Consider the following 286793-nt stretch of genomic DNA (forward strand, 5'->3'; position numbering starts at 1 on the left):
CTGCTCCAATTTCCCCAGCAGCTCCCCCTCCCTCAGAGACAAACACCTCACTGCGGCCCACAAGCCGGACGTGACCTTCAGGCTGGGCTGTGACCATGTCAGCCCCACACGTGCCTCTCAGAGCATCCCTTGGGTAAAAGCGGCCGAGGCCTTACGGCACTGACCACTGAAGAAGTGCAAGTGGAAACCACGACGAGACCCCACTCCACACCCATCCAGACCGCTATTATCCAAGACAACGGAAACCAGCAAGTCCTGGCAAGGGTGTGGAGAACCGGGAACCCGTGTCCTGCTGGCAGGAATGTGAACCGGTGCGGCTGCCACAGAAAATGGCAGGGGGGCTCCTCAAAGACTTAGAATTTCCCTATGACGCAACACTTCTGCTTCTGGGTATACACCCGAAAGAGCCGAAAACAAGGACCGAAACGGGTAACGACATTCCCGTGTTCCCTGCAGAAATACCCACCCAACGGCTGAAAGCACGAACAAAATGTGCTGGATACATTCCGTGGAAGAGGACTCAGCCTTTAAAAGGAAGGACATTCTCACACGGGCTACAACCTGAACCTGGAAGACACTAGGATTGGTGAATTAACCAGACACGAGAGGACCGATGCTGCTTGAGTCCACGTACAGGAGGCCCTTAGAATGCTCCCTCTCACAGAGACAGAGTAGGGTGGGGGGCTGGGGAGAGGAGTGAGGAATACTGTTTAAGGGTACAGGGTCTCCGCTGGGGATGCTCAAGTGTTCCGGATATGAGAGCACATGTGCTTCATGCTGCTGAACTGTACACCTGACAATGGCTAAAAGAGTCGATGTTATGATATACATCTATCTATATCTATACAGACACAGATATATGTTTCACCACAGTTGAAAACAAACAAAAGGACAGAGGAGAATCGAGGACTCCGCCAGCCTTCTGGCTTTGGGGCAATGGAAGAGGGCGGTGTTCTCGATGGACCACAAGCCTCCGGACTGGCGCTGCCCGGAGGAGGTGCCGGTGCTGTGGCCACGTCAACCCGAGGGCCCAGTCCACTCCGACACCAGGTATCACAGATGCTTTCAGCAAACTGAGAGCAGGCTCGACTGAATGAACTCTGCTGACGGGCTGCTTGCCGCTGTTTAGACAAAGCTAATGCTGCTGGAAATAACGAGAATGGCCTGGCGTGGAAGTGTCAGATCATGAATCACTAGCGTGAGAGTTCTCCTCAGTCTGCAGCCAAAGACGCCACCCACAGGGTTAAAAGGAAGGAACTACCGATTAAAGCAGCAGAAGGGATGTGTCTCAGAGACAACAGGCTGCGGGAAAGAAGTCAGAGCACCTACTCGGTGACCCCACGCGGACGAAGCTGCAGGACAGGTGCAACTAGTCCATGATGGAAAAAAACTGTCACCTCAAATTTGGGGCTGGAACATGGGGGTGTGGCTACCTGGGAAAGGGCACCTGGAAACGTTCAGAGATGAGGGAAAGGTTTTAGATCTTGATCAGGGTTGGAGCTCTGGTTATATTTTTAAAATGCACAAACCGTACACTGGATCTATTCATTTCATGGGCTAGAAAATTGGCCTTTTAAAAAGAACGATACATGGAGATGGGAGTCCACTTAACGCTTGATAGGCAGGCGGAGTCCTGATGGCTACCACTTCCTTTGAAATGAATTTAAAGTAGGATGAACCAAGGGAGTTCCCATCGTAGCTCAGTGGTAATGAACCTGACTAGTATCCATGAGGACGTGGGTTCAATCCCTGGCCCCACTCAGTGGGCTAAGGATCCAGCATTGCCGTGAGCTGTGGTGTAGGCCAGCAGCTGCAGCTTTGATTGTACCGCTAGCCTGGGAATGTCCATATGCTGCAGGTGTGGCCCTAAAAAGACAAAAAATAAATAAATAAAAAATAAAAATAAGATGGACCGATATGTGTGAACAGATATGATGAGACAAAAAGAGCTGGCGACTGTGAAATCTAGGTGGCAGATGTTATGGGCATCTATCATTCTTTCAACCTTAATCTGTATTTTCAAACTTTTATAAAATGCTAACGGGGATAAAATCATAGTTTAAAAAATCTTTTAAACAACTCAACTCTTAGCACATTTTGGGATGAAAGAGAACACAGGAACAGCATGTCCATCAGACAGCACCTAGAATAGTGATTCTTAAACTGTTCCCCCCAAAAATGTTTCGGGGGCCTCCTTTCATTCAGGACAAATAGCTCTCCTTTAATATGTTTTATATTAGAATTCTGCATAAGATTTTTTTTTTTTTTTTTTAGGGCTGCACCCATGGCATATGGAAGTTCCCAGGCTAGGGATGGAATTGGAGCTGCAGCTGCCAGCCTACACCGAAGCCACAGCAACACCAGATCCAAGCCACTTCTGCAACCTACATCACAGCTCATGGCAACGTCAGATCCTTAACCCACTGAGTGAGGCCAGGGATTGAACCCGCACCGTCAGGGATACTAGTCGGGTTCTTAACCCCCTGAGCCACAATGGGAACTCCCTGTGTAAGATTTTTGTTTGCAAAAATGCTTCTGCCATTTAGCAATGTGGATGCCATGTCATCAGCACTTGGGACCGGTTGCTCTTGGCTGGGCAAGGCTGCCCCTCACCTTGCTGTCCCGGAGCATCCTGGGTCTTCAGACCTCAGGTCAGTAGCAGCCCCCTCCCCATGGCTGCAGCAATTTGTAATGCCCCCACTCAGCATGGACCCCACCCTTGATGACTTGCTCATCTCACTGGACTTAGCAGCACAAGTAAGGACCCCAGGTCAACAGGTCTGCCCTCAAGTAGAGAAAGCTGTCCCCCCAGGTAGCATCTTGCCTGCCATTCTTCCTGAGTGCGAAACTGTTAGGAGCCCCAAGACGCTGGCTTCTCCCGCCTGGGTACACTTCTCCTTAAGGGCAAGCACCCTCCTCCCATCTTTCCAGGCTGAGACACGGCTCTCTCGGTAAACAGACACTTCAGGGGTACTGTCACGTCTTGACCCCAGGAAGAGAAAGACTGCCACGACCATGCCAGCCTGGGGACATCTGGTCTCGATGAATAAACTGGCACTCTGATATCCAAAAATAAAACTGAAAAAAGACTACCACGCTTAAAACCCATGACAGAGCCCAAGCAGGGTGCACACTGTCGGCTTACCCTGCTGCCTCTCACCTTCTCAAAAGGTCGGTGGTCAAGGGGCACCCCTTCTCCCCACACCAACCCACTCAAGTTGTTTTCGTATAAGAAGGTGCAAACGGAACATGAGCAGAAAGTGAGGCTGGAACAGATGTCTAATATCATTAGGGCTGGCTCTGAAGGGATCCAGATCTCAGTTTGCCGTATTAATGCTCTATTTATCTTTAAGCACAGATGGATATTTTTATTAGTATTACTTTGTTTATCTGGTTTCAAGAAAGGTTAGTCCGGGGGGCAGATGCCTGTGTTATGAGAGCACATTCCTGCAGAGAGGCGGAGGTGGGGGGGGGAGCCTTTCAGCGGAACTTTAATTAGAAAAGCCCAAGTTATAAATGTTGGCAGCTCTCGCCTGACCTAATGAGGCCAGTTGCAACAACAAACAGAAAGACAAATAGGACACTGGCAAGCCCGTGCCTCCTCGCCTCTGCTCCTCACCGACCCAGAGAAAAACAACACACCACCGGCTCGCCCCCACTTGTAAAACAGACCGTGGCAGAGTCCGACTTCTCGGAAGACAGCTGGCTATCACCGAGGACAACCAAGAGCAAGAGGCCTGTTACTAACGTCCTAGCCGGCAATGCGGGGCCCTTCCAGAAGCTTCTGGGGGAAGCAACTTCTCTTAGGGATTTCCTGGCTTTTCTTATGACAACTCAGCATGATCAGGGTGGAAGGTGTGCCCAGTTTCTCTCCACAATCACTCCCTCTATGCTTGGGCTTCAGAGTTGATTTCTTGGGAGCCTCTCTTTTTGGAGACCTACCTGGGACTGGGGAGCCATGGGCCCAGGAAGCGTCTCAGTGCGGGGGACCAGGGTAGTTCATCTGCCTGACGGTCCTCCCAAGAATGAGGACAGCGCGTTAGCTTTGCGCACCGAGAGCATCCCCCTCCATAGTGCTCATCTTTCTGTGGACTTCTTTTTGGTCCCGTCCCCGCTACACAGCCGCTTGGCAGGTCTCTAAAGAAAAGAGCGGATGTTTTGAAACCCCAAGGTCCGAGTTTGAGGTCCATCCTGCCTTGCACCCTGTGAGCAAGGACACCCGTCTCGGTCACAGTTTTCCTACCTGGCAGGTGGGAATCACTGGGCCTGTCCCACCCACCTTCACATTCTGAAGATGAGAGTCCATCGAGCTCCCAACAAGACGTCCCTCCTCCTCTCGAGCCCCGCGCTGCTCTCTTCCTGATGACTCGAGGCTCACGCATGGCTCTCAGACGCCTCTGTCCCCTCGCCTCAACACCTGTCTGCTCTGTCATCCAGCCTCATCACTTTTTTTTGTCTTTTTAGGGCTGCACCCACAGCATGTGGAGGTTCCCAGGCTAGCAATGTAATTGGAGCTGTAGATACCGGGCTACACCACAGCCACAGCAACATGGGATCTGAGCCACGTCTGCCACCTACACCATAGCTCACGGCAACTCTGGATCCTTCACCAACTGAGCGAGGCCAGGGATCGAACCCGAATCTTCAGGGATGCTAGTCAGGTTCGTTAACTACTGAGCCACGATGGGAACTCCGCCTTCCCTCTTTTCAACCTCAGACACACCTGCAGCTACTGCAGAAGCCTCCCCCTGGACCGCCCATCCCACCCCTCCTCCTATTCACCTGACACACACTGAGCCAGGTGCATCTACTGGGCCCAGCGCCACGGCCCTCTGCACCACAGCTTTTAATGGCACCATCTAGTTTCACATCTCACTTTGGTATATTTTGCTGCAACTCAGCCGACAGTCGGGCTCTCCTGTTCTTAGTCTCACTCCCCATTCCTGCCATAATTTCCCCAAACATCCCCCAACAGCATGGCGGGGGCCAATCCAAACCTTTGCCATCACCCCTGAGTTTCTAGGAAGCAACCTGTGCCCCTTCTTCCTGGAATATTGTTCTGCTCACCTCCTCCAGGTGTTCGCATCCCTCAAGGCCATTCCTGCTTCGACTCTGCAGGAAGGAGCTGTGCTCTCGGCCCCATTATCTGCGCCCCCCCAATGCACGTAGCTTCCCCCACACACACACCGTTTGTTTATTTTCTACAGGTCTATTAGTGCAATGAAGTCCTTGAGGGCAGTCCTGTGTCTGATCTGGCCCCACCAGTCCCCTCCGAATCAGGATGCCTAGGCAATGCCCACTTCAGTGAGGTGGCGTGTCTGGGCGTGTGAGGCCTCCCAGAGCCGTCTGGGAAGGAGCCCGTCCCCAGAGGTGAGGCGAACAGCATGGCCCCTTACAAGGCCTCAGTCACGGCGCTGCGCTTGGGTTTTGAGAAGAGCCTAATGTTGGCTTTTAGCTTTGTCTCCCTGCCCCAGAGCTGTTTACTAAAAAAATCGAGAAGGCACAGGAACACTCACGGCACAATTTTACCATCCCTGGGCAAACACTGGGAGTGGAGAAGAAGCATCTTCTCTAGACTCTGAAGGGCTCCCAGGGGAGGGACACAGGCCTGATGCTTGGGGTGGCTCAAGGAGGCAGTTCATCAAAACCTCATGGGACCCGCAGAAAATAAAAAAAAAGAATGCAGGTGTTACCCGAGACCTCACTGTTTATTAGTGAATACATGCGAGGTACCTCTCGGGACCCCGCGGAAGTAATATGTGGGGGCAGGGAACTGCAGAGCCTGGAGGTTCTGCAAGAGCAGGTGGGGATGGAGGCAGGGATAATATTTCAGGAATGGGGCTATGAGAGAGTCAGCCGTGTGTGCAAAAGAAATGTTTCAAAGCACATACAGGTTTGGGCGCTGTGATTAATTGGTTCTGCGAGGTCTCTGGGTTCTATAAACACAGTCTCACAACCTTGAGTCTTGTCACTCTAGGATTAACCTGCCTCCTGGGGCCTCCATCCCTTCTCACGTTCCACTTTCTATGTTCTTAAACCCTCCCACCCCCAGGTGTTACAACTATTTGCATCACCTCCTCTAAGCCTGCTACAAATAAATCTGTGGAGTCACAGGGGCCCATGTCACCACTCAGAAGCTTTTGTTTGTCATTTCAAGAACGGCAAATATCAGGAATGGGCAAAGGATAAACCCATGATGTTCGTCCCTGGTGTCTGGGAGCTGGGGGAGAGGGTGGCAGGAGAGGGAGGGAACGGGGCAGACAGACCGGCCTGCCTTGCTGCTCCTCCTTGCTCAGGCCTGATGATTATTAACTGCGTGTGTGCACTGACACAATTTGCTAGTTTTCTGAGTAGGCGAATTGCGCTTAGTCATCTTGGCATTTTTAAACGTAAATGAAAAATCACCCAGTGCTCTGAGCCAGAAGCGAGAAAGATAAATAACACCAGGAAGCTGGTCGTTGCCCGTCTGTCATAAAATTTCATTAGTTGTGACAGCCTGTACAACACCAGCAATGAATGATGCTAACTGTACCTCCTCGCCTCAGCCACTCCCAGAAGTTACTGGCACTGCAAGGGCCAGAGGGAGTGCCACCTGCCGGGGTGCTGGGATGAAGGGCACGCAAGCCTTCGCCAGCCAGGGATGGCCACCGCGCAGGGGGACGTGGTTCTGTCATGACACACCACCACCGCCCTGAGCCCGGCAGTGGCCTCAGAGCCTCCCTGTCCACGTGGGACGGCTCTCTCCTGGGACTCACTCATCGAGCAAATATTTCCTGGTTCTTCCACATGCCAGGCACTGAGGGCTGCCTGAGGGGTTAAGAATCTGTCCAATCAATACGGGGATGGCGTCAAGTGCCCAGAAAACGCAGCAGGGAGAAGGGAGGGAGCCCTGGCGAGGCTGGGTGAAGGGCAGCGGTGAGCTGTCACTCACGTCACTCAGGTCCTGGAAATCGGGGATAGCCTGGGAGGCCTGAGTCTCTTGGGGTAACTGACATAAAGATAAAGGCATCCTGCCTTCTCTCCTCTTCCCACTCTGAACAAACCAGAGTGATAGTCGTCGAGTGGGTCAGGACAAGGGGTGGCATCTGTGCGGAAACCGGAGAGAAACGGTAGCCTGAGGTCCGAGCTGGTGAGGAGGATGTCCTCACAAGGGGACGCCCAGCCCTGCGGGGAGGGGGAGTTACCCGTGGGAGCACTGAGCAAATAAGTAATACATGAAGGAAGTGGGGGCCTGGCCTCACTGTCAGAGAAGGGAGGACATACGGGGAAAGGGAGAAAAACCCTAAAACCAACCCTGTGCTGCTGGATGGGAACCGGGGGGATCAGAGGGAATGTGTGGTTTTTAATTGTAGAAACCAGTACACAGAAATCAGTACAGATGAACATACACAGCGCATTGCTGTGCCATTGAGAGAGCTTGGGGAGCAAATCTTGCGCAGAAGAACAGGTAATATAGAAAAATGCACCTTTCTGCTCATGGGGTGGCTGATAACATAAAAGCCTATAGATGTCTGTGGTATCTTTGCCACCATAAAGGGAGAGGCCGCCTGGGACTGAAGCAGACGCCGAAGGAGGAAAGCACAGAGACAGAATCCCAAAAGCATCATTCGAACCCCTGGATCCAGCCATGCCTGAAGCTAAGTGAACACATTTCTTCCTCCCTCCCTTTTTTATTTAAACCAGGACTATTCAAACTGCTGTCACTTGCAAGGAAAGAGTTCTGATTATTCTCTCCAATTCCCGATGATTGGTCTTTGTTAAATCACAACCTCAAATATTTTGAGCATCCTAGTTTTTTTAAAGACATCTGCATTCTGCTGTGGTCATTCACTTAGCAAATATTTACTTAGTATCTACTACATGCCAAGTGCCAATCTAGGTTCTTGCGCGCCATCAGTGAGTGAAAGCTGACAAGAGTCTCTAGCCTGTGCAAGTGGAGAGATACAGTAAACACCACCCAATAACTAGATAAAGAGATGAGTGTAAATGCTGGCAGGGGGGTGGTTGGAAAAGAAAAGGTAGACCACAGTAAGGGGTGACCGACATTCCAGTGCAGGAAGTGGGACTTGCCATTTTAAATACAGTGGTCAGGGGAGGATGTCACAGTGACATCTCAGCAAAGCCCGGAGGAGGAGGGGACAAGTTGATCTGGGAGAGGAGGGAACTGCCAGGGCAAAGGCCCAGAGGCAGAAGCAGGTCTGGGGTGTTCCAGGTACCGACGGAAGTTACTGGGGCTAGAGCGGGGCGGGGGGGTTGAGGGCAGGCAGCAAGAGGGTCCTAACGGGAGACGCTGGGGCAAATCGGGTCGGACCGTGAAGGCACCTGAAACCCTCAGCTTTGACTCTGCGAGGAGTCACCGTCACATCTTTTAAGCAGGAAATTGCAGGGTCTCAAGTGTTAAAAGGCTCACTTTGGCTGTTTTGTTGAGAATGGACAGGACTGGGGGGGAAGCACCCAGGCGGGAGATGTTGGGGTCTCAGGCCAGAGCCCATCCCGGGAGGAGTCAGCAAGGACCCGAGGGCTTCGTGCCAGAGCAAGTCCCATCACGAGGGAAGGAGAAAAGGTGAATCCTGCCTTCCTGTTACTATGAAAAGAATTTCCATCTTTTTTTATCAGACACCCGCCAAGGGTCCCGGGGTCCCCCGGAGGGGCCAGGCCACACTCTGCGCACCACCGGTGTAGAGACAGGCTCCCAGGGACGGGCGCAGCGGGAAAAGCCGCGGGAGAGGCCTGTGGGAAGGAGAGCAGGAGGGCCGCTCCTAGAAGGTGAGTAGCAGGTATGTCGCCGCGAAGCCCATGAACAACTCCCGGAAATAAAAATAGAATGTGGGTAACCATAGACTCTAACCTGTTTCTTTTCCTCAGGGCTTCTTCACGCGCTCACAGGGGCTGCGTGCAGGGGCCTCGCGCAGGCCTTTCAGAGCTGAGCTCTTGTGGCAAATGGCGGCGCCGCCACCTCGACGGGCGGGCCGTGTGCAGAAGCGCCCGAGAACCCGGCCACACCTGCACCTGGCGGCAGGGTGCCGAGTGCAGAGACGCTGCGCCTGGCACGGGGCTCGGCCGCGTGAGCCGTGCTGCGCCTGCGCCTGCCGGCGGAAACCCCGCCCCCCGAGACCCCGCCTGCCCCCGAACCCCCGCCCCCGAACCCCCTCCCCCGGGGGCAGACTGACCCACCAAGGAGCCCGGCCCATGGCAGGCCAGAAGGCTTTGCTCTAGAACCTGGACTGGAAATGGCACCTCTCCACCCTCTGATCAAAGAACAAAGCTTTCAGAGTTCCAGTTCTGGCTCAGCAGTAACAAACCCGACTAGTACCCATGAGGTTGCGGGTTAGATCCCTGGCCTTGTCCTGAACCGTGTTGTGGGCTGCAGATGCCTCCTGGATCCTGAGTTGCTGAGGCTGCGGCGTAGGCCGGTAGCTGCAGCTCTGATTCAGTCCCTAACCTGGGAACATCCATATGCCACAGGGAGGGGCGGGGACAGCCGAAAAATAAAAATAAAACATTTTAAGAAATTAAGAGCTAGACGGAAAAAAAGATCAAAATTAGTTACCTATAGTTGATGGGATTACAGATGATTTTTAGATTCCCATCCTTTTGCTTTTTTCCCCTTATTTTCTACAATTAATATGAATACTCTAGTAACAAGAAGACAACAGAGCTATAAGGTTGCCCTCTGCCCATACAATGCACGGAGCCTGCGAGGAGCAGTAGAAAGTGGCATCTATCACTCTTTATGACTTAATTACATGCACCTCTATTTTTTTCCTACCTATGTCTTTCCCCTTTTCTTTTTCTTACACTCAAAGAGATGTTGTAGAAGCAAAAATGGGGCTACAGATGGCTAGACTGAGCTCGATTCTTTGATTAATGTACTTGGAATACTTTATTCAGATCAGCTTCATGTCTAAAACAATGAAAGAGAAGAGGATATGAAAATAGATGAGATTGGACAGCAAAATAATGAAACTTGAATTGTTTTTTCAGTACCAAAACGTATCCCGAACTCCTCTCGAGTTCTTCGGAGTTGAAGTCACATTTCTTAAGGAGCTTCAGGAACATAAATCTTCCCACTTTGAGGCTGAATTTCATTTTTGGAAACAACTAAAAATTATCCAGAGCCAATTCTGATGAATAAGGTGGTTGATGGAGCAGGAAACTATTTTTTGGGTTAAAAATGAGGTGCAATTGTAGAGCGATGAGATAGAAAATATAAACTAGCTCAGAGGTAATTCCAAAGTGGAATTCTTTAAGCTTTTCGAGGCTCTTCGGTGGGGCAAAAACGTAGAGCCCCTCGAGTGAGTGTTGGGAGAGAAGAGCCATTTATCATCATTCCCTGCCAGTTTCTCTCACCAAACGGGGATATAACAGCCTCAGCCCCATACGTCCAATCTCTCCCCAGGGGACCCTCTCACTTGGCACCTCCCTGCGCCCTCTTCCCCTCTAGAAAGTGGTTTGAAATGCCGTCCTCTCCTCACAGAACTGAGTTCCATCATTCATGATGGTCAACTCTCCGCACATCATTAAAATTAAAATTGGGGCATCCTGATCTCTCTGGACAGGATCACCCCCCAATGACTCCAGCATCTTCCATCCTCTGAATCCCTGTCTCAGCAACGAAGGAGCCATCATGCCTTGGTCACTAAAACCAGCCCAAGGGCGGCAGCCGTCTCTGGGCTGGGCTCCCCCTCTTCCTAGGATGATGCGTGTGGGCTCCCGGAGTCATTTTCTACCTGGAATTTTCTCTCTGTGCAGCTAGAACCTGGGGGCCAGAGGAACTGGCCCAGTTCATGCCAGATAGTGCCTCTTCGAAGCTTCGGACTTGCAGTGGTTTCTTCTGCATCGCAAACCCAGGCCACCACCATCTCAGGGTCCCCTTTCCAATAGGACGCCCTGGGGCGGTGGGGGGCCAGCCCTTGGGCCTGTCTTCTGGACTCTCTGGGTGAGGAGTAAACCAGCCTGGAGGAGCACAGCTGAGCTGAACAGGGTCAGAGCCCAAATGGGGCCCCAAGGCTCCATCTCCTCCATGCAGAGCAGAACGTCAGGACAGGGCAGGTTGGCACAAAGTAAATAAACCCCAGCCTAAAAATTCCATCAAGTTTTGACAAATTTCTGTTTCAAGAAAGGAAAAGGAACGAGTGGGGCGTGCAGGGTTGGGAGGCTGCGCTGGCCGTGCGTCTCCTTCACCAGCCTCAGTGTGATCTGGTGGTGGAACTTGGTTCTGGTTTCAGCAGACAGGATTCATTTCAAAGGCTCCCTTTTTTTGGTCAAACTGAGTTTATAAACACAGCTATTTGCTAATAAATGTGACCTTTAAATCACACCGCTCTAAACACAGACTTACTCTGTGCGGGAGGCGGGCCAGGCAGGGCCACACAAAGGCCTGGAAGGAGCCAGACACAGCCTCTCCTCAGCCCTCGGACCTGAAGCCAACCTCCCTCGGCCTATTCCTGCCCACGACCTCACCAGCCCTTCCATTTAGTCAACAGATTTCTTGCTGACCTCCTGAGAGCCCGCTACACGCGAGGTGCTGGGGGAACCCAGCTGCGCTCGAGAACTGAAGAGAAGACAGTTGTTTTCCGTGGCGGCACATGCGGCCGGAAGACACCCACAGAAACAGCACCGACTGTGGCAGCAGCTGAGAAGCCCAGTATGAAAGGTGTCTGGGGAGTTCCCCTTGTGGCTCAGTGGAAACAGACCTGACTAGCATCCATGAGGACACGGGTTCGATCCCTGGCCTCGTTCAGTGGGTAAACTGGTGTTGCCATGAGCTGTGGTGTAGGTCGCAGATGTGGCTTGGATCCCAAGTTGCTGTGGCTGTGGTGTAGGCTGGCGGCTACTCCAACTCGACCCCTAGCCTGGGAACCTCCATATGCCCCAGGTGTGGCCCTAAAAAGCAAAAAATAAAAAAATTAAAAATAAAAATAAAAGGTGTCTGGATAAAGCCAGGCTTTGAAGGAGGAAAGAGCCACCTTACTCGTGATGAGATGGGCAGGAGGGCTTTGAAAACGCTGACTTTTGAGTTGGTCCTGGAAGGATGCTTATTATTTCGGAAAGTAGAGAAAACTCAAAGTTCAGTCCAAGAAGTGCAAGCAACATGAGTGCAGCTAAGGGGAGAGAGGAGTGAACTAATATTTATTAAGCTCCTAGTGTATACAAGGCATTCTGCGACCTCTACTGGGGGCAAAAAAATAGAGCAGTTTTAATTAGAGCAGATCGTTCAATTATTTAGAAAAGGAAGGTCTGAAACCTCCAATAGCTCTGGTATCAGCTGCATAAAGCAGGAAGTGGTGAGATAATCGATTAAAACCCCAAACACCATTTAAAAGACTGTCCGCTCATTCAAAGGCATTATCTGTAGTCTGTGACCCCAAATAGAGGTGCTGGACAGGTGCTCAGAAGTATCTCGAATGCCCACGTTGGGAATTTATAGTTGGGTTTGAAGACACTGGGAGTTATTAAGTGTTTGAGGGTGAGCCTAACTCTAAGCAATGTTCGGAAAATCAACAGAGCAGCAAGCAGACAGGCAGATGTGCCGAAATGAAGGGACATGGGAGGGAGGGAACCACGGGAACGTAGGGCAAGTGCTTCTGCGTCGTGTCGGCAGCCAGGTTGCAGCCTCTTCAGTTTACTTTCGATGCCGCTGAAAATTCTGTGTTGACAGGCCCGTTCCCTTTCACGTGCACTCTGATTCTGTCAGCAGTCTCATTTCAGTCTGCCTTACTTTCCATTCCTCTTTCTGTCCTAAAATTGCCTTCCCATCTCATGAAGACAGCGGGCTGCTCTCCCTTCTTTCCATCTACAGACTAAAGAAGAGCCCTCTCAGGAAGGTAACTTCTCTCCAAGGCCAGGGGGAGCGCCCGGCCTATAAAGTGGCCCCTTTCATCGTTGGCACCTGAAAGCCATTTGCCAAGTGCATCCCCATTTTACAGATGAGAAAACACAAGCAAGTAGAGGTCATATATGCTCCTCCAAGGTCACATCCCTCTAAGCTGGGTTTCCACCTCAGGAGACTCCAGTATCCTTATTACAAGTCTTATCACTACTGCTTAGCAGGTTCAAAGATGTTCTTATTTATGCAGTTACCCTCTTTTTGTTTGTCACCTCTTTTCATTGGCCTCGCTTGGCATTTACCAATCCTTAGCAGCTTAGGAGTCAAATCATCCAAAAATTCTGTCAGTGTTTCTAGAGCTCAGTGATGCCAAGTATCCTCTTTCTCTGGTTGGGAGCATGCAACTTATTTCCACAGTTCTGTGCGCTGGAAACATCTGGGTTTGGTGTCCTTTTCTCTGGACCTTTGTTTCTAGGTGTCTGGGTTAGTACACCTAGCGTTATGAGGACCAGAAAATCATTCATTAAGACACAAATAACAGATGGATTGGATCATAAAAAAGTGAGTGAGAGGAAATTGGCTTGAATTTCAGTTCCTGTGTGTCCAAAGTACAATAGTGCACACACACACACACCCAAGCTCTGCCTGCAATTACTCTGCCATTGCCTTGATGACACACCATCTGTTTCCTTACCCCTGGCTGTGTGCTGAGCACTCTTGAGTCCTTAAGTATAGGATTGATTTCACTATCGTGGAAGTTGTTTTAAGTTTCTAGGGGTTCCTGGGAATTTTACGAGTTCTAGGTATTTGGTATTTATTCTTCTCCAGTAGATGGTACAATATTTTAAGAGGGGAAGTAGGTTTCTTTCACATAACAATTTCCCTTCTATTTTCCCTCAGCATATGCTGGAGCATATAGGCGACGCTCAGGCAATTCTCCTTGCTCATGGACAGACACACACACAGACACACTCACACAGACACACGTCACGTGCACACAGACACACACACAGACACACTCACACACACAATGTCACGTGCACACATGTACTGGATGGTAGCGACCTGCTCCCTTTCAAACACCAATTATCTAAATTTTTTTTTTGGGAGGGAGCTCGATTTTTCGCCTTTGTTGACTGTCTTAAAAGGTTCATCCAGAAGAAAGTGCCTTAGCTGCCTAATTAATGTCACGCTCTGCAATAAACAGCTTTACTCCTAACCTCTTTGAACCACATATGCCATGGCTCTTTGTGACTTAGACCAAGGGTCCTATGGCAAATGAGCAAAAAAAATTACGACTTCATGTCTTAACTGTAAATACAGCTTCTGAGCATGGGGGTTTGCCGGATAATGGAGGCACTACAGGTAAATATTAGAAGCAGTCTCTTCGCCTGAAGAAACTCTTCGACTTAGAAAGAAAATATAATAAACCTAAGATCAATTAATTATGGGAGACTGCGAATTCTAAGCGACAATTAGGTAGTTCAGACAATGAGGACGAGATGAAATCAAAAGAGTGTTTTCTGTGGGCTAAGAAGGGCTAAAAAACTTCACAAAACCGGGCGTTTACCTTCAAGCATGGTGATATTTCAAAGCAGTGGGAGGCAGAGCTTTGCCTTTGCTGTTTCCTCTTCCTGGAACGGTGGTCTGTCGATGGCTGGCTCTCTGGTGTCGTTCGGAGGTCCTAGACTAAGTGTCACGTCCGCAGAGACGTCGTCCTCAACTGCTGCATCTAAGGGAGCCTCCCTGCCCCCACTGTCCCCTCGTATAGCGGCTAGCTCTAACCTCTCTCTAACGCTTCCTATCGGGTATTTTGGTTTTGCTTCTCTGTTTCAGACATGGCCTCCTCTTCTAAGATGTATATTCCCGAAGAGCCGTGGCGGTGCTCTGTTCTACTGTGCTCGGAGTTCCTAGAAGATTGCAACACTGCTCCATAAACCTTAGAGAGATGCTTGACTGGGTGGATGGCTAAATGCATCATGAAAACGGCAGGAGAAAAGGCCTGAAAGAGCCAGACTGCAAAGAATACGTCCGACAAGGCGACAATTCCAAACTCAAGTGGGGAAGGTTATGTAAAGGGGCAGCAGGGACTAGATTGCCTAAGAGTGAAATGAACAGTGGATCTAAACAGGCAGTCAGTTTATAAAATCCAAAATCCAAATATCGAGTGGGCATATGAAAACACACACAACCCCGCTGTTAAAGAAATGCTGCAGAAAAGAGTCAGCATTACAATAGACAATACTTAAAACTGATGAACATGTTTCAAATGATACAGCCCAGAAGTGGCAACATGTCTCGAATTCAGCACTATTTCTGAAAGAACATATGCATCCAATATGTCAGTTGATTCAGTAATTTTACACTTGGAACTTATCTTAGGAAATAATTAGCCAAAATTGAGCTTTGAGAGTGTGAATCTCAGGATTGTTTATAAAAGTGGAAAACCTGAAAAATGCATAAGCGTGTTGAAGGGCCTGTGGAGTGTTCAGGCAGTAGAATATCGTGCGTTCATTGCACAGGCTGCTCCAGTCATCAAGGAGGTTCATGGCATCACTTAGTAAAAGAGTCACTTACGAAGAAACGGTGTATTCGGCATGACCCCAAGTTCATAAAGACAAAAGAAAAACAAAATTTACACATTGAAAATAAACTGGACTTTTGGGGCCAAGATAGACAAGAATTACCTGCCACATCTGCCAAATGAAACGAATTTTCATCGTTCCATTGGGAATCTTGGTGCGATGAGTGACAGGTCTACAGAAAACGAAACAAACATCGGTAGGAGTTGATTCTTAACATTAGAGGAAACAAAAACTGTGTGATAAAGAAACAATTGCTATAATGTGCAACATGGCTCAGCTGTGACTAACATCTCTTGCCTTTTTTTAATCATTTTTAAACTTCATTTAAAAATTTTTGAATTATTTTGTGTATAATTTTATAGGTTACTTTATTTATTTACCATTAGTACAAAATATTGGCCACACTCCCCATGTTTCACCATACAACCTGATCCACAATACAGTCTTATACCCCCTAAAGCCTGTCCTCCCACTACCCACCCCTGCATCATCCCTCTCCCACCTCCCCGCTGCTCACCACTGGTTTGTTCTCTGTATCTGTGAGCCTGTTTCTTGCTGCTGTATATGTGTGTGTGTGTGTGTGTGTGTATAGTATCATGTCATCTGCATACAGTGACAATTTTACCTCTTCTCTTCCAATTTATTTATCTATTTATTTAATTATTTTTGTCTTTTTAGGGCCGCATCCGAGGCACATGGAGGTTCCCAGGCTAGGGGTCTAATCAGAGCTATTGCTGCTGGCCACAGCCACAGCCACGCCAGATCCGAGCCGTGTCTGTGACCTACACCACAGCTCACGGCAACGCCAGATCTTTAACCCACTGAGGAGGCCAGGGATCGAACCTGCAACTTCATGGTTCCTACGGATTCATTTCCCCTGTGCCATGACAGGAACTCCGATTTCTTTTCTGTTGTTGTTGTATTTACTGGTGTGTTGTACTTTTCAGATTCCACATAGAAGGGATATCACACAGTGTGTACTCCTCAGCCATAAGAAAGAGTGAAATTTTGTCATTTGCAGCAGCACAGACAGATGTGGAGAGCATTTTGCTATGGGACGTAAGCCCAACAGAGAAAGACAAATACTGTGTGATGCCAGCATGCCCTAATAATGCAAACACTGCTCACTGATATCAAGAAAGACTGTGATAAACCCTTTTCCGCTGTTTCTGCAGAAAAAGGGAGGGGCAGTGTATACTTGGGGCAATGGAAGACAGCTAATCTCCCTTCTCCTGCAGAAGAAAACCAATAGATAACATCGCAAATAAAAGTCGATAAATAGCAGGATAATGATATATTTAGAAACATATACCAGAACAAATAATAAGAGGATTGAAAGCAAGTAGTAGGACTGAGATAGGATGTGGCATTTTCGTCATAAGCACTATTAACCATTTCCATAAACATGTACCTATACGGATTTGAGAAAAAGGCTCTAGTGGAGTTGGGATTTTGGCAGAATGTATTTTGATTTTCTACTTAATCTGGATTCAGTAATGTCCCAAGCTTTACTTTACATGTTTCAAAACAAACAAAAGTCAGCTTCTAAATTTATCGCATTGAGTCAGACAAAGATTAAACTGCATTCTTGCTAACTGTCGATTCCGGCCGCTGTGACAAAATGCCGCTGACCGGGCAGCTTACTAACCACAGGCATTTCTTTCTCACGGTTCCAGAGGGGTCCAAGACCAAGGCGTGGGTACGGGCGGGTGAGGGCCCTCTTCCTGGTTCACAGTGTGTGTCTTCCCCCCCTCCCCGCCCCCGAGTTCACTAGGTGGAAGAGGCAAGGGAGTCTCTCGATAAGGTCTATGGGGTCTCCTGAAAACGGCACTAACCCCATTCACATGGGCTGCACCCCCGCGACCTCAGCACCTCCAAAGGCCACACATACTAATGTCATCACATTGGGCCATAGGAATTCAACATAAGAACTTGGGGAGGTGGGCACAGGAAACATTCAGTCCGGGGCACCTACCTTTCAATCCATTTGTGAATTGGTGTTCTAGGGCTATGTTTATGGAGATAAGGTGCTTCCCTAGGCTTGGAGATTCAAAGGAGACCTAGTGTCTCAGACTAGGATCAATCAGGCACTTCCCTCAGTAGCAGATTTTAGGGTCTAAGCAGTCTGTAACTGCCTAACTGCCCCCAAATCCCAACCCGATGCTACCTTTGCTTGTCCAGTACTGCACTGATTAGTTTCCATCCCAGTTTCTCCATCAGTGGGACTAAGGAAGGGCCTGAGTAGCCACGACGGGCAAATAAACAGCCGCAGAAGAAATACTGCATCAGTCTGTACACCAGGCACTGCCCTGGGCCCCAGAGGCATAGAAATCTGATTGGGAGATATTAATTTCAGTACATTGCGGCTCACGCTAAAATAAAAATACACACAGAGCAGGGTGGATGCCTGAGTAAGAGACACAACTATCTTGTGTCTCTTATCTGGCTATCCTGAAGAAGGTACGATTAAGGATTAAGAGATTAAGAATCAAATTAAGGGATTCAGGCAGGTTTAGACCGTGATCCCTGGGGCCAGACAGACCCCAGCTCTGATCCCAGCCCTGTCATTTATGGAACCAGTGGTAAATCACTTAATCTCTCCAGGCTTTCATTTCCACACCCGCCAAATGGGTTAAGAGAATGTAGGCAACGTGCCTACAGAATAGCAGAGACTCAAACATGCTTCTGACTCTGAAAACCATTTTCATCCCTAGAGACAGCTACACGTGGACCAGGATGGAGGCTCCTAGTCCTTCCAGAGGGAACAGACAGCGGAGGGCTTCCAAGGAAAAGGCCCTGCTCCTCCCGCCTTGACAGAGACGGAAGGAAAGAGGGGCCCGCAGGGTTCGATCAGGGAAAGAACAGGTGTTATCGTTTGGATGGAGAGTGGGGATGTGGCAAAATCCAGAGTGGAGACTGGGTGTGGGGTGTCTGGGAAAAGAAATGTTACAGACACCCCTTCAGTTTTTCATCTCATCAGTGAAGGAACTGGTTGCATCCCAAGAACAGCACTGACCATGGAGAGAGGGTTAGGGCCTTAGAGGACATGGAGACAGAAACAAAGACCGAGAAGCAGGTGGGCTGCTGAAGGTCAGTGGGGATCAACAGTGTCTAGGATAAGAGCCATTTTTTTCCTTTACTCAGCACACAGTTTCAATCGGGAATTTTTCTTTGATGTCCATGGGGGGTCAAGATAATTTCTAATTCAGTTTTTGATGGGGAGCCTTTGGTGGCGGAGGTAGTCCCAGCTTCAGTGACAGGGCCTCCTATGAAACACTGCATCTCAGGCAGCCCAAGGGCCATGTCTTCTGCCCCTTGAAGCTGGCAAACAAAAGCTTTAGGTCACCAAGGTCCAGTAAATATTCTCTAGTCCTCTGCCCATCCCTGCAGCTTTCTACTTTCACTTAATTTGGGTCTCTAAGGAATCCTTATTTTTACAACACCTTATCAGTACGGGCTGTTAAGAATTCGATGGCATTTTGGCTAGACTCTTCATTGTTTTCAGAGGAACAATGTGTCAGAGCTGTGAGTCTGCCATCTTGTTGGAAATAACAATCTGAAATCGTTTGTTTTCCCCACCCCTGACAGGGTTTGCAGACTCAGATTATGAATGAACATAGTTTTGATTAAAACACTCCTTCAAAGAGATCTATTTTTATCATCTCTGATAGTCAAAAATTTAGTGAATCATGTTCTTGAAGTTTTTTCTTTTCCTTTTTTTTTTGTCTTTTTGCCATTTCTTGGGCCACTCCCACAACATATGGAGGTTCCCAGGCTAGGGGTTGAATTGGAGCTGTAGCCGCCGGCCTACACCAGAGCCACAGCAATGCGGGATCCGAGCCGAGTCTGCAACCTACACCACAGCTCACAGCAATGCTGGATCCTCAACCCACTGAGCAAGGCCAGGGACCGAACCCTCAAACTCCTGGTTCCTAGTCAGATTTGCCAACCACTGCGCCACGACAGGAACTCCTTGAAGTTTTTTCTTGAGCAGGAAATGACTTTTGCTACAACTTGCTCACCTTTTTCTTAGGAAGAGAATTTTTTCTTTTTTTTTTTTTTTGCTTTTTAGGGCTGCACCTGTGACATATGGAACTTCCCAGGTTAGGGGTCAGATAGGAGCTGCAGCTGCTGGCCTAACTACAGCCACAGCAACGCAGGATCCTTAACCCACTGAGTGAAGCTGAGGGATGAAACCTCTGTCCTTATGGATACTAGTCGGGTTTGTTTTCACTGAGCCACAACGGGAACTCCAGAAAAAAATTTTAAGGCAAAGTGTCAGTAAGTTCAAGACAAAGTCTGAAGGAAAGAGGACAGCGTAGAAGAATTTAGCAGGCTCTCAAAAACTTAATGAAGTTAAAAACCTCCAGTGAAAGAACTGGAATTTCATTTTACCTCAATCATTAAATTGCACCCTATATAAACCCTGGTTATTCTTTAACAAAGGAGGCGAGGCTCAGGAAACTCCTGGTTATGAAATACACTTGTAACGGACACAGAAATTTAGGTGGAAGAAACAACCCAGACTTCTGTGATCAAATATTTTCTCACATGGCAAGAACCTAAAATACTTACATAAACACAAATCCATTCAAAGCAGGCATTTCCTCAAATAGACACTGCACCTCCAAACTTAGGAAGAGGGTACCCCTGCTCCCTGCAGCTTCAGGTGTCACAGAAAACCAATACATATGGTACATGTGAATATACACATATATATGCCTGAGCAGACCTGTGACAGCTTAGCTATTCTGGAATGACTCTCTGGGACCTGGAACAGTCACAGAAAGACAAAGAACCCGGGTCAGAAAAAAGAAGGAGCAATATGGGGGAAAAAACCATATCAGCTAAAGGAGGCAGGACTTTTGGTTCTGGGAAGATAGTGGACTAGGCTCCCACGCATAGCTCCCGCTAATAATGTATACATATTAGGATTAAATATTACAGCTTTTAAGACAAATCTATGGCTGCCTCAATGGAAAATGGTATGGCAGTGCCCCCTAAAAAACAGAAAATTACCTTATGATGCAGCAACTCCACTTCTAGGTACACAGGTGTACAGGTGCGCCCCAGAGAACCGAAACAGGAACTCGGAGAGATACCTGTACACCCCGCAGCAGCATTATTCACAATAACCCAAAGGTGTCAACAGCCCCAGCGTCCGTCTATGGCGAAAGAGAAGCCAAACGCGGCCTCCACAGACGATGAGTATTATTCAGCTGCAAAAGGAAGGAAACCCTGACCCCCGCCGCGGCGCGGATGAGGTCAGAGGACATCGTGCTGAGTGAAACAAGCGAGACGCAGGAGCCCAGATCCTCTGAGAGTCTCCCTACGTGAGGTTCCCAGAGCCGTCAAGTTCACGTCTCCTCAAGAGTAGAAGGGGGCTGCCAGAGGGTGGGGGTTAGCGGGAAGGAGATACGGAGGTTCCGTTTGGGAAATGAAAACGTTCCGGAGACGGGAAGAAGCGTGGCTGCACAGCAACGCGGAAGCGCTAAACGCCTCTCGACTGTGCTTAAGCGCTAAATTCTGTGTCGTGGACAGTGCACCATAACTAAAAGCAATCTAAGACTGTGTGCTCAAGAAGAAAAGGGACCAGCCCACGATGAGAAGCTGGGAGAGAGCCGCGGGCCGCAGAGCCAGCTGCCTGACCCCTCACTGAAGCTGCCGTGATGTGGGTGCGGACAGTGGTGGGGAGTTGTCTAATTTGGTTAGCTAGGAATTCGACCCTGGATGGGTGGCTAACTCAGTGAGAACTGGGACCAATAAACTCTGCCCACTAGTCCAGAGACACATTATGGAATGTGTCTCAGCCATGACTCTCGCTGGAAAATCAGGAGACTAAATCAATCAATAATTCTCCCATGAAAACTCAGCATCTCAGCCCCGTGTGTTTAAGAGTTTGCTGGGCACGGCATTCATGGTGTGGGAACTCCTTGAGCTGAAAGTCAACATAAAGTCGCTCCTAGGCTGTGCCAGCTCTCGGGTGTCGAGAAGAAGCAAACAACGCCGGCTGCCAAGAGCCCCAAAGGAAAATAAAATCCCAAAATGCACAGGGAGATGAGTCAGCGTGAATGAAAGTCAACAGAAAAAGGAAACATAAAAACGAGCATCCAAAAATGTAATTAGAAAGTCATCTGAAGGAAAACGCAATGGGATGTGAAGAAGGAATGGTATGAAACAGCACAGAAATAATATGGTAGAAAGAGAGCTAATGGACTGGAAGCCAAATCCAAGTCCACTGCCCAGAACACAAGACAGGAAATTTAAAAGACAAGTTAAAAGACACGGAGTATAGATGGAAAAAATTCAACACACAGCTGACCCTTGAACAGCGCAGGTTTGAACTGAGTGGTCCACTGACACTCGGGGTCTTGTTTTTTTTCAATAAATACATACTACAGTGCTGTACAATTTGCCACTGCTTGAATCCTTGCGTGCAGAAGCACGATGTGGAGGGCTGACTGCAACCTCATGCACAGATTTTCAACAGCTGGTAGGGTTCAACCCCCACTTGCTCAAGGGTGAACTGTATGTCTAATAAGAATTCCCAAAAGAGAGAATGAGGTGATGGGATAGAAAAAGTATTCATAATGATAACGGTTGACAGTTGTTCAGACTTGATCAAAAAAATAAATTCCGAGCATAATAAATACAAATAAATTCACACTTAGATTCACTGCTGTGAAATGAAGAAATCAGAATATCCAGGGGAGTTCCCATTGTGGCTCAGTAGGAAGGAACCCGACTAGTATTCATGATGTTGCGGGTTTGATCCTGGCCTCGTTCAGTGGGTTAAGGATCTGGCCTTGCTGTGAGCTGTGTGGTGTAGGTCGCAGATGTGGCTCAAATCTGTCATTGCTGCGGCTGTGGTTTAGGCCAGCAGCTACAGCTCTGATTCAACCCCTAGCCTGGGAACTTCCACATGCTGCAGGTGCAGCCCTAAAAAGAAAAAAAAAAAATCCAGGAAGAAAAAATAAACCAACAATAGAATAACAACTTAGATGGCAACAGAATTTCTAATAGCAATATCAGAGGCTGGAAGATATGGAAGCTCTTATTCCATAATAACTTCTAACAATAGAAGCTGTTATTCTATTGCTGGTTTATCTATATATAAATATACATATTTTACATATATATTTCCAAGTATACACGCATATTTTAATAAATTGCTTGTATAATATGCTACCAATCAAGTCTGAACAACTGCCAACAAAATCACATCCTATAGACCACATCACAATAAAGTTAAAAATCAACAACAAAAATGATTGAATATTCTTGGAAATTTTTTTTAAATGTATTTCTAAGTAACCCATGAGTAAAGAAGAAATGATGGAATTTTAGAACCAAATCATAATACAGACATTAAATACCAAATCTGGAAAACAACAAATGTCGTCCAAAAGGCTCTCAGTGCGCCACCCCCGCATTGGGGGGGGGGGTACAGGGGAGGTGGGGGGGTGGGTTTGTAGCATTTGCCCATCCATAGCATAAATATCCCACCAGATCTATTTCAAGCTATCCACATCAAATGTGGAATTAGGAAGAAATACACTCAAAGAACTCTGACAATCCAAAATGAGCCAGCTACAGTTGGTTTCAGTGCACACTGTAAACAATTGAAATTATTCTCTCTTTTTTTTTTTTTTGGTCTTTTTAGGGCCGCACTTGTGGTATATGGAGGTTCCTGGGCTAGGGGTCAAATCGGAGCTGTAGGGGCCAGCCTACACCACAGCTCACGGCAATGCAGGATCCATATCCCACTGAGAGAGGCCAGGGATCAAACCCATGTCCTCATGGATACTAGTCAGGTCTGTTAACCGCTGAGCCATGACAGGAACTCCTAAAATATATCTTTAAATGCACATATTACATGAAGAAGAAGGTTGGAAATGACTGTACTTAGTATGTAAATCAAAGGTTAGAAAAAGAACAGGGCAACAGAGTAAACCCAAAGGAATTAGAAGGAAGGAAATAATAAAGATAAGAGCACAAGTTAATAGCATTACAGACAAAGACACAGTCAAGAAGAGTAACAAAAGAAAAAAAATGGCTCTTTTGGAAGACAAATTAAATAGGCAAACATCTGGCTAACATGATCAAAAGAAGAGAAATTAAAGTAAAAATAAACAATACTCTGAATTGAAAGAACAGAATAGGGAGAGGAAAGAAAAGATAAATTTTATAAACAATGCCAATAAACGTGAAAAACTCAGATTAAAAGGGCAATTTTCTGGAAAAATATAACAACAACATTGACTTAGGAAGAGACATAAAATGTGAGCATAGGAGTTCCCGTTGTGGCGCAGTGGTTAACGAATCCGACTAGGAACCATGAAGTTGCCGGTTTGGTCCCTGCCCTTGCTCAGTGGGTTAAGGATCCGGCGTTGCCGTGAGCTGTGGTGTAGGTTGCAGACGCGGCTCGGATCCCGCGTTGCTGTGGCTCTGGCGTAGGCCGGTGGCTACAGCTCTGATTCGACCCCTGGCCTGGGAACCTCCATATGCCGCGGGAGTGGCCCAAGAAATGGCAAAAAGACAAAAAAAAAAAAAATGTGAGCATACACACGAGCATCAAAGGAACTGCATGGTCCACCTGCCCCCCCACTGCCCTCCCTGACAACACACACAAACACAATCGCCAAGCCTGGGTGGTTTTACAGGTAAGTTCTGCCTTCAAGAAATGGATCATTTTAATATCATAAAATGGCTTCAAAAAAATAGAAAGAGGAAGAAATCCCTCCAGCTCATGTATGAGCCTATGAAGCCTTGGAACAAAGCTGAAAAGAAAACTTTAGGCCCCTTTCATGTATGCACAAAGAGACAAGTGTAAGAAATAACATATTATTTGTAAAATCTGGCAAAGTAATTTCTTAATTCATTGCTAATTAAGATTTATCCAAGAATGTAAAAAATGACTTAGAAGATAGATTAATATAGTCATTACATTAACAGATGAAAGGAGAAAAATCATTTCAATAGATGCAGAAAAGACACTTAATTCAACCCAGCAATCAGTCTTGATTAAACAAAGATACCTCCTCAAAATGAATAAATAAACACTCTCAAGTAAAGCAAGGATAGGTGAGAACTCTCTCCACCTAATGAAGCATGTCTTCAAAAGTCCACTGCCAATACTGAAACTAACAGTGTTGAAAACCTCAGGATACCCTCCCTTCAATGTCATATGGTAGGTCCTAGGAACCACAATAAGAAAATAAAAGAGGAGTTCCCTGGCAGCCTAGTGTGTTAAGAATACAGCGTTGTCACTGCTGTGGCTCAGGTCCCTGCAATAGAGAGGGTTGGATCCCTGGCCAAGGAACTTCCATGTGCTGCAGAAAAGAAAAAGTTAAAAGACTGAAATGTTTATAGGACACTTATTCATAATGGTCCCAGACTCAAAACAAGACAGTTCTATTAACATGGAGCTGGGGAGTTCCCGTCGTGGTGCATCGGAAATGAATCCAACTAGGAACCATGTGGTTGCAGGTTCAATCCCTGGCCTCGCTCAGTGGGATCCGGTGTTACCATGAGCTGTGGTGTAGGTCGCAGAAGAGGCTCAGATCTGGGGTCATTGTGGTGTAGGCCGGAGGCTACAGCTCCAATTTGAGCCTTAGCCTGGGAACCTCCATGTGCTTCGGGTAAGGCCCTAAAGAAAGACAAAAAAACAAAAACAAAACATGGAGCTGGGATAACAAATTGTGGAATATCCAAAGAAGGGAACATTATTCAGTCATGCAAGGATGGATTCCTGATGCAGGCAACAATACAAATGCAACGTAAGGCAACACTGTGCAATGTAAAAGCATCTAGTCCCAAAGTAAAAAGCCCAGGTGATTCCATTTACATAAAGTTCAAGAACAGGAGGCAGTAACTGATAGCCACAGGAAGCAGACTGCTGACTGCCTAAGGCTGGGAGGAAGGACTCAACAGGGGGGAGCCCGGGGGCGTTTCCTGGCATGATGGGAGTGTGCCATATCTTGATTAGGGCCTTGATTACACAAGTGTATCTAGTTGTCAGACCTAACTGAGTTCAACAGTTAGGACCTCTGTGCATTTTATTGGTTGATAATTATACCCCCAATTTAAAAAGCATCATAGACACAAAAAGCTAAAGACCAGGGAAAAGAGATAACGTAATTAGTACAAAGAATATATGCTTGCATAGAATATCCAGGAGAAATCACAAATAAATATTAGTGCTAATAAGAAAGCTCACAATTTGCTAGAAACCAATACACAAAAATCAATAGTTATTGTTAAAGGACATTATTAACCCTGACAATAAAAGCTTTTAAGGTGCCAAGAAATAAATTTAACAAATGGTGTGTCAGATTTTTATGGAGAAAGCAACAAAAGCTGATGGAAGCAGGGAAGAAATACAGGATTTACTATATTCATGGACGGGAGAGTTCAATATTTTAAAGACTGCAATTTTCCCCAAATTTACCTATAAATTCAATACAATTTCAATAAAAAATTCCTGTACAGTTTTTCAAAGGACTTGACAAAACTATGCTAAAGAAAAAGGAAGGGGATTAGACAGGGATGGTAGTAATTTGAACAATGTGATGTTGCCACAGGGAGCAGGGACCCGAAATAGAAGCACTTAGAAAAGGAAATCTGAAATATGCAGAGGCGGCCTGTCAGATCGCTGGGCAAAGGATCAGCGTAATCAATGAATGAGGCTGCGTCATGGCTGTAACGGAAAAGATACTCTCCAGGAAACCAGGGGATGAAAGAGGGTAAGACTGGGTATCGACGTCCTGTCATACCGCCAAATCATCTAAATGAAAGCAAAACTTGAAAACGAAGGAGTTCCCGTTATGGCTCAGGGGCTGAAGAGCCTGACACAGTGTCCCTGAGAAGGCAAGCTTGATCCCTGGCCTTGCTCAGTAGGTTAGGATCCGGCACTGCCACAAGCTGCAGCGTAGGTTGCAGATGCAGCTCAGATCCGGTGCTGCCATGGCTGTGGTGTAGGCCTGCGGCTGCAGCTCCAATTCAGCCTTCAAACCCAGGAACTTCCATATGCCACAGGTGCGACCCTAAAAAGAAAAAAGAAAAAAAAAAGACAAAATAAACCGTGCGAGGCCATCTTGCTGACATCTGAGCACTGTCATTCCTCCTTAAGGGGCCAAAAGCAAAATCATATTGAGAATAAAACTGTATCAAACTAAGGACTTCTGTGTATCAAGACAACGACGAAAAGAGGGAGTGCCCGTCATGGCTCAGTGGGAATGAATCCAACTACGAGCCATGAGGTTTCCGGTTTGATCCCTGGCCTCGCTCAGTGGGTTCAGGAACCGGCATTGCTGTGAGCTGTGGTGTAGGTCACAGACAAGGCTTGGATCCCGAGTTGCTGTGGCTGCAGTGGCTACAGCTCTGATTAGACCCCTAGCCTAGGAATCTCCATATGTCGCAGGTGGCCCTAGAAAAGACGAAAAGACAAAAAAAGACAACAATGAAAAGAAAGTCAAACAAGAAAAAAGGAAAAAAAAGTCAATAGCCACTATAAGGTGTTTACAGCCCAAACAACTAGCTTTATAGAAGAGGAATATAACAGAATTCCCTAAAAATCAGGCAAGCAAGAGTTCCCGTCATGGCGCAGTGGTTAACGAATCCAACTAGGAACCATGAGGTTGCGGGTTCGGTCCCTGGCCTTGCTCAGTGGGTTAAGGAACCGGCGTTGCTGTGAGCTGTGGTGTAGGTCGCAGATGCGGCTCGGATCCCGAGTTGCTGTGGCTCTGGCGTAGGCTGGTGGCTACAGCTCCGATTCGACCCCTATCCTGGGAACCTCCATATGCCGTGGGAGCGGCTCAAGAAAAGGCAAACAAACAAACAAACAAAAAAATGAGGCAAGCAAACAATACAAGCAAAAAGGAAGTACAAACAAATGGAAAAAATGCTTCAACCTCTCTGGTAATCAAAGAAAAATTCACACTAGAACAATCAAATACCATGCCATACCTATCAACTGACAAAAATCAACAACCAACCCATAAATCCAATAATAAGAATGGGTGGGGCTACTGGAACTGGAAAGTCTTATATAGTGTTGCTGTGGCTGCAAACTGGTACTAACACTTTGAAGAGCTATTTTGGAACAACTGAAAAAAAATTTGATGATGTGCAAAATCTACCCAGCAGAAATGAGACTTTTCTTTTCTTTCTTTTTTTTGTGTGTGTGTGTTTTGTCTTTTTACGGCCGAACCCGCGGCATGTAGAGGTTCCCAGCCTAGGGGTCGAATCGGAGCTGCAGCCCCCGCCCTATACCACAGCCACAGTAACGCCAGACCCAAGCCACGTCTGCGACCTACACCACAGCTCACGGCAACGCCAGATCCTTAACCCACTGATCGAGGCCAGGGATCGAACCGCAACCTCATGGATGCTAGTCAGGTTCGTTAACCTCTGAGCCACGACAGGAACTCCAGAAATGAGACCTTTCGATGTTGGCCATAGAGCAGCACACGCGTGAGGTGATGCGAGACGTTTACTGCGACACGATTCATAACAGGGAAGAACAACAAATGTTCTGAAACCATACACTTTTCTAAACATGCAAATAAGTCTACTGTGTCTTTATTATGAATGCGCATGTACTTAGAGGAAGTATGTGTCACCACCACTGCTACCTATCAGGCAGCGACAGTGTATGGGACCCCTGGGTTGCCTGGGTAGGAAGCCTGGCTTCTCTGGGGACCAGATGTGTGGCCTTGGGCAAGGTACTTCACCAGTCTTTCCTCAGCCCTCATCTCTAACATGGGGATAAAAATAGCATTTCTGTCACATGCCTCCTTGGGCGTTAAAGGAGCTAATGCATGTAAAGTGCTTAGATAATGGCCAGCATACAGTTTCTCCTGCCATCATTATCATAATCGTTATCACAGCCATCATCACTGCTGTCCTTACCCTGTTGTCAAGGCAACAGTTACTTCTGGGAAGGGAAGCGGGGGTGGGGATAAATCTATAGGTTTATCCACAAGGAAATATGGTTCCATGCTAACATACATGAAACCTGAGCTTAACATGTACCTGGCTGAGGGTACCAAGTACATGATAACTTGTCATGTAAGTTAAAAGTCATAAAAGTTTCTAGACTTTGTTGCATGGTTCAAATGGTTCATCTATGAATGATCTGTGGAATAGTATGGAGAAATGTTTAAACTGTCTTGTGAATGGAATGGCTGAGACAGGAAGGTATTGTAGGAACATATTTTTGGACAAATGCTGGATACCTAGCCAGCTGCTAGGCAACAGCAAGTTACAAGTTACCTGTTCGAGGGAAAAGCCAGGGGAGTGAAAAGTGATTCCTTCCAGGAACATGAGACCCCAAAGGCGCAGAAAAATGCGCAGAAGTGCAATTTCTAGGAAGGACATCAACACAGAGCTCCTGGAAGTGCCAAATATTGTAGCTGACATACGTATCCAAAAACAGATTCCCTGAGAAAACTTATTAAAGTAACCTGAAGAACATTCGTTCATTTTCTAATGAATATTGATTGCACTTCAATTATGCATACATATGTTTTCAGTTTGTCTTTTTGCCTGAGGCAGATTTCAGCTTTTTTTTTTTTTTTTTAAGTAAGACAAAGAAAGAAAACTACATTCTCTAAGTGCATCTGTTACCATAAAGGGCTTTAGGGGTTATATTCCTAGAAAGATTATCTGTCACTTTCAGCAGCAAGTGGCACCAGCCATCTACAAAGGCTTACACAATAGGGGTTTGCTGCTTTGCCACCGGAGCAGAAGTGTGAAGGTAAGCAGTCCTGGGTGGATGCAACGCTCAGCACGATCCATGAGACTCGGCCCTTTCTGCTTCCCTGCAACATTTCTGCTCAAGGATGTGAGCTGGCGGCGGCTCAAAGGCAGACGGCGCGTAGGGCAGCGCACCCCTGGCTTGTTCACCGCTTTACTGGGGAGAAAAATCCTTCCGCGAAGCCCCTCCAGGGACCTGGTCTTTCATCTCCGTGGCGGAGCAGGGGGACGTTTCCTAAACTGTGCACAGGCAAACGGGTGAGGATCACCAGGACTGTTAGACGCACGGCTCGCCCATCACCTAAGCCTGGAGATTCCTCTTTCAGCCTATCGCCCCTTGTGGCTGAACAAAACCTGGGTGACGTGCCAAGGAGGAAAGCCGCAAAGAGGGAAAAGGGCGACACTTACCTAATGGGAAAGACTCGGGAAAATTACAGAGAAGACACAGACCCGCGTGGCACCCCCTCAGTTTTCCAGGCAGACAGGTTGCTGGGGGCAGGCGCTGTGGACAGGACCCAGTGGGTATCACCTGTCTCTTTCTTGCCAGGGGTACCCGAGTTGCTGGGTACTGAGTGGTCAAGTGTTCTCCAGAGATGGGGGCTCTTCATGATCCAGGGGCGACTTAATTTGTCTCTGGCCACCAGGGTAAATCCGTTCCCCCTGCCAAGTGACCAGTATGGGATGGAATGGGACGTCAAGGGGAGTCTTCTGCGGAGGTTCTGGAAGGGGATGGAAGGAAGGAGGCCATTTCCAGTCCTGACGCAGGGCTCTGGTTGGGGAAGGGGGGGTGTCTTTGCTGCGGTGGCTAAGCCTACAGGGTGGGGGGCAGCAGCCGCCTTAGGGAAAATGGGTCCTGGGTGGTGCTGTCAAGTTTCTAAACTAATCATGCGTTTAACCACTCAACCCCCAAACTTCTTGTAGTAAGGGATAACACGTTTTCTTCTTTGTTTAGACCATTTCTGATTTTTTTGTGGATTTTTTGTTTTGTTTTGTTTCATTTTTTTTGTTTGTTTTTGCTTTTTAGGGCTGCACCCACAGCATATGGAAGTTCCCGGGCTAGGGGTACAATTGGAGCTGCGGCCGCCAGCCTACACCACAGCACAGCTCATGGTAGCACTAGATCCTTCACCCACTGATAGAGGCCGGGGATTGAACATGCATCCTCATGGATCCAGTCAGATTGTTAACTGGGGAGCCATGAAGGGACTCCCTAGGCCATTTCTGTTTGATTCTCTGTTGCTTGCAGTCAGATCATCCTGATATTATACTCACACTGAAAAATAAAAAGTAAACAATTTAATGAGCGATTTAAACCATTTAGATAGAAAACAAACTAACGAGAGCACACCTAGCTGTTTGAAACTGGTTTGAATCTTCGTGTTTGGAATAATCAAGTCTCACAACACTGCAGGAAAGCCCTTTACTGAGTATTTCTTACATGGAAGACACTTTTCTGCCACAATGAGGCAGCAATTGAGAGAGTGAGTTAGGGACACAAAAAACAAAATGCATAAGCCTTCAATGCAAGGAGCTTATAATACAACTGGGTAGAACGTTCACTTGACAGAAAAAATTCTAAATTGTCCAACACTTTTTTTTTTTAGGGCTGCACCTGCGGCATATGGAGGTTCCCAGGCTAGGGGCCTAATCGGAGCTATAGCTGCCAGCCTACACCACAGCCCCAGCAACGCCAGGTCTGAGCCTCATCTGCAACCTACACCACAGTTCACGGCAACGCCAGATCCTTAACCCACCGAGCGAGGCCAGGGATCGAATCTGCAACCTCATGGTTCTTAGTCGGATTCGTTTCCCCTGTGCCACGATGGGAACTCCCTCCAACACTTTTAAGAAGTGGTTCCCTTAATTCAAGGATGGTACCTATTATCAACCACGTGATGAACTGTACCGTCGCACCGTAATATGTCAAACATCAGAATCCCTTCGCACAGGGAAAAAAACCCTCTAGATCCTAACATATTAGAAAAATATTTCATTTCATAAGATCAAACCCTCTTTTGAAAGAGCATGTGACATCTGAACAGATTTACTTTACCCCTGAGCAGAGTGAAAATTCATAGAGAAAGACAAAATGTCCATTTTTTTTTACTTAGAGCGTTTTTACCACTTATGAATAATCACGGCAGACAGGGAGTCACTAGTGGAGTCTAGACAAATGCGTCTTCCCTGTACTTGCATTTGAGTGCGGGGATTTCTGATTTGATCGTTAATCTGCACATGTACTGATGAACATCGAGCTGCTGCAGAGACGGTGGAGCCAGCTGACCTGTTCACACTTGATGTGATACATCTTGGAGTTTGTGGAGAGAGTGCCCAAGGCAAAGCAGGCTTCTAAGTAGTGGCGAGTGCACTCAGCCTTCCCGGGCACCCAGTGGGAGATTGAGAGGGCCAAGCCTTGGCAGGAAAGCAGCAACCCGGATATAAAATACTTCGGCCCTGAATGTGTCTACCGGAGCATAAATTTATTAAAACCCCATTTTAGACCATAAAGCAAATGCATCGATAAAGCAGCAGCTCCCATTAGTTAATTCAGGTTTGTTTTGTTTGGTTGGAGTTTTTTTATTTTTTTATTTTTTGGAGTTTTTTTATTTGAGTGGTTGAGCGATCCTGACTTTAAAAGAAGTTACTCAAGGACCAGTTCCATGATCAGCTGAAGTCCAGTGTGGGTGCTGCTGAATGCAGAAGGGCCAAGTCGGTGCCTTCTCCATAAAACCATTTGAGAGCTTTCCGCCATGGCTGTGTGCTGCATTTTCCTCTACAGAAACCAGCAGGTACCAACCTGACCTGTAAGCAGAATCTCACCCTCCTCAGAGGACGGTCATTTCGGCTGAATTCCATCTGGAAGAGTTTAGGTCGGAGAGAAGGGCAAAGCAGGTGGAGGATGAAAGGAGCTTTAAGGAACAAGAGGGTGGTTCAGCTGCTAACACTTCATCAGCCTGATTACCAGTAACTGTCTTTTAGGGCGATCTGCCTCCCACTTTTCATGGAGTCCTGCCATCCTGGAGGAGGGTATTACCCTATTAATTTTTAAATTTTTTATTATTTTTAAAAGTTCAAGTGCCAATACTGTGCCAACCTCTAATGCACAGCAAAGTGACCCACATACATAGACATACATTCCCTTATTTATATTATTTTCCATCATGGTCTATCCCAAGAGGCTAGATGTAGTTCCCTGGGCTGTACAGCAGGATCTCAGGGCTTATCCACCCCAAATGCAATAGTTTGCATCTACTAACCCCAAACTCCCATTCCGTCCCACTCCCTCCCCCTTCCCCTTGGCGACCACAAGGCTGTTCTCTATGTCTATGCGTCTGCTTCTGTTCTGTAGATAGGTTCATTTGTGCATATTTTAGATTCCACACTTAAGTTATATCATATGGTATGTCTTTTCTTTCTGATTTCTTCACTTAATATGAGAATCTAGTTGCATCCATGTTGCTGCAAATGACATCATTTTGTTCTGGCCGAGTAATATTCCATTGTGTGCATCTGTACCACATCTTCTGTATCCATTCATACCTCGATGGACACTTAGGTGTCTCCATGTGTCAGCTATTGTGAATAGTGCTGCAATGAACATAGGCGCCTGGTCCCTCTGATTTATGGTTTTTTGTTTGGATATGATGTGCCCAGGAGTGGGACTGCTAAATCATGTGGTAGTTCTATATTTAGTTTTCTGAGGAACCTCCACAGTACTCTCCATAGTTGTTGTGCCAATTTACATTTCCACCAAGAGTGTAGGAGGGCTCCCTTTTCTCCACATTCTCTCCAACATTTGTTATTTGTAGACTTACTAATGATGAAATGTCAACATTTTTATGCTTTTAGTATATATCACCATTTCTTTTATGCTGTAGTCTTTGCTTCAATTCTTTGCTATAATTCGTTTCTAGTGATCAGGATATTTTCAGGGCATTTTCTTTCAGGACTGACATATAAGAGGAATCTTTTCTGAGTCCTCAATTATATCTAAAAAAGTTCCTGTTGCATTTGCACATACAAAATACTGGCTTGATATAAAATATTTAGGTTATACTTTTCCAGCAGAATTACATTTTAATTGCTTCATTTATTCTGATATATAGATAGATAGATAGTAGGGGGAAATTCCTACTTTTTCCCGTCATATTTAAATTCCTTAAAATTAAAATTTTAATTCAGATAATCTAGATGCACTTTTATTAAAGTTGCCTGACATTAATTTTGCCCTTTGATTTAAATATCTAAATGGTTCTCCTATAAAACAAATCATCAATTTTTTTTTTATTGCTCCTCTTGGCCTGCTCTGTTCTTTCCTATTGGAAATAGTTTGTGTTTACATGAGATCTCTCCATTTTCTCTTCAGATTTAGGTGTTCCGGTTTTTAGAAAAAGTTAAGAGAAAGGTAGAGCTCCCACATGCTCCTCACATTCCAATTACCGTAATTACCATGATTAACATCTTGAGTCACTGTGGTCATTCGTTATACTCAGTGAGCCAATATTAATACATTATCAGTAACCAAACTAAAGTCCGTGGTTTACATCGGAGCGCTCAGTGCTGTCCATGCCATGACCTTGACAAATCTACACTGCATCATGATGCGTAATTCCCCATCGCGGTGTCCTGCAGCGTGATAGACGCATTTCGTAAAAATCCTCTTTGCGGTACTTATCCATCCTTTCCTCCCCAGACCTTTGGCACCCTGTTTTTTTTTTTTTTAAACTTTTCTAGAATGTCATATAGTTGGGATCATACACAGTGTTGCTCCTTCAGACTGGCTTCTTTCACTTAGTCATACGCATTTAAGGCTCCCCCATGTCTTTCATGGCTTGTTGGTTCATTTCTTTTTAGTTCTGAATGATACCCCCTTGTATGCATGGACCCCAGTTTATTTATCCATTCACCCACTGAAGGGCATCCTGGGTGCTTCCAAGTTTGGGCAATGATAAACAAAGCTTCTCTAAACACCAGTGAGCAGGTTTTTAGGTGGACATAACATTTCAATACTTTTGCATAAATACCAATGAGCACAAGTGCCAGATCATCTGGCAAGAACATATTTAGTTTTGTAAGAAATAACCAAACTGTCTTCCGAAGTGGCCGTACCCTTCTGTATTCCCACCGGCAACGAACAAGGGTTCCTGTTGCTCCTCATCCTCCCCAGCACCTGATGTTGCTGATGTTCTGGATTTTTGGCCACTCTAATCGGTGTGTAGTGGCATCTCGCTGTTTTAATGTACATTTCCCCAGTCACACATGATGTTGAACATCTTTTCTTATGCTTATTTGCTATATATACATAATATATAATATATATATATCTGTACAGATCTCTTGCCTATTTTCAATGGGTTGTTTTTCAACTTTAAGAATTCTTTATACATCCTGGATACCAGTCCTCTATCTAAGGTGTGTTTTGCAAAGATTTTATCTTAGTCTGTAGTCTGTCTTTTCATTTTCTCTCTCTTTATTTTTTGGCCACACCTGCAGCATATGGAAGTTCTCATGCCAGGGACTGAACCCATGCCACAGGAGCAACCCAGGTCACTGCAGTGACAATGCTGAATCCTTAACTTTCTGAGCCACTCCTGTCTTTTCATTCTATGAATACTGTCTCTTTTGCAGAGCAGAAGCTTTTAAATGGTGTTTTATCTCAGATGTTACCATCGAACCCTAGGTCACGCATATTTTCTCCTATGTTATCTTGTAGCAGTTATGTAGGTTTTACATTTTACATTTAGGTCTATAATCCATTCTGAGTTCACTTTTGTGAAAGTGTAACGTCTACCTAGATTCTTCTTCTTCTTCTTTTTTTTTTTTTTCTTCTCTAGGGCCGCACCTGCAGCATATGGAGGTTCCCAGGCTAGGGGTCTAATTGGAGCTGTAGCTGCCGGCCTACACCACAGCCACAACAACTCAGGATCTGAGCTGCATCTGCAACCTACACTGCAGCTCACATCAATGCCAGATCCTTAACCCACTGCTCGAGGCCGAGTATCGAACCTGCAACCTCATGGTTCCTAGTCGGATTCGTTAACCACTAAGCCATGACGGGAACTCCTACCTAGATTCATTTTTGATCTGCATGTAGATAATGTAGTTGTGTCAGCCCCATTTCTTGCATATTTCATCAAGAGATTTTTTTTTTTTTAGTTTATCTTCTCTGTGAGTTCTAAAACTTGTTGAACTTTTAAGTCACAGTGAAAAGGGCAATGAACCCACAACTGGCAAAGTTACCTCTATGGTGGTGGAATACAAGCTTGGATTAGAAGGTAAGTGCTTACCTCCAAAAATGGAATAAAGTACACAAGAGAAGATACACTTCTTTCTCCCCTGTGTCTGTGGCCTGAGAATCAGACCTGCTACCCTTTCTTGTGCCCAGTCTTGTACCGTTTATTGATTTATTTATTTAATCTTTTTAGGGCTGCCCCTGTAGCATATGGAAGTTACTGGGGTTGGGAGCTTACACCACAGCCACGGCAACACCAGATCTGAGCCGTATCTGCGACCTACACTGCAGCTTGTAGCAACGCCAAATCCTTAACCCACTGATGGAGGCCAGGGATCAAAAAGCTGCATCCTCACAGCCTGCTGAGCTGCAGTGGAACTCCCCATTATTTATTTTTGAGACAGAGATTCCTAATACCATGTAACATCATGCTTTAAATCAGCACTAAGTGCCTATTTCTACATTTTTTAACTTGGCAAACGAGGTGACTCATCAGAAAAAAGATGAGTTCTTTGGGTTTGCTTAATTTTTTTAACAACATAATTCTCAATCTTTAAGGAGCTCCTAAGCAAATTCAAACTTTCCTGATACCAAACAATGGATATACATACTGAAGTCTCACATTCTGGACAATGTTTTCTAATAGTCCAAATATTTCATAATTTCTTGATAAAATAATCATCTGTATGAAGTACTGATTTTTATGTCAATGTTTAAAACACCTTTAAGGTACTTAAGCTTAGTGTGTTTATCTGCTCATTTTTAAGGAACTAATTACTTTTGAGTTTAAATGAAAATAGGACAATAAAATTAAAACTACATAGGACCCTTGACCTATTTTAAAAGCAGCAGTCCAGTAAATAAATGCAGGCGTTGTAAATACAGGCCTTGGCTACCTTCTCTTTAAAGTAACGGCTGGAAGCGATGAAAAAAAATTTAATACAGTAATTTTCCTCTTTGGCTCTTTTTCTAGACTCTCCTCAGCTCTCCAGTACTTATACCAAATGCACTTTAGTTATTATTTGAAGGGGACAGTCAAGCAAAAGTCCAGAGCAGTGCTGTAAAGTTGGTTTCCTGAGATACATTTTTTTTCTAATATGGATTTTTTCCCTTATGATTTTCTATATTTAAAGGCCTCTAGTCTACACACACACACACACACACACAAAACAAAACAAAAAACAAAAAACAAACAAACCCAAACCCTTCTGGTTTACAAGAAAAACTGAAGGAAAAATACACATTACTTAGTTTCTCTTTCACCAAAATGCACATCTCGACGGCACACACATTCAGACGTTTACCTTGGAATCTAAAGTACACAAGTCAAGCAACAGTTAACACCACCAAATGCAGAGTCTACTCCAAATGAGAAATAGTCTTACTTTGCAGCTGCCCCAGCCCTCCACCCCCTTCACTCTATGCTGCATCTTGTGTCTTCTTGAAGTCAGAGTGTAAAGTGACCCTTCCAGAAAACTCCCCCCGGTAAACGTACCCTCAGCTTTACAAAAGCTCGGTCTAAGACACTTCTAGCTCCTTCTAGTTCCCCACGTCACTCTCAGGCGCTGGGTCTCCACTGCCGGCTTGCACGGGATCCATGCCACACCTGCTCTCCTGCTGTAGTCAGTCACAGGCTCCTGAAGGCACAGAGGTAGCTTAGCGGTCAGGACTTCACGTCCCCGCCGTTAGGGCCACTCCTCTTGCCCGTCTCTGCAGAGATGGCCGCCCTCCCCCCCAACACGTGCTTCTTTTCTGGGTAGCAGAACCCCCAGAGGCAACGACCCCACTCCTGAGCTTCGCCTGAAGATGCAGGAATAGAAGGAGGGGGCCAATGGCAGTTGCTAGGTGGAGCTTCTGGGGTTGGCTTTCTCCTCCTCCCCTTTGTGCTGGGAATGGGAAAGAGCACAGGGTGTGGTGGCTCTACCTGTTGATCCTAGGATGGAAGGGCTTGGGAGGAGGGCTGAGCTGGAGCTCAGGGCGCCTCCTCCGTCCCAACACAGTTGTCTACTTCTGCGCATCGGCTAAGGCTCCATCAGAGAAGCACCATCACGAGATGCGCCTGTGTTCTGTTACAGAGACCGGACCTGAGCAAGTGCAGGACCGGGCTAAGCAGTGTCTATAAGGTGGCTGCTGCTGGAGGCTGCGGGCAGTGGAGAGAGGAAGATGGAGATGAGGTAGAAGAGAACAAGGGGGACCCACAAGCATGATCTGAGTCCTCGGGGACAGACTGAAGCCGCCTGAGGTCTCACTGCCTCTGAACTTACTGGTGTGAAGATCCTTCAAAAACTGGGGGCCTGCCCCGTGAGTTAAGTGGATGCACCCGGCCCAGGCTTTGGCGATGCTGGAGGAGGATCCCCAGAAAGCTGGAGTGCCTGTGGGCCCAGGTGTTGGCTCGCCTCACAGCTCCAGGTTCGGGGACTTCTCCTCCTGTTCTGCGCACTCCACCCAGGTGAGTCACACGCTCATCTTTCCCCCATAGGTCCCACCACCAGAGCAGCAGCTCCCCAGGCTTCCTCCCCATCTCTCCTAACTCACTAGCTTCCCATCAACACAGGCCTGCTGTGTTTTCTCTTCCTTGGTAGAAGGTGGGCTGAAAAATTCATCGACATGGACTCATGAGAGCACACGGATCACCCTGTGGGCAGCTCTGGGCCTGAACCCAAGCAAGGGGCCAGCTAGTGGAGGAAGTGTTAAAAAAAAAAAAAATTGTTCAGGCCATGCTGGTGAAATTTGGAACCATCTCGGTATGTATTTGCCATTTACAATGAGAAGGCAGCAGCTCACACCAGCACCAGTTGCCAGTTACAGGTTTAATTCCCGGAAGGTGCTCATCCCTGACCGATGACCTCGGCAGGTGGGCAGTGGTTATTTATCAGCCTGTTTGGAGGTCTGAATATTGGGGAGGACTTTCTCTTTGTTTCCTTTAGGTTGTCCACTCTAGATAGACATGTAGAAACAGTAATAAAATAGCAATTAAGGACCTGCTGGAAACAAAGAAGGGAGCCTTGGGTTAAGGCAATTGTCCTGTAAGGTGCGGACTGTATTTCCTTTTTACAGATGACGGTCAGAAAGGTGACGTGGCCGAAGATCAACCCAGCAGCAACTTATAAGGCTCAGGCCAGCTTCAGGTCAGGCCTGTCTGGCTCCCTAGTCCCACTTACAGAGAAGAGTCTCTCAGACTTCCAATGCGAGCTCCGCAGCAGCTGGCATTTGTAGTGTCTCATGTTATAAAGGACAGGGGATTGGCCCTATGTTGACGCTTGCTGAAGCAATGACACCTACTCCTACTTGGGGAGCGTCATTACACATATCTCTGCTTTTTGTATATTTGACCTTTTTCATACCAAGCAGAGGCTTATGGGCATGTTCCTGCTCCAGAAAGACACCCCACGGATACAAACGGCCCATTCCTAGCCAGTCTACACACACACACACACCCACACACACACACACACAGAGTCTTAAAAACATCTTCCAGCAGGAGCACGACACAGATGAATTTGCCCTCGAGGTATAAAACAGAAGTCTAGAGATCTCAGTGTCCCCAACACGTATCTTAGAAGCAACTGTGCCCTGTTTCCACACATGAATCACAGCATTCAGCTCCACTCACCGTCCTGGTTCCTTTTCATTTGCTCAAGCCCAGCCAAACCAAACCCGGGATCATCAGCAGAGGGACTGCAAATGTTTGCACACTGTGAGCAAATGAGGAGAAAGCCCTCAATTTAGACGTGAACGATTGTGCGTGGATATAAATAAACGTTGTTCTCAGCGCAGGTTCTGTCAACAGCTCGGCGCCCCACACGGACTCATCCAAAGGCAAATGAGCAAGCGTTACTCATACCTGGTGAGCTCCAAAAACCACCTGGTGTGGCACACGCTGTACTTGGCCGAGCCCGTCTGTGAAACCAGCTGCTGGAATACAAAGCCATGGCAAAGACACAGCCGGCTCTGAAAGAGGCTGTTTTCAGGCAGCCACGAGGGCAAGACGGTCTTTCTCTGTTTTTGCTCCACTTGCCAGACCCTGGCAGTGGCCACTCCAGGAGTCTCATGATTTTTTTCCCTCCACTTTCCCCATTTTTAAAAATTAAGTGAGACATAATACTTATTGTATGATGTATATATTTTCAATATAGAGAATGAAAAAGATTATAAATTGCTTTAATTCTGTCAACCACAGGTAATGGCTGTTAATGCTGAACACACGCTTCTAGAATTTTTAAGGCATATATAAAAACTTCAACGTTAAAACAGGAACATACTGTAGGTAGCTGGCTTTGTTCATTCAAATACAGACTAGGAACATTTTAATGCCTATAAACAACCTTTCCAGCAATATTTACAAGGTCTGTGCAGATGGACAGAAAGCAATTTACTCAGTCAAGACACAGTGGATATGTACCGAGAATTATTACTAAACATTTAGGTTGTTTTCAAACTTTGCTTCTAAAACTGAGATTTGGGTAAATATTTTACTAAATCATTATTTCTACAAATTTATTATTATTCCCTTGGGATACATTTCTAGAGGTAGAGTGCCCAGATAGGAACTTTGTTTGTCTTTTCTAGGGCCGCCTCCCGTGGCATGTGGAGGTTCCCAGGCTAGGGGTCTAATTGGAGCTGTAACCTCTGGCCTACGCCAGAGCCACAGCAACGCGAGATCCGAGCCGTGTCTGCGACCTACACCACAGCTCATGGCAACACCGGATCGTTAACCCACTGAGCGAGGCCAAGGATCGAACCTGCAACCTCATGGTTCCTAGTCGGATTCGTTAACCACTGCTCGGGAACTCCCCAGGAACTTTTTGAGACATTTATTTTTTATTTTTACTTTTTTGATTTTTAGGGCTGCACCTGTAGCATACGGAGGTTCCCAGGCTAGGGGTCAAAACTGAGCTGTAGCCGCCGGCCTACACCACAGCCACAGCAGCACAGGATCTAAGCCTTGTCTGTGACCTACACCACAGCTCATGGCAACACTTAACCCACTGAGCTGAGGCCAGGAATGGACCCTGAGTCCTCATGGATGCCAGTCAGATTCGTCTCTGCTGAACCACGATGGGAACTCCAGGAACTTTTTGAGACTTCTAATACAAACTGCTTTCCAGGGAGCATAGCCTTCGGTGTTCGTGGGGCTTTGATTCCAAAACATCCAAGGTTACCAAACTCCACGGATGCTCAAGTCCCTCATTTATATAAAATGGTGCAGTGTTTGCACAGAACCTACACACAGCCTCCCATGCACTTGAAATCATCTCTACATCATTTATAATACCCCATACAATGCAAATGCTACATAAATACTCACTGGTGGGCAGCAAACTCAACTTCTGCTTTTAGGAACTTTCTGGAATTCTTTAAAAAAATATTTTTGATTAGAAGTTGGTTGAATCTGTAGAGGTGGAACTTGTGGATATGGAGGCAGAAGACAAGTGTGTATAAGTTTTCTCTCCTCATCATCCTGCACCCTAAGAGCACTGAGTGATTATCATTTTTTCTCTGCCAATTCAATAGGCAGAAGTCGGTGTCAGTTTTCCGGAATTTGTATTTCTTTGACACTTACGATGTTGAAATTCTGGGTCATCAAAAAATATGCCCAGGAGTTCCCATCGTGGCTCAGCAGAAACAAATCTGACTAGAAACCATGAGGTGGCAGGTTGGATCCCTGGCCTCGCTTAGTGGGTTAAGGATCTGGCATTGCCGTGAGCTGTGGTGTAGGTCCCAGAGGCAGCTTAGATCCCAAGTTGCTGTGGCTGTGGCTGGTAGCTACAGCTCCAATTCAACCCCTAGCCTAGGAACCTCCATATGCCGCGGGTGCAGCCCTTAAAAAAAAAAAAAAAGCCTATCTGCTCATACAATTTTGTGCATTTTTTTTTTTTTTGGTCTTTTTGCCATTTCTTGGGCCGCTCCCGCGGCATATGGAAGTTCCCAGGCGAGGAGTCCAATCAGAGCTGTAGCCGCCGGCCTACGCCAGAGCCAAAGCAAAGCGGGATCCGAGCCACGTCTGCAACCTACACCACAGCTCACGGCAACGCCGGATCGTTAACCCACTGAGCAAGGGCAGGGACCGAACCCGCAACCTCATGGTTCCTAGTCGGATTCGTTAACCACTGTGCCACGACAGGAACTCCAATTTTGTGCATTTCTTATTTACCTCTAGAACTGTTTGCCTTTTAACGGTAGCACTTTCTTGTCTGTCACACGCGATGGGCTTTCTTTCCTCTTTTTTGATTCAACTTGATCTGTTGTTTGGGGCACAAGAACATTTAACATTTTTAGGTTAAACAAGTGCAAGCATCTCTATCTCCATAGAGTCCCGCTAAGACGCGCCTTCCCAAGCCTCCATCTTCCTCTATTAACTCATTTAACGTCCTGATCCACCTGAAGCACATTTCGGAGAAGAGCCTGAGGAACAGGGTACGTTCCCTCCCACGTGGCGAGTCAGTGGTTCCTGTGCTGTTTTGAAGATAAACACTCGTTTCCATGCTGATTTAACATGCTGCGCTTATCTAAACACACTAAATCCCTAGATACTCTTCGGCCTGTTCTTAGACCTTTCATTCTATTCCAATGATCTTGCTATCTATTCTGGGCAAGTCCCACCAGATCATTTTAACAACTGGAGCTTCACCATACATTTTAACACCTGAGCGGAGATTCCTGCCTTCTTCTACTTTACTTCCCAACTTTTCCTGGTTATTCTTGCTCATTTATCCTTCCTAAAAAACCCTGGCTTTATTTTATTAAGGACCATGTCAGGGCTTATGTTACAGCCATTCCGTTATATATGAGAGAATTAAAGTCATTACCAGGGAACTATATCCAATTGCTTGTGATAAAACAGGATTGAAGATTATGTGAGAGAAAGAACATAGACGCATATATGGCGGGGTCACTTTTCTGTACAGCAGAAACAGAACTTGTAAATCAACTCTAACAAAGAATTTTTGAAAAATAAAGTCACTATAACATTATCTCTCCTGATGCAGATGCAGGGTATGTGTGTCATTTTTCTGCCCCTGTGTAGACGGGTGATCACGTCCTTCACTGCTCACCTGCTTCTCCTGACGCCCTTGCCTTGTAGCTACGTCGAGGACATTTGATTCGTTCTGAACAATGGGCTGGAAGCATAAAAGACATCTGCCACCTACGATCAGAGGGCATTAAGAGCCCACGTGCATCTCCTTCTTTAATAAGGTGGCGACGGCAGAGGGTACATACTGAGGATGGTGGAGCCACACACGAGAGGGAAGCAGCCTGGATCTCCGGGTTACTGCTTGGAATTCAGCGGCCTTGACAAGCCACCGGCGGGCATCAAGCTTCCAGTAGCAAGGAGGGAACCTTTCATTTGTGTCAAGACATTTCATCTGAGGATTTAGTTGTTCCCCTAGTACAAATAAATCCCTTCATAAAGGTTGCAAATGTCTTATTTGGCGCACATCTTTCAGAGCGACATCTCTGTTGCTATGGCAATAAGGAAGTCGGGTTCTGATGTACCGCAGTGTCACTTTATGCCAGCAGGAGGTCCATCTGCCTCGCAGGTGAGGACGGAACTGATGGGGAAGGTGGGGACGCAGGTGGGGAAGGGACATCACCGCGGTCCCTCAGAGCTGCCATTCCTGATCGTGGTTCTACTTCACACTCAGCTTGGGCTCTAGGGCAACGCTCCAGGGCAGAATTTCCCGACTCAAACCCACTTCCTCAGCTTTAAGCCGGCTCCACTGCTGCCCCTCTTTACTCAGTCCAGGAACTCATTCCAAAAATAAATGCGACTGAACGCTTCGAGCAGGCTCCGTGTCTGTCCCCAGTATGCTGGCCTACAGACTCTGTTTGTCCTGGCTCCCGGCCCCTCGTCCTGTACGTTTGGGAGGGAGGTCCTGGTCCCCTCCTCTTCCTCCAGTCTCGAGTCTCACCCTTTATATGTCATGAACCGCTGATTGATGGGCTCTTTTCCCAGTCTGGCCTCACTTGTACTTGAACGTGCAGAAGTTTTTAGCAATTACAGCCAAGCGGGCAGTACCATACCCTCAGTTTGCATGCAGACACGCTCTTTTTACAGAGGCTCAGGGAGGGAGTGTTAATTAAATGTGCTAATGCAAAGCATCATTTCAAACCAGGGGTCCTTGCATAGGTCTTTTCGTGAGAACTCGGAAAAAACTAAGTGGAAGCCCAGATGTCAGCAGAGGGAACAAGTTCTCTCTTTTCCTCTCTGCCTCCACCACCCTCTCTCAGTGGCAGGGGTAGCACTGCAAAGATTTATTTGCCCCCTGAAACGTTCCTTAGAAAATGGAAATGATTATGGTCAGTTTCAAATCGTATTTTTCCCTCAGTGGCATAAATCCCAACTTCTGGCCAGGCCCCATTTTCGCTTATCCTTCGTTGGGTCCCTGGGAGTTCCTGGTTTTCAAAAACCCCTTCAGGGTTGAGATCTTATCTACAGAGAAAGTTCTTCACCGCTCTGGGGTAAGATGTATTAAATACAAATATTTTTTCATAAAGTTAAACTTCCCCCTTGAAATAGCTACCAGGTTACAGCCTTTTCATATTTTTGGCGTTAAGACGATCTATCTTTTATGAAGCCATTATATGTGTGCACTCGATGGTAGTTTGATTGGCTTTAAATGCCTTTACAAAGTTAAAAGTTGGCAATCCGTCCGTTGGTTTCCAAATTATTTTTGAGATTTTTTTCTGGTCTACATAATCCCAAACCCTATGAACCACTGGAATGTATGTTCAAATAGTTTTTCAACATGTGGAATATTTTCGGAGCCCTTGCATTTCTGAGAATGCCTGCCTGTGCCGCTGAAAGACAAATTGCTGGGTGTAAAGTTCTTCCATCGTAACTCACCCCCCACCTCAAAATGCTGTGGAGTTGTTTGTAGCTAACTGCTGTAGAGCAAATGTCTGAGACTAGCCCCAAGTTTTGTGTTCTCATAAACAAATTTTTACTCAAGAGTTGCAAGATGTTTTCTGCGTTTATTACTCCTTCCCCTGCTGAAGGCACCACAGCACAAGGCCCCGAGGGCATCGCCGAGATAGAATAGGTGGTGGCTCACAGCCATGGGGCCAGGTTCTAACATCACCCAAGTTTAAATCCAGTCTCACACTCTACTAGCCATTGTATCCTTGGATAGCATCTGGGTCGAACTGTGTCTTCTAAAAAGGTAAGTTGAAGTCCTGGGCCCCAGGACCTCGGCATGTCACCTTATTTGGAAATTGGGTCTTGGCAGATGGAATCACTTTTGATGACTTGCCAGGCGTGGGCCCTCATCCAAGAAGACTCCTGTCCTTAAAAGAGGGAAATTTGGGCACAGACACACACAGAAGTAAGACTGTCAGGTGAAGACAGAGGCAGAGATGGCACATAAAAGCCCAGGCACCGACTAGCCCAGGCATGGACTGCCCCAGGCTATCGGCAGCTGGAAGAGGAAGGAAGGAGCCTCAGGGAGGCTTCAACGGGAGCACAGCCCTGCTGACACCGAGATGCCCCACTTCCAGCCTAACGACTGGCTGAGTTCATCTGCTGTTCTAAGCCACCCAGCTTGTGGTACTTTTTTTTTTTTTTTACTTTTAGGGCCGCACCCACAGCATATGGATGTTCCCAGGCTAGGCGTTGAATTGGAGCTGCAGTTGCCAGCCTACACCACAGCCACAGGAACACCAGATCTGAGCCTGCATGTGACCTGCAACAGAGCTCACAGCAACACCGTATCCTTAACCCACAGTGAGGCCAGGGATCGAACCCTCATCCTTATGGATACTAGTCAGGTTCACTACTGCGGAGCCATGATGGGAACTCCCTGTGGTACTTTGTTATCGCAGTCTGAGGAAACTAATAGAGACAGATGCTCAAAGACTGTGAGCCGCCATCACTTTATCTGTACATGTGGGTAACAGTGTGTTAGCTCGAAGACTGCTGGGAAGGGAGAGGTGAGTAGATGAGACAAGATGTGTGAGTTCTGGGACCCAGGAGGACTGGCTTGTCTGTGCTGTGATCATCACCGCTGCCACTGTCACCATCACCCTCCTCCGGGGGCGGGGGGGCTTGCTCCTGGGGATGCTTGCTTTCTTCTTCTGTGCTCTTGACAGTTTTATACAAAGCTTGTGTGACTTTTTAAAAAGAACAGTCATTTTGCTTCACTGTGGATTCCCAGCCCAGCCCTAAGGATTTCTGATTCGAAGGTCTTGAGTAGGCCTCGGGAATGAGTATTATTCGAAGGTGTCCAGACGTGAACTCTCATTAAGTATTGAAAGTACAATGTAATTAAAGTAGTGGACCTGGTATTAGTATTTCCTGGTCTATAAATATAGAAAATGAGGTCAAAGGAATTTGAACCTGAGTCAGAAAACGTCAAAATCAAGTAATTTGTTGAGGCTGGACTTCAAGAATTTCACCACTTTGATGAAATGTGAAACTCTAGACTAGTATGAAAAAGTGCCAGATAATGAGGACTCCTAATACATCAAATACAGGAGGCGGCCCAGTATCAGGATTAGGAACACATGTCTTGGAACTGGGCGGGTTTCAATTCTAGCTGTGGTACTTGCTTTCTGGCTATGTGAACCAGGAAAAAAGTATTTAAGCTTTTGCTATCTTTTAGGGTCTCGAGCTCTTTATCTGAAGATGGGAATGACAGCCCTCAGGGTTCTTGGGAAAAGGAAAGCAGACGTCATGAGAAGCGCTTTCTGTGCGTAAAGAAATGCCATCGTTTGCAAACATGCACTGGTACTTTTCCCAAGAGAGAAATCAACATCCTCATTTCCTGCTCCGGATTGTCTGAAAAGTGCAAGAAAAGGGAGCAGAAAAAGGGAGCCAGAAGAGCCACAGATGAGAACTAGGGACTAATTTTACAAAAGATGTGATCTTTCTGCTTTCCTGGCGGCTTGCTCATTATTGTTGTTCTGAGATGAACCTCTCCTTACTCATTTGCCTCTAGCAAATCTCCTTGTTCCTAGGACGTCTCTAGGTCACGTTTACCGGAGTACAGAGGCACTGTTTTCAGGAGTTCCTGGTAGCTGATAGGAAAAGGTGTGTTTAAGGATGTGCTCCTTACAGGTTACGATTTTCCCTATCAGTAACGCCCCTGCTACACTTGGAACATTTCACCATATTCTTCACCAGAGTTCAAGATTCCAGGGAGAAGGAGACCAGGAAAGGTGTGCTTTCCTGAGGGGGGGAAGCAGGACACTCTGACAGCAGCAGGGGAGCTGGGCCTATAGTAAACGGCAAAGAGAGGAGCTCATTGGCACAAAACGGCATTTTTTATCTGGGCGTCACTTAAACCCTTGTGCACTTGCATCCTCCTGGAGCCACTGCGTTGTTTGTGGTATTTCTGTTCGACACGACCTGCTCGGCAGCTGTCTGACACCATTCCAGTGGTTCCTCCCCACCGTCTCCCTCAGGAAGCTCTGCCGCAGCTTGCTGGGCTCCCCGCCCCACTCTGGAATGTATCAGGGGTGCAATGAACAGGAAACCCCCAAAGGAGCAGAAGCAGAACAGTGCTGAGAGCAACAGGGGAGCAGAGACAGCCCTTCCGGGCTTGGAGCAGCAGCCCACAGGGATCCAGAACCTGGGCTCTCTGCCCGCTCTGCCCCCCGGGGATGGTGTCCTCAGCACCTGACAATGGTGAGGTGGCTGCCTCAGGGCCAGGAATTCCATTCTCAGATTAGCTTCCCGAGAATGAAAGGCAGGGAAGGCCCAGGGCACCACCCTCTGCACAGCTCTGGCCTGTCCAAGAAATTTTCCCCTCAATCTTGCTGGTGGGGGTTCTTCTTTTTGGCCAGAACTGGGTCCTGTGGCCTCCCGGGCTGTCAGGAACTCTGGGGAGGTGTGGATGAGATCCCTGGGACTGGAGGCAAGCGCGACTCCCGTCCTGGGCTGCTCTTGCTTCCCTCACAATCAGCACCTGTCTGCTGAAGGAGGGAGGCCCCAGCAGTGAAGAGAAGTTGCTCTAGCATGTTCCCCGCTGCTGTTTCATTTTTCTTCATTCCTCAACTTCTCTTTCCACTTTTATTTTTTAAAATCTGTTTTGATTTTTATTTGTTTTTTAATTCTTTTGGCTATGCCCACAACACGCCTAAGCTTTCAGGCCCTGGATCAAATCCAAGCCCTGGCAGGGACAATGCTGGATCCTTAACCACCTGACTACCAGGGAACTCCTCTCCACTTCTGATACCCCCCCAAACTCCCGGATGGAATCAGCCCTGGGGGTAGAGCTGGGAGAGGTTACAACTGAGGTGTAACATCTGGCTGGGGTGACTTTGGACGAGGATCCTTCTCTGTCAGCCTGGAGGTACTATTATGAGATCCGAGGAACTGACTGGGTTATTCAAGCTTGTAGGCAGCTGCTGACCTGCCCACTTACAGGGGGACATCTCTCCACCTAAGAAGGCACAGGCGTTATCTGCTCTGGCTCCAAACCTCAGCTGAATGCTGTGCCTGCTGGTGCTGAGCGGGAATCTGCGGAGCAACCCTGCAGGTCGGCTCCGGGTTGGGCTCTGCCCAGAAGGGCTGGCGACGCTGCAGGATGGGGCTGGAAGGGCTCCCTCCTCCACCTTTGGCTCCTGGTGCCTTGATCCAGGGCTCCATTACCCAAGCAGCTGAGGCCGCGGGCAGCGTCTCTGGCACTTGAAGAACCAGAGTCCCTCCAGCGAGCAGAGCATCAGTAGAGCAGAGCCCACTCCTCTCAGCTTCTGCGGCATCATAATCGGACCTTTCCCATCTCCTCCTCCCAGCAGAGGTGGCAGCTGCTTCCTGAAGTGGTCACCTCTGTGACACCTGAGAGTCCTTTTCTACCCTATTACCTAGTTAATAGCTCTGCACCTGCTCATCTCTGGGTTAAATTCTCTGGTCAAATCTGTACTATGATTTCCTGCTCCTGACCCCACCTGACTTGGTGGCGTCACTGTGAAGACATAGCCCAAGGCGGGGAGGGTCCTGCCACCCCCCACGCTTCCCCACTCCTGAGGGGGCTATTGTAGCAGCCCTGCTTCTCCTGCGCCTGCAGGATGAGGGCAGATAAAAGCCACTGTCTACCATCACACTGAGCTCTGGCCACACACACTCGGGGGAGCTGACACTGGTGAGCAGCACTGGAGCCGGTGGGCACCCAGCCTTGCCTGGGGCCCCTTTCAAAGCAGGAGGGCTCGTCACACCTCCTCCCAACATCGTGGGACCAGGGGAAGAGCACTCAAGGGTGACGGTGGGGGCGGAGAGTCTATTCTCTTAGAGGAAAATCCCAAGGAAAATTTCCAAAACCTCAAGAGCCTCAATCCAAAGAGAACACGTGAAGTTGAGAGCAGAATGTCACTCCTTTTGACCGTCTCTCCAAAACCTGACTTGGCAGCAAGCCCAGGAATATCCAATGTGGTTCCTAAAAAGCACAGGGAGAGCACACAATTCCTTTTGTTCTTAAAAAAACTTGCTTTTTCCAGATTCTGAGTTCCATAAACTTCAAGCTACTTTATTACAGTACACTTTTGAAATGTTATAACCCCAAATTTCCCTTCTATAAATATATTTTTTGAACTAGTAACACTTTACTTTGGCTGCTTTTTTTGAAGCACATGAGGAATCAGTGAGTAGGAAGAGCTATCATTTTCTGAGCTACGAACAAGCCAGGCACACTAGTTCCCTTAACTTTAAACTAATCTATATTCACATTAATGCCTGTTGGTTTGAATTCCGTAGGAAGGCACGTGACAGAAACTCCAAAGTCACACACTGTGTTACACAAGGTAGAAGTTTGTTTCCCCGTCACAGAGTGAATCCAGGGCTAGGATGGCAGCTCCACATCCAGTAGGGACATGGGACTCCACCTGGTTTGTTGCTCGGCTGGCTTCGACATGTGGCTTGTACCTCATGGCCCAAGATGTTGTTCAAGTTCCAGCCATCTCATCTGCATTCCAGCACGCAGAGAAGGGCTTGCTCATGACTGGTAAGGCCACTGAGAAGTTAGACGCATCGCTTCCACTGACATCCCATTGCCCGGAATCAGTCACAAAGTCACACCAAGCTGCATGGGGGGTTGGAAAATGTAGCCTTTGTTCTGGTAGCCATGTCCTCCAATCTACGCACGGGAAGAGCAGCTACTGGGAGGTGATGAGCAGTCTCTGTGCCACACTGTGACCTGTCACCTCTGGTCTCAGAGAGGTGCCCTTCCTAACTTTACCCGCATTAACAGGCTTATTGAGATACAATTCACATATCATCTAATTCATCTGCTTAACATGTACAGTTCAATGTTTTTTAGTATATTGAGTTGTACAAATTTTGGGTCATTTTCATTCTGCCCCCCAGAAATAAACTCTGTACTGATCAGCAGTCACCTGTCATTTCTCTTGACTTCCTGCACCAGCCCTAGGCAGCCACAGATGCACTTTCTGTTTCTGTGGATCTATCTATTCTGGATGTTTCATACAAATGAAACCAGAAAATGTGTCATCTTTTGTGACTGGCTTCTTTCACTTAGCATGTTTTCAGGGTTCATCCACATTGTAGTATGGATCAATTCCTTTTTATGGCCAATATTCCACTGAATGGATATACATTTTATTTATCCATTAATCAGTTAATTGACATCTGAACTGTTTCTGCTTTCTGGCTACTGTGAATAATGCAGCTATGAATGTTCATGGACAAGCTTCTCTGTGGACACTCTCATTTCTCTCGGGTACAGCCCTAGGAATGGAATTGCTGGATCACATGGTAACTCTATGGAGAACCTACTGAGGAACTGTCAAGCTGTATTATCCCAAGTGGCTGTGCCATTTGTTTTCCCAGCAACAATGTACACAGATTCTGATTTCTCCATGTCCTCAACACTTGCTACCATGTGACTTAGATGACAGCCTTCCTCATGGGTGTGAAGTGGTATCTCACTGTGGTTTTGACTTGCATTTCCCTAATGACCAATGATGTTGAGCATCTTTTCTTTCTTTCTTTTTCTTTTTCTTTTTTTTTTTTTTTTTTTTTTGCTTTTTAGGGTTGCACCCGTGGCATATGGAGGATCCCAGGCTGGGGTCTAATTGGGGCTGTAGCCGCCGGCCTATGCCACAGCCATAGCAACGCAGGATCCGAGCCACATCTGAGACCTACACCACAGCTCACATCAATGCCGGATCCTTAACCCACTGAGCGAGACCAAAGGTTGAACCTGCAACTTCATGGTTCCTAGTCGGAACTCCATGATGTCGACCATCTTTTCCTGTGTTTATAGCCATCTGCATACCTTCTTTGGAAAAAGAAGTCTATTCAAATTTTTTGCCCACTTTTAAATTGGTTGTCTTTTTCTTGTTGAGTAAGTGTATCTTCATTTCTCCATCCAGGAGTGGAACTGCTGGATCACATGAAAGCCCTTTATGCATTTAATTCTTTGAAAAGCTGCCAGACTGTTTTCAAAGGCAGCTGCACCATTTTACATCCCCCCCCTGCAGCGTATCTGGTTCCAGTTTCCCCACACTCTCACTCTGTGTTATCTCTTATCTGTCCTCTTGCTTGTAGCCCCTTCAGGAGGATGCAGTTGTATCTCAATGAGGATCTAAGCTGTATGTCTCTGACTGCTAACGATGTTGACCATCTTTTTAGGTACTCATTGGCCACTCGGGGAGCTTCTTTGAAAAAACTCTATTCAGATCCTTCCTTTGCCTATCCCTTAGGTTGTGAAATTTATTTTGCTTTTCGATAGTTCTGTGCCAACAGATTAAGCTGTGCATCTAAGCTGGGATTTTTCCTAGAGAACACTAGTCTTTATCATAGGGAATTCATCAAGGCTTTCAAAGAGTTAGCATCTACTCAGAAGTCACGTCATATGGTATAAATGCAGATTTGATTCAGCACAGACTCCCTAAGAAGAAATTTTATTGAAATTTTGCTTTCAAATTTTGAAGCAAATCCACAATGGGACAACATGGGACTTGAAAGTAGCTTAGTTTTTAGCTGAGTGCTAAGGCATTACCTAGGTGAAGTGCGATAACATTAATTGTAAGCGACAAAGTACAAAGTTTTACATTGATTATTTAGACTCATGTTTAAAAATACATAAGCAAGTGATCGCTGTAGTTAATGACATTAACATAAAATTGAATATGATTCAACTTTCAGTAATGATGGGATAATTAAAATTATGCTTTTAGCTAAAAACAATGCTTTTAATTCTTCATAGCTCTTTCCATAAGCAATATTGAACAAAACAAGCAGGTTAAAAGCATAACCTACAAAACATCCTTATTTTACATGAAATGTAAAAACCCCCAAATCCACAGTGAAATAAATACGCATAACTGTGGGGCTCTACAACATTTCATTAGGGAAGATCCTCAGGCAGAGTAGGGCCAGGAAAGAAGATGACGACATGGAAAGATGCTGGCCTGGATGTCTGCAGACAAAGGTCTATCACAGAGAGTAAATTACTTAACCTCTTCGGACCTCAGTTTCCAAGTCCATAAAATGAAAAGATGTAGCTGGATGGACATCTGAGGCCCATCTCTACACGTCCTATTAATCTACAGTGACCAAAGGGCATGGCTTGTGGATTGGATGGCATTTTCTAAGGAAAAGTAAGTCCAATGAGGCAAGATCGTTCCAAATAGGGGAGTCAGATCCACTTTAGAATAAGAAAAACTGTCCATACAGTCTAATCCCCTAATGGTTTGTTCAATTGTCCGGCTGTGTGTGTGTGTGCATGCGTGCACGTGCACACGCACACACACAAAGCTAGCACTTTCCAAGTTTTGATGCTATTTCACAAAACGGTTGTGTCCCAAATACTTGGAAAACAACAGGTTCAGCAAAGTTGTGGCAGACCCTTTTAGCTGCTTAATCAAAACCCATTCTCTCCTTTTTTTCTCCATTTAACATCATTTTAGTTTGATTTGAGGCGGCAGGATGTCTGGACTGTGGACTGTGACCAGCCTAGGTTTATCATTGTAGTCCTGCTCTCTGCTCCCTCAGCCTCCCTGCAGCTACGGGTGGCAGGGGGCCAAATCGCTTTATGGCCATGGAAGTCTCTTCTTCCAGAAGTACCTCCAGGGATTACTTTTCCGGGGCCTATGTTTTGGGATTATTGACACAGACTAACTTAATTACATAGTGGACAGAAGAATATACTCCCTGGCCAATCCTGCCAGAATGTTACTCATCTTTTAGGCGTTTCTCCCATATAACATTTATTCCAGTTTCTCTCAATAAATAAAAATCTGTAATTCATTCACATACTGGAACTTACCTTGGCCCCATTTTTGGAAAGGATTGAAAATGAAGGGGAAAAAAATCTGTTGGCTAAGGAGGAACATGTCTACTAAGTTTCTTGTCTAGCACAAGGCTACAGAACTCAGGAATTCGTATTTTCTGAGTACAAAAAACATAACACGCATGTGAATCAAACTTTTAGACGTAGCTGTCCTGTCAAAAAAAAAAAAAAAAAAAAAGCCTGGAATCTAGTGACTCTCAGTTCTGTGTACCAAAATCACCTGTGATGCTGTAAAAAGAAAATTATAGGTGCCTTCCATGCACTGCACACCCCTTCCGACTTAATAGGTCTGGAGGTGGCTCAGGCATCCATCATTTTCAAAGCCCCAGGGTGACTGACTGGTGGCCAAGGTTCAAGTACAGTGCTTTATAAATCACAGAGGGCTGCGACTGTTCAAGATGTTCTAGGCGAATAAAGCCTTAAGCCGCGGTGGAAATCACGTGCTAAGCGGTACCAGTTGGGTCTGGAACTCAGCAGCTGGGTGACTCCGGGCAGATAAAACTCTTTGGGCCTTAAAGAGTCCTTCCAAAGAGGTGAACTTTTGCTATGGATGTCCACGCCAAACGTTTATAAAAGCACATGTAGAATTACAAAGGTGTTTGGAAACGTTTCACGTAGTTTTTAATCTGCGTATCGTGTCATGGAAGATCCTTTCCCTTCCTTGTTCGCAGGGAAAAATCTACTGTTCCTTCCAACGGGATAGGACATTTAAATCTGCGAGGCCTTCCCTGACCCAACCACCCAGAACTGTTATCCTTGACCGGGCTTCTGGGGCAGGTTCTCCATCTCCCCTTCACACTGGCCTCGTTAACTGCCAACCCCTGGCGCCACTGGCACACTATCGGCGCCTGCACAATCAGGGGGTCTCGGTCTTTTCAGTAGTCCCCTGTGACCGGCGATGTCAGCGGAGATGAACCCAAGGGCCGTCTCTCACCTTAGCATCGGACGCCAGCGAAATGACCCTCACCGAACTCGGTTATGCAGGCCCGCTTCTCTTCCCAAAGCCGAATCTCCCTCCCTCCTGCACTTTGACTGTGGTCCTCTGACCCCGAAACCCGAGGGAGGCAGGGAGGGCTGCTGAGACGCGCCCTCCCAACCACCACACGGACGACAACTGGCTGGTTCCGACCCGCGGCTGGCACCCGGCTGGCTTCCCGCTGAGGCGGCAGCGTTTAATTCCCCCAGCCACCTCAGAGGACCGTATGCTACGATGGTCCCCGTCGAACTGCCACAGAACCAAGCTCAGGGGACTCAGGCAACCCGCTCGACAGGTCAGAGGTCAGGAGGCGGAGCCAGGAGCCCAGGCGTCGCTCCAGCGCGCGAAATCTTAAACCCTACACGCACCTTCCTCATCCCGAGATGCTCGGACGACTCCCCGGTGTGGCTCAGGGACCAGGCGCCCGAGGTCGCCGGTCCCTGCATCTGACAGCGAACACGGGAAAGCTGTAACCGCCCGGACGGGAAGGTGGAGGCACCGACCCCAGGGCGTCTCCTCCTGCCGGCGCCTCAGGGATCCCAGGAGGCCCTGCCCACCGTCCGACACCCCTGGGGTCCGGCCAGGCAGGCGGGCCTCCCGCCGCCGCGCGCGCGCGGCCCCTCCGCCGAGGTTCTGTCACCCCACGCTCCTCTCGCCTACCAAAGGTACCTCAGGCCGCCGGCCCTCACCTCCCGCCACAGCCCCCCACTTCCGGGTCCCGCTCGCCGGAAATGACGGACCGGAAGCGCCGCTCTTCTCACGGGAGGGCGGGGAGAGAAGATGGCGGCCCCCAGCAGCCGGTGAGGGGAGAGGACACCGGGCTCCCAGTAGGGGCGGCCCGACTCGTGCGTGATGGCCGCATCCCCGCACACTCTCTCCCCACGCCTCCTGACAGGTACTGCACCCGCCCCCGGGCACGACTTTGGGGGAATTCGCTTCTCTTTGCCACGTGCAACGCCGTGGTGCGGCTGGCTGCAACCTTGGGAGCCCTTGGCGAGGTCATCTGGGCACCCGTGGAGGAAGTGAGCTTTGGAGTAGCTTTAAGTGCCGAGGCTGCGGAGCTGGGGTCCCGGGGGTCCGCGCGGCCTCCATCCCCTCCCACCCACCCCGGGGGGGTGGGGCGGGCGGGCGATGTCTGGTGCTTCTTTGTTAAGAGAGAGTGGAGGCTGCAGAAGGGAGGACCGCGTAGAACCGAGGGGCTTCACCATACTCTTTGCTGGCTTATCAGAGCCTTAGAACCTAGTCGTTTGTAAGTTACTCGTAAGTTTCACTTGTAAACCCAGGACTAGGCAAGTGCTAACCACCCGCCCCGCCCGGCCCCTGGAGCCTTGTTTCAAATACTAAGCTTCTTGATGACAGTGATAAAGATAATGACCACGTCCGACACCGGGCCATAACCACCCCTACCCCCAACTTTTGTCTTTCCACCATTCGCGTGGCCCCTGATAACCCTCCACATCAAGGACCTGTCACAACTCGTACGTTGAAAGTGGAAAGCACCTTCTTGGCCTTTGGCTAGGTCTCATCTCCAGTGGCACCCGTTCAGAGAGGCCTGACCACCCTACCTAAAGTGGAGCCCCCTTGCCCCCTTTCTCACATCACCCTGTTTCTTTCATTGTGGTTAGCACCATCTGTAATTGTTTGTTTACAACTGCTTTATTATGTAGTTCCTCCATGTATTCTAATTGAACCTTGAGAAGGCAGGGGCAGTGTCTCTCTGCTTCAATGCTGTGTCCTCAGTGCTGGAAACAGTAACTGGGTGCATTGTTGGTGCTCAGTAATTATTCGTGAATGAATGAAATTTGTCCTGATGGAGCTATTCAAGGAGCAGTTGGGCATTGTTTGGCCCTTGGTCATTTAGGATGATGACTGATGTGTGAGGAACGTGTTGCTGGTGGTCCAGACTGGAGATGAGTAGAAGACAGGGACGCCCTTTTGGTCAAATCCCAGAAACGTTTTTAGGCCTCACCTATCCCTGGCTCTCTGCAGCATCTGGCAGTGTTGATCACAGTGACTCTGAAATTCCTTTCTCACTCTTTTCTCATAATGTTCTTATTTTATGGGTCTCTTTTATGTGTTCTCAGGGCATGTCAACTGTGTTTTCTAGAAGTGATTGCTTGTCTATAAAATGAGGCAATTCAACTACATTATCTCAAAGGTCCCTTCTGGTTCACAAAGGAGGGGAGGAAGTTGATAAGTGGATAGGTGTGTAGATGAAACGAGATTGACCCTGGTTTGGTAACTGTTGAAGCTGGAGGAGGAGGAGTAATGGGGGGCTCATTGTCTTGTGCTATCGCACATGACTCGAATTTTCCATAATGATACATTTTTTTAAAGGGTCTGCGATTTTTTTTTAGAGTTTTATTGGAATATAGTTGATTTACAATGTCGTGATAATATCTGCTGTACATGGATCTGTGATTCCTTTGAGTTACTTCTTGTCACCTTCTACCATCCCTGACTCTGAGTTTTTGATCCTGACCTTAGGCAGTCATTCTCAGAGAGCTCATCCTTTAGTAGTGCTTGAATTATCACCTCTGTAGGGAGGGTTTTTTTTTTTTTTTTTCCCAATGTGCATTCCTCAAGAGTAGCTGCCTTTTTGCCTTTCAGCTCTGTATTTTCAGCTTTCAGTAGGGTAATGCCACCTGACAACTCAGAATTCCCCAGTCCCAGTAAGTGCGCTGCATTTGGTTCATGTGGTTTGTTGCTGGATCCGTCTTTTTTTTGGATCCATCTTTTTGGTGCTGGTATGGGAGTGATTAATAGACAGCTTAGCTTCCTGAAGCTATGAACGTAATCACCAGAATATCTGCTAGTAATTGGCCTGTACAACTTGCTGTGACCTACGTGGACGATACTGTGTGAGAGTTTGACATGGAAGCAGCTTGGTGGGAAGGGGGCAGAGGGAAACTGGACCATATTAGGTGTCTGTCGGGCATGCCAGACTGTTCTTCTAAAGCTTCAAAGTGTTTTGTAGCTATTACAGTTTTTCCAGGACCTTTCATCTACTTATCAGCTACCTCGTGTTTAAAACCCTGCAATCGTGACTCTGGATCTATTAAAAGCCCTGTGTATCTTTAGACCTACCATTGTTTACATAGGGCCAAAGCATCTTTACATTTCTAGGCACTGATTCATAGAGTGACATGTTTTGCCGTAAATGAAGTGTTTCCATCAGTTAAAAGTGCAGTTTCCTAGCTGTTTTTTCTTTGTCTTCCTGTAAAATCTCATTTTCACCCTCTTCGTCTTGAGGGATGTTTTGCAAGATGGTTTTTTCTCTCACGGTAACATGCATTTCTCTTTGGACCAGTGGCACTCAAAACCAGTTTCGAATTAAGGCCCAGAACAATAAAAGGCTTAATGCCTTCTAGACGTATCTTTAGTATTTATTTATTTATTTATTTATTTGTCTTTTTGCTATTTCTTTGGGCCGCTCCCACGGCATATGGAGGTTCCCAGGCTAGGGGTCCAATCGGAGCTGTAGCCACTGGCCTACGCCAGAGCCACAGCAACGCAGGATCCGAGCCGCGTCTGCAACCTACACCACAGCTCATGGCAACGCCGGATCGTTAACCCACTGAGCAGGGGCAGGGACCGAACCCGCAACCTCATGGTTCCTAGTCGGATTCGTTAACCACTGCACCACGACGGGAACTCCAATCTTTAGTATTTAAATCGTAGTATGTCAGAGAAACAACGTCAAGGCACAAAAGGAAGAAAACACCACATCAAAGGGGAGTTTCCATTGTGGCTCAGTGGAAATGAATCTAATTAGTATCCGTGAGGATTGTGGGTTCGATCCCTGGCCTTGCTCAGTGTGTTAAGGATCCAGCATTGCCATGAGCTGTGATGTAGGTTGCAGGCGTGGCTTGGAGCCTGAGTTGCTGTGGTTGTGGCATAGCTGGCAGGGAACTTCCATATGCTGCTGGTGCCACCCTAAAAAGAAAAAAAGAAAAAAGAAAAGGAAAAAAAAAGGCAAGAGACCTTTACTATCAGAGAAGTGAGTTTGAAGGAAATAACATCAGTCAGCAGGCTGAGCTCAACCCTGCTCTTCTTTCTTGTACACGTATACAGACGACACATTCATGTGTGTGGAAAATAAGCATTTAGTTCTTCCCTGAGGTTTGAGGATATGATCTCAGTGAAGGAGGGACTTATCCCTGGTCTAAGCTAATTGCCACGCTCACCAAGGGTCAGTGATAGTTTAGCTTCCCGCAGTCCAGGTAAGCAATGAGAGCCACCCAGTCATCAGACAGCACTCATCGTTCCAGGGAAGGCCCTCTGCTAGCTGCTGTAGCAAAGGCCAGGAAGGGAGAGGCCCTCCCCTGCAGGAACTAGAAAAAACGACCTGGAAATGGTCTGCATTAAGAAATGCCACAAAGAGAGTATAAAGTGATGGAGTAGTTGGGAGAGACTTCGGCATTTGACAGGCAGCCCGGAGGCAGGACACCGCAAGCCAGCAAACAGCCTAGCGCAGAGCAGCAGGGAGAACTGTGGTGTGGGCCGTGGAGGGCAGACAGCCAGGTACAGGTGCGTGTTGGGCTGAGTCACAGGATTCTGGGCTTTAGGACGAAAGCCGGTGGCTCTATGGGACTTGGGTTGGAGAGGAAAGAAGTTAACCAAGGCTGGGCCGGGCGGCTTGAATCCTGCAGGGGTGCCGTGGCCCAAGTGTGAGGTGATCGTGGTCTGTCAGACTCAGCGAAGAGAAGCACAGATGGGACCAGTATCTCAGCGTCGACTGGAGGTGATGAGCATGAGGTGATGAGGGAAGCATCCAAGGTGGCCTAAAATCCCACGGAGGCGATGGCTTTATCTTCAGCAGGAAGTAGTGGAGATAAGGGTGCGAGTGCAGTGAGCCTGGAGACGTGCTGCAGCCCGTCTGCTTGGAGATACTCAGCAAACTGGGGACAGGCCCTAGAAATGGGGTGGAGGATCAGAAGGTCCCCTGTGGTGGCATTTGTTCAGGGACAGTTGGGAGTGTTCAGAAGGGTCATCTTAACCTGGCAGATCCAGCAGAAGGAGCCGCCACGGGAAGCTGAGAAGTGATGGGTGGCAGGCAGAGAGAACCAGGGCTCCTTCGGGTCATGGACGCCCTGCGGGGGGAGAAAGGGGGGTCTGTGCTGCTGTCCCAGTGAAAGCTTGTCTGCGGTGAGGCCTTGCATGGAAGTGCTGGGCTTGTTGATGTTTGGAAGAAGGTTTAGAGACAGTTGACTGCAAGTCAAATTCAGGTACAACGAAAATAGTTTCTTCCTAGCTAGCTCGATAGCGCCATGCTTTATTGAGAATAATCCCTCTCCCTTTTAGTTAGCTCATCCCACCTGGCCAAAATATTGATCTGAAGTATACCTCCCAGTTTACTGTTATTTATTGAGAAAGATTCTGCCCCTCGTTTTCTACCTTTGGAAAGTGGCTGAAGTGATTGTTTCATACTTTCTTAAAAAGATCTATAGTGTGGTCATTTCAGCATTTGACCCTGAGATTGAGAAAGTGCCCTAGCCCTGCTGAGGAATTAACACTGATTTGACCGGTAGGTAGGGAGTTCCCTGGTGGCCTTAACAGTGGTTAAGGAACTGGCGTTGTCACTGCTGTGACTCAGGTTGGATCCCTGGCCTGGGAACTTCCGCATGCCGTGAGTGTGGCCAAACAAAACAAAAGCAAAAACAGTGGGTAGAGCTGGTCAGTACTGTTTACTCCCAAGTCTGGGTCAGATCATTTTAAAGTTCTGACCTGCCACGCATGCATTGCTTCCCGTGGTGCTGGCTTTGCTTCTGCGTAGACACAGTCACATTTCTGAGTGGCATTCATTATTTTAATGTTTTTCCCCTTTCTCTCTGTGACAGGCTGGATAAGAGGATGCATCTGGCATCTGGAAAGAAGAGCCATGCAGGAGTCACCGCATAGGCTTCTGCATCTTCTCAGGAATGTCAATCAACAGTGGATCACCTTTCGGCACCTGACCTTCCTCAGGCGCATGGTACGTTGAGAAGCTCACCCCACGCCGCCACTCACTGCCTCTGCTTTCCCCCAGTGGGGGATTTCAGAAGCTCCTCTTGTGAGAAGCGTTGCAAGAAGGACTGCTTGAAAAGGACTTTCATTTCATGTGCTCTCGAGTTTATCCAAAACTTCAGTCCCTTGTTTTGATTATGCTTCACCGAAACCAGAATGATTTGGTGTTCGAGTTTTAAAGTGGGATCTTGAACTTATTGATTAAGTTTGGAGAAAGACTGAAAACTTCTGGCATGTCGAAACTAGGCTGCAGTTAGGAAAAGCTGAACTGTTGTAACGCTTCTTTTTAAATTCTTTAAGTTCTGTGACATCAGTAATACAAAAATTGCTTTCGCAGTGCAAGCCCCCTGTGGTTTACACAAATGCACCTCGGAGCAGATTCACACAAATTGAGTTTTTGTGACTTGTTGGGCTTTTGACCGTGGACGCTGGTCATATCGCTGCATGCTCCTGTGGGCCTTTGTCCAGGATGGCTCTGTGATGTTGACAACAGCGTAACGTACATTTGCCACTTGCCCAAATAGTAAAGTATCATCAGAGGAAGAAGTGATAGCTAAAACCTCGCAATTTCCGTGCCAGCCTGAAAGAATAGCAAGTTCATAATCGGAAATCCTGTTTGATGTTTCTCTCATCTTTTTTAGAATTGAAATGCCCACTTTAACTTTTAAATCTTAATAAAACCCTTTGCTTTGATGAAAGATTTTAATTTCCAGAAATGTTCGGACTTTTAAAGTTGGGAGTCAAGGATAACGGGTATTTAGAAGAGAAACTCAAATATGCATAATGCCTTTTTATGCGAACAGAATGCTGGATTCGGTCATGAGTTTGTAACAGCTTTCAAAGACTAGTGTATATGATTTCAGGCCTTTGTAATGTAATGGAAAAGCCACATCACTGGTTATCAGGAAAAGTGGCTCCAGATCCCAGGAGTGCTGATTCTTGGTTCTGTCAGTTTATTTCTGAGCTTTGGTTTCCTCATCTGAAAATTAAAGAGAGAGATACTAATAATGATGCATCTTCTTCTTTTTTTTTTTTTTTAATGATCCATCTTCTTGATCAACTTTTGAGAAGATTGAATGAGAGATGTATTACCTAAACTGTAAAGATACATGTTAGAGAAAACTGTAACGTACCCCATGAATGTCAGTCGCAGTTAATAGTTTCTGCTGTTAAGCGATGGAGATTACCTGATGCTAAAGCCCCATTCTCTCCGCGTGCCTGACGGTAACGTCGCCAGCCCTGGACAGCATCGTCCTGCTGGGCCCCGCTCTCTGCTGTTCGCCTGGGAACGTGGAGGAAAGTCAGCAGGTTGATGAGGACTCTTCCTTCCAGGAAACTTTAGCATTGTCCTTGGAATGTTCAGCCTCCAATTTCTGGTGCTATGTAGGGGAGAATCCTAGAGGAGATGAGTGAAAAATAAATTTATCCTTCCTTCAAGGGACTTAAATTCCTAGGACTTTCTAACCATAGACTTGAAAACCAGTGGTGAAGTGTTAACTGGAGACTCCTGTCTCTTACTATAGTGATGCTCATGCAACCACCACTCCAATACTGGTTATCTCAGCGTGTATTTACAGAGGTACAGGAAAATCTTAAGTGCTGTAGGAGCTGGACTGATGGAAGGTGTTACTAAACAACCGTTGAAGAGCATTTGGGACCTTGATTTTACAGTAACGTGTACTTTTAAAAAAGATTTTATTTTATGTTGGAGTATAGTTGATTTACAAGTGCTTTGTTGGTTTCCAGTGTACAGCAAAGTGATTCAATTATACATACATCCATTCTCTTTCAGATTATTTTCCTGTATAGGTTATTACAGACTATTGAGGAGAGTTCCTTGTGCTATAGAGTAGGTCGTTACTGGTTGTCTGCTTTGTACGTAGTAATGTGGATCTTTTAATCCCAACTTCCTAGTATGTCCCCCCCCCTCCTCTTTTCCCTTTGGGGACTGTAAGTTTGTTTTCAAAGTCTGCGAGTCTGTTTTTGTTTCGTAAATGAGTGCATTTGTATCATTTTTCTTTAGATCCCACATATGAGTGATATCACACGATATTTGATTAACGTGTCCTTCCTTTTTAAACTTAGTATGTCACACAACTGAACAGAAGCCTCAACCAGCAAGTAAAACCGAAGCCAGAACCAGTGGCAGCTCCTTTCCTTGAAAAAACATCCTCGGATGAGGCCAAAGCAGAAATATATGAGATGAGCCCTCTTTCAGCCCCCGGCCTGTCTCCGTCCAGAGAGCCACATGCAAAAGAAGCGCTGGAACTAGAAGCTGCCTCAGTAACCGAAGGCCCAGTCGCTGCGGGAAAAGAGGCAAAGGAGGAGCGGCAGTGGAAGGAGATGAAGCTGCGGTGGGACGACTTGCCCGGCGCTCTGGCCCGGCTGTCCAAGATCAAGCTCACAGGTACTTTGTTCCTCTGCTCTGGTCAGACTCTTCCTTGAAACCGTGCTTTTCGTTCACCCGAAGGCTAGTTTGATGACTAAGAGGCATACTTTGAAACGGCAGATCCTCTCTTAGTACTTGTTCTCTCTTCACCTTACTTGGGGTTTGAAATCAAATTTGTGGAATTCTGATTACGCAGCAGGGTAAATAGTATTGTCCCGACAATCGTCGGTCTTATTTGCGGTTAAAGCAGGGCGCGGGTCCTGCTATCTCCTTGTCGTTTGGGTGTCTACCCACTCTGTGCTCTAAGATGCGGTGAGGCAGTGCGTTCTCGTTCAGGTCTGAAGACAGGAGGAACCGCACTGCTGGGTTTGACGTGAAGTGAACCCTCCGGCCGCTGCTGTGGTGTGCCTCTTGGGGGCGGGGGGCGGGCTCTGGGATTGTCCCACGTGTGCGGGGGTTTAGGCTGCTCCTCTGGAAGCAGGTTTGGTTGCCCGAGTCTAGCAGATTGCACCGCATGTTGTTACTATTATCCTCGAGTGGATACTGACCCCTCACTGCGTCACCGTCACCGGGTCGTCACAGCCACCCCGTGAGCCAGGCAGGGCTTTGTTATCCTCCCAGCCCAGCGAGACTTCGAAATGGCCCCGTCTGGGCTAACCCTGTTCGGGGTCAGCCTGCAGACTGAGGGCCTGGGCTCTCCTCTCCTGCTGGCAGAGACCGAGGAGGAGACACGAAGTGGGCAGAAAACGCGGCTGAAGCAGGCCCTCTTCAAGGACAGAAAGTGCCTCGTGACGTGGTCGAGGCAGAGTTGGGACGGAACGGATGAGACAAGGTTTTGAGCGTAGACAACGTCAGGCAAAGGGGAGCATTTCTTCTTTGCTTGTTTCCCAAGAGAGCTGAGCCTGACAGGCAGGGTCAGAGGAGCTGAGCCGGGTAACTCCCGGCCTCAGGGATCCGCTCACTTACAGTGGCTTTTGGGGGGGGTTGACAGGTGGGAGCAAGGCTTGGACAGAGTGACCGGAGCGGGTGCTGTCCCTGCGAGCATGCCTCAGTGTGCCAGGGAGGCTGAGCAAGCACCCCCACATTCCTGCTGCAGTTGTCCTGTGTCCCGGACACAGTGCTGCGCTTGGCACGTTGTTGGCGGGTGGAGAAGGGCTCAGATGCCATCGCGGCGAGCGGCTCTCCCACGTGCCCCTCCCTTCACACGGCCGAGGGGCAGCATCTCGTTCCTTCTCTCGTTCTTCCGGGGCAGGAAATCCTGGAGCCCTCAGTTCTTTGCTCAGCACAGTGAGCGTTCGTCTCCCGCCTAAGCGCCCGCCGTCCGCCTGGGAATCAGTGTAAGGAGCCTGCGAGGGAACAGGCGGTCTCAGGAAGGGAAACAGGACGGGCACTTCGACACGTAAAGGAAGCGACGGGGGCGCCTCGACGTCTCTTTAAGATGCCTGACTACAGAGTTATTTTATTTGGCGCTTAGGAAGCCAGCGTTGACAGGCTGCTAAATCAGGAACTAATTATCAATGTCTCCTCTTCTTAGAGTCTCAAACGAGGTCTTTTGAATAATTGATTTTAAATGACATCTGAGAGTTTGTTTTCGTGATGCTTATTTCTTCAGGAACAGATGGGAAAGGATAATTGGCTCGGGTTCACTGGGGGGGGACTGGGGGCGCAGCTTCCTTCCCTCACACTGGCTGGCATATTGTTTTTCCTCTTCTGTACCTTAGGTGTTGTGTATCCGAATAGGCATTTCAGATGCAGGATTTGATATTTGAAACACGGCATCTGAAATCTAAAGCAATGGTTAAACCACTCGTTCAATGGTGTGCGTTGTGCTGTCTGTTGCGTGTCGACTGTTGGTCCCTGGGTGTCGGTTTGCTGAGGAGCATATGTGGCACGTGTGTTCAGATGGCACTTCCTGGCCACCAGCCCTGGGGATCGCATCCCGGAGGCTGGGACAGGATCTGAGTTCTGCATCTTGGCCCGAGTGTGGATGGTGTGAGGCAGGTGGTCCTGGACCACCTTGGAGTCAGTGAAGCAGGCTGCACAGGCGGAGGGCCAGTCCCAGCCCGTTGTCTGGTGGGCATGGGGGAGCTACCTCTGGAGACCAGAGCAGCCCTCGCCACCGCCGCCGCCGGCACACAGCTGGGGGCTCTGGGCCACCGGGAGGGGTCTACAGAAGCAAGGTGCGTGGGGGGGTGGGGGCAGCCCCCCCTGCAGCCCCAGATGGAAAAGTCCTGGGCAGTAAATTTCTCCTCGTATCATTTTCTATATTCCATGCCCCAGGTTTCTGGATGAGCTAACTGAATTAAAGTCATTTCCTTCTGCTTATTCCATTTAAGGAGGCAGCACTCTTTGGGTGACCCTGGCCCTCTTCTTTGACCTCTTACCTCACTGTTCATTTTATTACTTGAATTTACACACGTCTTTGAGTCAGCAGACTTTCTTCCTTCCTTTCTTTCTTTCCTTCTGGAAAACCCCTGATACCTATCAATTGATTTCTTTTGGACTCTGAACATCTTGGACAATTTGTTTAGAGCTGACGGTAGCCGAGCAGGCTCATCCAGGAGTCAGCCATCACTTTACAGAACTAGCCTTCCTGTCTCTGCCTCCTCTATTTAAAGCTGTAACACACTGGGGAAGGGCCCTGTGGCCATCACGCGTACTTGTCACCGTAGGATCAGAGGGTCGCAGCAGGGGCTGCCTTGGCATTTATGCCAGGGTCCGGGCCCAAGTTTGCAGGAGCTAAGGCCATTGAAAGGTTTTTTTGTTTGTTTGTTTGTTTTTTTACTATGAAAGGAAGTAAGACTGAGTTTATAAAAAGTAATAGTATATCTCCCCTGAGTTTCTCTTGCCAAGTGAGCTCTTTATAGTATGTTTTTGGAGTTTGTTGCAAAGACCACACTGGGGTGAGGAAATTTTACTTGGATGAAGATCATAGGAAGCTTTGATGACTCAACTGAGTTTATACTTAATATAGGTCAATAAAAAGCAGAAATTTAAAAGCTACAACACATTTTCTGAGACCAGAACACTAAAACAGATTGTTTACTGGAACCAATAGATTATGCTATTGATGGAACCGATACAAACTACACTCTATCAATGTATAGATTTTTTTTTTCCCCTAGAGCCTAGAGTGCTGCTTTTTATTAAAAGAAAAAAAAAAAAAAAGCCCACCAAAAATAGAGGGTACAATTTTATTTTAGATTGTTATAGTTTTTAAAAGTCAGAGTACAGTTGTCTTCAGCTATCGAATGCCCCATAAAGGGTTTTTCACATTTGCATAAAAATTGAGTAGAATTTCAAGTAGAATTTTTAATTTTTGAGTAGAATTATAAGTTCTTAAATTTTAACACCTGTTGCAAAATAATTACTTTAATATTTATGTGCTTATTAAATGCTAAAGTAGTATTTTTATTATTAACTGTTTACTTTTAGAATAGAAAATACAGATGAGCAAAGATGAGAAAAATGGAATCTCCTTATCATTTCACCCCCTGAAAATAATAACAGTTTTGATGATTTTGGTGTATTCTAGAATATTTCTGTCTGCATCCCCTTCAGATATTTTTGCTTTTTACATAAAAGTGAGATCAAAATGTAAATGCTTTCTGTGATTTTTTTTAAATTCTTATTCTGAGCCTATCTTTTTGTGTCACTGTGTTTTACCCTGTTTTCAATGGCCTTTTTTATTTTTTTATTTTTGTATTTTATTTTATTTATTATATTTATTTATTTTATATATTTATTTATTTATTAGATTTATTTATTTTATTTTATTGTCTTTTGTCTTTTCTAGGGCTGCTCCCACAGCATGTGGAGGGTCCCAGGCTAGGGGTCTAATTGGAGCTGTAGCCGCCGGTCTACTGCCACAGCCGCAGCAATTCGGGATCTGAGCCGCGTCTGTGACCTACACCACAGCTCACGGCAACACCGGATCCTTAACCCACTGAGCGAGGCCAGGGCATTGAACCTGCAACCTCATGGTTCCCAATCGGATTTGTTTCCTGCTGCGCCATGAAGGGAACTCCTTGATGACTTTTTTTAAAAAAGAAAAAAAAAAAAAGTTATGTTTTTTCAAGATACGAAATCCCGTAATATATACAAGTGCCTCCAGGCCCTGCAGCAGCCAGTCTTTTTCAGACAGTTTTCGCCCTTTCTCTGAGCACAGTCTGTGTGGTGATGTTTTTAGCCCAGCCTCAGGCTGGTGAGATGGGGTGCAGGTCTCGAGGGTCTGCCATTTACTGATTTTGTGACGAGGGCACATTCTTTCAAATCTCTCAGCCACAGCCATTTCTTCATCCATAAAATGGGGGTAATTCTACCTCATAGGATTGTTTTGATTATGTGAGATAATGCAGGGAAGTAATACTGTACCAAACCTAGCATGTAGTAAAGGGTCAAGAAAGGTTTGTTACGGAGTTCTGGGTTGCAGGTTCGATCCCTGGCCTCACTCACTGGGTTAAGGATCTGGCGTTGCTGTGAGCTGTGGCATAGGTCGCAGACGTGGCTCGGATCCCGAATTGCTGCGGCTGTGGCGTAGACCGGCGGCTACAGCTCCAATTAGACCCCTAGCCTGGGAACTTCCATATGCTGCGGGTGTAGCCCTAAAAAGACAAAAAAAAAAAAAAGAAAGGTTTGTTACTCTATTCTCCTCTGCTCTATTGTATTAATGCCTCTATAGGTTCTGTTGTGTTTGTTTCATAAAAATGGGATCATAATACACATTTTGCTCCATTATTTGCTTTCTTCCCTAAGTAGGGAATATATTTTTCTAAATAACTCTGCCGATTGATGGGTAAAAAAAGCATTTGAGTTTTAAAATATGCATTTACAGCTGCTGACGAGGCTTTATATTTTCCACACATTGATTGAATTTCTTTTGCAAAGCTCCTGTTTGCCTCCTGTTCCTTCTTCAGTATTTGTCTTTATTGTTTGTAAGCTTTTGTAAAGATGTGAACCCATTGTGTATCCCTACTGTAAGTGTCTGAGACCTTGTGTGTCGTTTGATTCTTATGTTCATTGATTGTTAATCTGATGGGCTAATGCTAATTCTATGTAACCAAATCTATCAGTATTTTGCCTTGTTTCTGGTTTCTGAACCACGCCTAAGCTCTCCTGCAAAAATTCTGTACATGTTTCTCTCTCTTGTTAATCTTCTTATGATTTTACATTTTACATTAAAAGTTTTCATTTGTAGGAATATATTTTGGTCTGTGGCATAAGGTAGAGATAGATCCGGTTTTTAATACGTCATTAAGCAGTGTCGCATGTCACACTCACAGATTCCAGCGTTTGAGAAGCTCTGTCTCTGCACACATCCCCCTCAGGCTGGGGGTCCAGTCGGAGCTGTAGCCGCTGGCCTACGCCTCAGCCACAGCAACACAGGATCCTTAACCCCGAGTGAGGCCAGGGATGGAACCTGCATCTTCCTGGATGCTGGTCAGATTCGTTTCTGCTGAGCCGCGACGGAGACTCCACTTAGCCCTTTCCATAGCAGCCGATGTTGAGAAACTCAGATTTTTGCCCTTCAGCTAGTGGAAGTCTAAGTCAGCTCTCAGCACCTGTCTTTGATTCCGTCTCATCTACACTGTGTTTAACACACATTTCCTAAGGATCTTCACCTAATTTATTGCTGATGTAGGTTTTTCTCCCATTTTCATTTTTATTGCATCATTGCCGTTGGGTCCTGGTGGCAGTGGGTCATGTAGCTAGCTGCTTCAGCCAATGTTCCGAGGTAGATGAAAAACTCTGTCTTGGCTGTTCTGTCTCCCAGTGATGTGATTGTTCTAAGTTCAGTTTGATGTGAACTGGATTGGTCACAGTGAGATGCTTACAAAGTAATTTCATGTGGATAATAACCATTCTCAGGAATACACTGATGACTTAAGAGAAGGAGCAAAACCTGTGAGTTGGGAATGGGCTCAGCTGCTTGTGACTGAAAACCTGAAGAACAGTGCCTTAGGCGGATAAAGGGCTTACCTCTCTTGTGTCAAGGAGTCTGAGATGAGATGCTGACAGCTGCAAGGGAGGGTGTAAAGAATTCTTACCTCTGTCATTTCCAAAGCATCTAAACCCAGCCCAGTCCACCTGTTAGTAGCCTCTGTGTCCGCACGGTGCCCATGGGGCTGTCTCTGCAGTATATCCTCTCCCAGGAGGAGGATGCGGGGCGGCCCATCTCTCCACCCCCTGTTTTCCAAAGAAAACAACAGCACCCCTGGGGCTGCTCTGGGGCCGCAGCACACACGTGCGCTTCATGGGGCGTGGGTTTAAACGAAGACTGCTCTGTCACCTCCACGTGAGCTCGTCTGGCAGTGGTCATGGGTGTGCCCTGATCTGTCGGCAGCCTTTCCTGATGTCTTGATCCTCAGACACACGCCGAGACCCCCCGTGTGTGCCGGGGATGGTGCGGACTGGGCTGGGCAGCGGAGGAAGGCCGGCTCGCCCAGGCGTCCATGGAGACATTTAGGTTGATGGTGACCCCTCAGCTGAACAAGGAGCCAGGTGGCCCTGTGGAACTTTCCTCTTCCCTTCTTTGTGGCACTTCACAGTTGCTGAGGGCTCTGGTGTCCTGCTCTGCCCCACATTCCACCATGGAGAACCTCAGTGTGTCTCCTGGTGCTGAAACTTCACCTGTGATCTGAGATGCTTGGAGGGCTTGTTATAATGCCGTTTATAGAAGTTTACTTCCCATAGTGGGGACTCCAAAACTTCCTGCTAACAGAATATATCTGAAGTCTCCTGTGCTTGCCTTTTCTGTCCTCCGTCTGCTTCTTCTCTCCCCCTCCCGTCGGTGGATGGCACCTGGGCATCCGGGGAGATTCTGCAAACCCAGCAGGTCCCCCTCCTCTGCAGGAGTGGGGGGGGGGGTGTTAGCTGCAGCTCCGGCGGGGACCAGATGGTTGCCTCTCAGCCCTGCAGGTCAGACTTGCCCAGGCGCCTGATTCCCATTTGGGCATATTATCAAAGACATGGTTTCTAGTTCAAAACAAAGTCTGATAGATCTCATTTATTAAGATTAAGTATGAAAAGCTTATCCAAGTGCATTTGCAAGAATGTTACAAGGTTATCTCTTTAAGTACTAAAAAAGGCTTTTGCTCAATAGTGTTATTTTTTTATATCTTAAGTGGGGGAGAGGAGACTTGGAGGTTCAGAATGAAAGAGGCGTGCTAACGTCAGGGTTTTGTGCAGAAGTACTCGGGTACATTTTTCATCTGTGTTCGCAGGGGCGAGAGTCAGGCAGGTCCAGCCGGAGCTCACCATGCATGTGGCCTGTGCTCGCTCCTCCTTCTGCCTCCACCCCTCCCCACTCACAGGCCAGCTCCCCCTCTTCCTTCACTCTTCAACTTTGACCTCAGTGTGAGAGGGTGGGGAGCCCTTCAGATCCTGCACAGCCTCCTCGACGTCACCCCCTGGTATGCTAGCCCATAGACTCTCTGAATCTTCACCAGCCTGTGGGGGCCAGGGGGCTGGGACCACATCCCCCTTGTCGGCTATTGCCCTGTTCCCAGGGCCTCGCTCCTGCCGTGCCCGTGACGGGTGCTGAAAACATAGAAGCTCACTGGGGGGTAAAAAACGGCCACGAACTCTGTTTCCACCATTTGTAGAATTTTGAGGAGCTTAGTCTTTCAATGGCAAATAATCAATTATTTTACTAGGATGTGGTAGTTGAAGGTTTAGTGGCGGCTGAAAAGTATCCTACCTGAGCCAGAGGACCTCGGGCCGCTGGGCTTTGGGTGTCGTCTGCTTTGTACAGTGCCACTTCACCTGAGAAAAATCTGTGTTATTTTTGTGAAAACTGCTCAACTGACAGTTTCTTCTTGCCAAACTCATTTTGCAAAAGACATGTTTCCACTTCTTAGAAGGTTGGTAAGCATCAATTTTATGGAAAAGTTTTTTAGTTAATTACAACAGTTGTAAAGTGTTGGTTATTAGGTATCGGGAGAAGAAATGTTTCTTTATTGAAAAGGAAAACTGGAAAAAAACTTTGATGGCTCAAGGGAAAACTGATGGAAAGAACAGTCTTAGGGTCTCACTCATTGTTGCATAATAATTCATAATTGGATATAAGCAGCTTTTATTCATGTGTTTATTCACACAGGCCTGGTAGCTACTTCATTTCCCTTTTCTTTTTCATTCCTTAATGAATTTTCTTACATTTATAGGTGTACAATTATTTCCCTTTCCTAAATGCAGACTGAGAATGCAAACCCAGTACTTCCTTCCTGGGGATTACCTGGGGTTACTGAAATGTTTCATTTTGACAACAGTGTTGCTCAGGAAATGTGAAGTTAGGAGTTTGATTCGGTCCTAGGATGCTTGGACCGGCTTTGGTCATCAGGTATGAAAAAAAGAAAGACAAAAACTGGGAGTACTCTAAGTTTTTGGTTTTGCAGCTGTGTTACTAAAAATCTCTGTCAAAGGTCTTTATCTTTTGACCGGAAGTGGTTATGATCTGTAATCACTTTCCTTGAATGTGGCTGAGAAAAAAGGACCTCGTCTCTCCTCAGTTGACTTTCCATCTGAACTTAAAAACAAGCGCAAGAATCACCACCTTCTTTCCTACGTGTGTCGGTGACATAACTGTGTCAGGAGGTTCACGGAACACGGCCAAGCCGTGAAGCCTAAAAAAACTCACTTAAATTAGAAATGGAGCCATTTGAAGCTTGCGGTGTTAATAGAAATGAAGAAATCCTAAGTGCACCTAACCCAGGAAAACATACCTGCTTGTTTGAAAATCAGAGAAGCCTTAATGCCTGTCTCTTCATAAAGTTCTATAATTTCGAACTTTGAGATCATCTAACAAAAATATTCCATCGCTTGGCCCCACGGATGAGCAGAACCACATACAAATCCACGAGCTGCTTACTCCCTGGCCGCTTTGTGCGTGAAAGAGCTTTCAAGAGAATACAGCTGAGGTTTGTAGGGCTCGGGTTACAGCGTTGCCTGGTCTCTGCTATTGGGGATAACGAGAGAGAATAGATCACAAGGATAATCTGAAATCTATAGAGAACCTCAGACTCTCATTTAGCCAGTGGTTTCCATCTTTCGAGCAAATCTTTTATCAGAGTTGATAATTATCCAGATTGATTTTATTGGAGTTTTGTTTTCCGCTAATTCTTTTGCGGCCAGAGCTGAAAAATGCTGAGGCGTTGACTGAGATAAAGCAGGATGCAGATGGCCAGTGTTTAGTATCATCTTTATAGTTATTTTAAATTGATGGTCTCAGAAAAGAAACAAAGTCCCTCCATATGCTTGTGCTCAGAGCCTAGCAGTTGTCAAAGTGTTGAGCCTTTACTTAAATAAAAATCATTCTTGATAAAGCTGCTTCTCCAAGAAAAGCTCTTGTGTATAAAAAAGGCAGAGCCCTTCAGTGGTGCCTTGCTGCCCTGCAAGGCGCACATGCCGTGAGCCGGAGCTGGGCTGCCTGGCCGCACCTGCACACAGGACGCCACAGCCCCATCTGTGCCTCCAGAGCTCCCCTCTCGGCACAGAAGCGGCAGTTCGTGCCAGGGGCTTGCCCCCATCCACAGGGCTCCCTCCCTTGGGACTCAGGCAGTTCCCCTGCAGACCTGAGGTGCAGGAACTTCGTGCGTTTGTGCTGAGACTCAGAGCCATGCTGGCCTGAGTTGTGATCTCTGCTGATTTCCTGTGATCAGCTGGAGTGTGTGTGTGGCTCTTCCCTTCACCCATTGGAATTTTCTTCTGAAAACGAGTCTTGGGAGTACTTGTTCCAGAATATCCCGTAAAGCAGAGAGCCAAGTGTTATGCACAAACTGCATGACTCTTGGTCACGCCGTGGGCTGGGTTCACCACCGCTGGCTGGCGCATGGCTGTCCCTGACCGAGGCCAGACGTCATCCCGCCGGTGCCTTTAGAGCAGGCCTCGACTGCGTTTGATAGATGTAGATTTTGTTTTTCTCATCGTCGGGGTTAGTCCTCATTAGGGACTGCTCTCTGGTCACTCCCCTGGAGACTGGGGGATGTGGAGCTTGTGTGAAATGTTTTGTTGTTTCTTCCTTTTTGCGCTTTCTTTTTAGGCTGGCTAGGGGTGAATCAGGGCTGCAGCTGCCGGCCTGCGCCACAGTCATGGCAACTCCAGATCCCAGCTGCGTCTGCAGCCTGCACCAGGGCTCACGGCAGCGTCGGATCCTTAACCCACTGAGTGAGGCCACGGTCGAACCTGTGTCCTCAGGGATGCTAACTGGGTTCTTAACCTGCTAAGCCACAGTGGGAACTCCTGCTTTCTTGTTTCTTGAAGTTCCTTAAGGCCCTGCTTTGAAACATTAAGTGTAATAAGCCTTGGGGCTGGGGAAATATGTCATCTCAAACTCCACAAACCACTTGAATAGTTACCAAGAGCACCGCTTATTAAGCCTTTATTATTTGCCAGGCCTGTGCTGAGTGTTTTGTTTTAGCAGAAACCAGTGTGTCTCTCAAAGCTGTCCCTCTGGGTGGACAGGAGTGGGGAGCCCGTGTGGCTGGTCCTCGTGGCCCCTGAGCCTGGAGGGGTGGGGCAGTGACTGCAGGTGGTGACATTTGCAGGATTGAGGGTTGTGTTAAGAGAGGTTAGCCCAGTGTTGCCGGGTTGCTGGCGGGCCCCCTGCTTGGGCTCATGCCGGGCTGAGCTCGCTGTGTCGGTCGGGGCTTCGGTTCTCATCTTGGCTCAGGGGCACTCCCAGGCCCCCTGGTTGATGGCAGGACTCATTTCTTTGGGGACCGGGGTCCCTGGTCTGCTCTACCCCTAGGGGCCCTCTCGGTTCACCTCAGGGGTGTTTGCTTTCTTCTGGGCCAGCTGGGCTGTGCCTGCTCATGACTGTTTGAAAAAGAAACTTTTTAATTACAGAGGGCATAAGTAAGAGCCACTCCCTGGAGAAGGCAGGGAGACGAGAGACCGTAGCTGGTGACCCTGTCAGCGATGGCATCTACGAGCATGTGCCCAGTGGGCCCGCCGTGTAGGGCGAGCTGCAGCTGTGCCGAGCTGGGCCCTGTCAGGGCTGCCGCATCCTCGTGCACCCCATTGCCTGCCGAGTCCCTGAATGGGGTGCTTGCAGCTCTGGCTGGACACACAGCCCACAGCAGGTGGGGGCTGTGGTGAGAGCGTTATCTTCCTGGGGCCTCCGGAGTCATCCTGGGCCTGAGGACAGCGCTCTGGGCCGTCTATCGGATGGTCATGCTTCCTTGGCGACATTGATTTCATGTTTATTTGTGAAGGGACAGCATATGAGATTCCCAAATAAAATATAATTTCAAGTGTTATTAATGAAGGACTATATCACATTCACTTTTAATGAGATCCTGATGTTGCAGAATGACTCCCTGTAATGAATCCCAGGAAATCAATGAGAAGTTTAATTACCGTTGTGGCAGCGCTGGGTGAGAATATTGCTTTGTTCAATTTTACAGTTTATCAATTTTCTTTTCCTTTCTCTTTCTTTGCATTAATCGCTTTGATGACATAAGTATAAATACCCCCTTTGTGAGCTTTTGATCTTTTCTAGAAACGCATTAGACAAAATTCACATTTCTTTCTCTGTGGTAGTAACGGTCCCTGTAATTTTTCGCGTGTATTACCATTTACAATTTGTATATGTTTAAATGAGGCTGTATTTGCCGTTTATAAATTTAGCTGTGGCTACATCCAGCGGAAACGTTGTCCTTTTCTCTTCGTCACATTTCCTACGCACCACTGTCTGTCTCTTCTCAATTTATCAGTCGGCCCATGAGTGAAAAGTGTGACGTGTTTTCTGATTGTGGGTGAGCCAGTCGAGCCGTGCTGTTTGAGCCGCCTACAGGAGTCTTGTTTCTCGGAAGGTGTTCGTTGTGCTGGTTGCTGCACGTGGGCAGGAATGGCTGCGTGGACGGTTTATTCCATGACCCGCTCCTCTCCAGCTTCACGCGGGTGAAATGGCCTGTCTTTGTTCCCACAACCACGGTGTCACAGCCTGGAGCCCCTGTGGCCGTTGGTTTGGGGCACACGTGTAGGTCTAGAGCACTAAACCTTCCTTCGGGTGTTCTTGGACTGCTGGCCCCTCTCCCGGGGTGTTTGCTGCTGTTGTGTACGCGCGTGAACTTGCTGTTTTCTGACTTACAGAGCCCAGCGTGGGCCAGGGTGGGCTGGGCCCTGGAGCAGAGGGAGGGCGGACAGCTTAGCCAGCCTGCCCTGCTCCTGGACGTGTGGCTCTGGAATGTCACATGGAGCTCCCAGGCCAGGGATCAGATCCAAGCTGCAGGTGTGACCTTCACCACAGCTGTGGCAACGCCAGATCCTTAACCACTAATCCGTGCCGGGGATTGAACCCTTGTCCCAGTGCTCCAGAGATGCCGCCGATCTTGTTGAGCCACAGCAGGAACTCTTGGCTCCGGGACTTCCGACCAGCCCTCTGTGTGCCTTCAACTCCTTATCTCAGGTCAACTTGTGATCTTTATCCAGAGCTGCCGTCTCTTTCTCGGCCCAGCTCTTCCATCTGCCTAAACCCGTCTCCTCTTTTCTGGAGGTGAGTCTTCCCCCAGGAGATTCAGGTGCACTTCTGGGGACACTGAGCCAAGGAAGGACCTCTCTGCCCAAGTCCTTGCTCTTGAGACGTCCTCCTGGCTTAGGATGACCATCTCCGCACATGTCCTTGGTCCCCTTTGCAAATCACCATCAAACCCAGTCGGAGAAACACAGAAATAGCAAGAAGTGTGCGTCTGCCCTGGAGATTAGGGAGAAAGGACACGCCCACATGCTGCAACTAAAAAGGGTTTGTTTCTCTATGTTTATGCCAGTAAAACCAGATTTAAGGACCAGGAGGAGCTAGCAGTTTCTCTGCTTGACTTGGTGGTGTCCCTGGTGGGGTTCCCGTCCTGCTCCTGTGGCTGCTTGCGTGGGTCTTTATCGTCCTCCTGAGTCTAGTCTCCGTCTGTCCTTTCTCTGTGTCTGTCATCACCCCCCCCACCCCCATCATTTTTCATCTGCTTCTCTCTGGCTGTTCATTGATGACCCCGGCCAGGGTCTCTGCACAGGCGACTCCAGCGCTGTGTCCCAAGCCCCAGGTTCACTTCTCAGCTGGGTTCTTTCTGCCCGCCCGTCCCATGGTTCCTCGAAAGCAGCCGTCTACCAGGCCCGGCCAGCTGCTCATCTCCTCCCCTGGCGTCCTGGGTCTCCCAGGTGCAGTTTCTCCTTTTATCCTCTGTGGTTTTGCGTTTTTGTCTTCCTGCCTCTCTCAGTCGCCTAGCCCTGGGGATTGTCCCATTGCAGTAGCGCTTCTGTGTGTCCGGTTCCCACTGGTACCACTTTGCTCCCGTGCATTGGTGGGAGCTTGAATCCATGGCTTTGCCCCGCCCTTGGCTCCTGCCTTGGCCGTAGGCTCATCACCTCATCCTCCAGCCCCGGACCACCGTCTGTTAGGGGTCAGTCCAGGGTGTCCAGAGCTTGTCGCAGCACTGGGACTCACTGTTTGCTGCCTTGTGTGGCAGGTATTCGTCTGTCAGATAAAGTCCCTGAGAGCAGGAAGGAGGCCTCTGCATCTTGATTACCTGTGACAAGGCCGAGTGTCCAGGGATCAGGTGGTAGGGAAGTGTTGAGTGGATAAGGCAGTGATTGGATCGGAAACACCCATCTTATTACTCTTGAGTTAATGGCATTAATGAACACATACCGCTTTTATAATCAGAAACGTGGTTTTTTAAACTTTTTTTTTAATGAAAGAAGAGTAGCCTACAGGTCCTGCTGTTGCTGGAATGGGTTGGTGTGCTGGGAGGAGGGCTGGTTTTGCTGTCACAGCCTGGAACCCACTCTGCTTCTGTGTTGCAGCCCTCGTTGTCAGCACCACCTCGGCCGGGTTTGCACTGGCTCCAGAACCTTTTGACTGGACCTGCTTCCTGCTCACCTTTGTCGGAACAGGCCTCGCATCCTGTGCTGCCAACTCCATCAACCAGGTCAGTTTGGCACCTTCCAGCTGGTCGCGGTTGTGTTATTTTTTCTTAGATTGTAATTTCTCGTGGTTTTATTACTTTTTCTTAGATTGTAATATTGTCACTTAAAAAAAAAAAACCTTCCAAAATCGCGCCATAGCCAGGAAGGTCCTGTGAACATGTAACACTGTGTTTCTGCGAGGTCGGGCACGTAACCAGTGTATCTTTTCTTCGGAGGTGAAGGTTCTGAAATCTGTTCAGGTGAGAGAGCCAGAGGGTACCTGCATCTTGACCAGGGTCTGAGAGCCGCCAGCCTCTCTCCTCTGTCCCACTTCAGGTCCATTCCCTTGAGCCTGTGTCATTCTGTGCTGATCTTTCTTTGGCCTGACTTGTTTGCGTTTGAAACTACCACCATGCCAAATAGTGTGTTTTAAAGAAGCACATCCAGCGCAGAAAAAATTCAGCGTAACTCAGGATCCAGGAAACTCAGACGATGTCAAAAAAATTAATTAGCATATTACTCGTAATGCGTCTTCCCCTCCCCATTACTTTAAACATCAGAATGATGCTTTAAAATGGTTTTCTCTCCCCCTGCCTGGTCATTGCGGTGTGCCCCAAAGCTGTGGCTTTTTCATAAGATGCTGCAGTGGAAGCGTCTTGGCTAAAACATAAAGCAAGTTATACCATCCCCAGAACACCCAAGAGGAGTTGGCACGGTTTTAAAACAGGAATTCAAGTTACCAGCAGGAAAACGGCTTGGCTGCCTAAAGGTATGCGCTGGTAGTCTGCAAAACATGGGGGTTTTAATTTGGCAATGCCTAAAATCATTGTTTTTACAATGTGTTATCAGCTATTTGGAGAAAGATCAGTCCATTTCAAATAAAGTTAATTTTTTTGTTGCAACTTTTAAATGTCACAACCATCTTATAGTTTGATCCCTGGCCTGGGGACATATGCCACTGGCACGGCCAAAACCCTCCCCCAAAGCAGTCTTAGAGTGAGGTTCCAATAGTCCCACTCCTGTGCCCGCCTGTGAACCACGATGCCAGCTTTTCCACGTCGCTCGTTCCTTTTGCTGCTGCCCTCCCGTGTTTCTCGGCTGAGAGAATGACCGTGGTTTCACAATAAATGTGTTTTTCACGAAAATTTGAATAAAAAGCAATATAAGCAAAACGGATTTATGTGGCTGCTTGGGGTCTATTTTTCAAAATATTTTTTAAATGATTACTTTTATGTAGTTATAAATCTGGGTCATAAGATTAAGTCAGGAAAACATTACTGTTTTCAGGCTTCTTTGGGAAACTGAAGATCTGCATTTATTCTTGAGATATTAACTGCTGTCTCCGGTTTCAGTTATATAGTTTTTTTGTTTTTTGTTTTGTCTTTGTAGGGCTGCACTCACAGCATATGGAGGTTCCCAGGCTAGGGGTGGAATCGGAACTGTAGCTGCCGGTCTCCACCACACCCACAGCAATGCTGGATCCAAGTCGCATCTGCCACCTAGACCACAGCTCACAGCAACACTAGATCCTTAGCCCACTGAGCGAGGCCATGGATCAAAGCCACGTCCTCACGGATCCTAGTCAGGTTCATTTCCGCTGCGCCAAGACGGGAACTCCGGTGCTTTTCTTTATGTGAGCAAAACTAAGAGCACCTGGCAGCAAGGCTTTGACTTGAGTTTTTGAGCAGCGGGTAGAAATAGCGAAAAGCAAGGGCTTCCTGCTTTCTTAGGGGAGCTGGCGTTCAGCTGAAGGGACGCAGCTATGCTGTTGGTGTGTATAAAGTTGTTCAGCTTCTGATGGCGTTCTTTGGGGAGAAAATTCCCTCCTGTCCGTGCTTATGAAAGGATTCAAATAACATTTCATATTTTTTTAATCCTTGGCTTAGCTGTTATTAATTTAGTCCTGAGAGTTTCTTCTTTGTACCCTGCTTCTGTGATCTCTGTGAAAGGAGGAAAAATAAAGCTTTGGAAACGAGTTCTTAAATTTGTTTTGAGGAGGGGAAATGTGATGTTCACTTCTGCTTTATGAAGTCCTGACTAACGCATAAAGCGATGCATATACATGTAAGAAACCACTAACGGTAAATTGTAAAAAGGAATGACACTCATGCTTTATAAAACCACACACATGCTTCCTTTAAAGCCATAGGCAGCTCTACAGCAGGACTGCCTGCTGAGGATGAAAGCGGTCCGTAAAATTCACTAACGGGGAGATCACATGTTCCAGATGGCTTTGACCGATCGAATCTTGAGAAACTGGAGACCGAAAGGAAAAGGCTGAATACTTTGCAGTCGAATGGGTTTGCACATTGAAAGTTAAGAATTAGCAGAGAATTATCATCACGGTGTTGGGCATGGCATATCGTTACAATTCTCTGTGTTGGGAGTTATTTTACTTACGTTACGCATACGTGAATTTCTTTAACAAGGGTTAAGAGTGTGTGTCAGTAGGTGTCTTTCTCTAGGGTGCATTTTAATGGTGACACACGGTTCCATTTTATGGACGTGCCACAGCTTTCTCAACCAGCCCCCTGTTGTTGCCACTCTTTGCTTCTGCAAATAACCCCACACACGTCTCCATTTTTAAGGACAAAACACTGGACGTGAAACTGCTGAGAGGAAGGCTACCAGCCAAAGCATATCTGAAAACGATTTAACTTTGGAATGTGTATTAGCAGAATAATTTTCAACATTCTTACAGTGCTTCAGCGTCGACAAAGCCTGTTTACGTAAGCTAGCATTTAAACCCCACGACCCTGTGGGGTAGGTGGCATTATTTCCTTTCCATTTCTATGTGTAAAACATTTTGTTTTGCCATTGCGTTAGACTTTTTAAAAGCACCATTAAAAGAATTATTATGCAAATAAATTTTTCATCGCAGATTAGTGAGAAACTGTAAATACATTAAAATCACGGAAACTTTTAAAATGTTATGTCTCCCTTGTGCCAGGCGCTCTTCTGTGTGTTCGGGGTGCAGGAGCGAAAAGGCCAAATCCCTGGCCTCGTAGTGTTCACCTCGGCATCCAGATCGATCACTTGTTAACGTTTTGATTGATGTTATTGCTGTGTAGACTTGTTTCACCCAGCTCCGCGTCCCGTCACACGCTTAATTCATTTCTCACAGGCATGATTTCTATAATGTATATGGTTTCTTTATGCATTTCCCCTCCAGGCAGTGTATGAACATCCTTCCATGTCCATATTGGCTCTAAGGCGCAATTTTGAGACTCGTCCATAGCTGTATGGGGATGTGTTTAATCAGTGTCTCCTCATTTGACATTGGAGAAATTTTTCAGTCCTTTGCCCACATAACACCGAGCAGAAGTTCTAGCTTCATCTTCAGACCGGTCCTCAACTATTTCTTCAGATAGATTCTAGAAATTATGCAATCGTACTCAAAGATACATTGTCTTCAAAACAAAAAGTAAAATCTTTAAAAGGTAACGTGTTTTAACGTGCAGCTAAGTTTCTGCCCTGAAGGTCTTCATTCGCTTTTGTGTTTTCAGTCAGCTTACACTTCCATTTGGGGCCTGTGACAGAGCACACCACGGACACTGTGTATTCGGAAATCAGTGCTGGGTTTATAGGTAACCTTAGGTTTGTCGTCTTTTTTTTAGGTCCGCACCTACTGCATATGAAAGTTCCCAGGCTAGAGGCTGAATCGGAGCTACAGCTGAAGCCTGTGCCACAGCCACAGCGACACTGGATCTGAGCTGCTTCTGCGACCTACACCACAGCCCACGGCAACACCGGACCCCAGGCTAGGACTGAATCCATGCCACAGAAGTGACCTGAGGCAGAGCAGAGACGACGCTGGATCCTTAACCCGCTGAGCCTCTAGGCAGTTCTAAGAAGTTTTAGGAATAACAGTAGTCGCAGCTGACACTTATTTCACACTCACTAGATGCCAAGTGCTGTTCTAAGCATTCTCCATCTCTTAGCTCATTTGTTTAAATCTACCGTTCATGGGCTTTTGGGAAACGGCTCTTTTGAAAGATCAAATAAATGTTGAATGAATCCATAACCTTGACTTAGTTCTAAAAAGAACTATTGATGTTCTTAGAGTCTTTATTTTGGAGAAAATTACAAGAAGGGCACAAAACACAAGTAGTTTCAGATCTGAGAGGTAGGTTATAATCAGACAGTAAAGCTGATAAGGCTGTGTTATCTCTGGGGTGGAGCGTATCTGTGAATGCCCGCACGTTTTTATGAAAGGACAGGGAGGAGATCAAGAGGTGTGAATGAAATCGGGCCAAGAAGAGACGTGTTTGAGGTCTGATGCCCGCAATACTTGAGAGATTTTTCATGGCTGAAATCAGGTAAAAAGGAAGAGCTTTGGATGAAAAGCTCTGAATTATAGGGTGGGGAGGGTGAGAGAAAATACACAGCCTTTTAAACTCCCAGAGGAAAGACAGGTAAAGATTTTCCTGTTTTCCCAGTGAATACGGGAGATTAATATCTAAAGCATCTCTCTCTGTTTTCCCATCCTCTGATGTTCCTTTGGTTTTGACTGTGCCGAATGCCCGGAGCCCCAGGCCCTGGCTTTCATCTTCCATGTTGAGCGCGAGTGGCCGTGGAGCTCGGGGCTGTGTCCTAGAGGAGGAAGGCCAATGGCAGCGCACGCCCGCTGGCGGTGTGATTTATAGAGCATCGTGTGTATAAGAAAACTCAGGAGGAGAAATGTGTTGTCCTTCTGAATGCTGTGATTTGTGTGTCTCCAGTGTTTTAACTGCTGGGCAGCTTGCATTCAGCCCGTGGCCTCTGAAGTCCACAACCTGTGGCTTCTCCAGGTGACCCAGATTTGCTACTGCGCACGGCCCCGTTTGCAGAGCGTCTCTGACTGGCGTGCCGGCAGGAGTCTCCACCTCAGTCTGGTTTTGATATAAGGCAAGTGATGGGCATTACTGAGACACGCACAGAAAATGCAGTCTCTTTTCCTGAATTTATATAACCCCAAATAGTTCCTAAATTACCTTTGATTCTCTGCTCTGGAAAGATCCATCCAAGTAGAGTGAGTTTGGCATTGGAATTTATAACCAAAACAACTCTGGGGAAAGTTTTGCCAGCACATGTAGAGATGACCATCATTTGAACATATGTTCATGGGTAGTATTTTATAATTTACATGCCGTGCTAACTGGTCGTTGCTTTATTTATGACAGCTCTGTGAGGTGGCCTTGCTCCAGGGTCATAGAGGAATGAAATGAAGCTTAGTGGTGTCACTGACCACACACCTGAACCTGGTCAGGCTGAGAGCAGAGTTTGTGGGACGTGGGCCCCCCGCCCGTTCACGGCTTCTTCCCCTCCCTGGAGACGCCGCAGTACAGGCGCCGCCTGGACAGGGCTGTGCCCGTCACATGAGCCTGCCTTCCAGCAAGTGATCCCTGACGTCCTTGCTGCGGGTCCTGGCGACGAAGGGACCTTCGTGGCCCTGGCGACGTCTGTGTCTCCGTTGAGATGGGGAGGGTTTGAGGCGCTTTCTACACCCTGTAAAAGCCAAGAGCTCAGTCACTGTTAGCTGTGGTTACTGTTCTTAATATGAAAGTTTGGTCCAGTTTCGGCCCCCTTTCGGAATGCGGTTACTGTCCAGCCGGGGTCCTAACACAGAGAACGTGAAGGGAAAGCGTGTTTCTCTTCCTCGGCGCGCTAGGAGATGTGGGTTTTCCTTGCGACGGTAGCACGTGTGCGTATGTGAGTGGACGTGTATACGTAGTGCACGTGGGTAACGCCGGTACGTGGTGTTTGCGCCTGTGGTGCCGTGGGGCCAGCACACCTTGTTGGTGCTGCACGATTTGATGGGCATCCTGGAATTGCACGGTCGGTCCTGGTAAATCTAAGAAACGCTGGCGAGAAAGGTCCATAAACTCATACAAGCAGAGAGTCACTGAAACCTAATGGGGGTAATGGAGGTGGTGCTTTGGCGGTGCGGGTCTCGGCGTGTGTCTCCGAGAAGGACTCTGCCTTGGAGGCCCAGCAGCTGGCCTCCTTCCTGGGCGGCTCCCTGTCCCTCCAGCCCAGCACCCAGCAGAGCTCAAGCTGACTTTCTTCCCAAATTATCCTTCTTTTCCTTCTTTTTTTTTCTCCCAAGGCTTCAGTTATGTTCTGCCTTTCCTGGTAGCTTGTTCTTCTGAATCCCTTTAGCTCATTTGTTCTCTGCTCTGAACAACCTGCCCCCCTCCCCAGCACCCACCTCACTGTGGGGGCTGATCCTAGGAGACCGACCGTCTCCTACTTTCTTTGCCTTCGTAACTACCTTTAGGGTGTAATCCATGAAAAATGTGGATGCCTCGGTATTTCTGCTCTAAAGCTGGGGCCGTGTCATGATTCCCAAGTCCATGCCGAACCCCCAGGCGCTTGATAGGCATAGGTGTGGGACTTAGGGTTTCGGGGGTGGGCAGCGAGACAGATGGTCTGCACCTCTGCCCTTGACCCCGACCCACTTTGGGGAGTCCTTTGTCCATCGCTCCTTCTAACAAGTAAAGGGGCTGCATGCTGCTTTAGGCGAGCCACTAGACCTTTAAAGTTGATGAGAACGGGATTAAGCAAATGCTAAAACTCGCATTTTCATGACCACCCAGTCCTGTCTTATCGATTTTCTGAGAAGTTTGAGAGAGTATTGTTTAGCAAGAAGGGGAAATTACTTACCTGTGTGATTCATCTTAAGGAAGATTTCACTCTGGCATTTCCTTCAGATCCTATGCCAGCTTTCTCCCAGAAGCAGCGATCACGACGGGGGAACAAAGACATTCTAAAGGATTCGAATGATGGAATGTAGAGATAGGATGAGACAAAAGGGAAAATCTGGTCGTTAATAAGATTTATGTCTCCTTGTAACATAGAGTAGCCGTCTGCCTTGAAGTGTGCTGGGCAACCTTACAATGCTGGGATAATCTGCAGTTTTCCCTCTTATTCCAACTGAGATGTCTTTACTACTAGACGACCTCTGAAATAAAAGTCTAGTATAGTTTCCTACATTTTCCTTAATAGACCTGACGGAAGTAGGGTTGGTCTGGTATTGCTTTTAGCAAGAATTTGGTTGGTGATCTAGAAGATCGCTGTTGCTAGGTGAGCTAATAAGGAAGTGAACAGCGCTGTGCATCGCTTCCTGACGCAGCTAGCTGAGGACATGTGGGTAAAGACCCCTCTCCTAAGGTTAACGCTGTCATCTCCTCCTTTAAAATCGTGGGGAGTAAATAAAACGCCGGATGTTGAGAATATAAAAATATCTTGAGACCACATCCTCAGTTCTTATAGAAACATTCAGGGGCTTTGTAAACCAGGACACTTGACTGAGGCTGCATTCCCTCTGTGATTCTCGCTTGCTCTGGAGGAAATGGCTAAATGGCAAAAGAGCTCGCCGCTCACCCGGAGCAATTAGACGGACCCCCACTCAGAGTCTAACGTGTTCTCACATAGGGAAACAGTTCCTGAGTGTTTCAGCAGAGAGACATTTAGCCACCCCAAGTACCTCTGGCTTAAGTCAAGTCTGGTTGTGTAAAAAAAAAAAAAAAAAAAGAAGGCCCTTTCGGTGAACCTTCGGGCTTCAAGACTTTGCTTTAATGTCTTTGAAAGGCAGGAAGATGTGACTGAACGAGTTTTCACTTGTGCAGGATTTTGTTTCTTCTGCTTGGATCAAGTTAGAGCGATTGGGGTGGGAGAGGCTGCTGGAATTGCCTCGATGCTCCCCGCTGGCTGGAAAGGAGTCTGATTTGCCGCGACCAAGAAGCGGGGTGTCATGAGGAAGTAGGAAGTGCAAGTACTGTGTGGTCGTCTCTTCTTGAAAGTGCTTTTCAGAAAGGAGCCGCACACATGCATCGATTCCTTTTGCTGGTGAGCAGAAGACCAGGCCCCGCCAGCTCCCAGCCTGGGGGAGGAAGACAGCTGTGTAAGGAGGAGCAGAAGGTCCAGGCGGCGCATCAGGAGGCAGACAGCAAATGGGCAGGGCCTTGGGGGACAGAGGGAGGCGGAGGAGGGGTCCTCTCCCCAGTCGGGGGAGCCAGAGGAGCCTCGCAAGGAGGGGAGGCAGGCATCACCAGGCGGGTTTGTACGAGAGGGGAGCTCACGGGCAGAGAGGGTGTCTGTCCCGGGTGAAGACCAGAGGCGCGGAGGACCTGCGGCAGCAGGAGGGCAAGGGCCGAGGGGGCCGCTGCAGGAGGGTCGGCTGAAGGGGTCAACAGGGAGGGTGGTCCAGGCCAGCCTGGCTGGAGCCTCCTGACTTGCCCTGTGGGCACCGGGCAGCCCCCGGGGTGGTCCCCGCACCCCCACCCAGGAATGGCTCTCTGGCCCTCCAGGGGTGGAGGAGGGCGCTGGCTTGGACCTGCGGGCCCCACCTCCTTCCACTGCCCATGCTCAGATCCTCTCACCTGCCAGGACTCAGCTGGAGTGTCGTCCCTTCAGCTGACACATCCTGAGCGTTGGAGCTGTGCCAGGCACCGTGCTGGGTGCTGGGCGGGCGGGAGGCTTGCTCCCGGTGGAGCTGCGGTGGAAAAGCCAAAGATACGCGGGACCCCGGGCTGTGAGGGCATGGGACCAGGCCGGGCAGCGCCTCCTGACCCCCGCCTGGCCAGCTCTTCCGCGTCCCCATGCAGCCTCCCCTCGTGTGCTTGGCACGTGGTGTGAGGGTATGTTGGGTGATGTGGGGACCCTGTCTGTTTACCCACAGATCAGGGCCTGGCCCAGGGAGCTGCTCCGAGACGCCTGGAGGCCAGGGGTCGATCACAGGCTCTCCGACCCGACTGCCGTGCGGCCTCTGTGCACCACCTGACACCCCCATGACCTTGGGCAGCTGACAGCCTCTCCCAACAGAAGAAGCTGTTGAGAAAGTCGAAGGATATTGCGTTCTCAGAGAAGGGCCTGGTGCCTAGAAAGCTGGCAGCCGGCAGTGGGGGCCGTCGTCCTGTGTTGTAGTCGGGACGTGTTGAGCGCGGAAAGGAGACGGGGAAGTTTGCTTTCTGAAACAAGCGGTTCAGCCTTTCTGGGGAGCAAAGCTTTTGCGGACACGCCCGTTCGGGGAGCTGGTCAAGTGGCTAAGCTCACGAGAGCCCGAAGGGGCGTCGTTGGCGGGGGACTCGATTGTGAATTCCCAGTCCTGCTGAGGAAGAGGAAGGGCTGGGAATTCCTGGGCAATCCCTGACGTGGCAGTTGGGTGGACAGAGGGCATCTAGGACGAGGCGGGCACGCTGGAGAAGGAGCAGGTCCCGGCAGAGAAATATTCATTCAGTTGGGGGCGGGGGACACGTTTCCTGTGCCCTCGGTGTGTCCAGCTGGAGATGGTTCACGCGGGAGGCGGAGGGAGGTGGTACCAGGAATCCGGCGGTGGGCACCCACGTGAGAGTGGCTGTGGGGGCAGCTGGACTGAGTCCTTCTCTGTGGGTGCTTGTACACCACGGGGTGGGACTGATGGGTCCGTTGTCATTTTCTGTGATGTAAAAATAAAGATAAAAAAAAATAAACAGAAGGAAGGTTGTCAGCAGCGAGTGGGTGGGTCAGCTCAGAATAAAACCCCAGGTCCGCCCCCCTTCCCAGGTGCAGCTCCCCCTCTGGCAGCCTTGCTCACCCGCTCCAGCACACGGCTGCCTTGGGGTCCTGCCCAGCCCAGCAGCATGCCCCTGCCCGAGAGCCCTCTACTCCCCACCTGCTCCCCCTGGCTCAGGAATCCTGCACTCACGTCCTTCTCTGACACGCTGTTCGGTTTGTTGTCTTTCCCCCGCTAGACTTGTTGACACCACGGGCACTGAGCCTTGATTTTAGCTGTTACTCTTTCCCCTGAGCCTGGAACACTGTCCAGCACGTGTAGGAGCTCAGTGCGGGAATGAGCGGGTCAGTGGTAAATGTTGTTCATCGCTCGGTGGAGAAACCGGCATCAAACAGTGACCCAGGTGACATTCAGGTGCGGCTGTGGCACGTGGCTGAGGCCCTCGGGGCACGTGGAGGGTGGGCGAGGAAGACCTCAGGTGGGTCGGTGGCCCCAGCAGCAAACTGGACACCTGAGCCTGGCCCTCCTCACCGTGCTCTTTCTGTGTGTTTCGTCCTGGGCAGAGGAGGGAGTTCCCTGGGCACGGATCTGGCTGTGCCACCCGCCCCCCGTACCCCCACCTCCTCATCACTCCTTAGGCTACCTAGTTCCTGGGGCTGTAATGCATTTGCAGGACACAGTCTTGCTGGAAGGTGATTATAGACAAGTCTCAGAAGTGAGTTTGTTGTTGTTTGGTCTTTTTAGGGCTGCACCTGCAGCATATGGAGGGTCCCAGGCTAGGAGTAGAATCGGAGCTGTAGCTGCTGGCCTTCACCACAGTCACAGCCACACCAGATCCGAACCACATCTGCGGCCTACACCGCAGCTCACGGCAACACCGGATCCTTAACCCACTGAGCGAGACCAGGGATGGAATCTGCGTTCTCATGGATGCGAGTCAGATTTGTTTCCCTGAGCGAGGACGGGAACTCCAGAAGTGAGTTTTTCTGTTTGTTTTTAAAACCTGTTCTCCAATCACAAGGAACCCATCTCACTTACCCTCAGTGATTTTTTTTTTCCCCATTGTCAGAGGCAGATGCTCTTGGGTCTCTTCCTTCCTCCCTTCCTTGCCATTTTAGGGCTGAGGGTGGCCCTGATGGACTGGAAAGTGAGTGCCTGGCCAGGGGAGCAGCTGCTGTGCTCGGCCTTGGTCAGCGGGGAACGCGTGTACTAGCTAGAACCTCTGATTTTTCAGTGCAGGCGCGATGCTTGGACTTCCTTCCCTGTGGCGTTTCCTGAGTTCGCAGTGTGATATGTCAGCTCCATGCTTTGAAACCCTGTGTATACCAAACCCAAGCCATCAGTGGGTTGAATTTCCCTTGCCGACCCCACCCCCCAGCTCCGGCCTTTGCAACAGGACATGTAATTTATATATCATCACTTACCAAAAAAAAAAAAAAATTTTTTTTAAGAAGAAAAGCAAGGAGTTCCCGTGGTTGCGCAGTGGTTAACGAATCCGACTAGGAACCATGAGGTTGCGGGTTCGGTCCCTGCCCTTGCTCAGTGGGTTAACGATCCGGCGTTGTGGTGAGCTTCGGTGTAAGTTGCAGACGCGGCTCGGATCCCGAGTTGCTGTGGCTCTGGCGTAAGCCAGTGGCTACAGCTCCGATTCGACCCCTCGCCTGGGAACCTCCATATGCCGTGGGAGCGGCCCAAGAAATAGCACAAAAAAGACAAAAAAAAAAAAGAAGAAGAAAAGCAAGATCTTTCTTCTGAAAATAAAATTCTTTACAACTAAATGGTGGAATGTATGTTTCTCCCCTTATTTTTATCACACTAAGAAAAGTGAAGCACAAAATATCTCAGGAGCTTAGACGCAAGCCACCGCGCCTTAGCTTGTAGATTAAGTGGCGGCTTTCTCCAACATGCGTACCTCCTCGAGCTGTACCACCAAAGAGCTCATTATTTCCAGATTTTTAGGAGAGGGTGTGGTATTGCTTCAGCATCCGAAAGGTAAAGTTGGGAAAGTCAACTGAAAACTGCTTCAAGAAACACCTGGAAATTTCAAATGTGTTTACAATTATTCCTCTACTAATGGCGATGGGGTTTTGTTTCAAAAGTGCCATTAATTGTAACAGAGTAACACACAGCCCTCTGTGAAATTTAAGTACATCCAGTATCAGCACCTTCAAAGACAATAAAAATGCCAGCCGGCGTTTATCTATCCCCCGTGAGGAGGTGCTACAATGGATATCAGACCATTCCATGTGGAATTCTTGGGCTTAATTGTCTCTCATTTATTTGCAGTTGTCTGAGGTCAGCTTTCCATTTTGCAGTTGTCAGACAGCTGTCAAATTAAAAGACCAGAGCCTGTGTTACCTTACATTTTGTGCCATATTCCATATCAGTACGTTTCTCGGCTTAAGTGTTTAAATGCGTATCCACATGTCTTAATCATCCTCTCCCGCAGTAGCCCATTTTTTCCCCACAGATGTCCACACGCAAATTAAGTATGAAACTCTAAATATTTTGTTGTCGTCTAAGCATTGTTGTAAACAGCTTGCATGAACTTTTAACAGAATCGCTTGAATTAGCCAGTTAATTCCACTGTCTCTCTGGAGAAGGGACAACCAGGTCAGTGTAACCACGTCATCCTTTCATTGTCATGCTGTTTGCATCCTTACTTCTATCTTTTCCATCACCTTGGAATCTACATAGTAATCCAATGTAGCATTCTTAATTTGCTTTCCGGATGTCTGTATAGAGTAGTGTGGTAGTAAAGAATTCAGCATTCTTTTTTTTTTTTTTCCTCTTTTTGTTTTTTCTAGGGCTGCACCCACGGTGTATGGAGATTCCTAGGTTAGGGATCTAATGGGAGCTGTAGCTGGCGGCCTATACCTCAGCCACAGCAACGCTGGATCCTTAACCCACTGAGTGAGGCTGGGGATCATACCTGCAACCTCATGGTTCCTAGTTGGATTCGCCAACCACTGAGCCACGACAGGAATTCCAGCATTCATTTTTAATAATTCACTGATCAATGAAATGTTTCTGGATAGGCCACTGATGTTTTACTACAGAGCGTCTCAGTCTGCCAGCAGGTGACATTAACACTGTAATCCTGTGTAAAAGAGGTGTTAAGAGATAAACTGAGGCATCTTACATTTTAATGCGTTTATCTGAGCAAAAATCATTTCAGACTGGGCAGCCCCAAACCATAAGTGGGGGGTGCCCCTGGATGGCAGCCCAGGGAAGGACCGTGACAGAGGCAGGGGAGAGGAAGTGATCCGATTGGCTGTGGCTCAGGCGCCGCCTTATTGGGGAAGCCTGGTCGCCTCTTGGGGATCGATTGTCCTTGGGTTTTGATTTCCTCATCGTACATTTTTCAGGCTTAGGTTCACTTTTACGTCGGTGCTGAGGCATCAGAGACACCTCAGTCTAATGGGCTCCTGTTTGTGGAATTTAACAGAGGTCCACTCCCGGTGTTTAGGGAATACGTCAGCATTAAGTAATTTGATGAAAGCATTTCAGTCATAAGCATATGTGTGCCTTAGTTATACCGTAAGTGGATATTCCTGAGTGTGGTCATGAGTGATTAGTATGTGCTAACATAAAAACCTTCTTATATTGCTTACGTTGAACCTTTTGCACTACGACCATTGCAATCAGTATTTGTTCAGGACACGTTTTCTGTAAACTTGGATGTTAGGGCTTAATTGGACCTTTTGTGGATTTTGGTGCAGTCTGCTCTGACCTCAGAGGTCCTTGCATTTTTCTGTTGCACCTTTTATTAGATTGCATTTTATGTTTTGCATATCTGAATGTTCATTTAGCCCCAGAAGCCCCTTTTGGGCTACAAGAGCATATTTTATTTCTCTTAATCCCTGGCACCCAGCCCTCGTTGAATGGCTGTTGAATGAATGAACGCATGAGAAAATGAGCCTGCAAATGATAGGATGGCTCAGTGGTCACCAGGGGCCAAAATCACCATTGTTACTCTATGCCTTTGTTATTCTGACCTCATCAGAGCTGTTATTAAAAAAAAAAAAAAAAAAAGCAACATAATCCCACTTTTACAAGGTAAAGAGGAGGATAATCCTCTTGTTTGTACAAATTGTCTTGGAAACTTATGAGTCATCTTTGAAAGGCTTAGCGTTAAGGTTGTAATAAAACAAGTCGAATTAAAGTTGAGTAAGGCCAAGGGAGCAGATCCAATCAAGCTTCAGTTATTGACAATGGAAAAGTTATTGTGACCACACAGTAGGTTTGCTGCTACAGTACTAAGTGAGGTGATGTGTTCGTTTCATCCTTGTCATTCAGAGACTTCTCAAAACTCTCCCTCGCTAACTGGCGTAATGCACACTGATGGAGAGGCACCGTCAGGAGCTGCGTGTTCCCTGTGCTGAGGGAACGCAGGCCCGTGATGCCTGTCCTCCTCAGAAACTGCACCCCCAGAGGGAGAATTAGAGAGGTGATCCGATCTGGAAACCCAGACTCTTCCCCGTCCCGCTGCTGCCCGCTCCGCAGCTCCGCCTGGACCTCTGCAAGGTGCCAGAAAAGCAACGCCTAAGCCGGACACGAAACCTGCTGCTTTAAACCTGCTCCGACTGCCCTTCTCCGTGGCTGTCACTCAGGCCAGTGTGATGCTTGCTCAGGCCAGAGATCCGGGTCCTCATGATGGCTGGTTTTCTCTCGAACCCCAGACTCAGCCCGTTAGGAAATTACGCCGATTGTGCGCACACACGTGCGCGCGTGCACACACACACACTCACGGCTGTAGGGGTGGTGAGGAGGGGCTGGGGGGCACCCTCACATTACCAGCACCGTGTCTCTGGCCTGGGTGGCCTCTGACTGGTGTGGCTCCTTCCACCCCGCGCTTCTCTGGTCTGTTCCCAGCACGGCGTCCAGAGGGACGTTCCGAAACCCAAGGAAGATCCCTCCCTGTTCTGCCCAGAACCACCGGGACTCCCAAGGCCCCTGTCCCCAGGCGCAGCTTCTTCACTGTGGCCAGCACGTTGAGGCCTGAGAAAAGGAAGCCCGCCTTACATCATGTACTAGTAAATACTAGTAACAAGTGTCTACTAGTCATTGTGCTTTCCTGTTTGGTCATTGTTCTAATTGTTCTGTCATGACTGGTCCATTGTATCATGAAGACATTTCCTTTTAAGGGGTCCATGGGAGCTTTGTGGTGGGGGAGGTGATTGTGGCGGATCCTCTTTCCTTCGTCGCCCTGACCTTGACGTCACCCTGACCTTGACGTCGTCCCTTACTTCTGTGTTTGCTGTTTCGCGATATAAGGAGGCCTTACATCTGAACATAGCCAAATCCGCTGTTTTGGAATGGTTTCTTCCTTGGGAGGAATAATCGGAAAGTCTTCTACCTTAATATGCAGATTCTTTTTAAAAAATAGAGGTCAGGAGGAGGCGCTTTCACTTACTTTGCTCCTAAATTGTTTGCTCGTCCTCCCAGGCTTGTTTTCATCTTCCCCTCTTCAAACAGGTACCATCCTGCTACTTGGGGATCTGTTTGTCTCACTGATCTGTTCCTCCTGTTGTTTCCAGAACCACGTACCCTTTGGGGAAGTTTATCTCTAGCATGTCCCTTGGCTTGAGGGGGCAGGGCTCCTGCAACACACTTCTTTATCAGGACATTTGTTGGTGCTTCTCCTGAGTTTGTTGTTTCAGTGAAGTGGAGAATCACTGTTTTGAAGTTGTTTACAAAGAGAGGGGTCTCGTTCGAACGGCATCGTGCCTGTGTCCCTGTGAATGTCTTCGCGGAGAACAGACCTCATTGCACCCTTCCATGTCCTTATCCCAAAGCATCGCCCAGATCCTAAGACGGTCGCTGACCCTTGAGGGCAGCAAAGCGCTAAAGGAGCATTCGGGTCAAGTCTAGGGGAGAAGAGCTCGTGGAGGAATCAGAAAAACATGCCAGCTTTTCTTCCTGTTCGCTCACACTTCGTGTTGTTAGGAAATGCAGTTCTAGAATTTAGACCTTGTCCCTTTTTTGAAGGTTCATTCCTAGGTGTTCTTGGTCAGCTCTCAGATTTTTAGCTTTCTCAAAAAGTAACTCTCATTTCTCACCTAGTTTTCTATTTATTTCCCCCCCCCCATACACGTATGCTGTCGTGTCTTCCTTTGGTTCCTCTTTTATGGTATTGAGAGTAAAAAGCAAGTGCTTTCCAAAATTTACTTTTGGTTTTACTAGCAGGATTTTCTCAAGCACCCGTTCCACTGCCTCTCGGCGCCGTTTCCACTGTTTCTATCGGAAGCTCTGACAGGCCCGCTGTTGCCACCTGCCCGTTCATTCTCTGCGCGCCTGGCCTCGGCGGGGCCTGGCGCTCCGTCTCCCTCTGCCCTCAGGAGTGGCCACACGGCGCGTGTTCCTCCTTTCAGGCTCTTCACCCGCTCCTGGTCCCACCTCCTGTACTTCGTGGAAGTTTGTCATTGATGCCTTTATCAAAGCAGCTTGTTTTCAACGATTTTGTCTTTGTCCGAGTGTCTGTCATGTACACCCGGCGTGAGACAGCGGAGTTCACAGGAAGACGACAGGGACGTGCTCTCTGCAGACCCGCTCCCCCGTGGGGCGTGGCGAGGCAGGTAGTCTAAGTGATCACACGTTTTATTTGAAAATTACAGGATCGCTTTAGTGCGCTTGGCAGATGTGCTTCCTGGTGCCGAGTGTCTGATTGGGCTGGAACGATGGGTGAGCCGAGGTCCTGAGGACAGTGAGAGCTCCTTGGGGGGCAGAGGGAAGGGCGTCCTGGGCAGAGAGGGTGATGCGGGCAGCTCCGCGGCAGGAGGGAGCACTCTAGGGAAACCAGGCACTGTCGACCGACAGACAGGAAGGGCCCTGCCAAGTGCAGTGAGGCCGCTCGGGAGGGAGAGCTCAGACCCTGGATGGTCTGGGCTACAGGTTTTCTCCGGAGCACTCGGAAGCCATCGTCCTGCTCCAGCAGAGGGAAAACCTGGTCCGATTTGCTATTTGAGCCAACAGGAGTGCAGGAGAATGGCCAAGGGGCTTTGGCCTCCTCTGGAGAAAAGCTGTTGGCGGCTCCGACCAGAGGGGTGCTGGCGGGGTACGGGGGAGGGGGCGAAGGGCCCCTGCGGCGGGATCAGCCGCAGGGCAGGGGGCGGGGTGCCGCCTTGAAGTTAGGAGGGTGGAGACCTGGGTGGTGGGGAATCAGGCACCCAGGTCGGGACCTGCTAAGTTCGAGGTGCCTTCACCACGGCAAGGGGAAGCGATGAGCAGGCAGCTGGACACCTGGGTCGGGAAGTGAGAAGGGAGGAAGTGGCCGCAGGACAAAGTGAGTGTCCTCCCACGGAGATGTGAGTGGCCGTGGACGTGAAGGGAACTGACGGCCTCGGAGCAGCCTTGCGGGGCGGCGCTGTCCCATGGCACGTGGAGGAGGGTGACGTCGCAGAGGGAGAAAGAAAACCAGGCCTTCAGGGAAGCAAAACAGAGGAGGGCCCCGTCGTCGTCGTGGCAAGCTGCCGAGCGGTCCGGTGGGCCGAAGACCCCGGAAGACTGCTGAGACGGGCTGCGGGCGTCGGTGGTGCTTTGGGGGCCTGCTGGGTGGGGGAGGCATGGACCACAGCGAGGCAGAGGTCCACAAAGTGTCATTTGCACAGAATGACCGTGAACGCAGCTTACGGGAGTCGTGGCCATGGGAAGCCCGGTTAGAGAGAGAACTTTCCCTAGAGGATGGCAAAACGGGGCCAGCAGGTGTAGGAAACTTTGCAAGCAAACGGTGAGCGGCAGCCACGGCCTCCAGCGCACAGGGCCCCAAGGCGTGTGCGGGCCTGGTCTCCCCAACAAGGGCTTTGTATCCACTGCTTAGGTCCCAAGACCGCCCAGGAACAGGCAGAGGTCGTGGAGGAACGCTGGGTGTCTCCCCCCGCCCGTGTCACCTGCTCTCCATGTCCTTGAATTTTCTCTCGACATTTGCAGCTCTGGGGGTGTCCTGCTCACCTTGCCTGCAACTGGCCTCGTTTCCTGCGGGCGGCTTTGGTTCTTTAGCGTTCCTAGGGCTGATTTTGGCTCTGTGACGGCACGTTTACGTTTATTTGCTCATGGCTTTTACTGCTCTTTTTTTTAATCTTGTCTGCCGCCACCAGTTGTATTTCCTCTCACCTTTGGCTTCAGGCTGATGACCTGAATTTTATCACAAGCAGGAAGCCAGTGTCCATCTGACTAAGCACGTAACAAAGGAGAAGGAGGAGCGCGTGGGATACCTGAAGCCAAAGCAGGGTTGACGCTTAGGGCTGTTAACGGGTCCCACTAGCTCACACTGTTCCCGTGGCTGCAACTGAGCCATTGAAGCTTTAGGCCACCTGGTAGTCGAGGTGGAAGCACATCCCCCCACAGAGAGGCTTCGTGGCGTGATGGCCACGGATGCAGGTGTGGGTCCTGCTGATGGTGGCGTGTGACATGAGCAGAATACTTCTGCCTCCTGTGTTTCGATTCCTTCATCAGTAAAATGGAGATGGTGATGACAGTACCTACTGTGTCGTGTGCTGGGCAAACGCAGCATTCTTTCACCTCTTAGAGCCTGGTGGAAAGTGTGCCATCCACACGCAGGGAACCACCGTTGAGGACAGCAAAATAAACGGGCACGTTGCACGGGATGAGCAGAAGAGGGACTACCTCTGGCTTCCGGGGGCCCGGCTTGGTGGAGGGTGGGATTTGGAGGTGAGGGAGGAGGGTTCCACTCGCAGGAAGGAGCCCGAGCCCCGGGGAGGCACAGGTGTAGGTGTGTGATGTGGAGGCCCCCGTGGCAGTGGGGGCAGAGCGGACGGAGCTGGCGTGGACCAGAGCCGCGTGATGCGGTGAAATAAACCCAGGCAGAGGGGTCCAGGTCTGAGCCGGGGGAGACAGTCCTCACGGGAAAAGCATGAGGCCCAGGGAGTTAGAGCCACGGCCCCAGCGACTGGGGGAAACGGGCGCTCAGACCTGATGGTGACGGGGAGGAAGAGGAAATGGATTTGAGGGAAAAGGGACCTTGGTTCTGAAAAATGGATTTACTTTGGGCTTGACTTTATTATTATGCAAATATGCCTGCCGGCCTGGGTGGCAGCCACCTCTCCGGTCAGAGTCCCCTTCCTCACAGGACGTGCCGATGCCGCAAAGCCTCCGGCGTGTACTGGCAGCCGTGGAAGTGAGGTCACTGTCATCCGTTGAACCAGGTGGTATTTGCCGTCTGTGATCTTATCCTCTGCAGCCTACTTTTTGTAGTTTATCATAATTCCTTTGCTTCGCTTTTTTTAACTAGTGGAAATCAGCAGTTTAATAAATTATAAATACCACCCTGAAGAGAAAAAATACTTGTCTGTACTCTTCACTGTAAGTAAATGATTAACAGCACTTTTTCATGAACTTGAAAAAAAGCTGTATTTTTTTTTTACTGTGTCAAACTTTCTCTTTAAATAGTTAATTTCCTAACCTTTGCTACCTGGAAATTTCACCAGTGTTAAAAATAGGTTCTGTTAAAGTGAAACAAATTCGGTCGCCTCAAGACCATTTCTTTGCCAGTCTTATTCCCACTTGAAGCTCCAGTCGGGCTGTTCGGGAGCAATGAACTTGTTGGTTGCTGGTCTGAGGGCAGGGGGCAGCCCAGGGGGGAGTCACCCTGGCCAGCTGACCTCCTTCTGTTTGGACGCGCTTCCTTTCTGTAGACATCTTCCGCTGGCACTCGGCCAGGTTGTTGAGCGAGAGGCGGAGTGCGATGGTAGGAAGCCTGCTTTTGTAAGAGCAAGTTTGTGCTTCTGGGTATCCTCGAACTGTTAGGAAAACTCACCTCCCAGTAGAAAGCGCATCGTTATCAGGGCTGTAAACGTAGGACTAAAATTTCCCTGCTGGAAGCTGTTCCTTTTCTCGTTCCATACAGTCCTCTGTTCGGGTGTGTTCCACTGATGCCCTCCGTCTGCTGTCTCATCTGTCACCAGACTGGTTTCTTGGGTTGGTTCCTGCCTCCGCTGGAAAGAGTTAACACAGGGCACCCTAGGCAAGGACTCACCCCGATTCTGCCCCCGTGTGCCGCCCAGGCGTCCCGCTGCCCCGAGTCCTTGGTCTCCTGGCCCCTGGCCAAGTGGGTTATACTTCGAACGTCCCCTTTGGCTCTGGCCGTGGCCCCCGAGGCCTCGGCTGACCCACCGCGGCTTCCTCGGTCGGAGCTCTGTTACTCTTCCGCACGTGGCCACAGTCACAGTGGCGCGGGCAGTCGCATCACTCTAGGTCGCCAGGCACCTTGTGCACGGCCTCTGATCTCATCCTCGCAGCAGCCCGCTGAGCGTGGTCTTGTTTTCACCATCGGAGAGATAAGTAAATGGGTGCCCAGGGAAGTGGCCAGAGGGCAGCGCTAGCAGTCGTCCGGGTTTTCCTGACTCCGGAGCCCTTTCTCTCCTGACTCTGGCTTTCCCACCTCGTTTCTAACCTTGCTTTGACCCTCAGCACACACGGCACCTGTCCTGAGCAGTGGTTTTCGGCGTCGGACCTGTTCCTCGGATGCGCCGCGTGAGGACTTTAGGCCTCGCTGTTCCTCGGCTCTAGCTGCTCACGCCTCCCCTGGAGCCCGAGACCTTCTGGGCACAGGGCTGACTGGAGTCCTGCTTGGTGGTGTGGCCGCTGAGATTTTCCGAGGAAGGAAAATGCTGAGGGGGCAAGCTGAGGGGGGTCCTGCCAAGTGGCTTGCTCACGGCCTCTCCGGCGTCACAAGGGCCATGTGCCGGACAGTCCGCTGGCCCCAAGACCGCTGCTTCAGTAAACTGCACTGAAGTGGTGTGCCAGACACCAGCTGAATCCGCCGCCACCTCGGAAACCGTGCCCCTGGGGCAGTGTCTCTGCACTGGGTCTGCCTGCTGTAGCACGGCCTGGAGGGCCGCAGCCCAGCCTGTCCAGCCCTGGGACCAAACAGCCCCAGAGAGGATGGGGCGGGGGCGCGGGGGAAGGATGCTGCCCGGCCTGCGTTTCTGGGGCCCCTCACAGTTCACAGAGCTACTTCCTGTGCGGGGTCCTCCAGCTTCCCCCTGTGGAACAGGGGTCACCCCGTGTTTCTCTCCGGAGACTGAGGCTCTGAGTGACAGTCACCCTGGTTCCAGAGCTCCAACTCAGAACCTGCTGGCTCTCCTGCCAGCTCATGCAGTGAACTACTGATCTGGGGAAGCGACGGCTTCAGAATTTTTGGTGAAGCTCACAGACTCACCACTGGTCATAATGAATCTGGATCCCTCAAGCAGTGGGCTCTTCTCAGCAGTGTGAACTCAGTAATTTCCTTAAGGCGGTCAGATGAGAAGGGCCTCGCATAGGTAATATCACTGATGCATGAGCTGCGAAAATGAAAACTTTGGTCAGAACTCGGGCCTCTTTCCCAGCGTGGATAAAGTAGCCTAGAGCATGATGGGAACATCCGAAACTAATTTGTCTGATTAAAACGAGAAATTTATACAAATTATAAAATTAGGAAGCCAGTTTATAATGAAAGGCATTAAATAGAGAATGTAAATGTTATTTCTGTGGTCTGTCTGGTATTACCTTTTAAGGTAGATAACGTATCCCCAAGAAACTGTGAAACGGAGGAGTAAATCCTCCACGCTCCGCGTTGGGCGGCCTGAGCGGCGCGAGCTGGGCTCTCTGCGCGGGGAGGGCGGCCGGCATGCGGACGACAGGTGCCCGCAATTTGTGTCCCGAGTCCTGTAAGTACCTTTAATCAGCCTCTTCTAAGTCAAACCAGATGATGTGCAGACATGCACCTTTTTCCCTTCGGTATCGAGTGCTTTTCCCTTTGCTCCGGCGGAATTAGCGGTGCCCAGCTGTGAAGCGAGGCTGGCCTCGTGTTACCAAAAAGTGGATCAAATATCTACAAGGTTGCAGTGCATTGCATGGGCATGGTGTCACGTCCCTGTTCCCTGTCCCTGACGGTGGGTCTCTGAAGAATACATCGGGTACCTGCCTCTTGTTCTCTTCTCAGTTCGGCTATAAATAAGTGAGTTGCTGCATCAAATGTTGCGGAATGACCACTCCGTTGGGCTCCTGCAGCGCTAGCCCAGCCACCGGGGGGGATCGCTTCATCTCTTGGCCCCAAATTTGTGAGCAGCCACTTTGGAGAGACTGATGCTTGGCATTTATGTCACTTGCTGCCTTTTCATCGAAGATGGAGAAAGCGAACCAAACCAGAGCCGTATCCTAAGAATATTCCACTAGAAGTTTCACGTTGTTCTCCTCCCCCCCCCCCCCCCCGCCTAGATTCCATGGGCATAGAATTAAGAAGCTGAGATTTCCATAGGACCATCCAGAGCTGATTATTTTTTCTCAGTCCGCCTGCAGTGAGTATGGATCTGCTGCCGCCAGCCCCGCTCTCCTTTGTGGGCGAATGTTTGTCCTCACAGGCCGTGTTGCCCATGAACTTTGGGGCCTCTCGACAGTCAGGATGATGCGTTCATTTCATAGCCCCCAGTGGTCGGATGATGACTTGTGGGAGTTGCCTAGAGAGAGGTGGTGGCCTGTCACGGCCCTGCCAGCGGTGGTCCAGGGCCAAGACCCTTGCTGCTCTGGCCTCTGGGCTTTGGTTTCTGTCTCCGTCAGAACACAGAGCCTCCTCGCCCACTCTGGAGGGGCTGGGGAGGGTTGGGCGCTCACGCTGTGTGAGTGTGCCAAACACTGGGGATGGTTTGTTTGATGTCGGCACCAATTTATAAGTTATCCTTGAAACGAATGTTCCCCAATGTGAGAAATGTTCCTTTTTGTGTAAAAATATTTAAATCTCATTCCTTTTCCTACTGCATTATCGGTTTTCACTTTGGTTTGAAATCCAAGAGAAAATGGCCAGTAAAAGCAGGTGCCAAATTGATTTATGAGATGCTGGTTGGGTTCCCCCCAACTCCCCACCCCCGAAACATGAACAATGAAATGTGAACTTCATCTTTAAATGTATTTACACAGGTTGTCACTGATGAATGCACACTGGTGAAATAACTGCAGGAATGTTTTTATCCTGTCACCTCCAGTTGAAACGTTTCACGGAGGCCGTAGTTTTCAACATGCAGTCGAAATAGAAGGCTCCACTCCTCCAGCTGATAGGAGGTGACAGCATGCCCTTCCGTGCCACATTGTCATCTTATTAATAAAAATGTAATAAAAGCCCTGAACCCGTCTGGAATGGGATTTTAGGTGCTGTTTGTAGATTTTTGCAGCCTTCAAATCATTCTTTGCTGCATTAGCCTTGTACTGAGGAGGTTCATTGAAAGAAAAACATTTGCGCTATTGAAAAATAAATTTTTACTTCAATACCGAAAACCACATTGTAAAATTTAAAACATATTCCAAGGCCCGTGTTCAGAGCCAGACGATGAAATGCAGCTCTTTGGGGAGGCGAGTCCACTGCAGAGTGGATTACAAAGGGAGTGTAAAGAGCCAAACCAGGAGCCCTGCAAGCGCGGGGAGTTGAGGGCTGTGTGCACGGTCTTTCGTGGACGGCCTCCGCGGACTTCACGGCTAAGGCCCTGGGTCGTCGAAGGCATCCAGCTCACTTGCGTCTTTAAAATACATGTCAGTGCTTAAGTCGGGTAGACAGCAGCACTAATCATATTAAGCACAGTGTCTGAACTTGGAGCGAATGCATAATTAATGCATTGTTTTAGAGGCCCTCCCGTACCCGTCAAGGGCAAGGGCTTCACACACACTGTGTCCTGCGAGCGAGGAGGAGAGGGAGAGGCCGGTCGGGGCCGCCTGTGCCACTGCGGCCCACTCCGCTCACTAAATCTGTTTTGTTACACCTCTGAAACGAGCCAAAGCCATCAGACAACCTCCATTAAAGTGTTTGCCACGGAGAACTCTCCCTGGGATAGTAAATGCTAATTCAGTGTCAATTAGAAAAATGCTTCTAACAAAACGCTGCGATTAATAAGGGGCGCTTGTGTTGATTCATTGCTGGGTTTTTCCCCCCCTGATTCCTTATAAGGCTGCATCCTTCATTACTTTCTATTTATGATTTTAAATATGTTTAGCTTGAAGGCACTTTACCATTTCATCTTTATTTTAAAGCGAACCCAAATGTTTACTTCTCCGTCAATATCCATTTAAACTTAAGCCATTTGGGTCTCACTAATTTAAATTCCTTTAGTCAAACCATTGAATAAAAGGTTCAGTATAAACTCTTGAATTACTGCATTCAAACACACTTTTAAAGGTTTTTGATTTCTCTAATCCTCTTCTTCATTTTGAAGATGTATAATGTACATTTAAAAAATAAATCCAGCTTTGATAAACATCCTGTTACCACCGCTAATTAACAGAAACGTAACCCTTTTTCTCTTTGCAACTTTCAGACGTCTCTAGCGGTGTTGAAACTGTAATATGGTATTCTGTACTTGTATTGGTATACGTTTTATAAGCCATTTAATTGAACCACATGTTTTTAACGGTGACGGTGGTCACAGTTCTGTTTTTTGTGTTTTGATGAAAATCGTCTTTGTTAAATAAGCTCCGTGATGTGAGGGAGTCTGTGGGCAGGGGGAGGGATGTCGTGGTGGGCACACAACGGGGTGCAAGCCAGTGGGGTGAGCTGGGTAATGCTCCTTTGGTAACTTCGTGTTTGATTCTCTCAAGCTCTTGCAGGAGTAAAATCTATATGTTTTTTGCTCTATGTCATGTTTGACTAGTGTTTGAAAATTGTGAGGAAATATTTAAGTGTTAATCAGTGTAAACATTACTGAAATAGGCTACATCGTATTGATTTGGTCTCTGGCTTGTTTTTAGCCTGAGAAGACGTGGATTGGTAATGTCAGTTCATCTTTCCTTGAATGACAGAATCGTCTTTGGTGCAAAGAACTGAAAGTCCCAGGCCTCACATTGAAATCTTTGAAATGTAATCTTGGAAGAAAATAGTGTAATTTGACCAAGACTCTGGTATAACTTTGGAATTAACTTTGGCTCTTTTGAAGAGATTAGTTTTAAGGTAGATTATGGAGCAATGTATAAATTTAAGCTATTTGCTTTCCTTGCTAAACCACCTTCTCTACTCTAGGTGTATGTTTTTATAAATTGAATGTTTCGAATAGATTATTTTTTGAAGACTATTCTTCCTGGTACTAACCCTGTGTAAAGTTTTATACCACTGAGACATTCTGATGGCATTGGCCACAGCTCCACCATAATGGGCATATTCCAGCTATTTATTATTCTTTACCTCAGTTTTCTCATATATTTACATACCTCTGGCAAGAGAGGAGAGGTAAGGTATAGTCTGATGTAAAGCCTTTTATAAATAAAAATAAGCTGTACTCAGTTAAAATTTTCCCTACCGAGAAGAAATTTTAAGATTACTGCACAACGATTCCAGCGCAGTTAATGCATTCTGCTTATTATATTCATGTAGGTCAAAACTAAGAAATCGTCATTTGAGCTGGTGAGTTCTAGCCAATACAAATTTTATGTATATGAGTGGGCTGCTTTGAGAATGTATGCGTTTTGCCCTACATTTAGATTAAAATATTAACGTTGTTACTGTCATTGTGTATTTAGAATGAAAAGGGTTTTTTTGGCACCCTTAGATGTTATATTAATTACATGCTACTGAGAAGTTATTATTTTGCCCTCAAGTATCAAAACAGTGTATAACATGGCCACATCAAAGGTAGCACCACCTTCAGAAGTGTTTTTAACTTTTTCAAAAGTTGCATTTTTAATAGTAATTTGAATCTGTGTGTGTGTGTGTGTGTGTGTCTGTGTGTGTGTGTGGTTTTTAAATTATAGCATGGAACCTTGAAGCCCTAGCCAGTACCTCAAATTTGTTGCAGATGCTGTATATAAATCTGATTTATCTTTTTTTTTTTTTTACAGCATAGACATTTTATGTTTAATTTTACTCTTTTGGTACCTCTAATAGTTTAATAAGCAATTTCACTGAAGTGAATTTTTAAAGAAAAAGATGCGAGAAACAAACTACTGTATGTAAAAGAATAGATTTTAAAACACAAAAGGATTATAAATTATGTTTTATCTAGGTTTTAAGGCTATAATTTTGAGCATTTTCATTTTCAACTGGTTTTTTTTTTTTTGGTTTATCATACACGAATGAGATAAAATATTAGTCGGAACATGCTTCTTTTACCAAAAAAACTATTCCTACAGTCAATACAAAAAATGCTAAATATCAGGTATCTTTTTTCAGTTATGATTTGATGATAATATCTGTGTTCTTTTTATCATATTTTATATTTCTGGACAGAAAGTAACTATTCACAAATATTATTCTGGTCAGAATAAACTATCGAAATTGAGTGACTTATGAGACAAGTTATCTGGAAGTCTCCAAATAGGGTGTGCATGTAATAAGGATGCTCTAATTCTTTTGCATGCATGAATTCTTTTAAAAACGCTTTCACCTCACATAGTTCGATAATTAAATAAAAAGGTTATTGGAGGAGGGGAGCAGGGTGCTTCAAGAGGGGAAGTTAAGTACATTAAGGGGGATTTATGATTGCACAGCTGGACTGAGTTACAGCAGGAGTTCAGAACCCAAACAAAAGTCTTCAGCTTTATTTAAGAAGAGGATATCTCCAGGTCCATTTCAAAAATCAGTATTTCTACATTCATTTAAAAAAGAAAAAAAAAACCCACCCATTTTGCATGAGTAAAAATAAATCCTTTTCTTCCGATTTAAGATATTTCTGGGTACATGGTGCTTCAGTGTTAGTTTGCAGAAATGAAATTTCTTCTCTTTGATGACCTAGTAGTTTACATTTCGACGTCAGGGTATTATACAAATACTATTCCCTTTCCTCAGCTGATGAGGTCCCTGCCGCGAAGAACGATTTACTCGAGTTCCCGGTTTCGCCCACCGGGACTCCATTGTGTGATTTCCGGTTATACACACACTGCCGGAATCAGCTCGGAACTTCTGCGGTGTGTCTGTCCTTCGTCATCTGCACCAGGGTCTCACTGGCAGTGCTTATGGAGCAGAGCTGTTTTTATGGAGGCTCACCCGGCTAAACCAGCTCTTTCAGCCTCTCTATTTCTGTCTGCCTTCACTCTGTGTCTTTAAGGCCCCCTGAGAAAACGCCTCATAATCGCTTCAGTCCTTTTCTCCAAAAGATGTCAGCCCAAGATGGGAAGAGCCGGGCTGTTTGCGCTCCACCAAAACCGCCCTCCTTACCTGGAAAGCTCGGCCCCGGAGCTGTGAGAGCAGAAGGGTCGGGGGGACCCTGGGCGAGATGCAGCCAGACACGGTTGCGGTTTGGGCTTTATCTATTAAAGAAAGATCGTGAGCCTCCCTTTCCTTTTTCAGCCTGAGGATCGGCCTGTCTAGGAAAACACTCTAGTCGCATGTGAAGACGCCCAGGCAGGGAGCTTGTGGTCCACCTTAGTCCCAGAGGTCCGCCTGCGAGGCCAGCACATCTGCCTCCTGGAGATTGGCGTGGATGTGCTGAAGGCAGCCGCTGGCAGCCTGGACGTTCCGCAGAGGTCGGGGAAGTGAAATCTGTTGGACGTAAGTGGGAGGTTTTAGTCCGCAGTTAAATTACACTGAAGAAATCAGTATCCTGTGGGCGAGTGTGTTGTGCCCCCTTAGAATAATCCCTCCCTTCCTAGGAAGACATCCTCCCGTCTTTGAAAAATATTTTTTACAAGGAAAGGTACTAGATATATTATTGTTACTGAGTAGTTTTGTCTCTTTAAGATAAAAATCTGAGGGAGTTCCCTTTGTGGTGCCGCAGAAACGAATCCAACTTGTATCCATGAGGATGCGGGTCCAGTCCCATCTTCGGCTCACATCTTTTGGCTTACGGTGCAGTGGAGAAAATGAGGTGATTATGAGTCGTCTTCTCGGGGGGCCTTAAGGACCAGCTGCGGCTGGGCACCCCCACCAGCCTCCCAAGACTTCCGGAGCAGAGGTGACAGCAGGGGACCAGTGTTCCTGTGTATCGCTTACATTTTGTGGTCCGCAAACTTGCATCAGCAGTCTTTTTAGCAAAAAGGACCTCAGTCTTATGCAGTTAAATCTTAGCCCAAGAGAAAATTTAGAAGCAACCGAAAAGGATATGATACATGGAGACAGAAAGTGGCACAGACCACAGCCCTCTCATTTTACTTAAGGTCATTTAAAAAAAAAAATACATCTGTGAGAAAAACACTTTCAGGTGAAATACATGTGAGGCTGTGATACAGGCTGTGAAATGCTGTCTAAAGGTAATTTATTAGGAAGTCTGTGAGACTGAAAATTTTCAAATGTTCCATGAGAATAGGTTGGTTCAAACTAAAAAAAAAAAAACCCAACTTTTGACTGCCAATTGCAGGGTGGGAATAAATAAGAACAGCCAGCCTTCCTTCGGCAGGTGGCACCTGCCAGACAAGGATGCTGTCCCTGCAGGAGTGCTGAATCCTTACAGCCACTTTGGGGGCAGGGATGCTCCTGCTATAGAGTCTAGGAAACAGGGGAAACCCAGAAAGCCCCGCCTTAGCTTGTGTTTCCTCTCTGTTCCCTGGCTGACTGCTACACTCAGGGGGCGGAGGGCGGGGGTGGCTCTGACTTTTCTCCTCTCTTGGGACACTAGGGCGATGTGCAGACTACCTCCTCGCCTGGCAGGACCCCTTAGTGGGAGTCAGGGGAGTAAGAGAGGGAAGCTGCAGCTCTCAGCTTATTTGCACTGAGGACGGTAAGCCCTGGCCCCAGCTCGACACGGTGGAAGAGTCTAGGTAACTAAATGTGCCCGGGTGACCACATTCCACCATAAAACATATAGAGTGGAGCAAGAAAGATAACACTCCATTTCAAATACTCTAATGGCAGTGATTTAGAAAGCAGTATTAAAAAAAAAATGAAACAGATTTTCCCCTTAAAATAAATTACTCTATGACCCCCTATACTGTTACCATGTGAACTAGCCAATGCTCAGGAAACCTTAGACAACAGATGCCGTGTAATAAAGAATGCAGATGTGGGAGCTCCCTGGTGGCTCAGGGGGTTAAGGACCCAGCGTTGTTACTGCTATGACGCAGGTTTGATCCCTGGCCTGGGGGTTTCCACATGCCACAGGCATGGCCAAAAAAAAAAAAAGAAAAAGAATTCTGATTTGCATGTTGCAATACAGACATTGTCATCAGGCCTAGAGAGTAATTGGGAAGGAGATTCTGAAACGAAATGATAAAATAATGAACAAATGGGTCGTTTATTCTTTCCTTCCAACTGGACATTTCCTTAATGATATATACACTTTCATCATTTCTATTTATGTTACAGAATACTTAAATTCGCGTTAGTTTGGGTTTTCTTTTCCATAATGGGAAACCTTCTATGTTAGAATTTAATCACGAACAAAATGCCACATCATTCTTTCTCCAAACATCATGAAATCACTGCAGATGAGGTGAGGGAGATAAAGTAATTGGATTAGAAATGGGTGGTTTAAGTTTACACCATTTTATTATATCAGGGATTTTTGACATTTGAGACGCACATTTCCACAGCTGTGCGATCACTTGTGCCTAAGATACGTATTTGAAACCAGGTTCTGTAATTTTGTTATTTTAAATTCTGAAGGAGGACAAGTGTAGATGGTTGAATCCATTACCTGAAAAAGTTTTATCTGAAGTAAAACAACTGATGTATCAATTCTGAACAACTTGGAGGTATGATCCTTGTGTTGCTAAATATTCCTTAATTTGATTCTCTTTTTCTCACTTTGGGTTTATAAAGGCAATTCAACGAACGGTGGTGGCCAGTATATGAGCTAAATAGTTTGTTAAATTTTTTCTATCTATAATGTTCTACTGATCTTAAAAAATAAAATCATTGTATTTTTTGAGTCTTACAATTATATCGGTCTGTTGTAGAATAGTTTTTTAAATAAAGTGTTAAATTTTATGAAGGACATAGATGTAATTTAACCTTTAACTTCTTAAATTATTTGAGAAGAAGAAAAAGGATATTTTTGTTGCATTAAGAAATTATATCAAAGAATAATCCTGGTTATTTTTACTTTTTCTATGCTTATGTTGATGCTAAATCATAGCATAAAAAATACTTAGGTAGTATTAGAGGAAAATTATGAATTGTTACTGTGGAAATTTAATAATCTAATGTTGAAAGAATTGTGTACTTAGAACTTTAACTGTCTTTGAGTTCAGTTCATTTTAGATTTATTTAATTCCTAAATAAAATCATACAATTCAGTCAATTGGAGATTTTGTTGACATTATTAAGTTAAAAATTGATAAAGTGGTAATTCTCCTAGTTTATTTGTAGAGAAAACATGTGGTGTTTTAAAATTCTTTACGAAGGGACTGGGTAAAGCTTAAGTTAATGTGGATTTGAAAAAAAAATTCCTAGAATATCCCTGTAGTGTATTGAAAACTAAGCCACTTATTCAATAGTTCTTTATCAGAAATGATAGAGTACAGCTTTTAAACTTAGTATCTCAGTAATTAGCCTTCATGTAGTCATTTAGTTGGATTGGGCTGAAGTTTGCTTTTGTAATTTCCATGAAGACAGAAAAATTTAAAACATACTAACTTTGTAGTTTGTTGAGTATATTTTTAAGTAATTGGCATTATTTTAGAAATGCATATTTAGAACTAAATAAGGAAATTGTTACTAAATTACTTTCGTGACTCATACATTAAAGAAAAATTGAGGGAACCTCTGGTTATCCATTAATCTGTATCATTGCAGCTACAGTACAATCATACAAATTTGTACTAACTGGATTTGTGGAAGGTTCAAATTATAGAATATCCCTGAAGAAATCCAATATTGTTATCTTTCAAGTTAAAGTTGAATAATAAAGTTCTAGAAGCGCTTCCTCCTATTAAGAGCCATCTGAATGTGGCTACTGTGTCTGTGTTTGTAGCTAGTGGTGTAATTCACTGAATTAGCAAACATGACTTGTAGTTATACTCCGTGTGCAATACAGAATACTTGACAAAATATATTTGAAGATGCTTAAACAGTTGGTTATTTGAAATGCCTGCTGTCACTGGCAGCACAGAATATTGTTAAAACTACGAAGTGCTGTGATATAGAGTGAGGCGTCTCCTAAATAGAAATCAGCTGCATCCTGATTCTAGTTTGGATGAAGGAAAAAAGTTACTAATGCAGTAAAGTTTAAATTCATGAAAATTTTATCAGAATTGCAATCAAGGAAGCATCCTTTTAAAAAAGTTAGTCTTTAATCCAGGTTTTTCATTAATTGTAGGATAGTCTTAATTAGTGAGATTTTAGTCTGCATGGACTTTTTAGGGGATAAAGTAGACTGTTACCGTATAGAAATCCTTTCAGCAGAAATCAACAGAACAATGTACATCGACTCTAATCAAAGTTTTTTTGAAAAAGGGATCCTTTCTTTTTGTAAAATATGTTAATAACGTAGATGCTGAATGACTTTTACAGAGAAGAACCCTGTGTTCACGGAGGTTCGTTGCGTTTCCGAACTCTTTGGTTCTTTGCTTTGGTATTAAAGAGTGGCTTTTTACACCATAAATATTATTAATAATTTTTCAGTTACTTGTAATTAAAAGGCTTCGTGATGTAGACTCCGCACTCTCCTCAAATGCAACGTATACCAGTGTCTGCAGGAAAAGGCAGTGACTCCTCGGTCTTTAAAGAATGTCGTTCTTCACGCTTCATCGTGTTGTCTCTGACACACGTGACCTCAGGAGTATTGTTGACGAGACACTTACCTGCTTGCTAACGTATTCTTGAAGGAAGTCTAGGTAAAAACACAGAGTGACATTCTCTATGTGCTTTAGTGGACTCCTTAGGTGTGGGGGAATGTCTCTTTTCTGGAGAGAATTAACTGGGTCTTAGAACTACCTTAGTGGCTGCTCATCTTGGACGAGGAAAAGCATCGGTGGCCTTTGCCGGATAGTGTTTCAGAGGGTGCGGGATAACTCCGTACGATGCCTCATTTCGCTTTGTATGTGGGACACAGATGTTTTCACCTCTAAAAAGGGATCACAGGCACATAAAAAGGAGATTAAACCTGTTCTCAAGGAGTACGTGTGGTGTAGTACAGTTCTGGGGAGGATTTTGAAATCAACTAACTTAAAAAGCTTTTTTTTAAAAAAAAAAAAAAAAAAAAAGCCAGCAGTGCTGTTGAATTTCCGTAGCAGAAAGGATACCTTCCAAAGCGCTAGTTCCTTGGCCGGACTTGGGTAAATTAAATGCCCTTAATGGTTGTTTTTTTTTTTTGTTTGTTTGTTTGTTTTTTAAATTCAAGTCTTTATTTTGAAATCATCGTAGACTCGCACAGTTTTAAGAAATGATGCAGAGGGATCTCGCGTGCCCTTCGCCCAGTTCCTGCAGTGGTGGCATCTTGCAAAACTATAGCATAACGTCACAGCGAGGAACTCGCCTCATCTTCCTGTTTCAAAGCGCCTTTTGAGTCTATCCACGTGGACAAGGCATAGCACCATCTTCTCTTTCATTCTGAGTAAAGAACAGCTGTGCATAACTGAACATCTGAAAATTGTTTTTAAAATGATGATTATATGATGAGACCTCTGTTCCTACCTTATGGGCACAAAGATCCATTCTAGGAAGCTGTTCATCTGTGAATAGTCGATTCTCAGGGATTTTGCGAGGGGTTCTCTTTGTTTTTCTGCGGGGTTTAACTTATGAGTTCTATTGGCAAATTTTATTTTGCCTTTTAAAAATAGGAGTAATACAGATCATTTTAAGTTGAAATCATTGCATAATTTTGGTAATTAACCGTTATCATAATGATAACATTTCTTGGGTGCTAGTGCAGCTCTTTTGTTAGAAAGAAAAATGTGTCAGCGTGTAGCTAGCACATCACTCGTTTTAGATGTCAGGACAGCAGTTTTCAGATTTTACGGATGTAGAGAATCACATGCAGAACTGATGGAAAATGCAGACTCCCATCTCCACTCCTGGACATTCTTCTGTCTTAGGAGGTCCGGGCTGGGGCCCAGGGATCTGCATTTGTAATTCAGTACTGCAGAGAATTCTGATGTACAGGGCCCCCGAACTGCACTTTGAAAAACTCTGTACGGGGTATTGAGGCTCTGCAGCATTATATTGTAGGAGCAATAGAATGTTTGCATTTGTCTCCAAATGTATATCAAGAAGATCATTTTCATTTTTCAGATTTTTGTTCAAATATGGAATCACCATTTTTCATAGTCTTACTCCTTAACCTATTGTAACTTTTAGATTTTTTTTTTCAACTGAGATATAATTGACACGTTAGTTTTAGGCATACAGCATAATGATTTGATATTTTGAAATGATCACCATACATAGTTACAGCTTTGATTTTCTCGTGTTGAGGCACTTCGAGATCTCCTCTCTTAGCCACTTTTAAATATGCAGTACAGTATTTTTAATTATTGTCACCATCCTGTACATTTTACCCCCAGGACTTAGCAGTTTTATGGTGGACATCTGTCTGTTTTTTTGAGCACCTTAACCCTTTGCACCCAGCCTGGAACCTTTCCATTTCAGCACTGCAACTTTGTCACAGCTCTGCCCTCAGTGGAAATTTTCAAACCTAGAGAAGCAAACGGCATTTGCACAGTAAAGAAAAGAGCTGGGAATGGAGATTGAGAACCACTCTAAAAGTGCTGCGTTTGATAATCGCATTTAATCGAGTAGTTTGGATGGGATTGTTTTTTTTTTTTTTCCATCTAGAGGCTTTTTTATATATTTTTAAATATAATGATAGAAAATTAAAAGTAAAAAAAGAAAATTATAGGAGTTCTCATTGTGGCACAGCAGAAGCAAATCCGACTGGGAACCACGAGGTTGCAGGTTCAGTCCCTGTGAGCTGTGGTGTAGGTCGCAGATGCAGCTCAGATCTGGTGCTGTGGCTGTGGTGTAGGCCGGCAGCTGTAGCTCCGACTGACCCCTCGTCTGGGAACCTCCACGTGCCTCCAGTGCGCCCTTAAAAATATATATATGTATAAATGAAAAAGTAATAAGGATTAGGGGTGAAGTAGAGAGGGAGGAAACACTGGCATAAAACAAAACAAAGAAAATCAGAGTGGTTTCTTTTTAAAAGCTTGGGAGACGCCTGTGAAGGCCACTTCCTGACCTCACATCGTCAGGTGAGGCTCAGCTTCCAAAGCAGAGAAATAGGAGAAATTTTGGAAACACTTCCAGCTAAAACTGATTTTAATTTGATAAACACTAGGCAATTCAAAACAGAATTACTTCATTAATCTAGAAAATTAATTTGTGTGCAGCATTTTATTTCTCAGAGGTGACAGAAAAATGAGATGTGACTTACTTGATCTTTGAGTAACAAGCACCCTTCTGAAGAAGAAGCTGGGCAATGATACATCCCTCTTTTCAGGCATGTTTCTTGCTGTGAACCCGAAAGTCTGGACAGGCTTTCCTTCATTTCCAGTTTGCTGAACCTCCTTTTCACAATTGGCTTAGTTGCAACATACTGGTGTTTTAGGAAACTTCTCACCATAAAGCCCAGTTTAAACACTTTGGTAGTTTGAATACTGTCCTTTTTTTTTTTTTTTTTCTTGATGTGTGCATGACAAAACTTAGAGTGAATTTCTTACTTCAAAATACATTTTTTGGGAGTTCCTGTCGTGGTTCAGCAGTAATGAACCCAGCTAGCATCCATGAGGACTCCGGTTCGATCCCTGGCCTCACTCAGTGTGTTATGGATCTGGCGTTGCCGTGAGCTGTGGTTTAGGTCACAGATGAGGCTTGGATCTGGCATTGCTGTGGCTGCAGTGTAGGTCGGCAGCTGCAGCTCTGATTCGACCTGGTCTGGGAACTTCCATATGCCATGTGTGCCGCCCTAAATTAAAAAAAAAAAAATTTTTTTTTAATTAAAAGAAAAACACATTTTTTGCTAGGGTGGGCTTTTTTGGTCATCATCTTATTTATGAGGTTAGCAGAACAAGAGTGCTGCCTTGATTCAGTCTTAGGAAGAAATCACAGTGAGAGGAGACAGAGAAAAACATGCCTGACTCTACTCCGTTCATACAGATAAAGCTGAAGGGTTTGGTTTACATCCTGTGTTGAAATCCCTTCATTTACTTGTCTATTTACATTTCTCACGTAAAGTCCTTTGAGCTTTAAGTTTGCTTAGATTATCCGAAGACTTATTTTTTCATCGATTAGAAGCTATATATGGTGATGAGCGATTAAATGAGTTGAGACAGCTTGGGTTTTTTTAAAAATCATTTATGTCATGTAAATTGGGACCGTCTTTCTGGAGAGAAATTTTGGAAGTATAGTTTAAAACCGCTAAAAATGTACATTCCCTTCAATCCAGCACTTCCGTCGTTAGAACCATTTTAAAGCAAATTATCAAAATATAAGCAAATATTCTATATATTAGAATTTATCAGATCGAATTTCATCCTACAAAAATGGGCTCAGTTATGTTTGCTCCATAAGATGGAATACTCTGATTATCATTTAAAGTCCCGTTTCCAAACAGAGATAAGGAAAATAAAGATAATGCTCCCCGTGAGAGTTATTATATATTTAATGTTTTAACACAGAAAAATCTTAAAGTCTAGTGTTAAAAGGGTATAGGTAGGATTCTATCGCATGCTTATCTACAGACTATGAGAACTTTCTAAAACAAATCACTTCAAAACAACGAGTGAATGGAGGGCCAATCAGTCAGTAGCACTGGGGCAGACCGGAAAGGCCACTCTCTCGGGTGTCAGAAGGTCAGGAGGACGTCGGTTCTGACGCCGGGGTTGGGCGGGCATCCCTTCAGGTCACTATCAGAAACGTTACTGCTATTCTCAGTTGTCCAGCGCCGTTTATACCTAGGTTAAGCCGCCTGTCCTTCAACAAATTGCTTATATTCCTGGAGGGGGGGGGGGATCCTTCCGTCACATTTACTGTGACAGCTCTGTGATTTTTATCAGAGCTCTTTACTTCCAAAGTGTTCCTGAATGGCATAAGAATTCAGAATTTTTCTTTTAACATATTTCTACAGCCAAGCAATGTTACTACGTCACAATAAACTCAATCTCAACACTCTAATTTCAGTTTCATACAGTGAGTATCATTAAAGGGACACACAGGAATAGAATTTCCTTAGAGAGGGCATAGCATCACTCAGTTATATTGGTCTATGGCTCTTGTCCAAGCTTTTCCGATGCACTTACATAAAGAGGCATTATACTGTATATGGCATGACATAATTTTACCTTTTTCCTCTTTTTCTCTTAATACCAAATCGTGAACTTCCCATGCAGGTCACTAAATATTATTTGCCTTTAAAGAGGTTTAAATTTTTCTCTCTTATGCCACTATATAAACAAAGCAAAATTTACATTAACTGAGCCCATATTGTCAGATATTAGAATTATGTCTGATAATTTATAAGTGATCCCACTGCAGGCAAGCATACCAGGGTTTGGTTTTGTTTTGTTTTGTTTTGTTGTTTTGAAAAGAAGAAAGTCATTTGAAACATATTCTCCATATTATTATAGCCCTAATGATGCGCTATGGGTGGCGAGAATAGTGTGTTTTAAGTTCATTATTTCCTCCTTGGGAAGGGTTAGCCCAACCAAGTCTTTAAGTGCTGGCCGCACAGGTAAACTTGGTCATTTGCCACAGGCCCTCTGGAGTCTCATGCTCTGAGCCCGGTGGGCCAGCCTGTGATGGACCAGTGTTGAGACGCCTCGCCTTTCCTCCTTCTGCCTTATCATTGGCACTGAACGCCTGTGTTTCTGTGAATCTTACCCGGCTGCCTCTTACTGTGTTATAAATCAAATGTCTCGTATCAAGCGGGAGGTATTTTGTTTCACGTATGGGATAGGGATAGGGTTGTGGTAGTTGAACTATGGATTCGTAGTATAAACTACAGGGACAGGGCTCGGCATCTCCTTATCCAGCGTGTCTCACGCTCAAGCCCCAGGTCCTGGGCGGGGGCTGGCTGGGTCCTGGGTGGCGCAGGGGGCAGTGGCTGAGCACAGGGACTCAGTGGCCCAGGCTCCAACCCAGGCCTCAGGACCTTGGCTCCTTACTTGTCTGTGCCTCAGTTACCTGTCTTTCAAATGAAGATAATGACACTGCCTCCCTAAAAGAGACCACGCTTCCTGCACACAGCACGTAGCCCGGGTTGGGGCACAGTAAACCCATAGTGATTCATACTCAGTGGTGGTACATTATTCCTCATTTGTGAAGAATAGGTCAGTGCGTCCCTCTCAGCACTAAAAAGGCGCGGACCCATCCACATTCTGGGTTTGCTTGTCTGGTAAATTTACTTCGTTATGAGACTAGATTTTCACCTGCTTAAAATTGTGGCTGGTTATCCCAAGAGGCTTACATGTAAATGAACCGTCACAGTATTAGCCAGGATCTGTCACTTATTTTTTCAGAACGAATTTGCTGGTCACCTCACAGGGAACCAGTTTCCTTCATGACTAAAGCCATGGCTGAGAATGCGCACTGTTTCTCCAGCAGGAAGCTGATCAAAGCAAAAGGTTTTGTAATTTTATGATTGAAGTTTTCGTAAGAAAGTTTCAAGTGAACTAATCTAGCTGTATGTCTATATTTAATGCATAAAGAAGTCAGTAGGTTTCTTGGGGGTAAAATAAAATCAAATTGCATGATGACCGCAGACCTGGCTATTTGCTCATCAGTAGCACAGCTCAGAGTGGAGGAAACGACAGGTCTGCACACCTGGCCTTGGACCTGGGGGTCCCTCAGTATCAGATGCGGTTTCAGCATGGCATCGTGGCTCCCTGCACTGAATGTCCGTAAAGTTTTTATTGGTAAAACCAAGCCAAACTCTGTGAAATACAGCCTTAGCGAGTACAGCTCTGAATAAACAAGTACAGCTTTGGAAAAACATCATTGGGAAGAGGCTTCTTAAAAGTGGAGAAATCTTTTCTAAAAGGAGCTTCTTCTCTAAGTCTCTTTGACCCGCCATTTCTAGAAGGACTTTTCTCCCTGAAACTAACCTTCAAAAGTGTTTGTGATGCAAATTTTACATTTCTAGTGTGTTTTGGAAAACCTAAGAGATTTAATGTGGTTTGGAAAATGTAAGTAAACAGTTAATTTTTTAAAATACTCCCAAACCATGTGCAGATCTTTTTCAATGTAGCCACATCTATCTGTGTAATTTACTCTTTGTGCTTATTATTTTTCTCCATATTATTATAATAAAATTTGGGAAAGAGAACAAAACTCCATAGACCCACCACCCTGAAACCAGTTGTAAACTATAAACTACATTATTAGTGTTTGAAGCGTTTTCCCAGATTCTTAGAGCCTTTACTATGTTTAACGTCTGCCTGATATGCCATCAAGGTGTCTTACCGCATTTTAACCATTCCTATAGTGCTCCTTCCACTGCTTATCTGCTAAAAGCAGCGCAGCACAAGCTGGCGTTTTAAAATTTCTCTCATGTTGTTTGCTCCCCTCCCTCTGGATCATGTTCTTAATATGTGGTTTCAGAGGCGGAATTTATTAGAAATGAACTAGGCTCTTTAGAGTTTCTAACCGTCCTTTATAAGAACATTTTCCCCATCTTTTGTAAATGACATTGAAATAATGTAGTCCTATTTTCACATTTCTGTTTGTTCTTGTTTTTCATTTCAACCTTTTTTTTTTTTTTTTTTTTGACCATGCTGGAGGCATGCTCAAGTTCCCGGGCCAGGGATCGAACCCACACCACAACAGCGACTCATGCCACAGCGGTGACAACACTGGATCCTTAACCCACTGAGCCGCAAAAGAACTCCAAGCATTTTATATTTTTAATAGCAATCTCATTGACTTGTTATGAAGCAGTACAAAATTTAGATTACTAAGTGTCAGGCAGGATATGTGGACATTCATCTTCGGTGAGCCTGTTCATTTCTTTGCAGTGTTACCTCTGATGTCTTGACTGCATAGCTTTCAAAAATCTTGACTTATGGTGGACCCTTTCTTTTACAAAAAAAAACCTTTAATAAAATTAATTCTTGTTATCACGTGATAAATGATGAAGAAAATGATGTCTCAGGTGTATTTAATTATCAGAGCTATCACTCTGAAAAATTGTATTAATATAAACTAGATTGTGCTTTATTGCAGGTCCTCATGTGTTTTTTCAGGAGTTCATTCCCGGATATTGTCTGGGATTGTTAAGCCTAATTATGAGGTATAATGCTAATTTATCTGTTAAAGATCAGTTGACAAAATCCCAACCCCCTCTTCCCAGTGCGACTTGTCCTATTAATTGATATTATACCTGCCTTTCATAGAATGAGAAGTAATTTAATCTCTTCTCATTGGAAGGAAAGTCACTGCCAGCTGATAGGCTAAAATAAATGTATTAACGGTTGGGTGGCCCGACAGACTGTTTTTATGAAGACGTCTGTAGTTATCTGACACTGTCTTGTACTGTTACAGATAGAAGTACAAAGGGGCTGCTTACCTGTCTGTCTGCGTGGATTTGGATTAGTCACTGTTTTGTCCGGGGGCATGTAGGAGACATCGAGGCTCTCTGCCTCCATAAGAGAAGCGGCACATGCTCTGAAGTCTTTAAACCGTAGGATGGCATTAAATTGAGAGTTGTGGTCCATCTGGTGTTTCTAAAGTTCGGTCTCCAATGAGAAACGCGCTCAAGTCCTACATGTTCCACCTGTCAAACCTGCCTCTGGGCATCCCGTGGAATTTAGCCTGGCCCCGCCTCCTGTCATTTGTTCTCTTAGCCGATGCCAGCCTGGCGCGGCCTGGAGCCGTTCTGCTGCTGCCGGCATTGTGTCCCCTCACCAAGAGGAGGAAAGGAAGCATGCATGCCCCTTGGAAATCTGCCCCCCCGCCAGAGCGTGTTTCCAAAGAGACTCCAAAGAAAGTCACTCAGTAAAATTAAAACCTTTTCTGTGCAGAAGTATGTCATTAAGACATGGAGTTCCTGTGGTGGCGCAGTGGTTAACGAATCTGACTGGAAACCATGAGGTTGCAGGTTCGGTCCCTGCCCTTGCTCAGTGGGTTAAGGATCCGGCGTTGCCGTGAGCTATGGTGTAGGTTGCAGATGCGGCTCGGATCCTGTGCTGCTGTGGCTCTGGCATAGGCCGGCAGCTACAGCTCCGATTGGACCCCTCGCCTGGGAACCTCCATATGCCACAAGAGCAGCCCAAGAAATGGCAAAAAGACAAAAAAAAAAAAAGACGTGAATGCTCTTCCTTTAACTCGTATGTGTTAGAAAACTAGATTGCTGCTTTACACACTTCACACAGATACTTGTGCAAACATAGAAAATCACATATATTCCCGATGTCCCAAGAATTGCCTCTGAGGCTGAAAACAGATGGAGACGGAAAATACATGGACATGTCATCTGTTGTAATTCTTTTAAGTGTGGCTTTGCCGACCTCATAAGTGGCTTCGCCGTTTTTCTGAGCTGCATAATGATGCTAGTAGGTTCACAATCACAGTCAGTTGCTGTTATTTCATGGGCATTTTTAAGTGTTTGCCCACTTTCTTGGATTAAACTGGCATTTGGCAGAAAAGTTAGAAATATCCAAGTTCTCTTTATGCCATTTTTAATTCATTAAATTTAAACTTGAAAAATATCTCCACTGAAAAACTCTAAATGAAGCTCAGCACGCTCTTCTGTATTTCCTTTTCTAGAAACCCCGCGTAGTGTGGGTTTTTTTATCCTCATAGCCGAGAAAAGGAACCACTTCCTCCCCATCCTCCTCCCAGATCATTCTGGAAGGCGGTAGATGCACGATCGTGCTGTCCAACCACAGTGGCCAGGTTTATGACACATCACTGGTTTCCGTTTGGCCTCTCAGGAAGGATGCTTCACCCTTACACTGGTGGGGTTCCTGGGAAATTACCCGGTATCCTATCCTTGTGCATGACAGACAGCTCACCCTGCTAGAAGAACTGCCAGCCGTTGTCCTGTGTTTCCGCAGAGGAGCCACAGGCCCTTCTCTGTAGGCCCAGCTCTGTGCTTAGATGTATATTCCGAATGCGTCCGATGCGGCGTTAAGGCTAAGCGCGGTGGGAATCAGGGAACAGAAAGGACTGTAAAAGTTACGGACCTGTGCTCCCTACATAAGCCCTCTTGGAAAATGCCCTGGTGTATTTTCTGTGCTCTTGGAGCCTCTGACCCCAGTGTTGTGTCTGTGAGTGTGTATTTGTGATGTGCATCTCAGTGGTGTGTAGCCCTTGCTCTCACTCACCCGCCCAGTTTCGTTTTCACTGACGTTCGTAAAGAGACACGTTTTGTATCCACCTGCTTGAAGCGTGAAGACGTTCAAAGGCCACTTAAAACGGTGTGAGTAATCGGCAAGCGACTGTTTGAGGACCGAGGGGGAAATGGGCAGCAGAGAAATGTCGCTAACGTGGAGGGCACTGTCACTGTACCCGCATCGCAGCATCTCACAGACGGAAGGCAGCAGGCCGTGGAAGACCGCTTTCCAGTCGCTTTGCAAAGATGATACGGTGAGGAGGCGGGGGTCTCTCCTAAGAAGCCGTTTCCCTTCGCAGCCATGGAGGACCTGAAGCTCAGAACATAAACCGTAATCTTAGAAGAAATGTGTTCATCTTCCAACATGTTACTGAAAATATTCAGAAAGCACGTGCAACTGTCTTTTAAGGTACATATTTTCTCTGATGGGCAACATGAATGAGACGTGTTTTTTTCTCCCAGTTCCCCGGCCACCCTCTCTCTGCACCGCCGCCTACCCACCCCTAGCACACACACCCCCCCCCCCCCGCCCTCACAGAGTAACATGATGATGAAGCCAACAGGTGCTGGCTGCGGGCGCAGGCTGGCTCTGGGCCACATGCGGACAGTGGGGATACTGTGTCACTCCAGGTTTGGGGGTTTGCTCTGTCCTTACAGGGAAGGGATAACCCCGTTGAAATACATACTGCAACTCCTGAGGGATTAAGTGTGTTTCCTTTGCTTTATAGTTGAGAATTTTACAGTTTCTTGGTTTGGAACGTCTCAGATTGCTTAATGATTTCTCTCGCTCCCACCCCACCCGTTGTGGCCAGATGTGTATTTCAGCCACATCTGAAACCTCTGCAGATGTGCTGGTTTTCTTGCTCCACCCGCAGTATAACCTTATCTTTTCGAGTGTTGTATCATGAACCCCTGGATAAAGACATTTCCCTTATTTCTTGCCCTTTAAAATGTTTCATGTTCTGTCTGTTTTCTTTTTAATGGTGGCACTTAAACTCTTTGTAGTATTCTAGGAAACTGTTTCAGGGGTCATGTTGTTTTATCACGGTTCATGTTTGCAGTCAGCATATGCCTGTGTGCTTTACAGCTGTGGAGGAGCCACAAGAATGCACACATGTGATAGTCCTGTGTACCCGTTAGATTCTGGGGAACGAGCACTAGTTGAGGAAAGATGTTTGCATCTGTGAAGCCCTAGTTTAAAGGTGAGGGGGTTTTTGAATTTTGCAATCTAAGTAGTCTGATCGTATCAGTCCCCTTTAATAGTTTTTAATGCATTTACTTACTGTTCTTTAAAACTGGCCTTCGGAACGAACTATTTTAGAATTGGTTTTTGCAAACTTGGCATTATAGTCCTTGGCAGCTCTTAGAGGAAAAATTCCTCTAAGCCTATTTGGAGATTTTTGGCGGGTTCTTAACCTCGCCCTGGACACTGCTCTTGACCCAGCTGGCGGAGAGGAGGGCCCCCAACTTCATGTACATTAAAAAGAGCTGATTTTCTCTCTTCCAGATGCGAACCCTGTGCCCAGGTCAGCTAGCACATTGGGAGGCCTCTGGGGCTTGGGGGAGAGGTGAGGTTGGAGGGAGAGTCCAGCGTGTGCAGGTGTAGATGGGCCTAATCCGGCTGAAAGACGCAGGCGGCACTTGCTGTTAGAGAAAAGGGATAATTGATGGAACAGGTTTCCTTGAGGTGGGGTGTTTGAGCAACAACATTCAGGATCGGCATTTTGTCTTCCTGTGATGCCTTCTGAGGAAAACAAAAGGTTCCAATTGGCTAACGTTCCATTAAGATTGGTTTTATGCTGGATGAGTTTAGTAATTCTGTATTAGGTAACCGAAAGAGGGTCTGTCCTGATTTTCTATGTGTATCATTTAGGTAAAATACTGCATTACCTTTTTTTCCCTGAATTGGAAAACACACGGGCTTTAGAGACAGCGGCAAAGGATAATCACGCTGCATCTCTACCCAGATGATGTAAACATTTGGACATGTTCGCCTTCCACCACTTGTCAGAAAGCGGAGTTACAGGTTGAGATCCCTCTGGCACCTGTGACACCATTTTATTTTACTGTATTTTTTATCAAAGTGTAGTTGATTTACAGTGTTTGCCAGTTTCTGCCGTACAACAAAGTGACCCAGTCGTAGCTATGAATATACATACGTTCCCTTTCCCACATTGTCTCCCACCCGGGTCTGTGCCAAGAGATGGGACACAGTTCCTTGTGCTCTACAGCAGAACCTCCTTGCTTATCCATCCTAAAGGTCATAGTTCACATCTACCAACCCCAAACTCCCCGTCCATCCCACTCCCTCCCCCTTTGCAACCACAAGTCTCTTCTCACCAAGTCTCAATAACAGCATTATCAAAGCTAGTCAAAACCAAAGTGACTTTCTGAGTTCTCTCTCACTTATAGGATGTGGCACTTCAGGTCTCTAATAAGTGTGGGTGACCTTTTAGGGCGAAGCCTTCACATGCAGTGTAGGGAGCAATGACTCGAGTAGCACGTGGAGGAGGAGAGCATTGCCTCTGCACCACGTGAGGTGCTGGGGGCCAGAGCGCGTGCACACACGCACACACTCGCTCGCACACACACTCCTCACCTCACGTGCCACGTGGGAGAAAATCAGTGGGGACAGCAGGTCTCACCTTGTTTATCTAGGTGTGGCCCTGGAACACAGGTAACAGCCAGAGCCACGGCTGACCTGTAAGCGGAGAGCAATGGTCTGTGGGATCCTGCTGGATAAGGTGCCTTGCCCAGTGCTCTCTTTATCTGTTTTTTTAACATCCCTTTTAACCTGGTCCAAGACTGATGGAGACATCATCTTGGACCTCAGAAGCTCTGAGCCATGGTGGGATAACAGACTCTTGGTGACAGCTTTGAGAAGATGGAGAAACAAACGCTGACAAGGCTCACAGCTTTGTTTTTCTTGTGAGTCTTTAGAAGAATGTCGCCCCAAGATTTAGCAGAGGGCAAGAAAAAGTTGCACCTCGTTATCAAAGTCACTGTTTTCTGAGCCTGGCTTACAAACGGCTCTAGAATAGCTCTGCTTCTTGCATGGGTGTAGTTAATCCCTCTGGAAACAGGAAGTTCCCCACTTGAGCCAAGTTCTGTTTCCGCCCACTTTTGGTACCTGTGTCATTTTTAGCTCACAAATTCAGTAGTATCCTGAGTATCTTCCTATCTGGAGGAGGATTAATACGTGCCTTTTATATCTGAGTGGCATCTCCTTGGAGTGATAATAATTATCTACTGATGCAAAAGAACGGCCCGATAGAGAAGCACCAGGCTCCTGTTAAGCGTCTAATCAAGATTTCTCTGTTGTTATAACAGTGACCTCTGTCTTCACCATGTGACTGAGGAGGAGGGGAAAATGACCCATTTACTGCTCTGTGAAATAGGCAGAACCGCTGATTCCCCAAATGACGATGAGCCCGAGTGAAGGGAAATTATTTTTATGTTTACGTCGAGGAGTGCCTTTGCGATGCTTCGCCCGGGAATAACGTGGGCGAGCTGCCTTTTGGGTGCGACACGTGAAGTGACCGGGGCCCTTCGCTTCACAGCGAGTTGCCGTTTCTCTGCGTCTGCCTGCTGTCCTCTGGCAAGAGAATAGTTCTTTCCTGTTGAGAAAGGAACACCTGTGGTCCGAGTGGGTCACAGAGACGCTGTGTCTCTCCACCCACACCCTTCTCCCAGCTCACGGGACAGCCGCGTCATCCCAGAGCCGTGAGGACCCACGGCGTGGTGGTTCTGGACTTTTCTTTGCCGTCGGGAAATAAACTTGCTGCCGAGGTCACCTGGAGGATGAGCGTCTGGGCCCTGCTCCCTGGGAGGCACCTGCACGAGGCAGGACCCAGAGCACGTTCCAGGGGCGGAAAGAGCCAGAATTGTGGCAGCACATTTGGCCCTGAACCCAGTCGTTCCTAACAGCAGGCACAGCCCTGTTGTAAGAAGTCAAGCCCCGTTTTCCTTCAAGCGGGTTTGGGTGAAGGTTCTACCCTTTGCAGCCCCAGGGGCCTGACCCCCGTGACGGCTCAGAGGACAGCAGGCGACAGGAAGCGGGCCGAGAATGAGAATAAAGGGACGATTTAAATGAAAAGAATTCCAGCAGACTGATGGATTTTTAGGAGGGACAGCGACTGAGAAAATGTCTTTTGAAAAGGAACATAGACGGAAAGGAAGCCGTTTGCTGCGGTGGTCACTCCCCAGCTGCGCACGGCTCTCGGCTCTCTCGTGTGAGGTCTGGCAGCCCTCCTCTCCTGGGGGGATGGCACTGCGAGGGGGACCCGTGGGGGGCCGGCCTAGACTGTGGAGGGCACTTGGCCCAGGAGTCCGTGTTGGATCTCTCCTCCCCTGCCCTAGGTCCCATTCTGCGGCCGCGGGAACCCAAGACAAGGGGGAATGTGCTTTCCTGGGCTTTCGGGTTGTCAGATCCCAAGAAAGACTGTTTGAACCACATACCCGCTCAGTCAACCAGTCCCTGTGTCTGGGCTTGTGGTCCAGGGCTGGGCTTATGGCCATTGGATGACCAGGGCCTCCCCGGAAGGCAGGCCGAGCACGAGCCTGGCCCCTGGGAGAAGCGCAGCTGGCCAGGTGTGCCCACTGCAGATGGGTCACATTTGTGTGTTATTTTCGGCACAAGCTGCACGTCTCCTCTCCTTCAGAAGTAGCCGGAGCCAAGTGAAGTGATAACATTATGAAAATTATAAAGCACAGGGGAAGAAATTTGGGTAGATTGAGCCCGCTCAGTGTTCTAAAGTGTTTAAATTTCTCATCGAAATGTACTACACTGTACGTTTTGGAAATGCAGTTGCAATATCCAAACCAAAGCAGTAAACCCGACTGACAGGCACTAGAGCAAATGCATGAAAAACAGCATAAAGTAGTGGGACGAGCCCGGCGCTCGGAGAGTTGTCTCACCCTCGCCGAAAGGAACCCCAAGTCTCAGGGAGCGTGGTAGTTCTCCCCAGATGTTGCTTGTCCTGGTAAAGGTCAGCGTCTGTGGGAGTCAGAAGCTGCTGCCAAGTGATGGCACCCTGGAGTTGCGTCCCCATCCCGAGGGGCCAGCTTGCCAGGAACTTGGAAAAGACAACATCTTTTTTTTCCTCCAGATGAAGTAATTCATCAGAATTCCCACACTAAGTGTGTGTGTGCATGTGCGCAGCCTCAGAACTGCCAAGATAGGTATTTATACGAGAGTTTCTGTGTTACATTAGCACCTTTGAATACCAGCGTTTAAATAATATGATTTGTAGTTGGAATCCTCATTAGTCCTGTGAAATTATATTCATAGGTCCTGAAGGAAGGATTATGTCAAATACCTATAGAATGTGAATAGTGGGGGAGGGAGCGGCCATGAACAGACAGAACATTTTAATTACGTGTAACTTGAACTAATTCAATAAAGAATATAGACCCTTATAGGCAAAGGACTTTTTAACATTTATAAATTATAAATCATTTTTAAATGAATGTAATTCAGTCTACAAATATCTTTATTTGCACTGATGATTTATTTTATAAATTATTTGTTGAATGCCTGTTTGCACAGTTCTCTTTAACATTAGGAATGAAAATTCACATATCTCAGGAAGCCTGTCGTTGAGATCATGAGACAAGATGGATACACTGAGACGGTAGCACATTGAAAAGTTTTAAACAGTGGTTCTGTTGACAGTAACAGAGAAGAAGCCTCTATCAGTGGAGGCTTGATCAGGACATCAGAACAACTGTGAGTGATGTAAGGGGTGTGTCACAGGGGTTAGGCCTGATGCCATCCTGGGCCGGAGGCAGTCCCGGAAGGCCCTTGGCCCCTTAACCTGGTCCTGGGTCTGAGGGAAGCAGAGGAGAGCAGGAGGACCTGGAACCAAACTGGACACGTGCCTGCTTCCTGTCGCTTCCAAGCCCGTACCTGTGATGATGCCGGTGACCTGCAGTTGGCCGAGGAGCAGCACACGGGCTTGGCCCAAGATCACGAGACGGGGTCGGCTGGGGCTGGCTGCAGCCAAGGGGGTCCTGCAGGAGCCCGGGCAGCTGCAGGCCAGCCAGGTGAGCCGGCAGGTCCCAGCGGCCCTGCGTGAGCTGCCACAGTGCCTGCCTCGCGCCCGCCTTGCAGGTGCCAGCGGGACTGCCCTTCGTGCATCCATGGCTTCCCTGACCTGCCCCTGTGGGGAAGGGCCCCCGGCAGCCTCAGGCCCACTGAGCCCAGGTGACACCACCAGGACTGTTGCCAGCCTGGCACCTGGACACACCCTTCTGTCATGCTTCCAGGTAGGGCCGTAGCCAAGTGGTGTTCATAGTAATTAGGCCTCGTGAAAAACAAGGCCAGCCCCAAAGAATGCGTGTTACTCGATTCTGTTTACATAAAACTGCAGCAAATGCAGTGCCCGCCTGAGGATGAGATGTGGATGGTGGCGGGGGACCGGGATTCAGCAGGAGAGACCAAGGTCCGGGAGTGACCGATGTGTGCAGGGGGGCAGGGGGCTGCACTCCTAGTGCTTAAACAGCAGAGTCAGTGCAGAGGGCTGGGCCCTGGCGCCCTGGGCAAGGCTGCTGGGCCCCAGGGTGGAGGGGGCTGTTGGTCCAGGCTCCTCGTCTCCCACCAGGGCCTTGCCAGTCAGCTTTGCCAAAACCAGCCTCTAAGCCGTGTCAGAGGGATCCATCCCCAACACGTCTCCTCCGCAGGGGTGTCAGCACCGCCTGGGCACCCCGGCTCCCTCCAGGGCTTCCTCTCCAGCTGCCCAGTAGCACCCAGAGCAGTGAAATGAGTCCCAAGTGCCCTCTGCTGCGCTGTGTGTCAGTATCTTATCCATCCTCCATCAGCTTGCACGCTGCGTGTTCTTATTACACATATGGGACAGCTGGGCTCCCGGCCACAGGTAAGTGGTCAGTGCAGTGCGGCTGTGATCTCTGAACTCGAAGCCTTGGCCTTAACCCCTGTGCTGGGCCCGGCTCCTTCCAGCTACGAAGCACAGCCCGAGATCCCGCCTCCCAGGCCTCTTTCTCGATGCTTCCCTGTGTCCCGAATGCACCCCCCCAGCCCCAGTGCCCTCACATGCCTTGCTCCTGCTGCGCACAGTTGCCTCAACTGAACGAGAGAAGGAGAAACACACTCGTGTCCATTTAGAAGATAGCGTTGTGTTCAGGGATATTAAAACAGCATGTGTGTAAACAGCGCAAGACAGCCTTGTACCATCAGACAGGGGGAAGGGAAACGTATATTGGGGTTTTTTTTATATTAAGGAAACACGTCTTACCGGATGTCTGAACCTAAAGGGTACATTCTGAATTTCTCAGGTAGTTCAGAATAAAATTCTCTTTCATTTTGACAGTGACTTTATCAGTAGGCAGTACTGGTGATTTTTTTTCGGTACGATAAAAAAGAAGATGTTACTTGACTGATTTCTAGGCTCCATCTTTTTAGCACTAGTATTTCTTTTTTTCTCACATGTATGGGACACCTGCTGATTACAGCTCACCGTTCAGAGGGTTGTGGGTCGTACAGACTGGTTAGGAAATTATCCTTATCCCCGGGTATATGCAGGCCAGATAGCTCCAACATCTGTTGAATGTATTTTCCGTAAAAAACATTGGCATGGTCAAGTAAGTTTGGGAAACACTGGCTAAGCAGTGTGTGTTAGGTTTCTCAGAGCCTTTGCTGGACTGCTGTGCTTTGACCTTGGGATGTGCCTTCTGAGAGCAGCTCCCGAGACTGAGAGAGAAGAGAGTGAAGGGAGTTGGGGAAATACTGCCCTAGGCCTTGCCCTGAGCTATTGCTTCATCTCCTGCTTTGCTCCACGTTCATTGAGTCAAGCACGTTCCCAAACAATAACCTCATCAGCACATTTTTGGAGATTCTGCTGTACCGAAAAGGATGGCAAGAGATGCTGATAACAAATTTAAGAGCATGTTGTGCAGTTTGTCAGGGCTTCAGAAAGCGAGTTAGGGGACCCTCTGGACCTTGTCCTTAGAAGATGAACAAGAAACAGTATTGCATTGTCAGGGTGACCAGACAACCTACTGTCCAAACTGGGAGCCAAAGGGGGTGTTGCTATTGATGATGCTGGGGCCACAGGTGTGAAGGGGAACTGTCCTGGGCAGAGGGGCTGGGGACCTAGTCTTGGGTGTAAAGGGGAGCTGTCCTGGGCAGAGGGGGGGGACCTAGTCTGTGTAACCTCATCATTTGTGTACAGTTTCACCTGGCGTCTTACTTCCTTCAGACTCAGCCCATTTCCTGTGGCCACCTGAGTCTTGGTGATTCACAGGCGTTGGGCTGTGTGAAAGGCTCTGGGGTGGTTTATAGCCCTGATGCTTTAAAGCTGAAACTGTGGCTTCAAGACTGCAGCTATGTATTTAACACATGGTTTTTGGAGCTGGAAAAAAAGTACCTGACAATTAACGAATATAATTTTTTAAATGTGTCTCTCCTGCAGAGTTTTCCTATAAAGAGCACCAAGAGCGTTCGTTTCTACTGTCAAAATTAAAATGAAGTTTACTGTGTAATACAAGTTGTAGACCCAAAGCAGAAGAGTATTCCTGTTGTAGTTCATGCTTTATCTTCTTTTCAATCTCTTTGCAGTTCTTTGAGGTTCCGTTTGATTCAAACATGAATAGGACAAAGAACAGACCTCTGGTTCGCGGACAGATCAGGTAAAACCGTGAGTGTCCGTCTTCTCCATGTCATGTGCTCATTCCTCCTGCGTCGTTCCCCAGTGTTTGGCCTCGACCCGTGAAGTGAAAAGAGCCCCCCGTTTCCAGAGGAACACCCTGGGGAGGGTGTTCACTGCTTTCAGCTCCAAACAGAATGCCCCCCACGGCACTCAGAGTGGATCTGAGATCGGACGTTTCGTCGTGGGAGTAACTCGTGCTGTAGATTTCCTTATTCGATTCAGTTTTGAGACAAACTTGTTTTGCTTATTGTGGCTGAAAACATTCCATTAACACAAGTGATTTCAGACAGTTCCATCCAGAGCCTCGGAGGAAAGAGCTAGGTCGAAGCCTGGTTTTCTCAGATGGTCAGCTGACAGCTATTTGGACGCCAAGGAAAGGCTGCCCCTGTTACACTGCTTCCCCCCAAATTCAATTAAGTAGAACTAAAAGGCATATAAATATTTTAATATCACTAATGGGGAATGATTAAACATTTTACTTCCTGCAGACCTCGAAACTGGCATTTCAAAAGATATTTTTTTAAATCCAGTAGATATCACAGCTGAGAAGGATAAAAAGAGCCTGTGGTTCATACCGATTCTGCTAAATCATCGTCTTGCCGTATGCCAGGCAGTGCTTCCTGGAGCTTAAAATGTATCAGGGTAACCCCCCAGGCATCAGATAATCACACATCATAAGTTAAACCGTAAAGGAAACAAATTCAGATAAAGTCAGAGGTCTATGTGAAAATAATTTTTAATTGTGGCTGCTTTTAGCCATTCAGTTCTTAAATGAATTTAAAATACCGTTATATTGAAACAGGTGGTAGAACAGGTGAAGATATGTAAGCACAGAAATCTCAGCCCTAACTGATATTTTAGTTCCTTTTTTGAAATATAACCTAGGAGCTCCCTTCACGACTCTGCAGTTAACGACTAGGATCCACGAGGATTCGGGTTCGATCCCTGACCTCGTTCAGTGGGTTAAGTATCCAGCATTGCCGGCAGTGAGCTGTGGTGTAGGTCACAGACGTGGCTCAGATCTGGTGTTGCTATGGCTGTGGTGTAGGCCGGCAGCTATAGCTCCATTTCGACCCCTAGCCTGGGAACCTCCATATGCCTTGGGTGTGGCCCTTAAAAAAAAGCAAAAAAAAAAAAAAAGAAATATAATCCAGCTGTCTGTTGTGTTTATGTTAAGAAAGTGTCAGAAGCACTTTTATTTGAGTAAAGTTGTTTTCGAGGGGCACAATGCAAACTGTAACCCATCTCAAGAGCTAAAAGCTGCTTTTGCCACTGATCAGATCACAGGTGAGTTCTTACTTGTTTGGAATTTCTGTCCAGGCTTTTTTCCTCAGTGAATCTTATTCCTTTAAAACCAGGGAGGCATTCTCATTGTGGCTCAGCAGGTTAAGAATCCGACTAGAATCCATGAGGATGCGGGTTCGATCCCGGCCTCGCTCAGTGGGTTGAGGATCCCGTGTTGCTGTGGCTGTGGTGTAGGCCAGCACCTGTAACTCCGATTCACCCCCGTAGCCTAGGAACCTCCACATGCCACAGGTGCAGCCCTAAAAAAGGAAAGAAAAAGAAACAGGGAAACATGGGGACAAGGCCAGGAAACAGCCAGTAGGCGTGCGATGGTCATCAGACGAAGGCCCGGCCTCCTACTCGTGGCTCATCTTCCGTGGCCTGGTGTGGTCGTTGCCCGCCCTCAGGACAGTGGGCTTGGTCCACCCAGGAGTGCGCAGCCCTGTGGCCCTGGGGGACGGTGTGGGCGGTGCCCTTCCCTTATAGCAGAGGTCGCAGGACACTGATTCGTCTGATGGACCTGTGACTTAGTTTTTGTGTGCAGATAACCGAGGCAGAATCTTTTGTGATAATAAACCTTCATTGTCAGTGTAGAGGACAAATTATAGGCCTGAAAAAAATAGAGTCCGCCTTCCTTTTTATAGCGGGAGGTATTTTATCAGATAGGTTCAAGGGGCTGTTACCAGCTGGGGTGAAACCTTGCGTGGAGAGTCCCAGTCTTCAAGCTGAGGACTCGACATCTTGCCATTTAGCGTTTGTTACAATTCAGGAAATCAGTGTTGACGAACAGATTAGTGAGTGGCCAGGGGGATGTCGCAGAAAGCCTGGTAGACTGTTCCTGAACATTCATTTCTCAGCCTCGGTGGGTCTCCCACTTAGAACAGCTATGGGCCTTTAAGTGCGAGGTGCAGCCAGTTTACGCCGCAGTTCTCGTCTGGTAGTTACTGCTCTGTTTGACTTGGGCTGGCAGGCTTTGTTGAATCTGCACAGCTTCATAGGCTTGGTTTACAATGTTGGTCCTGGGAGGTGTGGCCCGTCCCTGTCACAGTGTCTGGGCAGCAGTGACAGGAGTCAGGAAGAAATCCTTGCAAAGTCCTTTGTACGCAGCTTGGTGTTATCCGTTCTGAAGACACACGATAGACGTTGCTTTTCGTTAATGGTGTCAAGTGACTGCAGGGGGGGTTTCTGAAACTTTTTATTCAAGTGAAATAAATTCTATTCCAAGGACTTAAAGCAGTAGAGCGATACTTGAGGAGAGAAGCGTGCGCCCGGACGAGGTGCTCTGTGCGTTCAGGACCCGAGGAGCTTCCCTCAGGGAGCCCTGTGCTGGGGTGGACCTCACGATGCGGTTTGCATGTACCTGGTGGCATTCTCTGTGCCCTCAGGCCTCCCTTCCAGAAAAACATGACTGGAAAGTTGGGCACGGGCCGCTTACAGAGCTGGCGGGGAAGGCAGTGCTTTTTCGGGCATTGATTGTTTGTTCCAGGGGGGAGTAGAGGGCTCATGGGACCCTTGGTAAACGGAGCAGTGTGCGAGCAACATCAGGGTTATGGAAACCAGCCCGGGATGAGACTCCAGGAAAAGCTCCTCCTCGTCGCACAGTGACCGTGTGGCGTGTAGAACGGATTTCCCTCGGTGGTGCCCCTGAAGCCAGCCCTGCAGCCAAGTCAGCTCTGCTCCAATTCAACTTTTTTCAAAACGTCGCATACCTGATTAAGGTGGGCCAGTCCATTTCATCCCCCGTTTCCTGGTAAGATCGCACTTAGAGCAGAAGGCCGAGCTCTCTGTTCATCACTGGTAGGTAATTCTCACTGCAGCCCCATGAGGGAGATGCTGTTAAACCCCCCCAGGACTCGTGGGAAAACTGGGAAGGACGAGCAGACGTGTCCTAGTCCATCTGACTCTGCACCCCGCCTTTCTAACAACTGGGCACAACTGTCTCTCAAAGTCTCTTTATCTTTAAGGAGAAGGCTCCACTCTCGGGAGACCAGAATTCTGCGTCTTAGTTCTTAAAAATAAGACAGGGTGAGGATATTAGAAGAACGTTCTTGGGAACTTGTGTCAAGGATGCAGGTCATGGATTTCACGGTGTCCCTCAGTGCAGATGGGAGACCAGCTGCCATTGGAAACCTCGGAGGGCATGACCTTGGCACTCGTGGGGGGACATGTGGTCCTCTGAGCCTGACCCAGGGATTAACTGACAGGGAGAAGACAGGAGAGAAACCTCCACGGTGACTCTGTCACAGGCATGGCCGCAGGGGGTCAGGGAGGTGCTGCAAGGACAGTGCCCTCCTACGAGGGCAACCACCAGCTGGGCTACAGGTCGAGTGGCCGGTCCTCCCAGTGTGCCCAGCACTGACCTGGGTCACCCCGTGGTCCCAGCAGGAATGCCGATGTGCCCCCGCCCTTCCCTGTGGCTAGTTTGGGTGGTAACTCTGTGCTGCCCTCTGTGGAGATGGTGCCAGTTGTGTGTTCACAGAACGTCCTCATTTTAAGGCTGTTTCGTACAGATTCCAGTGGTTTATTTTGCCTGTAGGAGAAGAAAGCACATACATGGAGCAGATGATGTGTCTGAGTCAGTGGCGGGTGGGCCTTGTCACACCGATCCCTTTAAACAGCTCTTTAAAAATGACTCTCAGCATCTTTCGTCATCTTTTAAATTGGAAAAGATAAAGAAGGTCAGCTGACTTGTGCGGACCTTCCCGGAGCGTGTGTCGTGGCTCTGAGCAACCGCGGTGCCCAGGACCTGGGTTTAGACCTCTCTTCCATTCTCTGCGAAGTCACCTGCTGCACAGAAGGACTCAGCTCATTGGGAACCCACTTGGGAGGTGGGTTCTGCAGACCCAGAGTCAGGGGCGAAGCCAGCGGGGTTGACTTTCATGTTAACAAAGTCATATGATCCCCTGAGATCCGCAAGTATCAAAGGAAGATTCGGGAGACGACACGATGAGCTTACGGAATCGGAGATGCCTCCAGGGGCTTTTCCCCAAAAGAGATTTTCCAGGGGCATTACTGGCTCGGAGCAGTGTGGGCTCGGGAGCAGTGGGCTCGGGAGCAACGTGGGCCGGAGGCAGCGTATCTGGCAGGAGGAAGTGAGACCGTGTGATTGCTGACATGGAAACCTCCACAGAGTTGACAAAAAAAGCTACTACAACTAAGAAGTGAGTTTAGCAGGTGCATGCAATGCAAGGTCAATGTACAAAACCAGCTCTAGGACTTGCCTTCTGGTGGCGCAGCCGCATCCCCCGCCAGGACAGGCCGGGCCAGGACATCTGAGCTAGTAACACCTCTGCCTGAGATGTGACCTGTCTGCCACCACGTCTCGTGGTTCTCAGATTCATTATAAGGTACAGAAGCAAAGCGGATGGTCTCTTCTAGACTTCAGACCTCACGACAGTTGCAGGCGGTTCAGAACAGCATCCTCTGTGGCTTTTTTACCAAATGCCAGTCCTGGGGAAACATTTGACCCCATGGCTCTCTGCTTTTTGCTCCAGCTCTGGGGCCTTTATGGTGGAATTATTTATCAGAGTCTGTAATGGCTCGGGGCCACTTGATGACTTGAATACATTGTCCCTTAGCTCACTTAGGGAGCGTCCCCAATGCCCGCGGCTGGACCTGGAGCCCCGGTGCATTTAGCTAAAGAGCTTGAGCATCTGGGAGCGTCAGGAAAGAGGGCCTCCGGGGCCGGACGGCGCTGGCCTGCCTCCCGTGTCGGCTCCTTGCCACAGACTTTGCCTCTGCCAGTTCACAGCCGCACCACCGCCTCCGTTCCCCGGAGGCCAGGTCAGTGGGCAGGACCTGCCCCCCCAACCCCTGCAAAATCAGAAAGTGGTCGGACCTCTCTGAGACCCCTTGTTTTTCTGCTGTTTTGTATCCTCTCAAGGACCTCCCCTCCCCCAGCTCCCCCATCACACAGGTGGCCAGTGTCCTCGAGTGCCTTCCAAGTTCAAAGCTCTGTATTAACTTGCAGCTTTGGTCCTCATTTGAGGGTGGCCGAGGGGGGTAAAGGGGACCATCCACAGTAGTTCTTCCTAAGACACCCCTCACTTCTTCCCAGGAGGGGGATGTCAAGCGTTTTTCCACGGAAGATTTGGCTGCAGAATCTACCACCTGAGTTTGGAAGGTGGGGCCTCCAGGCCCCTTGGGACCCGTTTCTGTCTCTGGTCCCCGACAAGCTCTAAGGTCTAGGGAGCCACTGGCAGAGCGGGTGCTTGGCTCAGAAACCCCCTGGAGCCCCTCAGACCCTCTCCCAGCCCACTGCCCCATCGTGTGCTTGTCTTCCGACTTCGTATTTGGACAAGAGGCCTTTCTTGTGTCCTAGAGGGGTCTGTTGAATCGGCTGCTCCGTCTGGCTTTTCCTCTCGTCCACTCTTTTTACAGCCAGGCTTCTGGAAAGATGGGCCCTCAGCCCTCCACAGTGAGTCCCCTCCTGCCCTGTGCTCGGGCCGCTTTGCTCCGGTTCCTGTCACCTCTCTACATGCTGGGCCCTCAGCTTCCCTTAAGTCCACTCATCACCCAAATGGAAGCCTCAGCCTTGGCCCCAGGGTTTCCCCCGGAGTCCCCGGCCCAGTTCCAGGGCCTTGTGGAGGATTTGATTGCCCGAGCTCTGGACCAGTGCCCCGGGACGAGGGGAGGGGACAGTTAGGCCTGGAGGGATAGGAAGAAGCACCTCAGGCCACTCCGGCAGCCTGAGCGCACTGCCCCAGGCAGAACCATCCAACTAGGGTCCTTCCTCCCCACCTCCCCCTCCCCAGCACCCACTTCAGGGTCCTCAGGGGGCTTGGAGTTAGAGCCTCGGGAGAGATGCGGCGGGTCAGCGCGTGGAGAGAGGTGTCCTCTGGCCGGTCTTCCGCCGGGCGTGCCTGGGTTCTGTCAGGCTGGAGTTGGCTGTTTTCTGTTCATTCTGCTCCTTGTTTTCCGAAAGGCTGGAGGAATACATCTTTCTCCAAGCTGATGTCCTTCAGACTTCAGTTTCTAATAAATCTTTTTTTTTTTTTTTTAAGTAACAACCTTTTCTCCTGGGCTGTCCTAATTAAAATTAATCTTTCTTAAGAATGTCAAGGCCAAACGTTTCTCCTATATATTTTCGAATTAAACAATTCCCTTGTTTAATTCAATTCATTCAGAATTTATTGATTACCTATAATGGAACCAGCATTGTCAGGTTTATTTTTATAATGCTCAAAAGGCCTATAATCTGGGTGGAAAAATTAGCCAAACGCATCAAATGCTTAAGCAGACAAGACAGGGCAGGCCATAAACATGCACCGAGTGACATGAGTGAATTGGTACACGGGGCGGGGTGGTCTCTGGAAGGTCAGAAAACGAGATAACAGCAGATAAGGACCCACTGTGTGGTGAAGACACCTGCAGCAGGCAGGCCGGGCTGGGCCTTCATCGTGATTCTGAAGCACACCTGTATTTGGCTTCCTTTGAATGATGCATTTTCCAGCTTGGTAATGTTGAGAGACCTAGACAGGCCAGCCCAGGTTTCATCCAGAGCTTGGGAGCGCTCCCTGTGGCCCTGAGCCGCACGGGAAGCGATGAGAGCAGAGTGGGAGGTTATTGGGGGCGGAGACCTTCAAACCCTCGGAGTCGGAGTCGGGGCGGGGCGGCCCAGGCCTGGTTTGTAAATGAATGATGGAGCCTGAGTTTTCGAGATGAAATGAATGGATTGTTTAGTTGGCATCATTAACGTAAAGCTCGGGTTTAGCTCAAGTATTACCGAGATTTACAGGAGCCATTTTTCACGTTTACTGAAGGTCTCACCAGGGAGCACTTAAGCAAATGTAAACGGTTGCAGGCTGCAGGGGGGCTGTGGGTGCCGTTCGTCCCCCGTCACACGGAGCTGGTACCCGGTGAAGCTCTGCAGAGCTTCTGGGGGGAGGATTAGTCTCGGTGTGTATATACCGCAGATGGAATAAGAGCGTAAACCTTTCCTAAGTGTCAGCCAGGCATTTGAAGTGGCAGGAGGAACAGATTTGGTCTCAGTAATCGCAGTGCTCATATTCGGAACTTGGTCCTTAAAATACAGTCATTCAATGTCACGCGTCGTGAGACAAAGAGCCAGCTAAAGGGCTGAGTCAGGACAGTGGTCAGGGAGAGGAACTTGGGCGTTTTCTCAGACCCATCGTCAGCACAGGGAAGAAAGCATATTTGATTTTTTTGAAGCATCGTGAGTCATGAGCATTGATGGACGCAGTCCTGGGGATGGTGGGGGGGGGGGTCCCCTGGGCGCTCCCCCGCCCACCCCGTGCCCCTGTTTATAAGAAAATCCTGTTACTGTGAAGCATATCCGTATTTTGATTCCATCTCCTTGGAATGATCCATTTTCCAGCTCGGCAATGTTGACAGGGAAATAATACATGTCAGCTTGAGTTTTCCCAACTTAATGGGAAAATTAATTCCAGTAATTATGAATATAGAGAATTAAGTGTCATGCCATGGTAACCAGGTTAGTCACTTGCAGGCACGTGAGAAGTGAGTCATAGGCGAGTACGCCTTTCACTAGTCATCAGGAGTCATTTGCGCTCATGGCCTGTTGCTTCTTTTCGTCTCCTTTCAAACAAGAGGACACGGAAAGATCTGACGCCATCAGATGCTGCTCCCCCTGACTGGTGTCACAGGAGCAGTGGCCTTAGGACAATCTTCCCTCTCCTGCCTGGTTTGTCCAGTTTAGTTTCAGTCAACATTTTGGGCCCCAGCCTTAGGTATAGGGCGTATCACGTTGACTGGTGCAGGCGACACTCAGAAAGCGTGTGGTGAGGTCGCAGAGCGGGTCGGCGTGATGGCAGTGACGGTGCAGAGGGCACCTGGGCCACTCCTGGGGAGCGGGCAGGAGGAGGTGGGGAGGTGTTCTTGGAGGATGGAAGTGACGGGCGCAGAGGGCACCTGGACCACCTGTCGGGAGTGGGGGCGTGGGGGGGAGGTGTTCTTGGAGGACATGTTTTGATGTCTAGGCTGAATCTTAGAGGATGAGTAAGGAAAGGCCACACTGAAGATGAAAGGAGTGTGGTGTGGGGGGGGGGCGGGGACGGTGGGGGTGGTCGGAGGGGGTGTCAGTCCTGGGGCGGAGGAGCTGCAGGCGCTTCACAGCGGAGGTCTTCCACCCAGACCCCAGATGGCAGAACCACCGGACCAGACCCCGAAGAGGCATTTTCCTTCGGAATGCTGTGCTTTTCCACAGTGGCCAGCATTTAAGAATAGAAGACTTGTGCATAAAAGCCCAGATTTCTGGGCTTCGTGGGCTCCCTCCCACGTGGAAGCTGCCAGCCATACCTGCGTGGCAGTTCCCACCGTCCTTACCTCTCCTGTTTTTGCCTTGGGCAGCCCCTTTCCTCCTTATATGGGGAGCCTGGTCCCCCTGGCTGCTGTGGGTGCAGGCGCTGTCCCGGAGCAAAGGCTCAAAGGCTCGTCCCAGGCGGGCGGCGCAGGACCTGCTCACCTGCATCTGCACCTCCCTCTCCCCAGGGCTGCGTGCTCGCAGCTCCCAGGTGGTCTCCGAAGCTGCAGAGATAGAGGGTTTGATGTCCCAGCTTGATTTTTTAAAAAATAACTTGTGTTTTATTAAAGCTTTTCAGAGACCCCTTACCATTCATTGACCCTAATTTCATGTAGGTGGACAGAGCTGCTTGTTTTTATTAGTGTCCCGTATATTAAAGGGGGAGGGTCAGAGCAGGACACCATCTGGCTCCACCAGGTACCGGCCATCCCTCTGGGAACCTGGCAGCGATGCAGGGGTTCCGTAGGTGGTCCCGCCCTCAAGGATGTGAGAAAACAGATGGGACCTCTACCCCATACCCGAGGTGGTGTTTGGCTTTGTTTGTTTTGTTTTTTAGGGCCGTACCGGCGGCATATAGAAGTTCCAAGGCTAGCGGTCCCATCGGAGCTGCAGCCGCCGGCCTCCAGCACAGCCATAGCCACAGCCACACCAGATCCGAGCCATGTCTGTGACATACACCACAGCTCACGGCCACGCTGGATCCTTCACCCACTGAGCTGAGCGAGGCCAAGTATCGAACCCGCGTCCTCATGGGAACTCCCCGGAATTCTTAACTTGAGTTTGCCTTTTGCCTCCTCCCTGAGTTAGAAGGCTGCATCTGATGGGTCAACAGTGGGCTAAGGCTCCTTGAGCTTTTCCTCCCCCGAATCTATCCATCTTATCTTCCCCCTGGATGAATAAGTCTTCCATCAGTTTTCAAAAACTCCTTCAGCTCAGACCAGCTTTGATTTCTTCCCTAAGGTTTCACCTGACGTGGTGCCGCAGCCCCCGTGTTTCAAAGATAATCACGCCAAGTATACATACTTATTCTTGCTTTTCTCTTAAACATGCTTTAACATTCAATTTCCTTTTTTTTTTTTTTGGTTGTTTTTGAAGCAGGTTACCATCATTTTACATAAACTGAAGGTTTTTCAAAAATTACTGTAACTAATTTTCTTTTAAAATATGCTTCGTGCCCTCATTTCCTTCACCTACTCCTGACATTCTGAACTTACATCAGTCCCCGGCGCTTTTCCAGCATCTATCACTTGAGACTGGTTCAGAAATAGAAAATTCCTGAATAAAATTCTGGGGAGACATCAGCGAATCAGTTCTTTGTGGAGATTCTCCCCACAAACTCAGGTCAAAGCTCAAATGTGGGGTTTATGCAGGAAATTAAAGTTAAATTGGCTGCATTTGATTAAGGTCTTGAGTTATCTTCTGTTTTTAAAGAAAGGAAATTTTTTTTTGTCTTTTTTTTGCCATTTCTTGGGCCGCTCCCGCGGCATATGGAGATTCCCAGGCTGGGGTCGAATCGGAGCTGTAGCCACCGGCCTACGCCAGAGCCACAGCAAAGCGGGATCCGAGCCGCGTCTGCAACCTACACCACAGCTCATGGCAACACCAGATCCTTGACCCACTGAGCAAGGCCAGGGATCGAACCCGCAACCTCATGGTTCCTAGTCGGATTCGTTAACCACTGTGCCACGACAGGAACTCCGAAATTTTTTTTAATAATTTGAAAATCGTTTCTTCTGGAAAAAGGACCAAGAAATATGAGATTAATTTTGAGGTAAACCCAGTTACCTGCAGAGCTGCTTAAAATAGAAGACTTTCCGCATTTAACAGAACATTTGCTGGGCCTCTCTGACATATTACTCAAACAGAAGGCCACCTTTCGCCAGTAAATTATTTAAAAGCCAGGTAATTTAAATTACATTTAAGTATAATACGTAGGTATCAAATGAAAGCTTGTATACGCTCCTTTGTTTCTCATTTCTATAGAAAATTGCACCTTGATAGAGCTACTAAGGATCGGTGTTTAGTAAACAAAGAAATGCAGTAATTTAAAGGAGGAATAAATAATTCATAGAAATGTGTCGACAAGTGTCCGTTGTTGTCTTCCCTGTTCTGCCCCCGCCCCCATCGCTATTAGTTTCTTGGGCAGGAACGTAGCCTTGGGCAGGAAAGGACGAGATAGAAAGGCCTTGTGCGCGGATGCTCGATGGAGAGAGACCTCAATTTAAAATGTAATTCAGTTTGGGCTGTGAGCTTGGAAATGCATCATCTTTCCTCCCTCCGTGTGAGCCAGGAACCTATTTACAGGAGGGAGTGAATGGATATCAAAGAATTTTTTTTCTTTCAAGAAAACTGCTAGCGCTTTTTCTGCCACCATCCTCCCCCTGCAGAGGAGTGGCGCGAAAGCCCCACCTTCCCCGGGGCGGCTGTCATCGGGCCTTTTGTGTGCGCTGCTTTGACGTGGCTTGCAGTCTTGCCATCCGAAAAGCCCTAACACAACCCTGACTTGACAGACGAGGGAACCGACCACAGACCAGAGCAGTTAAATAATCTGCCCGTTTTTATACAGATAACCTCGGAGTTCCCAGCAGAGAACTCAGACCACCTGATTCCCGAACAACCCGCTTTAGGCTATTTACAGACACCAGGATATCGTGACAATAACACAAGGAACATCAAAGCATCCTCCAAACGTCTTTGCGGTGAACATGTTCCATGGGCACAGGGGCAGAGATGGCACAGTGAACCCTGGCACACACATCACGCAGACTCAACAGTCGGCAAGGCTCTGCCACACTGGCTTCATCCTGCCCTTGGCATGGCCAGAACACATGTAGCTGTGTGACTAGATGACGTCAAGGGAGGTGGAACAGAGAGGTCGAGGGTACGCCTGCGGTTCCCCAGTCCGTTGCTTACAGAGCTAATTCACAGCCCCTAATTCACAGTGTTCTTTCCACTGCAGTCACATTTGTCTAAAGACAACTGAAAGTAGGCAACTTACCAGGCCAACATGGTCAGCGCTGGAGGAGGGATGGAGGTGCAGGACTGAGGCCCAGCCTGTGTCCGTTTGGCAGGTGCAGACCAGGTAGGACCAGCATCACGTTGGTGACAGTGTAGCGCTGGATCCCGGGCGTCAGGAAGCCTCCAGATCTCCTGGATTCCTAGCAAGTTCCCAGGTGATGCCACAGCCGCTGGTCCGGAGACTGTGCTGAAGGCAGAACCGCTGGCGCAGGGCATCTGCCAGGAAGATGCAAGGCCCTCTTCCTGGGGTCATTCCAGCCCAGGGAGACCCAGGAAAGCCAGTTCGACTAGCCCTCCTTCTGGGCTAACCTCGAGAAATCAGGCCTCAGGGTAGCACCTGAAGTGGCGGCCAACTGCCATGGGATTTAAATGCTGGAAGGAGCAAAAGGAGTGATGAAAAAAATTTTAAATAAAGAACAAATGGTAGGAGTTCCCACCATGGCACACACCATGGCACAGTGGATTAAGAATCTGACTTCAGAGCCCCTCAAAATGCACCTGTCCTCCGGCCCAGTGACTGGGAACTTGCCCTCAGAATTTATCCTGCTCAGAGCTGTGCATAGTGGCTTCTCTGTAAAATGTTCATCCCAGTGTACTTTCTAATTAAAAAGATGGGAAGAGTTCCCGTTGTGGCTCAGCAGGTTAAGAACCACACTGGTACCCATGAGGACACAGGTTCCATCCCTGGCCTCGCTCAGTGGGTTAAGGATGTGGCATTGCTGCAAGCTGCAGTATAGGTCAAGGATGCAGCTCGGATCCGGTGTGGCTGTGGCTGTGGCGCAGGCCAGTGGCTACATCTCCGATTCCACCCCAGCCCGAGAACTTCCATGTGTAGCAAATGCGGCCCGGAAAAAGAAAAAGAAAAAAAAAAGATGGGAAAATACTAAGTGTCCAAAAAAGACGTATTGATTGAATTAATTGTGGTAGATCCATGAAATAGGCTGCAGTGTAGCTATTAATGATAATGGTATAAGGTAATTCTTAGGGCCTAGGGAAATCATTAAGATATATTGAAAATAGAGTAACAAAACTGCAACAGATTATATATTACATTCTCAGTGGTGTTTGGGGGGGGTTGTTTGTTTTTGCTTTTTAGGGCCACTTCTGGGCATATGGAAGTTCCTAGGCTAAGGGTCAGATTGGAGCTACAGCTGCCAGCCTGTGCCTTTTTTTTTTTGTCTTTTGTTGTTGTTGTTGCTATTTCTTGGGCCACTCCCGCGGCTGCCTGTGCCATTTTAAAGGAGATATATCTTTGGGAAAAGGCTAGAAAGATTTTTTTAAAAAACAGTATGTTTCTTTCAATAATTTAGAATCTTTTCTGTGATTTTCTATGGTTCCAATTTTTCTGAAATGAATGTGTGTTGCCTTTATAAATATTTAAGAAAATTAAAGCATCCCAGTAAAATAAACCTCCCAGAGATACAGCTGGAGCACCTTTGCCCACACTGTGCGCCAACCCCGGCTCCCAGTGCCCGGAAGGAAACAGGTTCCCTGAGCATCTGGGTGCTGAGAAGGATCGGGGCAACCTGAGCCAAGAGCCTTGTCTTTGTTCATGGGGCTTGTCAACCCATTTGCATTCATGCCCCTGTGTCCTGATTCAGATGCAAAATCAAGCCTCATGATTTGTGAGCTGACAAGGGTCAGAAACTAAACTTTCTCATGAAATTGCTTATCTCAATAAATTAAATTCATGTGTGCTTTTCTAAAAGGGCTTTTCCTAACACTAATATCTTTGAACCTAACCGGCTTCCACAGACCTTGCAGAAGGAGTAAACGGCCTTTTTTTTTTTTTTTTTTTAAATGCAAGGTCCAATTCAGGAAAAATAAAAATGTTTATGAGCCACATTTTTTTCTCCCACCCTAAACAGAATTAGCTTTTTAGAGTCCCAGAGGGGAAAACCTGTTCTTATAAGCTAACAGCTAAGGACAGCAGTTAGGATTGTTGCACTGCTTTTCAGTTCTTTCCGGACGCATGTGAGCACCGAGCCCACAGGCGTCTCCCTCCCCTGTGCCCCTGGAAAGCTGTGTTGTCTGCTGCAAGGGAAGCTAGGTGCCGTCAGGTCCCAGGATGTGTCGCAGGACTGCAGAGAACGCTGCTTCAGCAGGCGTGAGGGGTTGGGCGCCAGCGGCGGGGCAGAGGTGGAGGAGCAGAGGTGCGAGGGCAGCCTTGTCCAAGCGCAAGCTCGGGTTTGGAAAGCAGGTGCTTGGAGCCCTGAGGGAATGGGAGCCAGGCTGTTGGCTGAGGACACAGGAGCTCAGCAGCCAGTGGAGGGAGAAGAGGAAAGACAGACCAGGGGAGGCGTTAAATAAGAGCCAAACTGGAGAGTTTACCTTTAAAATGAGGGAAGAGGAGTCCCCCGATGGCACCGCAGGTTAAGGATCCAGCATCGTCATTGCTGTGGCTCGGGTTCCATCCCTGGCCCCGGAACTTCTGTGTGCCACAGGCGCAGCCAAATAAATAAAGAAAATGAGTGAGCAAATGGGAGAAGGATGTCAGGATGAGGGCGTGCGTCCCTCTTGTGTAAGGACGGCTGTTGGGAGGAGACGGAGGAGATCTGGGTCCTGGGAAGGCGAGGGGTTGCCACCGTCACTCTGAGAAGCAGGGAGGTCAGCCCAGCCGAGCGTCCTCCCTCCACGCCCGTGAGTGGCCAGCAGCCTCCTCCAGCAGGTCATCGATGCGGGAATGGGAGCCAAGGGTGGGCACGATGCTGGGGACGGGGCAGCTGAGGGGGCCTGTGGGGACATCCTAGACACGACGTACAGAAGAGGCGACAGGAACTGGATGGAGTGTCACCCTTGGGGTTGGACATGTGCTGGTCTCCGGCGTGGTTCCTGGCTCCTCCATCACTGTCACCTTGACAGCAGCACACCCCTGTATGTCCTCTTTCCATCAAAGCTCCCATTCCACTGGGCTCCATCTGGGGAACCAGACAGTCCCAGCCGGGGAGGAAAAGATCAGTGCTGGTCCCCATATCAGCGTGGGAGCCAGGATGCTCCCTTCCTTGTGCCAGCGCCCCAGTGTGCCCTGGTCTCCAGCTGGTGGGCATTCTGCTCCCGGCCCCTCTCCCCTGAGCTCGTCTTTTCCTTGGAGGGGCAGCCAGGCTGTGTGACAGGCACAGGGCCACAGACTGTCCCCACCTGGGTGCAGAGGACAGATGGCCCCCCCTCAAGGAGCTGGCCCTCCGTAGCCAGACCCCTGGACCACACCAGAGACTCCTGCGTCCCAGTGGGCACTGGGGAGCGGGCTGGGAGTGACCTGTGGCTTCTCTAAGGACAAGGCAGGCTTGTGTCCCTCATTTGATTTCTTCAGGAAGAGTCCACAGACATGCAGACGAGCTGCCACCAGTAGATCCAGTTTACCCACACTTTCCAAAAGCATCTCTCAGGATTCCACACAAAGGCTGTCACAGAACTCGGGCTCCGCTGAGAGCCAGGCTCGCGATCACCCTCGGCACCAGAGTTTTAATTGACGATTTACACATGTCATCTTGTGTCACCTCCTCCTGACAGTCCCGTGTCTGTAAACACACTCTGGCCCAGGGTGCTGTCACCACAGCAGCGCCCGGCGTCGCACAGCTGGCTGGAGCTGGTGCCTGTCGTTTATTACGCGTCCAGGTACTCAGACACACTGGTCTCACCCCTTGTTGCTCGTGGGGTGTTGTTTGTAAATAAAGGATAAATATTGGTAGAATTGCTTTCAGAAGCAAGATGCTGGGTTTTGCCCACATCGTAAATCCTGGGTTCCGGGTGGTTCTTCCGTCACCGCCAGCTGTACAGCAGAACCCTGTGCACGCCGAGGTCTGTGCAGTGACTGGCCAACAGGGACCCGCTCACAGCACGCGGAGTGCTACCCAGGGGTCTGTGAAAATCCGCATGGGAAAGGAATCTGGAGAAGAATGGATGCGTACATGTCTCGCCAAATCATTCTGCTGCACAGCGGAAACGATCGCAACCTCGTAAACCCACTGTGCTCCAGTGACACTTTCAAAAATGAAGAAAATAAAACAGCTGAAGCCAAAAAAAAAGGAAAGACCCCTGTGCACAGCGGGCGCCGTGTGGGGCAGTCCTCGAGTCAGCCCTGTGAGGAGGGGCGGTCGCCACCCTGCCCGGATGCGGATGGGGTGGCTTGGACAGCTCCAGGCCGGGGAGGGACAGAGCAGAGCCTCTAGTGGGATCTGGGGTGCGGTGGCCCCCACTCTCTTGACTGCATTAGTCCCCACTGGCAAGGCCAAGGGGAGCAGCCCCGGCTCTTGCAAGCACATCCCCCCCTGCCCCATCATGACTGGCATCAAGAGGGTGTCCGGGCTGGGGGGACGCCAAGCCCGCCTCCCCGCGCCCCCGCCCCATCGCTCAGCCAGGACGGGCAGCCTGACGAACGGGAGCGGAAAGTGAGGGCCCTGTTCTTTCTCTTGCAGCCCGCTGCTGGCCGTGTCCTTCGCCACCTGCTGCGCTGTTCCGGGAGTCGCCCTGCTGACCTGGGGGGTGAATCCGCTCACGGGAGCCCTGGGCGTCTTCAACATTTTCCTGTACACCTGCTGCTACACACCGCTCAAGAGGGTCAGCATCGCCAACACGTGGGTCGGGGCCGTGGTGGGCGCCATCCCTCCGGTCATGGGCTGGACAGCAGCCACGGGCAGCCTGGACGCTGGTGAGTGTCGCTGCCTCTCCCCAGCCGGGGGCCTGGATGCCAGAGCTCGGAGCCTGGGGCCCCTTCCCGCGCTGTCGCCGCTGTCCGAAGCCCTTCCTCCCCGGGCTGGTCCCCCCGGGGCGGGGCTGGGATCCCGCTGTGTTCCGCGCTAACCCTTGGGCGAGTGTGCGGATGTGCCGTGGGCGCAGGGCCGAGGGGAGACCTGAAGCCTGAGCAGGGAAAGGCCGAGAAAACGGAGACCGCGGTAGAAGGGAAGGAAAGCTCCCCAAAGTCAGCAGCAAGGCAGGCCTGGCGCGCTGGGGCCGGCCCGGCCCGGCGGGAGGTGCAGGGATGCTTCTGTCAGCGGGCCTCCTGCACCAGCTCTTCACGCCCACAGAACCGGCTTATTTCCCCTTCTTGGGAGAGAACAATTTTCATTCGTTTCGTATTTCTTTTTTTATGATTTGCTTAAATTGTTCATGCCGGCTCCAAAAAACCATTGAGACATTCCTCCATTTTTTTTTTGGCTGGTATGTCACAACGGAATTTGTGGGGTGAAAATAGCTCATTTTGACCATCTGTAAGGGAAGTTTCACAGCCTAATTAGTCAAGTAATTAGTGTTTTTGACCGACACTTAGGAAGGAAGTGGTGAGGTTTCCTGCAATATATGTAAGTACATATTTTTCACATGAGAGATCAAAAGCCTATTGACCATAAACCGTTGCCCTAGAAGCCACATTTCTGAGACTGTTCATAAAAGCCCTTACTCTCCAATTTGGCGGGCTTACACAGGCCATTACACCTTTACCGCGATTGTCGCCCAGAATGGTTTTCATATCCTGTGAATGTTGGCGTTTCATGAATCTGCACTTGGAATATTCCAGAGCGTCCATGCTCCTTTGCTCTGTGATGAACCGGAAGCCGGGGTCTCATCCGAGTAGGGTTAGGGCTCTGGGGAGGGGCCTGGGCTTGGAGCGGGGTGCCTGCAGAACCGCACTTGCTCCCGGATGCTGCGTCTCCCTCCCCCTCCCACGTGGGACTCTGGAGGATGCAGTGAGGATTGCGGAGTATTCCTCGTTCATGCAGTCGGTGGAGCAGTGCAGATGGAAGAAGGTCGTGGGATGTTACTGGTTTGCAAACTCCGGACTATTCCCAGGCGTTACCTGGCTGTTGGTCTGTGGACAGGCGAGGCCTCCGGGCTCAGTGGAGCGTGTACGGGGCCTGTCAGGGACCTCCGTCTTGGGTGAGGGAGGACAGAGGGGAGAGCATGGGTTTGGCGTCCCTGGACCCGCTGACTCTGGGTGTCCCCCCAGTTTTCAGTTTGCCATTAAAGAGCACACCTGGGAGCCCCCAAACCTCCGGGTGGATGCCCCTGCTCGGTCCTGCCTGCAGCCCCAGCCTTGACCCAGCAGGCCTCTCCCTCTGGCCCCCTCCAAGCCCTTCCAGTGACTGCTCAGACGCTGGCATGGAGACCACACAAGGGAGTGGGTCACTCCCAGCCCTGCCCAGCGGTGCCCTCTGCACGTGGACACCTGCTCCAGGCCACTGCCCGGCTGATGGACACGGTCACAAACCCTATTCGGTTTCCTCAAACCTGACAGAAGGAACAAGGCTCCAGAAACGGTCAGGGTCAGGGCCAGGGCCAGGGTCAGGGTCAGGGTCAGGGCTGAGTGCCACAGCCCAGGGACACGTGTCGCTGGGTATGTGCGAGGGGGGTCCAGCCCAGGGCCCTGGGGAGCCAGGTCATCTCTGTCGTGCAGGGTCCTAGGACCCAGGTTCCTGTTGGAGGTTGGAGGCTGGAGGCCCCCTTGTCCTCCCAGAGCTTGGGCCTCAGCACGGCTAGAGCTGTGTCCCCTGAGACCAGAGAGAGAAGGGGGTTTGCAGCCGCCTCCTGGCCAGGAGGCACGCTCAGGCCGAAGCCTTCTCTGCCCAGGCACAGTCCTGGCTAAACCTTTAAGAGGCATATTTAAAATAATTTTTTTTTCTGGTCTTTTTAGGGCTGCACTCGTGGCATATGTAGGTTCCCAGGCTAGGGGTCAAATTGGAGCTGTAGCTGCCAGTGTACACCACAGCCACAGCAACACAGGATACAAGCCATATCTGCGACCTACACCACAGCTCACAGCAATGCCAGATCCTGAAACCCACTAAGTGAGGCCAGGGATTGAACCTGTGTCCTCATGGGTACTAGTCAGGTTCATACCCCGCTGAGCCACAACAGGGCCTCCTGAAATAATTTTTTTATAAAAATTTCAGTTGTGGTGTTTTTGCAATCCAAATTTAATTGTGTACAAGCTCCTTAATGAGGAGCAGTCCAGGGCCAGGCCGTACCTGGTTTAGTAGCAGTGTGAATTTGCACATTTTTCTTGAAAAACAAGATCCTTTATCCACCTAAACTGACCCTGGTGTACAAGAGAGTTGCTGAAAATGTGTATGACCCACACACAGAGATGTTCCTTTTGCCGTTTCTATTGTATAAAGGTGCACTGTGGGGATACAAAAACGATGTGGCTTACTGCCCCCCGAATCCTGACTTACGCAGATCAAATCATACACCTAAAGCCTCATCCGGTTTATATAGAAAGAGTTATGCTACTTTACGTAATGTTTTAAACTGCTTCGAAAGTTTCCAAACGGTAATTTGCTAAGTAGAGCCAAGCTGAGGTAAGTGATAACTCTTTGAACGATTTGAATAAATGAACTAATGGAGGAATGAATCAGTGAAGAACCTTCTGTTTTAGAGACGAAAAAAGTAAGGCACTCCAAGGTCAAGTGTCAGGCGTTTCCCTACTGTCAGCTCTGCGTAAGGACTCTGCGGGCGGAAGCGATACGGAACAGTAAGGCCGGATCCGAGAGAATGTAAGAGTCCCATTGCTGAGACTTCAGGGCCTGAGGCGGCTCTGATTTTATGTAGTTGTATCATCCTCTAGAGCTGCACTTTCCAACACGGCAGCCACTCACCGAAGTCCAGAATGGTAGTTCTCAAACGGCAGTGCCCATCAGAACCCCCTGGATGGGGGGCTTGTTGAAACCCAGAGAGAGTCCTGGGCCCTGTCCCCACAGTGTCTGGTTCAGTGGGCCTGGGGCAGGGCCTGAGGATCTGCATGTCTCACAAGTTCCCAGGTAACGTTGATGCCTCTCGTCCAGGGACTTCATTTGAGAACCTCTGGTCTGAAGAGCCAGAACCCGGGAGCGCTCTGGCTGTCCGCCTGCCCTGGAACTGCCCTGGGCTTTGGGCAAGGGGTGTGGCAGGTGGTATTATCCAGATGTGCCAACAGCTCATTTGTCTTAGCCACCCAGGTTAGTTGTATCTCTTCTGGATTCTGATCTTGTGGGATGTGGTCATTTGACCAAGCTCTTCAGGGAAAAAAAAAAAGAGCCAGGAATGTCCCCTTTCTTCTGTGGTACCACCAAACCATTTTGTCCTGAGACCCATCACGGTGGCGCAGCCGGGAGAGAGAATGCTCCCGTGGGGTGAGGTGGGTGAGAGGCCGGGGCTCGTCCCTTCCCAGGGCGTCCCCACAGCTGCCAGGGTGCCGGACCCTGCGAGAGAGGGAGGTCATGACATCACACCTCAGCACCTCCAGGGACAAGCCGGCGGGCGACCAAATAACGGACTGAGCTTCCGCGGGAGGGGGGCCTTCAGAGGGCTGGGGGCTCTCCCCCTCCCCATCGGGCCCACCAAGCCGCTGGAGCCGAACACCCCCGAGTTCAGGGACGGGCCGTTTACCTGAGGAGGGAGGGGGCTTTCCGGGAAGAGGGGCACAGGGGGCCGGGCCTGGAAGCCCGCAGCGAACACAGCCCCGGGCCACTGTCCCCGCTGGTCAGCCAGGGGGGTCCCCAGCACCGGCGCTTCCGTCACCACCACCCTGACCAGGTGGACCTGGGCCGAAGCCTCGCCGGGGGCTCGGCAGCCGGGGGTCGGGGTCGGGGAGGCCGAGGCACAGGGCCGCAGGAGGTGGACCCTGAAGGAACCGACCCTGGTGGGGGGGAAAGACCCGAGCCAAGGGGCTGCAGGAGACGGAGCGCCTTGGCCGGAGCGGAGCAGCAGCGCCGCCCGCCAGTACCTTTCCCGTGCTGAGCGTCCAGATCTGCGGGTGGTCTCCGTGGTCACCCCGGGGCCGGTCCAGGCCTCTGGGGACTGGACACTGGCGCCGCCTCCCCGCCTCCAGTAACGACACGCAACACAAGATAAGTGGAGGGACCACCACGAGGGTGGGCGCCCTCCCCCACAAGGTTTTGTGGGGTTTTGTTTGGTTTTATCACTAGTGGAAAAGAGCTTCTCACATTGTAGATGGGCCCGCAGTTTGGGTCCAAAGCCCGAGCTTGACCTGGCCCTTGGGAATCCAGCCCAGCCCTGGTGGGTTCGGCGAGTGAGGCAGCATGGGGGGTGGGGGTGGACAAACGGATTAAGGACGGAAATGGTGAAAGCTCAGCAGGGGCTCCGTGTTCCTGATGTCTGCCGTGCTGCGGCTGCGCAAACACCTGTAAACAGCCAGCCCCTCTCTCCCCGGAGGAGGCCCAGACGGCTTTCAGTGGCATTTCTGTTTCATGGGTGCCAGCCCCGAAAGTACTCTCTGTGGCCCTCCTGCCAATAAAGGCGGAGTTTCTTCTTCCGCCCATTCTCCTCCCAGACCCAGGGTCCGCCCTTTCCACCCACCTGCCTAATTACTTTGCCTTTTTTTTTTTTCTTTTTTAACTTAACTGCTGCGAGCAGAAACTATGAAAAATGCTTACCAACTAAAACTCAGGACGGCTGAATGAGAGGGCTGCCCGCAGTGCAGCCAGCTTGCTGTCTTAGGGGTGGAAGCGCCTGCTTTGCTCTTGTAGCAGTGGGCAGCAGTGAGGGAGGTGACCTGCAGGCCCTGGGGAGGGGATGGGGGGCGGGGGACACTGCAGATAAGTGCCCGACAGCAGACGCTCCAGCTCGGCTGGGCCTGGAGCCACACGCATTAGGCTCTCAGCTGTGTTTACCTCCGGAGACCGTGGAGTTCGTCTCAGGGGCTTCAGGTTAAAGTGCCTTCCCCTGCTCCTTGCCAAAGCTGCCTCTCCCCCGTCACCCCCGAGTCTGTCTCATCGTGTTTCCAAATATGCGTAAATCCCCAGTCTTGGAAGTTCATCTCATGGGTCCGGTGACTGCCTTGCAGAGCTGGCTTGTCTGCCTTTGGTTTGGAATTCAGATGCTGTTGTGTGGTAAACATTAACTATGTCGGCCTACATTGAGTTACAAATGAGGGCTTAGCAGAGGGTGACATTTGGCAGATGGATGGTTTTAGTAACAAAAAGAGAATGAGGTTGTTTTCGCCCCAGCTGGTAAACTACAGAATGGGAAGTACGGTCTCCACGTATGTACCTCCTTTATTCCAGGATGAGAAGATAGAATAGAGTCAAGGAAATTTACTCACTCGTTCATTCAACAAATATTGATTGAGAGCTTACGAAGCACCAGACCCTGTATAACCGAGGCACCGTGGAAGACTTCCCTTAAAACACTGCCTCCCCTTGAAATCAGACTCGGAAACGAGTGAGTTCCTTTTGCGTGAGATGGTTCCATAACTAGCCTTAGAGCTCCAGAGTGATTAAGATAAATGCCATTTCTAAAGACAGAGTGAACAAGCAACATTATGGGAATATTAGCAAAGCAAACAGTACTTAGAGCCTGGTTCTCTTCAAAGGTCTAAGAAAGAGTGAATGCGAAACGCCTGGAGCAGGAGGTTGGTGGTATAATTGGCAACCCTTTGGTACAAAGTCCACCTGCCGTGCTGGTCCCTGGGTCCCCGGAGTTGGTCAGGATCACAGGGGGCTGGACCCTGGTAGACGTGGGGCCTGGAGGGCACGCTTAATCAGTTCTGTTCAACACACAAATCCATGTTTGGGTGGACGGACCTTGAGTGGGGGCTGAGGGAGGGAAGCCCCCAGGGAAACAGGAAGGAGCGACGGGGGGTCTCCTTGCTCAGAGTTGGGGCTCATGTCGTGCTTCCGCCTCCCCCACCTTTCCCTCGGATGAAACTGCGGTGACTCCGAGTGGACGGAGGACGTGGACCACAGGGGAAGGGCATCCATGCCCCTCGCTGCCCGTCTTCATCACTCCCAGGTCACTTCCAGAGGGTTCTTCAAGGGCAGGAGGCAGTTGCCGCTTCTGTTTCCTATTTTCAGGGGACTTTTCGCTTTCCCCTCTGCTGCTGCACAGTCGATACACTAGCCTCTTTATCTGCGCACCCTAGAAGCCAGTGCAGGGGAGGCTCCCTTGTGTCCACCCTCAAGAGACAGGCTTTGAGGTCTGTGACCGTGAGGCCTCGGGCACCCAGTTTACATGAGCACGTGACCCCCAAGGCTCAGACGAACCAGCCGTGGAGCAGACGTGCTGCTGAGGCCGCGGGGACAGGGAGCCGCTGTCCAGAGCCGCGTGGAGCGTGACTGGCAGGGAGGGGTGGGTCGGGCAGGGAGGGTTGAGCGTGAAACCTCCAGGCGGCAGAGGAAGCAGGCTGCCGCCGCCGAGCCCCGCTCCAAGGACGGCTTTTGGAAGAGCACGTGCAGAGGCCGGGCTCCAGCTTGGGGGTCTCTGGGCCGAGATGCTGTGGCGCTGCCGACAGAATGATGGAGGTGGGCTCGGGCCCTGCAGAGTGCCGAGAGGCAGGGTCTCCCCATCGGTACAGCCCAGACTAGAGGGGTCGGGAGGTATTTCGACAGTATTTCCCTCCCTTCGCCTCGCCTCGCCTCCCGTGCCCCGAGCTGGAGCGGGGCCACGGGATTGGCGTGCTCCTCAGCTGCTCACACACGCAGCACAATCCGTGGGCTCAACTCCGTTTTCTGTGGACGGAGGGAAGTCAGGCTGCGGACACCTGGAGGGTCTCTGCAGTAGCCTCCGAGCCAGGCTTGTGGCTTCAGGACCTCAGGAAGCCGCTGTCCTCTGGAGAGCCACACACACACAGATAGGCCACCTGTCTCACAGATCCCCACATCTCTTATCCTTACTCACAGACCAGCTAACATTTGACTACAAGGAAGAAAACAGACATTTCTTCTGGACACGATTTAACCACGTATGTGTGAAGATTCTGGAGAGTTAGGTAGGAAAATGAGAAAACACATTACAAAGAAGCAGAGAGCGCATGCTTGAGTGAGTGGATTGAAATGCAGAGACCACCTTCAGATCTGAGTTCACGGGTCACTTCTTCCAGGAAGCCCTCCCTGATCTCTCCAGGGCCTGCTGAGCTCTTCCTCCTGTGTGCTCCCCATAAGCCCTGCACCGAAGGTGACATTGCTGGGCTGTGACCCCCTTTGCATTGTCTCCGTCCCTGGCCAGACTCCAGCAGAGGGCCTGGAGAACAGGCCGTGCCTGTCCCATTGGGCACACAGTAAATACCTGTTGTCACAGAACATGGGCTCCATGAAAACAGACCCGTCTCGGGGAGAGGCTGAGGTGGGGGCCTCTGAGTCAGGAAACGAAGGGCTTTGTTTTCCCTACAAGGAAGGTGGGTGCCCCGGCAGCCCCCGGCCACATCCCAGCCTTCCTGTTCTCGTCCCCCTTATCTTGATGGAGACGGTAATTTGTTTTCCATCTTCTATAGGAGCAGAGCCGGTGGCAGCCCGTGGAGTAGACCTGTGTGGGGGCAGAGGTTTTCTGATTACAGTCCATTAAGGCTGAGCTGTGATTTCTAAAGCGCTTTTCATTTGCGGCAGGAGCCAAACCCCTGCCCAGTTTCCTCTCACCGAGTAAGCAGTGCGCTACTCTATGAAAATGAATTTTTTAATTATGTTAGTTTAAGGAGAAGCCTAACTGAACATGTGTGTTGAGCAAAACAGAATACTCCAGTTGGCACAGCAAGAAAGAGGGCTTTGGAGAGAGACCAGCAGGGTTCCACGTTGGAGCCTGACATCTTAACAGTATCCAAAAAGCCTGGCTCCTTCGCAGCCGTTTCAGTGGCAGGACAGCTCCTTGAGCCCGGACCACCTGTCCGCTCCTCATTTCCAAGTCGTTGCCGATGCTGCTCCTGGCGGGATACAGCTTGACCGTCGTAACTGCAGGATGTCATCTGCTCCAGTCCCCTGGATGTGACGGCACGGAGCTGGTGGCTGCTCCCTGCCTGATGCCCCGAGACCCGGTCCCAGCGCCTCCTCTGCGCGGGGCCCTTTGACGTCCAGAGATGGCTCTGTGTGCCGTCAAAATAGGACGGAGTTGCCTTCTGTCCCCGTTTTCCAGTTCAGTTGTACCTGGGTGGTCCAAGCCTCCCTTCTGTCTCCACTAATTCCCCAGGGGTGCTCGCTGTCAAGAAAAATATCATGCGTGTTTGTAGTTGAGCAAGCCTTTTTTTTTAAGGTACCAGCACTCGTATCTTAGTGAGCGGGACATGTCACTGCAGTTTCTCCTTCCAGCAGGCCTTCCTCTGCTCCGCTCCAGTGCCTTTAGGTCCCCGCCCGGCAGTGCCCCGTTACCCCTTTTGCTCACTGTGTGGCATTAGCCTTCTAGATGATGCTGGTACCCAGTGCCAGTGAAGCTGAGTAGCCGCAGGCAAGTTAATTCATCATCCCGGTATACACGCTGCAAGGCCTTAACCAGGATGCCTGACAGAGAAAACAGCTCCAAATAGAACCTTCCCATGGCCACTGGGAACTGTGCTCCCCGTGTCCCCCATCTGTGGAGAAGACCTCAGGGTCTGCCACTCCCAAGCCTCCGACCACCTGCCCCCTTGGTGGTCCCGTGTCCCCCGTGACCCACTCTCCCTGGAGACGGCTGCACTGGGGGGAAAGCCCTTCCCCGTCTGACCTCACCATCCTGTCCTCTCACCCCCGCCCCGCCACAGCCTCCACGCTGTCCCAGAAACACGCTGAACGGCTCTTGGGCTCTTCACAGGATTGGCAGAGTTAGGTCATGGCCTCTAGCTCACCTTTGGGGCGGCCTTCCCCAAGCAGAGCAGTCAGTCCCAATTTTTGGTTCTCTGAACAGCAGCAGCAGCGCTGTGTCCTGCCTCTCAGGCGCCCGAGCGCAGGGCTGTGTCGTGTTGGCCACTGTTTCTCTACATCCAGGGTCATACCTGGCAGGTGGTCGTCACCATCTGTTTGCCTCCAGATTCAACCAGTATCAGCTGCTGCTTTTACTACTGAAATCGGAGTGTGTGTCCATGAACTCAGGGGTATGTGCACAGCAGAGACGGGGTTAAAATGGACGGGAGGCAACAGCCCTCCTGCTACCCTGCGCCACTGGGAATAAGCGAGTTAAGATGTTGAGTCCCCTGCTCTCCCTGACATGAGGGCCAGTCCCTTGAGGCCCTGGTGACATGGGGAGCTCTGCAGTGGCTTCAGTTCTGTCAAGCAGAGAGCTGCCACCTGCTGGGGAGTGTCCTTCCACCTCAGGCCCAAGCCCCTCACCCACTAGCCCAGCTGGTGGAAACAGAGCCAAAGCCCAGGCCAGAAGCCCTACTGGGACAGTGCCCTCGGTGAATGCGACCTTTGTTGTGGCGGAGTTGGCACTGCGGGGGGGCGGGGCGTGGGCAGGAGCCACAGGTGCTCGGGGCTGCAGGAAGCCGGATGCCCTCGTGCCAGGCCTCCAGCCCCCGCGGTGAGGACGGGGGATCTGGAGAGGTTCAGCTTCCTGCCCATCTCCACCTCCGTCTCGGAGCAGAGGGCAGCGCAGATGCGCGGGGGGCCCAAGGGAGCCCCGCGCGGGGCCGGCAGCTGCCGGTCAGCGGGACGATGGCTCTGTCAACCTCTGCTGACAGCGTGTCTTGCTCCCCACTCTCCCTCAAACCTCTGCAGGAGCAATTCTTCTGGGAGGAATCCTCTACTCCTGGCAGTTTCCCCATTTCAACGCCCTGAGCTGGGGCCTCCGCGAAGACTACTCCCGGGGCGGCTACTGCATGATGTCGGTCACCCACCCGGCGCTGTGCCGCCGTGTCGCCCTGCGCCACTGCCTGGCTTTGATCGCGCTCTCCGCCGCGGCCCCTGCCCTGGATGTCACCACGTGGACCTTCCCGGTCATCGCCCTCCCCATCAACCTGTACATTTCCTACCTCGGCTTCCGGTTCTACAGGGACGCGGACCGGAAGAGCTCCCGGAAGCTGTTCTTCTGCAGCCTCTGGCACCTGCCTCTGTTCCTGCTGCTGATGCTGACCTGCAAGCGGCCGGCCGGGCGGGGCGACGCCAGGGAGCCTCAGGGCTGACATCACGCTGTCGTGCGGGAACGGCGAGAAACATAGGAGACGCACAGGTTGTTTTGTTTTGTTTTTCCTCTCTGCTGTTAGGCAGGAATATTTTGGTAATTTGAAAACACCAGGAGAGAAATCGCAGGGTTTGGGACAAGGTTGTAACATAATTGGTGCTCAGGGCTCACTCAATAATTTTTTTAAATGGTGACATCCAAAATGCTCCCCATTAGGACTGCGTTGACTTGGTCGATTAACACAAGGAGAGAGTGGTTATCCCCTGAGCGGGTCGTTATGGAGCTCTCGCGCCAGCCCCACCCTGTCTGCTCATCCTCTCCCTCAGGTAGAAGTGCAGGTGAGCCTTCCTTTCCTGGCCCCTCCACACATCCTCCCCACCTGCTGGCCAGACAAGGTGCGAGCTCACACTGTGGTATCTGTGGTTCTGTGGCCTCCGGTCCCTGCTGGGACAGCCCCCCTTGTGAATGAGCCAGGGCCCCTCTTTCTGCTCCCTTCGCCCCACACCTCCTCAGCCTGACCGTCCCTCAGACAAAACCACGGATGTGCTGCCGCTCGGCCTTGGCAGGAAGAATTCCAAACGGTTGCCCAGGGAACCTCAGGCTGGACCGCCAGCCCCCCCACCCCAGACCCCCAACCCCGACATGTCAGCATTTCAGAAACTCCAAGCAATCAAAGGCATCTTTAAAGTTTGCTTTACTATATAGGAGGTATCAGAGCATTTCTTTCTGGAAGGGTCTCTCTCGACTTAAAACCAGAAATCCCTCCAGCTCTGATCCATCAGTTCCTCTTTATTCACCACTGGGTTGTCGGCTTCTCTTTGCTGCAAGGCTCTGAGGCCAAAGGAGAAGGGAAATCAGAAAAGGGTGAGCAGGGCCAGCCAGCCCACGCAGCTCACGTTCTTGTCCCTTTAGTGGAAAGCACATTTCCATCCTTCTATCTTCTGAATTCAGAAATTAGCCTTCACGTGTCCAGTGGCTTTGAGAGCCAGAAGCAGGTGCTGGCCCCCTGTGGGGGTGCTCCTGGTCCTGGGAGGGGTGGGTCCCCGAAGCCAGGTGTGCCTCCATCCCTCAGCCTTCATGTCCACCCCCTCATCCACTCTCCACTCCCACTTGCCTGAAGGTCTTGAAGCTTAACAGGATGTTTTCATTACTCAGGCTCCAGGGGCATGGCTGCCCTGGAAGGAATTCATTCGGGGAGTTTAAGCAACACTTAGGCAGTCATTGCAGTATGCCTGTTCTCTCACAACTCCCCAAAACAATGCAGTTAGTATCTGATGTCTGTTTCCACTTACCTAAAACACCCTCTCTTGGCCGTGTCCAGATGGCACTGTGGGAAGTGACACAGGCATGTTGTGGGGGGCAGGGGGTTGGGAGGTGGCACCCGCAGCCCTCAGATTTGTAAAGCGCATCGGTTCTCTTCCTGCTGCAATAAACCAGCCCCTCAGAACCGCAGTGTGTGTGACGTCATTCCATTCCACCTCCGGCTCCTGGTGGAAATGATAACACTTGCCTCATTTTCACAAACTGGCAGAGGAACAGAAGGACCGTGGATGTTTCTGTTTGAGGTGCTGGAAGTGAGCAGCCTGTGCTCCCAAAAGAGTCGTAAGCAGAGGCCGGGCTCCACCCGCTCCCCACCCTCTGCTCGGAATCATCCAGTCTCTCCCGCCTCCTTCCTCCAAAACCCTCCTAACGATGACACCCGCACAGCCCAGGAGAACTCATTTGGCTCAGAGAAGAACTGGGTTGGCAGGTGGCCTTGGTTTTCTTCTCTGGAGTGATCGGCCATCACCCAAGAGCACTTCACCTGTCAGGGTGCCTTTTCTCCATCCATCTCGTAGGATCCATGTTGTCAACCCATCAGGCAACCAAATAAAAAACACATGGAAAACCAACAAGGTCCAGCCATCGACTCGGACGCTGCCGTGCTGCTTCTGCTGTTTTCCCATCCGCTGTCAAACCTTTTAAATAAGTTGATAATCTGCCTGGAGTGGAAATGAAGTGGGAGCAGTACGCTGCTTTTTCGTTGGTAAGTCAGACGTAATTGACCCCGTGCTGGACAGAGTACAGTTTCCGAGCATGTGGAAGTTGGGAGGGGTGTTCTGGGTCGGAGAAGCCCCGACGCTCACTTCCTGATTCGGACTCCATCACTCAGTCCCTGGGCCCCGCGTGGACGTCATGGAACATCTGAGAAGCAAGGTGTCTGACCACCCTGGGCTCTCGTTCTCATTGGCCCAGACTGGGTCATAACTCGCTCTGCGGTCCATCACTGGCTTGAGCCACCACTTTGAGCGCTCTTTAAACGTTTTCCGCATCTGACAGCCTCTCCCTCTTCCACCGCCACCAGCGAGGTGTAACTGTCTGCCCACCCCACCCCACCCCCGTGCCTCCACGCCTCCCGATGGCTCTCTCTCTACTTTTGTCCCTGCCCGAGACTTTTCCACGCAGCAGCCGTTGTCATCCTGCTGAGACACCAGGCCAATCATGACAAGCCCTGCGGAGGTGCTCAGTCGGTGCTTTCTGAGAAGGTAACCCCACCTGGGCCACCAGAAGCCCCTGGTCAGAGGGATGGTGTCTCTCAGCCCAGGATGGAGAATGAAATGACCTGGAAGCCTCCTTATAACAGGTAATCAGTGGCTTATAAAAGTCTTTCTCCCACGGCTGCAACAGTCCCCATTCCCACCCCACCCGACCACCTGCAGGACAGTGGGGGCTGCACCAACCAGAAGGCCCACAACCTATGGTCCTCCTGTTTCTCGACTGACTTCAGACACCACCCCCGTCTCCCAGAGCACATCTTCTGTTTTCGGATGGGGCAGGTCACAGCTCCCCTGGCTGCGTTCTAGGTCTCAGAACAGTTTCTCATCCTCAGCACGACTGACATTCTTTGCTGGGGGGGAGCTGTCCTGGGTAATCACAGGCTTCCAGCAGCATCTCTGGCCTCCACTAGAGGCTTCTCCCAGTTGCGAAAACCAAACATTTCTCCAGGCATTGCCGGTGTCCCCTGGGGGACAGGGGGCAAAAGCACCCCGGGGAGAGCCACTGTCTTAGAATTACTATTAAAAACCCGCAAGTGAAAAAGCTCTGCGGCGGACACCCTGTTACTTTTGCCATCAAGCCCACTGGTCACCTCCCTTCCTTTACCGGCACCCTGACATCCTCACACACCCCCGTCTGCTTTCAGCCCACGGGGTTTGGATGGGCTGGCGCGTTACCTGGGCTTGATCCGCGTGAAGACAGCATCCTTTTGGCCACGGTGATCTGCTCAGGACGGGTCGTGTGGTCCAGTTCATAACCCTGAGGGTCAGGCCTAGGCGTCCGAGTTGAACTTGCACTTTTGAGAGTATAAGCCTGGAGTTTCTGGCTGCTGTTTGGTCATCCGACTCCAGCAGGGCCCCACGCTTGTGACTCCCCAGGACCGTCACTTACATGATTTCTTTGGGGCTTGAGCCATTTCGTGTTGCATTTTCCGTCATTTGCATGAGCTCTGATCTGCTTGTGGTCGCAGATTTCCTGCAAGATTGCACTTTTCTCTTTGCTGGTTTCCTCACCTCTAGGCAGTTCTCAGGGATGCACAGGGCCTGGAGAAGGGGGATGAGAAGCGGGGACGGAGTTCACTCTAGAGGAAGTGAGAACCTCCTCCTCTGGGGCTGGAGAGTAGGGCGAACCAGGGGTAAAGACCAGACGGCATGAGGGTTATTCTTTGTTGTTCTTGTTGTTTTCTTACTGAAGCATAGTTGGCTTACAGTGCTGTGATAGTTTCAGGTATGCCAAGTGATTCAGTTATATGTAGTCTTATATTCTCTCTGTATATTCTTTTATCTATATTCTTATCTATACTTTACAGGTATATTCCTTTTCAGATTCTTTCCCATTGTAGGTTATTACAAGACATTAAATATAGTTCCCTGTGCTATACAGTAGGTCCTTGCTGTTTATCTGTTTTATATAGAAGAGTGTGTATCTGTTAATCCCAAACTCTCAGTTTAGCCACACACATCCCCACCGTGATGGTTCATTTTCTGTGTCGCCTTGACTGGGCCCCGGGGTGCCTGGATACCTGGTTGCACGTGGTTCCGGGGGTGTCTGTGAGGGTGTTTCCGACGAGATGAACATCAGAGTCCGTGGACTGAGAAAAGCAGAACACCCTCCCCAACGCGGGCGGCCTCGTCCGGTCTGAGGAAGGCGGGAGAGAACGGAGAGGCGGAGGGAGGACGAGCTCGCTCTCTGCCCCGGCTGACCTTGACCTGGCGCACCTGTCTCCTCCCGGCTTCAGACCCAGCCTCCGACCAGACTGCGTCATCGGCTCTCCTGGGTCTTGGGACTTCGTTTCCATAGATCCACCAGCCCGTGGATCAGCCCTGTGGATTCTGGAGAGCCCAGACTGACCAAGGTTTGGGCAGAACACGAGTGGAGGAGGCGCTCTGGGCCTCACACCGACTCGCGCCTTCCTCCCTTTCTGGTTTACGCCTCTCCCTTGTAGAGGGGCCACCCTGTTAATGAGCCTGCAACACCCCCCCCCTGAGAAGGGACCCTGGGGGTTCAGGAAGTTTCCGTGATGTGAGTAGGACGCATAGACACAAGGCGTTAAAGAATTTTAATAGAGTCTTCACGTAAATGTGAACGACTTGGTAACTTCTGGGGGTGCTTTTGGGGGGCACCTTTTGTATCTTTACGTCATACCTACGCTGAGGCTGGAACTTGCCTGGACAGCAGCCGCCTACCCTGAAAAGTAAAACAAACGTATTCCTAAGTCAGTTTTACAGACTCTTCCAAAGCACCGTCTTTATTTGTGGACTACGGGCAGCCAGCTAGCTGTAATATTTAGAAAGACTCATAAAACCCGCTGTGGTTTCCTAGGCCTGGGGCGCTAAGATTAATGCCCTTTGAGACTCTTGGGGGACGTTGGGCCTCGCCTCCTAGAAAGTGTATATGTACCTGCACAATTTTGCAAACAATTTCAGAAGGTCCGTGGACCCCCCAAGTCTCTAACATGATGCTTTTCCTTATACACTTTTTTTTTTTCAGCTTAGTCCCGCTGACACACATTTTATCTCCAGCCAACTGCTTTGAAATTCCAGAGACATCTCTCTTTGTTCCATCCACACCCTGATGGGAAAATCATGCATTTAGGAGTCGGATCTGAATTTGAATCCGGTTCTGCCCCTCGGTGCTGTGACTCGTGGAGGGTCCTCACCCCACCCCCACCCCATGGGTAGCGGGGCACGATTCCTGGCCATGGCATGAGCTGCAGGGAGGAGACTGAAGGGGTCATGGTGTTTGCTTTGGACGGTGCTGCCTCAGGGAACTGCGGTTTGACCGACGCCTTTGCTCACGTGCCGCGTTGTTCCGGCCTCACGTGGGCACAGCGCCAGCGGCCACGAAGTAGAACAAGAATGGAGACAGAATCACCACCCGGCGGTGCGGGGTGCAGGCGTGCGCGCCTGGCGAGGGGCTTGCCGGGTTTCCTTCTCGCCTTCACCCCTCCTTCCAGGCGTCCGGGTCTTTCTGGGTCTGTTTCGGTGCTGAGTGCGCCACCCTCAGTACGTCTGTGCCCCACAGAGCTGTGCGCTGCACCCGCGCATCTCCGCTCTCGGGGCGTCTCGGCTCTTTCGCATCTCCGCTCTTGCGCACCTCCGCCCTGCATCCCTCCTCCCTTTGCTCCTCCGCCCGCGGCCGGATCCTCCTGGACGACAGCCTCCACTTCTCATGAACCAGAGATTCCCTTTGATCTCACGGCCCTCAGCCTCCCCTGACTTGAGTTCCAATCTCACCTCCCATCTGCCACCCGCTGCGGACCTCTGTCCTTAGGTCTCCTGTCCCCCACGGGGACCTCCGTCCTCAGGTTCCCAGTCCCCCAGGCCTGCAGGGAGCCCCGTGGACACACGTTTGCTCACGCCGGCTCTCCTCTGCGCTGTCTTCCTTTCCGGGTCTTTCTGGAACAGCAAGGTGTGTTTGTCGAGGTGTGTTTGTCTTCATTCCCTAGAGCTGCAATATCACCTGACCACAGACTGAGGGCCTGTGGCAGTGATGTTTATCCTCTCACGGCCCCGGGGTCACAGCCTCCGCCGACCTTCCTGGCTCAGGGACCTCCGGTGGAGGATGTGTCCCTGGCCTCCTCCAGCTTGGGGGGGGGGGCCCTCGGCTGTGGCAGCCAGGCCCTGCCTCTGTCTTCATGTGTGTGGCCTCTCCTCTGTGTCCTCTTCTCGCGACACTTGTCACTGGACGTGCGGCCCGCTCTGACCCACCATGACCTCAACTCAGGATCCGTAGCTCATGGACCAGTGTAGAGGCCCTCTTCCCAGATAAAGTTGCTCTCAGAGTTGGGGTAGGGGGGAGCCGCCGCCCCGACCCTGCCCACCCCCCCACCTTCAAGTCGGAAACCCTCCCCCACTGTCGGGGTGAGGGGAGCAGGGGAGCTGCCGCTGCAGCCAGCACAGGGCCAAGTGACCAGGCTGGAGGGTGAAGAAGGGACCCGCAGTGGTGAGCCCTGAGGCATGGGAGCCCCCTCCAGAGCTGGCTAAACCCCCACCCTGAGAGAGTGGGGCAGGGAGGCAGCGGGGGGTGGAGGGGGCGGTGAGTCCGGGTGGGAAAGACGATGGTGATTTACCTCCATGTGATGGAAAAGCTAGCATCTGGTGAATGCCACCACGGGTCTGGCACTGCCCTAACACTACCAACCCCATTTTACAGACAGAATCTGAAGCGCAAGAGACCAGAGTCCTCTCCAGAGTCCTGGCGTGACAGGACCAGACAGTCTTGCTGAGATGAAATCAGATTGAGAGTCACAGGTGCACATAGCCAAGAGCCACGGAAAGTCCTCGGGTGGGAGAGGGACGGGCAGAAGTGGGTGTCGCTGAGCAGGTTAATCCAGGTGAACAGAGCTGACATGAGCCTGGGGGCTGAATGCCCGCTGAATTGATGGCGAGGCTGGAAAAGCAATTTCCACAGAGAGCCTTTACTCCAGGACATCGTGTTACTTCCGACACACCAGGGACCTCCCCCAGACTCTGACCATGGAAGCTAAGTAAGAGGCAGGTCTGGGTTTTAGAAACCAAGCTCATGTAGGTAAATCTGTGTTTTTGTGCCCAGAGGATGGAAACGGGGTTGAAAGTCTGATACTGGCCTCTGGAAGTTTAAGAGGTGGGCAGACCGCTGCGGAGACGCAGCCTCCCGTTCAGGGACAGAACCGATTGTCATGGGTGGCCGATGGAAGTGACATCATTATTCTGTACTCACACTCTCACATCACAAAAGGTACCAGGCGTTTCTATTTCAAACCGGTTTCCCAAAAGCCCAAAGTGAAGAACTTCACGAAGCTGAAGTGGAGTCACCAGGAAACTCGTCCTCCTTGGCCGGCCGGCTTTCCCACGGCGCAGTCATTAGCAAAGCCAGGGAGACGGGGCACCGTTTTTGACGACGGGAGAGTCGCTGATCTGCTGCGTCCGCCTGTTTGGTGACTATTGGGAAGTGACGATGAGGAAGAGGCTGCAGAGGTGACCTCCAGCGGGAGAAAGAGTGGGAAGGAGTGGCCAGCCGTGAAAGGCGGAAGAGCAGCGACAGTAAAGTGAATGTGGCGTGACTTCGCAGCAGGAATAAAGGGCCGTTGGGGCAGCGGTGGAGACCTCTGGCATCAGCAGCCTTTTGGGTGTGAACCGGAGTGAGGGACCGTGAGCATCTGCTTTCGTGAAAAGCGGGCTGCGGCACACGCACACTATTGTGTATGGACGGCGGGTCCACGCACAGGGACTCTACTCCATAGTCTGCGATAACCTCCAAGGGAAAAGAATCTGGAAAAGAATGGTCTGTTCAGTTGTGTGGATACCCGAGTCACTTTGCTGTGCAGCAGAAATGAACACAACACTATAAATCAACTATACGCCAATAAAATTTTTTTTAATGAAAAAAAAAAAAGGCTAGAGAAATCGATTCACCGATTCACAAAAAGAAGGTCCCTAACATGTCTAGCAGTAGGGAAAATTCCAGGGTGAACGCGTGTCAAGATGTAGAAGGGTCTCAAGTGATATTTCAGCAGGTTTGGTTTGAGAAAAAAAAGTCTGTGGCTGTTGGTCAACACAACCCTCTACCGGGTGACCTGCTGCCACTTTAAGAGGAGTCGGTTTGAATGTCTGCTAACGGATACAGACCTTCGGGAGATGAGTTCTAAGAGGCCCTGGTGCCCCCAGACACCTCTGAAGATTTTCTCTTCGATTAAAACAGGATTTCTCTTTAGCCAGTAAGTAAGTAGAAGCTGGTTCAAAGGCTCTCAGGCTGCCACCTGCTACTTCAAAAGCTCTTTGGATTCCCTGAGCAATTGACTGTAAGGCATTCACCCTCCTGGGTGTGGTTTCTTCCTTCTCTGAACGTGCTCTCTCCGAGTGAAGACAGAAGCAGTCTCTGAAGGTGGGGCTCAGAACAGACCTATCCTTGTGGCTGTGCGTCAGGCCTCATGGCTGCCATGGTGGAGGTGGGGGGAAAGGTGCCGCTGGGTGGCTGAAAAATACAGGTAGGCTGGCATTTTAAAGGCATTGATAAGGAATCTGAATTTTGATTCTGTTTTTAAATGTACATGTTGACGTGATTGGAAATCCCCCATCTGCGTTGCTGCAGGTAACTCTGCCATCCTATAAATTGGGCCCATCAACTATAAAAAGTTTATCCTATAAACTTGTAAACATACTCTAAGGCACACTAGTTATTAGAGAAATGCAAATTAAAAAAAAAAAAGCAAACACAGTGTGAGATACTGCGTCCCACCCAATAGGATGGCCATGATCAGAAAAAATGAAATAACAAGTGTAGGCAAAGGATGTGGAGAAAGCGGACCCTTCGTGCACTGCTGGCGGGAACGTAAAACGGTGCACCTGCCGTGGGGAACAGCATGGCTGTTCCTCAAAAAGTAACGCAGAATGATCAGAGGATACAGCAGTTCGACTTCTGGGTATATATCTGGAATAATTGAAGGGGGGGGCTGGAAGGAATATGGGTTCACCCTTGCTCATGGCAGCATCATTCATAACAGCCAACAAATGGCAGCAACTCTGTTGACCATTGATGGACAAATGGACCATCAAATGTGGTTTAGATGATGGAATATTATCCACTCCTAAAATGGAAGGGAAAATTCTGACACATAATCTGAGTTAAATAAGCCCTACCCCACAGGGCCAAGGCGGTGTGATTCCTCTCAAGTAGCTACTTAGAAGAGTCTCATTCCTGGAGACGGAAGGTAGGATGGTGGTTGCCAGGCGCTGCGGGAACAGGAGTGAGGAGTTAGTGTTTGATGGGGAAGAGCTTGGGTTTTGCAGGATGTAAAGAGTTCTGGAGACTGGCTTCACGACAACGTGAAGATACTTAGATGAACGGTACACGTAGAAATGGTGAAAACGTAACGTTTGCGTGTATTTGACCACAATTCAAAAGAAAAACTAAAACAAAACCCTCGGGCCGTGGTTCTCAAACGCAAGCACACATCAGAAGCTGCCTGGAGGTCTTGCTTCAACACAGACGACTGGGCCCCGCCCCCAGGGTTTTCCGTCTCTTTTCCAGCGAATTCCCAGGTGATGCTCCGGCTGCAGGTCCAAGGACCACGCTTTGAGAGCCACTGCTCCAAGGCTTCCGTAAAGAGTATCTGTTTTTTCTCTCAGAAACAGTGAGCACTAGCTGAGATTTGCACAAACAACACCTAGGACCTTTATACCAGTAGCCTCATTCTCAAGGAAGTGGACTTTAATCGTTGCTACACTTTGACAATGTGTCAGGAATATTATTAGGCACCTTCTATACATTTTAATTCAACCCTTACAAACGAATTCATTGATTCAGCAAATATATCTTTGAGCGACTATCCAGGGCACTATGTCAGGGGTCCAGTGATCACCAAAGCAGGTGTGTTCCTAGCTGGGGGCGGGGTGGGGCGCATACAGTGATACGGTGACGCAACAGAGAAAATGACCACGTAGTTATAAATTACTGAAAGTGCTGGAAAAAAAAGGGGAGGCGGTAGTTGAGCTAGAAGACCTCCTCTTGATAAAGTGACCAGAAAAGGACTCTGAAGATGTGATATTTAAACTGAGGATTAGAAAGAGCCAGTCATGCAAGGTGGACAGAGGAGAGCAGTTATGAGGAAAGGATTGCAAAGGGCACGTGATGTGATTGGGGCGGGGGGGAACCAATCACTGCGAGTTGGCTGGGGGCGGGGCTCCTTCCCTCCTGTCTGTCCACCGCCTCCTCCCCAACACATAGTACAGTTAGGCAAGCAGCACTGAGAAATAATAGTACGCTGAGTACAGATGCTTAGTTATCCTGAGAGGTGGGGTCACCTGAAGTTGGGGGGGGGCAGGAGGCCATTCAGGGAGTGGTTGAACTCCACTCAGAACACCAGAGTTTCTCTCTGGAAAACATAGGGAGGGGCACAGCCTAAGGCCTGGGGTCCCTGTAACCGAGCAGGACCTTGTGAAGCCTTCCCATCGGGGACTCCCACTCGTGTCCCCCACCTGCCTTTTTATCTGCAGAAAAACATTAGTCAAAGAATCAATTGAATCGGAGAAGTGAGAAAACAGAGAAAAAGGAAAACAGTCAAGAAGAGAAAAAATGACAGTGTAGCCATTCGACAAAGTCAAGGACCTCTAGTTAGTGCTTCCGCAAAGACTATCGATCATATTCTGAGCCAGGCCCTTGGAGCTGTTTGGCAGGTGCTGAAGCCCCACCAGGAGGAAGAAGTCAACTGTGTGCTTCCCACAAGCACGGGGACCCCAGGCTGGCTGGAACCGTAAGGTTGATGACGCTGACTCCCAATGACCCCACCACCCACCAATCAGGAGACTGTCCAGGGGCTGCTCCCGCCCTGCTCCTCCTCCGACACTGGAAGACTCCACACTACCCCCTCCAAGGGTGGGGAACAGCCCTTGAGGCACTAGCCTGCTGTGTTCCCCTCTGTGCCTGGCAATTGAAGCTACTTTTTCTGTTTCCTCCAACTCTGTCTCAGCGTTTCTATTTGGCATCGGTGTAGAGGCACCTGATGTTTTGGTAACATATTATCAGCTGGTAGTCTGGAGGAGCTTGACCTCACTGAGAAAAAATTAGACAACTGAGGCAGGCAAACTAGCAGTTAAAAAAAAAAAAAAAAAAGAGGATGCCAGATATAACATGTGCAATGATTGAAATAAAGTACCCAGTAGGTGTGTTCAGTTGCAGGATGGATACCTTCAAAGGATGAACTAGCAACAGTCTATGCCAACAGAAAGCAAAGCTTAGCGTTTCCCAAATTCCAAGTGGAAAAAAAAACATGACCCAAGAATTTTATACTCAGCCAAATTTTTCTTCCAGTCTAAAAAGGCGACCAACAGACATTCTCAAACATGCAGGATGTCAAGAGGTACAGCATCCATGAACACTTCAAAATGACATCAACACACCTATCTATTTATTCTAAAAACTCCAGCCACCTACAATACGTATCCAAATGAAGCTCTCAGATTTCTTGGCTCCCTTGAATCATATAAAAACAAAACTACAAGAAGACAACTCAAGGAATTGTGGTTAAGAGTGTAAACAGTATCAGAGTTCCCTTTGTGGCTCAATGGAAATGAATCTGACTAGTATCCACGAGGATACAGGCTCGATCCCTGGCCTCGCTCAATGGGTTAGGGATCTGGTGTTGCCCTGAGCTGTGGTGTAGGCTGCAGTCGCGGCTTGGATCTGGCATGGCTGTGGCTGTGGCTGTGATGTAGGCCAGTGGCTACAGCTCTGATTTGACCCCTAGCCTGGGAACCTCCATATGCCTCAGGTGCAGTCCCCCCCAAAAGAAAAGACAAGAGTATAAATAGTATCAACTTTGATAAAGTGAAATAAAGTATGCACTAGTTTTTTTTTTATTAAGTTTGAAGGGATGAAAACAAGTATACATGTATTAATGTATTGATCTCTCAAAGTAAGGAGTGATAAATCCTGTCTACAAGTAAGATATATAGTAAAAAAAAAATTAAAAAAAATTCATTTTATTTTCTTCTTAACTTGAGCAGTACCTTTTAGGAAATCATCCTCTGAGGAGTAAACAGACCTCAATCGTCCCTTCATCTTCAGACTGAAGTTGTCTCTAGTCAGCATTTAAAACACTCACACACACACTGAATGGAACGATTGCCCTGGCAGTGACCAATAGGTCATAGAACATTCCTATTTGTGTAATGCTCTCACTTGAAAAATTAAAAAATGTAATAGATACCTGTTTACTTGCATTTGCATAAAATATTTAGCATAAATAAACAGTTGCCTCTGGAGAGAGGAACTTGAGGTTTGGGGCTAGAGAGTCATGCTCTATTCTGTATTTCTTACAAATTTTTATTTTGGTGTTTGTACACGTTTTTCACTGTTAAAAAAAAAAAAGAATAACTGATGTTATGAAGAGGTGAGAAAGTAGAACCTGCACCTGTGTTTGGCCGTGAAGAGCAGCAAAAGAAAAAGAGTGTGTCTGGATGCTGATCTGAACCATACCATGGCCGGGCGGCGGGGGTGGGGGCGGTGGCGGGGAGGGCGGGGGACACAGGTCAGGTGGGGTTCCTGGATGTTTATTAGGTATTGCGCTTGGGACCAGCACCTGTAGAAGGAGCAGGGGGGCAGGCTTGGGCAGAGGGAGAATTCCAGCCCTGCCCCAGGCCCCAGGTCCTCTGCCAAGCGGGCAGGAAGCTCTGGAGTCGCATAGCCCTCAGAGATGCCCGGAGCCTGGGACACCGGCCTTTTCCCTTGCTGGTCATTGGAGGCCTCCCCTCCCCAACACAGGCAGGAATGTGACCTTCAGCCTCTGTGGGAACTCTGTGTGACCTGGAGGGGCTGAGAGCCCCCCGGCAGTCGGGGCAGCATGCCCCTCACTGTCTCTGGGGCCCTGGGGGCACAGAAGTGACTGTGACTCTGGCAAGGAGGTGGAGACCAGAGGGCTGAGGGCCAGAGCACGACTGGGGGTCACTCTGTGTCAGGCTGGCCTGCAGCCTCGTCCCTGGTGACGGGAGGGAAGAAGGAGGGGGCGGAGGAGTCAAGTGGGTGCAGGTCTGCATGGACATCTGGTGGTGGGATGGTGTAGACAATTCCCATCAGCATCTACGTCCTCAGAGAGGCCTTGAGAAATGCTGGACCCATCCAAGGTAAGCAAGGCTGTCCGGGGGGCCGGCGAAGCGGGCCCCCTGGGAACACTCAGGAGCCTTCCAGGGCGCCCTTCTGTGCCTGTGGAAGTTTGTGGTGGGGGAGCTACAGTGGGACCAGTTGTCTCTAAGGCGTGCTCTCCAGCAGCCACTCAGCAGCTCAGGCCGGGAAGGCTGAAGGCACAGCAGTCTTGGAGAATGTTCGGGCTGGCTGAGGGAGCTGTGTGGAGGAAGAGGGGGCTGAAGGCATTGGAAGGACAGAGGCGCCAGGACAGACAGTGGCATTGAGGCCCAGAAGGGGTGTGTAACTTATTCAAACTCACACAGCCTGTAAGTGGTTGGGAATCAGCTTTCGGTGGCAAGATCCTGGCAGGAAAGATGTGGCTGGCTGGCCATGGGTAGCCTTGCTGGGTGTGTAATAAAAGGACTATTTACAAAGATGTTAGACGGGAGAACAGCGCGTGGGGGGCGTCATCACCACCCCAGGCCCACAGAACCTAGCGACAGCAAGGCTGTGTGGAGAGGGCTTCCCCATGGGGCAGCCGCTAGCCTTTGATGACCCAGCAGAGAGGGGGCCTGGGGTGTCCAGAAGGCCTCCCTCCACGTCTGCCAGGGAAGCTGCGGCCGAGCAAGGGGGCTACCTGGGCTAGGGAGTCGGCCTACGACCTTGACTCTTCCAGACACCAGCTACCAAACCCATCTGGGTACCAAACTTATTTTACCCCTAAGACAAGAGCAGTCGTCCCTCTTCTGTGATGTGCGGAGGACTCCTGCGACATTGCGATGCCCAGAGCCCCAGCGCACCAGGGCGGTGGGTCCAACTGAGCCTGGTGGATACAGGGTCCCCGAGGCGGCGCAGCTGGAACGCAGCCTGGTTCCTCTCGGTGGAGCCCTGCGACCGCTCTTACAAGGGATTTCTGATCCCCTGTGTGCTAGACCAGCCACAGCCCTAGCCCCGGCCTCCCGGCAAATGCCCTCCTCCAGCCAGCAGCTCTCCGCGGCCACCTGGACGGGGGCGGGGTGTGGGGGGGTGCAGACCCGAACAGCCGCATGGTTCCGAGGCGCGCTGGGGGCAGGCCCCCTCCGCTGGGCGCTGGGGACCCTCGGTCCCCGTCCCCCGCCCCCGCAGCCGTCGGAGCGCCCCCCTGCGGGCGGGTATCTGGGCGCAGCTGGCTTGGGGAGGGCCTCTTCGCTGGTGGGGGTGGGGGAGGGACAAGAGTTCCGGTGACAGGAACCCGAGCTCCGCCGGGCCACAGGCTTAGGCGGCCCAGGAAGTGCGGCCTCTGCGACAGCAGAGGTGGGCCTGGCCCCGGGATGGGGGTGGGGGTGGGGAGTGGCAGAGGCTGGAGGCCCGGACCAGAGATCCTTCTTCCAGAGGCGGAAACGATGGGGCGGGGGGGGGATCTTTCGGCTCAGGACCCCCCCCCCACTTTACAGATGGAAAATTTTAGGGCCAGAGAGAGTGGGGTCGCACAGTGGGTGGCAGGCAGCAGGACCTAGGAAAAGAGGGACAGGAGAGGGCTTCTGGGGCGGCCTGTGCGTTTCTAAGGGAGACCGGCTCCCGCCACGTTAGACGGTCAGAGGCCACTAGGCAAGCGCGACAGACCAACCAAAAGAAAGCTCAAACCTCCGGGGTGTGCTGCACTTCAGTACGCTCCTTTCTAGGTTTCCCGACGGCAAAGCTTTTGAATGAGTTTATCCAAGGAAACCTTCCTCGTCTGGGTGGCCGCGTTTTGCTGAGGCCAGGCTGCCCCAGTGGCGCACCCCGTACTACTGAGCAGTGGTTAAGGGGGGCTCAAACTGGGCTCCCGGTCAGCCCCGCCCCCGGCCCCGTGCAGGTTGACCTCGCCTTCCGCATCCGCAGAATGGGAAAAAGCGGGAGATGGCTTTGTCATAGGGCCGAGCCTGAAGCGGCCCCCGCATCTAGGGATTTCAGGGCGCGTGTTTGGGCTCCCAAGCGCAGCGGGCAGACCAGCCGAGTGGGTGGAAAGGCCAGGCCCGCCCACCCTTGCTTAACGGTGCGGCTCAGACCCGGGTCACGGCGGACCTCGGGCGGCAGAACCCAGCTCTGCGTGCTGCCCATCGCTCGGTGGACTTGGCGGCGACTTGGCCCGGGGGCTCTGGCCTCGGCGGAACTCCCTCGCCGGTTTCCTACGCCCACGTCTTTGCTCTCAATCCTTCCCTCCCTCCCTCCGCACCCCCGGAAAAAAAGGCCTAAATATATCCGGCCGACAAGCTCTGAAAATAAAAATTGTTTTTTTATCCCTGAACTTTGCTAACCTCAGGGACAGGGGCCATTTTTATTATCCTTTTTTTTTTTTTTAAACTCATACCCAGCAGGCCCCAAGTTAAGCCGCATGGGAGCTACAATTCGCCTGAACGCGCGCAAATCACATACCACCACCACTCTCCCCTCAAATCCACAGAAGTCAACAAACTCAAAGCTGCCTCAAGACCGGAGACTGTGACTTCACTTCCCCCCAAAATAAGGTGAATTTGAAGAAACCTTTAAGAGACACTAGCATTTTCTTTCTCACTTTTCCAAAACAAACCAAACAACAACAGTCAAGTTAATACTCAGAAATGTATTGTCATGCTTTAGAAGTTTAAAATAAATTAATAATAATTTAATTAAAAACTAAGGGTGAATAAGTCGCTTCTGAAGAAGAGGGAAGCCTGCTGGAAAGAACTTCTCTCCGTAAATATAGCTGGAAGAGACTGAAATCTGCTCCCTAAATTATTTCTCCTCAGCCACTCTGGAGGAAAAGTCTTAGGCTCAGGCGCTACAAGGAGGTCCTGTGGAGCACAGCTGGGCGCGGGGACCCCGTGGAGGACGCAGGGTCACCCTAACGATCCCGGGTCTCGGTCCCCGATCTCCCCGCACGCTTTCGAGCCTGAGGTGCTCCGGGCCGACGGGCTTTCTCGGTGTGTACCCAGCCGAGAGGGGCTAGACCCGGGCGGGGACTTGGGACACTTCCTCGGGAGGAGAGCGAGGTGCACAGGGACAGCACGGCAGGGGGACCGGGCTCGGCGGTTCCGCCGTCCGCCCGCGCGAACTGGGGAAGGCAGCCGGGGCTGCGCTCAGCCGGGGGCCGCGCGGGGGTCGGGATCGGAAGGATCGTTTTGTCCCGGAGCCGCACGGGGCCTGGCGTGGGAGGCCCGCTGGCCGGGCCGAGTCCGGGGGGCCGGCATCTAGAGCTTCCTGAGTGCCACCGGGGTGAATTTGAGCACCGGAGCTTCCTACCGGAACGCGGGGCAAGAATGCAGCCCCCGCCACACTAGGGCAGGTCACTTTGCGGAGGAGAACCCGGGAGAGCGGCTTGGAGTGGACTTTGTTAAGTGCCACTCAAGGATCGATTTGCTCTGGGCTTGACGTTTGACTTAGAAAACAACACCGCTGGGAAAAAACACCACCTAATAATTCGTGTAACGGGTCCTGCAAATCAAACCATCTCCTAAATGAAGGTGAATGTTGGTTTTGATATTTATTCAGGGGAAGGGTGTGGGAGCATTGTTTTCACCTCACGTCTCCAACACACACATATCCGGACAAAACTTTCTACACGTGACTTTCACACTCACTTTTCGACCAGAAAACTTTTCCCCAGCCTTTACCCCTGTGTTGATGTCTCTTTCCTCAGCAGTTTGGGAAGCGAGAGAAGAATTTTTTCTAAAGATAGTTAACACCGACCGCCTTTAACAGGCAGCAAGAGAGGGAGAAGGAGAGGGAGATCAAATTCTGGCAAAGAAGGAAGGAAATAAATAAATAAATAAATAAATAAATAAATAAATAAATAAATAAATAAATAAATAAAGCAAGCAAGCAAGCAAGCAAGCTGACAGCGATTTCCACTTAAACTTCCTAAACCGGTGCCAGTCCCGGAAGGGCCCCCCTTGGAGTCCGGGCGTGGAGTGGGCGGGCATCTCCGGCCCGCCTCTCGCTCCTCGACTGTCCTTCCTATTTCTAACAGGCACACCATGATTCCGCCCGTGAAACATCTGGATGGGGACTCACATCCCCACACACGGGCAACTGCATCCAAGACTAGCTCCTGGGGAGCGAGCGCGGAAGTGAGTTCAGGACCTGGAGCGCAGCGCCCGGAGGGTCGGTGATCTCCCCTCGTTGGGTCTCTTGCGTCCTTCCTACCAGCTGCTGCTGTCACCAGCCTCTGGCTCCGCCCCTCTGAGCCCCCCTTATCTCTCAGCCAATAGAAACCCCTGACTGCTTTCCACCGCCCCAAATCCTTTCCACACCCCCACGTTCTGGGAGCTGGTTGGCTGCTTTACCCTCAGCGAAGCTGCTGGATTTGCATGGCGCTCCGGGGTTCTGGTAGGTGGAGAGACCTGTCACTCCAGGTGGCCGGGCCCGCCCACTCTGCCTCGGTCCGCGGCTCTCTTCCTGCGCAGTTCTTCTCAGCCTCCGCGGGGAAGCGCCGGGGCTGCGCTCAGGGCTCAGTTCTCTGGACCGCGAGGAGGCAGCCCCGGCGAGCGGCCGTGCGGTGCGCACCGTGTGGAGGGACCAGGGCGCGGGGGTGCGGTGCTCTGCTGGCCCCGAGCGCGGCGTCGCGCCACAGGAGCAGCCCCCGGCCAGCAGTTGCCGCCGCCCGACTTTCGTTCCAGTTGCGGCTCCTCAGGGCAACATGTCAAAAACCGCCGCCGCTACAGCTGCCGCCGCCACCTGGGGAAGAGCAGCCGCAGAAGCAGCAGCAGCGGCGGCCGCCGGCGCGCGGGGGCAATAAGCCCAACCACCCGGCGTCCAGGGAACCCTCTCTGCGCTCACTGCTCCGGCGGGACCCGCGCCATGTGCTGAGCCATGCCCCTCGCCGCGCCCGCGGGCAGCGCATGGGGCAGCGCCTGAGCGGCGGCCGATCCTGCCTCGATGCCCCCGGCCGGCTCCTGCAGCAGCAGCCGCCGCCGCCGCCCCCGCCGCCGGTGAGGAGGAAGCTCGCGCTGCTCTTCGCCATGCTCTGCATCTGGCTCTACATGTTCCTGTACTCGTGCGCCGGCTCGTGCGCCGCCGCGCCGGGGCTGCTGCTGCTGGGCTCGGGGTCCCGCGCCGCCCACGCCCCGCCGGCCCTGGCCGCGGGCTCCGTCGGGCCTCCCCTGAGGCAGCGGTTCCCGGCGGCGCCAGCCACCCCGCTGGCTGCTGGCGGGGAGACGGCCGAGGGCGCCGCGAGCCAAGAGGAGCAGAGTCCTGAGGCGCCGGACTCCCCCAGCTCCATCTCCACCTTCTTCAGCGGGTCCGGGAGCAAGCAGCTGCCGCAGGCCATCATCATCGGCGTGAAGAAGGGCGGCACGCGGGCGCTGCTCGAGTTCCTGCGCGTGCACCCCGACGTGCGCGCCGTGGGCGCCGAGCCCCACTTCTTCGACCGCAGCTACGACAAGGGCCTCGCCTGGTACCGGTGAGTTTCCCAGGCAAGGCCTGGGCCGGGGCCGCTGGCGTCCAGCGCGACGGGGAGAGGGGCGAGACGCGGCACGTGCTGGGGGAGGTGACAGGGCCCAGCTTGGCACCCCCGGGGCCGGGGAGGGGCCGCGCCTCGGCCGCGCGGCGCTGGCCCTCAGCGCGGTGCCGGGTGCGCCGGGCGCCGCGCTCTCCACAGCCGGGAGGAGAAACTTCTGGAAGCGCTCTGGCGGGTCAGGGGCCCCCAGCGCCCTAGTCCGAACCTGGCGGTCCCTCCTCAAAGAAGGGGCGGGCGTGGGGCGCAGCGACCGGGACGTCTAACTGCGGCTCCGTGCCAGACGAATCCGGCCGGCGTTTCCGCTCGGGTCCGGGAGCGTCTGCGCCCCGCCGGTCGCCGTCGCCGCCCCGGGACCAACTCCCAGAGCAGCTTCTGCTGCCCAGATGGGGACCGGGTGGGGGCGGAGGCCGCGGGGCGTCTGCTCGCTCGCAGACCGGCTTCGCGGGCGAGCGGCCGGGGCTCGGGCGGGCGGCCCGGGCGGGCGCGGCGCGTGGAGCTGTGCTGGTCCCTGTCGGGCAAAGGCGCGCACTGCAGCCGGCGGGAGGCGCGCGGCTCTGAAGGCTTCCCCGCGCCGCGGTCCCGGCCGCCCGCTTCCGCCCCCCGGGCCGGTGCCGAGAGAGCCGGGGCGGGGACGTGGGTCCCCGCGGGCCCTCGACACGTGCGGTGCGAAGAATATTTGGGGCCATTGATTGGGAAATGCGGGTTGCCCAGAGCTCGGGGCTTCGGGAAACTCAGTTCTCGGGTCGAGTTGTGTGGGGGTCGGGTTCCAAAGAGACAGCGGCCCCCCGGGGGCATAACCACGACCTCTGCCCAAGGCTTCCTGGAGTCTTTAGGGTGAACTGTTGGATTGGCCGAGTTTCCGGTGAGGCGCGGGTGGGCAGGCGGTCCAGACTCCAGCCCTTCGGAAATCTCGTCGCCAACCCGGGGCCTGGCCACTGGCTCCCATCCCTTCCCCCGCTCCAACCCCTACCAGCCTGACTCCCTCGTGTCCCAGGCACCCCTCCAGGCCCAATTAGCCTCCCGGAGGCTGGAGACTTCGGAAAACAAAAAGGGAGAGCCACACTGAACCCCATTCCCTGCCCCCATCCCCGCTTTGGGAACCGGGAGAGGTTGGAAGATAAAAGGGGGCTGACCGAGCGGATTAAAACCGCTCTCTTCCCAGCCTCGCCCTCCCCCTCCCTTTTGTCCTCATGTTTTTATTATTGTCCGGAGTTGCCCAAGTCTCGAGGTTTAGCCAGCCGTGACAGCCAGCCCTTTCTACCGTCCCCGGGCCCTGGCCACCGGTTGTTGCGCACAGGGGCTCTGGATCCCCTGACCCGGATGCACGACCCAGCCCTCGCAGCTCCCTGGTCGCGCGGGTCTCAGTGCTCTCATCTGGGCAGTGGGCAGCACGGTTCTCCTGCGCTGGGGAGGAGCAACTGCGCCGGCGCGGTCAGGTGCCTGGCTGGCAGGCAGGGGGCCTAATTGCCAGCTATTGTCACCGATTGTATTGTTGTCATTACTTCTGCCACCGCCCCTCCTCCTCCCCCTGGCGTGCCGATTTCGGGCGCGGGGGTGGCGGGCTGTAACTAGCGTCCCTTCGGGTAGAAGCCACCGGAGGCCGGAGGCAGCCCGGGATTTTCTGAGATCGGACGCGCCGGGATCCGGGCTGGGAGGGACCGGCCGGAAAAGAACTGAATCCTTAACGTCGGGCGGTTCTAGAAGCACCTGGGGCGGGCTGTGGAAATCCCCATAGGAAGATGCCCACAACCTGCCGGGCGGCCGCCGTCCTCCTGCCCGGTTCCTTTTGATTGACTCAAAAACGCTGAAGTCGCGCTGGAAAGGCTGGCCGCGCGCCTGCGGCAGGGAGCGCTGCCCGGGAGCTTCGGGCAGGATCAGCGCCCGGGCCCGCCGTGCGAGCGGCCAGCGGGGAGGCTGGGCTTGGGAGGCCCCCGGGCCTGGCCGGGCCGCCGGGTCGGGAAGTGCATCCTCGTCCCGAGCCACCTCTCTACACTGACCAGCAGGACTCACCCCGCCCGGGAGGCCCAAGCGGTGACACCGCGGAGCGCGCGGCGGGACCAGCGAACTGCAAACGCAGCAGCTCGCCCCGCCGGGCGTGGCCGCAGGGTAGGTGGATCTTTTTTTTTTTTTTTTCCCCTCAAAGGGGAAAAAAAGAGAATCTTTTAAATCCCCTGCTCAGTCAAAACTTTTAAATTAATTTGGAATGTTCCGGGTGTCTAGGCAAATGTGTGGACTGAATTATTTTGATGGTGGCCGTTAACTTTGAAAACAGACCACACTGGGAGAAGAAGCTGACCTAGGAGATTTTTTGCTAAAATCTGGTTTCCAGGGGGCACCGTTCACCACCCACTCCCTCCGGAGTTCCGTGTGCCAGGCCCAGCTCTGCCGCTCGCCAGAGGCGCGCTCCTGGGCCGCCCGCTCCGTCTGTGCAATCAGGCAGCAGATTGGGGAAGAGTATAAATAATAATTAGCCAGAGTTGGAGTTCAGAAACAGGTGGTTAAAACAAATCCTCAAAGCTAGAAAATAGGAGAGCAGGGAGACATTTTGAAGGCACGGAGACATTTTGAAGGGGTTAAACTGCAGGCACGATGGCTGAATCCGAAGGTCAGCATCGTAGCGGGTCGGAGAAGGAAGTCTTGGCTGTGTCTGAGCGAGTGGTTGTTGGATTTTATCGACTGATACACAGACCAGCTAAGGGCCTAACCAGTAACTCTGGGCCTGAGCGGGTTTGCTTGGAGCCTCCCAAGTAGATTGCAGTTCTTTCCACGTGGCTGAGTGAGATGCCATCAGCCTCAACAGGAGGGTTCCTGGTAGGATGGAGCCCACGTAGTGGCCACGTGGAGCCGACCTGCCACCGGCCACCGGCCAGAGGACGGGAGGTTTGCCGCTGCCTCAACCGCTGCGAAAAAAACAAACGTGTCTGTGATGAAAACTCTTTTGGGTTTACTTTTCCAGTTCATTATTCAACTCACTCTTGAATCGGGCCTCTGAAAGCAGGTGCTTATGAGGCGCCCGGGGTTGATCGGAACTTCTGGTGAAACCCGCCCTTACCTTAGGTTACCAGGGGTGTCTTAATGATTTGGCTTAAGTTTGGCAGATTGTCACAGATTTTAATGACCTCTGGGATTTAAGTTAGCCAAATATTGTGTAATTATTATTATTTTTAAATATAGAAGTATTCCTTAGACTTTATAGAGGCAGGAATTCCTTTCCCATCTTGACTCTTCTTTCCATTTTTGGTTGTGCAAACTAAGCTGATGCTTTAATGCTGTGGTCACATGGGAAAAAGTGTGTGTGTGGGGGGGTTAATAGCGCTGGTAGGTAATACTTACTAAATGTTTTCCCTATGTGCCAGGCACTGTTTCAAGTTTAACAGGATTAGCAAATTTAATCCTCATTACGATCCTGTGAAGTAGGTACTTTTACAGATGAGGAAACACAGGCACAGAGCTGTTAAGCAACTGACCCAAGGTCTCCTGGCTAGAAAGTGGCAATGCTGATACACCAACCAAGGTAGTCCTGCTCCAGAGGTCCCTCTGTGCCATTCTCCCTTGCTCAAGTGAGAAAACATGATGCTGGTGATACACGATGAGGTCAAACCTGAACTGTTGCGGTTGTTCTCTCTCTCTCTCTCTTTTAAAAAGGTTTCTGTTGCAGCTCCAGTGACCTCTGTGAAGGTTGCTCACTTTGTCATCCCCTTTAAAAGAAGAGCAGCTCTGAACAGGACATCGAGGACATCCAACTTTAGCTTATAACTAGAGTGAGGATAATGACGTCGTTAGGGTACTTTCCATTCTTTGCCCGCACAGGACAGTGAGAATCAATGGAGTCATTAAAATAACAAAAATATCCTCAAGTAGAAAGACTGAGAAAACATAGCAGTGTCCCCACTGAGAGTTACATGTATTCTCTTCCACGTGTCCTTTTTAAGGCTGAAAGATGTGGGAGAACATAGGGTTAAATGAGATGTCCCCAGAGCTCTTGGGATGAATTTCTTCATTTAAAGAAATATCAAGCAAGAGGGCAAACTTGTGTATATTAACCAGAAGACCACTTTGAGGAGACTTCTTTAAAATGAGAATCTAAAACCTCAGAGCTTCAGAAATCTCTGCCTGGAAAGCAAGTAGCTGAAAAGAGCAATTTTCCCTACATGTTAAATTTAACAAATGCTGAGAAAACTGATCTCTGCTCTATTTTCCTAGTCTTTTTCTAAAAACTTGGTGGCAAAGACTGGTTCTGCCTTCCTTAAGAGAAACCGAAGATAAGATCTGATTGGGGATAATCCTTTTCGAAGTAATTGTATTTTCTCAGCCCAGGAGTTTAAATCAAGTATGCAACTCACTTCAAGCTGCTGGGTGAAGATCAAAAATCTGCATGTATATGCAACAATTTGAAATACAAACCGTCATGTTACAAAGCTGTCAAGATTTATTAGCAAGACAGAGTAGCATGTGTTGGACTCTGTTTTCAATTAGGCACCTAAATTAGACCATAAAATGGTTGATTAATCTTTTACAAGTTGAGGGGCAAATATAACATAAATTAACCTAATCATAAGTGTTTTCCCAGATGCTCTGAGTTAATAAAATAGTCAATATTAAATCGCAACCTATTTGTTTTAGGTAAATAAAATGCTGAACAGCATGAATTGAATTACACTTACTATCTTCCAAATGATATGCTATTATGAACAGGTCTCTAAAAATTAGATTTCAGTCCATATCTTAAAAAATAATTATCAAAATAGAAGACTGCAATTTGACTAATTTGCTGTCTTATTGGAGGCTGACTATTGAAAATTCATAATTTAATATAGACTAATATTTATGAAAGTTACTTTTCTCCAGCTAAAGTTGTGTTACTGGACATTTTGAAGTGACTTGACATAACTTCTGGTTTTTTTTTTTTTTTTCTGGTTTGGTGTTTTTATTTTTGTCTGAAGAAAAACTTTAAGATATTTTGAAAAATCACCGTCACAAAACTTTATTCCAAACGTATATGCCGATGTACCTATTTAGAATGAAATGCACACCAGGGATTAAAAAATAAAAATAAAAAAGAAATTCACCAGTCGGCTTGTGTTATGAATCAGGGAAGTGCCATTTATTTGAAGCTTCAGGATTGAAATTCGTGCCCACTGCTTTCTCTGTTAGTAGTTTTTGAATACGTTATGCTCTCAACTCTATGAACATGGAAATGAAGCTGATTGACAGAAACACAAAATGCCCACTCTAAAGGCACAGCATAATGAGCACTTCTTTTGCTGTGAATAGACTTAGTTCCAAATAGGGTGCTACCTCTTTTAACAGCCAGTGATTTCAGACAGTAAGGGAAATTTCAGTGCTTGGCTGTTGGGATGGTCAGGAATCCCAGTAAAATGAATTCCCCAAGCATGTGGCGTATTTTCAAGGGTAATGAATACAAGATGCTGCCTACCTCAAATGAAAACATTTACCATGACCGAAAAGAAATGAGATACTGATATTTTTGAAAACTACTCAACAATAGAGCATGGAACTTTAAAATACATATTTATATTTATAAGATAACCTTGCTAGAACCCTCCTATTCCTCTCAAATTATACCAAAATAAAACTAACATCAAATAAAACTGATGTTAGCCTATGTTGCTTTCTCTTTCTGATTTTAGATTTGGGGAACAGTTTAGGATGTGAGGAGCAATTACGAGAGTACTAATATGACAGTAAATAATTTTCATTCTAGCCCAGAGACTGGCTTAAAATGGGTGCTAATAAAACCCTCCACTAATTTTCTCTGCACATAGGTGAGTGGCATTATTGTCCTTTATATTGTATCTGAAATTCTTCCTTTAAATACACATTTCTGTGACTTGAAAAATATTAAAAATAGCCTAAGTTACTGGGGTATTAAAAACTGTGTCATGGATGAAGCATTTTAAGTAGCAAAGCCAAAATGCAGTGTGTTGCCTTCCAAGGAGAGATGCTTTTAAAAACTGTGAGTCCAGATCTGTGAAGAGCGAGCTGGTTACAGAACACTGCCAGCGAGGCATTTATATTTTCTACCTCCACTTTAAAAACATGTATGAGTGTATACACACGCTTATATTCCTTGTGGATTTAATACTTCTGTTACAGAACAGATAACTTCTGGAATAAAATATTTTTCTTCCAAATATAGCAAATGTGTTAAAATAAGACTCTGATTTTGAAGATTCTATTTCAGCCTAAGCTAGACTTTTTTTTGGCCAAGGGGTCACTTCTTTTAAGCCCCTTTGACTAAATGGTGAATGATTCCTCCTGTGCGTATCAAGCAACTTGAGGGCGTATGACTCAGAATCCCTGTTTCTTCCCCCAAATCTTTGCCCCACCATACTTAACAGGGTTACACCTGCTTAGCAACCCACCAAATGCTGAAAGATTGTTCTGGGCAATATGAGCTTGGGGCAACAAATGGGGAGTAAAAAAAAAAACCACCCACACATGGGGAGGAGATACAGAAGCAGATTTTTCACGCACTCTTGAGTGAATGATGGGGGGCAGGAGGGGAGGTCTGGTGACAGAAGTGTCCAACATGGCCCGGCCAGCCCGACGTGCCACGTCTTCGCTCTCCGGCAGCCCGTGGGGCGCTCGCGCGGTCCCCCAGCCTGGAAGGGCGCCCTGCGCGCAGCCAGGGACACGGGGAGCGGCTCCGCGGCCAGTCGGCCTCAGGGACGAGTCAGCTCGGCCCCGAGGTCACACGAGACCCCCGCCTGTAGTCCGAGGAGGCAGATGGCGGCGCCGCCTCGTGTCGGGGGCGGGGCCAGCGGCCGGCCCGGCTGCCCCTCCGCCCCGCGGGTCGCCGGCTGCGGCCACGTGACTAGCAGAGCGCTGCTCTCCCGCCTCACCTGTTGGGCGCAGCTGGGCGGAGCGTCTGGCGCTCGCAGAGCGGGTCGCGGGCGGGCCCAGCCCGCGCTGATTGGTCCGAGCGGCTGCCGGGAGACCAATGACAGCCTGCCCGAGTGATGGCCCCGCCCGGGGGGGCGGGCAGAGGGCTCTCCCTGCCAGGGCCCGGCCAGGCTCCAGGCTGCTGAGCATCCTTTCTCTAGGAGCCGCGGGGGTTCTGAGCGGCTTTCCTAGCCGGGCTTATCTGCAGATCTCTGTCTCTTCTCTGGATATTTGTCTCTGTTGGGTGGAGCGTAGAGGATAGAATCGGACTCTCTCCTTCCTTGCATCCGCGGCGTCCGACGTGGGTTTGAATGAATGAATTCTTCAGAGCCTAACGTGGAAACTTTGCCTTTCTAGGGCGTTATTTTGGCAAGGAAGTGGATGGGATCCATTTTCATTCAGCATGTTTCTGTTCTTTCTCCCTCCGCCCCGCTCCCACACCTAACCTTTTTCTCTTTGCGGGAAAGAAATACATAATCCTCAATTCACCCACTTCTATAAGGGGTACTTAAAATGCGGTTCAGCGAATTTCAGTAGTTAACCAAAAATAGGTTCATTTCCATAATGTGATCCGTTAGGTGACAGGATGAAAAGAAAAAGTGAGAAAGACACTGATAAAGAGAAGAGGGCAGGGAAAAGCAAATAATTCTCAGCCGCCCCCCCTCCCATTTCCTAGTCTCTGCTGGACTGACACCAAGGGGTGGTCCCCAGCCCACCCCCGCCCTCCCTCCCATGGCGCCCTCCCTCCCTCTGCCCCTGTGCCCAGAGCCTCAGCTGCTCCTACCCAGAGGGGAAGGAAGGGCCCCAGGGCGAACTGGAGGCCCTCTTTCTGCTCCCCCAGCCTGCGGGGGATAGGGCTGAGGGGACACTTACAAGCTGACCCACCCCTAGTGCTGTCCAGGCAGAATCAGCCCTAAAAAGGTGCCTGTTGGGAAGGGCTTTTACACATGGGGCTGAGAAATCTGTTGTGCAGTTGGACGAGGCACCCTAGTCTTCTGGAAGTCTTTGCAGAGGTGCAGGAGGTGACCTGCCTTAAAAGATCAGGAAGCTCACTTAGGACATGGCTTATTGCTGCATGAGATGTTGAGGAAATGTAGGATTTGGTCCAGGCATGCATTAGTCTCCCTGGGGAAGACAAGACACTCTGCCAACAATTAGAGAACAGTCATTGGCCCCCAGATCCCTCCGGGTGCCTCCCCCCACTTCCCCCAGCTGAAAGGCCCCTCCTTCCCTGTGCTGGCCTGTCTGGTGGGAAAGGGGTCCAGCTTCAACCTAGCCATTCCTCTCAGGGGTGCTGTGCCTTGGGTCCCCCGTGCCCTGCAGTCTGCTTTTTCCAGTCTCCAGACACTTAGCATATGCTGGTGCTGCCTGTTAATACAGAAACACAAAGAAGTAACCATCTCGTTCCCAGAGAGAAGCTTTTACAGATGCCCAAGATGAGGGGGGCAGCGGCCGGGGAAGAAGGCAGGACACTCTCATCATTTGTCATTGATCTGAAATACTTAATGGGGGAAAGGAAAGGTAACCATCTTTCTCTCTCTCTCTCTTTCTCTCTTTCTTTCTTTCTTTCTTTCTTTCTTTCTTTCTTTCTTTCTTTCTTTCTTTCTTTCTAATGAGGTATAATTTACAATGCTGTATTAGTTTCAGGTGTACAGCAAAGTGATTCAGGTATACATCTATCTATATTCTTTCTCAGATTATTTTCCCTTATAGGTCTTCCAAGACATGGAGTAGAGTTCCCTGTGTCCACAGTAGGTCCTTGTTATTTACCTGTTTTATATACAGTCCTGTGCGTATGTTAATCTGAAACTAATTTCTCTCTTCCACTTTGGTAACCATAAGGTTTTTTTTCTATGTATGTGAGTCTCTTTCTGTTTTGTAAATAGGTTCAGTTGCATTGTATTTAGAGTCCACAAATAAGTGATATGATGTTTGTGAAAGGAGACCATTATAAGTCTTTTCGTACGATCAATGAATAAATAATACGTTCTTAGAATTGTGTTGACCGATTCTCTCCAGCAAGATTTGTCGAGCCCTTTTTAAAAATATGCTAACTTTGTTTTTTAGAGCAGTTTTAGACTCACAGCAAAACTGAGTGAAAAGATAAGGGTTCCCACGTATGCCTTGCCCTCACACAGACACAGCGCCCTGCCGCCATCAGCCTGCAGCCCCAGAGTCACACGTTTGTCCCCGTTGATGGACCTGTGTTGACCCTTCACTGTGGTTCCAAATCCACAGTTTACATTAGGGTTCCCTCCTGATGTCACACCGTTTCTGGCTTTTGACAAAAATGTGATGACACATTTCCATCATTAGAGTGTGGTGCAAAATAATATTATGGGGAGTTCCCACTACGGCTCAGCGGGTTAAGAACTTGACTAGTATCCATGATGATGTAGGATCGGTCCCTGACCTCAATCGGTGGGTTAAAGGATCCAGCGTTGCCGTGAACTGCAGTGTAGTTCTCACACTCAGCTCAGATCTGGGCATTGCCATGGCTGTGGTATAGTCTGGCAGCAGCAGCTCCAGTTGGACCCCTAGCCTGGGAACCTCCATATGCTGCAGGTGCGGCCCTTAAAAAAGAAAAAAAAAAAAATAGTATCACGGCCCTAAAGCTGCCCTGCCTGAGCATTTACTTTTATCAAGAGCACTTTCAGGAAGTACTTGAGGCCTTGAGGAAGTACACAAGGCATGAACTTGTCCTTGAGGGGTCTGTGTTAGTTGGTGAACTAAAATCTTCAGGCTCAAAAAGCCCTCAAAACAAGTCCAGCACCGGTTGAAAAAAATCATGAGATCTGCTAAGCCACTAATACTGAAAACCATGGTAAGGAGAAAAAGAAATGTGATTCTGTGTTTGACTCCTCCAGGAACGTTCCAGAGAGAGCTAAGGAGAGGAAGGAGGGGGATGTCGGTTGCTTGGTGATGCAGTAGGGGAAAAAATGGCTCCGCCTTAGTGAGGGAGCCCTGCAGTGTGCAGGCCAGTGGCCAGGCTCCTTTCTTCTTGGCAGTGACACTTTCCGTGTCATTTGCCCCATTCTGCAGTGGAGATGGCCTGAGGTCACACAGCTGGATGGGTAGGTGGCTCAGCCTCTGGAAGCCAGTGCCTCCCCGAGGGCCCCTCAGAGTCCACAACTTGGAGCCTGTCTCCGTGGCTGAAATTCGACCTGACCTTCCTTAGGGACCAGTTTAAGGCCTGTGTCTTCTGTTGTTTCTTTCCCCCTCCAAACATAGACTTTTCTGTATACAAGAATCCCCCAAATCCTATGTTTTTCTTGTTCTGTCCAGACGTTCCCTTTGGCTCCCCACACTCACGCATCAGCCCCATCACTGTGCAGTGACATCGGCATTGATGGTGGCCGGTCACCCCTGCACCAGCCGGCCCCTCCCATTTCTCCAGGGACAAGATGTAGATTTGAGGTTCCTCGTCTGACTTCAGCCTCCCCCTGTTTCCTCACTCGCTGTCCTGTCCCTTCTCCGTCCCTGTTTCTGGAAGCCGCCCTCCATGACCAGGACACTCAGATTCTTACTTCTGAGGATTATACTGAAACCCTTGCCACTCCCTTCCTGTGGCCTGTTCATCACTGCATCACCTGACCACCCCAGCACCCTCTCCGTGCGCCGTGCAGACACCCTGTTTTGCACTGTCCCCAGCAGCTGGCAGGAGGAGGTCTCATCACAGAGCAGCCCTGGCCCACCGAGTCCCCACCTGCCCAAGAACACGGCCCTCACTCTGCAACTGGCCACGCCGCTGCTCACCACCCTTGCCTCGTGCCAGGACCCGAGAGCACACTGGTCCTTGTGAGTGGCATCCTCTGCCTTCGAGCACCAGTTCATCCATCTCCCCACACACACGAGGAGGAACTCCAGAGAAATCGCAGCATCTGTAGGAATTCCACGGGCTCAGCCACCTCTCAGCGTGGCCTTAATTTCTACTTTGCCCAAGACTTCCCTCCAGCATTGCCAGGAAGTGTTGTGGTCTCACTGTTTCTGTATCATTTGAAGCAAGTCCAGACATCATATTACTTTACGTATGTATCTGGCCTCTGTTTGTTTCTAGGAACACTTATATTCGCATGCCTGTAAAAAAGGGTACCAGTCAGAGGGGTGCAGCCTGATGGATTTACAGAGTCACCACCCCCACATGTAACAGCAGGTCCCAAGGCCCCAGAGCCACACTCATGCTCCCTGACCCCTCCCAGGGGTAACCCCTGTCCTGCCTTTTGCCAGCACAGATTCATTTGCCTGTCATTGGACTTAATAGAAATGAAGTCCTTGAGTGAGTATTTGCAGGGTTTTAAAAACCCGCGGGTTCATCGCCATTATTGACAGATTTAGAGATTTCTCACACTAATGCAGATTTCCTGTTTCCGATGAGGGATCTGGAGCTGGAGAACAGCTGCGTCTGTGAACCCTGGCATCTCCCCTGCCTTGGACACAGTCGCCACCATCCCTTAGTGTCTCACACTTGACCTGCGTTACTCCTTGGTCACCTGCCCGGTCCCAGGTCTGGGTCAGTGCCAGACACTGGGGAGCTGCAGCCTGTCCCCCACTTCTTTCATGTGTGCTGTTTCAGGATTGAATGTCCTCATGGACATTCCGGTCAGATGTTGGCACTGGGTTTTTTTTTTTTTTTCTTTTGGACTTAGTTTTCATTAAGGATTCTGGGAGAGGATGTGCAGAGCTCTGCTAGCTGGGTACCATGTGGAATCAGAATCGTCATCATCAAATCACTTTCAATAGCATGCTATTATTACATTTTTATTTTTTATTTTATTTTATTTTATTTTTTTGTGTTTTTTGTCTTTTGTTGTTGTTGTTGTTGTTGTTGCTGCTATTTCTTGGGCCGCTCCCGCGGCATATGGGGGTTCCCAGGCTAGGGGTCAAATCGGAGCTGTAGCCACTGGCTTACGCCAGAGCCACAGCAACGCGGGATCCGAGCCGCGTCTGCAACCTACACCACAGCTCACGGCAACGCCGGATCGTTAACCCACTGAGCAAGGGCAGGGACCGAACCCGCAACCTCATGGTTCCTAGTCGGATTCGTTAACCACTGCGCCACGACGGGAACTCCTATTTTTTATTTTTTTTTAGTTCTGTAATGGGCTCTTCTTCCACGTGGCCTCCTGTGGGCAGCCCTTAGGGCCAGCTCTTTGCTGTGGACACTTTGTGGCTTTGAGCAAGTCACTTTATCTCTCTGGCATCAACACCCACTCTGGTCTCTCCCCGGCCCAGTGGGTTCCTTGATCAGGGCCTTGGGACTTCATAGCAATATCAAGTGGCTTAGTAACAGCTTTAGAGCTAACTCTCAGGCCTTATCTTTATCTCCTCAAGGACACTTGGCTGGTAGTCTGCAGATCACAGTTTGAGATGCGCTGTCTCAAGTTTCTTCAGCAAACAGAAGGTTCTAGAAAGATTCATAGGTGATGTGTAGAAAAAAACGGTTCCACGTTCGCATGCTAAAGGCCCTGATAAGTACTGTAACCAAAGGGAAAATCCCCAAATCTGCTCAGTTGTGTTGATCGCACTTTTCTCCGCTGAGCACAGAATCCTCTTTTCATTCAGCACCTACTGATAACCCAGGAGTGGTGTTTGTCGGCTGCCGACATGCGGCACATGATCAGAACAGGTCTGTGAGGTCACTGGCAGTTCAAGAGTTTGCCCCCTGACCCTGGGCTCTGTCTGCACACTTTGGCCACCCCTTCTGATCAGAAGTTGGACTCCATACAGCCCCCACTGGGACACCGTTTCAAACCTGCACCCTCTTTGCTCCTGGGGTGATCACCATGAAAGGGAAGGAAGGGACGAGAACACCAATGAACCGCGGATGAATCAGGGACCCTGGGCAGCGTGGCTGATGTTGAAGCTCGGGGAGGGTTCCAAGCTGGTCTTGCCACCGACCTCTTTAGCCTCTTTAGTCGGCTGTCACTGCTGCTCCCTCCGCAGGCTAATTCCAGGTCAGCTTTCCAAGAAGCTTAGGTCTGTTTTCAAAGGTAAGTGCTCCCTTTCCGTGCTGTCCCCGGGGGGTGGGGGGGATGCCTGATGGCACTAGAAGACAGGTGGAGCTGTTTGCCCACCCCCCCACCGCATCAGGATGCTTCTCACCCCTGCGGAATCCTGAGAACTAACTGCAGGGCTCCAGCATAAAACAAAGTCCCCCATCCCTGTTTTTAAGCTTGCGTTTTCCCCTCTATGTGTTGGGGCCAAGGGGAAACACTTAAAAGCCTTCTTTAGCTACACATCCCAGGAATGAAGGGAACATTCAGATTAAGCGTTGCTCGTTGCTCAGAAGGGAGGTGAGTGGAACCTTTTCCAGAGAGATAGGGGCTTCATTTACCTGTTTGCACAGAACTTGGGTTACGGGAGTATCTGGCTTCCCCCCCGCCCCCCATGCTCTGTGCTTTTGCTCGATCTTCTTATCTCCTGACACAGTTACCACGGACTCCTGCTCCTATTTGGAGAAATCCGAACGCTTGTTTGCATGGCCCCCCTCCCCTCTGCCCCCCACCTGGCCTCTGGGCCGATAGGGGGGGTGTCTGGCTAGGGCGCTTCCCACGGGCTGGAGGTGAAGAGTTTCACACCAGAGTGGGGTCCTCGATGGCGTGCTCCGTATAGGTTTTCACTCTTATCACACTTCCTTTCCTATAAAGTTACCTATCTTTTAACCAGACACTTAATACCTACTACCTTCTCTTTCTGAGGGGCCTGTGAACATCAGGCAGTAAGGATGCAGCCTTGTTGCCAAGTCATGACCACAGCGTCTGGAGGGCACTCCTGATGGAGTACTGTGGAGGCTACCATGATTCGATTTCATCCGCCAGACCATTTGAGATGGGCCAGGCAGTATAAGAGCACTTGGGAAGATCAGAAGCTAAGCCACTGTCAGACACCTCAAGGAACCACTGTCCTGGTCAAGGGGCTGTAGGGAGACATAAAACAGAACAAAACGAGAAATGCTGTGGGAGCAGAGAAAATGGGGCCCCAAGGAGAGGGCATCATTGAGCTGGGCTTTGAAGCATGGATAGGAGTTTGCTGGCTAGATTGTCCCAGAAAGTGGATGAAAGCATTCAGGGCAGAGCAGCTCTGTGAGAACGGCCCAGAAGGAGGCCGGGTGTTAGGCACGCATGTCGGGGATAGGGCAGGGGCCCAGGATACTGGCTCGGAGGTGAAATGTTATGTTGAAGGTGGGGCCTTTGGCTTCCTGGGATTTTGGGGGACCAGCAGAGCCTCCCATCCTAAAGAAATGCAGACTTTACATGAATTATGCATTTGAGATGTGTTACTATCTTTTTGAGGAAAATAAAATAATCTGGTCTCTCAAGGCAGAGAAAGCAAGAAAATATATAGATGGTTTTCTGAGACCTCCTCAGCCCCACTGGATGGTTTGTCTGGCTCTCAAATTCAAGGACAAGCGTCTGTCCTGATGGTGCCCTGGAGAAGGGAGGGGCGGTGTTTCCTCCATCGTTACCAAACCGCACACCCTTCTCCTGTCGCCTCTCTGGGTGGCTTGGGTGCTTGTCTTTAAGGGCTTTGGGGGAAAGAGCCATTCTTCCCAACTGGATTCCAGACACTGGAGGAAAAGACAGATGGCTGCAGCCCACGGGCAGGGCCACCTGCCTCTACCTCTCGACCCCAGGTCCCCAGTTCTGCTGGACGGCTGCCCCGTCCTTCCTTTGGGGGGACTTCTGAGCCTGAAGAGGATGCTGGGGGAGAAGGGTGGGCCGTTTCGGAATCCTGGGCGGGTCAGAGAAACTGCTGGGTTCCCAGCTGCCAGCATCTCTGAGGCGGTTCTCCCCTGTTCTCATCACCTGCTGTGCAGGAACTGAATCTGGGAGCCTTCCACATCAGCACTCAAAAGTGAGGGCAGTTACCGATCCACGTGGGAGCTGCATTTCCCGGACCCAGAGGCTGGCTGAGGGGTGGGCTCAGGAGATGGAGGTCCGGGGCTCCCGGTGAGGGGACCGCCATGTGAGCAGGGCCACAGGGCCCATCTCTCTCCATCTGTCCCCTTTGGTGGGATGTTGTGTCAGTCACAGTTATTTTTAGGGTTGTTTTCTTCCAGTCCCAGCTGGAAACAGAAGTACACGACAGGCGCGAGGCTCTTTGTGTTCTGGAAAAGGAGCATTTGCCGGGGAGCACGTGTGCCAGCTTCCTGGAGACTTAAGTCTTCGTTCACACTGAGAACTCTGATCCAACCCACCTCATTTACCCTAGATGGGGCTTTAGGGGGCGGAAACTGCCAGGGGTGCCACCTGTGGGCCTGGGTCCTCTGTGCTTGCTCAGCCCCCAGCTGTGGCAGATGGGGGGCGGGTCCCAGAAGCTGGAGCGGTGGACCCGGCACTGGCGGACACGAAAGTGGTCCCGACCGCAGGTAGAGACACTCCCTATGTGGTGGCACCATTCAGGTTCAGCTGTGGGCTTGGGGCAGTTGGCCCCACTCATTTTTACCACATGGCCTGCTTTTTAGAAAACGCCTGACTGCTTTGCAGAGACTGACTATAGAGCATGGGAGTGAAAACAGGGTGAGATGGCTAAATACAGTCATGGGTGTTGCAGGCAGAAAGAGAAGGATGCTCAAGTCAAAGGAATATTTCAGAGGAAGGAGTGATTAAATCTGTCTGAGCGGAGGAGGGTCTTTCCTGGAAAGGCCTCAGAGGGGAGGTAACACCAAGCAAGGTTTTGACGGATGAATAGGAGTTCGTGTACAGACCAAGTGAGGAAGGGAGTCTTCTTGGCAGAAGGAACACACATGAAAAGCCAAGGAGGTTTATGTGAAAAAGTGTGGCGGATGCAAGAAAGGACCAGCAGAGGAGAAAGGAAAGCGAGTGAGGCAGAATGGGAGGACTGAGGCGTTTTGTGAGTGACTCTTTAACATCAGTGACTTCAAAGGGTAATTAGTACAGTTTATCCTGCATCTTTCTCCCCCCGCCTTCTCTCTCTCTCTCTCTGTCTCTCTCTTTCTCTTTTTTTTATCTCTGTCTCTCATATTTCAACTTCAAAGTGGGATTTACAAGGTGCCATTGAGTAGTGTGAAACAGGAATTGCTTTTGCTGGTGATCAGAGAAGATGCCACCCAGAAAAAAAAGGCAACAACTGGGACCCTCTCAGGATGGGCTCTGGGACCCATGTCTTCTAAGCTGGGTGCTCTTTGTTGGCCTAGATGGAGCCTGTCCTTACGGTAAAGCCCAAAGCCATGGAATTAGAGATTCCACCTCTCAGCTCAGGGACCTGCAGCAGGAATGGCCCCGCGGATGCTGGGTTCCAGCAATCTTAGAAGCAGCGCAGGGCCCGGTTGCCAGCGCCCAATGCCAAGCCTGGTAATTACGGGGTGGCGTTGCAGGCACACACCTGTTCCGAACATGCAGGTAGGGCCTGCTGCCCCTCCCTGGAGCGCAAGCCTCTGCACACCTGTGTTCATCCCGCGTCTCTCCATCCTCCCGCCCCCCCTTTTTTTCTAATCTGAACATTTTCTTGCTCTGTTGTTTTTTTTTGGAGGCCACATTTCTGACCATTTCATCCCTTAGGTTATCATACGAGGAGCAAGCCCAGTGAACTGTACTTCTATCTGAAAAACCCAAACAAGAAATTCTTGCCCCTTTTGCTGTGCTGTTTTTCTTGCTATTTCGGAAGGGACACTGCATAGAAGGGCCAGCTTGGAGGATGAAAGGGCGGTGTTTGGCCGGGGGTGGGGGGCAGGGGGCAGCAGGGGGTGATGGTGGTGGAGTTGTTCCAGGGGTCCCTCATCAGAGACTTTCCACCCCACATTCCTGGTTGATCCCCAGGCTAATTGAATTTCCGACTGAGAGCTGACTCCCTGCGTGATGGTTATCTCAAATAGTTAATGAGCTTGAAGAGGAGGCAGTCTGTCGGGCTCATTCCTGGGGCTCTGCTCAGTGGCTTCGCAGGATTCATCTATCCGCCTGTCTTTCTGAGTTGGAGAGGCTGGTTCAGCCTGGCACAGCTCCGCCTATCTCCCCGCTTCTAAAGCCGACTGGAGCCCTGACTTCTGGCCTCTGGACATTGGGCAGCAGCTTGCGTTGCTCCCTGCACCCCTGGGTTGTTTAAAAAAGAAAGAAGGAGAGCAGAGGGGTGGCCTCAGGGCAGCTGGAAACACCCCTTGAGAAAATCGGATTCCTTCCTGGGTCCCTGCAGGGTGGGCGTCCCCCGGCAGAGCCTTTTGGGAGAGCGGCAGGGAGCCGGCCCCGTCTGCTGTGGTGTTTGTCCTGGATTTGGGGCTAGTGTTTTCTTCCTGCGGAACACAGGTGCTCTTGCAAAAATCCAGGGCTGAAGTGTACCATACAGAATGGTGACGGCCGACTTAGCGCTGTGCTTGGGGAAGGCTAAGCGGACAGTTTTCAGTTTTGTGATCATGTGTGTCAGTCGGCTCGGATGAAAAACCAGCTCCTCGAATAAAGGCAGAAGGACAGGAACCAAGGAGGGATTTGGGTTCCACTTTCTACAGTAACTTTTCTCTCCATATTTTTTTATATGATGAAACATGTAGATGTGATATGTGTATATATATATATGATGAAATATATATATGATGTGTATATATATGTGGTGAAATATATATTTCTCCATGTATAATGGAGTAAATACATATATATTATTTCATTATAAGTTGGACCCTTATTATTCCCCAAATTGATTTAAAACCAAACCTTTTTATTTTTTGATTGTCTGAAAGGGAGGAAAGGCAGAAACCTCTTGGAAGGGGGCAGCTGCTCATCGACGGGGCAGCTGGTCTGGCAGGATGGTTGCCGTGTTGCAGCATCTTAATCCCGGAGGTTCTGAGACCCGCTGAGAGCTGGCATGAAGGTGACGTTCGGAGGTCAACTTCCTAAGGCCCGCGTCCCTGCTGGGCCGTGGCCCGGGATTTGGGGCCCCGCCATCTAACCCCCTCAGCCTCACTCTCCCGGCTCTGAAGTGAAGCAGGAGGCTCCCCGAGGGCCTGGGTACCCCGTCCCCTCCAGTGGATGAAGCCCCCGGTAGAGGTGACGTCGTGATGGCCGAGGAGGAGAGCACCCTCGTCGCCTTCTCTGTTTTAACTAAAGTGAGTCGATGGACAGTGTTCTGTCAGGGTCAGGCCTACTGCAGAGTGATGTGACCTCTGCCCGCGTCATGAAATGATCCCTGGGGTAAGTCTAGTCACCTCAACTGCTTAGACTTACTGGTAGCAAAGGCGGCAGGAGTGTTACTGACCAGAGTCCTTAGGCTGTAAATCTCGTCCTCGTGTCTTACTGATGTTATAACTGGAGGTTTGAAGAAACCAGCCCTTCTTCTTCCTCCTCTTCCTCTTCCTCCTCTTGTCTCTTCTCCTTCATCTTCTGTTTTTCTGACTGTGCCCACGGCACGCTGAAGTTCTGTGGCCAGGGATCGAACCCACGCCACAGCAGTGGCAACACCCAATTCATAACCTGCTGAGCCACCACGGAGCTCCGAAAGAACCATCTTCTGATGACAAGGAGGCCTATTTATTCTCCTCCAGAGGAACTTTCCTAATGAGGAACTCAGAGCATCATAGGGGCAGTGTCTTTGTGGCTTTACAGGACCACGGGCACGGGCAGGGCACTATTAAGGCAGCTCATCATGTCGCCGTCACCAGAAAACAGAGGCATATCCTGTTTGGAGGGAGTTCAGGGAAAGCACTCGGGGTCAGCAGAGTGCGGGGGTCCTAACGCTGATGCTGATCTCACACGTGGATGGAGAGCACGCATCTGCCGTGCTTCGTACGCTGATCACCTGATGACACATACTCGCTGGGCTTTTGACAGCCAAGCAGCTGGCTGGCTGGTGGCTGGTGCATGGCTGTCGTGCCATCACCTGACCTCCCCCTGGGCCAATGGGTGGCCTTCAGGGGGCTGTGAACTCCCTGGACCTGGGTCCCGAGGTCTGTGTGGGTGTCACACACTTGCACTCATTGCACCGAGCGCCCAGCCTTTTTCTCAAATTCTCTGCAACCTGGAAAAGTGGAGGAACCCCGCTCTGAGGGCGAAGCTCTGGAATGTGCCATCAGTGAGGGTCACCTCCTGCCGCAATCATTAACAAGCCCTGTTGCTGTTCTGAATGAGAGGAGAACCCTCTCTCTTGGGAGGAAGAGGGCGCCCAAGAAAGGGGGTCCTTCCTTGGTTAGGCCCTCTATTGTCTCATGAGGAAATCTCTTGGAATTCCAGAGTCACAGAGATGGCTCAAGTATACAGTGGAATATTAGTCAGCCAGAAAGAAGAATGAAATTCTGCCATTTGCAACAACGTGGATGGACCTGGATGGTGTTATGCTGAGTGCAAGAAGTCAGAGAAAGACAAATACTCTATGTGATCACTTCTGTGTGGACTCTAAACAAATAAAACAAACCAGTGAATATAAGAAAACAGAAACAGGAGCTCCCGTCGTGGCGCAGTGGTTAACAAATCCGACTAGGAACCATGAGGTTGCGGGTTCGGTCCCTGCCCTTGCTCAGTGGGTTAAGGATCCTGCGTTGCTGTGAGCTGTGGTGTAGGTTGCAGACGCGGCTCAGATCCCGCGTTGCTGTGGCTCTGGCGTAGGCCGGTGGCTACAGCTCCGATTCAACCCCAAGCCTGGGAAACTCTATATGCCTCGGGAATGGCCTAAGAAATAGCAACAACAACAACAACAACAACAACAACAACAACAAAAAAGACAAAAAAAAAAAAGCAGAAACAGACTCACAGAGAACAAACTAGCGGTTTCTCGTGGGGGGGGCAAGTAAGGGGAGGGGATTCAGAGGACAAGCTACTTTGTATAAAATAAATAATCACGAGGATATATTGTGCAGCACGGGGAATATAGCCAATGTTTTTATCATCTCTTTAAATGGAGTAGAATCTATAAAGGTGATGAATCAGTGTGTTGTACACCTGGAACTAATATAGTATCGTGAGTCAACTTTACTTCAACCTAAACCAAAACAAGCAGAAAAAAGTAAGGATGTGTGGGGTGCCAGCTTCAGGTGTCTTTATACAGTCAGTTGATTCCATGCCTTGTTTTGTTACCTTGTCCTGCCTTCCAGGGACGTGTTAATCTCAGTTCTTTCGGCCATCCCAGGGGAGCAGTGTCTTTGGAGGAGTTGGGGCCAGATTAATTTCCCAAAGGTGCTAAACAGCCAGGGGAGAGAGCAGGGCTTGTTCTCCACTTTAGCTGGTGTTTGCTCACGGACTTAGGGCTGAATGTTCCCCGCCCCCCGATTTGGACATGGATTCGTTTGGGAAAGTAGCAGCTTTATTTGGTCTTGTCTGTGGATGGAAGACACCACCGAGGTGGGCATTGGTCTCCCCTCACCCCCCACCTCTGGCCTGCCTCCCAGGGATGCAGGCTCCTACCCCCACCCCTCAGGCTGACCTGTCTGCCCAGAGCTGGCCTTTCTGGACCCAGGAAGCCCTTCTTAGCTCCCCATCTGTGGTGATTACTCACCTTCTATTTCTACTTTTTTTTTTTTTTTTTTTTGCTCCTTAGGGCTGCACCTGCAGCATGTGGAAGTTCCCAGGCTAGGGGTCCAGTCAGAGCTACAGCTGAGGGCCTCCACCACAGCCATAGCCATGCCAGATTCAAGCCGCATCTGTGACCTACACCGCAGCTCACAGCAATGCCCAGATCCCTAACCCACAGAGCAAGGCCAGGGATTGAACCTGCATCTTCATGGATACTAGTTAGGTTTGTAACCCTCTGAGCCACAACGGGAACTCCCTCCATTTCTGCTTTTTGCATGTGGACACATCCCCCCGAATCCTCATTTGTTCATGACACTCCTGGGATGAACTGGCTGTATGTTCTGACTCCCACGACTTGAACTGGGCTAGAAGCTGCTGCTTGTGTGGGTGAACTCAGGATGGGCCCTCTGTCCACGTTGCTCAAAAAACCAAAGGTCTGGAGTTCCTGTCGTGGCGCAGTGGTTAATGAATCCGACTAGGAACCATGAGGTTGCGGGTTTGATCCCTGCCCTTGCTCAGTGGGTTAACGATCCGGCATTGCCGTGAGCTGTGGTGTAGGTTGCAGACTCGGCTCGGATCCTGCGTTGCTGTGGCTCTGGCATAGGCCGGCAGCTACAGCTCCAATTAGACCCCTAGCCTGGGAAACTCCATATGCCTCGGGAGCGGCTCAAGAAATGGCAAAAAGACAAAAAAAAAAAAAAAAAACAAAGGTCTTTCCCATCTCTCACCTGTTGCAAGCTATTTTTTTCCCCTTCTTTCAGTGCGTTTTTGAATCAGCCATCCTGTTGCACTTCTGTTCTGCTCTACAGAACTGCATTTGTACGTGTTCTTGAACACATACTTAATGGCAGTTTTTTAATGACACCTGAAGGGCCGCAAACACATAAAATGTGAGCTTGAGCAAGGAGAGTCCAACCCAATAGGATGGAGCCAGGCGCTGGCCTAAGATGTGTCTCTCAACTGATGGTGGACGTGACCTTCAGCTTCATGGTGACCTTCACATAGACGCCTCAGGGACACAAGTCACTCGAACAAGCAGTTTGCTCAAAAGAAGCATCATGTTCTTGGTGCTAAAGTGGGGGGGCATTGCAAAAGGAGGATGCTATGGGGGAACAGCCGCTGGCCTGGACAGCATTTTCTCTTTTTAAATTTATTTTATTGACGTGTAGTTGATTTACAGTGTTGGGTTCATTTCTACTGTGCAGCAAAGGGTTTCCATCATATGTATATATATTCTTTTTCGTATTCTTTTCCATTATGGTTTATCCTAGGATATTGAATAGAATCCCCTGTGCTGTTCAGTCGGACCTTATTGTTCATCCATTCTAAACATAACAGTTTAGGAGTTCCCGTCATAGCTCGGTGATTAACGAACCCGACCAGTATCCAGAGGACACGGGCTCAGTCCCTGGCCTTGCTCCGTGGGTTAAGGATCCGGCGTTGCGTGACCTGTGGTGTAGGTCGAAGATGCGGTTTGGATCCCGAGTTGCTGTGGCTGTGATGTAGGCTGGCAGCCATAGCTCTGATTTGACCCCTAGCCTGGGAACCTCCATGTGCCTCAAGTGGGGTCCTAAAAAGACAAAAAATATGTATATATAACATTTTGCATCTGCTAACCCCAAATTCCCCATCCAACCCTCCACTGTCCCCGCTCCCTCCTGGCAACTACAAGCCTGTTCTCTATGTCTGTGAGTCTGTTTGTTTCATAGGTGAACTCATTTGTGTCATATTTTAGATTCCACATATAGGTGATATCACATGGTATTTGTCTTTCTCTGTCTGACTTACATCATGTAGTGTGAGCATCTCTAGATCCATCCATGTTGCTGCTCATGGCTATGTTTCATTCTTTTTGGTGGCTATATGGTAGTCCATTGTACCACGTCTTCTTTCAGAGACCACTCTTATACAAAGCCCATGGCTCACTTAGCCTTTTTGGTAAAGGATACATTTTAAAAGCAAAAGGTTAAAATCATGACTCTAGGAATTCCTGTTGTGGCTCAGCGGTAACAAACCCAACTAGTATCCATGAGGACTCGGGTTTGATCCCTGGCCTTGCTCAGTGGGTTAAGGATCCAGCATTACCCTGAGCCATGGTGTAAGTCACAGACTGATTTGCTGTGAGTGTGGCTATGGCCAGCAGTTGCAGCTCCAATTCGACTCCTAGCCTGGAAACCTCCTTTTGCTGCAAGTGCAGCTTTAAAAAAAAAAAGGGGGGGGGGACTCTAATGTTAAGGATTATATTTCCTTAATGAGTATGTTAGGGTTTTATTTTTCTTCTTACTAATGAGAGAACCAGACAGATGCTACCAGTGAGCCAAAGCAGAAGTCAAAAGAACCTGTTTCCTTGGCATAAAGGAATGCTGAGATGAATTTACAAATGGGTGGGAAACTGACTTTTTCCCTGTGGTCCGGAGCTGGAGAAGGAAACCCACAGAACCTCCATCAGAAAGTGCTCGTTTGCATGCCTGTGGTCAAGAATTGTATTGCACTGCTGTGTTGTCACCTATAGTTGAGAGAGTTGCAGGATACCTTGAAGGCAATAAAAAAGCTGGCGCCAGACAGCACCCTGCATGATTTCTACTAGAGAGACCCGCTCGTCTTTTCTGCTTATTCCCAATTTCTCTACGTTTCCTCGTATCAGTCAGTCTTCTGTAGCCTCATGGAATTTATCATCGGCTAAAACCCAAATCTGTTTAAAATGTGCTGCTGGGGAGTGCTGTCCCCCCTACTCCTGGTTTGTCTCCCACATTTGATGTGATGTGGCTTCTCATTGCCTCTGAGAGTGAATCCACATTCTGGCTAACATTTGTTTGCTGATTCATTTACCCTCCGTTTATCTAACAACTGTTTATTTTGGCCACAGTGCAAATAAGGCAGAGTCCAGCCCTCAATCCCCTTGAGATCTGTAATAGCAGCTGGAGAAAGGTTATGCTAACGTGTGTGTGTGTGTGTGTGTGTGTGTGTGTTTGCACGGAGGATGATGGGAGGGCAGGGGTTGTAAGAAGGGAGCTAGAAGCGCTAACTCAGCCTGGGTAGGAATGTACTAGAAGGAGGAGGGCTTGGCTTGCCCCTGGGTGGGGTGAAGGGTGAGAAAGGAAGGCAGGGGACATGGGACATCCTTGGGGAAAGGTGGGCAGACTCCTGGCCAGGCAGCTGGAACGTCATGTGCAACATGACAAGAAGCTGTGAAGGTTTCTAGGCTTGGCTTTTGGAAGGATGTTGGGGGAGCAGAGGGTGGAGGGCTGGGCAGAGTGGAAAGGGGGCCGTTCCATCCTGTCTTTCTATCTTTGTAGCCTTATTTCTCACCAACAAAACCCACTTTCAGTCCAAGTGCAGTGGGTTGACCACCGTCCTGTCTCCTTACAGTCAGGTGCCTTTTGTCCCCGAACCTCTTCACTTCCACCTGCCCTTGGGGCCAGCTCAGGGAGGCGTCAGATGTCCCCAAGGACACAACTTTTCACGTTTCAATACGATACCTGTTGCCAAGCTTCCAGGATGTGGAATTTTCTCCACTTGCACAGTAAGCCCCTGGAAGGCAAGAGTCATTCCCACGCATGATGTTTAGCTGTCATGTCACTGATTCCTTAACCACCCATGATTCAGGTTACCTTTTCATTCCTAGTCTGCCTTCTTCTTGCGACCCAGGAAGAGACATTTGGGGTGTCTCACCCCACCATCCCTCAATGAATGCAAATGCATTTTAATAATTAAAGCAAAAAAAGTAAAATAACAATGAATATACATCAGCTCATCAGTCTTTTTTTTTTTTTATACTGCTACTAACTGCAATCACTCGTTCATTGGAATAGAGAAGGTGGTTTATTACCTGCCACCTGAGGTGGGGCACTCATAGTTTGCTGGTGAGGAGCTCCTGCTGTGGCGCAGTGGGTTAAGACTCTGACTGCAGGGGTATGGGTTGCTGCAGAGGTGCAGGTTCCATTCCTGGCTTCACGCCGTGGGTTAAAGGATACAGCATTGCTGCAGCCGTGGCGTGGGTTGCAGCTGTGGCTCGGATTTGATCCCTGGCCCAGGAATGACCCTATGCCTAGGGTGTGGCTTAAGCGAGCAAACAAACAACAACAACAAATCCCCAAAGTTCTGAAGTCCCTAAAGGCTGGCTTCTGTCCCGCAGGTGAAATAAGGAACTTGTTCTTTGCCAGGGCTTTGCACTCAAGCTCAAGACCTTTAGGTGCCTGACCTCTGAATGTCATTGTGTCACGTGCTGTAATGGCTATGATCATCTGTAATCGTTGCTCTGGAACGAACCACTTTGGGAGTCAGGATCCTGAGACGCTCTCCATGTTCAGACCTGGCCCAAATGGCAATTTACGGTCCCGGGTGGCCCCCAATTCTTTTTACATATTTGCACCATGGCCTCCGGTCATTAGCTTTAAGCATTGCTAGTTCACTTCCTTTCATGCATCCATGGATGTGTGCATTCAGCACATTATTTCCCAGTGCTTCACATACCAGGTGGTTTGCTGTTTTTCTTGTATTTCTTCGGACGATAAAAAGCACGACAATTCACAGTCCAAACACCTAGAAAACAAAACATGCTCGGCAATAAGAGTCAAGCAAACATTTGGTTCCTAGAAATCAGCATTGGGCTTCAAAAATAGTTACAGGGTTAGTTTTTCATTCAAGGGCTGATGCAGGTAAGAGGCTAATCTGGCCTGTGATGCTTAGCCGCTCTCTCACTAACCCCTGGGTTATTTGATCTCCCCGGTGCTCACAAGTTTTGTTCCCTGGTGAGAGCTGTGGGGTGGGGGAGGGAGGCTTTGTCTCAAGCACTGAAGAATTGCTGGAAATTCTAAGACTCACTGGTCCAGCAGCATCATCTACCAAGAAGCTCTCATAGAATGGGAGCAATAATGCAAAAAACGTGAGCAGAGCCTCGGCTGCCAAGACTTTCCATCTCTTCTCTCTTTGGACTTGAGACACCTGGGCAAGTTGGACCCTGCATAGTAATGGTCTGTTACAGATGCCTGGTTTTTATTTAAAAACTGGTGAGCATGACACTGAAGGGATGTGACTTTGGGGAGGTTGCCCTTACCTTTCTTCTCCTCCTGAATTGCCCCTGGGAAGTTCCCATACTTCCCAGCTGAGGGTTCCAAAAAGGGTGGGGTGGGGCGGGGATTCTGATGGGTGTCCTCGCCCTGTCACTTCCTTCCTCGAGACACCTGATCAGCTTCAAGCACTAGGTCAGACCCAAGGGAAGAGCTCAGTGCCACTGCTGAGAGTCGTGCAAGATAAGAAACAGCCTTTTTTTTTTCTTTGTCCGCAGTGTCTCCAGGTTTCTACACTTCCACGGATGTTCTCTCTGGGTAGAAAATGCCTCTTTTCTTCTCTAAAATGTTCCTGAGCTATTTAAAGCCTGTGATAAGGGAAGTTTATTTGCTCTCATTTCCTTTCGGTTTAGCTTCACTCAAACTTATGTCTCAGGGTTTTTATTGACCTAATTCACTTTATACTGTTTTCAGTTGATAACCATAAAATAGGGGTCTGTTGCTCAAGCCGAATGAAAGTGGGGAGCAGGACGGAGCCGTTGTCTTGGACTTAAGAGCTGACCGGGATTTCTCTCATCCCAGACTCTGACTGGCCTCCTCAGAGTCAGGAGGCAGGGAGGTAACGGATTATATCAAGTCTTCACTCTGAGCATCTGGTGTCTGCAGTTGGGTTGTTTCTTTTTATCCGCCTCAGATGGACCCTTGCCCCTAAACTGGCTCTTTTGACTTCATGTAAACCTCATTCTCTGCCCAGTGAAAGAGAAGAGAGAGAGAGGGAGAGAGAGAGAGAGAGGAAGGAAGGAAGGAAGGAAGGAAGGAAGGAAGGAAGGAAGGAAGGAAGGAAGGAAGGAAGGAAAGGAAGGAAGGAAGGAAAGGAAGGAAGGAAGGAAGGAAGGAAGGAAGGATCCTCCAAAGCAGGATGTGTTCACAGTAAAGACTGCCTCATTTCCCATTCTTCTTTGGCTTGGCTCATCACATCGTCTCAGGGATGTCAACCCAAGAAGCGGCGTGTGGTTTTTCTTTGTCTCCAAGGTCCTACTAGGGGCCTAAGAGGGAAAGTCCAAACAGGGGGTCCTTCGTGTAGCACAAGTGAAGAATTTCAGGAAACAGAGTTTTCAAATATTTTATTCGAGCCTTTGCATTTAAGAACCAGTGTGCAGTTTCTTTTTCTGTAGCATGATTTCCCTAGAAATGCCCCTCAAAGCTAGAACCATAAGTCAAAAGCGATAATATAGAGGGGACATGAGTGGGGTTCATTCCCTGTTACTCTTCAGTAGGATTTGGCTGCTTTAAGAGCTGATTCACATATGAACTACTTTTGAGTCTCTCTTTTTTTTTTTTGTAAAATAAGCAGGACAGATCCCCCCATTTTATAGATCTGATCTTGAACCCCACTTTTCTTTCTAAGCCACCAGGCACCAGGCTGTCTCACAAGTGGCTGCCTCATTTTAGGATACTCTCGACATTGGGCTCCATCTGAGCTGCACTCTTGGAGTTGATCTAATCCCTGAGGTGCCCTTTGTACATATTCAATCATCAAATATTTATATAGGTTCTATTTTACCAACTTGTGCCAACCTTCCTGCTGGCGGGAGCAAGAGGTGGCATGAGGGTGCCGTGGGAGAGATGGAGATTGGAATCTCAGAGCCTCAGGACATCCTTTTAAACCAATCCATGAATTTTTATGCATGGGAAACTGAGCGCAGAGCTTTAAGTGCCCTGGCCAAAGTCTTGGGCTCTGGTCAGTGGCAGGGCAGGAGCCAGAGCCCAGGGCTTCATGTGTCCATGGCCCCCTGTGCTTTCACTCCCAATGGATGGAGAGCTGCCCTGGTGGGGAAGTAACTTTTATCCACCCTCTGCTGGCTGGTAGTGCCCAGTGGTTCAGAAGCTCTAGGGTGAGGGCCTGTTTACAAACATTTGCTCGTTATGGTCAAGGGCACAGGGCAGGTGGCCTTTCATGGGATGAAGCAGGGAGAAGGGAGAGGATTTCCAGGAGCAAGTGAAACACACCAGCCAGTGTCCCTGCCTGAGGCTGGCCCTTTGTTGCCAGGGAAGTAACCCTGGCAGAGCTGGGATTCCCTCCCTCCACCCCAGGGAAGAGGAGCCTGTTCCAGACTGGGAACCCCACACGGATCAGAGCTTCTGAAACCCCACGTGGATCAGAGCTGAGAGCCGGCAGGTCTACACAGAGAAGAATCTGTCAAAGCAGGAAAGAGCAGAAGTGCCCCCTGGCAGCCCTTCCACATCTGGACTCTGTGTCTCGTTCCCCTCTTTCCGGTCCTCGGCTCTGCCCTCCTCTGCCCAACGGCATGGCTGATTTTACTTTCTAAAGAGTGTGCTTCCCAGAAAACTTCTTCTTTCTTTTTACCCATCCAAAAAAAAAAATTCTTTTTTTTTTTTTCTTTTTCAGGAAATGGGACACAGATTACTCTGATTTCACTGATTTGTCCCTGCACACAGTGAGGTCCAGTAAACACCAGCAATGCCCCAGAGAGCTCGGACACAAAAGGCTATTAGCTTTTAATTGAAACCCTCCCCCCACGCCCCCCTCCCCCCAGCCCCTTCCAGGAACAGGAACTCCAGCCTTTGTGAAGCAGGGTCTATAACAGAGGATTCTGCCAAAATGAAAGGAATCTTGAGTTGACCCAGAGGAGTGGGATGCTCTTTTGAGCCCCGCCCCCTTATGGCATTCAAAGGCTTTTCACTTTCGGAGCAGTATTGAAATTCCAGGACAATGGAGGCCAAATCCTTGTGGTGGAGGTTGGGGGCTGAAAGGAGGGGGGCAGGAGGAGGGAGTCTGGGGAGCGCATCCTTTGTGATTTTTCTTCTTTCCTACCCATTACCTTTTAAAAAAAAAAAAAAAAAGAGGGAGAGTAAAAAGACCCAGCAAACTTTATAAGGAATCATGACATCACTTCCGGTAACCCAACTGCTCCTGAGACTGGGCGAGACCCTCAGAACAACAGGCTATTTACAATTTCATTTTAAATTATTTCAAACCCTCCCAAAGGAGTTCTTTGATATGCAAACATCTCCCCCAAATGGAGATAATTATTTATGGAGATGTGGCCTTTGAAGGGGAGCACAGAGCTGGTGGGCTCGGAGACTTCCTACAAAGGAAGAAGGTTCCAGATAAGAAGGGGCAGAGCCAGGCACATCTTTCTCCCCCCCTCCCCTCTCCTCCCCTGGGAAGAAAACCCGCTTTGAAGAAGAAACTTCCCAGGGTGACGACTTACAGTTACAAGTCTCAGGAACAGCTGACAGTCAAGTTTGCTGGGAGAGTTCCTTTCTCATCCCCCGGGTCTCATCTTTCTTTAGGAGGTGGAAGCTTCAAGGCTGGAGCTTGGTGTCTTCACCCCCGAAGCCCATGCTAATTTATAAGGTCACAAGTAGAAAGACGACACCCCAGGGAGAGTTGGGGTGCCCACGGGGATGTATGTTCAGGGCCGGTAACTGGACCTTTACAAAAGATGAGACCAGCTTCCCCTCACCTGTCACTGCAGAAACCCTTCGGAGCAGGACTGTAACGGCCCTGGGGCCTCCTCTTTGCCTTCTCCCCGGTTTTTCTTTTGAAGATGCTTCAACTCTGGCTCAGAGCACCGAGCAAGGACCTGGGGAAGCCTGGGGACATGCCTCCTCTTCCCGACCTGCCAGCATCTGTCACCTCCAGGACCACCTGCAGTTTGTTTCTTGGATGGGTCCCCTCCCCGCCACGCCCCCAGCTGCCCTCTCTGCCCTTGGCAGGTTGCGACTGAGTGCCATCTTGGGCTCCGTGATGGAGAGATGGAGGCACCCCGCTCCCCTAAGGCTAATGTCCTTCCCTAGGGGACCAGGCTGGGTGGCCCTGAGCCTGCAGCCCTGGAGGGAGGCTGAGGGAGGGGCTTGGGCTGCCCATGAGCACCCTCCCCATAACCCAAGACTTGCTAGGTCTTGTTTGTTTGTTGAGTTGTTTGCCTCTATTTTCAAGGCAGGAGGTTTGCTCTCTGGTGCCTTGTCCTGCCTGTCATCAGTTAAGACGGGCTACCTTTGGCAACCTCGGTTTTCCTCGAGAGGAAAGGTTTTCCTGGAGTTCTCATCCTGCCTCAGCAGAAACGAATCTGACTAGCATCCATGAAAACGCAGGTTCAATCCCTGGCCTTGCTCAGTAGGTTAGGGATCCGGTGTTGCCATGAGCTGTGGTGTAGGTTGCAGATGTGGCTCAGATCTGGCGTTGCTGTGGCTCTGGCGACGGCTAGCAGCTATAGCTCTGATTTGACCCCTAGCCTGGGAAGCTCCATGTGCCAAGGGTGGGGCCCTAAAAAGACAAAACATTTAAAAAAAAAAGGGTTTGCTTTCTCCCTGAATGGTTGGGGCTGAAAGAGCCAGCACAGACAGTCCCCCAGAGAGGCAGGGAAGCCTGGGGAAAGGACTGCACACGCGTGGTACACCTGCGCCAGGCTGAGGGCGTGAGGGGCGTGGCCCCATCCTTCCCAAACCCTAGCCCCTAGACAGGAAACCAAGGAAAGGTGGGATTGCAGGGTTATTTGGTTTTGTTTTGTCTTTAATAGCAGATTTTATTTTTTTAGAGCCATTTTAGGATCATAGCAAAATTGAGTGAAAAGGGCAAAGTCTCGGAAACAAGCACAGGCACTTGGGTTCACAGCGTTCCCACACGCCTCTTGCTCCCCACTGCTGACACCCCCAGCAGAGTGGTCCATTGGTCGTGATGCACTTACACCGCTGCAGTGTGCAGCCACATCAGACTCTTAACCCACTGAGCCACCAGGGAACTCCCTGCACTCCTGTGGGATTTTTTTTTTTTTTTTTTTTTTTAATTCTCAGGGCTGGACACAGGCTTTGGGAACAGCTAAAAATGATGTGGCTTTATGATATCCTGGCCTGTGCCCCCAGGATTGTCCTCAGAGCAGTTTATCAGAAGGTAACCTCCTCGGCCGTGCTCATTTACAGACCAGGAAGCTGAGGCCTGGAAAAGGCAGGGACGTGGCCAGGGGGACAGGCCAATGAGGAGCAGACCCAGAAGTGGAAGAGTGGCCGAGACCTACATGAAAACATGTCCCTTCTTTCTTTTTTTTTTTTTTTAAGCAACTGTAAACAGATATGTAATGTCAGAATGTCTAAGTCGCCACTGACCACTTTCTGTTTTCAGTCAATATTCTCCTCCCAACAGTATCACAACAAGGATTTGGGCAGCCTCTGGCTCTTTGGAAGGGGATTTGTCTTGTGGAAAGGGTTTGCTTTAAGATCTTCGTTGGAAAAAGGGCAGCACAAGGAAGAGGTTTTCAAGTGACAGAGCTGTTCTGTATCTTGATGTGAAGCTAGCTGTTAATTCGATGCATTTGTCAGACAGAGTCCATAGAACTGGACACCAAGAAGGATGATTTTACTGTATGCCCCTTAAAAAGTAGATTTTATTGGAGTTCCCGTCGTGGCTCAGTGGTTAACAAACCTGCCTAGGAATCATGAAGTTTCGGGTTCGATCCCTGGCCTCGCTCAGTGGGTTAAGGATCCGGCGTTGCCGTGGGCTGTGGTATAGGTTGAAGACCTGGCTTGGATCCCACGTTGCTGTGGCTGTGGTGCAGGCCAGCAGCTGTAGCTCTGATTCAACCCCTAGCCTGGGAACCTCCATATGCCGCGAGTGCGGCCCTAAAAAGACACACACACAAAAAAGTAGATTTTATTTTTGCTTTTTTTTTTTTTTTTTTTTTTTTTTAGGGCCGCATCTGCAGCATATGGAGGTTCCCAGGCTAGAGGTTGAATCAGAGCTACAGCTGCTGGCCTGCACCACAGCCACAGCAACACCGGATCCTTCACCCACTGAGTGAGGCCAAGGATTGAACCTGAAACCCCGTGGATGCTAGTCGAGTTCGTTGTCACTAAGACACAACGGGAACTCCAAAAAGTAGATTTTTTTAAAAAAGAAGAAGAAAAGATCTTTGTTGGAGGTCCGTAGAGTATTTCCGTAACCAAGGCAGAGGAGGTCCTTCTTTCAGTGGGGGAGGAGCTGGCTGTTCCCCTGGCTCTTCCCCTTGTCCTCAGTCTGAGGGGGAGATGGGCCTCCCCTCACCCGATGTGGCTTGCAGCTTTTCACTGAAGTTCAAGTTTGTTCACGTCCATCATCTGTTTTGAGTCGGGGTCTTGGGATCTGCTTGGCTCTAGTGCTTGAGGTTACACCCATTTTAATAATCTCCCTCTTAACTGCCGTGCAGTTTGCCAGTCCAAACAATAAGTTCACCTGCTGGGGCCCGGGAGCAGCGTGCCATCCAAAGAGGCAGAAAAGAAAATCAGGGCAACATTTGCCCCTGGAGAACATCAGAAGTATAGGGCTTCTTAGAACGTCTCTGGTTCATTCAAATTTCCTAAACATGTAGGCCTGAAGATTTTTTTTTTTCATTTTTTTAGGTGAAATATAGTTAATTTATAGTGTTGTGTTAATTTCAAATGTACAGCAAAGCATACACGTATATACATTTACACACACACACATATATAATTTTTCAGATCTTTTCCCTGAAGGGTTATTAGAAGATATTAAAGGGAGTTCTCTGTGCTGTGCAGTAGGTCCCTGTTTATTTGTTTTATACATAGCAGTACGTATGTTACTCACAAACTCCAAATTTATCCCCCACCGGCGGCCAATTTCCCCCTTTGGTAACCATAAGTTTATTATGTCTGAGTCTATTTCTGTTTTGTAAATAAGTTAATTTGTATCTTTTTTTAAGATTTCACATAAATGATATCATATGTATTTGTCTTTCTCTTCCTGACAACTTCACTTAGTATGATCATCTCTCAGTCCTTCCATGTTGCTAAAATGGCATCATTTCATTCTTTTTGATGGCTGAGTAGTATTCCATTGTGTATATGCACCACATCTTCTTTATCCATTGGTCTGTCAATGGACAGTTAGGTAGCTTCATGTCTAGGCTGTTGTGACTAGTGCTGCTGTGAGCATTGGGGTGCATGTATTTTTTCAAACTAGAGATGTCTCTGGATAGGCGCCCAGGGGTGGAATGGCACTGAAGGTTGGTTTTTAACAGCCTGCTTCTGGCAGTAACACATCAGAGCCCCACTGATACTTGGGGTTTCAGCTATAAACGCAGAGCTTCTCCAGAGCCCGTGACAGCCAGTCCCCAGGGGAGACAACTCTGCGGGCAGCGAGCTCAGCTCTGAGCTGACTTCTGAGTCTGGGGAAGGCATAGGTACAGGTGAGGGTTGGGACCTGGGGCTGAGATTCTAAACCCTCCCACCTGACCCTGGACATCCTTCTCATCCACCTGCCACAATATTAGGAGAGAGGAAAAGAGCCCAGTGGTCATTCTGACATTAATTTGCCTTCATTTCACAGGATTTTTTAATAAAGAACTCATTTCACAGGATTTTTAATAAAGAACTTAGTTTCATTTTAAGCCACGCATTTGGCAAAAGCATAAATCAGATAATCTGAGATGTGTACTGTTCCTCACCTGTTTGTTTTTCTTTCTTCTGTTGATGTTGATATTATCTAACCTTTGACAGTGAAAGGATTAGATGCATCTGGCAGTCTCTCATCATCACACGGGTAGGGATGGCCTTATGTTTGTTCCAGTTCCTCCAGTTTGTCTCATTTTGTTTTACTGGGGGCCCGATTTGTGTTTGATAATTCACTTTGTGTATCTATGTGCGTGCCAGTGTGTATCGGTAGATATTTGTGTGTGTCTGTGTGCATACGTGTGTGTCTGTGCACACGTGTGTGTGTGTGTGTGCACACATGCGTCTCTTGAGGGGCAGCAGACATCCATTTCTTCACTTGCATGGAGCCAGACTGTACTTTCTTCATTCTGTTTGCTGCGTTCCTTCTCTGCAGTTTGCAGACCACTGGCGGCTGTCACCCCACTCCCCTGGGGCCTGGTCTTCTTCCAGCGGGAGACTCTCGAGTTCTCTAGATTTCACTCTAGGCCTTTGACTCAAATCACAAGTCTTGGCTTAGCTGAACAGCTTTTGTCCTGGTCACGGTATTATTTCCTTGATTTTTTTTTTTCCACTGTGGTGGCCTCTGTCCCTACTCAGCACCTCCAAGCAGGTGCACGCACGCGTGGCATCAGGCGCAGAGATGGCTGAGGGCACAGCGGATGGCAGGCCAGATGTCTGGGGTGGCGATTTCCAGTCCGGCTGTGGGTCAGCATGGTGGGAAGGATTCCAGAGTTGGCCTCACCCGCCCGGGCCTGATTTGGTGGGTCTGGGGTGGGGCCCACGTGACGAGTTCCCCGGACCCAATCAGGCCCCCACCGAGGGACACCATTCTTTCTTAAGAGTTTTCTGCTGTGTGGCCCAGCTCCGTGAGGCCCTGGTGCTCCAGGAAGATCACTGGGCTTGTCATCCCCAGTCCTGAGTGTCCTCGGCGTCACCGCTCATCTCTCCTTCATGTCCCCTGGGCTTGTCCTGAGGGACAGTTTGGGGGTGTGTGAGCATCCAGCCCCAATGGCTTCACAAGCACCCTTGGGGGACATGGGCCAGGTGGCAAAGAACCATCCCTTCCCGCCCAGGTGGTGGCTGGGGACAGGGGGCGGGGCATCGAGGGGAGGGGCTTCCTGACCACGCCCCCAGCCCCCGTAGGAGGTAGTTCCCAGCAGAAATGTGTGAACCTACCCGATCTATTGTTTGGAAATCTGACTCATCTTTGAACAATTATGATGGCAGCCTTCTGGTTCTAGCCCTGGAATCCCTATTATTAAGATGCTAATCTCTGAACGAGAGGAAAAAATACAGGTTATCTCTTTAAAGGAGGACAGGTGTGTGGTTCTAGGGACCTTCTTTCAAGCAGGAAATACAAGGAAGCCTGGGGTGAGGGGCGTCCGAGTGCTGGGGTCTGGGGTTTCAGCGCCTGGTCAGCCCCGCTCTGTCCTAATAAGCAAATTGGGGACGCGATGCCTGCTCAAAGTCTTGTTGGAGGGATTAGATCCGAGTGTGCGGGAAAGTGCCTCTTGGAGCCCAGAGCAACGCGTAATTATTACCTGTGACTATCGGTTTCCTAATGAGCTACTCAATTAAGCCGCACCCTCCCCGCTGGCCTGGGAGGGAGGCCTCGCTGGGGTGGGCATGCAGGGCCCACGTGAGCGTGTTGCCCTCACCCGTGCCCCCTCCTTTCTTCTCTGAGTCACCCCCGGCTGGCTCAGGGGAGCCTGGCCAGCGAGGGGAGGGAGGAGGCGGCTCCAGGACCAGGCTGGGAGGGTAGGTGAGTGGGGGCGGGATGGGAGAAGATCAGCTGGAAGCGGAAAGGGGACTTGCCTGTAACTGCGCAGAAGGTGCTGCCAGGCACAACCTTAAATACTGTCTCCAGCTAAAGACAAAAGATGTGGGGGGCAGTTCCGGAGGCGGCGGGGGAAAAGCCCCCTTGATGCAGGTTTCAGCGGTCCTTCTCCACTAATAGGAGTTTCCAGATATTTTGCCATTCTTCTCTTCCTGGTACAGAGAAGAGAATTTCCCTTACAAATGTTAAGTCTCTTACAAGATGGTAACTTTCACTGGTTTTCAGAGCTTTTCCTACATCTGTTGTTTCTTTACCCCAAAACAAAAAAAAAAACAAAAATCAGCCTTATGCCAAAGAGACATATTTGGGGTGGTGTAGACTCTACCCCCATACCTTCCCCATGCAAGTGCCCCCAGAACCCAGTAGACACATTTGTCAAAATGATGGAGAACCCAGCTGTGCCTCTCACCCACCAGCCACCGGTGTCTGCGCCAAGCTTGTCCAGGGGACAATGCCGTGAGCCCGCCGTAGGCTGGGGCTGGTGGCAGCAGGCCCCCCCGGCTGTTATTTGATAATCATAGAAAGTCTTGAGGCCCCCCGAGTGCTTTCTGACATATGTGTGCAAACTCTGGACTGTCCTGGGGAGAAAGCGTCCCTCAGAGCTGGTCCCCCAGGATGGAGAGGGTGGCCAGAGGCAGTGATGCCCAGGAATCTGCCCGAGGTTCAGGGACCCTTTATTCATTGCCAAGGAGGCTGCACCTTTGGACTGGAGGGCAGTGAGGCCCCCCTGTTTTCTCGCCCCTCTGAGGGGTGGAACCAGGGCCAGGGTGACCAGTCTCTGTGTACAGAGCTTCCTGACACCCTTTCCCAGCACTGTCCACACAAGAGAATGACAGCATTTCCCTGGCACTAGGCTGGGTACCAAAGAATGAGAGTCCTCCAGAGACCCCCAGGGGCGGACAAGAAGACGGAAGCCGGGACAGGGGAGGGCACACACCTCAATTGGGGGTGCTGAGGCTCAGGCCCGGAGCTGGGCTTCAGAGCCCATGTGGGGGTGTCAGGCGGCCCCTCTGCAGACAGACCCCTAACCCGCCCCAGCTCCCGCAGCCCTGGAGAACTGTGAGGGTTGGATTTCCTTCCGTCATCGTGGTAGCACTTGGATTCTGAAGGTTAAACCCTTTCTTGGAGGCTCATCCAGGTGCAGATGGGCCAAACACAGGGCAAAACTTGGACTCGATCAGATGTGCTTTTGAGGGAAACGCAAATGGAGGTGAGAGCTGGGCCTCCCCTGACTGCCCCCCCATTACATTAGCCGGATGACACTGCCCTGTTCATCTAAACAGTTAATGGGCAAAGTAGGTCAATCCAGCTTAAGCTTAAGCCGGCGGCTGCAGGCTGCAAGGCAGTGCTCCTTCAGGAAGAAGCTCCTGCTTCTAACTGGGTGACCGTTGTGGCTGGTGCCATAGAGTTTATATCGTCGTTTCTCTTAATGTCTCCATAGAGGAATTTCGGTCCCAGTAGGTTAGGGATGGCTTAAGGCTGGAAGTTTAGAATGTCCTACTGAGAGGTAAATGTTTGATCCAGAACGATGTGGAAATTGTTTTTTCTCAAAGTCCTGGGCCTGGGTAGGAATCAATCAGCAATTTCTATCCCATGGCTAAGGGAAGGCTGTACATCTGTGACCACGCCTCAGTGTCCAATTGGGTGGCACGTCTCCTGGGATGGATACACACCAGTGCGGACACACACATGCTCAGCGTGCCCCCACTATGTGCAGCAGGCAGTCTTGTGAACCATCAGAGTGATTGATGGTAATAATGGGAGTAGCAGCGGCTCACAGATATGGAATAGGTGATGTGGGTCAGGCACGTTGAAAGCGAATTATGGTCATTCATTGTTTTAATCCTCACAAAACTCCCATGAGGTTGGTATTATTTACTGTCCTCATCTTTACAGTGCAGGAAAGAAGGCCAGAAGGGAAGCTGTTCAAGAGAACATTGCTTGGAGTTCCCTGGTGGCTCAGTGGGTTAAGGACCTGGTGTTGTCGCTGCCGTGGCTCAGGTTGCTGCTGTGGTGTGGATTCAGTCCCTGCCCCTCCCCCCAAGCGGCACAGCTTCTAAGTGGCCGAGCTGAGATGGGTTTGATGTCCATGCTCACAGGGCTTAACTGTTAAGCGAAACACTTCAGTTTTACCACCCAACCTCCCCCCCCCCGCCCCAACAACTGAAAGCAGCGGCTGGAAACCATTCCCATTTCTCATACTAGGAAGGTGAGACTCAGGGAGCAGTTCAGGTGCAGTCTAACATCCTTGTAGTGTGTGATTTTTCAGGGCTAATCTCCACACAAAGCGGCTCTGGGGTCCAGATACCATGTCTGTCTTTCCTCCTGCCGGCGGCAGCTTTGCCTGCTTAGTTTTGTTTAAATTCCGCTGAGAGATCATTCACATCTCTTTTCGAATGGAATCTAATGAGTTTTGGAGGCTTCTAGAGCTGCATCTTGGGAATTTCCTCTTGGCAAGTTTGCATCAATTATACTTCATCTGATTTCACCCATTTGGGGGGCTGCTATGTGCTTGTTCTGTGGCCTGTGGGTGTGCCTTTCACAGTGACGGTGTTTGGCCAGTGGTCACGTGATGCTGGTACAACCCAGCTGAATCAGGGGACATTTTCCTTCCTGTGCCGGCTGCACATAAGCCTCTACATGGTGGGCACAGGAAGACAGGCTGTTGAAGCTGTGTGGACAGCCAATCTCCAGGAGCTCCAGGTCATAATATTTAGGAAAAGCACGTATCCAGAGGCCCGAGGGTCTCTGTGTTTGGAGGTCAGACATTCTGTCCTTGGGCAGCCTAAACGCTAGATGCGCCCCCAAATAAGGGAGAGGTAACACCCTGGAAGGATCTCAGAGAAGCGTGACTCTTACTCTTTCAACCTTAAACCAAGATGTTGGTCGCACCTTAGGCAGCTTCTGGCCTCCAAACTTCAGAAGCTCAGCTCTGAAAGTCGGCTTGCCCTTTGTCCGGTTTCTACAGCTGCGATTAGAGGGAGCCCAGGATTAAAGGTGTTGACATTGAGACCTATAGCCAAGGAGAGGCCACCTTCTGACCCGAGTCTGGTCTGTTTGCTCCGCGCAGGGACCTGATGCCGCGGACCCTGGACGGACAGATCACCATGGAGAAGACGCCCAGCTACTTCGTGACGCGCGAGGCGCCCGCGCGCATCTCGGCCATGTCCAAGGCCACCAAGCTCATCGTGGTGGTGCGGGACCCGGTGACCAGGGCCGTCTCGGACTACACGCAGACGCTCTCCAAGCGGCCCGACATCCCCACCTTCGAGAGCCTGACCTTCCGGAACCGGAGCGCCGGCCTCATCGACACGTCGTGGAGCGCCATCCAGATCGGCCTCTACGCCAAGCACCTGGAGCACTGGCTGCGCCACTTCCCGCTGCGCCAGATGCTCTTCGTCAGCGGCGAGCGCCTCATCCGCGACCCGGCCGGCGAGCTGGGCCGCGTGCAGGACTTCCTGGGCCTCAAGCGCATCATCAGCGACAAGCACTTCTACTTCAACCAGACCAAGGGCTTCCCCTGCCTCAAGAAGGCCGAGGGCAGCGGCCGCCCGCACTGCCTGGGCAAGACCAAGGGCAGGCCGCACCCCGAGATCGAGCGCGAGGTGCTGCGGCGGCTGCGCGACTTCTACCGGCCCTTCAACCGCAAGTTCTACCAGATGACCGGCCAGGACTTCGGCTGGGACTGACCGACGCCCCCGCCCGGGCGGTGGGACTTCGCCCAGGGCTTATTAAATATGGAGAGAGATTATATGTATGTAAAATGTACAGAAATCTATTTTATAATAATTTATTTTTAATTCATAAGCAATTAATTCACTAAGATGCCTAGGCACGCTCTTTAGAGAGTTAGCTTCATAATCTGTTAACATTCCAAAGTGTTTAACTCTGACTTTTTCTTCTTTGCCTCACAATTGATGGTGCTTCCATTTCCCCTTCCCCTTGGTACCCATTGTATTTAAAAAGAAGAAAAGCACAACTTGAGATTTTTGTCGTTACGGGTATGCAGCCTTTGCGCGCTGGGCGAATTCACTTGCCATCTCTGTGTCTTGGGTCCCTGCTCCCCTCCTGCCTGGGCACCTGCTGGGAGCCCGGCACTGCCAGGCCTCACGGAGCAGCTTCCTCGCAGATGTGATGGCACGTCCAAGGGCACTAGGTTTTCCCCCAAGTCTGCTCAGCATGCTGGGGGCGGATTTGGGGGACCCCTACCTTTGCAGGATCCCCTGCATCCTGTCAGGGTCTGCATGTCAGGCCCGTGTGCTTTAGCTTTCACCTTTGAAGGACGGCTCTCATCCTCTCGCTTCTGTCCCAGTCCTTGGTTCATGAACCTGCTTGAAGTGGATGCAGATGTCCGCCGCCCCCTCTCTCCCAGGTCAAGTGTGTGATGCTTGGTGCTGCTTTCGAAATAAAGACGGTGTCTTCTAATTTGCATGCGACTGCACCCTGCTCCGTCCTCCAGGCAGACAGTCCTGCTTTGACACACCAAAGAATCCCCTAGGCCCGCAGACCCACTGGCACAAACCAGGGATGCTGGGTGTTGGGTCCCGAAGGGGCCAGGCGCACCCCACGCCCTCTGAGTGTTCCAAGGTGCCTGTAGGTGCAGAGCCAGCCCCTGGTGGATGTCTGGGTCTTCTCTGTTTGGAATTCCTAGCTCGTCTCAGACAACACGGTCAAACCACCAGAACCAGGAGAGGCTCTTGTAAAAAGAGGCAGGACACTGGCCTCACTTTGCCCGGAAGCACTCCAGCCTGAACTGGGTGCTGCTGCCCCTTCTTTTAGCCAGGCCCTGGCAGAAGGGCAGCCAGCACTGTCGCTGCTGATCCGGAATGCTCTCCCCTACCTGTCCTTGGAGAGCACGCTGGCGGGGGGCCATTTATGATGACCGGCTAAGGGCAGTTGGGCAACCAAATACATATCCCGTGATGTCATCTTCACTTTATCCTCAGCTTTCTAAACCAGGATGCTTCTCCTACAAAAGAGTTGTCATTTGCATTATACGTTGCTTAAGGAATCTATGGGGTGATGTTGTTGAAACGGCTGGGTTGTGATATTTACAAAGGACACTTGTGTACCTTCTGTGGGCTAACTTTCTCTGTAGAGTAATGAAACACTGGCCTTTAAGTGATATCTTGTTGATCATCTGGTTCGTATTGGCCCCCAAGTTGCAGCCCAGATGTAGCTGGTGCCTGCTTAGGAGCAAAATGACCATCGTGTAGGTTTTATGTAGGGGGATGGCCATGGGGGCTCCGTGCGTTTCTGAGAGGTTATAGTCACTTCATAGCTTTGTTTCCCCCTCTACCAAGTTGAGTAGGACCTACCCTTAGGGAAATGCCATAATCCCAGCATGGCTCTCCCCGCTTGTTGGAAGAGACTTGGGCATCAAAGGCATCTTCCTAAGGGTGCTAACTCATCATGCACTTTTCCAATCAGAAGACTCATTGGCAATAAAACTGAGGACACCCCAGCATAACATTGCTTACAGGCAAAGCCAGTCCACGTCTTCCCCCCGATCCTGCCCTGTCTGGTCCTGGCCACTCTTGGTCTCCGACGTGGTCCAGGATGTCGAATCACAGAACAGGTCAGAGTGGCGCACATGAACTTCTCCTTCCCCAGCGGGTCCCTGCTGTCTTTCCAAGCTGGACCATTTTTTGATTCAGTTGTTTATTCCCTGCCTTAAAACTAAAACAGGAAGTTTTCAGATAGGAGGGTCGCTGAGTCACAAACCCTGAAGCAAGTCAAGATTCTATTCTGGGTCAAATCCTTGAATCCAAACAGATGTCAATAATTAGCACGAAGGACGAGAGCACGGTTTTCTGTGGAAGACAAATAAATCAGACATCCTGTGCATCTCTTCCAAGAGGTCTGATGGCTTACAGTTCCCGACTGATCCCCACGCAGCATCAGCCCCAAGGTTACAGCCGGTCACCTGACAGTCATTACAGCTCTGGAGCCCGCCTGGCTTCCTCTTGGAGAAGGCAGGCAGTCCAGAAAGTGAGGCCTTGACTCTCTTCCCGTTCTAGCCATCTGCAAGGCCACAGCTTAAGTTTTTAGCTGCTAGAAGACAAACACCATTTCACCTTCTGGCCCTGTGTCCTAACACATGCTCTGGGTTTCTTCCAGTTTACAGGAAAAGCTCTGCTATTCACGGGGGCACTTTATTCCACTCAGTTTTGTTTTTCTTGCTAAAAACAAACAGAAAGGTTAACACACACACAAACGGGAGGTTTTTATTGTTCCTATCCAGCCCACAGCGTCCTTGAGGTGTGTGTACGGTGGTCTGTTAACTTGGTAGGTGGTACCAGAAAAGCTATTTGGATGCACTGACGGCATCACACACACGTCGCGATTGAAAGACGGAGGAGAGATTGTTTTCTTCATGGGATCCTCCCAGGAACTCATTCTGAGTGACAGGTACATTATAGACCTTTGGAGAAACACACTTCAGATCCTGCCTGGATATTTGCTTAAGACAGGACAATGAAAGTTTCCGCTAAGCTAGAAACACTTAGCATCTAAGATGCTGACATGGAAGACGATGCCCTTTTTCTTTGCAGTGGATCGAGAAAGATGCTCAATAAAACTCCAAGGTGTGGTTAGAATTTTTTTTTTCTTCACTTCTGTAACATTAATTTATGACTGAGTTTCGTTCACCAGTAATCTGGAACACTGTGCAAATTCTAGCAGTGTGCCCTCTATACCCTGGATGTTAGAATAGCCAATATGTACAAAAAAAAAAAATAAATAAATCAAGTATTTTGTCCTATGTATAACACAAATTAATTTTACACAGAGAAAGATGTTTCTAGGAAAATGAAATTCTGGGAATTCATACTATTTCTTTGTATGAACAAATAAAATCTATTTTTACCAACTCGTGGGTACTTCTGCATCTTATTCTATGTTGCAGACGGAAAAGTACGAGATGTTTTATTCAATAACTAATCTCATGCGTGTGCATACACACGGAGGTATTCTGAAGGCATGTTGACCTTTCAGATTTGAAAAGGTTTCATCCCAAATCCAGCTAATCCGCACATATTTGGGGTGGATACTTTGCGCATGGCACTGAAGCCTGCGAGAGGGCTCCTGGCCCTGGGAGCCATGTACATGGGATCCCAAGAACTCGGTTGCCACATGTGCTGCAGCCCTCAGCTCCTGGGGGTCTGGCGGGTGGGTGTGAGGTGGGAATGTCACAGGCTACAGGTGGCTGTAAGCAGAGCCCTGTTGGCTGGGTGGTTCGGGCCACAGTAGCCTTCCTGTCTCATACTTCCGGTGTTCCCATGTCAGCCGTCTAGAGTTCCTTACCCTTGGAACAGGTGGAAGAGAGTTTGGCCGAGAGGGCATGTCCATATTTTTAGTGCTTAGCCAGTGCCTTCTGGGTTTCGTTTTCAGTTTTGCTGTTTTGGACATAGCACCCCATCTGCACGCTTTTTTCAACTATTAGTCACTACCTTAAATATTTGATTCATTCTCCCTCCCCCCCACCCCCCGCTCTTTTTCTCCCTGGCTGCTCCCTTGGTATATGGACATTACCAGGGACCAAATCCACTTCAGCAGGAGCTGGCCTGCCAGTGGGTCAGGAAACAAGTCTCCAGTTAACACTTGGTTTTCAAAAGCCTGGGGTGTGCCACCGGGTGATGGATGTGTGGGCCTTGAGCGCTGACCTGATTGCACCCCAGCCCATCAATTTTTGGCTTTTTCTACAGGAAGGTAATAAAATGGACCTAAAAATCTACTCATTAACCTGATGGCACAGTTTAGTGCAGTATTTCTCAAGCGTGGACAAATATTCCAGTGACCTAGAGAGGTCTTAAAAAATACTGAAGCTCTGCTATAGCTCAGACCAATTACATTAGGCTCTCCAGGCCATGGGGCCCCAACACTGGTACATTTAAAAGCCTCCTCGTTGTAAATCAACTCTCTTGTACTAAAAAGTAACAATGATAAGGCTAATCAACCTTCACTGTCATCTATGAAATAATGTTTTATACGGAATCTTTAATACGTAGAAACAGAGGTATGGTTTGTTGGGAAAATTAAAGTTTGATCAACCTTTAAATACTCAGCACAATCTTGGAACATCCTAAGTCTTCCAAGAATTGTCAATTTAATCCAGCTAAATTGTTATTTATTTTCTGCTACGAATACATTTCCCCATAATTCTTATCCATTTGTAATGCATTTTTATATATGAAATAAAACTTAAATTTTTCTTTTTGCCCCCTTAAAAAAATAACAATGTTTTAAGCAACAAAACAAAACAAAATTCCCAAGCATGGACCTCGAGGGCCCGTGCTTAGGGAAATAAGGCAGAGAAACACAAATATTCTATCCTCTCACTCATATGTGACATCTAAAAGTGACAGACTCAGAGGAGCAGAGTAGAGAGGGGCTGGGAGCAGAGTACCCGGGGCTGGGGGATGAGGGAAATTACTCTTGGTCTAAGTGTACAGAGTTTCAGCTCTAAGTTAAAAACTTGAGTATCTGCCATATAGCACGGTGATTATAACTGTGTCATATCCTTGAATGTTGCTAAGAAAGCGGATCTTAAACGTTCTTCCCGCAAAAAAAGAAATGGTAATTCTGGGGTGGGAGAGAGGTGGTAGCTGATGTCATCATGATGGTCCCCAATTTATAATCTATAAAAGCTCCCCTTGTGGCTCAGTGGGTCAAGAGCCCAACATAGTGTCTGTGAGGATGTGAGTTTGATCCCTAGCCTCGCTCAGTGGGTTAAGGATCCGGCGTTGTTGTGAGCTGTGGTGTAGGTCGCAGACGTGGCTTGGACCCCGCGTTGCAGTGGCTGTGGGTGTAGGCTGGTAGCTGTAGCTCTGATTCAACCCCTAGCCTGGGAACTTCCATATGCTGTGGGTGCAGCCATAAAAAGAAAAGAAAAAAATGTGCAGTTTATAAACACATCCCATCAAGACATTGTACACCTTAAACTTGCAGGTGTTAGGTGTTAATTATATCTCGGTAAAGCTGAAAAAGATTTTAAATGAAAAGCTCCGCAAGTAATTCCAACATGCACTGAGGATGGAGAGCCTTGTCTCTCAGAGTGTTTCCTGGACCACATCAGCCTCCCCTGGGAGCTTGACAGGCACGCATATCCCGGGCCCTGCCTCAGCCCTCCTGAGTCAGAAACTCGGGGTTTCACAAGCCCTCCAGCTGATTCTGATGCCTGAGAAAGTTTGAGAACTGCCGTGTCAGAGCACAGACTTGATTTCATTGAAAACCGGAAGGCTTGGATTCCTCTCCAGCTATCTCCTCCTCTGTCCTGGGCTCTTCACCAAGGCCATCACTAAGCAGTCACCCCTTGTACATCTGGGTCTCCTTTAAGGGGAAGTCGGGCTCACAGTCTTTCAAACCCCAGCCGTGCCTACCTGGCTTCTGTCACTCCGCTGGGCCCCCTTTCAAGGGGCAGCCCCCAAGCTGTCATCGCTGACCTGTTCCTGAAACTGCCTGAAAGTGGGATCATAGACTTACCTGTCATCAGGGATTTTTAAAAAGAGAGCTAGAAGCCTTGCAATCCCTGATACCACCTTACCTTCTCGAGTCGATGTTTAGCAACATATTTCCAGCGCTTTGTCTATGAGCGATAGTTATTTCTTCTAACCCTTCACACCTGAATACACAACGGAGTCCCAAAGGTGTACAGAGAGGCCGTTCCAGGATTGACCTGCAATCATGGTCTCAATTATAAGACGCTCATTGAAACCGACAGCGCCCATCCCTAGCATCTAGTTTTATTTTTCCCTTCTCATTCTGTTTATTATTACTGGAGGTGAAAGATGAGAGAGTAATGATGATACTGCACAAGAGCTGTGGCAGGAACGTATCTGTGGGCTGGAGCCTGCATTCTCCACTTGAGAGCTTGGCTGGCCTGTCCCCATCCACCCGTCTATTTTGTGTGCCCTGAAGTGGGGGCTTCAGGACCCCAGGACATCCTTTCCTGAGAAAGGTGAGAAGGCATTGAGGATGCCCCCCCGCCTTCATACCTGTGCGGGGGTATTGGAAACTCCTTTCTATCTTGAGAAAGACAAAGATGACGCTGTTATGATTCCTCAAACATCTGGGACGTGCGTGCTTTCTCTTTCGACATTTTCAGCAGGAGAGGGAGCAACAGAGGACACCACGTTCCCGGCGGAAGCGGTGGACCACGGGAAGGCTCCGGAACTTGAGAAGCGGCGTCGTCTGCAGGGAGGGGCGTGCACAGACGTCTGTTTGGGACACGATATTGCACATAAACGGCAGCAAGAAGAGGCTGGGGGCCAAGGAGGCATTCCTTCATGCAGTAAATATTTACTGCGTGCCTACTGCTGCTAGGAACAGAGCCTAAACAAGACACATTTCCTGCCTCGAGGAGTTCACATCCCCCAGGGGAGGTGAAGGTGCAACTGGAAGGCAGTGTGGCCAGGGCCGTGGGGAGGTGCTGTGGGAAACCAGGACGGCAGTGTCCAGCCTGATTTGGGGAGGAGGAGGGATAGGGTCAAACCTCCCAGCCTGAAGGATGCAGCCAGGTGATTGGCTGGAGGCTGGTCGGGAAGCAGGGGGAGAGAATCACGGCAGAGATCTGGATGCACAGGCATCTGGACTGTTGGGAACCACAAGCCCATCAGTGGGGACACGCGTGGAGCGTGTGGGGGAGGGGTGCGGGGTTCTGGAGGGACACGTGCAGGCAAGGTCACCCAAGTCCAGCCGCTTCTGAGCGCCAGCCTCTTCCAGCCGGCTGCCTCCCGGACACTTATTTGAATGTCTCCATGCGCATGTCAGATAAAAACATGCCCCCACTTGAACTCCTGGTTCTCTTTCCTGCCTCTTCTCCCCCATCCCGCCTGCTTGGAGCTCCAGCAAGCAAACTCGGAGGCTTTCTTGGCGTCTCTTTCCTGCACATTCCTCATGTCCAATCCATCATGAGTCCTGTCAAGACAACTTCCAGAAAGGCCCCCGAATCCGTTCACTCCTTCCTCTCTCCTCTGACACCCACACCTGGCAGGAGTGGCCATCGCGTGGTGCTGGACTCCTGCGGCAGCCTTCCACCTGGCCACTCCCCACCCCCTGCATCAGAGGCATCTTCTAAAAACTCTGATTGGGCTGTGGACACCTCCTGCTAAAAGCTCATGACAAGCCTCCCATTATGATTCAGATAAATTCCAACTCTTTAATTTGTCTCGGATGTCCCTCCTTGGCCTCAGTTTACCCTCTCTTTCATCCTGCTGCGGGAGGCTTCTCTGCCTCTCTCTCTCTGTGGATGCTGTTCTCCCAACCCCTTGTCCTGTAACTTACACTCATCTTTGAGATCTCAACACCCTGCCTCCATCCACATGAATGCCTCTGACAGTCTGTGGTGCATGGTTACCCTGGAGACCTGGGTACCTGGCATCCTTGCATCCCTTCACCCACACTCAGTGATGTACCTGCTTTAACCAATAGGATGCAACCTGGGTAGATAGCAGTGCTAATGCTTAGATGGGAAGCTGTCTCAGGAGGGCCTGTTGCCAATGCGAGGCAGACTTCAGAACGAGGGCTGGGATGGGGTGGTGGCTGGGGCAGGGCCCTGCATGCTGACTAACCCTTGCTTTTCCAGTTGGCCTGCTTCCCCAAATATCACACTATGGGCACTGCCAGGGTGAATGAGCTCCTTAATTATCTGGGAGCTTAAAAGAGTGAGTTGAACTGTTGAAACTCGCAGAATCTTAGGTGGAGTGGGGACTCTGGGGATCCAATCATTGCATTGAGCTTTGAAATAATAATTGTTTATTGTTTAAAAGATTTTATTCTGATACTATGTCAAATGAACTCTTTTTCATAAATAAATTCATTTGTCTCCTTTTAAAAATTAGGTTCCACATATAAGTGATGTATTTGTCATTCTCTTTTCTGACTTCATTCTCTCAGTATAAGGATCTCTAGGTCCAGCCATGTTGCTGCAAAAGGTATTATTTCGTTCTTTCTTACGGCTGAGTAATACTCCAGTGTGTGTGTGTGTGTGTGTGTGTGTGTGTGTGTGTGTGTGTTCTTTATCCACTGAATTCTTTTGCTTCAGTGATCCATGGATAAAAGCACATGTCCATTGATAGCTTGCTCAATAGCTGTGGAACATTCTCCCTTCAGTGTTTGTTCTTCAAGTCTAGGGAGGCAGGCATTTGCACAGCATCAAATCAGTCTGTTACATCAGGTGCTGGCTGTTTCGAATCGGTGACTGATGACTTGGTTTAGGGCAGTATAGCATTAAATTAACCTTCATTAAAACCCGAGCCTCTGCAGGGGATTCTTAACCCACTGTGCCACAGCGGGAACTTCCAAAAATGTGCTGAATATATGAGTGTTTATTACAAACTCTTCCTGATCTTTTCAATAAAAACAATAGCAATAATAATAATGACTCTGGGTGTTGAGCTGTTGAGTGTCTTAGGCCACACCCTAAGCTCAGGCATCATCTCCTTTAATCCTCCCAAACCCTGACTGACGAGTTTCGAGTTTCGAGTTTCATAGTCTCCTGATGACCAATCCACAAAAGCAGACACCCTAGCTCAGGAAAGCGAAGTCACCCACCCAGGGCCACACAGCTCAGAAGGGGCTGGAGTCAGAAGACTGTATTGAATACAATGGAAGAAGGAGGAAATTGTCATTTATCTCCTATTATATTCTTGCTTAGATTTCTGGCCTGTTTTGCAAGAGTGGGTTTGGGGTTGAAGTGGATTTTATTTACAGAGTTGGAATTTTTTGAGGTGAAAACATTGCTCTGAAAAGAATATACCTATTGGATGCCAGGACAATAACAATGAAATAAAAAAAAACGCCAGTTCTAGTTCATGGGAGTCCTTTGTCTATTATTGTATGCACACACTGCTCAAATTATTTTCTTTTTCTTTAGAGAAAATTATTGAATATTTATAGGATACCTTTATTGGTTGAGTTTATTTGCTCGGTAAGATCATATATTATTGAAGATGTTTTGAAATCAGCTCATTGTGGTCTCTGAACTGCCTGTCACGTAAAAAACATCCATATTGGTTAAATACAATTTTAATGTATAGATTCAAAAAAAGAAAAAGAAAAAAAGGTTAGAGTCAAGCCAATGATTGGTTTCCAAGGCTGGGTGCTTTTTCCCGACAACGTAGCAGGCTCGCTTGGCCTGTGGAGATGTTCCGTGTAGCGCACCAGGGGTTTGACTTTGGAAACAGCCATCTGTGGCCTATGTTGCAGACGCGGGCGTTTCCCACGGGCTGTTGTAGGGTTCTCACCACCGTGGCAGCGACGAACACAGTCTGCCCAGAGAGGGGCAGTGAGTGTCTAGCTGCACAGCCTGCAGGTGGTCCGTCCGCCGCCGCTCACACTCTCATCGGACTCACTCTGTGTCTTTTCCACTAGGACATTCTGCCTCGACTTTTAAAGCAGATGTGACAAAACAGTGCCTTCTGGGGGCCGGGATCGGCTCCCTCCTTCACGGTGGGCCCACTCACTGGATCCTGGCATATGGAGGTTCCCAGGCTAGGGGTCACATTGGAGCTACGGTTGCCAGCCTACACCACGGCCACAGCAACGCAGGATCCTTAACCCGCTGAGTGAGGCCAGGGATCAAACCTGAATCCTCATGGATGCTAGTCGAGGTCCTAACCCACTGAGCCACAGTAGGAACTCCCGAACCCTGTTTCCGACTCTCTTCCCTCCTTGTGGGCTGGGCAGCTACCTTGAAGCTCTCTTGTGGATTAGGAAATCATGGGCCGTGAACATGTCTGCTTTTTGCAGGGTGTCCTGTGACATGGATGACCCTGTTTTAGAAGAAAGAAACATAAGTATGTCCCTGAAAAAAATAAACTGTGACTTGGAAGCGTTTGCCAAATTCAATTCTTGCATCATCTTAGTCGTCTCCAGTCTAGAAGTCAGTGAAATAACATTTCGAAATGTCATCAAGGGGAAAAAAAGTGGTCTGGATACGCAGTGATTGATTTGGAGGGCCTGACAGCTCCAGTACTTAGCTTGGAATTTATGAATCAAAAGCTTTAAAACTTAACCCAAGAAAGTTTTTTTAAGTACTGTTATTTCCACCTAATTAAGGACTGTCATGCAAATATGATTCATTTACAGTTATCATTCATGTCTAGTGTAGAATTATCCAAGTTTTTTTTTTTTAAATTCCTAATGACTTTTGTGCATTAACTCAATCAAGAGGCTTTCTTGAAATATTATGCTTCCTCTTCTGGATAAAGAAAGACCTACTCACATGAAATTTAGAAACTATAGAAAAATGTGATAAGAACATAAAAATCTCTTGCTTCCTAGAACCTGGAGTTAATCATGGTGAACACCTGTCAGAGCATATATTTAATTTTTTCTGTCCATAATTCTATATAAATTCATATATGTATATTATAAAAACTAGATAAAACGTATTTTTGGGCGTTCGCTGGTGGTGCAGATGGTTAAGGATTTGACATTGTCACAGCTGTGGCTCAGGTTGCAGCTGTGGCTTGGGTTCGAATCCTGGCCTGGAAACTTTTGTATACCTGAGGTGCATACAAGAAAAAAATTCTGTATCCTGCTTCATTTATCTAATACCATATTTTTGCTTATTAACCATGCGCCTAACAATACACATAATTTTTTTTTGGCCAGGCCCACGACATGTGGGAACAGAACCTGCGCCACAGCGGTGACAATGCTGATTCTTAGCCTGCTGTGCCACCGGGGAACTCATGGAAAACATGATTTTTTAATGACCTCAAGGTAGTCCGCTTATAGATTTAGCCTAATTTGTTTAGCCTTTTCTCTGTTATTGGAAATTCTGCCTGTTTCCAATTTTTTACTATTATGAACAATGATTTAATGAAAATTTTATACATGAACTTTTTTTCTAGTCTGGATTATTCTCTTAGTCTAGATATAAATAGAATTCCTAGGTAACTACAGAATCAAAGGTTAGGACCTTTATAAAGACTTCAAGGAGTTGCTTTCCCTCTTCTTTAGCCACAGTTCTGTGGGGAAGTTGTTCAGTAGTATCAGGTGGAAAAAAGTCGGATGTGAAGTGTAGGTTCATGGCAGGTGCATTCCTGCTTTCCCTCCTTGGCTCCCTTCTTCCTGTCTGACTTTTGCCCTTAAAATGCCTGTAACCTGAGGAGTAAACCTGGGCCTTTCCGAGGAGGGAAGTGTTACAGTGTGTTTCCCTCCCACCCCCCACAGGTTAGCTTTGTTTGAAAAGAGTTAGAGGCTTTTCCCAGACATACAGTTACAAATGCATGTACAAAATAATACCTATGTTATTTTCAGAAGAGTTGTGGGCTTTTTCCAGAATATCGATTCACAGATGTGTTTCTATAGGTTGCAGAAAGAAAGAAAAATGGCTACATACTTACTGTACAAATTCAAACAGTAAAAATCACAGTATCCCCCCTTTCTTTCTGATATTTTCTGCCCATCTATATACGGACGTTCCCTAAAAATGTCTCTATTAAGTACTTACTTTTCACTCAATTAATGCCACGAACATCTTTATAACAATAGAATCATTTTTTTTGTCTTTTTTATGCCGCACCCGAGGCATATGGAGGTTCCCAGGCTAGGGGTCAAATTGGAGCTGTAGCTGCTGGCCTAAACCACAGACAGAGCAACGCTGGATCCAAGCCACATCTGCAAACTGCGTCACAGCTCACGGATCCTTAACCCACTGAGCAAGGCCAGGGATTGAACCTGCATCGTCATGGATGCTAGTCAGATTCGTTTCCGCAGAGCCACAGCGGGACCTCCCCAATAGAATTATTTTTAATGATTGCCTAGAATTCCTTGCTCTGAGGTTTAACTTCACTCTCCTATTGGTGACCTTTTGGTGGTTACCAACATTAAAAAATGCTGCAAAGGGGAATTCCTGTCGTGGCGCAGCAGAAACTAATCCGACTAGGAACCATGAGGTTGCAGGTTCGATCCCTGACCTTGCTCAGTGGGTTAAGGATGCGGCATTGCCGTGAGCTGTGGTGTAGATTGCAGATGCAGCTCGGATCTGGCGTAACAATGTGGCTGTGGTGTAGGCCAGCAGCTACAGCTCCAATTTGACCCCTAGCCTGGGAACCTCCATATGCCATGAGTGCGGCCCTAAAAAGACCAAAAAAAGACCAAAAAAAAAATGCTGCAATGGATATACCTGTACTTATATGTTGGAAGATTTCCAATTATCTACTTAGGGTTAATTCATCAGTATGAGGTTTCTGATTAAAGGTGTGCATATATTGAGTGGCTCGGTCTATATACGGAAACTTCCCTGAAAAAAAAGTGCACCTATTTTTCCACCAAGAGTGTCTGAGGGTACCTATTACCTCACATCTTCACCAACACTGGGGTTCAACACGCTTATTGATGAAAAATAGGTTTATGTGCTGTATTAACCAGGACTCTGTAAATGACAGGACTTTAGTTTGATTTCGCTTCAAGAAAAGAGGAATACTTATTGGCTCAAGTGTCAACACCAAGGGGATGGTAGCGATTGAGCTGGACACCTGTAATCAGAGATACTGATCCCAGCCGTTAGCTCCCCAACTCTTGGCCTTTCAACGGGGCACCCAACTGTATTGGCTTCATTCTTTCCCACTGCTGGCCAGGGAGGGAGGCTGTGGAGTTCTAGACCCGAGACCTCATGACATGAACAGAGATCAAAGTCTCCTCCCTTCCGGTTCCCATTAAGGGGGAGAATCAGATGCATCCAGTGGTGGTCAGGTGCCCATCCTGGTGCCACATGAAGGTCATTACATGGTTGAGCGGGGGTATTTCTGGCAGAATTGTTCACTCTCAGTATTGCAGGCAGAACAATATGTGTGACCACGTTTACCTCTCCTTGGCAAATAGTAGGAGGCAACATCTCTAATGGCTTTATTGTCCATTTCTAGTTCATCTTCGGTGACTTGTCCATTCCGCTATTTCGTTCATTGTGTGACTGACCACATAGCATGGACGCAGTGACAAATCTGTGAGCCACGCGCTTGAACAAGGCATCCTCTGTTTCTCAGTCTCGAGGGAATTCACACCTGATGGACCAGGAGACTGGTCTCCAGGGGTCTCATGACTCTCCCTCTTGGTGTTCTTCTCCTGTTGGGCTGGGGGCTCGGAGTAAGTCACAATTGTCTAAGTATCAGGCTAGGAAGGATGTGCTCAATTATATGCAGGTGAGCTCCCCAGCAAGGGACTTCTGAGCCTTTTCAGAAACGAAAATGAAGACAGCACCCTAGGAGGGGGTGATTATCCTCCACAAAGCTCAGCTCAACTGTAGAGGGAGGCGGGTTTGTGAGACTGCTGGTTAAAATGACCAGGGACATAGTTATTACAGCAGCTTCGAGGGCTGATGCCACCAGCTGGAGTTACACGATTTATAAGCAATGATGCTGAAAGCTCCAGGTTCCTCACCTGAAAAATGACGAAGACAAAGGAACACCTGAGCAGGTCACGCCAAGTGTGTCTTTCTTTAGAGTTAGTGCCATCTGCCTCTAATGCATGACGGGCTCTCCAGCATCCTCAGGCCCCCGTGCCCGCCCTTCGGGCGGTGGGGGGTGGGGGACTGCTGAAGATCTCTTCCTGCAGAAGGTGTCAGCTTTCACCCTCTCCTGTCCGCCCCTCCCCGATTACACCTGGGGCTCCATCTCTCGTCCCCCCCCTCCCCCCCGCCCCCGCCGCGTCTTTGGCACTTTCTGCCCTTGGCAGACATCCGGGGGGCTGTGCAGCTCTTGGCTCTAGGATGTAAAGAGGAACCATCTCTGGTACTCTGGGCCCGCTTCTCTGTGCAGAAGCCGTTGCTTTGTTGATTTTTTATTTATTTCTTTTTTGGCTGCCCTGTGGCCTACGGTGTTCCTGGACCAGGGATCAGATCTGAGCCTCAGCTGCAGCAACGCTGGAGCCTTAATCCGCTGTGCCCGGCGGGGACTGAACCTGCTGCCCAGCCCTCCAGAGACGCCGCCGAGCCTGGGAATCTACGCTTCAATGTTCTGTTGTGTGGGTTCCCAATGGGATCCCCTAAGGAGAGGCATCAGTCAAACACTGTTTCCCACTCGCGAGCCACAAACTGGGGGTGGAGAGGGCTTCTGCTGGGGTGGGCGGCTCTCCTGGGGGTGTGTGGGTGTCTGGCTCTCTGCTCGAAGGGCCAGGCAGCGGAAGGATCTCGCGCCTAGTAACTCTCAAGACTGCACCGTTACAATCCACCGTAACGGGGTCGGATGCTAGGGCTGACTGCCGCCGACGCCCCCACTAAACGGTTGTAACAGTGGGGGAGTGTGTGAGCGAGGGGTTACCGTTACCTTAATTATTGGCGAGTCTTGAGAAATTAATCAGTGTCCCAATGATTGTTTACCTTGGGCCCTATAAGAACCGATCCCCGCCTGGTTGGCGTGTCCAGCTGTTCACAGATGTTGAAAGCAGCCACCAAGCAGACCTTGGAGTCTCATGGAAGGTGGAGCCGAGGATATCTTCCTAATGAGGTGTAACTGGGCAGAAATGTGGTTTCTATCCCAAATTCAGTTTAATCCGTGACCTCTATTTGCTTGGGGAAGAGGCAGTTCAAAAATATATTGTGACTTCTGTAGTCCTTTGAAAAAGGTGATGGGTTTCTTCCCGGATGAAATGATCGGTTCCTTTACCTGGAAAACATGGATGCGATACTATGGCTTGGGTTTGGGGGAAGAACCTGCTGTATTTCGTCATCTGAATAATGTAATAGCATCTAATTATTCTCTGACAATAAGGAGATGCACATTTGTCCTCCAGTTTCTTTGTCTCGATTCTTTTTACCCACAGGCTTCTTTATCTTAATGATTTCGCCGTCTTTGTGAGCAGAGGCGTTGCCACCACCTGGTGACCCCAGACCAGGACTCGCTCATCCATCCATCCGTTCAACAAGTGTTTACTGAAAACCTACTATGCGTCAACTGTGTTAGTTTGGCTCACTTCAGAGCAGGGCCTGGGGCAAGGGTGGGGGTGCAGGGGTTTATCTGTGTGGTCACCCCAGGAAGTGGTGGGGGAGGGGCATGTGAAACAGGGAGGAGGGGGAGCCCATGGAGGCCTCCTGGAGAAAGAAACGTCCCTGAGCAGGACAGGAGGGCCAGCTGTTTACTCCTGCCCCTCATTGGTTGAGAGTGACCCCTGGGGACACTGCCTTGATTGCATACCTCCAGCAACCTCATAAATAAAGAGAAGCAGTTCCTTGAGATGGGAGCTCTCAGCTTGCAGGGACCTAGTCCGGGTTATGTGGGGCCACTGATGGTGTCTGCTCTGCCACCTCGGTCTCCTGCTAGGGACACAGTGATGCACAGAATGGTACCTTCTCTGCTTTCACATGTGGGGGAAGAGAGACGTTGAGCAAACACGTGCGTTGTACTTGGACGTGTGATAAATGCCTACAGAAGTTCAGAGTAAGTTCACAGTGGGGAGAATGACCTTATCTGGGGATTAAGATGATTTCAAATCCCAAATAATGAAGTCTGAGTGCATGATTTATCGAAGTTACATACTATAAGAAAAGATTTATTTACCTGCTCTAAGACAGGGTTTAAACTTGGTGTCGTGACGGATTCCTGGCACTTTTTGTGACCATCCTAAGAGCTATCAACATATACAGGACAGCAAGTGACAGACAGATTCTGTAATCGTTGGTGGTTCCGGCAGCCCTGCTGTGGCTAGATGGGAACTACTGCGCGCTTAAGATGGAATGACTTACATGGATAAACACGGATACTTTCAAAAAGTACATGGATGCTTTTAACAAGTATCATTTATTTTCTCATTATAGGAATGACATAGGTTTACTAGAGAAAATAAGAAAATGCATATAATATATAGTATGTATTATGCATAGTGCTTAGTACATACAGTATATATAATATTTGGTTATAAATAATAATATATTTGGTTATAAATAATGGTGGTGATTATATATGTGTGTGTGCACACATATATAAATATATATAAAAATATATATGTAAACTCACACCAGAGCAAAATGGATTGTTTAAGGGTTACTTCCTTCCAATTCTTTTTATTCGCATGTTTTTTCTAAGTCTTTGAGTCCTCAATTTACTATGCAGTTTGCCTTATCCTCGGATATTCCTGAAAACGCATGACATAGTAAGTTGTAAATGCACAGAGGTGCAGAATTGAGTCACATACGAATTGAGTCAAAGAGTCTTGCCAACCAGCCAACCCACGAGGAAGCTCATTTTATGAGAAGTGTTCTGTTCTCTGTAAACCTGGGGAGACGCAGACATTTCCAGGCCTCCCGTCCCTTGCAAACATCACAGACGTGTCATCTGTGAAAATCAAGGTCACGTGTATGTTTTTGTCATATATTTAGTTGAAATTACACCAGCTCTGCAATTTTACACCCTATTTTATGTAACGTTATTTTTAACGCATCATTACACTTTTTTTCCATGCTGATAATTTTCTATGGCCAAATGATATGCTACAGCATGAATATAACATAATTTGCTTTTATGTCCACTTCTACTCTTGGAATGTAAGTCGCTTCCAGGCCTGTGTTGTTAAAATCAATACCGCCGTGACTTTCTTGAGAATTAACCTGTGTCTGAATTTTTGAAAATTTCTTGGTAGAGCTATCTAAACTTGCGATTTCTGGGTCAAAGAGAATGAAGATTTTGAAGGTGTCTGCAAATGGTACTTGTTAAATGTGGTCCAGTTGCTTTCCTGAAACGCTGAAATATGGGTCAACATTTTTAAAAACATTGTTCACCCTCTTCAATTATATTGATTAATGTTTTGTCAAAATAATCAGTCTGGTTGTGTGCTCAGAGCTTTCAGATGCTTTTTCACTGTAAAAGAAATAGGAATTCATTAAACAATGGTGGGAAAAGAGGATGAAAAACATTACCTTAGCTTCACTCTGCCACATACAACACCAAAGTTTTGTATATACTGAATATATTTTAATACACCTTCTGTTTTGGGGTTTTCTTTTCTTCTTCCTTCCTTCCTTCCTCTTTCTTCCTTCCTTCCTTCCTTCCTTCCTTCCTTCCTTCCTTCCTTCCTTCCTTCCTTCCTTCCTTCCTTTCTTCCTTCCTTCCTTTCTTCCTTCCTTTCTTTCTTCCTTCCTTCCCTTCTTCCCTCCTTCCCTTCTTCCTTCCTTCCTGTCTTTCCCCAGTGGTCACACACGCAGCATTTTGGAAGTTCCCAAGCCAGGAAGAGAATCCGAACCTCCAAAGTGACCTGAGTCCTGCAGTCAGATTCTTAACCCACGGGGCTACAGTAGGAACTCCCTGTTTTTCTTTTTCAGGGGGTAAGTCCCCATTCCTTTAGATCCCTGTGCATGATGAGCCTGTTGTTGAGTCTGTACAGAAAAGCGTGTACGTGTGTGAACACAGGCCCGTGGCCGGCAGGAGGGTGGACGTTTCCCCCATTCTTTGCCTGCCATTGTCGTTATATTTTTCTGGGATGATTCTCAAAAGCCAGGACGTTGAAGGTGGTTTCAGGATGGCTGATTTATCTCCTCACTGAGATAATTTTTGAAGACTTAACATACCGCCCAGAGCATGGAAGCCTTGGGGAGGAATCTGGTTTTGGAAGAGCTTTTCAGAGTGTTTTTCAAACTCCAGAGAAGATGAGTTTGGCCCGAGAAGGTGTGTTGCCTCTGACGTGATCCTCTTTCAGGAAGTGAAGCCGGCCTTTTGACCACACGAGCTTGGAGACTCGGGGTCTTGTGTAACCACTTCTCTCATCTCAGATCAGAAGGAGGGGAGGAGAGGAGGCCTTGCTCCCACTTATTTACCCAATTCTATCAGGTCGACCGTTGGAACTAATGGGTCGATTAGGTCAAACGGTTGACCAGTGCAGGTTAAACAAGTTACTTGCTTTTAAAAAAAATAAATAAAAGCAACGTCTTTTCTTTGTAAGCACTCAATTGACATGAAATTCCTGCTCCTCCTGTGTTTGTGGGGTGTGGACGGGCAGCTGAGGCGGTCGGGACAGAGCAGACACGAGGACAAAAGAGGCTGATAACACTTGGGGACTGGGCTGACCGAGGGGTCAGGAGCCAGAACAGCAGTTTGAGATCAAGGGACGAAGATAGCAGGGGGCGAGGCTCCTGCCAGCCGGCGGTCACTGGGAGAGTGGCAGGGCTGCCAGACCCCGGGGGGTGGGCTAGGCACCCAGCCACCCTGCAGGGAGGGCTGCTGGGTGAGGTCACTGCCTGCCCATCCCAGCTGCCCTTCGTCCCCTCCTCCCGGGTGAGAACCAGCCTTCCCTGGGTTCTGCCTGAGACCCCGCAGGTACGAAAAACTCAGAGTGGCTGGTGGGGGGAACTGCAGGGTAGAGGCAGCGGCTGATGCTGCTTCGGGAAAGAAGGACCTTTATGAACTCCTGTCCAGGCCATGTAACGTCTTCAGGCCAGTTTGCTTCTCCCTGAGAGAAGAGGTAGCGTCTCAGAAGCTGGGTTCTCAGTGTGTGAGAGGCTCCTCGTCCATGTTCCATCAAACCTAAGTGAACCAGAGAAAGAAAAGAAAAAAAAGGTAACAGGACAACTTCCGACATGTGCGGCTGTATTTTAATTACTTAGTTAATTTTTAAAAGTGATATTTGGGGAGTTCCCGTCGTGGCACAGCAGAAGCGAATCTGACTAGCATCCATGAGGACACAGGTTCGATCCCTGGCCTCACTCAGTGGGTTAAGGATCCTGCGTTGTTGTGGCTGTCGTGTAGGCCAGCAGCTATGGTTCCGATTTGACTCCCCAGCCTGGGAACCTCCATATGCCACGAGGGTGGCCCTAAAAAGACAAAAAAAAGTGAATAAAAATAAAATTGAGGTTCGGTTGGTTTCCAATGATGTGTTAGTTTCAGGTATACAGCAAAGAGATTCAGTTATATATTTATATGCATCTATTATTTTTCAGACTCTTTTCCCTTATAATTCTTACAAGTTCTTGAGTAGAGCTCCCTGTGCTGTACAGTAGGTCCTTGTTGGTTATCTGGTTTATATTTAGCAGCGTGCATCTGTTCATCCCAAACTCCTCATTTATCCTTCTCTGACCCCTTTCTCTTTGGTAACCGTTACGTTTTGTTTTCTCTGTTTGTGAGTCTCTTTCTTTTTTGTAAGTAAGTTCATCTGTGTCATTTTTAAGATATCATATATTTGTCTTTCTCTCTCTAACTTCACTTAGTATGATAATCTCTAGGTCCATCCACATTGCTACATATGGCAATATTTCATTCTTTTTAGGGCTGAGTAATATTCCATTGTGCATAAGTACCACACTTCTTTATCCATTCATCTGTCGATGGCCGTTCAGGTTGACATGTTTCTTTGAATTGAGTCCCAGCTTGGGTTTCTCAGAAGCAGTTCCCCAGGTGAAGTTTTGGACCCAGAACTTTATTTGGTCCTAGGGAACACGGGACAGGAAGAGGGTGATTGAGCTGTTGAAGGAAAACAAGAGTCAATAGGCATTACTGAGCAGATTTGCACGGTGTGCCCCCGGGCTCGTTGTCTCTGGGGACCCCCAGGAGTCAGTACAGAGCAAACTCCCTCAAGAGGAAGGGAAAGAAGCCATCTTGCCAGCGAGGGGCTGAGGATTTCCCAGGTAGGGCTGTATCCCTAGCTTGCCCACGGTCTGGCTGAGGGCGCTCCTGGGGGCCAGGCAGGGCATATGTTGGGGCAGCGCTCCTGGTTCGGGTGGGTGCAGAGGGGCACGGGCACGGGCGGAGCTGTCAGAGCACATGCTGCCAAAGCCAGGCGGGTGTGCTCATCAGTTCCCCAGCTGACTGTCACTCCGTCCCTGTCATTGATCAGAAGAGGCAAGGATGCTCTTCCTCTGGCAGCACTGTCTCCAGCCCTTTCCTTCTGTTTGCGTGGTTTTTGTTGTAAACCTCAGGAATGTGTCTCAGGTAATGAGGGATTTTGGGGGGGTATTAACCACCCCTTTGTACAAATCCGGGATCACAATGCAACGCACAAATCTGGAGGAGGCGATCCGGGAGGGAAGTCAGTGGACGGCCACAGAGCCGCATGTCTCTGTGTGCCGAGCTTGTAATTTGTGGGAGAGCAGCCCTCTGACAATTTTGATTTGTGTTTTACGTAAGCATCTATTATCTTAATTTGTAGCATTTCTTTTAAACGCACCCTGGGGCGTGTTCTTTCAGAAGCTCAATTATGTGCCGCTAGTAGTTTGATAACACTCTTGGCAAACGGTTATTATGAGGGTAGGATCTGTGTGTTTGCCATGCAGCAGGACACAGCAGGCTCCCGACAGGTGCCGCGGGGAGGGGCGCCCAGGGTGTCAGAGCAGCTCCTGAAGATTCCCCAAGACTAGTACTGTTCCCATTAGCGTGGAGACCTCGGAGTCCCGGCTTCTTCCTCAACCCCAACAAGGAACGGAGGGAGGAGTGGGCTCCGCAGTTTACGGAGGTTTACTAAGTGCTAAACCTGGGAGTCTTGGGTCTCAGTTCACTCCTGAAAAGGACGGAAGCCCACATCCCAAAGCCCTGGGTCGGTGGGATTCTTCTTCTTGGTTCAAATTATATCAAAATCTGGAGTTCCCGTTGTGGCACAGTGGTTAACGAATCCGACTAAGAACCATGAGGTTGCGGGTTCGATCCCTGGCCTTGCTCAGTGGGTTAAAGATCCGGCGCTGCCGTGAGCTGTGGTGTAGATCGCAGACGCGGCTTGGATCCCACGTTGCTGTGGCTCTGGCGTAGGCCGGTGGCTACAGCTCCGATTAGACCCCTAGCCTGGGAACCTCCATATGCCACGAGAGCGGCGCAATAAATGGCAAAAAGACAAAAAAAAATTATATCAAAATCTAAAGAATGCAAATACAGGCTTGCAGTATATGCCAGGTGGAAGTCAAAGGCTGTCTATTGGGAAGAGGGCTTCCTGGGACAGCAGTGGTGTCTGATTTCTTCTGAGGGTTTGCTTTGGGGTAGGCACCTGATTAATGAGCATATTAGTGCCTTTTGTGTGACAAAAACTCTGTGAAGGGCTTATACTCCATGTTACTTTGCAAACAAAGAAAACAGGGTAGAGGGGTTCAAAACTTCCTAAAATTAGAGTTCCTGTTGTGGCTCAGCAGTAACAAACCTGACTAGTATCCATGAGGACTCAGGTTCCATCCCTGGGCCCTCTCGGTGGATTAAGCATCTGGCGTTGCCACAAGCTGTGGTGTGGGTCGCAGATGCAGCTTGGATCCGGTGTTGCTGTGGCTGTGGTGTAGGCTGGCAGCTGCAGCTCTGATTCAACCCCTAGCCTGGGAACCTCCATATGCCTCGGGTGCCACCCAAAAAAGATGAAAGAAAGAAAGGAAGGAAGGAAGGAAGGAAGGAAGGAAGGAAGGAAGGGAAGGAAGGAAAGGAAAGGAAAGGAAAGGAAGGAAAGGAAAGGAAGGAAAGGAAAGGAAAGGAAAGGAAAGGAAAGGAAAGGAAAGGAAAGGAAAGGAAAGGAAAGGAAAGAAAAGGAAAGGAAAGGAAAGGAAAGGAAAGAAAAGAAAAGAAAAGAAACCCAGCTTCCTAAAATTGCGATGATTGTGGAGCATATTTGAATGTAGGCAATCCTATGCCAGCCAAACTCTTGGGCCTTAATAAACCCATTCTAAGACCTCTGACCTCTCAACAGACTGTTGAGTGTTTATTAGACTGATCTACTGAAGAAAAAACTTTTAAAGAGTGACATAACCATTTTCTCTACAAATGTTCATAAAATAGAACGTACTGGAAGGGAACTTCTTTGTGATTATGTAAACATACAATGAAAAAATTTTAATACATGGTTTTTGAAAATATTTTGGCAGGGGCCCTACCAGCAAAAACATTTGAAGTCTCCCTTTAGTTTACAAATGCTATTGGAAAAGACCGATAAGAATAATCGAAATCAATTCAAAATGAGGAAAGATAAAACATTTTAAAAAGGTAGTAGACAAACAAGGAGATGTTGAATATTACTCGAGTTACCTGAAGTCTCCCGACAAAACATTCGTCAAAGACAAAGTAAGAGACAGTGTTTAGCATAGTCCATGAACCTCACGTACATTATGAAAAATAAAATCAGGAATAACTCAGTTCTGAGAATCATGCCATTAAACAAAATAAGTAAGAGGGGCAAAGTGGATTACACCCAAACAACCACAAACCCAGCAAATACAAGTCACGTTTGTAATGGCCTTTCTTCCTTGTTAATCATCATCTATGAAGCTACGTGATACGTCTTCCAACCAAACGATCAAATCCAGGAGAAAAAGCTGATGCATTTCTTCCAGGATTATGACGTCGGATTAGGCAAGACCCGCAGGGAGGGGACAGCTGGTGATTTGACTCCCAACCACCTCCTGAAAATTTAAAGGCATTTTCTGCCTTCAGATCTCTATCACGCCCCGTATGTCACTGCAAGAAGCAGGTGATTACAATTCCCCAGGAGCCAATCCGAAGGACCTCAGGGCAAAGAGGTTCCATGATTCGATTACAGGAAGAGTTGCTGGCTATCTACCAGGAGCTCAGAGCTGTGTGCTTGAGGATGGTTTGGGGGCTACAGAAAAGATGGATAAAATGACAACGTGCTGGTTCTTAAGGAATGCATGGTCTTTGGGGGGAAGGCAAAAAGGAGGGAAGTAAAGGGAGGTGGGGAGGGAGGAGGAGACCCGCAAGTGAGGGCTGTAGTCAGCAACTGCCCAGAGGAGAGAGAGAAAGAGAGAGAGAGAGAGAATAGGGGCTGTGTTGGGAGGAGTGAGACCCAGGTCTTGGGTGATGACATCTGATGTTAGCGTGTTAGGGGTCTCCAAAGAGGAAAGCCACACAGTCGAGGAACAGAACTAAGAACCGTAATGCAAGAGAACTTTCTAGAAACACAAAAAGATCAGAAACGACCTCTTGAAACCTACCATGTCCCTGAGAATATCAACTCGGAATGACCAACACCAACACGTATTCGTGTAAAAGCTTCAAAAAAGAGAAGCGGCCTTTGGAGCAGAGGTGAGGACAGCCAGGGACGCAGAAGGACATTTGAGTCCCATCTCGTTTTTGACTGCAAAGCCTGACGCTGGGGGAAAAGGGTTCACGTCTTTAAGACAGTCCCTTACAAAGCAAGGTTCTAGAAGATGAGCATAGGCAACGGAAACGGTGCCAAGCAGTGACAGCAGGGCTCGTGTAGAGCTTCGAACGTCAAGTAACTGTAGACCTGAGCTTCAATGGGAGCTCGAAAGGAGGCAGGGCAGGGCTTACGATGGCTGTGCCATCCGACGGTGCTGGTACGGACCAACCATGAAAATAAGGAGGAAGCACGGAGAGCAGGTGCAGAACAGCTTTCCAGGCATTCTCAGAGGTTAGATGTGATGGGTAGAGTGTGGTACGGCCACTCCGAGGCTGCCGATTGTGCGACACGGGCTATCTCCCGGTACCTGCCGGTCGCACACGCACACAACGGCACCGACATTTCCTGTCTCTCTTTCACCAGGTGTTTGTTCTGTTTGCTAAATTTACCGACAGCCTCACTTGATAGCACTTTTTTTCCTGGACACCCCAGGCTTCCGATCTGGGCAAAAGTCCTCTGCTCACTTCTCTCATCATTCTCCCTGGTTTCCTGACAGCCAGGCTTGGTACATGTTTAAATCTCAAAGACTATTGATCTTCAGGCTGATAAGGACTTTGTGTTTATTCCACTGGAATTGCCCATTCTGTTGAAAGCCCAGACTCCTCTCCACCTCCTCCTGAATTTATCATGACCGACGCCTAGCATGGTTTATTTTAGTGTCACGGAACAGCCAGTGACTCAGTTATCTTCTCCCCTTTTTGCACTTTCTATGACAGAAAGGGGACAATGGTGGATGCCCATCACTCAGAAGTAGGCGTGTTATTTTTCTTCATAGAACTTATCACTGTGCGACTCTTAACGGCCACTCTTTGCTGACCCAGGGTGATTGGTCCTGGGACCCGCCCCGGCACAGATACCAGAGTCATGGATGCTCAAGTGTCGTTGATAAAATGGGTCTTACCTAGTATTTGCATGTTACCTACTCGCATCCTACCCTATACTTTAAATCATCTCTAGATTACTCATAAAACCTAATACAATGTCAGTGCTGTGTAAATAGTTGTCTGCACGAGGCAAATTCAAGTTTTTCTTTTTTTGGAGCTTTCTGGAAATTTCTTTCCCCAAATATTTTCCATCTAAGTTTGGTTGAATCTGCGGATTTGGGATCCGAGGACCCCGAGAGCCTTCTCTGTACCATGTTCATGAACTCTGACCTCATGGCAGCCGGGACTCTGTTTGCTGCTGTTTCCTTCGCATCTGGCATCAGTGGTCTATTGACAATATTTGTCGAATGAATGAATGAAATGCTTTCAAATATTAGGCGTTCGTGGTAAAGCAAATATGTGTGTTCTTAGAGGAGGGCCTACTAAGTGTACTTGGCTTTTTCTCAGACATTTACGGTAGAAGAGGGGGAAGTTCAGGGACTTTTGTCAAATTCCAGAGCCATATGCCCACAGCCACCTCTGTTACCTGTTGTTCTTAGGATTATCGACACATGTTCCAGACCTGAGGAGGCTAGTTTAAAATTTTCTTCCCGGAGTTCCCGTCGTGGCGCAGTGGTTAACGAATCCGACTAGGAACCATGAGGTTGCGGGTTTGGTCCCTGGCCTTGCGGGTTAAGGATCCGGCGCTGCCGTGAGCTGTGGTGTAGGTCGCAGACTCGGCTCGGATCCCACATTGCTGTGGCTCTGGCGTAGGCCGGTGGCTACAGCTCTGTTTAGACCCCTAGCCTGGGAACCTCCATATGCCGAAGGAGCGGCCCAAGATATGGTAAAAAGACAAAAAAATAAAATAAAATAAAATTTTCTTCTCACTAAATGATTAGCTGTTGCATGATGTTTCACCTAAATAAATACATGAAAGAACCAAGGAAATATTGATATTTTAAGAGAGACAAGGCTAGCATTCATCAATATTGTATACCATGACAAAATGTATTTTTAGTAAGAAACTTACTTTTTCGGCTAAAAATGAGCTACATTATGTATAAAAAAGTGTAGAAAAAGCGAAGGCATAGATAAAGTTTTCCTTTGAGAATAACTGAATGGGTAAAAACATGAAAATACATATTTTAAATTGGAAAAACTAAAAACTAAATGAATAGATGCATGCCATCTCTCTATCTCTCTCTCTATATATAGTTTTCGCCCTGATTTTAAAATAAATACAAACATTTTGAAAGAGGAATGAATGGAAGCGTGCTATATCTATGGTTTTCACCTTGACTTTTAAAAGACATTCGTATTGGATCTTGGAGACTGTTCCATATCAGTGCATCGAGGTTACCTCGTTTGCTACGGCTGTGTGTCGGATAGATCACCATAATGTATTTTACCTCTCGATGCACACTTAGGTGGTTTTCAGCCTTCTCCGATGTGAGCTCCGCTGCGGTGACTAATCACATATTTAGGTGTTTCCATCATCTGAGCCTGTGCGTATCTGTGGGATAAATTCTGAGAAGCAGACTTTCCAGACAAAGGGTATGTGTGTTTGTGCTTTTGAGAGATTCTGCTCAATGGCCAACTGTGAACGTTGTATTAATTTACACACTCCAGCAATTTATGAGCTCTCCATGACCCGCTTCAAAGGCCACACGGGACCGCCTGTGGGTCCAGGAGGGAACTATTAAAGGCACCAAACACCTGGATCCCTTCTGCACCCAGGTGACCATAGTTTGGGCTAAATAATGAGGACCCAGGCAAATACGCTTATGGGAAAAACGGGCTGGTGTCTTTCTTCGTGAGGGTGTTAGGAATTTTCTGGAGTGTAGAGTCCCATTGCCAAGCTCTGACAGGCACGTAAGTGCTTGTAGGAGCTATAATTTACTGAGGAGGTAGGGGTCTACCCTCTAAAGTACTTCTTGGCAGAAGTTGTACCAAGACATTGCAGAAGCCGCAAGCCTTAAGCCAAGGCATCCTGGCCGCTGGACCAATGGCTTCTGAGCTGATGCTATTTTGTTTGCAAGGAGGTGGGGACGACCACGTACCAGGGAGTGATGGCTGAGTAGCCGATGAACTCAGCCGTGGCACGGGTCCAACTCCGTCATTAAGGCCATGTGTACATGACGTGAAAACAACCTGTGAATTCCCCATGTTCAGATATTTGGTCTGTTCATGGGGTGGGGGGGGGCAGGGGGATCAGCGAAACCGATGGTTGGATTTAATCAACTGGCTTTTGGATGGAGGAGGCAGTTCCATGACAGTGGTCGTTCCAATGAGTCCTGTAAGATGACTGAAACCCTCGATCAATCGCCCCTGGTTTAGTGGGTTCATTCAAGGCTGGCTTAGCGGTGGGCCCTTGGCTTTAGCACTTGGGTGGCCCAACCTTGACGTGGGCTTCCAGAGTGTGCCATTCAATCCCTGGAAAACCCAGGCAATGCAAACAATCTGCCTCAATAACAACAGCACTAAGTGCAGTTTACTCCTGTTTTTATTGTATTTTGAATCACAAAGGGATGGGGGCAGCGTGAGCTTTTTTTTTTTTTTAAAGAGACTAGCATCTCTAAAGGTCTTAAGTCCCACCTATAACAGCACTGCTGTGTATGTTTGTTGTCGTTTTTTTATGGATGCCCTCTTGTAAGCTCGCTGCCAAGAAACTCTTGGTTCCTTTCCTTAAAATTTAGTCACAAACTGCTACCAGGAGTCCGATGGAGTCCTGCCCCGTTTCTCGGTGGTTAAATAATAGCGTCACATGATCATCTGCGAAACAGCTCAGAGCTGGCTTTTCAGGGCAAGTCAACAATGGGACATAGAGCCTTTTATTAAACAGCTCATCTGAGCAGCGCTCACTAACATACCACACATCATAGTCATGCTTTTCCATCGTGGAGGAAAATAGCCAGGCCACCGTTGGAAAATAAAGAAAAGAAAAACTCTCCCAAGGGCATCCTTTCGGCCAAGTTACGTTTTGATCTACTTTAAATTTTGAGGGGGGAGGGTCGGCGGAAGCGGCAGGTGAAAGGAACGCCAGTGAAACCTCTAGTTCAAGGTTATTTCCTCCCTATAAGTTGAGAAAGTTGAACGTAAACTATCAAAAGACATCTAGGTACAAACATTTTGGTGCCCTTCTAGCCCTACCTGTATGCACGGATTTTATTATAATCTTTAATCTAGGGGGAAAGCTTCTGCATGCCTCTCTTAGGAGTGAGAGTTTCTCTGATGCTGCTTTTTGCAAAGGTGAGGGGAAAATCCTAGTTTTTGTTGCTCTTGTTTTACTTTAACTCCTCAGGTTTAAGAGACAAAGAAACTTGGGCCTCTGTGACCAGTGTCTGTATGAGGCAGGTGGGGCCCGGTTTCAGTCTCGGAGCCCCTGCGGCAGTAATTGCCAATCAGACAGTTGATCTGTCTTTGGGGTTTGGAGATGAAATGGGTTGCTTTCCTCTTGGCTTTCTGCTGCTGTTTCTTATGAATTGAATCCTGAACAAAATCATCCCCTTATCAAGCAGTTATTTTCAAAGCCTACGCCCAGCATTGTGTCGTGAGTACGTCTTGGGCTCAGCCTGAAACGTGTTTGGAGAGAACCAGGCTCTCGGCCAGAGAAAGTAATCTTAAACACCTTGCCAGAGTCCCGGCCACGCACAGAGTCAAGGGCACGAGGGAAGACTGTTTTATTGAGCATCTACTATGAGCAGGCACTTCCGCTCCCCTCCCCTTGTTTAAGGGCGGAAGGGGAAGGTGCGAGTTACATTCCGGAGGAGGGGGAAACAGGCTAGGGCAGAAAGGACGGAGGGAATGGTGGAAGGCAGATGCCCGAAGTCCAGTTTCTCTTATTTGGGGGGTATTTTTTTTTTTATTGGAGTAAAATATATAACATAAATCACAAAAGTTACCATTTTAACCATTTCTGGGAGTATCATTCAATGGTATTAATTACATTCATCATGGCTCTCTATTTCCAAAAAACTTCCACTGCTTCAAACAGAAACTCCCAAGAGGTCCCTGGTGGCCTCGAGGGGAAAGATCTCACATTGTCACAGCTGTGGCTGTGGCTGTGGTTGTGGCTGTGGCATGGGTTCCGTCCCTGGCCTGAGAACTTTTATGAGTGTGGCAAAAAATAAATAAATAAAATTAAATAAAAAGTAAAGGTGCACTCCTAAAAAAATGGCTAACTCCTTGTTTCCTTTCCCTCCAGTGCCTGGGAAACTGCATTCTGCTCTCTGTCTGACGAGTTTATTCTGGGTGCCTCACATGAGTGGGAACGTGTAACTGTCCCTCTGTGTCTGGTTTCTTTTACTCGGCACCACGTCTTCAAGGTTCATCCATGTTGTAGCAGGTGAAGGGCTTCACTCCTTTTCATGGCTGAGTACTATTCCACGGCACAAATCCGTCCCGTTTGTTTATCCATTCATCCGTTGATGGACGCTTGAGTTCTTTCCACTTTTTTCCCTTGTTTAGTGCGGTCATGGACATCAGCACACATGCATGCTCCAGTCCGTTTTCTATTTCTTTGGGTGTCCTCCTAGGAGAAGCAGTTTCCGTTCAAGTCCTATGTTCTTGGGCCTCTCTAGACAGACTGGTCCTCCACGGCAGAGGTGGGAACAGCAGAGTCAGAATCAGGAAAGCAAGCCAAGGAGTCCCCGTTGTGGCTCAGTGGGTTAAGAATGCCACTGGTATCCGTGAGGATGTGGGTTCCATCCCTGGCCCCACGAGGTGGGTTAAGGATCTGGCATTGCTTTGAGCTGCTGCATAGATCAAAGATACTGCTCAGATCCCAAGTTGCTGTGGCTGTGGGGTAAGTAGGCCGGCAGCTGCAGCTCCGATTCCACCTCTAGCCTGGGAATTTCCATCTGCCGTGGGTGTGGCCCTAAAAAGAAAGAGAATTTAAAAAAAAAAAGAAAGCGAACCAAGAATTAACAACAAAGGGCTCTTATTTTGTGTTTTAAACAGAAGACTGACTTTAAGGGCAAACATCCAAATTAAAGCAGGGGCTCCCCCCCCCCCGCCTCCCGCCAGCACGTCCCGGGCACCTCCCTCCCCTCCCAAGTAGGTGAAGAGTGACCGGCGTCCCGCGTTTATAAGGCCGGGCTGCGATGCGATTGCCCCTCTAGGACTTTATTAATGACATTTACGACTCCTGTAATAACGAAACCACGCTGTTCTCCCAGCCCCAGGCCTTGGAAAAGTCATTCCCTTGGTGACCACAACAAAACCGAATTCTAACGGGCCGCCTGCTGGTGCGATACACCACGAATAACTCCCCACGTTCTGGCAGTAAAAACAAATTAAATTAAAGATCCCTGTTCACCAAAGGCCTCATTCTAATGTTTGCAAAGTTTCCATTAACCAATATTGTCTACAGAAAACACGCGCTAGCATTCTCCCCCGGGAACTGAATGCCAAGGAAATTCCAATAGGAGAATTATTAAATGTTCCCATTAATTTTGTGTTCCACCCTCTTAGCCTTTATTAATAATATTGGGAAGAGTCAACGATGTGTCCTCTCTGAACGGTGGAAAGCACTTAGGGAAATTAGATTTCACTGGGGAGATGTGAATCCCTGAAAATCAGAAATGAACAAAGGAACGGATTTAAAGGGAGTTGGCTTTGGGGATAAATACAGAGATAGAGTTTCTTCCTTCTGTTCACGGCGTGGTAACATTTCAGGGACTATTTTACTATTGTTCTCCGCCCCCTTCCCCGAAAGGCTCTCAGTCCAAGTATTTTTTTCCTTTCCTCATTTAATGACAGTGATTTGCACCTTGCCTTTGATTTAGCAGTCCTTGGAACTGGTGCCTGGTGTCTGGGAAAAGCAGGTGAGGTTTCCACCTGCTGCAGGTGCAGGTGAAATGGTACCTCTGGGAGGAGGTGTGGGGGTGGGCTTCCCACACCCATTGGGTGGCTGGTTGTCACGGCAAGACCACATTTTCCAATGTTCCACTTCATCAGAGATGGATTCCAGGGTCCCCAGTATCGCTCAGGTACCTGTGAGCAGGGCTGTGGTTGCGCAGCAGAATGGAAAAGTTGGCAGAGCAGGAGAACAGAATGTATTGAGCCCCTATCCCATGCCAGGGAAGAGCTACTGGATGCTTCTACAGATCCTTATAAAATGTTGAGTCTCACCACAGGCCTTTAAGGCAGGTCTTTTTATTTTTATTGTTGTGGATGAGAAAACGGCCCCGGGTCACATAGCTTGTCAGTGGCAGAACTGGAGCTCCTTCCTCCATCCATTCAAGATGCAGTTTTGGGTACCAGTTTTGTACTAGACCTGGTGCTAGGCTCTGCGGCTCAGCGATGTGATCCTAAAGGGTCATTCTGCTTTCAGAGACCCCAAATCTACAGGCACCCATCTTTAGGGGTGTGAGGACCCTAGGGGCACATTGCTGCCAAAGTGAGATGTACACACTCTGCATTGGTGTCATTTCTTGAGATGTTTTATTAGATATTTTTTATCTAAAAAAAAGCAGGTCGGTTGAATGTCTCATGTATTTTTTAAAAAACACAACATTTATAGCCGTGTACTCGTGGTTTTGTTTGATTTTTCTCTTAGGGCCGCGCCCATGGCTTTTGGAAGTTCCCAGGCTAGGGGGCGAATGGGAGCTACAGGTGCCCGCCTGCGCCACAGCCACAGCAACGTGGCCTCCGAGCGGCGTCTTTGCTTTCATGTCTTTGGTTTCACGGGGCCGGAAATGCCAGATTCTTAACCCACAGAGAGGCCAGGGATCGAATCAGCATCCTCATGGATACCTGTCTGGTTCGTTACCGCTGAGCCACCATGGAAACTCCTATCTCATTTTTGCTGTTGTTGTCATTGTCGTCGTGTTTTATCTTCAACTTTCAGTTATTATTTTTCTTCTTTCCGCTGTTCCTTTGTAGCAAGGCTTCTCCACATGTGGTCCTGGGACCCTCAGAGCCAGTATCCTGGGGGCACTAGTTAGAAATTCAGATGCTCAGGCTTCCTCCCAGACCTATGGGCTTGGAAACTCTGGGGCGGGCCTTGGAAATGGTGGTGGTGGTTGTGGTGGTTATAGCAGTTAGCATTTATCAAGCTCTCCTTAAATACCGGGTATTGTATTATAATGGCGCTTACCTGTATTGTGTCTTTTAAACGACCTGGTGGGAGGTGGGAGATGGAAGATGGCATTATCACCATTTTACCGAAGAAATGGAGGCTTCTGGAAGGTGGACTCCTGCCCATATTTGAAGTACAAAAGCTAAAATGGGCGAGATCTATGCACTGAGAAGAAGCCCTAACAGAGTACTTACTCTGTGCCAGGTACTCAGCCTGTCACTTTAGCTGGTCCTCATCACTGATCAGGCAGACACCATTGCAGATAAAACATAGAAGCTCAACAGGCAAGCAGTATATTGCTCACAGAACTATAAGCGGCAGAGCCAGGAATTAACCTGGAGCCCACATCTGGCCACCAAAGGGTACTCGCTCCGCATACAGTCAGTGGGCAGTTGAATCTTCAGAATGAGCCTGATTCTTTGCAAGAGTTTATGATGGCTTACTGCATTGTCCCGGGACTTCCCTAGGGAAATGGTTGCAGTTTCTGACTCTCTGAGCCCCTGGGAACTTAAGGTCCCAATTTTCGGTTGCCTCAAAGAGTTGCATGTGTTTGCAGTTCATTACCTTTCTGCATTTGGCACATGAAATTGCACTTACCCAGTCGGAATTCCATACTAATTGGCTGATTGAAACAGGATTCTATTTCAAGGATGCTTTGTAATCGAGCACTCTTCCCTGGCTATAGCTTCAGGTCATCCGTATAAAAGAGAAGACAAATCTCGAAGTCTTATCTCTTTCTGAGAGAGTAGCCATAATTTGGTTTATTTTTCGTCTTACTAGAGTTGGTTCAAAGCTGAACTAAATTACAAAGGGCTCCAGCTGTCACTCTGGAGGATGCCTTTTTGTACATCCGTCTGGAAAGGATTTGTTCCCAGGGAGGCTTCTATATTTTACGGATATCAAGTGCTGCTTGGACTTGAGACTCCTTTCATCCTGTTAAGATTTTCTTTGTCATTGGGCACCCTTTGATAGGGACCGACCTCTACCGACTTCTCCTAACACCTCTGGTTGCCAATCCTGGTCGTACAGAAGAAATGTGGCTGCTGGTCTAGTAGGAAAAGGGGATTGGATGCTGGTCTTGCAGGAGAGGTAGCGTGCAAGGCAGTGTGGCATGGTGGTCCAGCAGTGCTGATCTCTGGTGACACGCCGATACGTTGGTCTAGGAGGTTCCCAGGGAGATCCAGAGCCCGCATCAGAATGTAAATCAGCTCAGAAACTAAGCGCACTGTGTCGTGCAGCTGATGTGATTTCCTAGCAAGACTTCTCCTTCTCGATGAAGGAAGCACTGCACAGACAGGCGACCTGGTATAAGCACCTTCTCTTCGCGGGGATCAGTGCGAATAGGTTTAAACTCCGGCTACTTTCCGTAGCTGTGGTTTAGAGCACAAATGCTAGAACCGAAAGCCTGGACTCAAGTCTTAGCTCCGCCACTTATTAGGCTAAGTGGTTTGAGGTCAGTCACCTAACTTCTTTTTTAAAATTATGTATTTATTTAAAAATTTTTTCCTTTGTAAGTGTCTTCGAAGGATAGGTTCTTTACTGGGTCCTAACTTCTTTGGGACCTAGTTTCCTCACCTGTTCATGAGAATAAAATCCTTTTTGATCGAGAATAGTAAAACTAGAATGACGATGTCGCTATTAAGAGTAACCTACTACTGTGAACTGTGTGTGTCTGTATGTGATACCCACATATCAGAGTAAGCGCTCTGGAAGAATCAATAATAATAACAGTCGTAGCCACAGCAACAACAGTCGTCACGTGCATGAAACAGTCACCGTGACCCCACATGGGCAGCTAGAAGTGTGACTCTCCTCTGACCCGAGCTGGTGACAAAAGGATTGAGCTGGTTCATTCAAGACAGCAGAGGCTGGAGTTCTCGTTGTGGCTCAGAGTAACGAACCTGACTAGTATCCATTAGGATGCAGGTTCGATCTCTGGCCTTGCTCCGTGGGTTAAGGAGCCTGCATTGCCGTGGCTGTGGTATAGGTCACCGTCGGGGCTTGGATCTGGCGTTGCTGTGGCTGTGGTGTAGGCTGGCAGCTGCAGCTCCAAGTACACCCCCCAATTAAAATGTGACCAGGGCTGGGGAATGGAGGGAGGTGGGAGGCCAGCAGTGTCAGCTCTGATCCAACCCCTAGCCCAGGAACTTCCAGAGGCTGCTGGTGTGGCCCTAAAAAGAAAAAAAAGAATGGGTCTTGCTATTTGAATCTGAGCACCAGGGCAGCGGCAGTCTAGGGCAGCGGCTTTCAGTAGCTGCCACTCACGATAATAGACAGACGTTGTCTTCTTTCTCTCTGTCCTTCGATTCTGTCTGTCTCTCCGTCTCTCTCTGGTCTTGCTTTTCTGGGGCAGGATGTGGAGAAGACACTGCCCTCTATCCTCACAGTTGTCTGCAAGCAGTTTTGATTTTTATCAAAGGGCAAAAGGAAAGTTAACCACACACCTGTGGAGAACGGACCAAAGGGAAAAAACGCATGAAGCTTTGACGAGAAGGCATATCTGATATAAAAGCTCATGTCCTCACATGGGTAAAGGATCTGACTTAAAGACAGGTCCCCCGTGAGTGCCTGCTGTGCTGTAGCGGGTTACTGATCTGGCTGGTCTCTGTGGAGGTGCCAGTTCGATCCCCAGCCGAGATCCAGCATTGCCCAAAAGGTACATGACACACCAAAAAATTAAGAACCAAGACAAACACAAAACGTGAAGACGGTGTACGACACAGATGGGAAAAGGATGCTTGCGTTCTGAGAGGAAGCAGGAAGGCTGACCTTGCTCTGATGGCCTTCAGGTGGGAGAGGGCTGGTCGGGCACCTCTCTGCCTGCTGTGAATGACCTTGAAAGCATCATGAGTATTAATTTGGGGTTTCGAATAAAATGGTGTCGAGGAGGTGACTTTGCAAATATGGAATGGGGAAATAATGAGGCGGGACCATAAATATATGACCGTAAATATACGGTCCTTTTAGACGACATCTCTCACTCAGCCTGATGTTCTCCAGTCTCACCTATGTTGTATCGGGCGTCAGAACTTCATTCCTTTTTCTTGTCAAATAATATTCCACGGGCCGTTATCAATAACGCACTTGTGCCCGTATGTGTGCAAGAACCAGTGTGCGCATGTGTTCTCGTTTCTCCGGGGGTGTGATGAGGAGCAGCACTTCTGGGCATACGGTAGCGCCGTTTAACCCCGTGAGGAGCTGAGAGACTGTTTCCCAAAGCACCTACCCCGTCTTACATTCCCAGTAGCTAGGGAAGCGGATGCCCATTGCTTTTCATCCTGGCTAACACATCTTAGTATCTAACTTTTTGATTATGCTGAGCGTGAAGGGGTCGCTCCTTGTGGTTTTAATTGGCATTTCCCTAGTGATGGATGATGTTACGGTTGGGTGCCTGTGTGAGCTCACCGGCCTCTGTAGAAATATCTGTTCTGAATTTTTAGGGAGGGGTTCTTAATTTTTGTGTGTGTCATGTACCTTTTGGGCAGCCTGGTGAACCTTCTGGATCCTGCCTCTGGAAAGAAAACCTATTGTATTGAAATAAAATCCTTAACAATATGTTTATAATTATTCTTAAAAATAATTTTAAAACATTTGTCATAGAGTCATTTTTAATCTCATTACTAACATGTGAAACAAAATGAAGAGGTAGATTTAACACCAGGATGGGAAGTTAGTGATGGGTATTAACAATATTTGGAGATGTGTGCAACCGACCACTGTAATAAATTACAAAAATATATTTCCCTTGGGTTGGTGGCAGAATCACGGCAGTAATATGACTAAACAATATTACTCGGTAGTATTACTTAGTTACCTATAGTCAGAGCTGAGAAAAAGCTAAATTTCAGTTAGAAGTTAATGAAGAAGTGATGTGATTATTTTCCCTTCCAAGATCACAAACACTTAGGATTCTATTTAAGTTTCCCTTGGTGGGGGTCCATAGATCCTAGATTAAGAAACTGCCAGAGGAGTTCCCTGGTGGTACAGTGGGTTAAGGACCCAGCATTGTCATTGCTGTGGCACGGGTTCAATCCCTGGCCCAGAAGCGGTGGGTGCAGCCCCCTTTCCCCTGGCGGGGGAAAAAAAAAAACCCAAGACAACAAAAAAAACAATCTTGCCAGAGAAGGGTACAGAACCTTGACCCCTTACCAGAAGGATGGGGAAGAAAGAGCGGAAGCTCTCTCGCATTTTACCTGCCAGTCCCCCCACAGTGTGTTCCATTGACAGGATCAGCCTGAAGCTGGAGGGTCAGGGATTCTGAACGTGGCAGCCACTGGCGTGGGAAGGAGGGGAGGGGCTGGGGACGGTGGAGGGAGGGGGATGGAGGGCGGGAGGGACAAGAGTGACGTGGGAGTGGGGAGATCAGTATCCTGGAAAAGGAGCAGAATGCGCCGATGTCAAGCCCTAACCCTCTGAGGAGTTCAAAGGAGTTGGCTTGAGACTCGATGGAACAGGGTTGGCGGGAGGTTTTGTTTTTAGCTCCCTCCTGATTGACATAATATTTTATTGCCTTTTATACATAAGCAATACATGCAAGTCCCATAGCCCAAGGGTATGAAAGAGCAGAGAATGAAAAGCATGTCTCCTCAGCCCCTGCCCATCCGTTTCTGCTTCTGAGAGACAACCAAAGGCACCCGTTTCTTGTTAATACTTTCAAGAATATTTTATGAATTTACAAGCCAATAAACGGGTGTTTCCCTACAAATGGCAATATTTTATGTTCCATTATTGCTTTTATTACTTAACTAGAGATCTTCCATTTTATTACTTAACCAAATTTCTTTCAAGTCTTTCTGTTCTTTTTAACAGCCAATCTGGGAGGCGTAAACGTGGCATCTTATAATTTTACTTCTCTTATTATAAGCAATGTTAGGCTTTTCCTGGCATGTTTCAGAGCCTCTCTATAATAATCTGTTTATATGTTTGTAATTTTTTTTTATTGCTTTGCCAGAACTTTTCACATATTGTGGAAATTAACCTTTGGTGCTATGACCTGCAAATATGTTTTTCCTCGTTTGACTTTTTTTTTTTTAATCTATGTTTTACTTCTTTTCCCCCCACTCTTTTTTTTTTTTTTTTGTCTTTTTGCCATTTCTTGGGCCGCTCCCGTGGCATATGGAGGTTCCCAGGCTAGGGGTCCAATCGGAGCTGTAGCCACCAGCCTACGCCAGAGCCACAGCAACGCGGGATCCGAGCCGCGTCTGCAACCTACACCACAGCTCACGGCAACGCCGGATCGTTAACCCACTGAGCAAGGGCAGGGACCGAACCCGCAACCTCATGGTTCCTAGTCAGATTCATTAACCACTGCGCCACGACGGGAACTCCTCGTTTGGCATTTTAATTTAGGCTTTTCGGGTTTTTATTTTTTTCTGTTTTGATGTTTTGTCATTCAGGCTTTTCTTTTCTTGGGGTGGTCAAGTTTACTAACAATCTTTTAATCGCTTCTGGGTCTTATGTAATGTATTCTTTTTAATAAGAAAGCGCAACCTTGATTTAATGCATTATAAAAACTGCTCGCTAAAATGAATAGGGAGGTTCAAGAAGAAATTCCATTTTCGTTTTTTTTTTTTTAAATTTCATTGCAGTATAGTTGAATTACAATATTGTATTCCTTTTAGGTTTACAGCAAAGTGAATCAGTTTGATATATCTAGTCTTTTTTTTCCCATGTAGATTAATATGGAACAGTGAGTAGACTTCCCTTATGTAATATTTTTAGGAGAGTCTTATTCTATAAAAACCTCATATTTTATTTTAGTGTTTTCATGAATTCACTTTACATATTTCAAATTTTTGTTCATCCGTAATTTACTTTTTACGGCAAGGCATGAGTTAGACATTTAAATTTCTTTCTTTCTTCCAGAGGGCTCTTCACTTTTCCCACCATGACTTATTTTATAATCGATCTTTTTTCCCCCTCCTTGATCTAAGGTGTCACCTTTTTCATACACTAACTTCCCACATGTACTTGGATTTATTCCTAGTCTTTCCACTTAATTTCATTTATCTGCCTGTCTATTGCTGTCTTGGTACCACATCACTTATATTTCCATTTCTGTAACTAATATCTGGAAAACCTACCCTCTTCTCTTTGAGAATTTTCTTGCCTAGTCTTTTTTTTTTTTTTTTTTTTTTGCTTTTTAGGACCACACATAAAGCACATGGAAGTTCCCAGGCTAGGGGTTGAATTGGAGCTGCAGCTGCCGGCCTCTGCCACAGCCACAGCCACAGCCACGCCAGATCCGAGCCGCATCTGCGACCAACACCACAGCTCATGGCAATGCCAGATCCTTAACCCACGGAGCGAGGCCAGGGATGGAACCTGCGTCCTCATGGGTTCTAGTTGGGTTTGTTACCACTGGGCCATGACTGGAACTCCCTTCTTGCCTATTTTTTCCCTGAGGGAAACTTTAAAAGGACCAACTACTGGTGTGATTACTCTTACTGTGTTCTCAGGTCCCAGAGTCAAGCTTTCCCCAGTGGTTCTGCTACTTCCGGCTGCTTCCAGGAACAGCTGGCTTGTTGGTAAGGAACGCTGCGCTCTGCTCTCCATCTGCTCTTCTCTGACTTCATCAATGCTTCCTCGACTCAGGGAAGAGGAGTTGGACAGGTGACGCTGTCCTGACTCCAGTTCTGGACTTGCTGCTGTGACGGCCACCATGATAATGACTGGTCTCAGTCCTGCCAATGTCCCCAACCCCTTCCGCTCCTACCGAAACACCGCATGCCAGGCGCCGAGCTACCTGTGTTCAGCGCACCATCCATTTCATCCTCACACAGCGCCCAGAGGAGGAGGAATGCGTTTCTAGCTGTTGGTGGTCGCTGCCAGCACGGGTTCCACCCCAAACACGTTCCTTTTATTGGCCCCTTCCCAGCTTTGGACCAGGAGACCAGGCATCCAGACTTGCTAGTGCCATGCCAGACAAATTGCTGCATGCATGTGTTTTTATTTCCAATGTTGTAAATTGCACCCAAATAGTTTTTACACAATTTACAACGTGTCTGACAAGAAAACAGGTTGTTGCTGCCAAACCCTGATTTTGTAATTGAACCTCTGTTTGAGTGTGGGGCACAATAAATGGCCCTAGCCTTGGGGGGCATAAGGCAAGGGCAGAGGCATGCGGGAACGTCTCCTGGGAAGGCCAGAGGGCAAAGAGGCCATAGTTTTCTGGAGGCCTTGCTTTTACTTTGGTTAGTTTGGGAAATGTCTCTTAAGGCAGCACGGCCCGGGAACTGATGAATTCACCACTGCCCGCCCTCAGTCCGGTGACAAAGCAGTTCTCTTGAGTTCGGCCGTGATGGGACAGTCACAGCCATGGTGATCTCTAGGTCACCCGGGCTTATGCTCCCCATGCCTGAGACATCATTCTGCACACACAGAGATGGCTTCCCCTACGTTGGGGACCCTCAACTCAGAGATGACTTGTTGGAGACCGGGATGTGTTGGCCTTTTCACAGACCGGCTGAGAGAAGCCAGCCCGGACAGTGTCGCCGGAGCCTCGGTCACCCTGCCAGGGACAGGGTGTTGCACACAGATGGCCACTGCGCCAGACATCCTTGGCTCAGTGGGGCTGAGGCTGCCCAGCGTTCCCAGCGGGGGATGGGTGTGCTGGCGTGTCTGGGACACACGAGGCTGGTGTGCCGGGTCTGTTGTGAGAAGAGGGAGGAGCCAGCAGAGCCCAGGAGATGATGCTCTGAGTCGGGAGTCCTGGAGGATCTGGCTGGAGATGGAGACGTGGTCCAAGAAGCTGGGGCCCTAAAGCTGCCGGGGGGTACCCAGACAGGTGCACACGTTCTTACCTGTATCCAAGATCTCAGCAGAAATTCCAACAGCCTTTCATCCAAGTACCGTTACTCCTCACTTAGGGATAAAGAAAGAGCGATACAAGGATTTTAACTGGCTCTGAGCTTTGAGGACGACAGAGGAGACCTTTACTGAGCTGTTTCCTGACCTTAGAGAACCTCAAACACGCTGTCTTTATTGGTTCAAGTCTCACCTTCAGAACTGAATACAAAGATACTCTGCTCAGGACAAAATTCAGGAATGGCTACTTTTCTTTCACTAAACTGCAGTGCTCTGCCGTTAAGGAAAAGCGTTCCTCTGACTCAGCGTCTCTCGCACCTTCCATAAATGCCTTCTAAAAAGGCAGAACTCTCTAGGATACGAGGAGGGAATAGTCCTCTTTAATTTTTCCACAGTTAACACAATAGCTCGGTATAACACACACTTGTTGATCATTTCCCAGCTCTGGGCGCTGTGTCAGGGGTACGATGGGATGAATGGCAAGTGTGATGTGTTTTTAAGACGTTTCTACGTGGAGACTTTAAAAGCTGGTATATAGATAGAATGGCACAGGTGAACTTATTTACAAAATAGAAAAAGACTCACAGACAACGAGAACAAACTCCTGGCTCAGCAGGTTAAGGATCCAGCATTGTCCCTGCTGCAACTCTGGTTACCGCTGTGGCATGGGTTCGATCCCTGGCCTGGGAACTTCTGCAGGGCATGGGCCTGACCAAAAAAGAAAAGAGGAGAAAAGAAAACAAACTTATATTTACCAAAGGGGAAAGGGAGGCAGAAGGATGAATTGGAAATTTGGGATTAATAGGTACACTCTACTGTATATAAATAAACAAAAGGACCTACTGAGTAATACAGGGAACTATATTCAATAGAATAATCAATAACAGAAAATAATCTGAAAAATGTATGTAACTGAATCACTGAACATTCTCAGATTTGCAGCTCCCATGCCCCGCCTCTGGCCCCTTAGAATTTGAACAAAGTTACTTAAATGCTTGGTTTCGCTGAAGGTGGAATAAATCAAAACACAGGACTCTAGAATGTGTCGTGGCCATGACCGCCAAGACAGGCACAGAGACACTTCAGCTCAGCTGATTGTTTACACATCGGCTTACAACTCAGAAAGGAAGCGTACAAAGCAACTCTTGAAAACAGTTAGGTTCTGATTGTAATAATTCGGGTCTAATGTGTTATCACACAAAAACAAAAGCCAAGACACGGAACGATAGGAGAAAATACAATTTCCTCCTTGTTCCCAGAGGGATGTTATCTTGGTTTTCATGATGATAACTGGTGAAATATAGGTTCCAGGAGGGAGTTTTTAAACCCCAAAATAAGAACGAGTTGAGATAAAGACAGGACGCATACTTTCCAAATGACCAGAGAGACAGACCAAGAAAACACACTGCGTGTGTCCTATATACCCGTCTAACACCTTGAGGTTTTCGGGCTTCCATCATCCCTCCAGGGGCTTCTGTGACCTGTCCCCCCCAGATCTTAATGTCACCCCCAGTACCACCAATGCCAGGGCCCCTTTTCTGACCGGGATTTTCAGCCTCTCCAGCTCGGCTTTTTCATGAAAACCACTGAAGTCATTCTTGATCTCCCTGGGACCTCAGCCCCCCTTGTCCTTGGTTTCCGCTCTCATTCTGCCCCCCCCCGCCGCCCCCTGCTTCCTCCCCCTCACTACCGACCCCCTCTAGATGTCGGGGCCACTGTTTCAGTGAACGTATTGCCAATGCCTGACATTTCCCATCCCTCCGGGCTTTTGTCAGACCCCCTCTGGCTGGCCTCCGATCCCTTCTAAGATCCTTGATATTAGACCCCATGGCAGCTTTTAAAAATTTGTATTTTATTGACGTATAGTGGATTTACAAGGTTGTGTAAATTTCTGCTGTGCAGTAGAATGATTCAGTTATATACACATATTCTTTTCCATTATGGTTTATTATGACATAGTGGATATAGTTCCCTGCGCTAGTAGAGTCAGACCTTGCTGTTTATCCATCTCATGGATAATAATTTGCACCTTCTAACTCCAAACTCCCAAATCCCTCCCTCCCTCCCTCCTCTTTGGCAACCACAACTCTGTTCTCTTACGTCTGAGAGTCTGCTTCTGTTTCATAGAGATGCTCACTTTTGTCATATTTTATTAAAAAATTTTTTTTTATTAGAGTATGGTTGCTTTCCAGTGTTGTGCCAATTTCTGCTGTACAGCAAAGGGACCTAGTCATACACATATAAATACATTCCCCTTCTTATATTATCACCCATCAGGGTCTATCCCAAGAGACTAGATTAGGCCCCTGTGCTGTACAGCAGGACCTCATTGCTTATCCATTCTACATGGAATAGTTTCCATCTACTAACCCTAAACTCCCGGTTCATCCCACTCCCTAGATCCCGCATGTAAGTGATATCATATAGAATTTGTCTTTTTCTGTCCAGCTTACTTCACTTAGCATCATCATCTCCAGATCCATCCATGCTGTGGCAAATGGCATTATTTCATTCTTTTTCATAGCTGAGTGATATTCCATCGTGAATATATACCACATCTTCTTTATACATTCATCTATTGATGGACATTTAAGTTGCTTCCATATTTTGGTTATTGTAAACCGTATCTCTATAAACATAGGGGTTCATGTATCTTTTCAAATTATAGTTCTTTTCCAGATATATGTCAAGGGATTCTATTTAGCTTCTCAATGACATTAAGATTCTGCACCCAATCCCAATGTTTGGATTTTTCCTCCCACGTCGCCAAGCAATTCTTGGACACTAGCTGGTGTCCTACCATTTGTCTTAATTCTGACTCTATTTACCTGGAGATAGCATCAGAGTCCACAGGTTAAGGGCTCAGTCCCACAGGAAACCCCCCCCCCCATGCACACACAGATGTCAGGTTGTCACCTGGGCTTCTGACCCACGGGCCACAGGTAGGAAGTCCCAGTGGCTTCCTCCTTGGGTGGGATTAATTTGTAGAGCAGCTCAGAGAACTCAAGAGAAACGTTTTACTCACTAGATTACTGGCTGGTTACAGAAGGCTGTGACTCAGGAACAGCCAGAGGGGAGAGATGCCCTGGGCGAGGTGTGCGGGCAGGGCGGAGCTTCCAGCTGTCTCTGAGCGCACTGCTCTCCCCAGATCCAGCCTGGGATCTCCCTGAACTCTGCACTTGGGGCTTTTATGGGCGCAGTTGATTCAATCAGGTCAGGGATGTTGGAACTCCATCTTTAGCCCCTCTCCTGGCCCTGAAGATCAAGGGCGGGGCCGAAGGTTCCAACCCTCTAACCACTCCCTTGGTTTCCCTGGCAACCAGCCCCATCCTTAGGTGCTTTCCAAAGGCACCTCATTAACATAATGAAAGACACCTTTATACCTCTCATCTCTTCAGAAATTCCGAGGACTTCAAGGGCTCTGCCAGAAACAGGGACAGAGACCAAACGCGTATTTCTTCCTACAAATCACAGTGTCAGGGACCATGACGATCGGAACTGCTCTTGCCTATTCTTGCCCCCTCTCCTCTCCGACATCCTTCTCTCTCCATCATTTCTCTCCGTGTGTGTCCTCTCTGTCTCCTCCTCAGACCCCCGTTTCCCTCTTCTGCCTCTTCTACATGTTGGCGTTTTAAGTCCTTTGTGTTCAATTTTGTTCATACAACAACACCGTCTGGGAGTTTTTCAGAACTACTGATGCTTGGGCCTCATCCCCAACTATTTGAAAATAAATTTCTGAAGGTGAAGCCCAGCCACCAGTATTTAAAAAAAAAAAAAAAATCCAAGTGAGTTATTTGGATACAGTGCTGGTGGGAATGCAAAATGGTCCAATCTCTAGGTGGGGAGTGTAATGATATCTAACAAAACAACATACCCAGTTACCCTTCAACCCAGCAGTACTGCTTCTTGGAATTTACCCTGGAGACACACACCCAGCAATACAAAATGTGACATGCAAAGTGATTCACTGTAGAATTATTAACTCATGTTTAGAGCAATGTTCTCTTACGTTGTCTTCTGGAAATTTTAGAGTTTTGGATATTGCAGTTAGGCCAGTGATCCGTTTTGGGTAGAATTTTACACTTTTCCTGACGTAAGGAATGGATTGAAGTTGGTTTGCATCTATCTGTCTGTCTGTCATCCATCTATCTATATCTACCCATCTGCCTGTCTGTCTGTCTATCATCTATCTACCTATCATCTAGCTATCAATCTATTATCTATCTATCTATCTATCACCTATCTCTATCTATCTGTCTAGGTTCTGGCATCATTTGTTGTAAGGACTATTCTTTTTCCACTAAAATGCCATTGCATCTCTACTGAAAGTCAATTTTCTGTGTATGGATGGGCTTATTTCAACTCTCTTCTGCTCCTTTGATCTATTCGTCTCTCTGGTTGCCAGGACCCCCCTGTATTTACTGATAAGTGGAATATTATACTCAATCTTGGTATCAGATAGTTCTCTGACTTTGTTCTTCTTTCTCAAAGCTGTTCTGGCTCCTCCAGGTCCCCAATATTCCTACAGAATTTTAGAATCTGTTTGTCAATTTATACAAAACCATCTGGTGGGATTTTTCCTGGGATTGTGTTGAATCTGTAGATCAGTTTGGGGAGAACTGACATCTTAACAATATATCTCTCTATTTAGGTCTTCTTTAATTTCTCTCACCAAAAGTTTATAGTTTCAGTAAAAACTTTGTGCCCTGTTTTCATCAGATTTGTCTGCAAGTAGTCCATAGCTTTTGATGATATTTTAAAGGATGTGCTTTTAATTCACTTTTGCCTGCTCACGGCTAATATGCAGAAACACAATTGATTTTGTACATTGAGCCTGTATCCTTCAACTTGCATAAACCCATGTTTTAGTCCTAGCAGCTTTTTTAGATTTCATTGAATCTTCTGCGCCGATGATCATGTTGTCTGCGCCTAAAGACAGACTGGCGTCTTTCATTACAACATAAAAGCCTTTTTTGTTTGTTGGTTTGCTTTTTGTTCCAGCCATGCTGCCAAGGCCTAATGCCCATTTCTGACAGTGCTCCAGGTCCAGTGGAGTTTGGACCTGGGGTCCCCTTACCCTGACCACAGCTGTCACTCTGCAGGGTCCCATCCAGCTTCATGACAGCAAACATGAATTCCAGGCAACAGACACAGCCCAGCTATAAGACATCCCCCTTTTCTTTCCAAGCAGCCAATTGGGATCAATCAAAATGACAAGCCAAGCTAGGCTAGGCAGCCACTAGACCCTTCCTGGGGGCACAGGTGTTTGCCAGGGGCTGATTTGGAGACGGGGAGCTGCAGAAAGCAAATCAGTTTTCCAATGAGCAAAATCCAAGCCAGCACCCCCGAAAAACCGCAGGCCTCAGTGAAGGCAGAACAAGTCCCTTTCTTCCCAAGGATGCTAATGGAACACATGGCTCTGCCAAATTGCCTCCACACTGTCTTTCTTTCTCAGGATCACGTGTTTACGTGCAGGTAACGTTAGCCAGAGGGTTGGTGCCAGGTGGATTCCACGGGAGAACATGCAGGCAGCATCTTGGCCTTCCAGGCAAGTGAGTGGAAAGGCACGCAGATTAAAACTTAAAAGGCCAGTGGAATTGGTGTTGGGCTTCTGTTCTCCATCGGGGCCCTCAGGATGAGCCTGCAGCTGCGCCATGACCTGCTGTAGTGCCACGTGCATGGCAGTCAGCCCCATTCCATTCTTCTCCCACTGTCTTCGTTTATGTTTTCCACTGAATGGGGAGCAGGGAGGAAGCTTGAGGGGGGTGTTTTAGAGAAACTTGATCGTCAACTTGAGACTTGTTATTTTCAGTACACATTAAGAGGTGAGACTCAGATCCCTGGCAGAACAGGAGTTTCAGATCGTTTATGATTTTTTTTCCTCCAATCATAAAAATGATATAGACTCTTTGCAGAAAATTTAGAAGATTAGGAAATGTATAAGTAATAAAGGAATATATATATCCACAATCCCACCACAGAGGCAAAACTACAGTTAGCATTTTAAGAGTATTTCCTAATAGACACATATAAAAGCATATGCGTGCATAAGTGCACACAGATGCATGCATGTGTGTGTGTGTGTGTATATATATATATATATATATATGCACTTTTTCCCCTTTTTGGATGGCCAAATTGGAGTTGTATTGTGTATATTTCTTTTTTTAATTAATTTTTTTTTCTTTTTAGGGCTGCACCTGTGCATATGGAAGTTCCCACGCTAGGGGCTGAATATGAACTGCAGCTGCTGGCCTACACCACAGCCACAGCAACACCGGATCCTTAACCCACTAAATGAGGCCAGGGACTGAACCCACATCCTTACTATGTCAGGTTCTTAACCTTCTGAACCACAACGGGAACTGGTGTATATTTCTTACACTGCCTTTTCCACGGAATTCGATTCTCTGAACAGTTGTGGTTCCTGTCCTCTGAACCAAACAGGAACACTGGAGCTGATTCTTTAATATAAATTTTTCATTCTCTCTCTCTCTCTTTGATGTACAAATAGCTAAATAAAATTTTATAAAATCAGGAATTGTATGTATATTTATGTAATATATTTATATATATAGAATACATTAATTTTATTTATTATTTATGTATGTAACAAAATTATAGATATATAAAATAATATATAAATCTATATATTATATATAAATAAAAATATATAAATTAACATAAGTAAAATGTATATATAGCCATAAACACAGACATACGTCCTATTGATTCTATGATTCTATTTCTCTGGAGAACCCTAATACAAGGCGTAAGGTCATAATATTAACTACTGCCACTTCCTTTGAAGTTGTTCTGTGCCAGGCACCAGGCTGAATGCTCTATCTGTATAATTTCATTTAATCCTCTCCACGACCATATAAAACAGACGTTATGATCGTTCCCACTTTTTAACGGGCAAACAAGGTCCAGAAAGGTTAAGTAACTTAGCCAACATCACACAGCTGGCAAATCATAAAGTCAGTATCAAACCAGAGTCTGTCCAATGCAGGAACATGTGCTCTGATTCTTCAAGCACCACTGAAACTGGGACATGAGTCAGAAATGGCTCTGGCCTTTGAGGAGCTTGCAGTGTGATCAGTGTAAAGAGTTATAAAGAGAGATTGTGTTTTCTTTCTTTCCGGATATGTCTTCAGGACCTGGTGTGTATTTTTCCTTCCAGGCGACCTCAATTCAGATGACGTTTCAGGTGCACGATCACCCTGTGTGATTCAGGCTATGAAAGTGACAGACAGCTGCAGATGAGAGCAAAGCAGGGCAGAGACACAGGGTGGAGGTGCAGGAAACCCGGGACCACCATTAGCCTGGGGTGAAGTTTGTGTGAAGGAGAACTGTGGGCGGCAGAGGGGGAAATTTGGGGGGCCAGCTTACGGGGAGCCTTTGATGCTGGAAGAAAGTGTTTAGATTTCATAAACAGGTAAAGAGGAGCCAGTGCTCCCAAGGGTATGGGGGAAGGGAAGCCAGTTGGGGGAGGGTGAACGGAGGAGGGAGACCAATCAGAAAACAGTGGTCCCTGTACCAGTCAGAGGTGATGGAGCTGAAGAGAGGCTGGGACACTGGAGGTGGGAAGGCGGCTGGTGTCACTGGATGAGTTTACAGGTATTGTCTTGAGAGAAGGGACCACAGGAGAGCTTGAGAGGGGCTCCAAGCTTTCCATCCTGGATGACTGGGAAACAGCAGTGAAACAAGCAGCTAAGCCTTCTATCGACAGATCACAAGAGGGGGTTCCTGTCGTGGCTCATTGGGTTAAGAATCTGACTGGTATTCATGAGGATTCAGGTTCGATCCCTGGCCTTCCTCAGTGGGTTAAGGATAAGCTGTAGCGTAGATTGCAGATGTGGCTTGGATCTGGTGTTGCTGTGGTGTAGGCTGGCACCTCCAATTTGACCCCTAGCCTGGGAACTTCCATATGCCACAGGTGAGGCCTTTAAAAATAAAAAACTGGGGGGGGGGAACATCCCAAGAGATTCTGTCTCTCCTCCACTCCGGGGATTAAGAATCAATTGTAGGCCCCTTCCTTCCCGCTCCTTGGGGGAAAGACCTCTTGGGCCTTGGCCCCTCTCCAGCTGGCAGGAAGGCAACTGTTGAACTATGGAGCATCTCTGCCTCTGCAGGCTTCCATCCATCCTTCATCCTCGCAGGCATCCATCCATCCTTCATCCTCGCAGGCATCCATCCTTCATCTCGCCAGAGCTCTGTGACCCTGAGCATCCCTGGACCATCTCTGGGTCTTGGAATCCCCGGAAGGGAAGGGCCACCCCACCCACCCAGCACTGCAGTTAGTTGGCGCCTGGACCCCGTCATCAGATGTGCAGCTGATGCTCTGTTATTAGAAGCTCTGTGCAGCCCTAACAGCTCTAATGAGCTGGGTGTCTAGAGGAGGAGTGGCAAAGATTTACAGCTCTTCCTTGGGAAGCCTTCCTCCTGTCAAGGAGGGATTAACTGGGCCAAGCGAGCTCACAGCTCAGGGGCCCCTGATAGCGAGTAACAAGGACCTTGAGAGCCTCTGGTGATTAGAAGTGAGCATCACCAGAGGCTTCCTGGCCACTGTTTATTTTAGAATGAGGCCATCCGGGGGGCCTGCTTGGTGTGTGTCAGACACAATGGGAGATAATCAGGGACTGAGAATGTGCACGACTGCGATGGGGAGACGGTGGACCAGAGGGCCTGGACTCGTTCCCAGGCTCCGTCCCCACGTACCTGGTTGTCTGGGGAACAGCGCCTGGCAACCCCGGTCCCTAGGCCTCCCCTTTCCCTAACCTGCTCCTGGTTACTTCCTTGGTTGTACTTATCCACTGACACGGTTTTACGGTAGCTGAAGCCTTAGCTCTTTCACGCTCTGCCCTTCTTGCTCCCGCTCCCACCTACACACACGCCCACCGGATTCCTCACGGGATTTTCTCACACTTTCAGTGGAATCGTTATTCTTACTTACAGGTCTGTGATCGTGTCAGTATTGCTGCTGCTAGGGATTGGACCGCACTAGCTGTCTGTATTTTTTTTCCTTTCACCATCTTTCGCTTCCCTTGGAGTCAATAAGACCATTAAAAATTTGTTTTACATGCATCATCTCATCTGATGGTTCCTTTTTTTTTTTTTTTTTTTTCCTGTGAGGTTCTCCATCTTTCTGCTCAAATCTCTCCTGTGTTCTGGGAGCCTGCTGCCTGGATGCATCTGAGGGTTTCTCTCTTGGCATCCAGGGTTCTCCTGTCACGGCTCTCCTGGGTTAGAAGCCTTTTTCTGGACCCTCCATCACTCCCTGTCTTGACTTACCCTCTCATTTTGCTGGAAAACATCCTTAGGATTGTCCTGAAAAAAATGATCTATAGGAGAAATACCTGGGTTCCTTGCATATCAGAAAAACTCTTTGTTCCAGTGGTTTGGCTGAGTGGAGAATTTTAGGTCAGAAGTAATTTCCCCGTAGGATTTTGGGGGCATGGCTCTGTTTTTGTCCTGAGTATGGTATGGCTCCTACTTATTCTTTAAGATCTTAGGATTTTTTTCTCTCTCGATGTGTCTTCTTCTCCATGGGTCCTGCTGGATGTTTGGTGGATATTTTTGACCTGCAGACTCTTTTTTTTTTTTTTTTTTTAAGGGCTGCACCCATGGCATAGGGAGGTTCCCAGGCTACAGGTCGAATCAGAGCTGTAGCTGCCGGCCTACACCACAGCCACAGCAACGCAGGATCTGAACTGTGACTGGGAGATCTGAAGATTCTTATCCCGTAGTTGTGGGAGATTTTTTATGTTATTTTTGGATAATTCTATGCTGACCATTTGCTATGTGCATCTTTTTTTTCTAACTACTTACAGGATATTGGTTTCCTGGACTGAATGTCTAGTTTTTTTTTTTTTTTCTCCTACTGCCCGATTCTTTATATTCTTGTTTTCCTTTATGAGAGAGTGTGTCTCAACTTGGCATTCTAAATTCTAACCTTTCTCTCAATGACCACCCCCGCACCTTTTTGGCTCAGACCTTAACTTGTAATACTTTCTTGAAAGAAAGTATTTTTTCTGGTCATTCCTCTTATTTCATGCAGACTGTCTAATTTCTGTGAGGTATTTATAGCAGTTTTTCCTTAAGTTTTCTTTGGCCTCTCAGTATTATCTCAACGTTTTCTGTTTTCTAAAAATGATATCTTGTCTTGGCCTTTGTCTTTAATATCAACAGCCCCCCCTCAGACCTGCATGATGCTGGTCTGTTCACGGCGATGCAGGAATGAGGCCCAAAAAGGCCAACTGGGGGCTCCTTGTGGTTTTGCTGGTGGGCTTCACCATGGGGTCGCAGGCTGGCGACCCCGCTCCTTGGCTGGTCAACTGTCGACGTTTCCCTGTGAGACTGATCTGCTTCTTCTTTCTGCTGGTAAATGAGGAGAACGGCAGGTGATGAGAATCAGAGACGTGGAGGGAAGGCTGGTGGGCAGGTGGTCTTTTGGAGACGTTCATGAGGGAAGGTCTGCCGCCCAGGGTTTCCAGGAACCTGGATGAAAGGTGAGCAGAGGTCGGGGGGGGGGTGGTTGTATCTGAAGGTTGGAACAACAACCAAAAAAAAGCAATTCAGCAGGTGCTTTGAAAAGGCAGCCAATGTCCCCCAGGGAAGTGAATTCTCTCTGTGGATCTTTTTCCTCCTGCCTACTCTTTACTGTGCCCCATACTGGCGTCTTTTGCCCATGTTTCTTCCTTTCTGGACCTTTCTTTTCCCTAAAGGTGCAGGCCTGGCACTTTGTTTGCTGAGCCATCTTCTAGATCTGTGTTTCTTAAACTTTAATGGGCATAAGAATTATAGCTTCAAAATGCAGATTCTGATTCAGAGGCCTGTGATTCTGCATTTCCAGGAGGTGCCCACGCGGTATGGATGCTGGTTCATGAGGCTCTGGAAAGGAGGCATGAGGACTTGGAAAAGCCAAGCGGGCAGGGTCTTTCATCCCAGAGGCCCCCTCCAGCCCCAGCTCTCCTCCAGCTTCTGTCTCACCCCCTGCCCTCCCGCAGGCTTGGGCTGACGTCCGCTGGCTTCTCTTCAAGGCCTCATTTCCTGGAACTGTCTGGGTCAAGGTCTGGTTGCAGGAGAGGGGCTCCACAAGCCCCCACGACAGGGATGGCTGTCCTGGTCCTCTGCTGCTCCCTGGGCCCCCCCCCGTGACCAGGCAGGGCCATCCATCTGCACACAGGCACCCACCTCCTACCTGCCCCAGTGCTTTCTCATGCTTCTAGTTAGTCCTCATGGCCCGTGGGGATTCAGTTGGGCAAACAGAGAGAAAGAAATGGTTGGCCTGTTATGTATGGCAAAGCCACGCAAACCCCAAGTCCAAGGTTTAGGTAGATGTTCATCAGGTTTCTATTATTTTTTACTAAATTTAATTTTTTTGAATACCAGCTTTCTTTTGACACAGTAAACCAGCAGCATCTAATCACCAAACAGAGCAAACAAAAGAAGGCTTTTGTTTGCTTTACATAAAGAGACGGAGCAGGAAACCCAAGTGACCTAATGTGAGTTTTCAGAATTAGCATCCGCTGTTTTCATTTGCCTAATGTAATCCCACTTCTGCGTATTCAGTGGGGATTTCATTTGTCTGATGTGGTTTCATAAGAAGCAAGAGGAGGGGTCCAAGGAGCAAAAGGAAAACCTAGCTTGTTCTTAATATCCCACTTTGATGTGTTTGCAATGAATGTAATTAGGTTTTCTTTTTAAATGCCTTTTTCTCTTTTTCTCAAAAAGCTAAAGTCAACTTGAGAACGTGGACGTTGTCTGGCCTGGATCGGTTCAGAGTGGCTTCTTTCTGGATGTCACAGTGGGCTAGGATGTATCTGCCTTCTGCTTCCCTGGGGCACCCCTGTGATGTCCTGGATCCTTGCCTCGCTGTCATCGATGGGGTCACCCCGTGCAACGTCCAGAAGGACGTCTCATTAAGTATAAGTGAATCCCAGGAATGAGCTCTCGGCTTGGTTTTAGATCCTGCACAACCTCCTGCCCAACCCCCAACAGACAGATTCTAAAGGGAAATCCAGTCGCATCCACAAAAACAGCCCGTGTACACTGGGGAACCCAGAAGCATCCCTGACGTTGGCTGTGACTCCGCCCCTCTCCCTCTAATTACATCGTCCCGCGGAGGATGGCGGGGAGGGACCTGGGGGAAACGGATGTGTAATAATGGGCGTGCGGGCTTCCTCACTGTTATCTGGTACAGTATTAACGCCGCCTTATGTGTCTTGAGTCTTTGCCCGACTGGGTTTTCTCAGCAGGGGGGATGGGAAGGCGGACAGGATCTTGAAGTGCCTGGCTGGACCTGGGCGCTGGAAGCAGCCATAAATGGGGACATTTGCTTGGCTCACTGGCTAATGAGTGAAAGATCGCCAATAGTAATAAGGTTTCAGCGGAATTTCCTTAATGATTGGCACAGTTCATTAAGAGAAGAAACACAAGACGGCGTCCCCTTGGGAGGGGCTGGGGGATGGGTTGGTTGTCGGATCTCGGAGGTGGGGGCCCTGACTCCCAGGAATGCGGCTTTCGCACAATTCGGTGTTTTGAAGAAAGACAGAGCCCGGCTGCAGTTGAGTAATTTCGGCTAATTGAGATTTGCATGGGTCAAAGCCCGGGGTCCTGCTGCCGTTAAGGGGGGGTGGCATCCGTTAAGGGCAATGGCATCTGTTCCGGATGCCTGAGGGAGAGCGGCCCGTGTGCGCCTCGGGAAGGTGATGAGGGGCTCCTCCCCCACAAAGAAGAGCTCTCCTGGGACAGGGCCTATCCCTGGTCCCGGGGTGGGCCGCATGGTCGCTCGTTTGCCCGAGTGTGGTCACTTCTAATAGGTCTCCGTTGCCTCCATCCCTGGGAGTGAGACCTAATGAGGCATCTCCAGCCCCTGTGTGGTGTGTCTACCCGGGGTGAGGCTTTACACCACGTGCTTCTGAGCCACAGCGAGGCTCACCCTTCCGAGACAGGGGTGTGAGAAAGGCTGACCCCTGTGTTGAGAGTGGAGTATCTGTCTCCAATGGAGAATTCACTTCTTGAACCCCCCTCCATCTGGCTGCAAGCCCCTCCCAACCTACCCCTGTGCTGGGAAACTGACCATGTCCTTAGAGATGCTCCGACCCCAAAGCGGGGCTGAGGTAGCCCCAGGGGTGCTGCCAAGCACTGTGGCACCTGTGAGCATGTTGGGAAAAGACACTGCCCGTGGTGTATGGTGTGGCGAGCTGAGTGCAGGCTGGATTCCGGTACTTCTGGTTACTGTGGCCAGGCATCTGTGTGTAGAACGGCCATCAAACAGGTGCGGTCAGTAGCCATGGATACCAGGTCGGAAATGGCATCAAAGTGTAGAAAGGTCCTTAGAGGCAGGGACCAGCATTCCTCCTTTGAGATGCCATTGTCCCTGCCCCCGTTCCCTTCTGCTGCTATGGCCAGAGTTCTGTGCCCCTTAGGTGTCTACACAAGCTCTGGCCTCCAGGGTGGGAGGCTGCGGGGCCCCAGGTCCAGTTTCTGGGAGAAGCCACGGGCCTCTTGCTCTGTCGGGAGGACCCACACCTCTCTCTGCCGATGAGCTGGCCCCCGAGGCACTCCCTATCTCCCTCCATCTTTTTGGATCCTCAGCCTAATTCCATCCACAAATTTAGGCTTTATCAAAGACAGGAGAAATTACGGCTCTAGGCGGTCCATGTCCTAAAACCCTCCCCAAGGCAAAACAATATGTGGCTGCCAATTAGAAACAGAAAGGAAGGCAACGCAAGAGAAAGCACACACAAATCTTTCCACGTGTGCTCCTGCTATGTTGACCCCCAACACCCAATTTCCCTGAGGGAATGCTGGGGACACCGGGTGCCCCCTCGAGACCAAGGGGCAGACTTCCGAGGTGCTCTGGCTTCTCCTAGACTTTGAAGAGCCCTTGTTGGTGGCCCGCACCTTCTTGAGCTGGCCGGGGAGACACAGTCCTGGCTAAAATTGCATCCTTCTCCAACAAAGTTGTTAATATTCTCTCTCAGAAAATTTCTTGGAGTCCCAGTTGTGGCTCAGTGGGTTAAGAACCCGACACAGTGTCTGTGAGGATGCGGGTTCAATCCCTGGCCTCACTCAGTGGGTTAAGGAACCAGTGTGGCCATATGTGGCATGGGTCACAGACATGGCTCCATCTGGCATTGCTGTGGCGGTGATGTAGGCCGGCAGCTACAGCTCCAATTCAACTCCTAGCCTGAGAGCTTTCATATGCCACAGGTGTGGCCCTAAAAATAAATAAATAGAAATAAAAATGTCTTAGGATGGGTCGGGCTAGTTGTGTGGTGGAAGTACCATCTGGGACTCCTTCCATAATGCACCAAGAGCTGCATTCTTGTTAGAGTGAGGGGAAAGAGGGAGGGGGTGTAGAACATGGCTCTGCAGTTGACCTGTGTGACCTTGGGCAGATGCCTCTGCAAAGAGCAGGCTGGGCTGCAGTGGGGGTGATTTCTTGGGTACCCCTCACCATTGCTTTCCATAAAAATGCCATCACAGAAACTCATCCTGACTTAAGGGGAAGAGCTTGTAAGGCGAATAAATACTTGCTTTTCCCGTCTCCGTTTTTCTCATTATTTCTCCATTATGTGAGTCCGTTACTTCTGTTCCTCTCTTTTACTCTCTTGTTTTCACTTCCTGCTTCTTCCACTCATTTTTGCTGTGGTTTCCTCCATCGTTTCTCCTTCTTTGTCATTCCCTGAACGTTTGTTATGATCTGTATTTATTGAGTTAGGTTTTATAAGCTCTGACCTTCAATGCAGCCAAATTGAATGTTTTACAAAGCCATGCCAACCCAGAAAGAACAGTCCCACTGACATTTGAAATTGCTTTTAGAACTGTACCTAAGCCTCAAAGACGCTTTTCTCAGGGGACCTCGGGAGAGCAAAGTCTCCCCCCCTGCACTAAAACTAGCCCGCAGTGGCGACGACCCCGTGGCCTTGTTTGCCTCCAAAAAGGATATTAGTGGGAGCTGGTGTGCTGGTGGAGGACGAGGAGGCTCTGCCGAAATACCTCTCTGCCTTGGTCTTCGATGGGAGTTGCAAAGAGATGGACATGTTTTGAAAATAATTCCAGGCTGAAATGTCGCTGTGATTACACATATGTTCGTAGGTAGATGAGAGTCAATTTAAGGTCATTAAAACATTAGGCTGTTCGGCAAGATGAGCTCAGCTCACTCAGAATTTCAGGTCTAGCAGGTTAGCTTTTTGTAGGTCCAAGAAAATGCTCCGCTTGGCACCCAGCCGCCTTGGCTGCCCTGCAGAAACTCTGTGCCTTTGATACTCAGTGAAAAATGCACATCTGGAATGAAATCAGACCTCAGCCCTTGCAAGCTTCTGCTCCTTGGTATTTAATTATTATGACTTGGATGATGTGACTCAGGGTAAAGACTTTATTTTTAGCAATGATTAGAACTGCTCTGGATGAGGAGATCAGGAATGCTGTTTATTTTTTTTTTAATTGGAGCATGTGACTAAATATATTTTTCAACTCTTGAATGAACAAATCTGACACTTAAGAAAACACATTAAAAACGGGCGTTTTTTTAGACTGCTTTGGGGGGTTTCCATATCTGTCTTCTGATGTTCTGGTGAATCGTCGTTGAAATAACTCTTTTAAATAGTTTAAATACGCTTTATGTCTTGGGTCTGACCTGAAATTAAGATGATAAGAACTAGGAGGAGGGAGTTCCCTGGTGGCTCAGCGGGTTAAAGATCTGGTGTTGTCTCTGCTGAGGCTCGGGTCACTCCTGAGGCATGGGTTCGATCCCTGGGCCTGGGAACTTCCACTTGCCACAGGCGCAGCCAGAAAAGAGAAAAAAAAAAAAAAAGAACTAGGAAAACCTCAAGTATCAACTAGATTGATCTTCCTTTAATAGAGGAGGAGACTGGGGCCCACAGACTAAAGTCACATGCAAGAGTCACTCACTGGCGACTGTCTAAAGTGGGCCTAGAAACTCCGGAGTTTATGAGTCTATCCCAGCCTCTCAGCCCCTCCACGGTGTGCAGAAGTTTCTGAGCCAGGGATCAAACCCAAGCCACAGCAGTGACAACACCGGATCCTTCACCCCTAGGCCGCCAGGGAACTCCTCTTGAAAGCAGTTTAGATATTGTAAGAGTTCAAATTAAATGATGCAGCCACAAAGGGTTCTTTTCCAGTGCTCTTTTTTCCCTGTCTCGATGGCACCAACCTCATTCCAAACACTGTCTCAGACTTTGAGACTGAGGATGAATCAGCCACAGGTCCTCCTTGCAATGAACTCCTAATGAGGACTTATTTCTACAGATCAAACTGTAGGTGACGGTGTCAGCGTGTGTGCATGCGTGTGTCTTGCGTCTGCAGCACACCTGCAGGTATTTTGTCTGTCTCCTTCAATTATGAACATTCTTTCTTTTCTTTTCTTTTTTTAGGGCGGCACCCACGGCGTATGGAAGTTCCCGGGCTAGGGGTCGAATCAGAGCTGCAGCTGCCGGCCCGGCCTATACCACAGCCACAGCAACGCCAGACCTGAGCCTCACTGCTGAGCCATAATGGGAACTGCCTATGCCGGGTTCTTAACCTGCTGAGCCACAATAGGTACTCCTCTTTCTTTTAAAGTGTTTTTTGTTTTTTTCATTTTTAAAAGTTTTATTGAAGTATAAGTGATTCCCAATGTTGTGATGACTTTCATTGTACAACAAAGTGATTCAATTGTACATACACACCATCCATTCTTTTCCCACATGGGTTGTCACAGACTATTGGGTAGAGTTCCCGCTGCTGTACTGCAGGTCCCAGTGAACATCGAGCCCAGATACAAAAGTGTGCCTGTGCCAGTCCCAAACCCCGTCCATCCCTCTCCCCACCTCTCCCCTCTGGCGATGTCTCCTACTTTCTGTAGGCTAGATTTTATACGTCTATATAGAGCTTTACCCTTTTTTTTTTTTTTTTTTTTTAGGGCTTCATGCTCCGCATATGGAAGTTCCCAGGCTAGAGGTCCAATCGGAACTGCAGCTGCCAGCCTACACCACAGCCACAGCCACGCCAGATCCGAGCCATGTCTGCGACCTACACCACAGCTCATGGCAACGCCGGATCCTTAACCCACAGAGCAAGGCCAGGGATCGAACCCACATCCCCCTGGATCCTTTGTTACTGCTGAGCCACGACGGGAGCTCCCTTTATCTATATCTTTATGTCTACATCCATATTTATATCTGTATTTAGATAAACGTAGCTCCTTTTTTTGCTGGAGAAAATCCTCTGATGAAGAAATTCCATGGGAGATAAAAGTTTTTGAATGATTTCAAACCTAAACATTTCTCTATTACACCTGTTCTTGATGACAAGATGTTATATATGGAATTCTAAGTTGGAACTCATATTCCTTCCAGATTTAGAGGGCACTGCTCCGCTCTCCCCTGCTTTTCAGGGTTGCCATTGAGAAGTTCATAGCCATTCTCAAATCTCACTCTTCGGATGGGGTCTCCCTTTTCCTCTCCGGGAGCTCATGGTGTTTGTCATTCATGTTCTGAATTTTCATCATGGTTTGCCGGGTCCAAGTTGAATGTCTTCAAATGTACCCTTCGCATTTGGAAACTGACGCTTTCAGGTCCACTCTGCCAGGGTGTATTGAACTTGTTAATGACGGCGAATTCCTTTGCTCGGTTCTCTCTCTTTCTCTGAACCTCAGTTGTTTAGACGTTGGACCCCAGGGAGCACTCCGTTAATTTTCTTATCTTTTTTTTCTTGTTTTTCCTTTCTTGGCCTCTATTCTGATAGATAGCTACGCCTTTATCATCCACCCTCTCTGCTGAGTTTATAATTTCCGCTATCATGCTTTTCTTTGGATGTTCCTTTAGTTCAGTATAAGATCCTATCTCCTTGTTCATGGTTCCTAGACTACCTCTTCACCCCTCTTCTCTGAGGATCTCAGACCCCATTTCTTTTCTTTTTCTTTTTCTTTTTTTTTTTTTTTAGGGTTTCACCCTTGGCACATGGAGGTTTCCAGGCTAGGAGTTGAATCAGAGCTGTAGCTGCTGGCCTACGCCACAGCCACAGCAATGCAGGATCTGAGCCATGTCTGCAACCTACACCGCAGCTCACGGCAACGCCGGATCCTTAACCCACTGAGTGAGGGCAGGGATCGAACCTGCATCCTCATGGATGCTAGTCAGATTTGTTTCCACTGCGCCACGATGGGAACTCCTTAGACCACATCCTCGAAGCAGTCTCTTCCTGCAGCTTGTTTCCCACGTGTAGATTTTAGCTGTTTGTTTTAATCTTGGTCTTAAAAGTTGGCCTTGTATCTACTCAATGTTAAGCATGAGGGAGTGAAAAAGCCAATCTGAAGTTCTGAGCATGTGGGTGCCATCCTGAAAAACGGTACTTGCAGGAAATGAGGAGGCATTTAAAATCGTGTGTTCATGGCTGTGATGAGGAAGGAGGGGAAGGGGAGAGAAAGACGTTGATGAGTATCTGACTTTGATGAACGGGCGAGGAGGTGTGGCTTCATGAGTGGACATGCGATTTAGCCCATCAAAGCGCATTTCAGGCCCAAGGAACAGTGATCACTTATTCAAACACTGAACATCTTTGTGTGTCAGGCATTGCACTAGGGGTACAATGATGACATAAGGGAGACAGGGTTCCTACTTCCTCGCCCTGGAGAGGGGACGACAGACAAGCAACCAAGCAATTAAAACCCAGTGTGAGACAATTGGGGAAGGCTCCTGCCACATGCTTTGAACTAGATGTTTCAACGCAATCTCCCTTAAAAGACACTGTCGCAGAGATGAATGGTGTTTCAGGTGTCTTGTGGGTGAAACTGGATTGTATGTACTGGCCTGCAAAACATCTCTGCCACTGACATCATTACAAGTTTCAGAGAAATTCGTTAATGTTCCGTTAATCTGTACTGAATGTTCTGGAGGCATTTTGCACTTGAAGAAACGGACTTAAAAACCGCACTTGTGGGAGCACAGCTCTTTTAAAGTTTTGGCACCGCCTACGATTTTGTGAATGGCCAAACGTGGAGTTAAATCAGTACCAGATTTTCTCTGGTTGGGGATGGTGTCTCCCTGGAAAGCCTTTGATCTTTTGGGCATTGATGCTGAGCTCAGATGTTTTTAACACTGAGGCTTTGGGGAAGTCACTTAATTGTTTTGTGTGTGTAGACCTGTCTGCATGTCTTTCTTTCTTTTTTTTTTGTAATGTGTGAATGAGTGGAATGCTGCTTTCTCGATCATCTGGACGAGCCGTGTACCTGCCCCACCTGGAGGATGATCAGAAATGTCTTAGCCGTACTCTCTCCAGTGGGACCCAAAGGGCAGTGAATTGTTGTGGGGAAATGAACGGAGTAAGAGCTGAGGAATGGTTTTTCACTCTAGTTTTGTCAGCCGTTAGGCGAGGGTCCTGTTCTTTTCCCCTCCCAGTGGTGGTTTTTCTCATTTGTAAGTCGGGTCGCTCAGATCTGACCCGCTGACTTCCCCCACTCACAGAGGGGATCAAAGGAGGCAGTAAGTGAAAAGTCAGAGGTGGACTTAAATTGGAGACATTTTTGCTGGCGACAACCACACCAGGCATGCGGAGGTTCTGCGGGGAGGGGCGCCTGCATCCCCTGTGTTTAGGACCGCAGAACCAGGCTCCGGATAAAGGGATAGAAAGATGTCCTTGAGTTTTTCCTTCTTACGCTTGCTGCTCTGGCCTCCCAGGGGACGGGACTCCTTTCCTGCCTCGGAGAGACCTCAGGCTGCCTGTTTGCCAGGCCAGCCTCCTTGCCTGGTGGAGCTGACTGCTCACAACGTGCGGTGGAAAAAGTCCATCTTCTCCAGCTGTGGGCCCAGAGCAGCAGCATCAGCAACGCCCGGGTCTGTTGAAAAGGCCACATCTCAGACCCCATCCCACTTTCTTTCTATTTTTCCTGCAATGGCCATACCCATGGCACATGGAAATTCCTGGGCCAGGGACTGAATCAGGGCCGCAGCTGCCACCGACGCTGAAGCTGCGGCAATGCTGGGTCTTTAGCCCCCTGCGCCAGGCCAGGGATGGGTCCCACACCTCTGCAGGGACGTGAGCCACTGAGGTTGGATGCTTAACCCACTGCTCCACAGCAGGAACTCCCCATCCCGCTTTCTGAATCAGAAACTCCGGAGGGATAAACGAGGAGTATGGGATTAACAGAGAGACACCACCGTATACCAAATAGGTAAAGAAAAAGGATTTGCTGTAAAGCACAGGGAACTGTACTCAACATCTTATAATCCAGAATGGAAAAGTATCTGAAGAAGAATATCCACATCTGTACAGATGTGAAACTAACATCATAGTGTAAGTCAATGGCAGTTCAGTTAAAAAAATAATAAATACAAAAGAATCTCTGAGGGTGGGGCCCAGAGGGCTGTGTTTTAACAGGAGTTCCAGGGCCTTCTAAGGCTCCCTAAAGTTTCCGAACCGCTGCCTCAGAGATGCACTTTTCAAACTGCAATGTGACTCAGAATTGTGTCAAAATTCAGATTCTGATTCGGAGAGTGGGTGGTGAGGCTTAGAAAAGATTCTGCTTCTCTAACCAGCTTCCAGGCGAAGCCTCTGGGCCACAGACTGCCCAGTGAGTAGCCAGGGCGTGGAGGAAATAGCTGGGAAGGAGGTACCCACGGTTCAAGGACTGCGTCAGCTGCCAGCTCTGTGGGACCCCACAGGCAGCTACAGTTTTCCTGCAGGTCTAGAATGGGGGTCAGATCCTCCCCCTTTGAGACTGCGTGGTTCCGGTTTTAGGAACAACGCTCAGCACAGGCGATACCTCCAATTCTCAGAGATTCTGGGGAACCGGGCCCGTTAGAGAACAATGAATAGGGCCGGGAGAAGGAAATGGCAGGATCTGAAAGAACTGGGTCCCGGGCTGATGCGACAGGTGGCAAGGGCGTCCCACCCAGGGACCCGCTCAGGGGCTGGGAGTGTGGCGTTCTTCCGCCTAGGGTCTTGCCACCAGCTTGGCAGCCACTTTTGTGCACGAGCGTCCCTTTGCGTCCTAAGATGGAGAGTTCCTTAGGGCGGAGGCATTCAGGCTTGTGCAGGAGGTGCTTCTGAGACTCTGACCCTGCTCCTCGAAAGGGTCCACACTGGAAACGAAGGGCCCCTTGCCCATCACATCCCTCTACGGCCTCTTACCCCTCCCTTATGGTTCTTAGGACGACCGCCGCTCCTGACAGGTGGCGCTTTCGGGGTTTCCTCTCACGCATCCCAGGGGCGGCCTCTACTCCCAGAGCGTTATCGAAACTCCTGGGGAAACTCATTCCCAGGTGTGCACACTACTCCGGCTGTTGCCGTAAACCTTCCCAACCCACAAAGCTAAGCTCTGCCTTTTCCCTCCCATTGGCTTCGGCTACTGTGAGGTTCCTCCCACCTCGGAGCGCACAGATGTGGAGGCGACCCCACCGCTGTCTCCGCCAGCTCGGTGCTGGCCCTGGGGCTGAGTGAGTGTCACTATTGACGTAGAGAAGAGTCTGGGCGGGGTTGGGGGCGGGTATTTGGTGGGACGAGAGCACGGTGAGCCGCAGAAATGTTTGAAAAGAGATAACACGGACACTTTCCAGCCTGGATTTCTGCTTTCGTCCTGGGCTTTGCACACAACTGTCTGAGACCGGACTCAGCCGACACGGTCCCCGGTGGTGGTCAGAGACTTCGCTGAACCAGAACTAAGTGTCCGGCTATAGCCCTTTTTGTTTGTGTTCATTATTGCTTTTATTACTCATGTCTGTATTTCTGGAAAAAAGTTAGAAAAAAGAATTCAAAATAATTATTATAGAAAAATAACCTACGAATAACTACTGCTGACATTTTAGCCTATAGCCTTCCAGGCATTTTTTTCTTCCCATAATCCCCCAGAGGATGCATATAGATCCATAAATATTTATATTTCAGCATAACTGAGACTATGATGCACTTATTTTTCTGTAACTTCCATTCCAAAGTCATCACTGTATTACATGCATCTTCTTCACGTGTCAATCTATAAGCTTCAATATCACAATTTTTGACAATTTTTGAAATTTAAGTATAGCTGGTTTACAACCTTGTGCCAGTTTCTGCCACACAGCAGAGTGACCCAGGCAGACATCCACATACCTTCCTTTTCTTATATTCTCTTCCATCGGGTCTCTCCCAGGAGAACGGATACAATCCCCTGGGCCGTACAGTAGGACCGCATTGCCTATCCATTCTAAATGGAATAGTTTGCTTTCGTATCAGTTTCCAAAAGTTGTATAACATTCTATCCTATGGATGTGCAAGAGTTTTTAGAGTAGCCCTCTGTTTTTGTTTTTATTTTTTTTTAATTTTTAAATTTTATTTTATTTTTGTCTTTCTGCCTCTTCTAGGGCCGCTACCGCGGCATATGGAGGTTCCAAGGCTTAGGGTCCAATCGGAGCTGCTGCCACCGGCCTACACCACAGCCACCGCAACGCCAGATCCGAGCCACATCTGCAACCTACACCACAGCTCACGGCAACGCCGGATCCTCAACCCACTGAGCAAGGCCAGGGATCGAACCTGCAACCTCATGGTTCCTAGTTGGATTCGTTAACCACTGCGCCACGACGGGAACTCCTGTTTTTGTTTTTAATGTTGAAGCTGTTTGCCATCTTCTCCTGTTATCAGGTCTGTTTCATGACCATCCGTGGTATTTTCTTTGGCATAAATCTCTCAGTCCGTATCGGGATAAAGCATATGCACATCTTTTAGGATGTGTGGAGCATCTGGCCAAAGTGAATCCAGAAAAGCTCTAACGGTTTACGCTTCTGTTGGCAGAATAGACACATGTCTACCTGTCTATAGGCTTGTCAACCAGGCATCCTGATTCTTCTTTAAAATTGTTTTTTAATCTTGCCCAGTTAATAGACAAAAATAGTGTTTTTATTTAAACTTCTTTGGTTACAAATATGTTAAACACTTTTCAACACCCTTGGCCATTCGTATTTTTCTGTTTTGGGGTTGCCTGTTCCTATCTTTTGCTCATTTCTTCTTCTTCTTCTTCTTCCTTTTTTTTTTTTGTCTTTTATCCTTTTAGGGCCACACCCCTGGCATATGGAGTTTCCCAGCCTAGGGATCTAATTGGAGCTGTAGCTGCCGGCCTATGCCAGAGCCACAGCAATACCAGATCCGAGCCTCGTCTGCCACCTACACCACAGCTCATGGCAACGCCGGATCCTTAACCCACTGAGCGAGGCCAGGGATCGAACCCATAACTCATGGTTCCTAATCAGATTTGTTTCTGCTACACCATGACGGGAACTCTTCCTTTTTTTTTTAATTTAATTTTTATTGGAGGAGTTTCCATTGTGGCACAGCAGAAACGAATCTGACGGGTATCCACGAGGATGTGGGTTTGATCCCTGGCCTCTCTCAGTGGGTTAAAGGATCCTGTGTTGCTCTGAGCTGCAGCGTGAGTCACATGGGTGGCTTGGATCCCAAGTTGCTGTGGCTGTGGTGTTGGCCGGCAGCTATAGCTCTGATTTGACCCCTAGCCTGGGAACCTCCATATGCCATGGTTGCAGGCCTAAAATAAATAAATAAATAAATACATTTTATCAAAGTATAGTTGACTTACGATATTGGGGTACTTTCAGGTGTACAGCAAAGTGAATCTATCTGTCTAACATATCTCTACATCTATCTCTCTGTCTCTCTCTCTCCTTTTCAGGTTCTTTTCCAATATAGGTGATAACCCGGTACTGAGCAGAGTTTTCTATGCTACACAATAGGTCCTTGTTAGTTATCCGTTTTATATACAGCACTGTACATATGTTAATCCTACCCCCTGATTTATTTCTCCCTCACGTTCCCCTCTGTCATTTCTGTTTCAAGTCTGGTACTTGCCTTCCCCTTAGTGGGATGTAAGGATGCTGCGAACGTTTTGCCCATGATGGATGCTGCACATATTCTTCCTGCTTAGGCACCTGCCTTCTCGTGTGATGAATAGTGTTTTGCAATGTGGAGATAGCTTTAAAGTCTGATCCAGGCAAACCTATCCATCTGCTCTGAGGGCTCTGTCTTCCGTAGGCTTGTTCCTGAGGTGTTTTAAGCACGGATGCTGGACCGAGTTCCCATTTTTCAGGCCTTCCATGGAGCTGTTGAAAGTCAGAATTTAGAGCAAGAATCTTAACAGGGTTCTGTTTTGCTCTGAATAGAAGCACATTTTCCTCTGCACTGGATCCTTAGCAGGTGTGAGGGGACCTTTGTTTGTTTTTAGTTAGAATTGCTGGTGTCGGGTGATTCCAAGGTCAAAGTTCCCCAAGTTGTTTTCCCTGGAGTTTTCTCAGCGTCAGAAGAGCAGGGATACTTTAGCGGGGGTCCAGATTCATGGCTTTACTGCCAATGGTCTCCCAAGACATAGGGAAAGAGCACCCTCTCCTCTCACAGAAGGTCCAGTTTGGTGTGGTTTTCCCTCTGTGGGGGAGCTCAAATCTTTTGTGGCATTGGAAGAATAATCAGTAATTTAATAATTTGATGATTTAATAACTCCATACTTATTTACTGTGATTAAATTTAAAGCTTAAAACATTTAAAATTATTAAATAATACATAACAACACTTTAACAGAAGGGCAAAGTCGCTGGATTGATAGAAAATCACTACCTTTACGATAGAAAAAGTATCTTGGGATTTCCAGCCTTCTCTCCATCTGACCATCTTCCAGGGTTTGAGGCTGGAAACCTTGGCTTTGCCCTTCTTTCTCCCCCTCTGCCCTCCGACCCATCACCCAGTTTTGTGGACGCTTTCTGAGAACTCACTCTCCTTCTTCTTGTGACTCTGGCCTCCTTTCTGTTGCCATGGTGCCTCCTCCATGGGCCTTAAACCGTCACCCCTGGGTTATTACAGTAATTCTCTCATGTGCGCCTTCTGCTTCATTCTCTTCTCCTAAAACCTCACTGGGTACAGGGGTCCCTCCTCATCTCCTTGCCTTTGGCGAGACATCTTCCGCCTCCGGGGCCCCAGCATCAGGATGCAACTGCCTCTCTAGCCTTGTCCCTCCAGAGGCCCCACGTGAACCATCCTCCCAGACCAAGGGAATGATAGTCTGTGGTCCTTTCCACCCACCTCCAGATGACAATTGTGTGGCACTGCAGAAATTTGTGACCTGCCCTAGCTTCGGCATCTCGTATCTTCCCAATGTCTCCCCTGTGTCTCACTGTGGAAGCGGCCCCAGGATCCTCTTTGTCCTCCGTGGGTTAAACATTGGGATTAGCCGCCTCAGCATGCCTCATCCCTCCCACCCCTGCCCCCAAACAGAATGAGCTGTAAATTTGGAAATTCACCTTTGATGTTAAATTATGAAAAAACAATCTCCCAATTGCTGTTCTTGGGGAAGAAGAGCAGGTCAGGCCTGACTCTGCCGGTTGGGTGCCCGGCCAGCTGCCCAGAGCCACCCTGGGACCCTCCTAGAAGCAGCCAGCACTGTAGGATGCGGACGATGACGCCGACAGCCCCTTTCCGCTGTGGCTTCTTCCTCGTGGGTCCTGGGTTTGTTGTATTCCCCCTCCTTCCCACACGCCCTCCCTTCCCTTCTCCCGTGTACAAGGGAGTTTTTAAAATGAGGATAAGGTTGAAATAAGCTACAGGGAGAGTCTGGGGAATGCAGAGAAACGGTGCTTTCTGCTCTCTGGAAATGCAAGTATTCGAGCCACAGCCGCCTTTGGTATGAAACTTGGAAGGAGGTGTTTCTGGAACACCCGCTTCTGTCTGCCTTTCTGCCACCTCCCTGACCACCAGCTCGCGGTGGAGAGCAGTTTTGTAGAGTCAGCTGGACCAGGTCGCAGCTAAAACTGCTGTAAATTAAGTGACTGTGAAACGTGGATTCCCTTCGCGGGGAGGCCGGAGGGCGCAGAAGAGGGTTCTGTATGTGGCTTCACCCCCGAAAGCCTTTACTTCCGGTGTGTTTCTTGAGGGCTCCCCAGAAACACTTGTTGAGCACCTACAGAGTACGCCACTGGGATAGCCCAGGCCTTTATCGATGCATCGTCAAGGTGCCATTTCTGCCCGGGAGGAGTTTAATTTTTCTCTAGTCCAAAATGATGCAATCATTTTCGTTTTCTTTTTCAGGCCATACCTCCAGCATATGGCAATTCCCGGGTAAGGGATCCAATTGGAGCTACAGCTGCAGGCCAGGGTTTGAACCTGCACCCTCACAGGTGCTATGTCAGGTTCTTAACCCACCGAGCTACAATGGAAACTCTGAGATGCAATCCTTTTTAAGTTCTGACAGCTGTGACAGTCACGGGTTAAAGGGACGTCAGCTTTGTCTTCATAATACAGCAGCCTCCTCCTCCTGGGTCCATATTTTCTGTGCTCACCTTTATTCCCTTCATGCGTTTGCAAGGGTGGTAGCCTCTTCTGGGGAAGGGACCTGGTAACGGAAAGAAACGGTGGCGGGGGGTGGGGGCGGCATAGCCCAAACAGAGTGGTCTTTCCAATTCCCAGATCATGGAAGGGGCCCCGCGTGGGCAGGAGGCGGTGGCACTGGGGGGCAGGCGCCCATGACGTGGTGATGGGCGGTCCCAGAGCTCACCCTGTGTGGGCTTGCCAGGCTCCGATCACGAGCCCTGCTTTGACATCTGCTGCGGAACAAAGCCCAGCGCTTGAGAGGGGGCCGTGCTCAAGTGGGGCGGAGGGCTGCTCTGCACATGGCTGCCTTTGAAAAGCTTCCAAGCCCATGGTCTGCTGGTTTGCATCGCATGTTGCTGCCATGTTCACTTAATGACCTTGGAACAAGCAGAGCTCAGGAGAAGCAGCTCCTCCACCCACCATTTAAAGGGTGCCATCCCAACCCGTCCTCCCTCCCTCCCCTCTGCTTCCTCTGTGAAGGCTCCATCCCCAGGTGCCTTCCTGGACCTGGCGGCTCCAGCGCTGCCTGTTCACAAGGTCCAGTCCAGGGGCAGAGAGAGCCGACCACCCCCACGCCTCTCAGGCCCAGCATGGTGGCTCATTGGCCCAACCCAGCCTCACTTGAACCCGTCACTGTGGCCACATGGTACAGAATGTGCCCAGGAGAGTAGTCTGGGTCTGGGGGGGTGGCATCTAACGCCATTCTTGCAAATCGTTTTTTTCGGAACACAGCTGTGCTCTTTGGTTTATGGATAGTCCATACTGGGCTACAATGGAAGATTTAAATAGTTGCATCAGACACTTTATGGCCTGAAAAGCCTAAAATATTTACTATCTGGCCCGCTGTAGAGAAAAGTTTGCCAACTGGCTTTGGTCAAAGTAGTGCATTCTACACTCGACAGGAGGGTTGGCGTCAACTCCACCCCGAGCACATAGGCTGAGGGTAGTAAACGCTCCCCAGAGAACACGGACTTGCGGCCAGAATGGGGTGAGCATGCTGGCACACACTTGATGAGGGTTGCTATGGTATGTATTAGCAGTGCTGGCTGAAGGTTAGGGACCCTGGGTGTTGTCGTTGGCTAGGCGTTTCTTGGATTTTGTTTCTGGAGGAGCTGTCATGGTTTAAAGATGATGTTGGGGGAGCTCCCACTGTGGTGCACTGGCTTAAGCATCTGACTGCAGCAGCTTGGGTCTCTGTGGGACCAAAGGTCCAATCCGGGGCCAGGAGCTGTGGGTTAGAGGGTCTGGTGTTGCTGTAGCTGTGGCGTAGGTCGAGGATGCGGCTTGGATTCAATCCCTAGCCCAGGAACTTCCAGAGTCTGCCCGTGTGTGCGCGACCATGAACATAAATAGATAAACAAAAAATAAACTAGCATCCTATCCTGTTACTCTCTAACTCCCCTTATCACCCTTCACCTGACAGATTCTGTGTGTCTTTGCTATTGCCTGTGTTCTCCTCCTGGAATACTTTGTTCCCTGTTGCATCCTCAAATTAAAAAAAAAAAAAAATTGCTGTGCTGCCAGATGGCCAGCTGGATGCTGTTTTGAATTTTAGGCACTGATGTGGGGAAGTGCCTGGATGACCTAATGGAGGTCAAAGGGCAGATGACTCTGGAGATGGTGTGGAGGACAGGTTGCGATTTAAAATTGCCAGATAACGTGCAGGTAACTGGCTGATCTCCTGAACTGCCAAACTTGTACTGAATTAGTCCGCATTTCCCTAGAGGACGTTCCTTAGTGGCCCAAAATGGGCAGCATGTAAGGCCTGGTCCTCTAATATTCTAAGTATTTTGGTTGCAAGAAAGAAAATGTGTGCTCATAAAACCTGTCGGATGTAGCACATGTATTGGATGGGTCAGCAGAAATAATAGATTGAAAAGAATAAGAGGTGATTTGTTGGGAATAAACATCCAATTCCCTGTTTAGGTAACACAAACAAACACAAATACAAAACACGTGTGCGGTGTAGGCGGGATGGCGACCTGGTTTAATACTGTTCCTATGAAAAGCACCTGTGCTGTGTGGTTGACCACGAATTCAACGTGAGTCAGCAGGATGAAAATTAAAAAATAATGGTGAGAAAAAGGTGGTCTTTTACAATATGATGCTGGGTCAATTGGGCAACCATATGGAGGAAAAAAACCCCAAACGATCTTGACCCCTAACTCACACCATACACAAAATCAGTTCCAGATGGACTGCAGATATAGTGAAAGGTAAAACAACTACACGTTTAGGAAAAAGCAGCTCAAGAGAATACCTTTGTGACCCTGATGTAGAAAAATGCTTATTTTACCAGAATGCAAAAAAGTATGGGCCCTCAAGGAAAAAATAGATGGAACTACTTTAAAAATGAAAAACTTAAAAAAAAGAAACCATAAAAATAATAAAAAGGTAGCTAATAGAATGAGAGGAAATTCCCTATCTCTGTCTGTCACCTCCATCCCCTTTCTGTCCTCCCGACTAAAGACTTTGGGCCAGAAAAAGACATTCCAGAAATCATTAAGAAAAGGCCCCAAGCGACTTGGCCAGACAACTCATAAGGGGGACTTTTCTAATGGCCACTAATTATATAACAGGTGCTTAATTTCATTATCCAAGGGAAAATGCCAGTGAAAACTATTACGTGTTAGGGTCATACCACCCCCTCCAGTATTACTAAAATCAAAAGGACACAGAGAACAGACTTGCAGTCGCCAAGGGGGAGGGGCAGGAAGGGCAGTGGATGACGCGTTTGGGGTTAGTAGATGCAAACTCTTCCACTTAGAATGGGTAAGCAGTGAGGTCCTCCTGTACAGCACAGGGAACCATATGCAATCTCTTGGGATAAACCATGGTGGAAAAGAATACAAGAAAAGGAATACACACACACACACACACACACACATGACTGGGTTACTTTGCTCTATAGCAGAAATTGACACAACGTAAATCAACTATACTCCAATACAAATAAAATTTAAAAATAAGTAAGTAAATAAAAAAATAAATACCGCGAGAGTTAGGAAGAAAAAAAAAAAAGACTGACAATCCCAAGTGTTGGAGAAGGGACGGCAACACTGCTGTGTGTCGTGTAACTTGACTCAACGGCTTCATAAAATGTTTCTTGGGTCAACCGAAGCGAATCATAAAGCAGAGTCTATGACTCAGTAATTGGCTTCCTAGCACTCTACCCAACAGCAAGGCAGACACGGAGTCACCCAAACACACATACCAGAATGACCCTAGAGGCATTATTTGTCATAGTCAAAACATAGCAACAGCAAAGATTCCCTACAATGGAATGGACCTAGAAACTGAGCACTATTCACACTACGAAATTCTGTAGAGAATGAGACGGGACCATTCGCAAGCGCGGCCAACTCGCACAAAGAGCGTGTGAGTGAAATTAGCCTGACACGAAAGCATACATGCAGCACGAATCCATCTGTATAAGGCACAAAATAGGCCAAATGAATCCTGGTCTAAGAATTCATGACAGAGGTTGTCTTCTGGGAGCGGGTAGTGGTTGGAAAGGGTCTTGACGGAGGCTCCTGGGATTCCGGCGATCTCTGCTTCTTGATCTGGTGCTTTCCCATTGGGGTGTTCAGTTAGGGAAAATACATTAAGCTGCACAGACTGTAAGAGCACAGTGCCGTCGTCCCTCCGCAGCCCCGTTGGGTGGGAGGGGGACTGGTTCCACGACCGAGATCTGCGCATGCTCAAGTGCCGGAGTCGGCCCTCTGTATCCGCGAGTGGATTCAACCAATCGCGGGTCTTAAACATAGGACGTGCTCCGTGATTGGTTAAATCCGAGGCTACAAAACCCGCGGGTGCTAAGGGCCTACTCCGCTTCCGAAGGAAATGAGGATTGTTGAGTAAGTGTACCGTGTCACAAAAAGCGGGTTTAACTCTGTCCCTGTGCTGGGGTGCCAGGCCTGGGCACACGGACTTAACAGGGTCCTAAACCCACCTGAACCCAAGTGACACCTCAACCCAAAAGACGCATCTCCAGGCCTGGTTATGTCTTATTTATTCCTAAAGAGCAGCAACTGTGAAGTGGGGACCCACAGACCTGATCTTTCTAAGCATTGCCCCAGCTCAGTACTTTAATTTTTAAAAATACTTTATGTTTTTCTTTCATTTTATTGGCATATTGTTAACTGACAATGTCCTGTTTCAGGTGTACAGCAACGCGAATCAGTCACACATATAAATATATCCATATTTTTCCCCACATAGATTACTACAAACTATGGAGTAGATGCCCCGGGCTCTGCAGTAGGCTCTTGTTAATCACCTATTTTATGCTGTGGTGTGTATATGCTATCGCCGCCCTCTCAATCCCCCACCCCCAACCAGTGCTTTTATTTTAAAAATTAGTTGCAATGTGATTTCATACAAAAATCAGATTTCCATGTGGTCTTGGAATATTGGAAGATCTGGCAATGCTGGTCACAACATCCCAGGGAAAGCCTGTCGCTGAAGAATAGCTGCTTGTTGTCCTTCTGTGTGCCCACAGTCCCCACGTCTCCCACCTGCTGCTTCACTCACCTGTGTTCCCTGCCGGAGCCCTGTGGGCTTGATGCTCCTGGCTTGGAGCTTCCCGTGTTGCTTTCCGACTCCATTTTCAGTGATGGATGTTACAGTGTTTCTCCTGCCATCTCTGTCCACGTCATGAGTTCATACCTGTGGTTCATGGGATGCTGTTGTTTCCTTTGCATATATCCATGCGATAGCTATAAACTGCGTTGCTCACTAACATACACAGGACGAGAGTGAACGTTGTATTGCAAGGGATTTTCACGATCAGGTTCCTGGGGCTGTGATTTGGATGGGTTGGTGTTTAAAGTGATTGTGAAAGGCTTTCTCTCTCCCGCTACTGATTAGTCACTAATTTTGCAAATATTTGTTGGATGGCAGGCAGTGTTCTAGGCAAAGCGTTGTAGCAGTAAGTGGCCCAACATCCCTGCCTACTTGGAGAGCAGACAGAAAATGTACAGCTCCACCCGAATCCTTGCATACACCGAGGCTATAGGGTGAGACGCTGCTAGGAAGCAAAATTAAAGAGGGTGAGGAGTAGCGTGTGAGACAGGGAGGGTAGGAGTGACTGATGAAGTCATAGCTGAGGTGCCTGAAAGAAGTCAGGTGGCTACCTGGGGAGGAAGTGTTCCCGGGAGAGTTGTGGCAAGTGCAAAGGTCCTGGGGCAGAAGCCAATGGTGGCCTTTGTAGGAACAGTAAGGAGGGGGTCACTGTGGCTGAGTGGGGGGTGATAGGAAGAGCAGTAGGAAAAGATGTCGGGGAGCAAAGGGGCGTGGGGACGGCAGGGTCTAACTGCGTGCAGACCTTCTTACGCAGGCAGAGGCTTGGGGACTTGTAGGTGTGGGCGAAGTCCATTGATGGGACTGGAGCAGGAAAGGGAGGTCTAGTTTTCTATGTCTTATTCTTTGCTGCTTCCTCTTTTCCTCCTTCCTTTTCTGTAGCTGAGGCCTGCCTGGAATCATTTTGTCCCGTTGAGTGCTTCTAAAGCCTAAGAGGTTGCTGACAGTAAGTACTAAGAGGTTGTTGGAAGTCCTTTTATACTTGAAAGTGACAACTCCTGAAAGGGGATAAGTAGCTGAAAGTAAGTCATTGGCGAAATAAGAATATTGTTATTTGTTGGCGCTTTGCTATATAAGTCAGTTTATCTTATAGTTTGTGCTATTTGTTACATAAATACCCAATTTGCATTCTTGTGTTTTTTTTGGCCACACCCATAGCATATGGCATTTCCCTGGCCAGGGATGGAACCCACACCTCTGCAGCACACGGATCCAATGCAGTCAGATTTTTAACACTGTAAATCAGCTCTACTTCCAAATAAAATACAAATTAAGAAACTAAGGGACGTAGCGGCTCGGAAGTTCCCATTTTCTGGCGAGATGATAAGCAGGAGAGGAGAGAGATCCTGAAAGATTCCAGTGGAGAGAACTTTCCAGAGGCGGCCCCACTTGCCTCCTTCGTTAGGAGATTCCTCCTCGGCCTAATATTCTGTGGCTGGTTGATGGCGGTTTATAGCCCCGCGAGTTTCCTGCTTTCCCTGGCTTTAAAAGACGTTTTAATGGGAAACTGGAAACAATTTTTCAACTGGAAATTTGTCCGTGGCCTGTTAACCGAAGGGGCCTGTGAGCCTCCGCGAGGGCCGAGTGGCTAATGAGGGAGGGGGTGGGGCCGTGGGGATGCAGGGGTGGGGGCACGGCAACAAGCCTGGGAGAAAAAGGGCCCTGTTTGGAGCGTGGACCACCAGGGACCAGGGGTTAATTGTAACAGTAATGGGATATCTGGAGCCTAGTTAAGGAAATGAAACTGTAACTAGGTTAACGAGGAAGCTGAACGCTGCTGCGCATATGTTGAGTGAGGCTCGGGAGTAGAGGCTGGGTACCGCTCCTGGACCAGGATGCTTCCGCCGCAAGTCAAGAGACCTCTGTGTCCACTGAGGAAGCCAGAGAGCTTCCCAGATAACAGACTCCGGATTTTGTCAACTCTCGGAATGATAACGCACCCAAGCGTCGGGGTTTGAGGGGTCCTGACCCATCGCAGAAGATTTTAAGCAGAACCCCGTCTTCCAGCACCAGACTGAAAGAAATGCAAATATAGTGATTAGATAATGGTTCCGTTGCCTTGTAAGGGTGGCACTTTCTCCCTCATTTCTTTTCCTCCATCTCTTCAACAAATGTTTATGGAGTGTCTAATGGTGTGATAAGCACGAGCCTGGTCCATGTAAACAAGTAATTAAAATAATCACAGACAAGGGTGATGGCGGATGTCTGAACCGAACCCCTTGGGAACGCGTACTTAGGTTTATCACTTATTTACACTCAGTTTCTTGAGACTGTGTCTACAAAAGGTAATCTTTTCATAAACCAAGAAGTCGATTTTTCTCTCGGGTTCTTTTTGTATGCATCTGTTTCCAATAAGAGGGAAGGTTTAGGCGTCTTAGGGAAAGTCACCTGCCTGTCCGGCACCTGCTGGCATCTGGGAGAGCGAGGCAGGGGAATTGGATCAGGGTTTGGCCAGAGGGATCCAGTTTTGTAAAGGTATGACCTCACCTCCTTTACAGCCAGGACACAGATGGCATTGCCCTTCACGCGTGGTGGTGATAAAAGAGGCTGCTCCTGACAACTCCAAAACGACGTCTCCTTTGGATTTCGGCAAAGGTAACAGAAAAAGTCACACACCGCCTTTCTTAAAGCAACCCTCAGCTCATCTCGACATTTCCTCCTGTTTCTGTTGCATAAAGGTGATCTGGGCTTTGCTTCCCCCTCCCCGCCCTAACCCACATCATTTGTGACCCATTGTCTGTAAAATGCAGCTCAGAAGTTCCTATGCCTCCGCATTGATGTCAATTAATTCTGGATACATATTTTGGGACAGAAGAGAAGTGCCAATTTCAAATACAAGGCACACACGAATACCTTCTCTTTCTGAAAAGATCCAAACAGGATCCAAATGGGGCATTAGCCATCTCTGGTGCTGACACAGCCCGGGGCACGCCTCCCTCCCTGTTCTGTTTCACTAGCATTTTCCTGGACTCTTCTTGCCCATTTTTTCTTCCTCTTGAACTTGAGAATTTGCTTGCTACATTCCCTGAAGTTCCACAGGGGTTGAGATGAGAATGATTTGAATGTGTTTGTTCATTTGGGCAACACTTAAATCTTCCCAATGCAAAATTCTCTTGTCCAATAAATGATGTTATCCCTCCATTTATTTAATTATTCTTTTTTAAAAATTTTGTCTTTTGTCCATTTTTAGGGCTGCACTGGCGGCACACGGAGGTTCCCAGGCTAGAGGTCTAATCAGAACTGCAGCCACCGGCCTACGCCAGAGCCACAGCAACTCGGGATCCGAGCCATGTCTGTGACCTACACCACAGCTCATGGCAACGCCGGATCCTTAACCCACTGAGCGAAGCCAGGGATCAAACCCACAAGGTCACGGTTCCTAGTCGGATTTGTTTCCGCTGTGCCACGACGGGAACTCCCTAATTATTCCTTTATGTTCTTTTATAGTCTTGTGCATATGGGTGCTAAGTATTCCCTTTAGGGGTTCTTTGTTCCTGTAGCTATGGTAAATACAGTGTCTTTGTTTTTCCTAAAACGCTTTCTAGCGAGTTGATGCTGGCGGGTAGCATTGTTGTCTGGTGATTCCATATTCATCTGTTCTGGGGAGTCCTTGTGTTGGTCTCATAGTTTGGGGCAGATTCTCCTGAACATGCTAAATAGATGATGTTATCATCCGAAAATCTAGAGAGTTTTTCCTCTCTTCCCTGATGTTTAGGGCTCTGTTTTTCCTTCCGTTAATGTACTGATCTGACTACATGAAGTACAGTCCTGTGTGAGTTGTAGTTTTCTGATGTTCCTCTCGTTTAGATTAGAAAGTTTTTTCGAGGAGTTCCCGTGGTTAACGAATCCGACTAGGAACCATGAGGCTGCGGGTTCGATCCCTGCCCTTGCTCAGTGGGTTAAAGATCTGGCGTTGCCGTGAGCTGTGGTGTAGGTTGCAGATGCGGCTCGGATCCCGAGTTGCTGTGGCTCTGGCGTAGGCTGGTGGCTACGGCTCCGATTCGACCCCTAGCCTGGGAACCTCCATATGCCGCGAGAGCGGCCCAAGAAATGGCAAAAAGACAAAAAAAAAAAAAAAAAGAAAGTTTTTTCGATTGCTTATTTACACAGGATTGCTTTCTTCCTTCCCTCTCCCCCACCCCTTTCTTTTTTGGTCATTTTAGGGCCTCACTCACGGCATATTCCCAGGCTAGGGGTCGGATTGGAGCTACAGTGCTGGCCTGTGCTGCAGCCACAGCAACCCCAGATCAGAGCCACCTCTGCAACCTACACCATACCTCCCATGGCAATCCTGGATCCTTAATCCATGGAGCGAGGCCAGGGATTGAACCTGCGTCCTCATGGATCCTAGTTGGGTTCGTTGCTGCTGAGGCATGATGGGAGCTCCTCTCCCTTCCTTCCTTCCTCCCTCTCTCTTCCTTCCTTTCTTCCTTTCTCTCTTCCTTTCTCTCTTTCTTTCTTTCTCTCTTTCTTTCATTCTCTCTCTCTATCCTGTGAAAATGGTCTTTCTGTCCTTCCCTCCTGCTCTTTCGAAAGCTCTCCTTCATCAGGCTTTGAGGAATCACAGACAGGCTGGTTCTCCGCCACCATTTCCCTGCTGGTGGGCTTTCTGCAAAACTGAGCTTTCGTCACCACCTTCTAGAAAATCCTCACATCAGTTGACTTTTCAGCAGTTTTTGAAAGAAAGTGGGTTTTCTCTGTGTCTCCACCAACCTTGACGGATTCGTCTCTGATGCTTCCACTGTGTTTGCTGAAGAGTATAACCAAGGAACCTTTTCAGCGTCAGGGTCTTCTTGTCAGGGAAAGGCTGACGCGTAGACAATGCTGGTTATCGGCATGCATGCGTTGAGGTCAACTGTCAGGCACACTTGGGCTTGGACGGCCATATGGTGAGAGAACTGTCTCCTAAGTGTTACAGTCCTGAGGCCAGAGGAGAAGAATCTTGCCTTACAGCCGAGTGGTATTTCCTGAGTGGAAACATCAGCCCCCAGATGTGGTGGTGACGGGGCCAGATGCTGCAGAGTTTCCTGATCTTACGTTTACGAAGTGCTCTTTTCACTTCGTGGAGTCACTGGAAGGCTAGTTCCAAACCACTTGCCGAATAAGTCCTGAGGAAGTTTAATGATTCTTTTCAGTGTGTTTCCTAGTGATTCCATGTGCTCTTAAATTATTCTCTCCTCAACCACCATCCCTTTCTGGGCTGTTACCATTTGTTAAAAACCAGACCTGTCAGAACAGGCTTCTGCTTCCATGAATGACGTGAATGAAAGGTTGGTATTTAAATGTTCTTTAAATGTAATAGGGAGGCTGGCTTAAGCCTTTGATGTCCCTGCGTCATCTAGTTTCCTGGGATTTTCTGTTTTTTCTTTAATATCTGAATACCAGTAGACGGGCACCCATCCTGACAGACAGCACCGAGTTCAGCCCAACTAGTTCTGGGATTTTGAGGGAAGGGGCCCTTCCACAAACCCATCCGGCCTCCCCTCTATCTCCCCACCTCCTCCAGCTGTCCCACGTGCTTTGTTGTTGCCACATCATGACCAGCCTTGTGGCTGCTTCCTTATCCCCTTCCCCCAGTTCCTCAAGGCAGAGCTCAAACCATCGATCATGTCATATCACACTTTGCCAAAGACGGTGTGTGGCAGAGACGGCTTGCTTTCCTCAATATGTGTTCATTCCTTTTCACTTGACTAACGAAATCGCAAGGCTTGGCTGGATACACGGCTAGGAGTTAAACTCTACTTCCCAGCCTGGCTCTCGGTTTCATTCTGGCCAGAAAAATTGAAACAGAAGTGATAGAGTAGGGCATACAACTTCCAGGCTGAGTCCTTCAAAGAAAAGTAGAGATTTCTCTCCCTTCTTTGTCCACTGCCTGGCACGTGGAGGTGTTGGCTGCTCTTAGAGCTGCCATCTCGGAGGAGAGGATGGAAGCTGTATGTGAAGAAGGACAGAAGGCCAGAAGGATCTGAGTCTCCAAAATCCTAGAGCCCCTGTATCAGCCTTGGATGCTTCAACTTGAAAAGGAAGGAGAGAGAAATAAACCTCAGTTGGGTTTTAGCTGCTAGGCTTTTGGTCTCGGTTGCACTTTTTTTGTTTTTTGGGGGTTTTTTTTGTTTGTTTTTTGTCTTTTTGCTATTTCTTGGGCCGCTCCCGTGGCATATGGAGGTTCCCAGGCTAGGGGTCCAAAGCGGAGCTGTAGCCACCGGCCTACACCAGAGCCACAGCAACGTGGGATCCGAGCCGCGTCTTCAACCTACACCACAGCTCATGGCGACGCCGGATCCCCTACCCACTGAGCAAGGGCAGGGACTGAACCCGCAACCTCGTGGTTCCTAGTCGCATTCGTTAACCACTGCGTCACGACGGAAACTCCTTGGTTGCACTTTTAAGCAAACGGTCCAGCATTTAAACATGCACATTGCTACAACACAGGCACAATTAAGAAGAAAGGTTTGGAATTGCCTTCAGACTGTGTGTACAAGCCACACAATAAAATCCACCTTACTAATTAAAAGTCACACCTCATTTTGACATATATTGATATTGCCCAACTTGATCCCCTCCTTAAATCATCAGGCGGAGCTCTGAATGACTCTTAGCCACTTCTAGAAGTCAGACCTACCCTCCAAGGATACAGCTGTAAGTCTCTTTGCAGGATGCAGCCACAGTTCTAAAAATGATGGCAAAGAGAATTTCAGAAGTTGTAACAGTACAGCCTCCCTAAAGGAAGTCTATCTCTTTCCAAGACAAAGAGGTCTTTGGGGAATTTTAATTAATCATGAACTCGGTCAGTTTTCATGCATTTGCCAATAACTGGTGACACGGGCATTGCAGCTAGAGTTTGTCACAAATTCTACTTTGCTTATATCCCGATATCAGTGCTAAAACTCACTGTGATAGACATGAGCTGAGGTCCGGTTGCCCTCGGAATTTAGGGTCCAGCAGTTGGCCAGCGGGCAGAGGCATTTCACACCGAACCCGAATTGGTCTGAAACTCTGCCTTAGAAAGCAGCCTGCCTGTAAATATTTCACCCGGCGTCCGACAAAAGCTGGATATATGTGAAGCCACTTCAGACAAGAAGCAGATAAATTCCTGCTTAACATGTACCTGATGCTTTATGATTTCTGCCCAGGTTCAGATTTCCTGGATCAAATGTTCCCAAGGCCCGCGAGGTCGTGTGGTTTCAGAGACATAAGCCAAGCTTGGTGTATATTACAGAGAAGCCACCCCATCCAGGTGTGACCGCTCCAAAGGTACGTGTTAATCCCAATCTGATTTCATGTGTGTGCAACAGCTGTTGGGGACATTAGGGCTGCCATCTGTGTCCAATGCAGTGATTTCCTACCACTCAACCTCATATGGCTTGAAAGTTAATTTAGTGCATATTGGGAAATTCCTGAAACAACAGGAGACTTAACACCATTTTTCCATCAAATCCTTTGAGTTTTTTTTGTTGATGTTTAGAGAGCCGTTGGAGGTGTGAAACTGTGGGACTGGGGAATGGAAGGGTTTACTCATAAAATCTGGGACCCTTACTGGGAGTTCTTTCTCCAAGTTAAAACGCATGTGTTTTTCCAAGAATAAACCCAGTACCTTACTTGGAGTCAAAAGGGCTCTGAGCTTTCTGACCCAAATCCTGCGTTGTCCTCGATGGTTGTTTTCGGTACCACTTTGGGGATGCAGTGCTCGTCTCAGACTCAACTCTCCACCTGCACACAAGAATCTCCTGACCTGCACGATTGTCTAGCGGATAACTGGCCAACGGGGACCTGCTGTCTAGCACAGGGAACTCTACCCAATATCCTGGAATAACCTATGTGGAAAAAGAATCTGCAAAAGAGTGGACGTACACCCGTGTAACTGAACCACTTTGTCGTGCAGTAGAAACTATCACAACAGCGTAAACCCACTATACTTCGATAATTTTTTTTTTTTTTGGCCTTTTTAGGGCCGCACCTGCAGCATATGGAAGTTCCCAGGCGAGGGGTCGAATCAGAGCTGCAGCTGCCACCCTGCGCCACAGCCACAGCCACTGCAGATCCGAGCCACATCTGCTACTTACACCACAGCTCACAGCAACACCAATCCTTAACCCACTGAGTGAGGCCAGGGATCGAACCTGTGTTCTCATGATGTCAGTCAGGTTCATTACCACTGAACCAAGATGGGAACTCCCAATAAAACTTTTAAAAATGAAATAAAAAGGAGAAAATCTCATGCCTTGGATTTATGGCCAACCGTTTTACTTGTGGAAGGTAAAACTAATCAATCCATGG

The 286793-nt window shown here is 48.8% G+C and overlaps 2 protein-coding genes and 1 long non-coding RNA gene across 3 annotated transcripts; 2 read left to right on the forward strand and 1 right to left on the reverse strand.

The window, feature by feature from the left end:
* Positions 1-27892: 27892 nt before the first annotated feature.
* On the reverse strand, positions 27893-54345 carry LOC125115150 (uncharacterized). Its single transcript, XR_007131990.1, has 4 exons — positions 53998-54345; positions 41559-41646; positions 36900-39099; positions 27893-30445 (listed from the first exon to the last, which is right to left on the reverse strand). It is a non-coding gene; the product is annotated as an uncharacterized LOC125115150 (long non-coding RNA).
* A 23-nt stretch (positions 54346-54368) lies between these two features.
* Positions 54369-152988, forward strand: LOC125115149 (protoheme IX farnesyltransferase, mitochondrial). Its single transcript, XM_047758982.1, has 7 exons — positions 54369-54524; positions 59470-59603; positions 61721-62042; positions 75816-75940; positions 125080-125150; positions 141170-141402; positions 151139-152988. The coding sequence occupies exons 1-7, from the start codon at positions 54482-54484 to the stop codon at positions 151540-151542; spliced, it is 1332 nt and encodes a 443-aa protein (XP_047614938.1). The 5' UTR covers positions 54369-54481; the 3' UTR covers positions 151543-152988.
* A 16074-nt stretch (positions 152989-169062) lies between these two features.
* Positions 169063-211654, forward strand: HS3ST3B1 (heparan sulfate-glucosamine 3-sulfotransferase 3B1). The gene is made up of 2 exons (XM_047756934.1): positions 169063-170076; positions 207853-211654. The coding sequence occupies exons 1-2, from the start codon at positions 169517-169519 to the stop codon at positions 208469-208471; spliced, it is 1179 nt and encodes a 392-aa protein (XP_047612890.1). The 5' UTR covers positions 169063-169516; the 3' UTR covers positions 208472-211654.
* Positions 211655-286793: the final 75139 nt, after the last annotated feature.

Source organism: Phacochoerus africanus, chromosome 14, assembly GCF_016906955.1.
Source record: "Phacochoerus africanus isolate WHEZ1 chromosome 14, ROS_Pafr_v1, whole genome shotgun sequence".
NCBI lineage: Eukaryota > Metazoa > Chordata > Mammalia > Artiodactyla > Suidae > Phacochoerus > Phacochoerus africanus.

Bases quoted from the DNA above. Each gene is read 5' to 3' on its own strand.
- LOC125115149 (XM_047758982.1), top strand. From the start codon at position 54,482: ATGGCCGCATCCCCGCACACTCTCTCCCCACGCCTCCTGACAG. The intron at 54,525-59,469 runs GTACTGCACCCG...TCTCTGTGACAG, and splicing joins CTCCCCACGCCTCCTGACAG to GCTGGATAAGAGGATGCATC. The intron at 75,941-125,079 runs GTCAGTTTGGCA...ATCTCTTTGCAG, and splicing joins CTGCCAACTCCATCAACCAG to TTCTTTGAGGTTCCGTTTGA.
- HS3ST3B1 (XM_047756934.1), top strand. From the start codon at position 169,517: ATGGGGCAGCGCCTGAGCGGCGGCCGATCCTGCCTCGATGCCCCCGGC. The intron at 170,077-207,852 runs GTGAGTTTCCCA...TGCTCCGCGCAG, and splicing joins AAGGGCCTCGCCTGGTACCG to GGACCTGATGCCGCGGACCC.